The sequence below is a fragment of the Antedon bifida genome, chromosome 9 (assembly GCF_963402885.1).
Source record: "Antedon bifida chromosome 9, ecAntBifi1.1, whole genome shotgun sequence".
In the NCBI taxonomy this organism is placed as follows: domain Eukaryota; kingdom Metazoa; phylum Echinodermata; class Crinoidea; order Comatulida; family Antedonidae; genus Antedon; species Antedon bifida.
Window position 1 is genome coordinate 5539350 of NC_136234.1, and position 278446 is coordinate 5817795.

At 33.1% G+C, this 278446-nt stretch overlaps 12 protein-coding genes and 1 long non-coding RNA gene across 21 annotated transcripts; 7 read left to right on the forward strand and 6 right to left on the reverse strand.

Moving 5' to 3' along the window:
- Positions 1 to 227: 227 nt before the first annotated feature.
- On the forward strand, positions 228 to 6845 carry LOC144852065 (equilibrative nucleoside transporter 1-like). Its single transcript, XM_078709758.1, has 14 exons — positions 228 to 271; positions 1607 to 1755; positions 2169 to 2250; positions 2663 to 2796; positions 3287 to 3378; positions 3633 to 3683; positions 3973 to 4058; positions 4446 to 4494; positions 4693 to 4790; positions 5067 to 5186; positions 5538 to 5652; positions 5839 to 5924; positions 6095 to 6291; positions 6434 to 6845. Exons 2-14 carry the CDS (start codon positions 1607 to 1609, stop codon positions 6555 to 6557), a joined length of 1383 nt encoding a protein of 460 aa, XP_078565884.1. The 5' UTR covers positions 228 to 271; the 3' UTR covers positions 6558 to 6845.
- A 1233-nt stretch (positions 6846 to 8078) lies between these two features.
- LOC144851371 (equilibrative nucleoside transporter 1-like) lies at positions 8079 to 29030 on the forward strand. 3 transcript variants are annotated; one of them, XM_078708789.1, is made up of 14 exons: positions 8079 to 8207; positions 15847 to 16215; positions 21129 to 21210; positions 21457 to 21590; positions 22066 to 22157; positions 23140 to 23190; positions 23663 to 23748; positions 23875 to 23923; positions 24743 to 24840; positions 25091 to 25207; positions 25564 to 25678; positions 25818 to 25903; positions 26265 to 26461; positions 26625 to 29030. In XM_078708789.1, the coding sequence occupies exons 2-14, from the start codon at positions 15926 to 15928 to the stop codon at positions 26743 to 26745; spliced, it is 1518 nt and encodes a 505-aa protein (XP_078564915.1). In that variant the 5' UTR covers positions 8079 to 8207; positions 15847 to 15925; the 3' UTR covers positions 26746 to 29030. The 3 variants fall into 3 exon arrangements, with proteins under 3 accessions (XP_078564915.1, XP_078564916.1, XP_078564917.1); XM_078708790.1 differs by having other exon boundaries at positions 8111 to 8129; XM_078708791.1 differs by lacking the exons at positions 8079 to 8207; positions 15847 to 16215 and adding an exon at positions 17475 to 17890.
- Positions 29031 to 29236: 206 nt separating this feature from the next.
- Positions 29237 to 30487, forward strand: LOC144852640 (uncharacterized). The gene is made up of 3 exons (XR_013614315.1): positions 29237 to 29303; positions 29761 to 29915; positions 30201 to 30487. It is a non-coding gene; the product is annotated as an uncharacterized LOC144852640 (long non-coding RNA).
- Positions 30488 to 31219: 732 nt separating this feature from the next.
- LOC144852638 (uncharacterized) lies at positions 31220 to 44070 on the reverse strand. 3 transcript variants are annotated; one of them, XM_078710563.1, is made up of 18 exons: positions 43874 to 44070; positions 43524 to 43600; positions 43298 to 43408; positions 42795 to 43043; positions 42573 to 42644; positions 41803 to 42427; positions 41486 to 41529; positions 40239 to 40373; positions 39269 to 39819; positions 38992 to 39157; positions 38681 to 38815; positions 34481 to 38455; positions 34076 to 34269; positions 33791 to 33954; positions 33412 to 33615; positions 33138 to 33219; positions 32447 to 32663; positions 31220 to 31983 (listed from the first exon to the last, which is right to left on the reverse strand). In XM_078710563.1, the coding sequence occupies exons 1-18, from the start codon at positions 43986 to 43988 to the stop codon at positions 31657 to 31659; spliced, it is 7443 nt and encodes a 2480-aa protein (XP_078566689.1). In that variant the 5' UTR covers positions 43989 to 44070; the 3' UTR covers positions 31220 to 31656. The 3 variants fall into 3 exon arrangements, with proteins under 3 accessions (XP_078566689.1, XP_078566688.1, XP_078566690.1); XM_078710562.1 differs by having other exon boundaries at positions 41426 to 41529; XM_078710564.1 differs by lacking the exon at positions 40239 to 40373.
- A 242-nt stretch (positions 44071 to 44312) lies between these two features.
- Positions 44313 to 72772, forward strand: LOC144852696 (uncharacterized). 2 transcript variants are annotated; one of them, XM_078710641.1, is made up of 12 exons: positions 44759 to 45002; positions 45129 to 45230; positions 45571 to 45695; positions 45946 to 46114; positions 46241 to 46458; positions 46873 to 46994; positions 62619 to 62680; positions 66434 to 66545; positions 68512 to 68778; positions 69076 to 69165; positions 69296 to 70605; positions 71962 to 72772. In XM_078710641.1, the coding sequence occupies exons 1-12, from the start codon at positions 44793 to 44795 to the stop codon at positions 72070 to 72072; spliced, it is 2898 nt and encodes a 965-aa protein (XP_078566767.1). In that variant the 5' UTR covers positions 44759 to 44792; the 3' UTR covers positions 72073 to 72772. The 2 variants fall into 2 exon arrangements, with proteins under 2 accessions (XP_078566766.1, XP_078566767.1); XM_078710640.1 differs by lacking the exons at positions 62619 to 62680; positions 66434 to 66545; positions 68512 to 68778; ... (1 more) ...; positions 69296 to 70605; positions 71962 to 72772 and adding exons at positions 44313 to 44449; positions 47221 to 50961.
- A 113-nt stretch (positions 72773 to 72885) lies between these two features.
- Positions 72886 to 76190, reverse strand: LOC144852697 (EF-hand calcium-binding domain-containing protein 11-like). 2 transcript variants are annotated; one of them, XM_078710643.1, is made up of 6 exons: positions 76014 to 76188; positions 75434 to 75529; positions 75230 to 75263; positions 74333 to 74434; positions 73430 to 73520; positions 72886 to 73266 (listed from the first exon to the last, which is right to left on the reverse strand). In XM_078710643.1, exons 1-6 carry the CDS (start codon positions 76083 to 76085, stop codon positions 73188 to 73190), a joined length of 474 nt encoding a protein of 157 aa, XP_078566769.1. In that variant the 5' UTR covers positions 76086 to 76188; the 3' UTR covers positions 72886 to 73187. The 2 variants fall into 2 exon arrangements, with proteins under 2 accessions (XP_078566769.1, XP_078566768.1); XM_078710642.1 differs by lacking the exon at positions 72886 to 73266 and having other exon boundaries at positions 73323 to 73520; positions 76014 to 76190.
- Positions 76191 to 76261: 71 nt separating this feature from the next.
- LOC144851968 (acid phosphatase type 7-like) lies at positions 76262 to 88552 on the forward strand. 3 transcript variants are annotated; one of them, XM_078709644.1, is made up of 13 exons: positions 76262 to 76390; positions 77061 to 77255; positions 77343 to 77522; positions 77781 to 77904; positions 78011 to 78079; positions 78285 to 78399; positions 78676 to 78780; positions 78971 to 79007; positions 79158 to 79225; positions 79880 to 79951; positions 80049 to 80186; positions 87966 to 88067; positions 88169 to 88552. In XM_078709644.1, the coding sequence occupies exons 1-13, from the start codon at positions 76294 to 76296 to the stop codon at positions 88334 to 88336; spliced, it is 1470 nt and encodes a 489-aa protein (XP_078565770.1). In that variant the 5' UTR covers positions 76262 to 76293; the 3' UTR covers positions 88337 to 88552. The 3 variants fall into 3 exon arrangements, with proteins under 3 accessions (XP_078565770.1, XP_078565772.1, XP_078565771.1); XM_078709646.1 differs by lacking the exons at positions 87966 to 88067; positions 88169 to 88552 and adding an exon at positions 84181 to 84271; XM_078709645.1 differs by lacking the exons at positions 87966 to 88067; positions 88169 to 88552 and adding an exon at positions 80342 to 81099.
- On the reverse strand, positions 81040 to 85527 carry LOC144851969 (acid phosphatase type 7-like). The gene is made up of 11 exons (XM_078709647.1): positions 85381 to 85527; positions 84638 to 84835; positions 84132 to 84314; positions 83878 to 84001; positions 83310 to 83378; positions 82974 to 83196; positions 82648 to 82684; positions 82436 to 82503; positions 82208 to 82279; positions 81966 to 82103; positions 81040 to 81823 (listed from the first exon to the last, which is right to left on the reverse strand). The coding sequence occupies exons 1-11, from the start codon at positions 85493 to 85495 to the stop codon at positions 81758 to 81760; spliced, it is 1293 nt and encodes a 430-aa protein (XP_078565773.1). The 5' UTR covers positions 85496 to 85527; the 3' UTR covers positions 81040 to 81757.
- Positions 88548 to 96137, reverse strand: LOC144852363 (N-acetylated-alpha-linked acidic dipeptidase 2-like). Its single transcript, XM_078710149.1, has 17 exons — positions 95788 to 96137; positions 95372 to 95528; positions 94392 to 94520; positions 94126 to 94254; positions 93717 to 93906; positions 93539 to 93629; positions 93215 to 93304; positions 92521 to 92606; positions 92305 to 92427; positions 91848 to 91930; positions 91594 to 91725; positions 91208 to 91293; positions 91022 to 91112; positions 90429 to 90681; positions 89953 to 90031; positions 89674 to 89766; positions 88548 to 89094 (listed from the first exon to the last, which is right to left on the reverse strand). Exons 1-17 carry the CDS (start codon positions 96042 to 96044, stop codon positions 88908 to 88910), a joined length of 2256 nt encoding a protein of 751 aa, XP_078566275.1. The 5' UTR covers positions 96045 to 96137; the 3' UTR covers positions 88548 to 88907.
- A 328-nt stretch (positions 96138 to 96465) lies between these two features.
- On the reverse strand, positions 96466 to 102318 carry LOC144851521 (N-acetylated-alpha-linked acidic dipeptidase 2-like). The gene is made up of 17 exons (XM_078709030.1): positions 102031 to 102318; positions 101685 to 101841; positions 101455 to 101583; positions 100840 to 100968; positions 100453 to 100642; positions 100251 to 100341; positions 99755 to 99844; positions 99581 to 99666; positions 99268 to 99390; positions 98943 to 99025; positions 98664 to 98795; positions 98454 to 98539; positions 98172 to 98262; positions 97819 to 98071; positions 97623 to 97704; positions 96812 to 96904; positions 96466 to 96729 (listed from the first exon to the last, which is right to left on the reverse strand). The coding sequence occupies exons 1-17, from the start codon at positions 102285 to 102287 to the stop codon at positions 96534 to 96536; spliced, it is 2268 nt and encodes a 755-aa protein (XP_078565156.1). The 5' UTR covers positions 102288 to 102318; the 3' UTR covers positions 96466 to 96533.
- Positions 102319 to 104057: 1739 nt separating this feature from the next.
- LOC144851567 (putative N-acetylated-alpha-linked acidic dipeptidase) lies at positions 104058 to 117616 on the forward strand. Its single transcript, XM_078709092.1, has 17 exons — positions 104058 to 104673; positions 105569 to 105737; positions 107706 to 107837; positions 109752 to 109880; positions 110345 to 110519; positions 110638 to 110728; positions 110944 to 111033; positions 112725 to 112810; positions 112968 to 113087; positions 113640 to 113722; positions 114197 to 114325; positions 114646 to 114728; positions 114997 to 115087; positions 115239 to 115482; positions 115916 to 115994; positions 116097 to 116195; positions 116358 to 117616. The coding sequence occupies exons 1-17, from the start codon at positions 104207 to 104209 to the stop codon at positions 116560 to 116562; spliced, it is 2472 nt and encodes an 823-aa protein (XP_078565218.1). The 5' UTR covers positions 104058 to 104206; the 3' UTR covers positions 116563 to 117616.
- A 186-nt stretch (positions 117617 to 117802) lies between these two features.
- On the forward strand, positions 117803 to 130562 carry LOC144851692 (cilia- and flagella-associated protein 61-like). The gene is made up of 24 exons (XM_078709282.1): positions 117803 to 117881; positions 118252 to 118415; positions 118554 to 118704; positions 118965 to 119041; positions 119123 to 119317; positions 119600 to 119732; positions 119832 to 119973; positions 120094 to 120432; positions 120595 to 120655; positions 120763 to 120826; positions 121087 to 121256; positions 121494 to 121602; positions 121828 to 122025; positions 122123 to 122407; positions 123248 to 123376; positions 123531 to 123658; positions 123790 to 123975; positions 124284 to 124540; positions 124906 to 125247; positions 125370 to 125499; positions 126521 to 126761; positions 128825 to 128926; positions 129319 to 129513; positions 130075 to 130562. Exons 2-24 carry the CDS (start codon positions 118264 to 118266, stop codon positions 130273 to 130275), a joined length of 3987 nt encoding a protein of 1328 aa, XP_078565408.1. The 5' UTR covers positions 117803 to 117881; positions 118252 to 118263; the 3' UTR covers positions 130276 to 130562.
- A 17366-nt stretch (positions 130563 to 147928) lies between these two features.
- Positions 147929 to 276557, reverse strand: LOC144851964 (uncharacterized). The gene is made up of 15 exons (XM_078709639.1): positions 276385 to 276557; positions 266830 to 267109; positions 214478 to 214891; positions 198304 to 198551; positions 177717 to 177915; positions 162352 to 162555; positions 162156 to 162249; positions 160557 to 160754; positions 158003 to 158170; positions 157275 to 157518; positions 156397 to 156559; positions 152282 to 155858; positions 151345 to 151532; positions 149278 to 149413; positions 147929 to 148517 (listed from the first exon to the last, which is right to left on the reverse strand). Exons 2-15 carry the CDS (start codon positions 267052 to 267054, stop codon positions 148378 to 148380), a joined length of 6198 nt encoding a protein of 2065 aa, XP_078565765.1. The 5' UTR covers positions 267055 to 267109; positions 276385 to 276557; the 3' UTR covers positions 147929 to 148377.
- Positions 276558 to 278446: the final 1889 nt, after the last annotated feature.

Sequence of the window (278446 nt, forward strand, 5' to 3'; positions counted from 1 at the left end):
CGCTACCCTAAGCAGACTAGTGAACCCTACTCGTCATGTTTAAGAACGAAATAAACAAATTAAATTGCATATGATATATATTAGGGTAGGGTAAGACATTATAGTGGAACTTAAGATAACAAATAATCAGGTTTAAACCAGTTACTAGAACCAATGTAATCATTGCGCAACTCGGAACATTTATTTAAACAATGATTTAGCAGTGTTTAAACAGGAGGCACATCAACCACCAGCACACGAGGACGACGACCAGTGCGAAGTTCAAGCGAAGGTGAGTTTACTTATTAATTATAAATTCAAAATTAAGCCTTGTTCGCACTGGACTTGAAAAATAATAAACTGAACCGTCACGGTAGCTTTACCCAATGTCATCGAAAGATTAACCATCGTTCGCACTATTTTTAAGCAGTTAGTTTTACCGTAATTTTACCAAAATGTAACTGTGATTTTGAAAATAACGATTGGCTCAGTGTTAACATGAGTCCCACGTTCGAATTGGACTTTAGCTGCGTGATTGGTTTTACCGAGACCGTGGTTGGTTTTACCAAGACCATGATAAGTTTTATTGAGCAAGCAGTGGTCGGTAAAAGTAACTATTGGACTTGGTTAATTTAACCCTGTGGGAATTGTAGCCATGTTCGGATTGGACTTTTCTTGATCACTTTAGCCGGCGTCTCGGTTAATTTGACCACATTAAGTCCAGTGCGGTCGAGGCTCTAGATAAATGTTGAATGCATGGCTTGCATTTGTATCAGTCGAGGTAATTAAGACCCAGTTAAGAATTGCTTAAGTGGAAAACTGAGGCTTAGTTTACCTTATGGAATGGACTTCCTCATCTAAGAGTTGCGAAAAATACAAATATTTACTTTGGTTGTCTGAAGCAAAATCAGATTTAAGATGATTTTTTTGTTAAACATGTTTAATAATTGGACCCTTGATCGCACGAACATATCATTATCTGAATAACCACTGAATAAATAGAATGTCACCTCTAACAGTCAAACTCTGCGCTTAAGAATTTCCATATAATAGAACAATGAATTATTTCTCCATTTTAAAATCAAATGTTCTTTTATCGATGCATAATCTTAGGCCTGATGTTATTTTGTTTTATAAATGGATGATGAAATTGAGAAGCGGAAATGTTATTGGAAAAGTAGGGAGAGAACGAAATTCACTCTTCCCTGGAGGAAATAATAGAAAAGGAACAATAGGAAATTAAAAGAAACGCGAAAAACAGCACAATGATGACAGATATTACAATTAGGCATATATACTGCTAGATTATTAACTGAGGCTAGATAAAGCTTGGTTCCCACTAGGACGCAACGTAAGGACGTAGACGTAACGCAAGCGAGTTGACCAATTACAAGCGACAGTTCGTCGCGAGTAATCCATCGCTTGTGATTGGTCAAATCCCTTACGTTGCGTTACGTCGTTTTGTTGTGTCTCTAGTGGGAACCACGCATAACCATGAATCATAAAGGAGAATATTAACTATCAGTCATACACTCGATTTTATGGCTGTCAGTAGACTCTCTGTGGAAGACTGTTGCCAGTCTACCAGATACCTATCTAAATTAAGTACTTTTTCATAATATTTCAGATGTGTGCCGCATATGAAAATCCGTGGGTCAGGATGAATTCTACAGAAATTGAGACATTTTTGCCTCACAAGTCCACCGTGACGGATCACAAATCTGCCATAGAGAAAGGGTTGATATCAGAATCAACACAACCGATACCTAGAGATAGGTAAGTTGTAAAGACGGTGTGACGTCATGAATATTGATGAGAAGATGCGTACCGTATACCAAATGTTCGTTTGCATACAGTACATACGCATAGTAAAGAGAAAATGTTGTCCACGTTCTGCAATTATTATATGTAAACAAAGTGATGTCAAGTTTTTATTAACGATATTAGTACTTTGTCACGTAAACAGATTGATACCAAGTTTATCTGTTAACGTTTTTTGTTAACGAAATTGTACTTTAACATGTAAACAAATTGGAATCAAGCTTAGCTTACGAAATTTGTCTTAAAGAATCAGGGGAAAAAACAATGATAGGAAAAAGAAATACAAAGAATTTAGTTTAATTTCTCCTCAATAAATGACATTTCAAATTATACACGTACACATTTCATTATTATTTTATCATCGATAGATTTTATTTCGCAAAATGGATACTGATGCTCCACGGTGTTGGTACTCTTTTACCCTGGAACATGTTTACAACAGCTGAGGCAGTAAGTAGGCCTAGATAGATGACGTCATGATTAGTTTGAATAGAGATATCTTAGTTTTAACTTTCTTTTGGTTGAAACATGAAGAAAAATATTAACGTATTTCTCTCCATGTTCTCGTTCGTTTTCCATTATTTAATTAATAATATTAGTATTTTATTTGTACAATGACCGGACACACAGTAATTGATTTCTTACGCTACGTTTAAATTAAATGACCAGAATGGCTAATATCCGTCCGCCGTTATTTTAAACTTTTTGTATAATATTGATGAAAGCAAATCTTTGTTTATTGTTTTTGAAATTTAAAAAAATGGTTTAATTGTCCGACCACTACTTGCATTCTCTTACCATGCAATACATTAACGGGTTTGCCAATGGATATATGCCTAAATGTATTTTTTATATTTTATAGTATTTTACTGAACATAAATTTGGTGGAGTAAGCGACGAATCGACTTACAAGGAGAAGTTCTTAAGCTACCTCGGAATCGCCGCGTTCACACCTACCCTCATCTTTATGTTGATTTCACTCTTTACTCAACACAGGTACGTTTAGTTCAGACGTCGAGAATAATCAATTAATGAAATATCATCATTATTATAATTATTTAAATTAACGCAGTGATCTCATGGATGCAGTATACATGATTGTCGTTGAATGTGCGCGACTGTAACCGCCTCCAGTATCTTGTTTTTTAATTGCAAATTTTCAGTGATTTTACTGAAAAAGAAAGAAAACATCACCATCTTTAATTATCTTTAATTATAAAGGTCTAGGTAGTACTACTTAATGTATATTTGTATTACATTATTGAATAATTACTACATTATTATTTTCATTATCACTTAATCAACACAAAAAGCAATCACATTATCATGACATCATCGTCTGTATCTTCGTTGACCACACGTGACCTCTTCGTTGTCACTGAGAATTGTGAAACAGTATTAACAAATTAATAATCATATAAGTACAGGTCAGTGAAATAACTGACCTTTGTATAACCTTTCGAATATGCCTATATTTAATCGGTAGAGAATCGAGATGGAAGACACCCATGTGTATAGTTTTCATAATGATACTCTCATTAGAAACTACAATACTCGCCATCTTGGATACAAGTGCATGTGAGTGCCACTGAAAACATTGTCAGCACGCACTTTTTCAGTTTGTTTTCCTCAATTTTTTAAAAACTTCTGACCATTTGTAATTTAATTTGACATTTAGTTCCAGAATTGTCTGACAATAGCGACGGTGGTTGTTGGTAGTGGTGGTGTTGATGTTAGTTCTGGTCCATACAGAGGAGAATGATCAGAAGGAATATGTGGAAAAATTGCTGCTTCGAGCAAAACATAATTCTTTTTTTTCCTTTTAATTTTAGGGCCCACGCAATTCTTCATTGTAACTATGGTGACAATAGTTGTTATTAATGGTAAGCTTACTAAACTATAACTAAAGGCAAGTTTTTGGTACACTAAAAGTAAAAATACTCGAGATGACGGTTATGCATAATTACCAAAACGTCGAGATATTCGCAACCTTTTCCTTTTTGGAAAAACATGATGTATGGACCGCAAACCTGACTTTACTATAAAGTGTATATCTTATTAAATTCTTTAAAAAGTAGCATCTAACCTATGGCAGCAAGTTACTACTAAGAAAATCAATTTGTAGACAGAAAGATCGAGTTATAATTATGTGATTTGTTTAACTTTAAACAGGAGCATGCGCAGTGTATCAATCAAGTATGTTTGGGTTAGCAGCTAAGTACCCTCCGACTTACATGCAATTTCACGTCACTGGTCAGGTATGTAATTATTATCTTCATCTTCATCAAAGTTATCTTTTTTCAAAAGTTTTCCTTGAGCAAGAAAAAGATATTTATGTAAAATCAGGATGTCTGTTCACGATAAGGGGTAATATGAAAGAATAGGAATAATAAGAGAATAAGGGGCACTTATACGAAAGAATAGGAATAATAAGAGAATAAGGGGCACTTATATGAAAGAATAGGAATAATAAAAGAATAATCTATATCCTGGTGGAATGCCATCCTTAAATGAATAGTAGTAATTAGTCTTGTTTATTTCATTATTTCATTTAAATGTAATTTTACTTTCTATGGACCAGATATTCCGAAATAAAGATTGAGTGAATGAATGAATAATACAGGTAATTAATGTTGCTATTACAGGGAGTCGGTGGTATGCTATGTGCAATATTGAACATCTTGACTTTAGCAGGTAAATTTTGCGTATGCGTTTATTTGTTACTTCAGGGAAGAGTGACATTAATTTATATAATTACACTCTTCCCTGTTTACTCAAAACTATTTTAGTCCTAAAACTGAAGACATTAAAAAAAGGACACCGAAATCTCGATTGTTGGAATCATACAGAAAAATAAATTTCTAACGTTTAAGCTATATTCTTTGTTTTCAGTTTCAGATTCTTTGCGGAACGCTGCCATTTTGTTTTTTACTTGTTCGATGATCGTCATTTTATTGTGCTTAGTGTCGTATTTTGTACTTTTAAAACTGGTAAGATTCACAATTTTGACTCAGTTAATCCGAGACAATAACGTCAGGATACTGTATTATCGTTCAACCTTATAACGGATTCAATTCCGATGATTCCAATTGTCTGTAAAACATGCTACAAACATTATTTGAACTTTGCGTTGGTTAGTATACTTATTTGAAACATTTTCCCATTTCTGAAGTAACCAGTTCATTTGAAGATCCTTGTTTTTTTTGTTAACCATTGTTTAAAACTAATAATTAATTCCTTATTATTAATTAATATTTTGTTAACAGCCAATCTCCTTATACTACCTCAATCGATCAAATCAAACGTCGTGTTCTAAACTGATTACATCAAAAGAAGACGAAGTCTATGAAAAGAAATCGCCACCATACTTACGTATCGCAAAACAGGTTAGAACAGGCTTAATATATTAAAAGCCACTTTTCTGAAATACTTGTTTAAGCTTAGTTCACTAGGACGCTGGACGCAACGCAATGACAACGTACGCGCAGCACAATTAGTTTTGCCAATCACAAGCGATTGATTATTTGAATTGACACTTGTCATTGGTCAACTCGTTTGCGTTACGCTTTTGTGGGCGTGGGAACCAAGCTTTATGAGGCCCTAAGAAATATATTATTTTACAAACAGTTTGCTAACTACCTCATTTAGATGTTGCAATACATCCTCCAGACTGAAAACAATGACTAATAAAAAAATGTTCGTCTAGTTTTGTTCTTTCCAATATCCTTTCTTTCTAGGTCAAAGTTCAACTTTTTAATATTTGGTTAACGTTCTTTGTTACCATAAGTATGTTTCCGGCTGTGTTAGCTTTTGTTGAATCGTCTGCACCGCAGCCACACTCTCAACTACGAGGTATGTCAATGTCATAGGTCATCTTCATTTAACTCCATATAATCGCTATCATCGTCTCTGTTATTGATATTTCACTAATCTCAGATTTATGTGTGATTTAATGTCTTTTTGTTATATTTTCACCGCCCGCCTACTGTCTCTACCGTTTATAGGTAACTGAAACGATCGTTTTCCTTCATCTTTCAGTGACGTATTTTACTCCTGTCTGTTGTTTTCTGTTGTTTGCTATCGGTGACGCGTGTGGCAGTTTCTTCTCCGCTGTGACACAGAAGGTAACATTATCGGAGGAGGGCAATAACTTCGACAATAATTATCTTAAAAAATAATCAATAGGCCCCAAATGACATGTTTTATTGGGCTTATTAATGTTATTTCCTTTAAAAAATTATGAAGACATTACTTCAAAAGTTGTACAAATTAAATATTTACTTTTTCTTTTTAGCCCGGGCCGAAATATACGTGGATACTGTGTATGGCAAGACTGTTGTTTTTACCACTCGTGCTTATGTGTAATTACCGTCCCGAAACCCGAACTTTACCCGTCTTCTTTTCGAATGATATGTTCTTCATTTCATTCAATGCGTGTATAGCGTTTTCACACGGCTACCTTAAGTCTATTGTGATGATGCACGGACCAAGGTATGTAAGCCTAGTATCTCCATGACAAAATAATGGGCCGTTTGCGCCTTCAGAATTTGGCAATTTTACTCGTTACACTGCTGAAATATCAATAATGTAAACACATAAATTATATTATGATAAATTTTCTTTCTTTATACAGATGTGTAAATGATCCACAACACGCAAGTACAGCTGCGGCGATGATGGCGCTATTTATGGTGATTGGTATCTATATGGGTGTTCAAACCTCGTTGATATTCCCATGGGCTTCTACTTTAATGTGATATAACTTTACTGTAAATGTCTTTCCGGTATTCTAAGTTTTTATTTATAAAGATAATGTAAATGAACATGCAATACTGTAGTTTAATAAACAACTGTATATTAATGTTGCTATTATTAGGCAGATCTGTATTAGGGCCTATAATGTCTTTCAAAAAATCGTATTTTCATATAGCTTATACATTATATTAATGCAAAAATAGTTCAGTGCAAGAAAGTAGGTCCCAACCTCTCAATGGCGTTTTTTTTGCCAGACATTACAATGCATGTTATGAATCTCTTCAGTATTTTCGTCCGTAGCCTATTTTAAAAATATGTATACATTTTTATTTAAAATAAAGAGCATATTTATTATTAATACCTGTGTATCTCCTGTTATTCAAAGATGAGATTCTGTTATTGCATGCATAAAGCTTGGTTCCCACTAGGACGAAACGCAAGGACGTAAGCGCAACGTAGTGATTTGACCAATCACAAACGATGGATTATTCGACCTTTCGATTGTGATTGGTCAATATTCTCTTTCGTTCTAGTGGGAACCAAATTTAAGACAAAACATGAAAGAAGTCGGGTGCTATTATATGCATGGATGGGTTTTTGTGGGGTTTGGTGGGGGGGGGGGGGGAGGGGGGTTGGATATGACATTTTAATAATACAATGTGTATACCTATAATATCTCTGTGTAGTGTCGATGCGCAATTATAATACTTCATACGCCACCACCACCCGTTGGTATCATGACGTAATTACCATACCCCGACAGCAGGTTTGCGCTTAATGAGGGCGAGTTAAAAGCGGGATGTTTGACATGATCTTGACGATACTCTCTTAGATGAAATATATAACTATTCCAACTGTCATATTATAGAATATGAATCTGAACCCCACTGAGTCGAAAGCATCTTCGCGTGCTTCGATCGAAACACCCGTAGAGGTTAATTATATAATACTATCTTATTGTATAACAATTCTAATTCTATCCGCTATTTAATAATTCTCTCTGCCGGACATAAGTTCCACAATTCGCTTCATCGTTTGCACTTAGTCGAATGTTTGGTTCGTTAAAAGTACATTCACAATCATTTGTATATGTAACAGCAAATTATTCATTGGCTGATGATTCAACCAGGTCCAGGCTAAGCTCGGTCCAGGAGGAGGCTCAGCTCTCCCCGACGTTTCTCTCTACCTCTTTGTGCTAGCTGCGACCAACGAAAACCAAATCAATTTATTTTGGTGGAAGGCGGTTTAATTGTGAGGATTTGGGAGAAAGGTGATAATAAGTAATTTTGCAATGAATGAATTAAAAATACATTTAATTCATAAACGTGACAAATTAATTTGGGTTCTTGTTGGATGCCGCCAGCGCTGTGACTTTGTAATGGTGGCTGTGAAAATGAGCAGGAGAGCCATCTGAAAATGAGTCGGGTATTGCGCCCTCTCTCTTTATGAATTTAGTAAAAGATTTTCAGCGTGAAAATATCCCCCTATTCTCTAGAATGGTTGTTCCCAATTTAGTAATGGTTGTGTAATCAGCTGATAGAGAAGAAGAGAAATTTCGAAATTTATTATTAAAAGTAAGTCAGTCACTATATACAGTAGTTTATGTAAAGAGGTGGTCGTTTAAAAACCATATAACTGCGAGGTCCAATTAGGTAAGAGATACTATTTTTAATTTAGGTCTATTATTTAGGTTTCTAGTTTACACTAAATTTATAATTACAGTCAACACATTGATTAGGCCTGCCTGCAGTGCCAGGTTGGTGGTAATGTCATGTTGTGTCTCCTCTCCGGGGGATTTTAACGTCTGTCGTGACCTGGTGGTGGACGTAGGCCTGGTAGGCTAGGGCCTAGGCCTAGATGTCCGTTAAAGGGTGTGTATATTCATATTTGTGTATTATGTAATTAAAATTATACATACGTAATCATACATAATTAATGATAACTTACTAGCTAGGCCCTACCTATTTATTTTTAATACGTCCCACATGGGAGATGGCATGGTCCTACTAAATAGTAATAAGGGGCCGGCTAGGCCCTAAGCTTATTAATATTTTTATAAAGAATAATACTGTTTATTGTTGGTGTCATTTAAATATTTTACATTATTTCCCAAAACAAAAATGTATAATGTCTTTGTCCCATTGATTGACGTAGCCCTACTGACTGTTGTATAACCTTCTTACTTGCCACTGCATTAATTATACATACTCATTAGGCGAGCTTTAATACGTTCATTTAGCGGAGTAATTTTAACTACATACATGTATTGTAAGCATATTATTATTTATTGATTACTGTATCTCTGTTGCATGCATATATGCTGTACTCTGCGTTTTTCTATTTATCCTCTTTGGAGCCTAGGAAGTTAACAAAATTAGTCTGTCTAGAAAATTCTCTTTGCATTTGAATAATAAGCATTGTCTGCACTATCAAACTAGTTCGACAAAAAAAGTGTGATGTGCCCAATATGGTTGTGATATGCTTAAATATAGTAGTGATATGACAACATCATGTCCATATAATATGAGCACCACATCACATTTTTTGTCACATAAATTTTGATAGTGTAGACAGAGCTTTAGGCCTATATTAATTTATAGAGAACAGTATTATTAATAATGGTTATGATAAATTGTATACCGTATCGTGTAAAATGCTCTCCTGTTTGCCTCTCGTCGGCCGTTGTTATTGTACTTTTTATAGTTACTCGACAATCAATACAAACAAAATAATTATTGCTAAGTGGACCCTTGTATTTTTAATATAAACTACAGAGATCATTGTCCGTTAGATGACCTTTGCAAGGGGATTTACCTCAGAAGGTCATCACCACGCCAGGTTGACAGCTCTTTCATCGGGTCGCAGGAAACATGCGGCAGAACCGTGGTATATCAATAATCCACGCTCCGACGCTCAGAGTTAATCCGTGTCCTTAAATTATTATATGAATATTATTTATAGATCAAGAAGGGATTTAACAAGGAAAGTCCTCTTAAATAATAAGGCATTGAGCAGATTTCCCTGAACAGGCCATTTAAACCCCTTTTTAAAAGTCTAGATTTCGTTCCTTTAAAGATGTATTGTCTCCCAAAAACATGAAATATGAAGATTAATTAAAGCAGACTTTGAACAGGTTATTTTGTAGTTTTAATAAAGTTAATCACTTTCGTAGAAAAAAAAAGTTTTCACTTATAAAATGACAATAAAAAAATCGTTAAATTCAACCAAAAAACCCATTTTTTTGCTTTAAATTACAGTTTTTTAAATAATTTATTTCGATCCAATTCTTGGTCAAAGTAAATAACTATTATGTGACATTAAATTAGCATATTCAAGAAAAAAATGTTTAATAAGAATAATTGTTTTCAGGGGGATAATATATCTTTAAACTAAAACCGATTTATTTACAGCAGTCAAAATCATGCACGAATTACCCGAGGTTTAGTTGCCAATATTGTATCGGGAAAATCCGGTTCTTTTTCAATAACACAGTATTACGTAATCATCATGACAGGAGTGGTTTTCACATCAAGATTATATTTTGTATTTTGTCTATGCCAAAAAATGTTTAAATTAATTGAAGAACGAATTTGGGGTGTTTTTTTTTCAAATGGTATATCAACTTTTTAATTGAGAATTGTTTTTGTGTCGTTTTAAACGAATTATTACGTAATTGCGTTGAACTACAGTATTAGTGGTTTTTACATCTTTTATTCGTCTGTACAATGCGCCTACCGACCCGTTGTTAGGTCTAACCATTGTTCAGGTTATACAAAAGAACGCCTGGTATTTATTTATTAAACAAATAGACGTGTGGTACACCATTAAATAATTTACTTTTCATTAAAAAGAAATGTATTGGTTGTCTGGTACTTCTACGGTTCAAGCGCATTCGATTAGATCTCGTTTTACGGACCGGAACTACTTCGGGTTGGGTATGAATAATAAGTTATTGGAAGGTATAACTATACTAGCCATTTATCCTTGGATTTAAAGTACAGTTCAAACAATGCGTGTTTTTTTACTCGTCTGAGCATGCGTACTACCCGACAATTGTTGACTTTTTGTACTGTTGTTTTCGACTTTCTTTGTTCAATCAAGATTTAACAATACATCACGATTATTCAAAGTGTATTGTTGTTGAAATCGGCAATGTGTTTTGATTCCTGTTTTTTCTTTTAGGCCTAGTACATTCAAATAAAAAAAATATAAAAATGTGGTAGTTTCTTAACTTATTAATTGGAATTGCGGCCATAGAGATAACCAAGCAAAATAGGTGGTGGTTATCGATTTTTAAGATCAGGGTATTTTCTATTAAGCTCTGTCTACACTATCAAACTAAAAAATGACAAAAATATGTGATCTACTCAAATATGGCAGTGATGTGCCCAAATATGGTAGTGATATGACATCATCATGTCCAATATATGGGCACATCACATTTTTTTGTCGCATAAAGTTTGAGAGTATAGACAGAGCTTTATTTTATCACAGACACCTTCAAACACCATTACCCAACAGAACATTGTATTTCTTTCTTGTAAATTGTATTTCTCAACATTTTCAACATCAATAATAGGCCTTTTCTTTGAACCTATGATTTCCAAATGATTTGATTATTGTTTGTTGGTGGCGCTCTCACCAGATAATTGTTTTCTTCACACGACTTAATTTCGGAATCACGGCTCAAATTAACTCATAGTACGTTGCACTTTGCGTTCATGGAAAAAGTTCAGTTTCTCTCCTGGGTTTCATTTCTATTCTGTTTTATGAACATTTTGTTACACATCATTTCCATTCGTTTCGTGCCAATAATGTGATTTATATAAATACTTATAATACTAACAAAGAAATACCAAATCTGACCAATTGGACGTCACGTACAACTTATCGAAAATTCAAATAATAAATTATACATTTTTACTTAAATCGTTGGTAAACGGTTTTACTTATAGCAAATAAATTCAAGGTAAAATTAATAAAGCCAACGAACTGTCATTCTTTTCTCTTTTTTACAGCGATATATTAGATTTCTTTCATGAATACTAACAATGTAACATTTTTATTTAAGCCGCGGTGTCTACACTATCAAACTAGTTTGACCAAAAAAGTGTGCCCAAATATGGTAGTGATATTCCGAAATATGGTAGTGATATGCCCAAATATGGCAGTGATATGACATCATCATGTCCATATATCGGCACATCACATTTTTTGTCACATATTTGATAATGTAGACAAAGCTTTAGTTTTAAGCTTCTATGGTTCCAGCAATTTGTGGCTATTTCATAAGTCGGTTCATAGCCCCTATTCTGATTTCCCAATTTGGCATTAGGCCTATTACTAATGTTAAATGAAAAGGAGGACGAAACCTGCTTCCGTTTCCTTGCACTTTTTACAACCTCGTCCCCGGTGACCAATAAGTTATTGATCTAACCTATGAGGTTATCTACACCAATTTGTAGTAAGTATCAACTTCACGTGAATTTAACACTTGTATAATAGACCACATACTGTGAGGTGTTGCATTCAGTGCGTGGCTACATGCCGAAGCGGACAAATATTGTTTTTTATGATATGATACATCAGTTATTATGGGGGACTTCCTGGGTATACTATGTGTATTCCGTGAACTAGTCTGACCTTGCAGCATTCCTAGCTAATTCATCCCACTTTATTTCTTGTAATTTCAACAGATGTGGGCCTATAGGATATTAATAATATTACAGGAATGATGCAATAGAAATAATAATTAGTATTGGACAATTATTATGTGGCGCCGGTGGCAGCAGCGAGTGACCACAAGGCGCCGTCTAAATGCCGAATGGACTTCAGAATGAGCCACTCGATATTAAGAAGGGTAGACTCTGCATACATGTGTATGGAGAACTTCGGATGGACTTCGCAACGGGGAATATCTTCTTTAATAACATCTTTGTACTAGAGTTAAGCCCTGTTTAATTATCAAACTTTATATGACGAGAAAATGTGATGTGCCCATATATGGGCATGATGATGTCATATCACTACCATATTTGGGCATATCACTACCACATTTAGGCACAGCACACGTTTTTTGTGAAACTAGTTTGATAGTGTAGACAGAGCTTTATTGATCACTTTGGCAAATATGTACTACGTAGGCATGCTCATGTGGCTATTGACAGTATATGAGACCATGAAGCTGTGTAGCTCCATGATGTCGAGATAGTTTCACAATAATTGAATGTAAACAGTAAAAGTCAAATTCAGAGATTAGTAAATAAGGCCAGCAGAGTTATTGGTGTAGAAGTGAAACCTTTAGATGAAATGTTTAATGCATTCATACTTCAGAAATTTGACACAATTATGCAAGACCCATCACACCCATTACATTCAGACATCATTATAAGTAGATCAGGAAGGGTTAGACTGACACAGGAAAAAATATCCACAAACCGTTTCAGATTTTCACCAATGTACATAGCATGCAATTTATTTAACAAAAACCTTTCAAGATAGTCACTTGTATCATTTGTATTTATTTATATAGTTATCACATCGTATTATTTATTCTACTCAGGTACAAAACATATCTCGAAATTGTTAACAATTTTGACAATAAAGTTATCTTGTACTTGTACTTGTACAATATTGATGAATGTCAATTGGTACGTCCAATACAGATACAGAAAACGTGCGAGTCGTTGAATCAGCATGAAGCATTAAACATGATTTAATCCTTCCGAGGAGATTCGAAGAAGCATACATAGTACATTTGAAATACAATACGTCATTGCACTCTCTACACTTGCACATCGCTAAGAGATGCGAAAAACACCACACCACTACCACCACCACTTCAACTCAAATTAATTATGCATCCATTTCTACTATGTGGGGATGTTGATTTAGTCAACATTGCATGCATTGTATTCATCTATTATGTTCATTCCGCTGGGTAGTTACGATGTATATGTGTAGGCCTACTATTAATTTATATAATGAGTGTTAGGAATAGGACTAAAGTATAATTCTATTCATCCATCTATGACAATTTCCATAAACAGTGTGCGGCGGCACACAAGAAAATATTCAAATATGTTAAAATCACAAGCAAACCATTCTACATTCCGTTTCAGTGCGTATAATAAACCGTGACTTTGAATTCTAATTACGTCACAACGGCCTTCTTTCCCATCACGAATCTAGTACGGAATCACACAAATTGCTTCCCTATGAACTTAATTACAAATCACGCTGCTTGCAATTGGGTGTTCTTACCACCCTAAATGTCTCATACTATTTTAGGATTGTTTATATAAGGAACGTTAATTTGTCCGTAGACTGGATCTTTAACTTCAGTTCTATAGCATATGGAACGCTTAAAATTGAATCGTCAAAAAAGTGCGTAAACGGCGTTCCATACTAAATCTTTAGTATAAATTATAGGAACATCTTTCATCATATTCATTTCGTTTGAATTAATTTCCTGTTAATGTTAATGAAAGTTAATGAAGAAAAATTATTCGGAAGTAAATTGACTCAAGTTGTGTAAACACTATTAGAGGGAGCGCGAGAGAGAGACACACACACAACAACAAACTATTAAAAGTGTGTTTTTCTACTAATACCGGTAGTAATTTGAATACAATGACTTGTTGGATTCTACAAAAACAACTGTTTATTTAAACGCCATTGTCCTTTATTGTTAATATTGTTAGGTTGTGTTTTTTTTTCACTTTTTGTAGATTGATGCCAACTTAGTTACAGTATGCTGCAGAGTGTTTGGTTATACTATTAATTAAGTTAGTAGATATCTTAAATATTGTAATGTACACTCACTTGCACTGATGAAGAGCTAGTGTTGCCCGAAAGCTCCGCTAACTTTTCTGGCTGTTTTACTTTATCGTTTTGATTTAGCTTTTTGCTTATGTTTGTATCTCCATTGAGATCCAGCCACTGTCATTTTTTTCAGTAATTTGCCTTTGGATTTACATATTGTAATGGATATGTTGTTGCATAATATATTTTCAGTAAACATTGTGGATGAGTTAGAAAGAAGTAATTCATACCATATAATAGTGACGTCACTGATTAAGCGTATCAATTTGGACAAAGAGTACCATTGTCTACCTGAATTTTTATGTAAAAATTGAAAAAAATTGGGTTTTTTTCAAATAAAAGAGAAATCAAAGCATTTTATAGTTTTCCATAATTAATCTTACAACATATTTTATTTTGCTTTTGTGACTGCTGCAGGCTTTATGTATATAGGCCTAATGAATATTAATATGTAAATAGGGTGTGGAATTTACTGGTAGAGAAATATAACGTTAGCATAGGCTTAGAGATAGTTGTTGACCCCTCAATCCATTTGCAACAAGCTACCGCAAAAACTGGGCCTTTTTTAATTTCGAGGTTTTACGGTAGTCAACAATTTGCATTTCATTGTTAGTATTATTTATCTATTTGATTCGACTTCCTGTATTGCACCGCTGTCCAATTATGTGGGTGATGATCAAGACTAACTTTAAACTGCTAGCACTAATCGATTGCGATATCGGTTTAAGTTACGTTATCGGTAAACTTTTTAAAAACTTTTTCTACATTGATTAAAGATTGTGGTAACTTTAACAAAGTCCTACCAAGGAACACATATTTGGAATAATTTAACAGATTATATAAAACAATCCCCCACTTTAAGTTTGTTTAAACAAAGATTAAAGCAACATTATAATAGAAATGTTTAAGTTAAGTAAATCACATTATGTTATTTTGGTTTGTTCTTTTTTTTTTGTACTAATGTTTGATCTTTTTTGTTAGGGTTACATGTTTAAAGCACTTGTGCTTATTTTGTATCCCATTCCATTATCATATTATTTGTATTGTATTTGTATATGTTTTTATATTGATTATGGAATAAAAATGTCGATGATTGAAGTTCAACAGCGCCGCCTATAGACAGCAACTTTATCATAATTGATGTGTGTTCAATCGTGGCTTATTAAAATACGGTATTAAATATACTGTAGGCCTACTTAATATATTAATAATTTATTCTTCGACGAAAATGACTATTTTATAATATTATTGAATTATATTATAAAATGTGTTACTTGTTATTGTTATCTTAATTTGTAATTTCATTATGCTGTAATCTTAAGTGACGTCACAAATGCGTCTTGTCATTTTATCTGCATTATAAACTCTATTCACTGGCTCTTCATGATGTGATATGAAATCTAATGTAAACATACCTTACACTGCTTTGTCGTAGTTATTACCCAACGCATGTTTGTGTTCACACAGACTGAAACGGACGCTGTAGCTGAAAGAAGAGAGAAGTTTGTAGAAAGACCAAAAGGACTAGATTACCAAAGACGTAAGCATGGGTCCAGATGGCAGTAATCAGCATCATGGTTCAGACGGGGCAATCGGGGGCCAAGTGTCTGAACACACATATGCTGACGATCATAGAGTACACCAGAATGGGTATTCAGCCATGAACGAGTATAGCAGCAACACAGAGAAGATGAACGGATCTAGGAATGGCTACGCGGCGGTTCCTTCGACCAGTATGGAGATGGAAGTACGAGTGGAAAATGGAGAATGTTCGTCGTCAGACATGAAGAAACACAGACTGGAAAGCATTGACTTCGGAAGAACCCCGCCAGATAGGTTAGTAGTACTCAAATGTATCTTTTAAAACTATTTATAACGGTTATTTGTAAAAGATATTGGATTAATCAATGCTTAAGCTTGGTTCCCACTAGAACGTAACGCAAGGACGTAAACGCAACGCAAGCGTTTTAACCAATGACAAGCGAAGTTATAGACAGTTAGCAATCACAAGCGAATAAGCCATCGCTTGTGATTGGTCAATTCACTTGCGTTGCGTTACGTCCTTGCGTTGCGTCGCTAGTGGGAACCACGCTTTAGAGAGATGCTCTGGTGTTACGGTTTCCACTAAAGGTATGGTTTTTAATTTTATTTCTGCTAATGCCATTTTCGTCTTATTTTCGGATCTGTAACTGTGAACGCTACAATTTAAGCATGATTCAAACGTGAGTTCGAATAATCCATCGCTTCTGATTGTCAAAGCTTGGTTCCCACTAGGACGCAACGCAATGACGTAAGCGCAACGAAAATAATTTGACCAATTACGATAGATCATAAACTGTCGTTTGTTGTCTGGTCCGTTCGCCTGCGTTCCGCTTACGTCCTTGCGTTGCGGTTCTAGTGGGGAATAAGTTTTAGAATGTAGGCCTATAAAGAGCGTATAATAATGGTCGATACTGCGTGTATAAAAACAACCATTCGAGTTCCGAATCATAAAAAAAACCAAAATGATGAGTATTGCCAAATTGTTATCTGCAGACGTATTATGTGTTGTTATCAGTAATTTGATAGGGTTTACAGAATGTTGCAACAAAGTGAGTGAGTGTTTTGACGCTTTTGAACTTCAGACGTATAATTGACCCGTTGTTGTAAGTTATCAGTGTTTTCGTTCGATTTATATTTGTTCTGTCAGAAGTTTAACAAAGCAAACAGGTAAAAGACAGTTCGACAATCAGATCAACGAAATGATTATTGTAAATCAAATCAAATCGTACAATCGACAAATTGACAACTTCCAGAACAACATTTGTATGATAAGGTGCGCCCGCTTAAAAAATAGTAGACTATGTAAAGTGTACAACATTTTCTAAGAAATTTAAATACTTTTTAAAGTGTTCTTAACCACCCCTTCCCCACCATATACAGGAAAACGCCTCTCTATAGTATTAAAATGGTATGGCGAATGATTAAATAGTTGTTACATGTCATGTTCTGTACTAAGCAAAGTGAATGCGAACACCTTTATATTACTTTAAGTGCGTCAGAATTAGCTATGCTCAACGCAAACGTGTCTGTTTTACTCTGGTTGGAACCACGATGATGTCCGATACCTACGGAACCGTAGCCAGCGCCCTCATGTCTTCCGTATCCACATACCTCCCGTTAGGATGTGACTGCTAAACCTAAATTACATGATGGATGCCTAAATATCGGGTTACTTTTCTGAACTGGCGTCTCGAGGGAACCCTGTGACGATTTCAACTATGTACGTTTATTCGAATCTTTCACTTATGAGTTCACTGTACACGTTTTAGCTGGAGTAGTAACAAGCAGTTATGGATAATCCAGCATTTGTTTCGAACAATTTACAATTAGAAGATGTAACTCCTCGAAACGATACAATTATCTGTCACGACCATGAGAATGGACATGTGCTGGTGGACGTCTCGAAAACTTCAAATGGAGTCGGTAAAAGAAGAATTGTGAAAAATGCGGAAAATACGTGCTCCGACAGGTATGTTGACATGACGGTCTATACAGAGTAGAGAGTAAAATAATGTACTTATGCGGTCCTAGTAGGTTATGTAATCAGCACATTATAGTTATGCAGTCATTTTACTTACCGTTTGCCGGATAATATCCGAAAATATGTATCATTTAATTCATTTTTGGTGATGAAGAACTAGTTTTGAAATCATCATTTTACATCAAACTTCTCATGTTAGCGAAATGACTAGTTTTAGTTACATTGTAGACCGGTAATATTAGTTGTTTTTGTTTGTATATAGTTTATTATACTTCATTACAACAATAAAATCAATACAAATCAATTGGTATTATAATAGTGACGTCATCAGCGATACAAAATCACCGGGTATAGGGAATATACTAGTGGATTATTTTTCAAAAAGTACGATATAAAGAAGTGGCATACATACTGTATCTGAAGTCCGTGTCTTTGGCTCACCATTGTTCGATGTCAGGGAAGAAAGAAGGGTGTGTAAAATACATCGTTCTCCATTAGAGAGGCCTGTAGTCACAGTATAGGTACTGTTTGACCTATGACGGTCCGGTCACTCAATAAAAAGGAATATACTGTACTGTGGTATAGGTATAGTACAGACTGTAATGTTCCTTCTTCTTTCTCTAAAACGTTGACATTGACCCCCTCCCCCCGGGAATTGTCCTGGCAAATTTAACTTTTTATTTATTTCTGCACTAAAAGTAAGAAAGCATATGTTCTATTTATAAAAGTTTTAAACTTGAGAAGCACCTGTCCAATAAATCTATTGTTTTAGTAATAAAATTTCTCTGAAAAACTTGACCCGAAATGACCTCATGCTAGGCAGACGATAGGTTATTTCACCAACTTCCAGAGGCTAGTAAAAGTAGAGGTTACTTTAATTAGGAGTTGAAACTTACACGACGTAAAGTAAACGTGTTACGATCATAATTCTACTTTTAAAATAAATCGAATTAAAGGTGTGACGACCCTGGTAAAATTTAATATTGTAACGATATTGCCCAGGAGCATTCAGTAAAGTTGCTTAAAATATAGAGTGTCACTTGTGATTGGCTGTTCCATGCGCAGGGTTTATTAAGAGAGACGCAACGCAAGGAAGCAACGTAAGAATTGACCAATGATAAGCGACAGTTCGAATCATTTTATCGCTTGTGATTGGTCAAATCACTTACGTTGCGCTTACGGCCTTGTGTTGCGTCTCTGGTGGGAACCGGAGCATTAGAAGCATTTTGGTGTAGTCATCATTTTGCAAGTATGGAGCGCTACCTGTTACTTTACAAACGCATTTACCGTACGTACAATGTCGATGTTTGTGTTTATATTAGCTTCCATCAACAAAACTCCAGGACATCAATATTTATGTGAACTTTCATTTTATGTGCCTACTACTAAAAACTTCAACAATGCAATTTGCAGTACAATCTCGATACAATCACCAAGTCTTCTGAAGTCGTTCTATAATTTTATCAGCAACAAGATACGTTTTCACCTTTTCCTGACCCGTTAAGGTGGTTGTACCCATGTGGCATAAAAATGTAATACCGAATGTATTGTGTTCCTCCCCCTTTTAGAAACAGTCTGCCCGTAGGCTTAGCTTGATAACGTTTCAGTTTGCATGATTATCGTGGTTTCCAGTGATAGGTGTCGCAAGGAGTTGCATTTCGCACCCGTAGGCTAGGGTGCATGTCGAACTCGACATGACGTCGGCTAATGGCGACCTGTTGGGGGACAAACTCTGGGAATTACTAATATCACGTGTATTTAATAAAATAATAATGTAGTCGAAATTCCTTCAATTATCTCTGATATTTGGCTGATTTTCAAGTAAAAAACAGCATTATAGCAATGACTTTTTTATAAGCGTTTACTGCAAGTATTCTGATTTACTTTAAAAGATTTTACAGATGATAACTTTAGGTTGACGAAATTGTGCCTCTTGCAACTTCTTTAAATTTCTTTTAACTTCCGAGAAAGGACATTTATTATAAATGTCATCAACAAATTTGAAATTCAGTAAAATATGTGGATTTGAGGGGTGTTTCGACAGCCTCAACTTATGGGTAACAAGTTTGTTCCATTTGATGCCACGTATCGGTAAAAATAAATGTCTAGGGTCCTAACAGCCGCGGGTCACAAGGTCCAAATGATTCATTTTGACAACCATGACCTACGGAATATATTATGTCAATTATCAATTGACGAGTACAGTGTAATGTTCACGAAGATAAAGAAACAAAAGTACATAATAACAGCACATAACTGTACTTTTTGGTATGATTGAAGTAGGCATACGTTTCGTTTTTGTAAACACAAGTTCATATCTTTGTATACACGTACGTGTCCATGGATACCTCATGGTTTTTTGTTTTTGTTGACGGGTTACTTCAAATATTTTAAGACAGGAATTGTTTACGTCCATCCATACAAACTCATACTTTGGTATGTAGGTCTATCTATGGAACGCCAAAAATGTCAACTGTACACTCATTATTTCTGGACATTCCTGTTGTTGGTAGGCCTACATCTGTGTACAATCGTAGTCATTTGTGTCGAAATATTAAACTGAAGCTATGGGTACATTTTGGAATGACGTTTTATCATTTCATGTCTAGTCTAGTATTTCATTGAATGCTACAGGTTCTTGAGGTAGGTAGGGAGTCTGATTCGCGCGTGTTTTATGACGTCATTAGCTGTCTGATAAGGTATGCTCTCTGTGATTGTCGGAGTACAGGTGATCTTTATTATGACAGTTTGACAACAAACAAGTGTGCTGGATGGATTCACGGTGCTTTATGGAACTTTCTTATCAAACCTTTAAAGTTCCTATCCATCATTTTCATGTCTTTCCTGTTTTTCATCCTCTCCACACTATTCTATTATTTGTCTTTATTATTTTTCTTTTTTCTTTAAAATAAGCCAATAGTTTCAAAATAAATCCTAAAGCTCTGTCTACACTATCAATCTAGTTTGACAAAAAAAGTGTAATGTGCCCAAATATGGTAGTGATATACCCAAATATGGTAGTGATACAACGTCATCATATCCATGGGCACATCACATTTTATAATCACAAAAGGTTTGATAGTGTATACATCTTAACGACTATTGTCTTATTTTCAGTTGCCACTATGCCAAAAAAGTTGAATATATAAGTACTGTACTAAATATTGGTTTGTGGTATGTACTTTTTTTTTTCTAAATTTATTATAAATGAGTGGTTTTTTTTCAGATGGAATTTTGTGTATTGGATTATGGTGCTTCATGGGGTTGGTGTACTCCTACCTTGGAACATGTTTATAACAGCTGAAGGGGTGAGATTATTGCACTTTTTATTTTTATTACAAGTTATTACAAGGTGGTATGCAGGGAATGGTAATTTGGTAAAGTTGATTAGTTAGTTATGTTGAAAGCCAGGTTGGGTTCAAGTCGCAGGGTGATCAAATATCTTCTACCCCAATTCTCAAATCTGTGATTAATATTATAACGTTGAACTAATGTCTGTTTAAACTTCTGCATAGCCATTTTTTTTTTAATACTTTTATTTCTTTCTTTTTTAGTATTTTACTGATCATAAGTTTGGCAACCTAAGCTCCGATGTTGGATATAAAGACAAGTTTGTGAGCTACCTTGGAATTGCAGCCTTCACCCCGAATATCACGCTTATGGTTATATCTCTGTTCTTCCAACACAAGTGAGTTACAAGAGTCTCTGACTCATTTCTAATACTAATAATAGGGCTCTCATTTCTATAATAGCGTGAGAGAGCTTGGTTTTTAAAAAAAGGCTAAAAAATAGTGGCCTTGTAGAAGAATATCCTCCAGTGGAAATAAGCCCCTGGTATAGCACTCCTAAAGGGCCCTCCAACGCTGGGTAGTTGCATTGGGGCTGCTCATGCTCTGGGGCCCCTGGGTTTAGCCAGTGAGCGCTTATAGGCGTTATGCCACTGGGCCCCTAAATTCTGGGGCCCCTGGGTTTAGCCAGTGAGTGCTCATAGCTGTTATGCCACTGGGCCCCTAAATTCTGGGGCCCCTGGGTTTAGCCAGGGAGTGCTCATAGCTGTTATGCCACTGGGCTCCTCCCAGCACAATAATTGTACAAACTTATTTTTTAAACAAATGTATACAGTTACTAATGTTGTGTTCGCACTTTCTTTTCTTTTTCTTCAGAACATCACGATGGAACATTCCTTTGTCTCTTATTATGTTGTTTTTCCTTTTTATTCTGACGACCTTCCTAGCTATCATAGATACTGGCGATTGTAAGTATTATTAAAATCAAATTAAAATATTTTTAACTATGACCTTTTGCAGGGTGTTACTTAGTAATACTATCATTACTCACTTTTTAGTCATTTGATATTAATGGTAAATCAACAGCCATACTTAAACCATGGAGAAATAAAAATTCTAATATTATACCTCGATTATTTATGAACTGGCTATCTGTTATATAATATTAACTTTAAACACTCCTAAACATAAAGATTCATAAGAGAATATCCTGCAGAAAGAATACAACTGTATAAATGTTTACACAGAAAGATATTTGATTGATAATCTCAAGCATTTTATATAGGGCCTGTTTTATGGCACCATATGGTCAACTTTGGTATGATTGGGTTATTCTATTATCTATGAGGGGGTCTTATTTTCCTTATAATGTCACTGGGTTCAAACCAGATTTTCATGACAAAAAGAGTGGCTATTCTTTTAATGACGTACGATAGTCCAGTCCAATTGCACACAAGTACGGTATAACATCAAACCTAGACTTACCTTCACAGTAAACTTTTTTCGCTATAATCAAAACAATCATGAAATCCATCGCGTTGTTTGTTTCTATCTATCTCCCGTATAAAATATAAGATCCTTTTACTAAACATTTAAAGCTCTACTTCTTGAACAACCTACTTATCTCCTTGATCTTCTTCCCTCCTACACCCCTCTTGCTTGTCTTAGTTCGGCTGATCAAAACCTACTACTTGTTCCTAGAATAAACACCAAATCCTATGGACAAAGGTCTTTTATGTTCTCTGCTGCTTCTCTTTGGAATTCTCTCCCTCGACATATTACTAAATCAACATCTATTGCTATTTTTAAAAAAGAATTTAAAACGCATCTTTTTAACATCTAATACAAGCGCCTATGATTTTTACTTTGGTTTAGTTGATACTGGCGCTGTACAATTGTTGTAGATCGTTGGGTATTCTTTATGTTTGTTATGTTTATCTCTCTTTCCAGGGCCACGCGTCTTCTTCATGATCACAATGGCTAGTATTGTGGTAATCAACGGTAAGTTTTTAATTTAAAATATTAGTTATTATTATTATTATTATTGTTATTATTACTTGTATAGCACACATTTATACAACATTTAATTATAATCAGTGGCGCTTCACATCAATTAGTCTCGTAACATTGTTTAAAATATAGTGCTTTTAAATGTTTTTTAAACTGATTATTGTCGTCTAAGTGTTTAATGTGACTTGGTAATCTGTTTAATAGATTCAATTCAATTTCAATATAACATACATATAATATACAATAACGTAATGATAAAGTTGGATATAAATACAATAAAAAGTAGTTCAGTCATAAGTCAGAAAGACTGTAAGTTCGACCCACCTCAAGATATAACATTAAATACAAAAAAAGGAAAAACAAATATTTTGTTTTTGGCTATAACTTGGTCAAGGTTTTCGTATTTAATTTTTTCAGTAATTTTTGCATTGTTTTATACATTTGTTTATAATACACTTCGCAGGTTGTACTGCCATCTATCAGTCGGGTATGTTTGGTATGGCTGCTCGGTTTCCATCACGCTACATGCAAGGCTACGTCATTGGCCAGGTTAGTTCTTAAGTTTTACAAATATTAATATATAATTATGCACAGAAGAAAATATATTCAAGGACGTAGTTATCCTATAATTATTAAATCAGGAATTAAATTTATTTAAATTATATATTTCGACAGGGGCTTGGTGGAACGTTTGTTGCAATGATCAGTATTTTATCCATTGCTGGTAAGTTTTAAATGTTAACATTTCGCATTGTATAAATATTTGTTTAACTGTCTGTTTTGAATTATGTTATTCACATATCAGAAAGTACTGGTATTGGGGAGGAATAAAAATTACAAACTTAATTTTGGATTAGTCCCAAAATATAGGTTACATATGTAATTGAGTTTACAGTCTGAACATAACCCAAGATTGCCTGCTGTCTCCACTTAGTGTATTTGCTTTTGGCAGCGGTCCAATCGTTGGAATGTTCCATGTGAAGAATTTCATTCATATAATAACATGTCGTCAGCAGTTTATTCTCAGAGATAATTAGTAAAAGATAAAGTGTGCTGTGTTGAAATAGTGAGATTGTTATAACTAAAGCTCTGTCTACAATATCAAACTAGTTTGACAGAAAAAGTGTGATGTGCCCAAATATGGTAGTGATATGGTCAAATATGGTAGTGATATGACATCATCATGTCCATTGGCACATCACATTTTTGGAACATAAAGTTTGATAGTGTAGACAGAACTTAAGAAAAGTTTCTTGTTTAAAAACATGAGTCTCTATAGTAACATTCATCTTTAGCAACCGTTTAAGGTTTCATACCATTTTTAGTATAATTTAAATTTTTTTTTTTTTGGCTGAGAAAGAAAAATAAAAAAATAGATAAATATAAATAACTAGAATAATACTAATTGTAGATATATTCATTCATAATGGTGTATTTATTCAAAATCATCTTCACAGTAGAACTGAATTGCGATAGGGATAAAATTTGCAACGATGTATAAAAATACATAATTATGTAAAACATAAACATTGTTTATTTATAGCGGCTAAAAGTATACGGAATGCTGCTATTGGCTACTTTGCTACAGCATGCTTTGTCATAGCTCTTTGCTTCATTTCTTACAACCTGTTATTCAAATTAGTAAGTAGAACCTGTTATTCAAATTAGTAAGTAGAAAAATGAAACTATTAATATTGCACTACTTTTCATTGTATTTATATGCAATTTTATTTATTAGCAAACTAGTTTATTATTATGTTGTATTCTATGTATGTTATAGTGTGGAAATAAATTGAAATTGAACATTTTATTGGTATGAGAATTTGAAGAATAATTAAAATGATATTCAACATATGTTTTGTGTCTAATTATGTTATATATTGTATTTTAGCAATTTTCAAAGTACTACATAGGATATGAACCTACTACTCCAGGAAATGAAGACAATGATGAAAAGACCATAACTTCAAGCCATAAGAGACCGCCATATGGAAGAATTTTCCGAGCTGTAAGTAATTCTTATTGGTACCAACATTGTACTCGTATGATGTACCCCTGTGTAAAGTGAAGTTAATTACTTTTCACTGCAATACATTACAATAGATTCACTGCAGAAATACATTATTGGTAATAATCTTTGTTTACAAAACATTTTAAATCTTCTATCAGCCGAAGTATAGTCATGTCTCGGGACCATTCTATAGTCACTACCAGGTAGACTTTCTTCATAACTGCTTCTATGAATGGATGTTCTGTTAAATGCAGGAACACTAGTTGATCATACCTAGTACCATTTTGATTTTACAATCACATATAATTATATATCACATATTATATATTTTGATGGATTTTTACAATTTACAGGTTGCTATGCAATTGTTTAACATATGGCTTACTTTTTTCGTGACGTTGTCTGTGTTCCCACCGATGTTAGTCCAAGTTGAGCCATCTACACCCGCACCAAGATCGTCATTCTTTGGTAAGGTTTTAAGAATCATTATTTCGTTCATCTAGCTTACATCACCCCAGCACCTAGACTAAAGATAACCTTCAAATCATATTATGAATATCGTATACACTTTCTTTAAATCACAGAATTCAAATGTTTTTATTTTTAGATGTATATTTCACACCAGTAACATGTTTCTTAATGTTCAATTTCTTGGACTTCTTTGGGAGCTGTATTCCAGGATACCTGAGACCAGTAAGCATTTTCTTTGTTCCTCAAATAAAAGCTATGTCTACACTATCAAACTAGTTTGATAAAAAAGGTATGATGTGCCCAAATATGGTAATAATATGCTCAAATATGATATAACATCATCATGTCTATATATGGGCTGATCACATTTTTTTGTCACATAATGTTTGATAGTGTAGACAGAGCTTAAGACAGAATAAGGCTTCTGTTATTGTTTACGTACATTATATCAACCAATATTTGGAAAACTTTTGAGTGAGGAAAAATGTGCCTCTTAAAAAAAAACTTTTTAAAGTATGAATTTTGTGCTGTCTGTACTTTGCTCTTTACATATATTTAATTCAAGTCTGTTCTTTTTGTTTAGCCTCCAGCAAAATTACTGTGGATACCTGTTGCGATACGTCTTATATTTTTCCCGATCTTCGTCTTTTGTAACTACCGTCCAGAGACCAGAACTTTACCCGTTTTCTTTTTCAACGACTACTTGTACATGGGTTTCGTCTTCATATTCTCGCTGTCCAATGGTTACTTGAAGACAGCTGTTATGGTTGCTGGTTCCAGGTAAGGTCTTTTGTGGTGGCTGTTACTAGTATTTAAGAAAGGACAACATAATGAATATTTCAGTTCGAAGATAGAATAACAACAAAATTTAGAGATAAATAACAATTTATTATTATTAACAGATAACATATGTATTCACTTATTAGATCTGTTTTTTTTATAGCACTCTGAAAGATCCAAACCATGCAAGTGTTGCTGCCGCAATGATGGTCCTTTTCCTGGTACTTGGCATTTTCTGCGGGCTACAGTTTTCGCTCGTTTTCCCATACCTTGTTGAAATGTAACCATTTAAAAAAAACGCAGGCTGGGATTGAAAGTGACCAAACAACAAACACCTTATTGACAGTAATCAATCGAGATATCATTATTAATGTGACATCACGACTTTATATTCATGACATCATCAACTTACAGTACTGTTACATATGACGTCATTACAAGTAATGTATGACGTAAAACCACCATTACCATCGATGACATACATCATCACTAGTAATGTATGACATCATACCACCATGATACTGTTATGTATTCATCAACATTGTTACTTAAACTAATTTTAACATATTTTAAAAAGGTTTAGAAAGAACAGTACAACAGTTTCTATGCAACAATTGTAAATATTGGTTTTACTACAAATATAAATAATATATACATTTAGAAGAGACACCTTTAATTATGAGGCACTTCTTTAATTAATTGGTACAAGCAGCCTTGACATTTTTCAGGTGAAATAGTCAATATACCTCATCTGAAACCCAAAGGTTCGCTGATCAGATACCTCAAAAATTGATAATATGGCTGACATATTGCATTTTTAACTGCCTATATCCTTTTATAGGCTTTGTCTACGCTGAACATACTGTTTTCAAACGCATGAGGCTTAATTCAACAAAGTTTAATGGGTTGTCTGAAAAACTAAGATATTGAAAACTAATTATACTGAATTTACTGTATTCAACCATTTCAAAGATTTACAAAAACAGTTAGGCTGTCTAGAAAACGAATATATTGAAAACTAACTATTTTGCTAAACTTACTGTACTCAACTACAAGAGGCTCATTTCAAAGATTTACAAAAACAAACAGTTTTATAGGGTGTCTAGAAAACGAAAACCTACAATATCCGAATTTTCTTGATCTAGAGATTTGGACTTGACACCCAGTTTAATATACCACACTATTTTATTCACAAATGGTAGAAAGATAAAGTCTTTATTTAATTTATATCTCTCCTGTTTAGTATTACCATTCATGTGAGGTGCACTTTTACATAAAACAATTTTGAGTTTCAAAGAAATATAGTTTATTTAAAGACTAGGAATTACTATACAGAAACTAACATGCTTCTGTGTTATCCTTTCCATGTCCTGTTACAAATATATTGATACTTTTTATTTACCAAGTGCCTTGTTATTTTCAATAATTCCAAATTTATAATGCAATTTTTTTTTAATTAGCAAGTTACAGTAGAATCCCTATTTAGGGGACACCTTCAGTGCAGTGTGTTGATATTTGTAGGCTATTAATTGATGAGTTTTTGAACGGAAAGATCGTTGTTACCGAAATCGTATATTATTTTGTTTGGTTTGTGTACAGACGTACGTGTTGTTGTTGGGAATTATACACGATTTATTTTATAAATTCTTGGTTTTCAAAAGAAGAAAATTTCTGTTGAGGTTTGACAAATAATAAAAATTAAAAGTATGTTAATATTTAGTACAGTATAAGAATTTTAATGGATATGTATTGTATAATATATTTTTTGCGCGGTTGGGAGGTGTGGGGATGGGGAATTCGTGTCAAGCAAAATGCCAAGCCCACCACTGGATGTAACTGGAACTGGAAATGCGGAGTGATGTGTATTCATTTTGATTACAGGCTGCATTAGTATTTAAGAAAACTGTAAAATACAATATTATTGTAAATAAGTTTTAGTGTGTAGCCCTACTGTGTGTTTCTAGCTAGTTTTACGACATTTAAAAATACATACTGTAGTACAGTGGTTTGATATGTATTTATAAATGCCACAATATTTTCGAAATCAATCATTGAGATTAAAATTAAGTATTACTTTTAATTTGATTTAATTGAGCTAAAAGAATTGGCGACAAGTGTATATAAGATAAAACAGATTTTTGATTACCAGGAAATTGTTTCAACAATATTTTGGCCTACTTAATTATTTTAGATCTTTTTCAATTTTATTTACTAAACATATTTTGAAAATGATTGCTTATTCCTCGTTGATATTGGTAATTAATTGAAGTGCTCCTTAGGGGAATTGGCCCTCAAATGGGAATGGGGCCGAACAGTAATAGAGTTCCAAGTGCTGGCATTTATCGATCTTTTCGCTTGATATTTTACTTTTATTTCAACAATATTTTACGAGGGTGGAATTATTTCTCGTTCAATTTTTCATGGTTTAAAATTTGTTTCTACAGTATTAAAATCAATTTATATGTGTTTTACGTATAGGAGTAGATTAATTACCAAACTCATGACATTGATTGCATTAAAAAAACAGGAAAATAGTTTTGTTATTCTGATTTTATTCTACAAAAGGTTTGGAAAGACGGTTTATTAGAGCTATACTTGATTAAATGAATGGAAGAACAATTTACAATTCAATATTAAAGAATTGAAAAGTAAAGTTGATGAAAAATAATAAAAAGGACCGTCAAGCTGCGCTGCTAAATATGTTCAGTGTTCTGGTTCTGTCGGCGGAAAAATTAACTAGAGAGATTACTAAACTAGATTAGCGCCATCTACGATTACAATTATTCTCCATCTTGAAATCCGGTCCATCACGAAAACGCCGTTGCACAAATTTGATAAAAAGGTAAGAATGAAAGCTCGCCGCCTTCTTTACTATTAAATAGAGATATATTATATAATGATGTACCTTTTGTGCTATATAATGTGGTCAATTTAAACATAATTGTATCAATAACGGGGCTAATAAAAATGTTTAAAGGCAGGCCTAGCACTATAGCTAGGGTCTAGCCGGCTACTCTACTACCAAAACCCTCCCTCTATTTTTAAGTGCAAGCTAGGCCTAGCCTAACTAGTAGTACTGTAGTAGGCCAGGCTTAGAATAGGCATGGAGTAACTACTAGCTAGACTCTACTACACTGTAGATGATGTAGTACAGTAACTACCTATAGAATTAGGCAAATTTAAATTATATTCAATTCCCCCAACAAATCAATCAAAACTCACTTGGCTAACCTATCCTCTTCATCAATCAATGCCCTGCAAGTGCATGCAATTTAATTGATCAAAAACTTGTTTTTCAGCAAATTTATGATGTCTCGTTATGGGGAATGGAGCAGGCCTTATCCAGCAAGTATATCCAATTTTTTAAAGCCATATGTACGTCATATGGGGCCGTTTTTAGCTCCAGGAATTTGCATCATTGGCTATGTTATGATCAAATGTAGCACTATTGGAAGTAAGTCATCTACATAGTACATATTATTTTCTTTAAAAACAATTTCCCAAATAAACTTTGGTTATTTTGCTCCCAATGGCATTATTACACAAAAGCTGCTCTGTCTACATACTATCAAAAAGTGTGATGTGCCCAAATATGGTAGTGATATGTTTTACATATGGTAGTGATATGACATCATCAACATCACATTTTGTTGTCACATAGAGTTTGATAGTGTAGACAGAGCCTTATATGTGTATAAATGGAAGTGTTTTTTTGTTTATTTTGTTTGTTTTTTTTCAGTTGCTCAACGTAGGTCTGAAAAGGCATTAGCTAACGAGGGACACCATTAAATCAGAGGGATAATAAATATATAAGTGGATTGTTGTGACTACTTCAGAAAATGGAATAACCCTAAAATCTAACCAATCAGATTGTAGCCTGTTTATCAGAAAGCAGTTTAGAATGAAATGTTCAGTCACTTGCTCCAGAAATGTTTGTTGTTTACAGTTGGGTTGGAAGCAGATAGCTAATGGACTTTATACAAAGTATAATAGATGATTATTTCAAGAATTAAAATGTGTTAAGATGATTTTTGGTATTTGTTTTCTACACTATGTTGTTTGTCTAAAAATTAACCATATACTTATACCCCTTTCACGTCGGCTAACAAAAACGGTTTACACACACCGAGAAGTCAACAGTGTTTTGTTTGTTGTTAGAAAATCAATCAAATTAAGTTCAAAACACTGGGGTTGAACACATAGATGCAGTTTTTTTCTTCAAACTCCGGACATATGCTAGTGTTGTTTAGGGTCGCCTTCAGCCAAATTTATTTAAAGATGTATTGTTCCCCAAAAACATGGAAGAAAATTAACAAAATCAAACTTTGAATAGGTCATTTTGTAGTTTTAATCAAGTTAATCACTTCTGTAGAAAAAAAACCCCAAAAATTGTGTTTTCTCTTATTAAAAGACAAAATAAACGGTTAAATTCAACCAAAAACCCATTGTTTGGCAGCCAAAACTCGGGTGCTGCAAGATTGATGTGAATGGGATTTTTAGTCAATCTGCAACCAGAGACATGTATAGTTGTCTCAGCTGCAACTGGAAGACAAGCCTAGCTTTATTGTAAAGCTCTGTCTACACTATCAAACTTTATGTGACAAAAATTGTGCTCATATATGGAAATGATGATGTCATATCACTACCATATTATTTGGGCACATCACACTTTCTTTATCAAACTAGTTTGATAGTGTAGACAGCATAAGAATATTTATTTCACATAAACTTTCAACCAATAAACACAAAAACAGGATATATAATAAAAATCTGTATTTAATAATAATGAGGCATAAAATATAACATTTTCCTTTGTACACCTAATAATATAATTGAAATATATAAATGGAAGTGATTACCCCAGAATTAAATCTTGTAATTCACTATGAACCCACTGAGCCCAACAAGTACAGTACAATTAAAATGATACTATACTAGTGCATAAGAATAATCATAAAAATAATTGAATTAATTTATTTTTATATATTTACACTCACATTTTTGACATTCATTTAATGGACAAACGTGAGAATCCCCAAACAAAACACAATGCCAACCTTACACCATAAAGTGATACTATAAACACAAAATTAAATAGTAAAATCGTAATAAGTGGTGGTTTAATATGAATATTTTTTAAAGTTTAATTGCAAAATACATAAATCTTGATAAAATTTAATAATTTATCAACTATATCAATTGTTCAGTACTTCTTTTAGTATATTTCCCTTCTGTGGTGGTGTAGCGCTCCTCGTGTCTAACGGCATCTTTGGGGTTACCGGTATGGCAGAAAACATCGGTACCGGTGCGATTGTCGGTTGCAAAAATCCTGGTGGCCTGTCGCCGGATGATTTTGGTGCGGTGTTCCTGATAAAGGGTGATTCTTTAGGGATTGGGGCGGAGAATGGATTAAATGCTGGGGTGCGTGGTTCGTCTTTTATCATGTCCTCGACGGGTAGACGCAGTTTCTTCATAGGCGTTGATTCGGTTTCCAGGAATGATACAAACTGTTCCATGAAAGACTAAAATGAAAAAAATATGTGTTTAATTTTAAAGCTGTCCATATATGAACATGTCATCATATTTGGGCACATCACAGTTTTTTTTGTCGAACTAGTTTGATAGTGTAGACAGAGCTTTATACAGTAAACCATTCGTTTGTAGTTGCACTGTTTTTGCTCTATTCGTACCACATACTTTAGCTCTGTCAACACTATCAAACTTTATGTGACAGAAAAAATGTGAAGTGCCCATATATGGACATGATAATGTTCATATCACTACCATATTTAAGCATATCAAACTAGTTTGATAGTGTAGACAGAGCTTAAGTTTGGTATTGATTGATTGAATTTTATCAATTGTCAACCACTTACTAAACAAAGTTCTTCAAATCTATCTTGGTGGCATATCATATTTTATTTTTTAATTTTTACTTGATGATTGCTAAAAAGCAATTACAGTATTTTTCAAATTGTAACTAACCGTGTTTGCAGCTGTAGTACGTGGGGATGGTGGCGGTGGAGTTGCTGGTTTTGACCAAAGCCCTGACAACCAGCCTTTATGTTCATGGCCTTGCGCTCCAACTCTTTGTAGTTCGCTGTCTGAGAATTCTAGAACGCTGCCTATCAACTTCAATACTTGGGATTTCTTAGCATCAGGCGTTGTGAAATATCCAACAACTAGATTACGAATCAAAGGTCTAAAGAAAACAAACAAATATCTAGATTATATCATTTCCAGAAATAGTGGAACAAAATAACCAATAGTTTTGGGTAGAAATGTTTTTGTTATATCATGGTATTGTCTAAGTAAATGTGGGAATAATCTGCGACTTGCAGCCTAAGGGTCCCTTCGAGTAGAGTGCTGCCACCAAACGTCTGTCCACAACAACAGGGGCTGAATGGACCAGTACACCGGGGTAACACCATACTCTTCCGAAATATGTATTAGGTTCTTTAAAGTGACACATGTGTACACTAGACCTACGGTTTATAGTCCTTATCCGAGAAGACTTGTTCTTCCACCAAAACCATGGAGCGAGTGAGGCTCGAACACTTGCCAAAGTTATGGCTAGGTATTACTGTTCCACCGTCTTAACCGCTTGGCCATTCACACTCTATATATTATACCATGGTATACATTGAATTTCTATCTTCTCATCCATGCAACTTACTTGTCTACTTTGGAGCCATTCATTGTGTTGAAATCTATCAATTTCTGGTGATATTCTTCCGCTTGCTCTTCTTTCTTATACACTACAAAAAATGTAAATCATATTCAATATTATTCATGTCTCCGTCGATATTTATGTTTTCAGTTTTCTGTGACAACTGTAAATTAATTGTTAACTTTTTGCCCAATATTCACTTTGGATGAGTGTATCACTGAATGAGAATGTTCAATTGTTTTTTTCAATTTTAAAAGAAATAAGCTATATATTATTGTACCTTCTTCTTTTAATTTCTTGATTAACTCCTCTTTGTTATCAAGTTGTTCATTTAAGCGCATCGCACCGTTCAAAGCTTCTTTGGTCTCTTCAAGTTTGTTCTTAAGTTCATCATTCTGCTTAAGTAATAATTGGGCCGCTCTCTCTTTGTCTCTTGCTCTTTTTTGATGCTGCTCAATTTCTGTCTGCATCACAGCATCTTTTTCTGATAAGGAAAATAAAATAAGTCGTCATAAACTCGCATTCAAAGGTAAAAAAATAGATAGTACATTATAGTCATCAACTTTTATGATATTAGAAGGCGGGTGGAGGTGTTCTGTACACCCCTGGGAGTGTTGTGTACACCCCTGGCCCAAGTAAAAGTAAGCAGGTTTGCTTACCTTGTTGGAACTGCTCCAATACCATCTCTAGATTGGCCATCGAGTCTGCATACTGTTGTATTTGCTCATGAGCTGCTGCCAACTGGATATGAGCCTCTTCCTTCTGAGCAGTTATTGCGTGCAGTTGGTCTAGTAAGCTCTCAATCTGAGCAGTGGCTTCAAAACTAAACAAAGTGACTCTGTTAACATCTGATTTTATACTACAGTACGATTTCACAAATCAACTTTTGTTAGAACCAATATAAATATATTAGACTGTAAGCTTCTTTGATCTGGATCACTTACCTTGCTTTTTGAACATCAGTAGAGCTTGATATGGCCCTCTCCTCTGCTACTGCAATGCGATTTCTTAGCTCTTTTTCACGTTCCTCTGCCTGCAGAGCATCTCTTGTGTACGAATCTTCCATTTCAATGAGATGGTTTCGCAAGCGACTTAATTCTTTTTCTAATCGTTGATTCTTTTCACTTATTGTTTGAACCTAAAGTTTGAATTCAAAAAGAAATGGAATAATAAATGTATTCAGTATTTTAGAACAACGAACAAACACTTGGGAATTTGATGTTTCAATAAATTTGATCAAAAAACACTTTTAAAGAAAAAGAATGTACATATTTTGGATAAAATAATTAGTATTTTAGAAACTAACAAAAATATTTCATGCTTTCATGTATATAAAAGATAATGCATACTTGTTGCTGTACTGAGCCCATCTCAGCTTGTTTTGTCTGCAATGCCAACAGAACTTGATCTCTTTCTTGCTGGAATAAAGCAGCCTGCTTCTGCATTGCTTCAGTCTCCCTTAAAAGATCCTGCATTTGGCCTTGGTTATTACTATCCTCATCTACCAGCCTTCGTAGAGTTGCAGACTTCTCTTTCAAAGTTGTGATTTCAAAGTTTTTCTCTTGAATCTCAGCTGACATTCGATTGCAGACGTCTTGAATCTGGCGGCACTCTGCATCCTTGTTATGAATAGCGTGTTGAAGATTCAAGTTCTCTTTTTTATGACCTTCGACCTCTAGACGGAAACCTTCCAACTCAAATTGCAAGGTCTCTTTCTGTTTAATTAATGTTTGTAACTCGATTTCTCTGGCCTTTAAGTGGTTTCTAACTTCATGTAGTTCTTGTGATCTATTCTGTGTCGTACTATCTTTGTCCATTAAAGCCTGATTCTGAATGTCAATCTGCTCTTTCAACATTGCTATATCATCAGATTTCTTCTTAATATCATCAGTTTTTTCTTTAAATTTTACATTCAAATCTTGTAAATACACTTTTTCTTCACTCAGTTCATTTTCTAAACATTTGATAATTTCCTGCATATTTGTCGTATCTTCTAGTTTCTCTTTCAAGGTTTCCATTTCAAGTTTTAAGGATTCTATTTCCTCTTCTTTTGCTTTAAATTCAGCTGCATCAACAGAATTTGTTTCAAGAGGTAAACTTGGGGTTACATTAATCGGAGGAGAAGCACTATCTAATTGGTCAACATTTTCTACAACATTATTTCCTTGAGCTAAACTTTTATTAAGTTCATCTACTACTTTTCTGAGTTCAATAATTTCGGTTTCTTTTTCTTTAAGAGCACTTGAGATTTTACTTTGATTTTCCGATTCAACAAGAGATGCAGAAAGCTTTGATTCAAGATCTTTCTTAACATTCTCAATTTCCAAGTAACTGCCATTTAAAGTACTGAAATCGTTTTCTAATGAAGAGAATGACAATCTACGTTTTTCTAGATCATCTTGAAGTTGTATGACCAAATTGTTTTTATCTTCAAGTTCAGATTTTATTGTTGATAACTCCAATTCTTTTTGCTGAGAGTCTTTTGTTAATTCCTGTACCTGAAGTTTAGTGCTGCTGTGATTTTGGTTCTCTGTTGAAATAATACCAGCAAGTCTTTGTACTTCTTCATAATATGCAAGACTTTCTTGATGCTTCTGATGAATACTGACAACCAGCTGATCTCGTTCTTCAATGAGCACTGTATTTGACTTTTGCAAATTACTATTTTCCATCACAAGATTTGATACATCGCTGGTTTTTTCAGGATTCTGTGTTTGCAATACTTGTAAAAGAGATTCATTTTTCAATTTCAACGCTTCAATTTCTAAATCTTTGTCTTGTACCAGTCTAGATAAATTCTGTAAAGCTTCCTTTCTCATGTCATTATTTGGTCCTTTCATTTTCTCTACCATATTGTGATTGTCTTCCATAGCTTTATCTAAGGCATTTTTATCTGTGGAAACAACTCTAAGAAGTCTATGGACTTCATTCTTTAGATTACTACATTCCCTTGTCTTCTCATTTAAAACCGTCATCATCTGGTTTCGTTCTGCTTCAAATGTCTTCACTTGCATCTGTGCTTTATGAAGATCAACCAGTACACTGTTACCCATAACTGTTTTAGATTTCTCATCAAGTAGATTAGTTAGTACTGACACTTTTTCTTTTAAGCCTGAAATCTCTCTTTCTCTTTCTTTGATGATCTTTTCAAATTGTTTTTCATTGTCACTAAGTCCCGATTGGTCTTTGTTTCCATTGGATATAACTTGAAGATGGGCTGTTGTCTGTAACTCAAGGATATCTTTTTGTTTATCTTGTACCTCTCTTTTCAGAATCTCATTTTCTTCTATCAACTTCTGGATGTCATCATCCTTTTCCTTTACAAGTTTGTCCATGCGGAATTTAACTTGAGATAGGTTATCATCTTTGATTTGCAGTTCTCTCGATATGTTTTCCAGTTTTTCAGTTGAGGTTGTTAAAATTGATTCCATCGTTACAATTTGATTTTCAAATTCATCTTTAGTATTATCTAAAATTTGGTCTTTATTTGCAAGATCCCTGGCTGCTTCATCAACTTGGTTTAATAACTCATTTCTTTCTTCTTCTTTCTTTAATAATGTTTCTTTGTAAACATCAATATCTTGTGTTAGTTGTTGAAGTTTCTTCTGTAATCCATTTATTTCTGCTTCTTTTTCTAATACAACTGAGTTATTCAGGCTGCCGTCTTCTTCAAAGGAATCCAAAATTTGATTTCTTGAATTTAGTTGTTCATTCATTTCAATAATTTCTTTTTCTTTCTCTTTTAACAGTTCTTTAAGATCTTCTGCCATCTGTCTTGAGTCATTCAAACTATCCTGCTGTCCTTCAAATTGCTCTTTTGCACCCATCATTTCATTTTGAATTTTTAATAATTCGGAATTCTTAACCTTTACTTCAATTTGCAATTTTTCAACTTCAGATTCTAATTCTGTAATAATTCCCAATGTTTGATTTTCTCTAATTTCTCGTTCGGGAGTGGCTTGTAATTTTCGTTGAGCTTCAAGAAGTTCAATATTCAGCATCTTCTTTTCTTCTTCATACTTCTCTACAATCTCTTCTAACTGTTGCTTCTGTTCTTTCACACTTACGCCTTCTGTCAAATTTGTCTTCTGTTTTTCAACAGTATTTTGAAGAAATAAATTTTCTCCAGCCAAACTCTTAATGTCCTCTTCTTTTTCTTTAAGTACATCCGATAATTTTTTGTTGTTTTCAAGAGTAGATGTCAGCATATCGTTGGTTTCTTGAAGATCTTGTGACATTTCTGCTAATTGATTTTCTAACTCTTCAACCTTAGTTTCTTTCTGATACTTCGATTGATTAGGATGTTGTTTTTCAACTTCTCCAGCATCAGTTCCATCTTTACTTTCAGAAATTTCATTCATTGCAACTTCAAATTGTTTAGATTTGTTGAGTAGATCACTTTTCAGCGTTTCATTTTCAGTTTGAGTGATTTCAAGGTCCATCTCAAGATTAGAAACAACTTTTTGTAAATCATCTTTTGACATAGAAAGAGTTTGAAGTTTATCTCCACTTTCTACTAATGAGACATTTAGCCTATCTTTCTCTTGAACAATCTCTACAAGTTCAGCATCAAGTGCTTCTATCTTATCATTAAGAAATGAAATTTCTTTTTCTTTATCAGATGCCATTTCCACTCTTTCACTCAATTCTTTGTGTAGTTTAGACACTTCCTCATTTAATTTCTCAATTGGCCCCCTAGCTTCTTTTTCGTTTTTGCTCTCTTCTTCTAGTTTGAATATTTTTTCTTGAAGATTTCTAGTTGTTTCTTCCATGATTTTCTTGGAACTCTCAGCTTCAATAAACAAGACCTTTTGTTCCTGAAGCTCTTGTTGTTGTGAGGCTAATTCGCTGCTTTTATTTGCACATTCTTCCTCCAAATTTTGTTGTTTAATCCTTTCTTCGCTTAATTTGTTTGTTAAATCTTCAATTTCTTTTATTTGATTTTCATTTGTGTTTGTTCTTTGATTAGCTTCTTCCAGCTGTTTTCTTGCTGTAAACATTTCTGAAGTGAGGTTTTCGACTTGTTTTGCGAGAGCATCTCTTGCTAAAACAACTTGCGAGATTGCATCTTCATGTTGCTGGTCCAGCTCCTCAATAGCCTTTTGCCGATCAATACTTTCCTGAGTGATTTCAACTAACTGCTGTTTATCTTTTTCATTGTCTACTTTATGTTTCTCAATTTCTTTTTGCAGGCTTTCAATATTGCTTAAATACTCTTTTAGTCGAGTAGTCATTTTCCTATTTTCTTCTTCTAAATTATCAATTAATTCGGTTTGTTCGTTAAAGCTCAGAGATAGTTCCTTAGACTTTTCTTTAGAAATATTCTGCAAAAGAAAAACACAAACTTGTTTGCAATTAAAGTAAAGGTAATTTTGTCACAAACATAATTTAGCTGGTTATACAGATATGGACCAATTGATTTTATAGGTTCTACATCATGTACATGCGCATCATGCTTTAGTGATTAGTACAGACAAAAAAAAAGTACTTAACATAATTTTAGAAAGGTTAATACAACTAAATAATATTGGTTGTACAATTTTGTATACCTGAGTTTCTTGCAAACTTTCATTCTCCGATAGTAAGCTGGTATATTTATCTTCTAATGCTAAAAGTTCAGTTTTAAGTTGGCTCATTTGTTCTTGTAGTTTGTCTTGCTTTTCATGTTCAACTTGGAGAAGCCCCTGAAAAACAAAACCAGAAACCCAATTTTTATGCATGTGTAAAATATCAAAGTATCCTTACTTAAATCAGAACAAAGACCTCTGTGTAGTGGTTTAACAAGTTCATGAAGATAATGTGGAGCAGTGCCATAAAGCCAAGGTTGCAATCTTGTGAAAACTTTGTATTTACTCCTCACCTCTTGAGCAGTGATGTTCTGCTTCATCTGCATATCTTTCTCTTTCATCTGTGCTCTCATATGGACAACAACATCCTCCAGAGCTTGCTTCTCCATCGTCCAATCAGCTTGAAACATTTCAAACTGTTCAATTTGCTGTTGAATGACATGGGCAGCTTCAGGAAATCTATATTGATAGAGATTCAGAACAAAATTCAGTATTCAGTCAATTAAAAAAAGTTGATGTCTCAATTTCAAATGTACTGTAGTAAATTATATAATAATAAATCTATAATACCTTTGTTTCATAGAAGTAAACATGATGGAATCATCATACTCTCCATCAAAGCTGATGGAATCTGACCCTTCCACCAATCTACGCTCTCCATCGCTACTAGCATCCATGGTTTCGACGCCAGTCTTGGCAGACTCTCCAGTTTCTGTGCTCGAGTCGGAAGGAGATCGAGGGCGTTTATACTGTATGTGCTGCACAACATGTTCCTCAAGAGGTGGCCTAGCAACACTTTCGGTTTCACTGTCCAGTCCAGCTTGAGAATTGAACAACTCATCTCTATGAAGATTCTGTTTAAGTTGAACAATTAGATTTTCACATTCTTTCTTATCCCCAGCAAGAGACGAACATGACTGGTTAAGATCCGATACTTCGTTTTCCAGTTTTACAACCTGTTCGCGTAGCAACTGGTTCTCTACTTCCAGAGTGTCGACAAGCTCAGAAGTAAGATCCTGCATTTCGGTGTCACCAAGATCTCCTATCATTCCAGATGTTTCAGATTTCATCTGAGAACTGGCTGCATGTAGGCTGGCAACAGCACTCTTACTTTCAGATACCTTTAGAATAAAAATGACTGTATTTCAGCATTCTAAATTCTCATTTGTAATTTCATTTTATGTATTTTCCTAGGCTCTTTATGTTTGTCAATTTTTCTTGGAAGTGAATTAACCTATTAAAGCATCAACATTTTCTGTGGTCTAGTGGTTAACACTCTGGTCTTGTATGTGAGAGATCAAGAGATCATAGGTTCAAATCTCATTGGAGAACAGAGATCTTTCTATCAAATATATTATTTTTTTATCTTAATTTGTATACTGTTATTGATTATATTTATGAATATATAATTCTCGTTTAATACTATTTATATTTGAAATCTTAGAAGATTTATTTATTATGTTTTTATTGTGATGTGCTATTATTAATGAGATATATATTAATTTATCTGCGATCTGCGTTGTCAGTCACTGCTGTATACCTGCTCCCCAATGTCTATCATCTTATTAACGATGACTTGTTTTTCTCTCAGTAGTTTTGTACGCCTAATCATGGCGTTACTACTAAATTTGTTTCTAGCGTGTCTCAGCTCTTGTCTCATTGTACTTGTACTAACCTGAAAAATATCAAAACAATCAGTACATTAGAACATGGATTATAAACAGATTGAAAATAGGAAAAAGATTTAAAATACACCTACTATTTTTAAGCAGACGAAGATTGTGTTTGAGTCATTTTTTTTTTTTTTTAAATTAAACAATTTTGAAATGTTTAATATTGTTTTATTATTACAGTGGTTTTATTTTATTATGCATAGATCACATAGTTATCTGTAGATAATTAATTTCATATGTAAAATTAAGTTAATGTAGAAATGCTATGGTAGAGTTAAAAACGGTTGATGGTATATTAAGTATTAAATCATGCTAATGTTAATAATGTGCCATCATTACATGCAGGCATGTTTAACTAAAATTATAGTATGGAAGATGCGCATTCTGCAAGCTAAATATTATCACTGCAATCGGATAGAATATTAATATTATGATAAATATTTTAAATAAACTTTAATCATATTTAATTTACATAAATCAACAAGCAAAGAAAAGTTTAATAAGGTGTTTAGCACAGGCAGCATTTTCAACTGCAGATAAGAACTAGTATTTACCAATCAATGACAAGTATAGACATCACATGATATTTGATTTACCAATCAATGATCAGTAGGCATCATGTGATCCTGTCTAATAAGGTTCAGCAAGAGCACAATCAGATAAAAGAAATAATTTGCAAGGTAATTTGGTATGTTGATAAAATAACATTAATAATATTTTTTATTTTACCCAACAAAAGACATTACATGCAATTTTTATAAACAATTTTCTTCATTTAAAAAGATATAATTTCCCATTAAATAATGTAAATAACACATGCCTGGATAATTTTTTGACTTGCAATTTAAAATTATATATAATAATATAAAGATAGTATAAAAGTTAATCCATGGTATAAGGTTAGAAAAGTCAATAAAGAAAATGGTTTAAAGAGGTTAAAGGTTACTGGCAGGTCAGAGGTTACATGAATGAGGTTAAAGGTCGATGCTATTTCTACTTCTGCAGAGACCATGCTGCTTGCTTCATATAAAGCAAGCAAATAAGCAAACTGTACATGACTAGCATCCAATGCAGCCAATAATCTTTGTTTAGTAGTGTACAAGTCTTCTCGCACCTTATCATTATCTCCACGTAGCTCATCCAATTCATCTTCTTGAACTAGTAGAAAGAAGAGATACAATCAGTTTAAATATTGGTTAGAATTGTATAACACTAGTGTACTTATCCCTTTGTTTTTTTAAAAGTGTGAATATTTGTCTTTGTTAAGTTTTTTCACACTTAACTATTGTACAGTGATCACCACATGCTGTATGTTTTTCCAAAATGCAAAATTCCAATTAATAGTGCATAAAAGGTAAAGCATCTTAGAGCTAAAGTACAATACACAAAACCCTCAACAACCTCATTATAATATTTCAAACTTGTTCTGACCTTTGACCTTATCTTGAAGCGTATGAAGCTTACTGTTAACCAGCTGCATTTCTTGATCTTTACTCTCTGCAGACTGTTTTAGTTTTCTTTTATCTCCCCTTATATCTGCATTTTCCGTTTGTAAAGTGTTCAATTTCTCCCTCAAATCTTTCTTTTCTTTTCGGAACTGCTCATTATCATTAAACAAAGCATTTTTTTCTGTTTGTATTGCTTCTAATTGTCTATTAAGAACTTGCAACGTTCTTGCTTTTTCCTTTTCAACCAGTCTTGTTTGTTCAAGATCAACTTTAAGCCGTTTATTCGACTCTTCTAAATGTTGTCTATCTTTCCGTAATTTCTGCAAGGAATGTTGGGATTCTCGTAATTCACTCTGTAATCGATCGATGTCCGTTATACTTGACGGACTGGAGGGAGAGTGAATCGGTGACGAGGTATTTGAGTGTGGCGTGCTACCCCCTGATGATGATCCTTCATCTTGTAAAAGATCTAGTCTATCCTGAAGGTCTTTTAGTTCGATTTTATGTTGCCGTTTAATATTTGATTGTTTTTGTATGTGGGCATCTTGTAGAACTGACAGTTCATGTTGATGGTTGTCTACTTCTCTTTCTAATTGATTTTCAAGTTCCTGAAAAAAATATCAGAAAATTTAAATACCTAATCTGCATAGAACATTTACTTTATTACTGTATATCAAGTATTTCACTAACATTACTGTTACATACAATAAAAACTGTATTTATGGTTATATACAATGTTAGTGTAAAACTTACCTTTATTCGATCATGTAAACTAAATTCATCTATACTTGTGTTTTCATCGTCACCGCCAATTTTAAAATTAGACTGAAATGCAATCACAATCTATTGTTAATTTCACAACACACAGTACCAATAGACCAAGTACAAAGTAACAATAGACAAAGTACACAGTACTAATAGACAATGTACACAGTACCAATAGACAATGTACACATAGAAAATTTAATTACTAACCTTGTCTGAATGAGAACCATTCAGCCGTCTCATCTTGTCACATTCTGTCTGCAGTCTTGTAACCTCCTTGGACAAACGGTTGATCTCATGTTGAGAGGAGATGACATCGTCAAAGTCATGACCATCAGGAACCTTAGATCCAGATAAAGAACTTGTGGAAGTACTAGTTGTCATTGTTGGTGACATTGTCATCATTGAATGGAAATTCTCCATTTCATGTTGTCTCTGCTTTAGCTCTTTTAGTTCATCCTTTACAGAATAGAGAAAGAATATAAATAGTGCATATCAACTGATATCATGTGATATCAATGAATAAAATTGACACTATAATGATGACTACAACAATAATTACTACAATGATAAAGATTGCAACAATGGTATAAAAATGACATTGATGGAAACAATGACAGTAATACAATAGGCCTACATGCATTATTTAAATGTATTCAAATACTTGTATATTGCTTAGTTGCTTTTGACATAATATAAACATTAATACAAACTTGTTTTTCATGCAGGACATTTCTATACTGCTGAGATATTGTGTTAATCTGTAGTTCTGATGATTCTGCCTTCTCTTCGAGTTCTCTATTGATTAAATTCAGTCTTTCATTCTATAGAAAGGAAGCAATTAAAAAGAATAATAATTGTTTTACTACACACAGCTTTAATAATAGCTGATTGAAGTATTGATTATTACATAGTATTGTTATACTTATTCACACTTACTTCTTGCTTTTGAGCTATCACTAATGCATCCAATTCTCGTATTTTATCTTGAAAAACTTTCAGTTCTGCACCTTGATCTGTACAGAAAAAAAAAGATAAATCAATTTTGTAAATTTAGGCCTAATAAATAGGGCCTCTAGCTAGGCTTAGTAGTAGTATATTTATTTGTTTGTATTAGGCCGAATTTTTTAATTATAAATCATTAATAATATATTCTTATTAATAATTTATGACAGACCTAGAGCTAGGCCTAGCCAGTTATATAGGTCCGCCTACACACCCCTTATTGACTCGGTCATCGATGTACTGTACCCTCCCTAACCAACCTGTTTATTTTGATCTCAACTCACCACTGACTTCTTCAGTTCCCTCTGTCAAAACATCCCTTGTGAAGCTAGCAACACTGCTCAATTGCCCACTTACAGAACCTGTGAGATTCTTTATATTATCTCCAAACCAATCCATGTTACTAAAACGTTTATTTAAAGTAAAATATAATACAATTTCCTTTCATTATGTACAGAAAAAAATGATCACTTCGATTACATTGCCAACTGGACTATTGTACGTAGTCTCCTTGATAGAGACGGATACGTCATTTGTGGTGATGTGTATCGTAAACGTAAAACCGATTTACTTCCGAGTGGCTGCGGTTCAATTTTGAGACTAATGTAATTATTTTATGTTAAGAGGGCGGTATTGTTCAACCTTGTTTTTTTTGTGTAAAACGTCATCAAAATTGATCAACAATTTGTTACGTCACTGTTTACGCATTAAAATGATTTTTACCGACCGGCGGTAAAATTTCGAAGCTTCAAATTAAAAATATGATTTTTAAGAAACCGTTGCATGTATTTTGCAGTAAAACGGAAAGATTTTCATAGAAAATACTATATATTGAATTCAGTGAATATGATGAACATTGTGTAAGTAAAGAAAGTAATGTAACGGTCGGTAGTCCTCCTAGGCTAGGCCTACTAGGCTTGTGGATTTAAATGTTGTAAATGTAGGAGGCGCTCGTAGGACTGCCTACTAGCGAGCCTAGCTAAGGATCTCGATCGATTGTAAGTTTATAGCTAGGGCCAGCGTTAGGCTAGGCCAGCTGCAAACTAGGCCAAAGAGTTCATATGCCCCAGTAAAGTGAGGCATGGTGGTGCATGTTTTTTATAATAAAAATCTGCATTTAAAAAGTACTAAAATAAGTAAAACTTAAAATAATGATGTTCATTTTTCAGAAAATAATAATTTAATAATATTAATAATCAAACAATGGCTGGCAGGGGAGAAACTGGAAGCGTAACCAAGAAGAAAGATCCTACAAGCATGCCATCAAAGAAGAGTCTTGAACGGTTAAGGCAAGCAGGAGTACCCGACGATGGTAATTGTTTGTACTGCCACAATAACAACGATGATGAGTTGAAAGTTGGTAGGCTGTTAAAAGATCGTGCAAGCGGTATTACAATTCATCATTATTGTTTGGTAATTATTTTTAAATCATTTTATTTTTTCTCAAATTAGTGACCATGGTAAAAATAAATATTGTGAATTGCTAAAACTGTTAACATAATTACAGAATTTATTTTTTATTTTCATTTAAAATTATAGCTGTTTGCCAGTGGACTATCTCAAAGAGGTAGAGGACGGCAAGGTATCGAAGGCTTTCTACCTGACGATATCATTCAGGAATTTAGAAGAGCTAAAAGGCTTGTAAGTTATACATTATATACATCAATTACTGGTGAGAAACAATTAAATCAATGATTACTACATCAGATGGTCAATTTCCAATAGAATCAAAGCTCGAAACATGACCCAGGGAACCTTCCCCTCTCCACAAAATGAGCTGGCAGTTTTATCTCCACCATTATTGCTACTGTCCAAAAACTGGACCGTTGACCATAGAGTCGATCTCATGTTGCTGTCTTCTAGTTCACCCTCTAATTCTGTTCCCTCTTATATTTAATGGACTCTAGTATTTTCTGAGGTAGTTTCTTATTATTATAATAGTTTCTTAGATATCATCATAAATAATTGATTTGTTATTTAGGCATGTAGGTACTGTACAAATAAAGGCGCTACGATTGGTTGTGTCGTTAAACGTTGTCCAATGACATTTCACTTCCACTGTGGCCTTGCTAATGGAAGTCTATCACAGTTCTTTGGTAACTTCAAGTAAGTGTAGTAATATATCTAAAGCTCTGTCTTCACTATCAAACGTTATGTTACAAACAAATGTGATGTGCCCATATATGGACACGATGATGTCATATAACTACCATATTCGGACATATCAATACCATATTTGGTATTTCGATAGTGTAGACAGAGCTTAAAAACAGAAACATATGCTGTATTCAATATTTTGTGATTTACCAAAAGATGTTTATGTTTGAAATTATGTTTCTATTTATCTGTTAAACAGTTCATATTGTTTGGAGCATCGTCCACATCAAGAGACAGATCTGAGCTGTGGAAGTCCAAGTAAAATTGAATGCCCTATATGCTTCTCTGATGTACCATGTGAAACCAAGCTTAATGTCCTGAAGACACCTTGTTGTAATAACACCTGGTTACATAGAGAGTGCGTACAGGTTAGTAGATTCACTCGCATAATTTGGTGTTAATTCATTATTTGTCCTATATTATTACTAGTTTATAAATTGACTATAAAAATATTAAATCATAAACATTGTCAATATCAGTATTTTTCTTTTCAGCGGCAAGCTATTAGTTCGGGTTATTTTTTTCGTTGTCCGGTCTGCAACAACAAGAAAGAATTTGAAGTTGAAATGAAGATGTTTGGCATCTACATCCCTGAACAAGATGCTTCGTGGGAACGTGAAGATGGAGCATATCAGGAGCTCTTAGAACGGCATAATGAGTGTAACGCTGACAAATGTCTTTGTCCTGACGGCCGATTTTTTTGCAAGGGAAAGTAAGTTACTTGCTTAGTATTTAGTAATGGTCTGGATTTTCAGAAATGTTTCAATCTACTTATTTTTTGCTTTTACACCCTAATTGATAATTACAGTCAACTCTCCCAATACCAGACACCCTTGAGCTGGCCTAGTATGTCTGATTTTCCTGAAGTTCTGTTATACCATTAATATCATGTTTTCAGGAAGTGAAAAGAGATTCCTAGTTTGAAACAATTTTACCAAAATGCATGCAAAATCTTCTGTAACTGCTTATGGAAATAACTCAATTAGTGGACACTCAGACGTAATCTTAAATTCCAAATGTGTTTTTAATGGTGAAAAAAGAATTTGGTACCTTTTAGACCTTCAAGAAAAGTCTGGTTTTTTTAGGGATGAGAGAGTTTACTGAATAATTTGAATTTGTTTATTAGGCAATGGTCGATAGTATTATGTGATCTGTGTGGTTCGCAAGGCTGTCATGTAAAGTGTGGTGGATTGAAGAATAAATCAAAGGATTGGGCCTGTTGGATATGCCGTACGATGGTTACCTCGGGTAAATATTTTTTAATGGTTGCATTTTTTTGTTTTTTATTGTTTCAAAATATTTCTCAAAATAAGATCAAATAAAACTTTCTTTCTGCAAAACAATTATTAGTTAGTTTGTGGGTGAAAGAGGAGAAACATACCGAAATAACGTTCAATCCTAATTTGTATTATTAGGTATTGATACACTTAATTTTTTTTCTTAACATTTTGAAAATTAAACGTTTCTATAATAGAAGTGGGTTCAAAGAAGATGAAATCTACAACATTGACCAAGAAACAGTTAAATGGAAGACCATACAAGATGAAGCTACAGGGGAAACCCTTAAGAACACCATTACCTTCCAACAGCTTGGTGAAATTATTCAAGGACGATGACCAACCATTCAGTTTTTCTCTATCAGAAGGCTTGCCAGCTGCTAGGAAGGCTGCAGGAGTGCATCTGCCGGTGGTGACTATGCATCCACTAACCTGGCAAGAGATCAAAGAGCATGGATGTTCTGATCAACTTCTTTCCTTCAATCTGCTTAGGAAATCGTCTAGGTCATGTCGATTAGAAATACCTCCAATGATTTATAAAGAGCTTGATGAGATGATTAACAAGAGGAAAAGGGCTAGTGACTCGGACGAACCACCATTGATTACGAGAATGCATAAGCGACCTTGTTTAAGCCTTTCGCCAGGGACAAAGGATCAACACAAACCACAGAAAAAAATGAAATTATTTCAAAGTAAATTGTTTAATGTCACTGAGAAGAGTGAAGTATCTGATGAATTAAATATCAAAACTTGTCCGAGTACTAGTAGTTTATCGGATGTATTTAGCCAAAGTGAAATCTTCATATCAAGTGATGAAGATAACGTTGATGAAGATTTGTTGCATAAGCCGGTATTTCCAAAAGATGTAGAACTTGAACGTCAAGAAGACGAAATAAAGTCAGTTCATCATCAGAAGCTGTCGGAAACTTCTGAAGAAGACACTTCTGATAGTGTAAAAGTGTTTCTTTGTGAGAAGCATAAAAGGAAAACTGCTGATTTCATAAAGAGTTGTAAGCCAGTTATTTTAAATGATGTGCCTGTAAAACTTGAACATCACAAAGACAAATCTATTTCAGGCAGTCATCAGAAACTGTCAGAAATTTCTGATAGAGAGACTTATGTTAACATTAATCCATCTCAAAGTCTTTGTAAGAAACATAAAAGAACTGTAGATCTGGTAAGTAGCTATAACCAAACACATAACAAAACACTTCCAGTTGAAGTGGAACATCCAAAAGATGAAGGCAGTTTTGTCGGTCATCAGAAGCAGTCCAAAACGTCAGATGATGGCATTTCTTATGATGTGAATATTCCAACAAGCTTTTGTAAGAAGCGCCAACGGGATGTGGATTTTGAGCCAATTCTTTTACACAATGGGAAACTAGAAGATCAAAATGACAAAGTAATGTCTCTCTATCATGCCAAGGTCACAGAAGCTTCTATTGATGTGAACAGCATGAAAAATTCAGTTTTTTGTGAGAAGCATAAGAAGAAAACTTCGGATTTGATTAGTAGTGATGAGAAGGTAAGTCCAAAGAATATGACACTCAAGAATAGCAAAGATGACAAAAGTTGTGTCAGTTATCAGCCGTCATACGTCGAATCCGAGATTCAAACAGATGATTACAACTCGCCTGTTAGAAGAAATACGCTCAAGAGTTTTTACGCTGATGTGTCAACTGATTTTCTATCAATGTTAGAAGATGAACAATGTTCAGAATATATAATTACAAAACGTGAGAAATCCACTGATGAAGATGAAAATAAAAAGTCTGTAATCAGAAAAAGTAAAAAATCAAAACAAGTGAAAAGGGTAAAAAGTCAGTCAAATCTAGTTCAGCCAACTTTAAACAATTATTTTACTAGTTCAGAAAGTTCGTCTGCTGATGAATTGGCGCCATTTGAAATTCGGTGTTCACCTCGTTTCAAACCACCAAATAGGAGAATCACAAGAGCTTCCCAACGTAAACAAAATGATACTTTTAAGTCAACTGAATGTAAAAAGAAAAAGCAAAAGATTAGTAATGGTTTGAATAGACGACGAAGAAGGCACAATAAAAAAAAGAAGATGGAAAAAACGCCTACAATAGATTTACACCAATATCTTATAAAGTGCCTTCCGAATTCCACTTTGAAAAAACCATCTGAAAATGATTGTACACAGGTTAATTTATTGAATTCACAATTATTGTTATCATCAAGTAATAGACGTTTGAAAGAAATCAAGACATCAAGAAGCTTGAGGAAATATGAGATGGAATCATACTTGAAGAAAAAGAGAAAAGAAAACAAGAAAGAAATCACAAAAGTGAACGGAGAAAGACCAACAGAAGATGAAAAAGCACAGTATTCAAAGAAACACGAAACAAACATGGATGAATTCACAACAATTAAGAAAAAAAGACCACCGAAAGAAAGAACAGCAAAGTATTCGAAGGAAATAGAAGAAAACATGGGGAAATCAACAAAAATGAAGGAAAAAAGACCAACGGAGGATGAAACAGCAAAGTATTTGAAAGAAGAAGACATGAGAAAATCAACAAAAGTGGAAGAAGAAAGACCAACGGAAGATGAAAAAGAACAGTATTCGAAGAGAAAAGAAGAAAACAGGGAAAAATCAACAAAAATGAAGGAAAAAAGACCAATGAAAAATAAAACAGCAAAGTATTTGAAAGAAAAAGAAGAAAGCATGGGAAAATCAACAAAATTGGAAGGAGAAGGATCAAGAAAAGATGAAAGAAAGAAGCATGTTATAAACATTACAAAGTATCTCAAGTTCACACCAAACAATGACTTTAAACCAGCTTTTAATCATTCACAGCCATCCTCATCAAGAAAACATTTTTCAACATGTATGGCCTATAAAAAATGCAGTTGTGCCAATGAAGAAGGCAAAACATCACCAAGTGTTTGGTCTGGAACTAGAGATAAGCTTTTGAAAAGTGTTGAGGTCAATTCGGTTTCTATGAAAAACAAACGTACTTTGTATGAAAAGAGTCCTGAATCAACTAAAAGCAGCAATGTTATTGACTTGACGCAAAATGTCGACAATGAAATTACACAGAAAACACCAGAAAAAGAATCTAGGTCACATCTTAACAGTTGCAAATTATCATCAGTAAAAGAGAAGAAACCACCAAGCTCAAGGTCCAAACGCAACTTGAGTGTTACAAACTTTTCGTCAGGTGATCACAATTTGACACGCCTTCATTCAACACCACGTTCTACACCGGTTCAGTATTTGAGAAGAAAATTAAAGATGGAAGATCTATGTAAATAATCGTATACTAATAAAGGTCAAAATAGACGAGCGGCAATAGTAACGCGGACAATCTACGCGGTTTTCCCGCCTACCGTTACCGCTCGTCTGTGTAAATTGACCTTAACGTAAAGCATGAAGTTACGTTCGTCTCCTATAATCAGTAGACGAACTGTAACTCTGTTTTAAATCAGTAATTTCTTAGTTTTAATAAAGTGTAAATACATTTTTCTATGTAGAAATAAGCATTCTATTTTTATAATGTAAATGAATTCGGTCGAAATCGGTTCCAAACCGAATCGGCCATGAGATACACCATTCCGATGATTCCATAAAAATGATTTCAAAATTAGGAAAATGTTTGTAATATTTGTCTATAGGCCTAGTTATTAGTATATTATAGTTTGTTACAGAATAGTTAGTGTAAAATGTCGTTATATTGCAAATATTGGCCATGATTTATTACAATTTAGTAGTGCTTATTTTAGAAATTGCAATTTATTATTGTTTATACAGATTCAGCACTCGCTTTAAGGAGTTTATTAAAGAAAATCCATTAATCTTAAAAAACACAAAATCGGTGTAATTCTGATAAACATGTTTACAATGAATGTATAAATCGGGTGTATAGTTTGTATAGAATATTACTCATGTACATAAATTTAGCATTTTTATCCGATTTTCGATACTGTATCTCTAATTTGTCCAGTTCCATAGGCAACTTCTGTAATAAACTGTCACATATGTATCACATGTGACTCGGTATCAAGCCTATAAACCTAACCGTAACATAATACAGGCACCACATGTGATACATATGAGACACTGTATTACAGGAGCTGCCATGATAGAGAAAAAGTAAAAAAATCGTGTGTGTATATATAGCCTATTATTTTTGTTTAAAAGGGTTTCCTTGAACGTACTCGTGTATAAATGTTGATGAATGTTTGACGAAATGTATTAAACCGCGTTTGGTGTTTTGCTTCTATGGGAAACAAAAACGTAGTTGCTCTGAAACATTTTGCCAAAGACAGCACTGACATAGAATAGAATTTTACCCGTCTGGGCAACGTTGCTGTTTTGAGGTGGCATATACTGTATATATAGCCTAATATACACTTTTTGCACTAATTTGTATTTGTGTTATAGTCAGGTGTTTAAAAGACTGAGTGTAACTGAATTGTAAATAATAATAATGGTGAATCAACATTGTTAATATTGCTGCCTTAACCAAATGAAAATATCTCGCGGCCTTTAAAGATGTATTGTCCCCCTGAAAAACAATTTTTTGTTGAATATGCCATTTTAATGTAACAATAGTTATCCACTTTGACCAAAAATTGTTTTAAAAAAATGTATTTTAACTGAAAAAACTGTAATTTAAAGCAAAAAATGGTCAAATTGGCTGCCAGCCAATGGGTTTTTGGTTGAATTTAACCATTTATTTTGTCATTTTATAAGTGAAAACATTATTTTTTTTCTATGGAAGTGATTAACTTTATTAAAACTACAAAATAACATTCAAAGTCTGATTTAATTAATCTTCATTTTTTATGTTTTGGGGGGACAATACATCTTTAATAGTTATAAATATGACACTGCCTACTTCAGAGTATTCTCTCGTTGGGTTGTAATAATTATCAATTTGTATTTGTGTTATAGTCAGGTGTTTAAAAGACCGAGTGTAACTAAATTGTAAATATAATGGTGAATCAATATATCAATATATATGAAAATATCTCGCGGCCTTTAATAGTTATAAATATGACACTGCCTACTTCGTATACTCTCGCTGGGTTGTGATGATGTTTATAGAAATATTCTGAATGTGAACAAGTTCTAATTAAATGGTAAAACTACTTACGACATTTTGAATCTCAAGTCTGGTTTTGGAAGAGTTGACATTAGCAGTCCTTTTGTAAACATTTATTTTTGTAAAATGGGAGAAAAACTAAAGGGATACTGTATTTGAAATACTGTAGGCCTACTGGAGAAATTATTCTAAATCAAATAAAGTAATTGTTCGTTATACTTTGGTTCTAAATCAGCGTCTCCCGGACTAGATTAACGTACTTTTATTTCTTATATTGATTTTTATTGTTTGAACATTTGGATGGCGAAATACAGTACAGTATGTTGTTGCATAGTTTGCGGTACACCATGCCACGATATTTTGTTCTGAAAAAAAAATCTGTCGAGTTTCGATCAATATACTTTGATCGTCCTCTGGAGTGAAAATGCAGAAAGTTCAGGAAAAGGCATTCTCACTCCTGAGGACGATCACATTATTTTCAAAACTAAATATATTTATACCGGTACGTGGTGTAGGCCTATGTACCGCAAACTTTATATCAACATTTGGATTTGATTTTTAAATCTATTGTTTAAACCATTCAACAGACACTGAAATACTAATAATTTGTTATTTATTATTATGTAACCGTATTCGTGAGAACATGATAGATTATTTGGTTTTAAGCTGATTCAATAAAATGGGAACATCTACCACAGATGTCATTAAAATAAGCGCCAAACTGAACTCGAGCGGGTTATAATATTGTTATGAGGAGCGCCATCTCTAATTTTCTTTAATATGTTGCGTAAACGTCCAGTCCAAAAATTAGACCGTTTCTCATTGAGCAAATCACGCACGCGAAATTCGCAAAAACTGCGGATTTGCCTCCAACCGGGCATTCTCCTCTCCTTATCAAAAACCAATGATAATAATTTGTCGTTAAATTATGATTTTTGTTTTCTTCACAAGGTGTCTGGGTCACGTTTTCCCTCACCACAGTTTGTTGTTCTCGTTGACTGCACACGTCACCAATCGGGTATACCACCTCCACAATACTTAATAATTGCTTTATACGGTAATCTATCATTCTAAGCATGATCAAAATGATATTTTTACACAACGGTTTGTTAATTTTCCAATATGAAACGCAAGTTACCTCCGGGGATAACCATAACCATACTCATGGTTTGTTTAATATCAAACATGCATTGAGAGGTAATAAAAACTATGTTAAGTAGGCCGCTGTTGATCGAGTGTTCAGTTGATCGTTAGTGGCACGCGGAAAACGCGTACTAATACCGATACGCGCTCTTCAACTCTTGTGCGTTTATATGATACGTATTTCCGTTGGTCGACGTTGTAGACCGGACATTACGATTACAAAATTGACCATGAACCTGTCTCAAATAGCAAGAACAAACGCATGCGCCAACCAAACCTTATCATTCAAAGGGTCGATGTAGGCCTACTCAAATGTATGTAGGCGTGGCGTATACTAGAACCATATACTTTGGCACGCATTAGTAATGTTTGTTAGGGTGATTTAATTTTTAATTTAAGTTCTATGAAAATCATAATTAGTTAGTAAAATATTATTGCCTGTATAATGTGTTAATACTTAACAGTAAACACGTTTATTTTTTCATAACGCCGTTAATTATAATCAGTGTGATACAGAATCGAACATATCCCTCTCTTGACTATTAACAATGCAAAGATCTGATTAAAAGCTCGTTATCAGCAATTACACAAATTGAACGTTAACTGAACATGAATTTTATTATATTGGCTTTTGTACGATGGTAATGTTAAGCTCCGTCTACACTATCAAACTATGTGACAAAAACATGTGATGTGCCCATATTTGGACATGATGATGTCATATCACTACTATATTTGGGCATATCACTACCTTATTTGAGCACATCATACTTTATTTGTCAAACTAGTTTGATAGTGTAGACAGATATATATTATATTGGCGTTTGTACGATGGTAATGTTAAGCTTTGTCTACACTATCACACTTATGTGACAAAAACATGTGATGTGCCCATATTTGGACATGATGTCATATCACTACTATATTTGGGTATATCACTACCATATTTGGGCGCATCACACTTTTTGTCAAATTAGTTTGATAATGTAGACAGAGCTTTAAGATGAATTTAGTCGATCTGCTAGATTATTTGGCCTGCTGTGGAGTAAATAGACGAGGCTGCAACATACTAGACTTGTATGGTTTTTTTTATGGGGTTGCCGTCGGCGTTTCGATTTTTGTTTAAATGTTAATTGTTTATGTAACATAGCTACCTGAATCATACTTGTATCACTTTATGTTTATTTTCTACATCCACCATAGCAATAGGCCTAATAGCAATGTTCCAAGTATCTCAAAGGAATTTACCAAGCTAAATAATATTAATAGTACAGTTTAGTTTCATTGTACACATTGTTACACTAACGACAAACATCGTTAACAAAACAAAATGTTTGATTACTAATAATTTATTCCCGTTTGAAATTTGAAATTAGGCCCTATATATAGTAATTAATAATTATTATTATTGTGACGTCATTTTAATATCGAATTATATCAAATGGTTGTCATAGAAACTCATAACAGATGAGGGTCACTGTTATATTAAAATACTATACTATCCGCCGATTGGACAAGACGCATTTATGTGTGTTTCTTGAAACGATGTGTTGTCATGCGCAGAAGTATGTTTCTTGATTGGAATCAATATTATAGTCCTCATTTGAACGATTACGACTCTCTGCCATTCTGACGCGTACATTTGCGACGACGGATATTTATACCGTATAAGTCACGTATAGTACTATTAGTAGCCGATATACAGGACTTTTAATATGCATTTGCCCAGTACAACATCGGTTTTACTTTTTGTTGGCTTTCTAACTATCACGGGTAAGTTTAATATTATTCATTAACAACCGGGATGCATTGCTTGAATATTCATACGATATATAGAATACGAAAGTTAAATATTATCTGAAATAGAATACATAGGCTACTATGGAAGAAGCTTATATCGGTCTTAAATAAAATGTGCACTAAATTTTGGGGTTTTTCTTAATATTTACGCAAAAGCGATCGATGAGAACGCTCTGTGAGAATTAATTGAAGTTTGTATTGACATTCTTCCAAGTAATTAAAAGGAGAAAAGAATAGTTGGCTGGCTAGTGGTTTGTAATTACGTAACAAATTAATTACTACCTGCGAGATAATAAAATTAATGTATCGGAGGGTAATACATCATCAGGTGGTACGGGAAAATGTGTTAATCTTGATGTTAATCGGTAAGTCATAGTAATGATACGTAGGCCTATAGAATAGATTAATCATGGAGGTATTATAAAACCAACCAACCAACCAACCAAGAACACGTTAGACATACTTTTTCTGACCGGTCATTCTCTTGTACAGCTCCATCCTTATGGAATACTCTTCCACAATCAATCAAGAATGCCAATTCTATTTGACATCTTCAAACAGTTTCTGAAAACCCATCTCTTTGGCATAGCATATGAAATGACGTAATTTCCACCTTGTTTCGAGCCTTGTGGTCGTAGCGCGCGTTAGAGACAATTTATTTTGGTTAGGCGCTATACAAAAGGCAATTATTATCATTATTAATAATGATTTTTATTGCTTCAATTTCAATTTGTTATTTCAAATATCGTTTGAAATATTTGAAATCTGGTGTCTGGAGAAGAATGGTTTTCAATTAGGGGACCGATAGATAGAGGGAGTGGGGGTTGGGGTAGGATGCGTAATGAATTTAGGGTTCTGCTGGAAGCTAATAATATGAGAGGTCCGTTTTCAATAACGGCATAAAACAGAGACCAGTAATGCCTAATTTTACGAAGGGAACACAATAACAGAAAAGAAGACATTTGAAACCCTATTTTGCATTAATCAATTAATTAATTGGAAGTGTACGGTAGCTCCAGGTCTATAATGACGTCTATTGTGTAATTTAACCCATGCATGGTAAAATTATGTAATTTTATTATGTAATGCAAGTTCCACAAGAAAACGTGAGTCTTTTCGAATACACGTCATTGGGTAGAGGTGTAGGGTCTCTAACCAGAGACATTGTCCATTTTCTGAACGCTCGATTGCTGCGCGGTTATCCAAATTAAACGACCTTTAAGTACCGTATTATAAATTCGCTTAATCTATCGTATTCGTTTTCCTATCCCCAATCCTGTTCCTTACTAACATTCATATAAGATGTAGTAAATGCAAAGAACTCATTCCACATAATTTCACGTAATTAAGTAGTTTGATCACGTGCTCGTATGAGTCACGGCGCACTACAAATTTGTCATACAAAATGACGAATTATTACTAACCTTTTATCTTTAATTTGAAGAAGAGTATTATTAAGCTCTGTCTGCACTATCAAACTTTATGTGATGTGCCTATATATGGACATGATAGATGATGTCATATCACTACCATTATTTAGGCACATTACACTTTCTTTTTCAAACTAGTTTCATAGTGTAGACAGAGCTTTAGGATGATAACATAAAAAAGGAGAGAGCAATTTACTTATTATAAAGAAACTGGAACCTCGGTCATCGTAGTGGTCTTGTTCTTAGTCGCGTGTAAACGCGACTCGGTCGGTCGGTCAGTCGGTCGGTCGGTAAACACTACCTCAAATTTGCGCACGCGACTGCAGCCATGTATAGGCCTATGACCTTGTTTAATATACTTACAATGTATTTTATACATATATTGACATCTATGCTACTCTAACGCTAAAGATATTGCTAGTTTAAATATCTATATGTTGTTTTTTTAATAGTCTTGTTGACGACTTAATGTCACCGTTTTATTGCTACTAACCAACCTCGGTCTGTACGATTGTTATTCATGTGTGCCACTCATTGTACATAATCCAATACCGACGTGTTGATTGAAAATATTAATTACGCTGTCAAATTATTTTATTACCACCCGGTTCGTGCTCGAAGAATTGAACATTGAATTTGTATGTGTATATGAAGTAATATAATCCAATGACTTACCGTTGCTCCTCCGGCATTAGCAATATTTAACAACATTTTCTAATATACTTGTTCAAGTCTATCGCCTAATTTATCATCGGTCACGATCAATATTAGGTGTAATTAAAAATAAGCGTACTATAACATTATTGTGCTTTTTGAATAATAGTCTATTCTCATGATAACCTTAAATAACCTATACCGTAGCTTAAAGTTGTGTAAATGAACTTGCTACTACGTAAATATAATGTGCCACACGTAAACGTATGCTACACGTCTAGGGTCTGCTTCTCGTAGCATGTCTATGACATTATTGTGTTTTTTTAATAACAGTCTATTTTCATGATAACCTTAAATAACCTGGACTGTAGCTTAGAGTTGTGTACTACATGTAAAATTAACTTGCTATCGCGTAAATATAATGTGCCACACGTAAACGTATGCTACACGTCTAGGGTCTGCTTCTCGTAAATGTAGCATGTCTATGACATTATTGTGTTTTTTTAATAATAGTCTATTCTCATGATAACCTTAAATAACCTAAACCGTAGCTTAAAGTTGTGTAAATTAACTTGCTACCACGTAAATATAATGTGCCACACGTAAACGTATGCTACACGTCTAGGGTCTGCTTCTCGTAAATGTAGCATGTCTATTTTCATGATAACCTTAAATAACCTGGACTTTAGCTTAGAGTTGTGTACTACATGTAAAATTAACTTGCTATCGCGTAAATATAATGTGCCACATGTAAACGTACGCTACACGTCTAGGGTCTGCTTCTCGTAAATGTAGCATGTCTATGACATTATTGTGTTTTTTTAATAACAGTCTATTTTCATGATAACCTTAAATAACCTGGACTGTAGCTTAGAGTTGTGTACTACATGTAAAATTAACTTGCTATCGTGTAAATATAATGTGCCACACGTAAACGTATGCTACACGTCTAGGGTCTGCTTCTTGTAAATGTAGCATGTCTTAGTACGGTAGTGTGTATATGACCATTTGTGTATAAATCATGGTGTGCTACACGTAAGTATTAGTGAGCTACACGTAAGTACTAGTGTGCTACACGTAAGTATTAGTGTGCTACACGTTAGTATTAGAGTGCAACACGTTAGTATTAGTGTGCTACACGTAATTATTAGTGTGCTACACGTAAGTATTAGTGTGTTACACGTACTTATTAGTGTGCTACACGTAAGTATTAGTGTGCTACACGTAATTATTAGTGTGTTACATGTAAGTAATAGTGTGCTACACGTAAGTATTAGTGTGCTACACGTAATCATGTGGTACAGGTAAAATGATATTTTAATAGTAACCTGATCCTCGTACTTAGTAGACCGGGAGTGCTCATGTCCCATGACGTAAACATCGTGTGCTACTAAGTCATCAACCTGCTACACGAAAGTGTGCCGCACGTAAAGTCAGTGTGCTACAGGAAAAAGTAGTCTAGTCTTCGTAGACAGTATACAGTGGTACGTGTGTATGTGTGACCAAGGAATTTGTGTGCACCCGCAAATGGATACCCGGAACGTATAGTATGTTATCCGTAACGGTAACTCACGCCGACGTAAAAGTAATGTACTATGCGTAATAATTGTATAGACTGACGACATGGCCTTAAAGTGAACCGTCAATGCTCCCGGCAACTGTACGTATAGAGATACTGCAGCTTATTCAACCTGCTTTTGGTCTTAGTAAAACAAGATGTACTACATGTTCGGCTTTGCGATAAGTCTCTTTGACATTTCGATTCATCTTATATACAGTGCATTAAGTCAGTCAACGCCGTGCTTCCCACTATGTAATGTATACTGATAATGCTATGTTTTTCTACCTATAATATTCTTCATCATGCATTCTACGACTACATTCGACTGATGATGAATTTTAATGTATATCAAAATATGGAGAGGAAATATATACGTTGATTTGTACGTAATGCCAGGTGTACATCCATCATCTAGGCTTATAATATTAAAATACATTGCAAATAAAAAATGGTTACAATGTTCAATTTTTTAAAGCTTGCAATGAAGACGTTTATATCTAAACCTGTAAAATCATCAAAAATATTACGATTTTTTTAATGGCATGGGCACAAAATAAGGAAGGATACAATACAATACAGTAATCATAAATATGATATTATATAACATAGTCTGTGCCGAACACAGGAACGTGATTGGACGAAATGGTGACCACTGATCCGAGAGGATCAAAATTGATATATCGCGTCTGACGTCACAAGAAAAGCATTATCTTAGGATTATATTTTCCCTCGGTATATATTATTTCCCTTGATAAAAATAATATTCTCCGATCCCGGAGATGTCTAATATTATATTTTACCTATAGGCAGGTAATATCTGTATAATTGTGCATTCTAGATTGTATCTAAGCATTGTATTTCGTTGCCCCATCTAGACGATATATCCAAGAATTGTATGTTAACAATCAAAGTGTGTTTATAACCAATCGAGTATGCAACAGGCGTCCGCAAGTTGCCGCTAGCACGATCGATGTTATTTAAACACAAGCCGAATATAAGGCGTTACTTCGATGTACATGGCGAAGGTTAATTCGTTAATATACATCAGATCTGTATATACAGATATCGACCCAATCTACATCAAAAAATAGTTTACTCCAAGACATTGGCTTCTCATGGTTGTACATGGTTAAGTTATTATGCCTATTAAATGCGCTATTTCGTCATCTTCAAAGACGTCAAATTATTGGCTGAACCTCAGTTCCCTCACAGATCTTGTTTATTTATTTTTTTAAATAATTTTCTAATACAGTTTGTACATAGTTACACTATATAATACTAAAAATGTATTGATACACTTAAAGATGAATTCAATCTCAAGTCCAAATTCAAGCTCATCCCGTCACACAATTCACTGACATTAGGCCTACATAATGATTGGCAACCAAGTTGGCATTCCATCCGAATTGTCGCTTCTGATTGGTCGAATTAATTGCATAATCAAATCGAATACGGGATTCCACCTGGGGTATGCGATTAGTCATCGTTAGGTTTTTGTGTTACGCATTTACTTTTGTTATCCCTTTACCGTGTGCATGCCGAATCCTTGGCGCTGTAAGCAAACAACTATTACAGGGAGGTAGGCCTCTAATAAAACTGAATTCCGACTGAAGCGGACTTAGAAGCTAGGCAACAAAAGCATTATTGTCGTCACATTAAGGTGTGTTTTTTAAAGGAGAATACATTAAGGTGGATTCTTGTTAGGCCTAGGTAGACTTGTCCCAAGTATTTAATAAAATACTTAGTTTACGACCTCAAGTAGTATACGTATGAAACGCCATATGTGCCAAAACATCATTTTAATATTAATATTAAGTAAACACTTCGTCTAGAGCCTAGACTAAGGCCTAGCAGGGAAGTAATTTCACTCTCCCTGGGCCTCGGAGGCATCATCAGGTAGAGACATGTGATTGTTGCAATAGTATCCCCTGGGTCTTGTTAAAAGAGTCTGGATGGTTAGTTTCTAATTATTTCACGTGCTTATCCTATATGTCAGTGTATGCGATAAATAAATACATGTCCGTTCTTGGAAACAAAAGCAATTAAAAAAATTCAGACTATTATCCCTGGTGCAATATTTGCGTGGTCAATGCACCAAGTTATAAATACTTTTGTTATAGTTTTACACCTGAGACGAATAATAATTATTAATCGTGGTTTTCGACAAAATGTGTGCTACGCACAAACGCTGACGCTGTGGGTGTACAACGTTAACATAAAGATATATAGAATTGATAAAACACAGTGGAGGATTCAGGTGGCTGCGCTTAGGGCGCACGCTCTATATTGAGGTTTATTATATTAATGGTAGATTAAAACAAAGGATTAATGATAAAAATTAAGAGATTATGAGATTAACAAAGGTTGCCTGGGTTACAAAAGAAATAACACACTCCACGCATATTTACTATTAACTATTATTCAATTATGGTTTATTAATTGCAGAATAATCTTAATTGCTCCAAATTTACATTATACAGTTATATAAAAAGTATAACAACATTTTTAAATTTCCACTGACTATGGCATTTGGCAGTATTTTCCTGTGTCATTTGGCAGTATTTTCCTGCGTCATTTGGCAGTATTTTCCTGCGTCATTTGTCAGTATTTTCCTGCGTCATTTGGCAGTATTTTCCTGTGTCATTTGGCAGTATTTTCCTGTGTCATTTGGCAGTATTTTCCTGTGTCATTTGGCAGTATTTTCCTGTGTCATTTGGCAGTATTTTCCTGTGTCATTTGGCAGTATTTTCCTGTGTCATTTAAGGATACATCTGACACTGTATCATGGAATATGTCTGTGAGAAATACTTACAGTTACATGATTTGCATTTTTTCGTTTTAACAACATCTAATGTATTGATAAGTTAGGCATACCACCTTCGACGAAGGCATGATTGAGGAGGAGAACACGATTAATTATAGCTACGTTGATTACAATACTACCGTTGAATGGATTTCTAATTGTAGAAACCGTATATGTGGTAGACCTTCGAATTATATTAGTGTTTATTGAAATGCAAATATTACCGGATGTGTATTTATACATCACGTTTGTCTTATTACACGCTGAAAGCTTTACCTGAAGACTGGTATTTAAAGCATGATCATAATAGCGCACAGTTTTGACGATGTAAACTACAGCTCTGTCTACTATCAAACATTATGTGACAACAAAAATGTGATGTGCCCATATATGGACATGATGATGGCATATATCAGTTTCATATTTAAGCACATCACTACCGTATTTGGACACATCACACTTTGTTGTCACTTAAGTTTGATAGTGTAGACAGAGCTTACAACTTTGTTAAATTAAACATTGACATTTAAAAAAATCCCATATAATACCATCCATATTAGCAGATCAAAGAGGTATTGAGAATGTTTTTGTTATAACACAATGAAGAATTGAGATATAGGCCTAAAACTAATCGTTATCATTGTGGTCATCATGTATAGGGCCTACACAATGACAAATTATTATTATAATCTGACAAAAGTAAATACAGTACAAAGTATAAATATAAATTAATGTGAAAACAATTTCATCTCAACAATGTTGTCTCGGGTATTTGGTAAAATAATGAACCTATCTAATGTAGGTTCATAGATTCATAAAAAAAAGTAAGTGAACTTAGCTTTGGGTAACACCATAACAGACTGACGTTAAGTCTGTGTTATACCTACTATCAAACTAGTTTGACAAAAAAAGTGTGATTTTCCCAAATATGGTAGTGATATGCCCAAATATGGTAGTGATATGACATCATCGTGTCCATATTTGGGCACATCACATAGACAGAGCATTAGTCAGTGTATACATTACATTTTGTTTTATACTTATTGCATTTTATGATATTGCATACAATGTTATTTTAAAGTATTTTTGTGGAAAGAATGGAATTAAATGTAATACTGATTTGTTTTTGTAGGATATGGGAAACCAGTATCTGAACCGGAAGGAGTTGTGGAAGGCCCTGACACGACAGATGCGGTAAGCTATGTTTTACATTACATTTCAACGTTTATACATTACTCATAAATTGAGGATTTCTAGGGCCATTGAAGTGTGGTTCAGTTCACGTCAAACGATAAATTTACATACTAAACCTTAAAAGCATTCAACGAATTACCGTAGATAATGTATAATAACATAGAAAGTTTGATGAATTTGTGACGAATTCTTCATGTTATTAATCAATCATGCGCGACAGCCTAATGTAATTTTTAACTTAAAAGGGGAGCGGATTATGTTATAAAGGATATTATATTATATAAAAGGGTTATTATATTATATAAAAAGGTTATTAATTAAAGGAAAGCCATCTGTTTTTATTACAAATGAATGAATTGGTGACTTGATTACACATTGAACGTTGTGCAAAATATCGTGACTATTGTATCTAAACAAATTGATTGATGTATGCATTGGGCCTAATTATCCGTATGTTAGAATTAACATTTCACGAATTTAACTGCATGATTCTGAGTGTATAAGGCTTTTGTAAGCAATTCCAATGCTAAACACGAACTTATTGTTTAACGTAGAACAGTAATCTTATAAATATAAATGTATTTGAGATAAATTGAGCTCCGCCCACATGTCTTCTCTATCCTGAACTCCAGCATCTTAACTCCAACCAGAGTGTCTCGTACATTATATTATAACGTCTGATGGTTAGTATAAACTTGGGGTAGGGGTAGAAATATTGAGATTTATGAGTTTAAGAAAGGGACATTTACCCTATAAAACTGATTTTTGTTCTTTATGGTCTCGTTTCTGTGTTGCCTACATTTTAAAAGGTTCTAGTTCAAATCGTCAGCTGCGCATGGCCACGTTGTAGGCCTATATTAATACATTATACGTCTTGCCTTTATGTGACAAGTATTTATGTCAGTAGAGAAGGCTTTGCATAAAATTCCTCTTAGAGCAATTTCTCAATAGAAACGGCCCTTACATGACTAGGATCTGACATGTTACATTAATTGGAAAGGATTGATCATGGGTTTTCGCAATCTAATAAGTGCTTAAAACCCCCGATATAGAAATATTATTTCTGAAACTCAAGTCAGAATACGAAGGAGTTTTTTATACTTACATGAATCCAGTCGATTCGAGTATCATGCCTAGTGACAATAAACATTCTGCAGTATCGTGTCTCCTGACGGAAACAGGCCTATACTTTCACTATACAATTGACTACAGTGCCCCATGGGATGAAGATTGACAAGCAAGATACTGCTCTATAGTCTGGGTTCCAGACGGAGTTTTGACTTAATATTAGTAAAAATATTTTGGCGTTTCATACGTATACTACTATTTTCAGACAAAAATCGAAACGTCGACTAACATAAAAAAGACAATAAATACAGACTTGGGGCAAGTCTAGATACCGCTCGGGTAGGCCTAATGCATTTTAATTATTACAATGCCTCTCCTAACTTTTACTTGAATAATTCCTATCATAATCACCACTGATTATCTGCATTATTACTCATAACATCGTTAAAAAGTGGTTTACGATTCTAAGTAGATAGACTCCGAGCGATTTATAATATTCTAATTATTCAGGCCTTCTACCATTTAAATACATTCTGCCTACTTTTAAACCTGTTTATATGCAATTATTATGGTTAAAAAAGAAAAGAATAAACCTTATTAGACCAACAACGAAACCGTCAAGAAAAGAAGGTATTTATTTACCATCTAATCTCGTAATTCGTACCATTGATTTTTTAGAATATTTTACACAATAAACCTTATTATTTTTTAATTTTCATTGGCAGAAAACAGCAGCAAGAAATTACTCGCTGAAATATTTTCACCGCTAAAACAACAGCGGTATTATAATATTCTGTAACAATATATTAATAGAATCTTTAATTCATAAATAAATCATGGTAAATGAAAGGGTTATTGTTCTTTTTTAGCACAGAATCACTAAAACTCTGCTGATTCATATACATTTGCGGTTATTATTAAGTAACAGCGGTGTTAGAAAAGACACTCAATTACTCGAGAAAATTGTACGAATTAGCGGGAAACTGATTCTGAATAATACATATAAATTACTTGTTTTCCAAGGATGGAACGCTTAATAGGATTCCTGGTTTGATATTTTCGAAAGAAATGAAGTTTAAAGCAGAAACGGAGAAGTTTGGTGGATTAACGAGGGAAATCCCTAAAAAAAATGTTTTACTTGAAAATGCATGAGGATATCATGTTAATGAGAGATGGTGTTGCCGTAACTACCCACGCCCACCCACCCCGCCTATTCATTTTTATCCCTTGGAAACTGTTGGTCATTGCCGTTTTTCATTCAACGGTCAGTCGGTCTTTTACGTTGGATGTGATTAATATTTTTCAAATGGAAAACTAGAATAATTGAATATTATTTACTTACGGATTATTACTTAGTATGGCATAATCAATGTCTGTGCGCATTTTCTAACGTACGTGCATGTTTTGCGTGGAAAACTTAACTCGTCCCAAATGGCGAGTTAAACTCTAGTCTTAAGCTACACTATCAAACTAATTTGACCAAAAACAAAGTGTGATGTGCCCAAATATGGTAGTGGTATGCTTAAATATGGTAGTGATATGACACCATGTTGATATATGGGCACATTTTTTTTGTCACATAAAATTTGAGAGTTTAGGCAGAGCTTAACATTACATTAGGATATTCATAAAAAGAACAAGTAATGATTAATCTATGCAAAGAAATAGGTTATGTTCATAAAGATGACATCTCACATAGTGATAAAGAAAGAGATTAAGCATATCAACATATATAGTATGAAATTAATATGCGTAAGATAACGAATATTATGGGCGGCCATTAGAGTCAAAATGTGTAGCAAAAGAACGCTATTGTCGTACAATAAAAGTACAGTTCACACGCGAATACATCATAGAAAATGGACCATAAATTAGGATACCTTTTATTATACCGTATCTTATTGTGTGATTATATTCATATATAAATCAATAAACATAATATTGTGCATATTGAATGGTAAAATAGGCTATTTCTGAATAATAACAACATTTTAATGAGTGAGTGGATCATGCTTATGAAATACTGAAACAATTAATTAAATGAAGAAAAGGCAACGACTGAGTGATAGATGCGTCTAATATACAACATTGTCAACAATTATGACCAATGGCTCTTTAAGAAAACCATGATATTTTTCTAGGCCTATGTCAAAACATCAGCTAAGGTAGTGGATGACTGAATATGGCAGCAGAACCAGTCATCGCGATTAATTGATAAGCTGCCGAGACATTTGGAAAAAATATTAGAGGCCTAGAAAGCTAGAAGCTTTTATCTATAAGTAACGTGATACAAGATTTATGTCTATTATTAAAGTAGAATTTATAGTATGAAAGTAATATTACATATAAAATGAAAAACAAAATATTCTCACTCAATCAATCAATCAATAACATTTATTTCTTTTTCTCTTTCAAGGTAACAAAATAAAAATGTTAATATATATAATAAAGAGGCAAAAAACAGGAATCAATCAAATTTGAAGGTCTCACTAAGAAAAACATAATATTGATGTTTAATTTAACGTACAGAAATAAAACCGTTATTTTTGGAGTAGGATTTACTTTAGTTTAAAAGTTTAGTTTAGTTTGATATATAGACATAAATCCCTGCTAATATTTTCCAAATACAATAGGCCTAAAGAACAAAGTAAGAAACAATTGAAATATTTTATTTTCTTCCTTTAGAAATTGAACAATTGCGCTGCTGACGTCATACGATTGATAGCACAGCAGGAAAAATCACACCAAATGGACCTTTCGGGTTTGAGCGAAGAGTGTCTGGAAATGGTAAACGGAGGTAATATTTTGAAATTGATAGTAGGCCTAAATTATCGAAATACGGTACCATTATCATCATCTGCATCATTCGTGTTGTCATTACAATCCGTTTTGTGATCAATCATCGTCAGAAATTCCAAATAATATGTATTATCCGAACCATCGCTTGTAAAGCGTGGTTCCCACTAGCGACGCAACGTAAGATAAAATCCCCTATTGTGGACAAAAAGTCACCTATTTTGGACAGCCAATTATGAAAGTTACCTATTATGGACAAACAACAGCGCCCTCTAGTCCCTATTATGGACAGAAAGTCCCCTATTATGGACAGAAAAGTAACCTATTATGGACAGATTTCACCAACCCTATTGCAACGTAACGCAATCTACGCAACATAAGAAAATGCCCTTCCAATCATTGTGTTTGCCCCCGCCTGCGTGAAATCAAACCTGCGATTTTTGCAGCAATATTGCGTCGTCGGTTCCCACTTAAGCGTGGTTCCGACTGGCGACGCAACGTAACGCAATCTACGCAACGTAAGAAAATGCCCTTCCAATAATTGTGTTTGCCCTCGCCTGCGTGAAATCAAACTTGCGAGGTTTGCAGTACTGTTGCGTCGTCGGTTCTCACTTGTGATTACGCAATACAGCACTTTGCGTCGATACGTCGCTGCGTTGCGTTCTAGTGGAAACCAAGCTTTACTTGTGATTACGCAATACAGCACGTTGCGTCAATACGTCGTTGCGTTGCGTCCTAGTGGGAACCACGCTTTACCGTAAAGCGTGGTTCCCACTAGGACGCGAACCGAATTGACCAATGACAAGTAACAGTTCGGATAAAGCCTGTTTTCCTGTCGACGTTATTCGACGCTATCGTCGTTGATCTTTAACAGTTCAACAACGATCGTTTGAGAACGATCAAGCGAGTACCTTTTCCTGTAAATCGTTAACATTTCAATGTTTACGTAGAAGATCGCTGATTATTGTTAACGATAGCGTCGAATAACGTCGACAGGAAAACAGGCTTTATCCATCGCTTGTGATTGCTCAAGTTACTTACGTTGCGTTGCGTCCTAGAGTGGGAACCAAGCTTTATACGGCGTCCTTGCGTTGCGTTGTTGAAGCATGTGGCAGGGGAACTACGCTTATTCGTCACGCAGTCGTTGAAGTAAGCTTGGTTACCACGCAACGCAAGGACGTTAGAACAACGCAAGCGAGTTGACCAATGACACTAATAGCTCAAAATTATCCATCGCTTGTCATTGCTCAAATTGCTTACGTTTGCGTTACGTCCTTTAAGCGTGGTTCCCACTAGCAGTGACGTATTGACGCAAAGTGCTGTATTGCGTAATCACAAGTGGGAACCGACGACGCAATAGTGCTGCAAACATCGCAGGGTTGATTTCACGCAGTCGGGGGGAAAACACAATTATTAGAAGGGCATACGTTGCGTAGATTACGTTACGTCGCGTAGCTAGTGGGAACCAAGCTTTAATTCTACTTCCGCCGTGTTTCTCAACACTGGTGTTAAGCCTCCTACATTATCAAAACCATGCTTGCAATACATCATATTTCTGTTGCATAAGTATGTGCAAATGTGACAGTTAGCTTTAAAATCATTGCAATCGATATGCTATAAGGATTAGAGTTTCATCAAAACCAGTATCACATGTTGAATTCTAAAAGCTATTTCATTCAGGAATGTAACATAACAATGAAAATAAGATCAATATTACATAACATTTCATAACAGCTTTTATAAAAATTTTTGTTTGAGATTCAGAATATACATAATTTAGCGGCGTATACGTACATATTAATTTATAGTCTTATCAAAAATTGTGCTCATAGTCAATTTACTCCACATTTTGTAAACGTATTTTGGGTAAAGTTAGCAGAACCACAATGTCAGCAAACGGGAACACCTATAAGATATCTTCCTAGCATTTGTTTATGATGTTACAGCACCCTTTCTTTCTTTCGCAGCAATGAAATACGTAAAAGAATTAGGCGATAGTTCGCCTTCCGTCGTTCAGAGCAAACGGAATAAGGAGGAAGGTAGCGGAGAAGGTGCTCTTTCAGAAGGAGAAAGCAGTGTTAGCGGATGGCTACCAGATTCGGGCGAATGGAAGAACACTGTAGACAATGTCCTGTATCATCTATTAAAAGCTTTGGAGTTTGAACATCAGAAACTTCAGAAAACATTAGAATGGGTCGCAGAGCTTCAGAACAACCAGAATCAGTTGGCCAAAGGTGATTGGATGAAAATATAATTTGTATTTTGTATATATAGATACCTTTTTCACACGTTACCGCGAAGACATGTCATGGCATGTCATTTAAATCACACGTATGTCTTACGTAAGAATAAAATAAGGATGGTAAGATATGAATGGTAATACCGCATGACTGATGAACTATAAACTATGCAGCGAGTCATATCGGTAACAATCTTATTTAACAGTATAATTCAAAAGATTCTAGATTGAAACAACAATGATAAAAGGAAACTTATTTATTGTTTGTCTCAATGTCTCAAATTTTGTACAGGTAAAGATCTGACACCTGGTGAAATGTTAGAACAAAATGACATCAAGAAACAAAATATTGGAAAACAAGAAAAAACTCCAGCTGATCGTAGTAAGTTAACACGTCTGATCATCTTATTCCCGTTGGTTTTGGTTATCTTGCATCAGTCTTATGTATTAAATCACTTATGGAAAAATATAACTGGTCTTGTAACCTAAATGTATATTGTTATATATTTCAGTGAAGGATTTTTACAATGAGCTAAAACCGGGTGAATTTCGAGGACTGAAAAACAAACCCTCATCATTTACGTGGAATAATAAACAAGAGCTTATAAATGGGGATTCAGCAAGTGATGAGGAAAATGATGAAGAATCAGCAAGTGAGATTCCTGCAGAAGATACCGATGACACTAGCATAGAAGATTCCGCAAGTGAAACACCAGCCGAAGATACCGATGACGCTAAAATAGAAGATTCCGCATATGAAACACCAGCAGAAGATACCGATGACGCTAAAATAGAAGATTCCGCATATGAAACACCAGCAGAAGATACCGATGACGCTAAAATAGAAGATTCCGCAAGTGAAACACCAGCAGAAGAAAATAAATTACAAGGAGAGGAAACTGATGGAGAAGATTCTGCCAGTGAAACACCAGCGGAAGAAGAAGCTTCCGCCAGTGAAACGCCTGCAGAAGACACCGAAGAAGTTGACGACAGTGAGGATACAGAAGATGGAATTGATAGGGACGATTCTGCGAGTGAAATACCAGCAGAGGAAAATAGAGAAGATTCTGCCAGCGAAACACCAGCAGAGGAAAATGTAGAAGACTCTGCCAGCGAAACACCAGCAGAGAAAAATGGAGAAGACTCTGCAAGCGAAACACCAGCAGAGGAAAATGTAGAAGACTCTGCCAGCGAAACACCAGCAGAGGAAAATGGAGAAGACTCTGCCAGCGAAATACCAGCAGAGGAAAATGGAGGTGATTCTGCGAGTGAAATACCAGCAGAGGAAAATGGAGAAGACTCTGCCAGCGAAACACCAGCAGAGGAAAATGTAGAAAACTCTGCCAGCGAAACACCAGCAGAGGAAAATGGAGAAGATTCTGCGAGTGAAATACCAGCAGAGGAAAATGGAGACGATTCTGCCAGCGAAACATCAGCAGAGGAAAATGGAGAAGACTCTGCCAGCGAAACACCAGCAGAGGAAAATGGAGAAGACTCTGCCAGCGAAATACCAGCTGAGGAAAAACATATGGCAATGAATACATATAATCCTGGAGGTAAAGGAAGATCTAATAGAATCAGCAATAACCTTCAAACAAAACAAAAAATAAAAGAAAATAATAATTTTGAAAAGACTGGTGATAATTTAATACGAGAAGGTAATGAGAACAATGAATTGTACGATGATGTAAAAAGACAACCTGAAGTTGTACTTAAAGACGAGCAAGCAGAAGACAACCAAGATTCGTCATCATTTTCAGAAACATCCGACAACGAAGAAGAAAACGAACAAGATCTTTCTGGAAGTAATGAAAACATAAAGGTAAGATTAAGTAAATAATAATAATATTTATTTGGAACAACACTTTTAACAGTGGCACACATGCGTCCATACCAATTACAACATTTAATACAAAAACAATGGAAAATAAATACTGAAACTAAAACATTTTTCATATTTGAAATAACGACATAAGATTTGACTCGACGCTATTACAAAACTTATTTTTAAACTAAAACTACACTAATACAACTACTAATTTTGTATTAGTATTAAGTATTAATACAAATCGTTAGTGATTATATCAAAAGAGCTTGACGGCCAAACAATCAAAAGCTATAGGCCTAGTAACCATGGAGAGAAACCGCTCAATATGGCTGCAGCAATCGACCAGTCAGATTAGTTTGCAGTCGCGCACTTCTACGCATGCGTTAAATAGATAATCGGTAAAATCATACTTTAATGTACAATTTTTCAATTCACTGTGTGCTGGTGGTTTCAAACCGCGTTACGAAGAATTAGGCTTTGTTCGTAAGCGCAACTCAAACGAGTCAAACAATTTCAAACGACAGGTTGAATAATTGATTGCGATTGGTCAAATTGCTTACCTTGCGCATACGTCATTGCGTTGCGTCTCCCAAGTGTGAGCCAGGCTCCCAAGACATTTCCGGTATTATTATCCTTTCGTAGATGGGTACACTACCAGCTATTTTTAACAATCTTATTTTCTAATTACTATAGCTAAACTTTCGGTGACCGATAGAACTAATATACTAAAAATAAATCTTGAACTTGACGCATGAAATAGACATTTAAGACGTGTAACAATCTACACATGTTATTATACTGTAATTGAGCCGTTTTCTTGATAATAGCAACAAAAAAACTGTGAATCAACAAATTGGTTCTGTCGATTGTCGGATTGAATGTCGGGCAATGTTCTTTGCATCGAAAAATGTCTAAATGGCGACGAGAGTTGCATATAGGCCTAACAATACTTGAGATTTCAAATTAAACACACGGCTGCTCCTTTGTAATAATTAATATTACTTGTAAATAACAGTTATAAATATATTGATTGAATTTACAAAACATCAAGATATTTAACATACGGTAATATAAATTAATATGTAAATTATGCATAATTTGTTTCATTTTGTGGAAGAGTGAAATTTCATTCTTCCCTGCCTATACAATGCTTTTAAGTTGATATCTGGCGATAATGCCTATATACAGAGATTTGACTTCAAGATTGACTGGGCAAGTGATTGATTCAGTCAGCCTGATTGGTTTATTGGAAGATCGGATTGACTTTTTGAAAGATTATCTGATTTATCATAGCAAGAATTAAGCGACTGTGATTGGTTGATTGAATGTTGTTTTATTGCTATGTTGCAGGACACGGTCGTAAATGAATTGAAGGGCCTTCAGAGTGGAAATAACCAGGAATCCAAGAAGATGATAGTGGACGCACTCAAGAAGTTGTCAATGAAAAAAACACAAACTTAGGGAGGCCTACTAAAATGAGAATACATACAAGTGACGTCATCAAGTGACTTCAAATTTAAAAAAACAGACTGGCAATATCATTAAACAGATCAAAATGACGTCAGAAGAAAGCGAAATATGTGCGATTCAAAATATCAGATGAAAAAAACATAAAATCATGTGATTCATCTGTCTATATGTATGTGAAAAAACAAATCACATAAATAAGGCATAAATACCCATAAGAGTATGAAAATATACAAAAATAATATGTATTCTTATATTGTTTTAGTACCACTGCATGTACGCTAATTCATTTCCAAGAGATGTATTAGCTTTTTTTAAACTACAACTTAATTGTTTTATGTATATTTTTCTTATTTATCTGTCTCGTATTATTCCATTCCAGCACCATTATTATACTCTCTCGGAATTTAAACCACATTTAAGTTATTTAAAATTATCAATATTCCAAGTTGTTATTTGGAATTTCTTCTGTGCCTCAAAAAATTATATAAGTTATTATTATAGTATGGACGTACGTACACGCGACGCAATAATTTTGACCAATTACAAGCAACAGTTAGGATGATCAGTCGCTTGTGATTGGTGGTTGCAAAGCGGGAACCGAGTTTAAATGTAAAGTATATACAATTTATTACACACATTGCGAAAATGTAAAGTATGTTTATATTGTCAATTAAACAGAGAATAAATATAATACATGTATTCTGTTACTGTCTGTGTATTGTGGTATGAAAGTAGGAGGGGCTTAACCTATTAGGCGGGGCTTAACCTATTAGGGCGGGGCTAGAAATAAATATAACAAGCCTATTATAAATAATAATTTAATTTTATTCAATAATTGATGTCACCCGTTGTTGATTGCCATTCTAAGCAAGCTCTCCTTGTTTAAATTTATAGTTAACATACTGAAAATGACATTTATTTTTCTTTATTTAAACATTATATTATATATACAGTACACTAAAACCCATCTATAAATACAACATTTTGGTCACTAGTTTTAGAAAGAGTTTCATGTCTTTAATACTCGACATGAATCATTTTCAGTAGTATCTATCCTAGACTAATACAGTTTATTGGCAAAATTCAGTTTTACAATTTTGACCATTTCAGTCGCCAACATGAAATTGCATCATAAATTCAAAATCTTTGTAGCTGACCCTTCCATCGCCATCTCGGTCAATCTCACTAAAAAAACGAGTTGTCATTTATTAATTTTGAATAAAAGCTAAGAAATATGGCAATTTGTCAATAGCATTTTATTCAGTATTCAATGACTACTATGTTATGTTGTGAAAAGAGAAAAATATCTTTGTCGCATAAATTGAATGCAAAATACAACACAACATACCTGAAAACCGAATGTATTCGATGAGTTGGAATGTGTTGAGCCACTTCTGAAAATACTCTTTGGAGATCTATGGCATTGATAAAACCCTTACCTAATAATAAAACAATACTGTGTTGTTATAACAATGAAATTAAATAGCAAGATAATAAACATGATTAGTGTGAGAATAGCTACATAATTTAATTTTGTTTTAATTGGGCATAACAATGATGGACATGATGATGTCATATCACTACCATATTTAAAGATGTATTGTCCCTTTGACTAATTCCAAAAAAATAAAAAATAACAGATTTCGAAAAAAGGTGGGTCATTTTGAAGTTATCATAATAGTTATTAACTATCACCAAAAATTTGTCGAAAAAAAAATCATTTAACTGAAATACAGACGTTTTTTTGTTAAAAAAATAACTTTGACTTCCAGTCAAAGTTTTCGATCAAAACATATCCCATAATGAAACGCGCTTGTTTGGCTACTCTGTATGCATAATCAAAAAACTTCCTCACGATTTGTTTGAAATTATCTTCTCAACCGTGACGAGTTGTAAACAATCCTAATTAGCATCATGCATAATGCGTACTCGTGGTTTGAAATCTTTGTTTACTTTCGCTCGCGACAATTTTCCAGACGAAATGTAATCAAACTAATTTACCTGTTAATTACGTATACTTGTTGCTTTTGGCTTGAATTTTCGACTTAAAGTGAATAACTTTAATATTACTTTGATATGGCCAATTTAAATTTAGAATATTTTGACCTTCATTTTTTTGTGTTTCAAGGGACAATACATCTTTAAGCATATCACTACCATATTTTGGCACATCACACTTTTTTTTGTCAAACTAGACAGAGCTTTATACAAAGTGAGTATTTTAAAGTTTTAAGAGGTAAAGTGTACTTACACTGCATGTCAAAGGTCATAAAAATCTGGCGTATCTCATCGTCGTCATCTCTGTCTTGCAGCTTAGGTAGCATGATCTCAATAAAGCCTTGTAAAGTTATCCCTACAAGACATCAAGTAGATTAATGTACGTTTGACCAAAGCTAAAGTCATTGCACTATTAATAGTACTGTACTTATAGTTATAGCATACAGCTTAAATTTAATATAAAATACAACAAGGTATAATTAATTTATTAAATATAATTATGTAATTTATTCAGAGTTGTTTGTTCGCATAACCTGATATAGAGCTTCTGTTTAAATAGAAATTTCAAAATTTATGTTCTGTTTACGACAGCATTTACGAGACAAGATAAATGAATGAAATGTAGGCTAAAAACTTGAAAAAAAAATGTTGTTTCATTGTAGAGACAGTATGAGTTATTCATGTAAATTGATTTTTTATTTAATAATGCTGTGTGGGCGTTTCAAATTAATTGAGAGAAAGAGAATGATAGTTTCAACTGGTATAATAATAATTTTTATTATGCATTCAGAAAGATATTAATCCAAAATTATTACTATCGATTATTAATAACAAGGTATTATCAGAGAATCAGACTGTCCCCCTCAGGCAATTGAAACTAGCATATGAATATTTTCAAAGAAAGATAGGTAGATAGATAGAGATTGGATCAATGTGGGAAATAGCGAGCTTTAGAAACAGGCGGCGTGGAAGTGTGCGACGCGCAACCAAGCATGCAATTTACAGTCCACATGCATACAAGAAAAATTCTGCGAACTGTTGTTAAACGGGCAACGCAATTTGGTCGATTTAGGCATCGTGGGGCGGATGTCTCCGACTGGCGCGATGCTATTTCGAAAGCTCCCTATTATCAGTTGATCTAAATTTTTACCTTTGTTGCAGCCAAGAATTTCATCAACTTCAAACTATTAAAAAATACAAAATTAATATTAAAATATATTTAAAATATTATTGGTGTTATTTTTTTGGTATTTTCATAATCAACCAGTCTTACCCTATCAAGGACTTTCTATTTTAACTGTAAGAAAAATTTTGTAATGTCAATTTTAAGGTAGCTATGTTAGCTGCTAAATACCTTTGAGGGTTTATAACCAAGAAGTGATAAAACGGCAACTTTGACATCACTGCGATCAAGAAACCCTTTTTGGCTGTCATCAGATTCAAAGAACACCTATGTTCAATACAAAAATACATGTCAATTGGTCTTTTAATAATTATATCCATTACTTTGGTACGGCTACAAAGGTATGGTCATTTTAGAGGGCGCTAATCTAGTTTAATAAATATATCGGCGGTCGGTTGTGTCATGGATTAATTAATCCATGGTTGTGTTGAAATATAGATATTTACTATAACTTTGCTGTGTCTGTGGTGTATTATTATAAATATTTAAAATATATTTTTAGTTAATTTAAACAGCACTTCGGAAACAAACGTGGCTGGGTTATTTCCCTACCACAATGAGGTACAGTCTATTTTTATACATTTATTCCCATTAGAGTAGGCTTATTAGCTAGGCCTATGCACTACCGACCTTATAAATAATGGATGGTCCGAACTCTATAAGTATTATAATATTAGCCACTATCGGAAAGTGCAGGAGACTGGGGAGAGGGCCTAGCTTTTTTACCTTTAATTGTGAACTATTTACTGACCTGTTTCAACAAGTGGAGTTGTTCTGGATTAACACGGCTTGGAGAAATCCCTTTAATGTTGGGATAACTCATTTAAATCTTGTATTAATTTTAAATTTCACAAATTTTGGGGATGCGATGATTGTTGCCGCGATAATTGAACATTTTTAAAAACCAAAACAAACTTAATCAAGCGAGACGAGACGTGTACTTTGTTTGAGGGCGTTTGTTATAAAAACAACAACACAAGTAGTGTACAATACTTTTGAGCCTCTACATTTTGTTTGTAGTAAAAAGTAACATGTTAATAATACTGCTTGTTTTTGTAAATTCTTTTATTTTATCTGATTGCAAAGCAGATGATGTTTATCCTGAACAAATTCACCTGTCATTTACCAGTAAGTAATTTTCCACGGGAGGAAAGGCAAGGCATAATTATTATAGGCATCGTTATGTGTGATGAGCCTAGGCCTAGGTTATTTGTGACTCATTCACCCATTCCGCCTCCTATAAAATCGACCGGATGGATCAGAACAGTTTAAGGCTGCATGGATTTGTGAAGAGTACAGTAAAAAACAAGGCACTGCAATTTTCGTGTCATGTTAATTCTTTAAATGGATCAGTCTTTATCAATTTTGATTTAATAGGGGACTAATTAAAATAAATAATATAATAAATTAATTTTTTTTTTTAAATGAATGAATGAATTAATTTTTTTAGTTTTTTAAACAAGAGAGCCTCAGATAACTCTTTCAGTGGTTGTTGTAGAGGTTGTGGAGCAGTAGTGGACCCATCTAAGTTTCTCAGTACAATGTGACATTAATCACATATTTTGGGAGATCTGCTACTACACTAGTGATTAGTCAAATTATTTGCGTTCATTACTATTTTAGTAAAACCAAGACACAACCTTGTGCTGATTACTAGCTGCATTATTATAGGAGTATGTTTCCATACGTGTTTGATCCAAAAAATGACCAGGGTAATGTGCAGCGCATTGAGAACTTGCTGATATGCGCTATATAAGAATGAACTATTATTATTATTAATGAAAACCTTATTTTATAGATGAAGTTAACGAGATGATGGTGACATGGAGTAGCATGATAGATACGATAGCAGTAGTCGAGTACGGCCAAGATTTAAAGCTAAACAAAAACGCAACCGGAACGACAACAAAGTTTGTAGATGGAGGAATAATGAAAAGAGTGCAATATATACATCGGGTCAAATTGAATGCGCTTGAACCAGATAAAGCATACTGTATGTGTCAATTGTTTTCTATTTTGAAATATCTAACATAATTTCTGATTTTTGCTATACACTACAAACAAATTTATTTATTTTTAGTTTACCATTGTAGAGGACCATCAGGATGGAGTCAAATATTTTGGTTTCACAGCCAACCTAGCAAAAGTTGGAGTCCGAAATTTGCAGTTTATGGTGATTTAGGAAACGCTAATGCCCGTTCAATGATGAGGCTGCAACGTGAGACACAGAGTGGACTCTATGATGCTGTACTCCATGTCGGTAGGTAAATAATGATGTTGAAAATGATAACTATTACTCTTAAGCTCTGTCTACACAATCAAACTAGTTTGACAAAAAAAGTACAAAATATGATAGTGATATATGACATCATTTCCATATATGGGCACATCACATTTTTTTGTCAAACTAGTTTGATAGTTAGTAGACAGAGCTTTAGATTAATTTGTATATTTTAAGTTGAATATATTCTTGAAATTCAATGTGATTTTTTGTATGTATTTCTTTTCCTTAATTTAGGTGATATTGCATATGACTTAGATTCCCAGAATGGGAAGGTAGGAAATGATTTTATGCGTCAGATACAACCTATTGCCGCTTATGTACCGTACATGACATGTGTTGGAAACCATGAACAAAAGTAGTAAGTTGTCCACCTATGACATATGAATGACATATGAACTAACACCTGTATAATGAATGCTCAACCCACTTTATATATTCATTTGTATATTTTGATCTATTTGCAGTAATTTTTCTAACTACAAGAATCGTTTTACTATGCCAATGTACGAAAAAACTGAGAATTTGTGGTTTAGGTAAGTTACATCTTCAATTCAGTTTTAGAACAATTATTCCATACATTGGTTTAAATCTTGGAAAATACAATGCAAAAGAAAATAAATTTAAGTTCAGTGCTTTGTTTTACAATTGTTAGGCCTGCCAGCCCCCCACATCCCTATTTCAAAATCGTGTTGTGTTGTTGAAACATGTGGTTAATGTGCTATCAATGATTTGTTGTAGTTGGAACATAGGTCCTGCTCATATCATATCGTTCTCCACTGAGGTAATCTTCTACCAAGAATATGGCGAATTTCTCATTGATGAACAGTTTCAATGGCTTGAACAAGACCTCAAGGTGATTAGTTTATGCTCAAGAATAATGATAAATAACAGAAAATAATAAATATATACAGAAACAAAACTAAAGTTGTGTCATGAAAACAATTAAATCAGTGATTAAAAAGTACAGGATACTTAAACAATGCATAAAAAAAAAGAAAACAAAACTGAAAATTATGTACAGTATATGATAATATAGTTATTTTCAAAAAGAAAAGTAAGACCCTAGTATTTGGTAATACTATATTTATTTTTAGCTTTTCAATAGATTGTTTTTTATTCCCCCAAACAGGAAGCTAATAAGAATCGCAAGAACCAGCCATGGATCATCACAATAGGTCATAGGCCAATGTATTGTTCAGGTTATGGTCTAGATTGTCACAAAAGAGAAACCTTGGTACTCATATTTTATTATGTTTAGTATATATTTTTTTAGTATATTTGGTTATGTTTTAGGGTCAGGGTTAGGAACATTTTTTAAATGGATTATTCTCACTTCTCACCCCCTCCCCCATTTATAAAAGTAAAGTTTTATGTGAATTTCCTTCGTGCTCTGTTTCTAAAAATCTGGATTTTTTAATTTTTAGATAAGAGGAGCATTTGAAGATCTGTTTTACAAGTATGGTAAATAGACAATTTAATTTCTTAATTTAATTTTTCTAAGAAAAATATTAATTAATATTACGTTTATTGTAAGTAAAGATATGATGTAATGTTTTTACATAATGAGACACAATAATGATGCAGTTTTCAAACATTTTTTTCTTATTCTAGGAGTTGATTTTGAGATATATGGCCATGAACATGCATATGAACGAATGTATCCAGTGTACAACAATACAGTGAGTAGTGTTTTAAAGCTCTGTTAGTCTTTTCTCACCAGTCACTTTGCTACGGTATTGCTACTTTCTCAGTGATAGTAGCTAGCTTTAGACATGGAATATTCTCTTTATCTCCCATTGCCATAACTAACTTTGTTTTAAATTAAATGTCATATTAGTTTTTTCCCATTTTTGTATTTGTATAGGTGTAAAGTGGGATTATAGTGTCTTATAACAAGTTTTGCTAGTCTTCTCTTACCAGTCACTTTGCTCCGGTAGTAGCTAAGACTTGGAATATTCTCCTTCATCTCCCATGGCCATAACTAAAAGTTCTTTATTTTAAATTACATGTCATATTAATTAGTTTCCATCTTTTTATAGGTGTAAAATGGTAGTATAGTGTCTTAACAAGTTTTGCTAGTCTTCTTTTACCTGTCACTTTGCTCCGGTAGTAGCTTAAGACATGGAATATTCTTCTTCATCTTGCATGACCACACTAACTTTGTTTTAAACTACAGTCATATTAATTATTTGTTTCCATTTTTGTATTTGTATAGGTGTATAATTATGGTGTTTTAACAAGATTTGCTAGTCTTCTCTTACTAGTCACTTTGCTCCGGTAGTAGCTAAAGACATCAGACATGTTAATTTGTTTGCAACTTTCTATTTGTTTAGGTGTACAATGGAAGCTATGAAAATCCATATACTAACCCTGGCGCACCTGTTCATATAATAACCGGTTCACCTGTAAGTATCATTTTACAAAGTAAAGGAATTGTTTTGCATATTTATATTCACAATTAGCATAAGAGGTGTAACCTTTTGTGTTTTTATCATTTTGTAGGGAAACAGGGAACTAAGAACACCGCTTAAAATACGCAAGATGGACTGGGATGCCTTCCGATCAAGGGACTATGGTTACAGCAGAATGCATGTCATCAACGAAACACACCTTTACTTCGAGCAAGTATCGGATAATCAGGTAAATAAAGCAGTGGGGTGGGTGTTGAGAAAAATTGGGGAGGGGAGGGGGAAGATCGTAGTAGTACTTAGAAATAATGAGGTACTAAAAACTAGTTATAAAATGACAAATATATAAGTTAATGAATATGTTTTTCATTTTTTGTTGTATTTTAGGATGGAAAAGTTATAGATAACATGATGATTGTCAAAGACAGACATGGATTATATGAATAGTAAGGTCAAATCAGGTCATTATCAGGCTGCCAGGGTCAAATCAGGTCATTTTCTGTCTTTCAGTTCTGCAGATAAGTGGGAGTATTATTGTAGTACTTTAGTCTTCCATATTTTTGTCTTCTCTTTTCAAAACAAGCCAATGTGATTGGTCAGTCATACATATTATAAAGGAATCCACAGGCAGCTTTTTGAGGTTAGGTACTTCTACTACTAGTATTATATTTATAGGTATTTTATATGTATACATTTTAATAGGAAATGTATATAATATATATATTTTTATATACACAGAAAATATTTTAACCTTACTATATTTCAGGGAATTTAACGACTGAAATTGTCTATTTTAAGCAAGATACAATGCAATACTATTTGTTTGTTAGTTTTTATATCCTTGTTAGTTTTATATCCTGTCACCTTACTTTTTATTATAAAAGGCACTAATTGAAATAGGCCTCTTCTAATAGCAGCTGCCATGGCAATATGAAAAATAGTGCCCACTGAGCCACAGTACTTCCAAAATTTGTATAAATTGCTTTATATTAAAGTTAATTTTTTAATTTTTTGACTTTGCAATACAGTTATTGGTGTGGGCGAGTATAACTGGACAATTCTTTTTCTGAGTCAGTTCTTCTGAGTGAGTTTTCTGAAATATGAAGTGAGAACATCTGAAAGGTGTTGTCATTTATTTTAAATGTTTAGTACCAAGAAGTATTGAAATCTCTTATTATCTTGTGTAACAACACATATATATTTTTGCTGCATTAGTTAGTGTATTTACTATATAAAATAATATGTAGAAAGACAATTGTTCTCTATAATTTATTTGGCATTTATTAGTATCAGTATTGCTTTCATTTACAATATTTAATAATTTAATAACTAGTAAAACTTACAAATGATATATATATACTGTATTTCCTGCATATTATAACATTGCATTAAAAAACTTACAGTTAATTGGCAATTATTTATACATAAATCGAATCTGAATCTGAATCATATTTGATTACACTATTTACATTAAAATGTACATACAGTACTACTTACATTAATTTCCTTTATACAATGTATCATTGACATAAACCGGTAACATTGCAATTTTAAAAAGTATTTCAGTTGATTTAGATTCTTAATATTTTAAAAACATGGTTTTTTTTTTCACCCAATTCTACTATCGCTATTTCAGTATTAGTAATTATAAAACATTTATTTCATTATTTGATAAAATCGTTAATAAAATTATTAATTTTATCCACCCTTCTACTCCTCAGCTGCTGCATTAAAAAAAACAATTCTAAAAATACAATTATCAATTTTGATAATTTATTGTATAAAATTGTCATTAAAACATAATTAATCTGAGCCGTAAGGTCCATGTTTGTTCTTTATTACCCAGAAGTCATCAATCACCTTCCCGCCCTGTAATTAGCAAACAACATTCAAAGGTATAAATAATAATGCAATGCCATATATTAACATAACACCACCACCATTTTTTTTTCTAGACAAAAAAAACATTTTTTAGGTCAAAATTTTATAAATAAGTTTTATGAATTCATACCTGATCATCTGATATTTGCTGGAAGTGAGCATGTGTCTTGTTCGTCAAGGTCAATGTCAAATAGCCATAGTCTCGGGAACGAAACCCATCCCATGGAGCGGGTACTGGAGTGAATTTATCGGGCAATTCTCTACAACCCTGAAAAAATCAAATTATTTCTATTAAATAGGGCAGGGGTCAACATTTCTAAATAAATTTCTAGAGATTGTATTGTAACTTGTAAATGGAAACAATATACTTACAGCAGAACCAGCTACTACGTGCACAGGTGCGTTGGGGTTTGTATAGGGGGCGCTAGCACTACCGTTGAACACCTGTAAATATAAATATGAACTTTGTATTAGAATGTAATCTGACTTTCTCTGTTTACATGCAACAGTTGACATACAGAACAAAACAAACATACTTTACCAAAACATGAATTGTATTCGTAAGCCTAACAATATTAAGTGGGGATTCTATCGTCATACCTTTCCTTTGTATACAGGTAAAAGCCTCTCATAGGTGTGTTCATGTGCCCAGAACTCAATATCTACGCCTGAAGTAATCAAAATATAAAACTTGCAATCAATAATAATAGTAATATCATGTGAGGGGGACAGCTTTGGTGTTCAATACAGAAAGGGATCTTCACAATCTTTTATGTTTACGAGTTTAAGTTGTATAATATTGACATACATACCACTGTCATAAAACAGTTCCTCAAGCTGATCCCTTATCTGTAAAAACAATTAATATTTAAATAAATTAGCTATACTTACTTATTTCAATGCAAATTTTATGATGTTCCCATATATGGACATGATGATGTCATACCACTACCATATTTAAGCATATCACTACCATATTTAGGTACATAGACATAGCTTTTGATTTGGTTACATCATTTGGAGGCGTTTTTGTGGATAGACCAAATATTTCATGATGTCATAATAGCACCATATCGGAAAAAGAATATTTGACTTATATGCATTGCTGATTAAAGAAAATAAAGGAAACTGTACTAACGATGTTGTAACGTTTCGAACAATCATCTCCATCAGTATCGGTACAATACATCGGTCGATGAGCCATCGTGATGACCCAGGGTCGTTCAACTCGATTCTTATTGGCTGCTTCAAGGTCTTGTTTGAGCCAGTTCAATTGATGTGTGATTAAAAACAGTCCATATTGAAAGTAGTAGTAAACCTCAGTTGAGAAAACAATGATATGTGCTGGACCAATATCCCAACTAATTATAATATAAAACGCAAAGAAAAATTATTGATTGGATGAATGAAGGGAATGATTGAGAGACAATCGGATATATGGAAGTAGATAAAACAATAACTGAGCTTACAGTACCTGTACCATAGATTAGCTGTTTCTGCAAAATTTGGCATTGTGAATCGATTTTTGTAATGTGAAAAATTGCTGAAAAGAAGAAAACATTTTGTTAAAATTATATATGTGATATAATACTGTATGTACCAACTAAAATAACTAACCCATTCACAATGCAAAAAAAGCTCACATTATATCCTCCCACTTCAGGTTTAATCCCACCCCCTACTTTAAGGCATATCCCCGGGTATAGTATCAGTATTTACTTTTGGTCTGGATGTAGGCCTCTCTCTCTTTATCCTGTTCAGATGAGTTTTTACAAGAAATGCTTACCAATCATTTTTTCCCAGGGTATAGTTCCATTCCCAAAGTTGGCATAATTTTGTGTTCTAGTAGGGGTGGGATTATACCAGAGGATATATATGGTATTTCATTATTTTTAGTCGCGTGGACGCGACTCTATAGTTCACTATGTTGGTCGGTCTGTCTGTCTGTCGGTCCGGTATCACTATGCATTGTAGCACGCGACTTAATGGCTGTTTGCCTTGTTTTTTGTAATTTGGATTTCAAACTGCAAAGGGAGACTCACTAAGATGCTTCATGATTGCCTACCGCCGTCATGTACGGTACATACGCTGCTACTGATTCTATTTGACGCATAAACATGTCTCCCACTCTCCCATTATCCTCCTCCAATTCATATGCAAAGTCACCTATTCAAAAGTCATAAATAAAATCAATTTATAAACATTCCAAGCAATTACTGAACCATTCAGTTTATTATGCTTTGTTTGTTTTGTTGCTATTTTGTCATTCTTTTTTTCCATCTTTTTTATTACTTACCAATATGGAATACAGTGTCGTACATTCCTTTCTGTACTTCCTCTTGTAGTCGACTCAGTGACTGTGCGTTCTCGTTTCCCAAGTCCCCATACATAGCGAATCGAGGACTCCAGTCTGTGGTATTTGGAAAAGCTTTAAAAAAGAATAGCGGACTCCATCCTTCTTCACTTCCGCAATGATAATCTGAAATTTGTACATTTGTTTAATAATTTTTAATAATAATAATTAATATTATTTCTTGTAGGTACTGTACTATAAAATTGAAATTATAAAAACACTAATATCTATTTTTAAAATATTTTTTTATCACTAAAATCTATTATTGAAACCTTAAGCATTTGTGAGTTATTATAGAAAGTGAAAATTACATATTTATTTATGCATAATTATGTATTCATTCAATTTTATATCATGAATAATGTATTTTAAAAAAATACTGTATAAATGATTTGAATTTAATGAATGTGTGATGTTATTGTGTGTAAAAATAAAACTAAAATACTTACAATAAATTTGTGCAGGGCTCAGTCCAGTCAGCTTGACCCTGTGGATGAACTGTGACCTTTTCTCAGGTCCACCGTCGACGAATATACTACTAGTTCCCTTGGCAACTAAATTAAGTGTGATATTTTTGCCGAACCTTACCAGTGATGCCTTTGTATCGTTTACTGTGCTCCACGTAACCATCATCTCATCCGCATTTCCTGGTAACAATTTTTAAAAATTAATCAAATTAACCTTTCTGATACTGATAAACCACATTTTTCTGCAAATTCTTTTTATAGTTATTCATATTTATAGTGATAGCTATCTGGCTAGTGTTTAAATTAATTCCATATTTCAATTTGTAATTCAAAATTATTAATCTATAAATTGCACTTTGGTACATGATTAAGAGAGCTCACGCAATATTTAATTAATCTACAATAGACATAATTTATGATATATTTTTTTTTAAATAAATGTAAATCTTGAAACAATAGAGGAATTACATAACAATTGATTTGTCTTTAAAACTGTCACTAGGGTAGAAATTCCTGATTATATTTATTTATTTTTATTTTAAAATAAATTTTAAAAACAAGTAGTGTATAGATAAATAAATGAAGCTCTTGTCTACACTATCAAACTTGTGTGTGACAACAAAATGTGATGTGCCCATATATGGACATGATATTTGGACATATTCACTACAATATTTGGGAACATCACACTTTTTTTGATAGTGTAGAAAGAGCTTAAAACACACCTGTAGCAGATAAGTGTATTTGTTCAGGTTGCAACTGAATGTGACGAACATCATTACTATAACAGACGGTACAACTAAGAAGGATGGGGATAAGCAAACCGTTTAATACGTCCATTATTTTAGATCTGCAGACTGCAGCACACTAATCTAAATTATTATAAAACATGTAAATAAAATGTCATACATAACAGTATTCTAAAATATTTTTTTAAATATTTTAATTATTATTTAGTCCAGCCCGCCCAGGTTTTCACAAAAGACATTCAAAACAATTTGAATGAATGTATTGTAAGTGAACCCACTACTATAACCATGGAGTAAACCTTTACTCCATGGCTATAACAAGCCTACAGGCTACGTGTAGCTTACTGAAACTGCATGTTGACTTCCTTGTGAGTGCAGAGAAGCCCAGCCAGGCAGTAGGTAGGTCCTAGGCTAGTAGTAGGCCTAGTAGGTAGGCCTTGCTTGGCTAATAATAAGCCGATTCTTTCTATTCTAGTAGTGTAGGCCTGGGCCCTGGTCCTCCTACGTCCTAGTTAATGCATAGGCCTAACGTAACAAAGACCTTACCTATAGTATATGCCTAACTAAGTTATAGTAATAACAAAGATTTCGACCATTCAGTGAGTGGCCGTTTTTGGAAGTCCGATCGATCGCGCAAAAAAAACAACAGTGAATCTGTTTTGATCACCTGATACGTGTAGGCACGTGACTAAATAAGGGACATTCCCAAGTTGGAGGTATATGTGGATAGCCGTTTTGGAACTTTGGAAATATTCTCTTTTTATTTTTCTATGAGGCGCAGAGAACGTCTTAGGCATCAGACATTAAAACTCGTCATATTATTTTGACATTAGTAATTTCTTAGTAGATTATTATAACTAACACCTACTGAAGAAAAATGTATACAATTATCATATTTCTAATATTATATGTACACTCTTACTTGTTTACTTGCTTGTTTACTTGTTTCCCGTACACTTTCGTCTACGGGATCGAGGCGAAGCACTCAGTGCTTAAAAGCCCCTCTTAGCAATAAAATCATATTCAATATAGGGTGAAAACTTCAGCGGGTGGTTAGACCATGCGACGTTAAGTTTTGCTTTGAACGAGTTCACCGTAGCACATGAAACTACATCCGTAGGCAGAGCATTCCATAAGAGAATAACTCTCCTGGAGAAGGTGTCCCTCCTAATATTAAGACGAGAGCTTTTAAACTTGAGTTTATATGTGTGTCCACGGGTCCGAGATTCTAGATCAAATTCAAAAAATGTGTTGATCGAGATACGATCGAAACCCTTAACAATCCTAAAAACTTGGATAATATCCGCTCTCTGCCTTCGATATCTCATAGTAGGAAGACCAAGAATTCTCAAACGTTGTTCATAAGGGATATTTCGGTACCTAGGAATCAATCTTGTTGCTCTTTGCTGGACCTTCTCTATTTCATCCTGATCTCGTTTTCTAATAGGATTATAAACAGTGTTACAATATTCAAGCGTTGGCCTGACAATAGACTTATACAGCTTCAAAAATCCATCTTTATTCAAGAATTTAAAAGATCTATAAATCATTCCTAGTTTCTTATTAGCCCTTTTACAGATATCCGCTACATGCAAATTGTTTTGGGAATTTTTTTGTTTAAATACAGTATTATACAAAATTGCGAGACGTTTTCCGCGCTCCATACTTTTAGAAAAAAAAAAGAACATTGTGAAGTTCCAAAATGGCTATTCCAACACAACTTTACCGATCTACTGACAACAATCGCGTTCACGTACGTCTTACGTAACATTGATTTTAGCAGCGGCAAAAGTAAATATTTTAAGAGCATCAATATGAATTCTTCTGCTGTAAGTTAAATTGTTTTATTTTGTTTTGTAGAAAACGTTTTACAGGCCAGTTTAGCCGTCCCACGATAGGGTAGATTAGAAGAATAAGATAATAGGCCTAGCTTAGGGTAAGTATAGTGTGTGCTGTGTGGGTGTGGGGCATGCTCCCGATATATAATTAGACAGATAGATTGACACCTGGTGGTATGACTGATCGATAATGTGTGTTTGCAAGAGTTGAGTTCGTGGTGGAGTTCTAATAATATTAATATCGTTCATCTTATTCATAAGCTGTCGTGCTATGCCTTGAGACTGGTACCAGGCGAGGACCTCATAAAACGGCTCAAGTTGTTCGTAACTGAAAATGATCTGAAGGCAGCCATTATAGTTTCTTGTGTAGGAAGTACCAAATTCATAAAGCTACGCACTGCTAATTCTACAACTGTGAGTATGAAAGGGCAGTATTAATTATAAAGCTCTGTCCACACTATCAAACTTTGTGTGCCCATGGATGGACATGATGATGTCATATCACTACCACATTTTGTTTTCAAACTAGTTTGATAGTGTAGACAGAGCTTTAGACTAGCTGTTATTAGACCAATAAAAAAGTTTCATATCCTCATCCAAACAAAATAAAACACACACACATAATAATTGATTGATAATTGATTGATTGATAATTAATATCTTTTATATTAATACGTTTAATATGGTACCATGTGATTTGTTTTTTGTTGATTTTTTTTTCAGGTGAAGACCTTTACCAAACCTCATGAAATAGTGTCATTGTCAGGAACTCTTTCACAAGATGCATTCCATCTTCATGCTTCTATATCAGATGAGAATTCTATGGTATGCCTAGACTCTATTCAAATAAAACTTTCCTTGTAGTTCTAGTTGAATATTAATTGAATAAACAGGGGATCATCAACTTTTTGTTTAATTGATGATAGGTCTTTGGAGGTCACGTGATGGAGGTAATGGAGACGTATACAACTATAGAGCTCGTGGTTGGTGAACTCAAAAGCCTGAAATTTACAAGAGAATTTGACTCGAGTTCTGGATACAAGGAGCTTGTCATACGAAACAGAGAACAATCATCTACTACAACAGATACATAATGATATTGTCTGTGAGTTAACAACACTAATAATTGGTATTATAAAGCATATCTTGTATAGACACTACAGTGCGTAACAAGATATGGTATGCCCAAAGAGGTTATATAATAAATAGCGACCATTTTGTGGAGACTTCGCTCTCGTCTAGTTACCCCTGTAGTTAATTATATAACCTCTTTGTGGTATTATATGCTGTACAAACAAGACAATATACTGTACAACAAAAATCTAATTTTATTAAATTTCTACTTTCTAAATAGTATAATTGTAGAAGTGTTTAACTAACACCCGGGTTTTATTTTGAAACGACGCCTCTTCAGTTTTTGAGCAATGTCAAACATTTTCTGTGATGTCTGAGGTAGAGAAAAGGGGTAATATTGGGTAATATTTTATCTCTTAAAATAGGCCTAAACATGCACAGAGCTAGGCTCTTTCTACACTATCAAACAAAATGTGACAAAAAATGTGATGATGATGATGTCATATCACTACCACATTTAGGCATATCACCACCGTATTTGGGCACATCACACTTTATTTTGATAGTGCGACAGAGCTTTAAACGAATTTTTTAAAATTCTGTGACATCCTTGAGTGTGCTTGCTGCAGATTGGATCATGAATGCCACAGTGGCCATGTGCTCTTTGACGCCTTCCCATCTCTGTTCCTGGTTGGGGTCAAACTCAATGCGGTACATGCTGTCACGAATCCCCGGGAAAGGCGACCCACCGTGTAACGCAGGCGAGAACACGACATGTCTATAAAATAAAAAGAACAATATTATAGAAAAATAAATAGATGTAGATTTATTTAACATACGATGCTAAAAAATGACGGATATCCCACCCTGAAAAAGGTAAAATTTAGGTGGGCGTGGTCATCATGATTTGTTAAAACTTCGGCCCTCTCCAATCCTACATTAACCCTCCTGTTACTAGCAAATTTCTTTTTGTTGTTGGTTGGGTTTCGAAATAAAATAAATAAAATAAATTATGTGTTTCTGGATTTCCCACTGCCTTAGCAATTTTTCACCAAAAATGACAGTTTGTTCTGTAGCACTGTAATTACAAATATCAAACCAAAATAGTACATTAGTTTAATATATAAAAAAAATGATGTATGATTCCACCAAACTTTCCAGTTAAAATCACGATTGTGAGAATAGTTTCTCGAAACATGTTAAGACATTTTAAGGTAGTTTGCCTATTTATCATAAATATATATATTTTGACGTGGCGTAATATGATAATAATATGTATTAGTCCGTCATAAAATATGTTTCAAAGAAAAAATTCATTTTCCAAATGGCGTACACGGTCATACAATAATATTTTTACCTCATAAATTTGCGTCCGGGTAAGCCAAGTGGGTCGATAAACGACCTCTCAAACAACATAATTTGGTCATTGACTTTACGGACATCAAGTAAACTGAAAAGCATAAATATGAACATATATTAATTATTTAAAATAAACTCCGTGAATCGGTGTCATAAAACTGCCTTGACATTTACATACTTGTGAAAAATGTTTATAGGATTATGAAGCAGATTGAAGATGTATTGTTTTGTTTGTTATAAAAGAAATCTTGCGTTTTTTATATTGATACAGGAAAACTCACTCCGATGTGTCCATATTTTTTCTTCAAAAGTTTCTGCGATAACCGTCAAATTGTTTATGGCCGACATAATAGCGTCTACAACGAAAAATTAACATAATTTAAAAAAACATAATTGTATTGATTGATTTTTAGTTCATATTGTGAAATGTGCGTATGTCATATCAGGAGCTTTCGATTTACGACAGCCGTCGACCTCTATCGACCATCGACCGACAGCCGTCGACCGACCGACAGCCGTCGACCGACAGCCGTCAACCGTCGACCTACAACTGTCGACTGAGAATCGTCGACTGACCTACAGTAGAAACAAAGTTAAATTCTGTGTCAATTGACGTGTCGTCTGTCGACCGACAACCGTCGACCGACAACCGTCGACTGGCAACCGTCGGCCGACCTACAGTAGGAACAAAGTTAAATTCTAGTAGTAGTAGGTGGACGATAATCGAGAGTTCCATATACAATAGTAATTTACCGAAGGTAATTCCATTCTTGTTCATCTCAGTTTGGTAGAGCTCCTTTACTGTCTCCATGCCCCTCACTATTTTGTCTGCGTAATACACACCGTCGAATGGCACTATTGCTGAGTCTGCGAACTCCCGTCCAAGCTCCGTCCATACACGCGCCACGGCTTGATGACGCTTAAAGTCCCAGTCGAGAAACGTTTTAACGTAATAAAACGTAGAGTAGGCGGAATGATATACGGGATGTGAAGAAAGACCAAGATCCTAAAGAGAATACCGTATAGAGTAAGTAATCTTGACAAAAATAAGTTCGGCTATTCAACGGTTTCTTTTCTATTTGGCCATCAAGTTATGTGACACAAGCCAAGGAGTGGCCACTTCGAATGGGACGTTAAACAATAAGGAAATCGCTGCTACGGGACGTGTGCTAGCCACAAAAATATGAAGTTTCCAATCGCCAATCGCACATCTGGGTAGCACCAAAGATTTCAAAGCACTACCAGTACTAACGTTTGCGCGCATGTGGTAGTGATAGTCTGCTTCAAAGGTGCAAGAGGTAGCCTATAACATTAGTGCGAACTTAGGTGCGAATATGGTTACTCACAGTAGGATATCGCCAACGGACGTCTGCCGCAGGTATTCCTAAACGATATGTATACGGTTTATAATCGCTGCCAGAACCAAGGTTTCGTACACTAAGACAAACGTAAGAAAACAAACATTAAACAACCAAATCAAACGATATTGACACAAAAGCTAATGACAAAACCATAATTGGAATATTGCTTACTATGGTTCGTTGTCGTATGTGGAGCTTGCATCTTTTGCAAGCCAGTGGTCGTACGTTGTATCGTATTCTGGATCAGGAGATGGAACCTTTTTAAGAGAAATAATATCACACGAGTAAACAAGGATTATTACGGTCGTGTACTGGAGAAATGTTATTTACTCTCGTTGCCTCGTCCTTAAATGGGACGTTAAACCGTATAAATTCGTGAAAAAACTCTACTATTCGACAGAATAGGAGACCCTCGATCTGTTGCGAATGTGGTGCACGTGATTAGGATGAGCGCAACTCTACACTACAACACCGCTATCTACTTGTTGAAGGATAGGCCTACTCGTACTACCTACAATGACTATTTTAAAAAATCAATAGATTAAATGTAGGCCTACCTTCTTAGTGGCAGCAATTATTGCTTTCTTTAAAGATGGAGTTGTTTTTCCTTGAAACGTGTAGTTTCCCGTTACAGCAGAATCGACATTAAAGTACACCACCGTCCTGTCGGCTAAGATTTTCTGGAAATCCTGTAAAACAAACATATAAATATGTATGACTTTCGGTTGCTGTGTCGTGCATTGGTTCTGCAAGCGATGATCGTCCAGTCAAATGTGGCCTGGCTTTAGAAGAATAAGAGTCCAAAACTGACCTCTAGAAACTCGGTGGAACCAAGCAGACCAGGTTCTTCTGCTGCCCAACTGCAAAAGATGATTGTTCTTCGTGGTATCCAACCTGAAAAAAACAAAGTAACAGCAAATCTACATTTGTGTTGTTGAATTGCTTCTCTGTCTCGAGAATGTTGTTGTAAAAGTCCGTCAGCCTATTTTATTTCTAAAATACTGTTGTGTCTGTCGTGTCAGCGTGAGGTTGTTTAGTACATTTAGATCTCTTCACTTTACCTTATCTGCTAAAACCACCATATGTCTGTAACTAGTTAAAGCGTGGTTCCCACTAGAACGCAACGCAAAGTGGGAACCGACGACGCAATAGTGCTGCAAACATCACAGGTTTGACTTCACGCAGGCGGGGGCAAACACAATTATTAGAAGGATATATGCTTCCGTTGCGTAGATTGCGTTACGTTGCGTCGCTAGTGGGTACCTTACCATGTTTCTTATGCAAGTTTCCAAAAGATCTTGTCATTTCTAACAAAGCAGACGTTCCACTGGATGGATCAATGGCGCCAAACACCCAGGCATCACGATGGTTTCCCATAAGCACATACCTGTCTAATTAGCAAATATTAACATTAATTGTATGCATTGTCATGTGTCATGTTAGTTGCTTATTTTAATTATCATGAGTTCACAAGTAATACTCACCTGGTTCGACATTTCCTTTGATCATGCCGATGACATTGTACACGGGTCGATTCTCTTTAATTGCAATAACCTCTAATTTAATTTTCCTGCAGAGAAGATTAAACTTAATCGTATAAACTAGAACTAATTAGGAACAACATTGTTAAAACTAAAGCGTAGGCCTACATTTTATAGTAGCCTAAATACAATAGAGACCATTCTTCTCTAGGGACACCCTAAAGCTTGGTTCTCACTAGCGACGCAACGTAACGCAACCTACGCAACGTAAGCAAATGCCCTTCCAATTATTGTGTTTTCCCCCGCCTTCGTGAAATCAAACCTGCGATTTTGCAGCATTGTTGCGTCGTCGGTTCCCACTTGTGATTACTCAATACATCACTTTACCTCAATACGTCGCTGCGTTTCGTTCTAGTGGGAACCACGCTTTAGGGACATTTTTCTGTGAGACAACGCTACAACGGCATGCACATTTTCAGTGGACACCCCTATTAAGGGGGATATCCCTACCAAGGGACACTTACCTGTGAGACGAACACCAACCCCTATTCAGAGATGACAATTTTGGGTTCCAAATGTACCCCATTATATTATGTACTATTTTCCTTCTAAAGCTTTCGCTGTTGCTGACGTCACTATTTTGCAAGTCGGTAAAAAAATTAGTCATTCTTGGAACATACATTATTTCAAATCTTACCTATTTGGTTTTTTAAGAGTTGGACCAAATCGGTACGTAACGTTTAGTGCTCCCTGCCAACTGTCAGGAACTTCGTCTCCGTCCATTTCTCTATTACGACATTTTGTAACCGTCAATGTCATTTTAAATAAATAAATAAATTACATGCATGGATGTATTCAAATTTAATTTACATATGTAAATTTAACTTGGCAACTTGAAAACGGATCATCATCATACTTGTGTCTTTATAAGTTTATTTTACGCCAAACTACTTCAACAATTACAGAATTTATTATAGGCCTAACATGTTATATTTTGTTTTTAATATGTTTATGTAATTACCTCAATAACATTTCTGCGTCGTCTGCGCATATCGGATGGACGGGGATTGTGGGTAATTCTGCGTGTTCTTCCGTTTGTCGATAAGCATAATCTATTTGTAATATAACATTATGATATGGATGTTTGGAAAAACATAATAGTTTAGGCCTACAATTTATATAGTTGTACATTAGCTTACCGTTGGCGGGAAAACCAGGTGTCAATGGATCGCCCTTTGCATCGCTAACCCAAACGTTGCCTCGTTGAGCACCCGTCCGAGGTAACCACCATGAATTAGGGTAACCCCCTAATGTGTCCCCTGGTGAATAGTTGTCGGGGTCAGAAAAAAGAATGACCCCAATCGCACCGGCCTTTTCGGCATTTTTCACCTGTTATTAAGAAGAAACATTAGTAAATTTCCGAATAATGTGTACTTATAGAAATAAAAGTACAATTTGACGATTCGCCTTCAGCGCTTCCACTCCATAAAGCCGGTTTTCCACTAGGCGAATTTGTTCGCGCGAATCGAAAGCGTCAGCTTATACGCATGCGTATTCATGTTTCCATCTTCCAAATCCCTCTCTACGCAGCCGATGTGTGTACTTTACCTTTGTTCCTCGAAAACCTTTTGCGAATTTAGCGATGACGATTTTTCCTGTGATATTGATTTCTGGCTTATTATCCGCCAGATAAATGAAGTCCTCCTCACGACCAAAATTCACGTACACTAATTCTCCCTGTTAATTTAACAAGAAAACAATGTCTTGAATAATCATAATCAATAAATTGTGTTCTTTTAGTGATATTCGGAAAGAATTCTTTAATTTGAGCGAGATATATTGTCTTATTTCTCGTCAGTGACGTCATACTTTACCTCAACGGTTCCACTTGCACAATACGCATTGAAGGGTGGAAGTGCTTGAGGGTTTTCATCTTCTGGCCTTAAAACATCTTCATGGTCTCGTGTACTGAAGATCACTGTATTGTCTTCTAAGATGTGTACCTTCAAAAGAACACATTCTTATTTCAAAATTACTACAATATTGAGACACAACATGCCATTTCTGTGGTAATGATTAATGTCATCGTTAGCTAAACGCCTATGTGTCATGTGGTGTATAGAAAAAGCCACGTTGGCACGCACGCATTCATCATAAATCCGCATGCGTTCCAGGTAAACGTAGTGTCATAAAATGTCAAAAAACGCACGCATCGCAACCCCGTTTGCTCACCGATACAGTCCGCACTCGAGCAACTAAAGCTTGGCGCGATCACGCAGACGCAACGTAAGCGAGTTGACCAATGACAAGCGACGAATAATCCATTGCTTTTTATTGGTAAAATCACTTGCGTTAGGCTTACGTCCTATAGTGGAACTAAACTTTACACCCGTTTTCGTGTGTTGAGGAAATAGTGTTATGCCTACCTCTGTGTTCTTTTACGCTCGGGGACCTATTTAAATTTTGCTGATGAAATTTTACAATATAGCTAATGGTTGACATTCTGTGTATTTATACAACCATCGATAACATAAAGAGTAAATACCGTACGTATTGTATAGTTACCTACATAATCTAAAACAGAGTTCATAGGTAGCCTAATTATACTTAGCCTACAAGCCCATATAGATGAAATCAGAAATGTAAATTTACTAAAAGTTCAAAAGAGATAGTCCCATTATTACTTTCTAAATTATAGATTCTTTCTTGACCAACTTCAAGATTCTGGAAACGCTTCCAGTGCTACTGTACTTCTAGATGGATCATACGTTTTGTATTTCGTATTTTCCACGACCATTTAGTATGTTTGTCATTTATGCTGTTTGTATAAGAGATTAAATAATTGGTTGATTACCTTGTTGGGGTTACTGATATCAGGATAGGCTAGATACGGGGTGTATGAATGTATTTGAACATCGTCTAGGCCTTGCTCCAGCCATACACTCTTGATGTATTCGGCGTTTTCTTTTTCAGCCAATGTGCCACCAACATGTGGACGTTTTGAAAAATATCTAAAAACAAATTTAGCTTCTTGAGGTTGCAAAATACAATAGAACCTTCAACATTAGGAGGAGCAATATGAACAATAGAACCTCTATTAGGAGGAGCAATAGAACAAGAACCCTTTTGGGAGGACCCAAAACAATGTACCCTTAATAATGATACTATGGGTGACTATCAAGTAATAACCTTAATTACCCCTGAATGGAAGGGTTTCACTCTAATGATAGGCCTACAATCCTCAAATACAAGCTTAAATTTAGAACCTACTTCAGATTTTCTTCGATTTTGGCAGCGTCAATATTATCCATCAACGTTTTTGATACCCACTCATGATCTTTCTGGTCACCTATGTGAGGGTCTGATGTACTTCGTAGTGTTTTAGGAAACGTAAGGTACCCGATAAGAAGCCCGATACCTACACAAACCACTCCCAGGCAGACGGTAAAAAGAATGAAATGCCGCGTAATAAAGTTGTTCTTTTTGTTGCCATCAACAATGGCAACGCCGTCAAAGTCGTCTTTCATGGCGAAACTTGGTTTACGCGTAGGCCTACCTATTTCGTGTGTTAAATCAGATTATCTAATCGACAGTATTTGACCCTGTGTAGACCCAGGTCATACTCTGCCACTCTGCTATACCAATAAACAAAGAGTGCTACCCCGTCGATTAGGCGCGAAAAGATCATTACGGTTATTCTACTATCTTTTATCCAATCAGAATCAAGTGTAATGCTTTAAAGTTTTTTTTAGTATTACCATGATGGTAGGTTATATACGCTATACATAATATAAAATTGATTTAGTACGACATTAATAGGTGTAAGGTCGATGTTTAAGACCAGATATTTTGATTGAAGTTGCCGACTTTTATTTCAGTATCCATAATTATAATATACCAACATATATCTTAATTAAGAAAAAGCTGTTGCTATAAAAATGTTAGATAGTACACATTTATGTGCGCACTTATACCAGTATATTTCAATGTTGTTAATTACAACTTGGCAATCGATCCTAGTATTCAGTGACGTCTTTAAGAGTACTGGCAGCTGATTGGATCATAAAGGCTACCACTGCCATATGTTCACGTACTGCGTCCCATCTGCCATCTTGGTCTGGGTCTTCGTCGATGCGGTAAAGACCGTCAAGGAGGCCCGGGAACGCGTCGCCTGCATAGTAGTTCTTGCTACTCGGAGCAAAGACAACGTGCCTAGGAAAAAAATGAAATAAAATCAAACCATATTTTGTTTAGTACCGTAATTTGTCAGCGAAAAACGTTTGGAAAAACTTACTTTAGAAACTTTCGATCAGGTAAACCAAGTGGGTCTATGAACGCCCTCTCGAATAACATCAGTTGATCATTCACTTTTCGAACTGAAAGAATACTGTGAAAGTAAAAAGCAATTCAATTTGAAATATTCGAAAATGTAAATTGAGAAAGGGAACATATCGGTGGTACTTCTTCTCCTTGTATCATGTCTGGTTGCAGATGTTTTGATAATGATCTTTGCTCTCCGGAGTTCCCTGTTGGTTTGAATGAACTTACTTATATAATAATAATATAATATAACAATATCATATCATATCAAACATATCCACTAAAAGTGCTCAAGGCGCTAATTACAACACTGTTTATACTTCATTAATACCATATGCCTCAGCAAAAAGGTATGATTTTAATGATTTTTTAAAAGAATTAATAGTATGGCAATGCCTAATCCATTCAGGAATGTCATTCCACAGCCTTATAGTAAGGCAATCTAGCAGGATGCTGAGCTCTGGGGATAAAATGCTTTATCTGTGGCTGCGACACGATCAGCCTCTCTCAACAGACAGAATACATAATATAAATAGTAGTACAGTACTGTTGGTATTTGTCGCAGCCAGACATAAGATCAAAGGACTGTTACTAGATCAGTGTTCTGTTGTTAAATTACCTTGCTTATAGCAAGGTAATAACAACCCTGATTTATAGCACTGTAAAATGAGATACCTCCTTCCTTTCATTAAAATGACATTAAAAATGTTCCATCATATATATTTGTCTCGTCGATAATTCAACTTTTAAAACTTGAGTTTTTTATTGACAACTTAAATACTCACTCTGACAAGTCCATGTCCTTAATGTTTGCGTGAAAATCTGTGGCTACATTGGTAAGATTATCGACTGCTGAAAACATGGCATCTATAAAAAAAAGAATAGCAGAGTATATTTTTTAATTAAGATTGTATTCGAGCTTGCAGACTGTTGTCGACGTGAATTTATGAAAATATTTTAGCGTATGTTCTTTTTTCTTACCAAATGTAATTCCATGCTTATTCATGTTATCTCCGTACAAACTTTGAATAGAATTGATTGATCTACGAATCTCTTTTACATAATCCACACAGTCTATTGGCAAGATAGTGGTGTCTGCGAAATCGCGCGCAACCTCTGTCCACACACGCGCTACTGCCTGGTGACGTTTGAAGTCCCAGTCCAGGAACGATTTGACGAGATAAAACGTTTCGTAGACGGAATGATACACTGGATACGACGATAATGACAGCCTCTTTTAAATATAAAAACAACAGAATATATGACATTAAAACTGGAAAGAAAAAATGTACTATGACATTACTTGAAAATTGATTATAGATACATATACATACGCGATCAAATATCCAAAAAATGTCGGTTCCGGGAATTCCAATCCGGTACATAAAAGGAGCAAAATCGCTTCCAGATCCCAAATAACCTATACTGTGATCAAGAATAAAACAAGAAACGACATGAATTGATGACGTAATCTGGTAGATTAAAAATGTGTAACTTCATACTGTGAAACTTCTCCTTAAATGGTTTTAACACTACAGTCAAGACGTATTCTGGGGACACCCCTGCTATGCCCGAAGGTGTCCTCTTATATAGGCCTAGGGTTCGACTGTACTTACTATGGAAGCGTCGGTTCATCGTAATCTGCGTTGCGTTTTAGCCAGAGATCAAATGTTGACGAAAAACCATCGTCTGGGGATGGTACCTACGTAGATTTGGAAAAATAAATTCTTCATCATCAACATATTTTCTATTTATGTTCTTTCTTTCTTTTGCGTTTGAAGCAACGCGTTTTGTAAAAAATAAACGGATTGTAGGCTAAGTAGTACCTTCTTTGCAGCATTAAACAGTGCTTTCTTGAGTGATGGGCTTGATTTCATTTGGAGAGTGTAGTTACCAGTTACTGCTGAATCAACGTTGATATAGACCACGCCTCTTTCGGCTAACACTCGCTGAAAATCCTGAAAACAAACAACAACATTCTCAGAAAAACAATTTTGAAACAATTTTAATGGCAATGAACTACAGCGTTGTGGTTCTCATGGATTGTAATGTATGTAATACTTTTGTAAGATATACTGTATCGAATGATTCCTGTAGTATTATACCTCAACATATTCAGTTGAGCCAAGTAGGCCGTATTCTTCCGCGGCCCAACTGCAGAAAATTATAGAGCGCCTTGGTCGCCAGTCTGAAAAATAGAAAAATGAGATTGTCTCTTTAACCATTACAGCACTTCAGGTGTAAAGAAGATAAGAACGACATGTATAACTAGCACAGTGGAGGAACCTTGTCGTATCTGAGGACTGTTTCTTAGTTTTGGTAACTTTATTACATGTCTTTGGTGATCGTCTATTATCTTGCCAATCTACATCTGGAGCACCGCCACCACCATCACTAACCAACGCGCGTTATGAATCAAACTATACTAACCACCGGTTTTAAGAAGGTTTCCAAAAGCACTGGTGACCTCCATCATAGCTGCGCTGCCACTCGATGGATCGATAGCTCCATAAACCCATGCATCCCGATGGTTTCCGAGAATGACGTAACGATCTTAAAACAAGAAACAACAACTGAACATGCCATTTATTTTTTACTTATTTAATTTTAAAAGATAAATGTGTTTGAACAGCTTTAGTAGAATCGTTTCATCTTATCTTATCCTTAACTGATAACATATGTTTAATAAATTATTGACAATGTAAAATGTTAGATTAGTCATCTTAATTCCCATTACGTTTACCTGGTTCAACGCTTCCTTTGATCATGCCGACAACATTATACACCGTTCGAACTTCCTTCTTTGATAACACTTTCAATTTAATTTTTCTGTAATAGAATTTAGACAAAAACAATTTCTTTAGCATGCAAACATAACATGGTAAAATGAGTTTTTAGTGTAAATTTATGAATCTACCTATTTGGATTTTTGAAAGTTTGCCCAAACTTGTAGGTGACATTTAATTTCCCTCTCCATTCTTCGGGAACATCGTCCCCATCAAGTTCCCTGTAAAAAAAAAAGAAACTCTTAGAAGAGTGGTGTGAACAACTTATAGAAATACTTCAAAAGCCTAGTTTTACAAACTTTTCCAAAGTTTTCTGGTGTAGAGACCATATTGACAAACTCTTACAAAGCAAAAAACTTGTTCGCAAACTCGAGCAAATTCTAAGTTTGTCAAGAAAAACTTTGTGCTGGTGTTGACCAGTTGACAAACTTTGGCAAACTGAAGAAAACAAGTTTGCAGAATTCGAAACTGGCAAACATTTTTGTTCGTAAACTCGAGTACATTTTTAGTTGAGTAAACTTTGACAAAAAAAAAGAACAATAGTTTACAGAATTCTACACTGCAGCATTAATATAGCTTTCAGTAAATCCGTACGACTGCATAGTACAAAATAATAAGTGTACGTACCGTAGAAGTTTTTCAGCATCGTCATATCCTATCGGGTGTACTGGTATTTTAGTCAATGCTGTCTTCTCGTCCGATAATCGGTACGCGTAATCTAGGAATACAAATTACAAGTTGTGTTTTCTAATGTAAAGCTGACAGAATATGGTAATTACACAAACGTGTATGGTATGGTATGTGATTGTAGTAAGTTTAGTAAACATACCGTTAGCTGGAAACCCGGGAGTCAATGGGTCACCCTTTGCGTCACTAACGAACACGTTTCCACGTTGTGCACCTGAGCCTGGTAGCCACCAATCGTTAGGGTAAACGTCCTTCGCTTCCTCTGATGCGTAATCGTCTGGGTCGGAGTAGAGGATTACCCCTTTAGCTCCAGCTGCTTCAGCATGCTGGACCTGAGTCGAAGATGTGTATATAGTTGAAATATATCACCTCATTGAGAACTTATTTCTCCAGAATTGACTTTTGGTTGAATAGATTAGGTTTAGTAAATTACCAGTTTAAGTTTCCGTCGGAAATTTATACTGCAATTATAAAAACCGACTTAATGACAATGGAGTAGGTGTATTTGGTAACAAATTAATTAGTTTACCTTGCTTCCTCTGAATATCTTTCCATATCTAGCGATTACCAGTTTGCCTTTAAGGTCTATATTTGTATGATTCTTCTCCAAGTATTCAAAGTCTTCGGCTCTTGCGTAGTTTACGTAAACGAGATCACCCTGTAGCAAAATGGAATAATCCGTCAAAGGCAGACACATAAATTGTGTATATTTTATTAGAATATTGCTTTATTTTTTCAAAATGCAGGTAGAAAATATTTTTAAAATATCAATATCTATGCATTTGTGTTTAACTCTGTGTTTTCTTATGTCTACACTAGATAAACTAACTTTAGTTTGCAAACTTCAGCAAACTTGGATCGTGGAAGAAACTTTTCCAAAGTTTGCTAGTGTAATCCAGTTGACAACCTTCTGCAAACTGCAGGAAACTAGTTGACAGAAGGTAACAACAAAGCCTGTATATAGTAAATAATGTTAGATCAGACACCACAAACTTATTGAAACAGTGGCAAACACAATGTTGGTAAACTGTCCTAGTGTGGACATGAAGAAGGCTTAATTCATATTGGCAATTGTGTTTGTGTTATGGTATAGTGTTTTTGGTAATACGGGAATGAAGTAGGCCTATAACCGGTTGATACTAACCTCGACTGTACCTTGAGCAGAATAGGCGTTGAAAGGTGGTACTATGTCAGGGTTGTCATCTTCAGGCCTCAATACATCCTCATGCTCTCGCGTACGGAAAATCTCGACATCATTTTCCAGAATCGACACCTAAGATTTGAACAAATTGAACAATTACGTATTATTTCAACCATGGAGGGATCTAATTAATCGATGACTAAATATATTAAAATATTCAAATTTCAACCTACCATATTTGGATTGTCTGTATCGGGGTATGACAAGTAGACATTGTAAGGAACTAGCTTGGCGTTGTCCATTCCTTGTTCAATCCATTTATCCCGAACATATTCCGCATTCTCCTTCTCTGCTGGTGTCCCAGCAAGATGAGGTCGGGAAGAGAAATATCTATAACATCGAAAGGAAAAGAATCCATCAGTGTTTTATTTTGCTGCTCCTATCTAGGTGACTGTCAATAATCAGTTAATATATACCTAGTGACAGCTGCGGAATCGGGGTACAATTACCAGGGAGATGTGAAATATTTATTTTACATCTCCCTGCAATTATTGGCGATAAAAGAAAAACGCAACCCACTTTAGATATTCTTCGATATTTTCAGCAACTATCGAATTCATCAACTTGTCTGAGACCCAGTCAGCGTCATTCCCGCCATCGCCATACTCGATACACTCTGGGCTACGTAAAGTTTCAGGAAAAGTTAAGAACGCAAAGAGCAAACCAATCCCTAGGCCCAGAAGTCCTACACATGCAAACATAAGATAAAGATTTCGCCTGCCATAACGAGATTTTCCCGTTGAGTTGTTAGATTCTGAAGCAAAAGCTTCAGACATGTTGTGATAATGTAGCTCTACTTAAATTATATTGTTATACAGTAGCAGCAGTAGCAGGTCAATATGAATCAATGTAAATCAACCTTTGAACCAATTATAAAAACATATTTGTTGTAGATGACATGTGTTGTGTTTACTGGAGATTTTGATTGAACTGTAAATATAATTTCTAGTTATAATCAGCTAATTGCTATTGATAGCATGAAGTGCATATCGATTATCTATATATAAGTAGTTAAATGTTCTTCTTCTTGTGGTCGCCCCCGCCAGTAGTGCACTCAGCCTTAAAAAAAGCTTAAGCCTTGTCTACACTATCAAACTTTATGTGACAAAAAATGTGATATGCCCATATATGGACATGATGTACCATATTTTGATTATCACTACCATATTTAGGCACATCACACTTTTTTTTGTCAAACTACTTTGAGAGTGTAGACAGAGCTTAAGGAATACTATTAGGTCACTGTTCTATTGTCTTTGGGCTAAATTTGATTGTGTATCAAATTAAATCCGAGATTGTGAGCCTTCGATTTGCGACCATTTAATACATCGCACATTGTCTCATTGGTCGTTAATCTATTAATATAAAACGCCAAAACCTCTTATGTCGTCCCCGCATGCTCAGAATGAATTACATGACGTAACTAGTTCATATGTCCTAGGTCGTCCTAAATCAAAAGCTACCTTGTACCTAAGTACTTGGTTAAACATTCCATGATATAGTGTGTCGTGCATTTACGTTTTATTTAAGTTGTACGTATATATTAGTAATAGACGGTACGTATCGTGGATATTATAAGTGAAATACGTGTATGACGTGTGTTTGACGCAATCAAGTCGTATTTGGTCTATCGATATTTTGCGTCAGAAAGAGCAAATTACGTCAATATTTTTAAGTTTATATGCATAAGTATACGACGTCGGTCGTGCCTTACAATGAGGCTTCATGTCATCACTGAAATGTAACCGTCTCATCGCAAAAAAATGATTAAATGATCTAACGATACGTCAACTGATGTTGAGGAGATCACTCGGCCTTCAGTTGTTAATTCCAATTATATTTTAAAAGAGCATACTTAACCGTGCATTTATGTTTTATGAATTAACACATTTTGAAACGACAAGAAGTAGGTCAAGCTATACAGCATATGTACACATTTACAGACCAGCACATGTATGCCTAACATAACATACTGTTTCAAACCCAAGAATTGGTGTTTATGACTATAACATTACATGCGTTTGTATTTGCGTCGCCTTTGTCATAAACGCGTTTCCAACCGTGTGGTGCGTCAGTTCTTTCATTTTTATATATGCACTGGTTCTTACTTGTGTTGACCTTTTATGTTATGGAAATCATAGGATATATGATAGCCAAAAGGACTTTCACTTTATGTTACCACTGGGGGTCATTTTGCTGTTTAATTTTTCCTAGGCCTATTATATTAACAATATGCCATATTGCAATTTATTTTAAGTTATTAATTGAAATATGATTGAGAGGCAATTATTAATAACGCAAGCATTTGGATGACTTCACTTATATTCACCAAATACGATAAATTTACGTGTTTTAGTCTTGCTATGAAAGATAAGTTTATTTTTAACACTACATTGATACTCATAGCGCGATCGACATAGTGAATCATATCGTCTGCTAAAACGGTTGTCTGCCTGACACGTCCTCGTCCAATCAGAGCGCTCGAATACTACTCCCAAATACCCTTCATCTGGTCTCTTCTGAGTATTATTGGAGAATTAAATCATTTGAGAAGCATGTATATTGTAGCCTACTACTAGATATGATATTAGCGTAGAGTTTATTTGTGTGTTCTAATCTGAAAACTGTAATAATAAATTGTGTATGTTTTAAAATTGATACTTTGTCCTACAGTTGATTATAAAACTTGAACAAAATGACGAAGGAAGATGTGCCCGTAGCGAACGATAAAATGGACAAACCGGAGAAAACTGTGAAAGTGAAGCATCTACCTACAAAGGAGAACAAGAAAAACAAGAAAACTCAGCAAAATAAGTTGCTAAATGGATCGAATAATGTCTGCCGATTACGGCCAACTAACTTTTTGTTGGGATTGTTCATCGTTGGAGTCACTTGCATTGTTATTGGGTTTGGTTTAGGATACGTGACTGCACCCAAGCCGCTACCCCCATTGTATCTAAATGTCCCTTGTCCCACGTTAGAAATGATGCCTACACCGATACCAAAACTAGCGGAGACGGCGACTCCTACAAATACGCCTACTACTACCCCGACTCCGCCGCCGACAACCACACCGCCACCGGTAACCACAGAAGAGCCTAGGGATATAACTGGTGAATTGATCGATTTAATCAAAGCAGACAATATCAAGGATATATTTCAGTAAGTACATTATTGCAGATGATATCAATAGATACATCAACAGTCTCTATAAGTCGTAGACAGTCCGCTGGTCAGTTAATCACATTTAGTTTAAAATTACAATTTTTCAATTAATGTGTAATACCCGCTGTAAAATAACAAATGTTATCAAATACCTGTCACGAATGACGGAATTTATCATAGATCGCTCGCGTATAATATTAACATTTTAAACAAAATTATTTTAAAATAACTTAATGTATTATATATTCATTCGTTCACTTTATACACCCACTTGTTTTTCCCCCGTTCCACCTAGTTGGACAGATTACGTAATAGTATTTGAATTGTCCACATGCATTTTGCATTATGAGCGTGTCTGTAATGAGAAACATTGTGTACTTAAAGCTCTGTCTACACTATCAAACTTTATTTGACAAAAAAATTGATGTACCCAAATATGATAGAGATGTGCTTAAATACGGTAGTGATATGACATCATCGTGCTAATATGGGCACATCACATTTTTTGTCACATAAAGTTTGATAGTGTAGACAGAGCTTTAGCCATTTAGACACCAAAAGTTCCCACAAAGATCATGTTGGTTATAATGGAACTGGAAGACATGGCTGTGTGTGAACCATACTCGTTTTAAAAGATGTACTATGTTCTTTAAAGTGTACACTTTTGTGTACACTGGACATACAGTCTTATAATAGTCCCGGACCGAGAAGAAGTGTTCTACCGCCGCCAGAACCATGGAGCGAGTGAGCCTCGAACCCTTGTCGATATTATATTATTGCTAGCTATGTAAAGTCACGGTTTACACATACAAATTAGCCATTGTTTTATATATATAGATATCAACAGTACATTTTCGTCATATCTGTAAAAGTACATCTTTTCTTAATTTAGACGACTAACCAGTGGAACGAGAAATCCAGGTACTTACACAGGAAAAGAAATTGCCGAGTGGATTCGCAATAACTGGGAAAACCAAGGTTTTGATTCGTCAAAAGTTCATTCCTATGACGTCACAATATCAAAGCCAAAGGTCGGCGTCGACGATAAATCTTCTAGTCGGGTAATGTCGGGCGTGCATTGTGTAGGCCTATAATTTTAGTATATAATGTAACGATTTATATAGCGCTTATACAATCAAAAGATTATCAAAAATAATTATGTAATTTATACTATTTTTCATTAATTGCATTCCATTGCTTTGTTTCTCAAAAAGATATCATCCTTTCGGACTTAATTTTGCTCCTTTTCCGTTTTCCTTTTTTTTTTTTGCTGCATAATTGTGAATAAACGTTTACTGTGCTATATATACAGCATACCAATCACCCGAACTATGATTATTGAATTTGAAATAATGATTGTACTTTAAGTTCGTTTGGTTACAAGAGAACAACCTAGTTCTGTCTAAACTAATTGGGTTGATCCTTGCATACAACAATAATGATTATTTTGGTGACACGGATTAATAATGGCGCGGCGGTTTTACGTCACAGACCTGACGACCAAATAAAAAAAGCAACACAAATTTCTAGGCCTTGTCATCATGAACTGTTTATCAAGTACCTAGTATTTACCTCGCCACCGGCTGTCCCGTGGGCCTCGCAGGACATGATTCATTTTAGTTAGGCCTACTGAATGTGTGCACAATATTTTCTCTTCAGTAAACTCAGCTTCATTATTTCTTTGTTGTAAACTTGATTGTTTTCATTTCTCTTGAGAATTTATGAAATTGAGTTTTCTTCTTTTCACGAGTCGAAGAATTAAAGAAAATGAGTCAATTTCGTCTTTAATTAAAATTAATTAAACATGTAATTTGGCTGTAAATAGTTGTGCAAGTGCTTATACGGATAAGGCATGTAACACTATATAATTAATATTTATTATATATTGAGAGAATTAAGCTTACCGACAGGGGAAATATATATGTATTATCTATAAATTCGACAGGATAGATTCCAAATCGCCCAATTATATATACTGAAATAATGTTCGTACATACTGCTTCGAAGTTGATTTCCAACTGTATATACCTAACTGGAAATTCATAATAAGATACAAGATCAGGTATTCTCAATGTACAAATTACGTCAGAGTAGGGCAAACAATAGATCACAAAAAGGATATTATGAATAAAAAAGAATAGATTCATACATAGACCAGCAAAGTTTGTGTTGGTCACATATAGGCACAATGCTTGATTCTCACTAGGACACAACGCAACGACGTAGGCGCAACGCAGATCCACTCGCTTGCGTTGCACGCACTTGCATTCTTGCGTTGCGTCTTGTTAAGCACCCAGGCTTCTCAGTTATTACCAGAAGTAACTTTTAACTATTTAACGAATTTAAAATAAGAAATTTTAAAAAAAGCAAAAAAAAAAGCAGGTGTTTATAAAAACAAAATAAATATGTTTATAATTTAGATTATTTTAAAAGATATAATTCAGCAAAACAGAGGATTTCTAAATTTGTATATGATAATAATCAAATGGAGTTCAGGTTTAAGTGTAGTGTGCCAAAGAATATACAAACCACCCTTATTCGAATAATCTCAATCCCCAGGGATTGTGATCAGTTTATACTATAAGTATATGCTCAATATTACAAAGTCACCAAACATCCTCTCCTAATCCTTCTAATCTGCTTTCATTTTCTCTTTTATTTTCTTGCTTTCTTCCGAAGTTTAATGAGATTGGGTCAGTCAAGAATGTCACGTGTTCTTGCCGCAATGTCACATGCTCAGTGTGCCACATTATCGTTATGTTAGGCTATGTCATAATGTTTTGTTTGAATATGTCCTCACTAATTTATCAAGTCAATAGTAAATTTTATTTCTCTTATAAATTCATAACAATAGAGTACAATAATGTTATTAACCAAAGAGAGTCAAGGTCCAACAAAGGAAAGCTTTTGAGAGGCAGCCCCTAAACTGAAAAAGAAAACAGGGGAACCGGAATCGGGACAATTTACTATGTATACTTATGTTTGCCGTTTTCATAATTAATATATATATATTTTTTTATAAATTATAGGTATCCCTTTGGTATGGGAATGATGAAGTATGGAAGTCGAGCGGAGAATCAATGCCGTCCGGCCTAACAGGTCTTGCAATTAACAGCGGTACACCTCCTTTTAACGCATACTCAGTATCTGGTGTCAAACAGGTTAGATCTGGTTTACTCTGATTTACTCTGGTTTAACCTCTGTCTACACTATCAAACTTTGTGTGACAAAAAAAATGTGATGTGCCCATATATGGACATGATGAGTCATATCACTACCATATTTGAGGATATCGCTACCATATTTGGGTACATCACACTTTTCTTGTCAAACTAGCTTTAGTTTATATTCAGAGGCCCTATTTAATTCCAATGAAATACACAACAAGTAAGAATACAGAAGAAAATACAAATAATAATTATAATAATACAGGATTACTTTAAGTCCAATAGTCAAGATAAAGGAATTATATTATTTGGGTACATCACTAGTTTGAAACTTTAGATGCGATCGCATTCTGGGAACGAAATATTACCATCGTAAAATCTAAAGTTCTGTCTACACTATCAAATTAGTTTGACAAAATATGTAGGATTTTCTCAAATATGGTAGTGATATGATGTTATCGTGTCCATATAATGGGCACATCACATAAGGTTTGATAGTGTAGACAGAGCTTAAGAATACGGTATGAATACGTTTTGAAAAAATGTTTTTAGTTTGTGGAAAATTTCATTCGATTTGTTAAAGATGTATTGTCCCCCAAAATCATGAAAAATAGGCCTAAAGATTTTTAAAATCGGACTTTGAATAGGCCATTTTGCAGTTTTAATGAAGTTGTTCACTTCCATAAGAAAAAAAACGGGGGAAAAAAATTATTTCACCTATAAAAAGACAAAATAAAAACTCATTGTCTTCCAGACAATTTGACCATTTTTTGCTTTAAATTACATTTTTCTTAGGTAAATAAAAAATTTTCAGACCCAATTTTTTGTGAGAGTGAATAACTATTATGTGACATTAAAATAACATATTCAACAAAAAAATTTAAAAAAATATTTTTTTAGAGGGACAATATATCTTTAAATAAAAAATATATTTAATTTTATCGTAAATTGTTGCATTTATAATATCTCGAAATTCAAAATTCAAATCGATTCAACGAACTTTATTATCTGGATTGACTTCAAAATGTATAATTGGAGTTTTGGTATTTAGTTTTCCATTCTCATAAATGAAGACAAATCGAAAACATTAATCCACCAACAATAATTAACTTTCTCCTGGTGGTAATCTCTTTCAGATTGAGGTAGAAAGAACAATCCATAAAATAAAATCAGTCCATTATTATTCACATACATTAATATCCTACGCCATAATTTATGATGATCGTATTCAACCTCTGCCTTTTAATAAAATCAAATGGGTTTTCAAACACGAGTTTCCTAGTAATGTATTTATAATTTTCATACAATTTATATAATGTGTTTAAAATTATACAACTGTTCCGTTTGAAATGTCACCCAACCATAAATATCCGCCATTTTATTGAAGTGTAATCACATTTATGCCATATAAGGACATAATTTTTATTTGCTTAGTTTTTACTACTCTGTACATAATCCACGTAATTGTTACCTGATTTTACAGTGTTTTTACCAGGATGAACATGGGTTTTATAGATTGTATTATCAACTATTCCGATATGTATAGTCCATTATTTTGATTTAGGGTATACAAAAATGTGATACATAGAAAAACGTAATGTATAATAATATAAAAACTAAAGTACTGTAAAATATCACACGTAACGTAAACCGTACGTAACGTAAGATTTGGTTAAGATTTTATATTTCACTTTTGTTCATGTATTTAGTTTTTTTTTTACAATTATTGCAACAGACATCTGGATAATAAATTAATTAATGCAATTATTATCGGAATTTTGTAAATTTAAAATCGAAAACAGTTAGAATACATTACCGGATAGGCCTACTATTATTCACTTCACTGATTTGGACTGAACGTTTAATGTCCAACAATTACTGGTTTCGTTTTACATACTTTATTAACAGGGAAATATTATGTACGTGAATTATGCACGAGAGGAAGATTTTAATTACATCCAGAGAAAATATGGAAATCGAATAAAGGAGAACACGATGTTTATAGCAAGATTAGGCAAAATATCTATCAGAGACAAGGTTGGTAATGTTGAGGACATAGAGGAACCAAAGTGGATCACGTTTGAGTTGTTAGAGTTGATTCTTTTGTTTGTATAATACATCTATGGTTGAATTAGATATAAAGGCCAGAATGTGTGAAAAGAAAAAAATATCTATCAGAGATAAGGTTGGTAATGTTGACCGTAGAGCAACCATAGTGGATCACTTTTGAGTTGTTAGAGTTGATTCTCTAGGCGTATGATAATACCTCTATGGTTGAGTTAGATATTTTAATATCGTTTAAAAACGGTAAATGGTTTCAGTGAAGATGATACATTTATGACGACCTGACAATTTCAGGGGTCAGGTCAGAATGGTGACCACTTCAGGTTTCTTAATCATCTAGCCTTATTATACGCAACTCCTCCTTTTACATAGAGATGACATTTTAGATCAGAGATGGATGTGAACCCTTTTAGTAATAGCATTTTTTTAAAACTCAGGTGAAGAATAGTGAAATAAACCGAGGTATCGGTCTAATACTGTACCAAGATTATGCCGAACACACAGAATATACCCCAGATGCTTACTGGCCTAACCCGTCGATTATCTCGAGGGAGACGTTGCTGTCTCCCGACTACGCTGGCGACCCCTCCACACCGGGACTACCCTCAATAGGTAAAGTGAAAATGTTTGTATCTATACTTTTAAAAAACGAAATTGGTTTATATAATCGCAATTATTTTTTTTAAAAAACATAGTATAATAATTGTGACCTTATTTATATGATATCTAGCCGGAGCATATCGTATTAATGATACGGACATTGAATTACCCAGAATTCCTTCAACAATAATAAGTGCAAAAGACGCAAAATATATTTTAAGGTAATTATTCTGCAGGTATAATTATGTACATTTCTAATTTTGTTAAATTTTGATTCCCACTTTGACGTAACAACATCGCAATTGATTTAACCAATCACGACGCGACGAACCATCCAAACTGTAGCTTGTGATTGGTCAGTTGTGTTGCGACCAAATAGCAACTAAACCTTAAGTTGACATTGATCATGAAAGTTTTATTTTTATTAATTTTATAGCCAAGTAAGTGGACCAAAAGTTCCCAAGTTCTTTAAAGGAGAGATGAGCGTTAAGTACCGTATTGGTCTGGGGTTTACTGAAAGTAGTTTGTAAGTATTGAATGACGTCACAGCACGTGTTCATCTTCGTCATCATCATTTTCAAAATAATCTTTATGATTTTTCATCTTCTTTTTATCAACTTCTTTATCATCATTTTCAGTATCTTTATCAACTTCTTTATCATCATCTTCAGTATCTTTATCAACTTCTTTATCATCATCTTCAGTATCTTTATTATTCTTTATTTCATATAAAACATCAAAAACATTAAACACCACCATGCCACAAGTTACCACTAGTGGCCAAAGGCCAGATTGTGGGTAACTTTTACATGCATGTACCTAGACTAATAAAAATATACAAAATTTGAAACATACAAAATAATAAATTATACAAAAATGAGTGAAGATCAGGCGTTAAGCAGGCGGATAAAATAAGGGATTGGACTGTTACTGAAACGGGCGATTCTGGATGGTAATTGTGAAATGTTATTACTATTACGGAGCAACCTCCCATGACTTTCAAACCGTGTCACCGGTAAAAGATCAGCAGAATGAACAGTCTCAGATATTCCCTTGGCAAATTTGAGACTGTGAGCTATTCTCCTATCAGTGAGGGATGAGATGTTACAGACCTTTAGAGCTTTGTCATACGAACTAAAATCCCTTCCCAATATGGTACGGCATGTTCTGCGTTGAACAGATTCTATAGAGTTGCTAAGCGATTTGGTTAAGCCAGGGTGCCATACGACATCGGCATATTCAAGGAGGGGTCTAATGTACCCACAGTAGACAGAGCATAGTTCATCAGGGTTGAAGTCAAATTTCTTTAGACTCCTTAAAATAAAAAGCTTCCTATTAGCCTTGAGGACAATATCCCCAATATGCTTATCCCATTTTAAGTTATTTTGTAACGTGACTCCAATTATTTTTTTATCATCATCTTCAGTATCTTTATCAACTTCTTTATCATCATTTTCAGTATCTTTATCATCATTTTTCAGTATCTTGATCACCATTTTCAGTATCTTTATCAACTTCTATTATCATTTTCAGTATCTTTATCACCATCTTCTTTATAATTTATTTGTGTTACAAACAATTAGGAATTTCAAATTTTACCAATAAATTAAAAAAAATGCCTCCGTTACGATTTTATAATTTATTCATAACACGATTAATTAAAGGGTCTTAAGCTCTGTCTACACCATCAAACTTTATGTGACAAAAAATGTTATACGCCCATATATAAACATGATGATCTCATATCACTACCATATTTGGGCACATCACACTTTTTTTGTCTAGTTTGGTGGTGTAGACAGAGCTTTATAATTGTTATTTTAAAATTTTACCTCTCCACTAAATCCCTTTTTTCCCAAGAATAATGTATGCTTACATTGTTAGTGACATTCTTAATTTCAAATAAATGTTATCTAATTAAAATAATGATTTGTTATTTAAAAAATGATTGATCCTAGAAACATGACAAATGTAATCAATGGAACACTCCATTACTTTCATCCTATTTATTAATTTAAAATGTGATGTGCCCATATATGGACATGATGTCATATCACTACCATATTTTGGGCACATCACACTATTTTCCAAACTAGTTTGATAGTGTAGGCAAAGCTTTATATTGCATAACTTAATATTGAAAGTGTTTTATGCAACCTGGATTTAATATACTTTACACATTTTGACAACTCTCTTGTTACTGACATGTTTTAATAGATTTGCCAAACTTGAAGTGAGAAATAGGTTAGAAGTGGCTACAATACAAAACGTGGTTGCTACCATAAAAGGAAGTATCGAACCAGGTGAGAGTAATATATATGTTGCAATCGATTTAATCTACCTAAAACATGTTTTTATTAATTATTTATGCGGTGCGTCAGAGGCCTACTTCATCCATGGATAAGATATCAATATTTTGAGCAAAATTTTGTTCAATTCCAAATAATTGCATTTCTTCAGATCGGTTCGTTGTGATTGGAGCCAATCGGGACGCATGGTTAAACGATGCGTCGACTAGCGGAAGCCGTACAGCAACCCTCTTAACAGTCTCACAAGCATTCGCAGACTTGGTGAAAACAGGTAAAACTAAAGCCTAGACATTAAATTATTGGCGCAAAATCACAGACGACAAATCACAGACGACAAAGTAATTGTTATCAATTGTGTGGAACTTAAGTCCTGTCTCTATTCCAGACTGCTGAATGTTTGTCATGTTTTGCTCAAGCCTACGAAAAATAGAATGAAAAAATTATACAATAACTTTTTATTTTGCCTTGATTGTTACCAAGAACATGTGTTTTCTAAAATTAAGCGTTGAGTACGTAACTAAAATATGTTAAATTGGTATTCTACTAGTCATTCATAAAAAAAATACGTTGACATTTGTAAGAATTCGGTTTCTCAATAAATATTGTTGAACAAGTGTAACACATTTTACAAATTTAGGTTGGGAGCACATCGATTAAGTGTACGTACGTGCGTAGTGGTGTGTGACAGAGTACGTGCTTGTACGACTTTAGGTACGTGGTCACAGTTGACCGATTTGCGCGCCTACAGTTCAGTCACGTATCACGTGGGATTTGGACCGTTCAAAATTTAATATTGTGTCATGTGGTCTTCTATTTTGATTAGGATGGAGACCGAGGAGAACAATCGTGTTTTGTAGCTGGGATGCTGAAATATACGGACAGATTGGATCTACAGAATTCACCGAAGTATGTTTAATAATTCAGTGATCTTTACTAGCCAAGCGATATCTTATTTAAAAAGTAGCAGCGTTGGTCACGTACGTCTGTTGCTGTCCTGGGCGACAACGTGCAAGCAAGTTTGGCTTGGCTTAGCTTTCATTCATAAGTGTTAAACAATTAATTTGGTTTTACAATTTCTTCAAAACAAAACTGCCTTGAACTTTATAATAACCTACAATATATATCACCCATATATAATTACATATTCATGTAGTTAAATGTTACTATAATATTGAATTAACTCACTCCACCACTGAACAGAAGATCGACTATAAGACTATAAAAAAGTTTTATATTCACAAAGAATAATGTGATATTGGAATCGTTGATGAAATACACTAACATTTTATCTTGAAGATTATGACCCATTTGTCCTTTCGATGTTGTAATTGACAACTTTTTTTTCTCTCTTAAAACTTACATTTTTGTTTTATTTTCTAGCAATTTCGGACTGTTTTGAATGACCGAGCTGTAACGTACATTAATATCAATTCTGTAAAAGGAAATTTTACGTTAGATGTTAGAGCCTCTCCTCTACTACGTGACGTCATATTTAACACTACTGAAAAGGTAATATTTGTTCAGTTTTCCGTTTACTTTGAACGAAATATTGAATAAGGTAATATACTTTCGTCGAGAAGATATTAAAACGTAAAGGATAAACGTATTGAAAATCGTAATAGAAAAACGTGATAGAATAAACGTGATGGAACAACATGATGAAAAAAGCGTAAATTGAAATACGTAATGGAAAAACTTGATGAACGTTATGGAAAAATGTAACGGAAAATCGCAATGGAAAAACTGTAATGAAAAAACGTAATGAAATGTTAGTATTTTTAAAATATCTTGTTTCTTGCTTATACATTTCTCATTTAATATTTTTTTAGATAAAAGATCCAGACGGTCTATATGACAACATATATGAGTTGTGGAATGATAGATTTTCAGATTCTTCAACAGGACTTCCTAAGTACGTAGTTTTAGAGACTTATAACTTAAAAGTTTAACAATTTAAGAGATTAGTTTTATTCCTTTTTGGCTTAACCACGTAAAATGCTTTAATTTTTATTGCGTCTGGTGCGTTTCATACTTATATGTATTGTAAGCTAAAAAACGGATAATAATATATATCTATATGAATGATTATGCCAGAATATGTCAGAATAGTATTTAGTTTAGAACAAGCACAATAACTATTTAAAGAAATGTAAACATATAACCTATATTTTAAACTATAGAATGAAGACACTGCGCGCCGATAATGACGTCAACACATTTGTTAACCGACTTGGTATACCGTCAATGGACGTCGCTTACGCCAATGATGATGTAAGTAAATATTAACATTTTCCGTAAAAAAACGTAAAACTACGGATCATTATTCAATTCAAATTACGTTACGTTTACTTATGGTATAACGTAAAACAATGACGTTACGTTATCAACACAGCATTACAAACCTAATACATTTCTGTTATAGTTTGCAGAGGTTCCCGTTTCACGAACGTTACACGACACGTTCAGTTACGTCAGTAAGTTTATTGACCCGACGTTTTCGCTTCATAAGACGTTAGCGGAGACGTTATGTGAACTAGTACGCGTTATTGCCGACTCCAGCCTTATTCCATTTGACGTCACAACATACGCACGACAGATTGAAGAAAATCTGGCAGTTCTTAGATCTAGGTATGGAGAGGAATTCTATGCACAAGGCGTGAAGATAGGTGAGTGCTTATTTGGAAGAGGAATACCCTGTTTGTCTTTCTGAAAGACCATTGACACACGTTTGCTTTAATATTTTGAATTCAAATAGCTGCAGACAATGTACGTGACAACATTCACATCCTTGCTAATGCCTGAATTGTGACAGGACATTTCGCCGACAGGACATTTCGCCGACAGAACAATTCGTCGAAAAAAACATTTTGCCGACAGACACTCGACCGACAAGACATTTTGCCGACAGACAATTGGCCGACCTTGAATTGAAAGTTATTTCTTTAACACATTAAACAAACTTTCTGTTTTTAGTCGCGTGGACGCGACTCTATAGTTCACTATGTCGGTCGGTCGGTCGGTCTGTCGGTCTGTCTGTCGGTCCGGTATCACTATGCGTTTTAGCACGCGACTTATGGCTGTTGGCCTTGTTTTTTTCAGAATATCTTCAGGAAAGTGTCGCTAATTTCAGCAAGGCAGCATCGGAGTTTCAAGAACAAATCACAGAACTGCCATTTAAGTAAGTACGTCAGACCAACCACCAAGCTACACTATCATGGTCATCATTTACACCAATTGTTGGCCTTTTGATAATAAATGTATTTATTTTACCTTTCTACAGCATTAGTGATATTCCATTACGAATCATAAACGATCAGCTACTCGGACTTGAACGAGCTATGACGTATCCGCGTGGGTTACCAGGGAGAGAACAGATTACGTAAGTGTTTATCTGGGTACACTCATCATTTTAATTTTGACGGTCAAATTTACCCAACAAAAGTTATAAATAATTGCATGGTCCACGAAGCCAAATTAAGCGGGTATATTAACTGAACTTGACGAGCCAACTGTTGCTTACAAGTTCTTTCTTTTTTTATAGGCACCTGATTTTGGGTTACCCTGACGATGGTAAGACGTCAAACAACGGTGGATTTCCTGGATTGAAAGACGCCCTGGCGGGTATTGAGGACGCTGAAGACATCCCAGCAAGGTGGCGCACCGTTAAGCATCACATGTCCGTCATTACGCACGTCATTAATTCTGCAACTGACATAATTCGTGATGTGACGTCATTCATGTTTTGAACAGACGATTGTTTTTAGGCCTATTTTGAACATTTTTCTGATGATGTATTGAAGCGAACTTTACTGCGAGTGTTATTTTGACTGAAAAATAGTAAAGTAATATTTGTAAGCATAAAGTTTCGCCGGCTGGCCGGGAAACTTACGGCGTTTACGCGACGTCATCAATAAGCCTCCGATCAGATGACCTGACGTCATTTTGGTCCGGTAGATTGAAACTGTGTTTTAAAATAATAATAAAAAAAATCACATTTTGTACAAATGTCTTTTACGTGACTCTGTTTTAATATATCTAGACTTTATTAGCTTAGAAATTAGATTTTAACGATGTTGAATTTGAAATTTTGATCGTTAATAATATGTTTATCCGTATTGCTACTTGTAGGAATTTACATTAAAAACAATAATATTATACATTTGCATACATCTGTAGAGAACATTTTCATATTGGTTTCTGTGTTGATATATGTGTGTAAAATTATTGAATACTATGTGAAAGATGAGTACTAATTACGCCTACGCACAATGTACCCTCATGTTATATGACTTTGTTATTCTAAAATTACTCATTTTCAACAAGAGTTTGCCTATTATTAAAGTTCTGTCTACACTATCAAACAAGTGTAATGTGCCTAAATATGGTAGGGATATGACCAAATATGGTAGTGATATGATATCAGCATGTCCATATATGGGCACATCATTTTTCACATAAAGTTTGATAGTGTAGACAGAGCTTTAGCTTTAGTGATCCAATTGGCAAACATTTTATAATAATATTAATATAATTTTGAATATTTCTGGCTATAAATTAAAAGTATAGGAAGTCATGCAAAAAATAATTGGTTCACATTCAATAAAACAGATAGTCCTGCTTTGTGGAATTATTGCCTCCGTTGCTAAATGTTAAATTAAATACTTGAATTTGAACGTTATCTGCCTAGCAATAAAGTTGTAAATATATTTGAATTTGAATTTGTACTAGTAATAATAATACACTGATTTTATAAATCGTTATACATTTTTGCTTTCTGCATTTTCGCATGTAGGATGAATAAACTGTGCATAGTGAACTTAGTTTTGTTGTAACTTTTATTCTGATTATTGTAACATTTAAGTTTAAAAACTAATATTATATCATTATCATCGTTATAAATTGATATTTATTATTAAATTTCATCGGAAATGTCGTTGTAATCATTCATGCGTACGATACACATGAACTGTGACCTCTAATGTATATCGTTGCCATAGAATCAATGGCGGTTGTATTTTAAACGGCACTTTATAAATACTCTTCAAAGGACGAAAATCAACTTACGGTAAGTGTGTTTGAATGGATAAGGTTATACAACTTATACTAATCATGTATCCAGATATAATTGCATTATTTAAATTCACCTTTGTAAGCTTAACTTACCAATTTATTAACGACAAATCGACGAATGTTGTTAGGCCGATCAGCGTTCTGAAATCAGGGTTGACAAAGGTGGTTTGGTGCACTTCAACGCGCTGAGCATCTGATGGCTAGCATCGTTGCTCCCTAGTAGGCCTAGGCCACAGAACACTGTGCATAGGTACTAGGCTATCTAGGTATATGTAAGTAAGCTTAGTTATTCTAGGGCCTAGGTATGTACTTCTGACTAAATAATTAATAATGTGATGTGATTTTTGTTTTTTTTTTTCAAACAGGAAAAAGAAAACATGGCTACGTCGGCTGTTTTGAAGTCTGCCAATGGGTTAGGTGAAGTAATAAATGCTCGACGAACAGAATCACTCGATGCAGCAAACATCATTAAACTTGTTTCACCGTCTACAGAACAATTATTCGGCAGAGTTAACATTGTTCACTTAATGTAAGTCTCTAGGCCTAACCTTTTCAAAAAGTCAACAGTCAGAGGTCAAAAGAAGTTGTCCATAGTAACAATAAACTCAAACACTCAATTAAAAAAATCTATTATAAGATTGAACAATAAATTGTCTTGTTTTCACAGCGAAAAGTCTGTACTCGCTGTGACGTTGAACAACGAACGTGAAGAAGTGTTAGCCCATGCTGCATTCTTTGACTATCCTAACTTGCCTGATGTTGATCAAAGCAAATGGCAGCAATGGCTCAATGCAGAATATGATACAGAGAAAGCTACGGTAATTTACTTTTCAAAATGTTTTCAAAATATCCTATTTTAGGTGTGGTAGGCTGTTGAATATATCATAGGTTGAAACTTAATTCACCGCTGTGATGCAACTGAACGAACACAAAATGATTGGTCGGTCAAAAAAGTCATCGGCTGTAGGAATTTTTATATATTTCGTCTTTACATGGATTAAATGAATATTTCTGTATATTGGGTTCAAATCTTCTTAATTCAAGTAAATTCAATCAAATCAATCTCTTTTTTTTACAGCCTTTAAACACACTATTTATGCATTACTTTGTGTCAAAGGGTGACTTTTCTCATGGCAGTGCTAAAGAAATTATAAGGTACGAATTATTCATCACTAAGACTATTATTTATATTTTGCCTCTATGATTTATTATATATTTTGTTTAAAATGTTTGCAGGACTGTTTTCAATGCTGTTCCTGATATCCATTTCATTTTCCTGGTGGTGCCTGGAGGAGTTTACCCTGACCTGGCATTGGCTGATTTGTTTATCCCAATGGATCGCAAAGATGGCGCTAAACCGTCCGAGAAGTGTGCCGTGTTTGTTTGTCATCGACATACAATGTGTCCTGTTTTATACACGAGAAAAGCAAGGTAAAAAACAAAACTCTTTACTTTCCAAAATGCCCAGTTATCTCAATGATGCAATTGTGCTGGGTGGAGGAATGCTTTTTAAGGTAATACCCAGCTATTCTCAGCTCAACTTTAACCTATCGAACTAAATAATATCACATCTACATTAATCCACATTTTGCATCCTAGCCTCAAATTTTGTGTTCATGTTGAAATTAACAACAATTTTGTTTATTTGGCAAAAACTATAAAAAAAAACATTGAATATTCATACTGTATCACATTTAATTGTTTCTTTGTTAGAGTTGAAGATCACGATGACCTGACCCCAATCTTTAACAGACAGAGTGACATGCTGGGGACAACCTACGGCAATTACTTTCTGGCAGAGTTGATAGAGGCGCAAGATGAAAATCACCATGCCCTTATTGTAGAGGTCCTAAATATTTATTTTTTATTGCATAAAATTATTCATTTTTACTGATTTTGCATATAGAGATTTACATACATTAACATGTGGCGTTTCTGTTTAAAGATGGAAGACACAGCTGTTGGGTTTATGAGTATTGCAAATGAAGTGAACGTTGAAGTACTTAACTCTTGCTTTGAACTGGTTCCATTCCACGGTCTTCGTAAACCACACCCTGACGATGTACTACGACCACCTACCCCACCAGGTCAGTCATTTGCCTTTTTACCATTCTGGTGTAGTTTACTGCCGGTTGCATAGCTTTGTTCTGTCTACATGATGTTAGTTCTGCATTGTGAAAGTAAAAATAATCTGATCTAATTCACAGATGAACCAACTCCTGTTGTAGAGGATGAACCAGGTAGCAAGGCCAACTCAGAGAAGTCTCATTCAAGGACAAGTTCAGTGGCCTCTATCAAAAAAGGAGAAGAAACCTCCTCAGCTAGGCCTGGCAGTGGCGTAAAGACAGTATCGCAGCAAGCCAGGCCTGGCAGTGGTGCAAAGACAGGTTCTCAACAAGCCAGGCCTGGCAGTGGTACAAAGACAGGTTCTCAGCAAGCTAGACCTCTCAGTGGTACAAAAGAGGGTTCTCAGCAAACCAGGCCTGCCAGTGGTGGAAAGACAGCCTCGCAACAAGCCACTCCTCATTCAAAGTCAATTTCAAGAGGTAAGAGAAAAGAAAAACTTTAAAAGACCATTCTCCTAGATGGCCCAGAGCACACCAAGAGATGATCATGTACTCTTTTCAAATGTTTTTTTTAATCCGCATGATTCAGACGAAACATAATACTACTGTCATAGAAATGTTTGTTTATCTGTTTACTTATAGGCAGTGGTGCCACAACAAAAGCATCAGTACAACAGAAGCTCAGTGATGTTCATATGGACGGGTAGGAACTTATCATGGCATTTCATTATTCTTATATCTAAATTGAATTTTATATGAAGATATAATATTAGTAGTCGATTTTAATTTAAATGGTCTTTTTTTTTCTAGTGGTACTCCAGCACCAAGCGATGTAGATGATGCTGCATCAGTCCACTCAGAAACTTCTTCAAAGGTGAGACAGCTTACTATTTGTTTTCTATAAAAACTACTAGGACTTATATGCAAAGTTATCACTGCAGCAAGCCAAACAGACATCCATTTCTGAAGCAAGTAGTGGAGCTGTCTTGTCTTGTCTTCCAATCTCAAGATCCATGGTTCAATCCTGACCTGGTGCCAGGGTGTTTCGACTCCACTCCCTGAGCATCAAATGACAACTACTTTCTAATCAGTTGGTTAGAAACAATGACATTTTGGTTCCCTTTTTTTTAATAGAAATCCAGTAGATCTGTGACAGAGGCTGCCGATGAGCCTATGATATCAAGAGAAAGCAGCATACTGGGGGATGAGGTGCAGCCAGAGGTTGTGTTTGAACCAGTGTTTGCAGGAGAATCAAACGCATTCTGTATTCAATTGTTCTGTATAGATGAACAATATGAAATGAGGTAAGACATTTGGTTCTCATTTTCATCTACAATTCAGGATGAGGGTTAATTTCATATATTTATATAAAGCTCTGTCTACACTATCGAACTAGATTGACAAAAGAAGTACATCATCATGTCCATATATGGGAACATCACATTTTTTTGTCACAAAAATTTGATAGTGTAGACAGAGACTAACACAATATGAAAAAATAAACCGTTCTTCTTGAGGATTAAATAATGTACTTTTTTTAGGTCTCTGGATTTCCTACCACTAGCATTTTCTTTGTTTCCTGATAAAGATTTTTGTGTGATAACTGTGCCTCATTTGGTTCCTGAGTTTCCACTTCTACAGAGTTTTGTGGTAAGAATAAGTTTAATACTTTTAAATACATGTACACATACCAGATAACATAATATTAGTAGGTACATTTCAATTTGTCAATATTTGACTTTTTGTAAAACATATGACTTTTTGTAGCATATTTTTTTTTTTAAGAAGTGAAGAATTTAAAAATAGAAATTCCATGATTTTTCAACATTTCTATTGTAATTAGCAATTAAATTATGTTTTCCTTTTAATTTGAAGCGAGCTACCCCAAAATGTCCAAGCACACTGCCTCAAGAATTGTACATCTTCAACAGATCCGGTATTCTACAATCGTTCAATGTACGACCTGTGTGCGTCACTGATAGAGGTAACGTAGAAAAGCTTGTTGAAAATATCGAAAACAAAGAAGCGATTTTGGTTGATTTTGATCAGTTCAACCGTGCAAGACGGGATGATGTAAGTATTATTTTGTTAACAAAAACATTGTTTTATTGGACATTAGTAGCAATATAGTTGAGTTAAACTATTAAATATTTTGTCGTTCTTTCTTTAGGACGGAACGCCAATCCAGGCATTTGTGGGTGAGTGCGAAGGCCAAATCGTGAGCATTGCCATAACTCGCAGTGAAGAGGACATTGAATACGTCCGTTCACATTACAATATTGAAGACTTCATCTACTACAACCATCATCGTCGTGATGAACATGCTCATCTCTATCATTTTACGATGAATCCAATATTCCAGCATTACACAAAGCATATGCTGAAGGAAGTGCTCCGGCAGTCTCATCGATCGTGCCTGTATTATCCGGTTTTTCCTCCTTATTCCGTCTCAAAGGTACTGAAAATGTTGACATATTTATAGCTCTAGTATAGTTTAAAGCTCTGTCTACACTACCAAACTAGAAAAAAAAGTATGATGTGCCCAAATATGGTAGTGATATGCTTAAATATGGTAGTGATATGACATCATCCTGTCCATATATGGGCACATCACAACTTGTAGTCACATAAAGTTTGATAGTGTAGACAGAGCTTAAAGATGTATTGTCCCTTTGACTAATTCCAAAAAAATAAAAAATAACAGATTTCGAAAAAAGGTGGGTCATTTTGAAGTATCATAATAGTTATTAATTATCACCAAAAAGTTTTCGAAAAAAAAATCATTTAACTGAAATACAGACGTTTTTTTGTTTAAAAAATAACTCTGACTTCCAGTCAAAGTTTTCGATCAAAACATACCCCATAATGAAACGCGCTTGTTTGGCTACTCTGTATGCATAATCATAAAACTTCCTCACGATCTGTGTGAAAATACCTTCTCAACCGTGACGAGTTGTAAACAATCCCAATTAGCATCATGCATAATGCGTACTCGTGGTTTGAAATCTTTGTTTACTTTCGCTCGCGACGATTTTCCAGACGAAGTGTAATCAAACTAATTTACCTGTTAATTACGTAAACATGTTGCTTTTGGCTCGAATTTTCGACTTAAAGTGAATAACTTTAATATTACTTTGATATGGCCAATTTAAATTTAGAATATTTTGACCTTCATTTTTTTGTGTTTCAAGGGACAATACATCTTTAAGGCAGTACTAGGACTAGTTAACAATGTAACAATGTTATGTTTGTTTTCTTTGTTTAACAAAATTCTTTTGTTTTTCTCTTCTTACAGGGATCTGCACGGCATTCTCTTGTTACATGCTTAAATTACATGGTGCCGGTTCGATCTCGTCGTCAAATAATATACCCATTGGAAAGACTTGGTGGTAATGCACCCTCAGAACGAGTTATCAAAGAACAGGTATGCCAGCTTTTATTTCATCATCAAAATGAAATGATTCTGGAGTTTGGAAATATTTTTTTCCCGTAATATTTTATTTTTATGGATACAAAAATCATACAATGCTGTACTTATAATGTTAGCATTAACATTTTTTTTAAATAACTTTTTCTAGGAGAAGTATGCTTTGAATCACATAAACCGGAAACTGACCCTTGAACCGAAGGTGACCATTAACGCTCGTATTGTTATCGTTGGAGCGTCAGACGTCAGCATCTCATTTTTGGAGACTCTTGCTTTCTGGTATGTAATTTAAATACATGTTTTTTTTTAATTTTCCTGTAGTAGAAATATACACACCAACTATCGGTTATCAAATAAGAAAATCATTGCGCCATTTACAAATTGACTTATTTGTTGTTTTATTTTTTCAGTCCTCATTTGCGGTTCAACAACCTTGTGTTGATCTCTCCACATGGCCTACCTGGAGACAACACTCCTGATGATGTCGTGTCAGGCTTCCTCTCAACACCTCATAACTACACACAGAATGAGTTGGCACAAATCTCACTCAGAACCTGGGTGAACGTTGTCAATGCTAAGATGATTGCAATCGATAGGTATTGATTATGATTGATATTGATTGATTATTGATTAGTGATAACGATTAAAAAGAAATATGTTTTTGAAATTTTCCATGTATAAACCCAACAAGGTAAACACCAATAACATTAGATAGAATAATAATTCATAATCATATTCTTTATTGTAACTTGGTTTAACAAATTTAACATTTCGATATATAAATATAAAAGCTATCATAATAAAACGGACACACACACAATCAGTGCAAACACACAAAAATAAAAAACACAAAAATAAGAAACACAACAAAATAAATACTTTTGAAATTGTACTTTTTCTACAGAGCCAGCAAATATGTGAAAGTGATAGGAGGTGCAAAGGTCCCGTATGACCACCTTGTGATTGCGACCGGTCAGCAGTATCAAACAACCGCCCCCACAGGTGTAGACATCGCAAAACTGACAGCGAATAATGAACTGACGTGTAATCCAAACCGGCAATACATTGGCAGAGTTCCAAGAAACGTACTTCTGGTGAACGATGAACATGATGCGAGGGTGGCTATTAATTGGTTGCGAAAGAACTTCATCACAACAGAAGGTAGATGGTTTACTTTTTTGAATTAATTTAATAATTCATCAAAATAATGTGGAATAGCATAAACTTTGCTGACTTTTTACTGTATATATAGACATAAAACCTTTGTGCTCAAAAGCACTTAAGTAAGTAAGTTTTTATTCAAATGATAAGCTTATTTTTAACAAAATAGATGGAAAAATGACACTTAACGGCTAGTCCCAATCAAACATGGCAAATCTATCTAAGTTTTTATATGGCGCCCTACAAAGATCAGAGCGCCTTACAATACAAGCATTATTAATTTAATAGAAAAGTTTAAGTTGACATTTAAATAGAGGTGCCGAATTCACTCCTCCTCAAATGTAAATAATTGTTATTTTCTTAAGGTAATGCTATTGTATATGGATCCAGCCTAGACGCATACACTACAGTGCAATCATTACTAAAGTTAGGCACCCCAGGAAGCCGCATCCACTTTGTACACCCTCCGCCCAACTATGAACCCACTTGCTTCAACAACAAAACAATCGAAACAGCCGTCAGTGATGCCTTAGCTGCCAAAGGTGTCCATGTGCATTATGGGTACTATCTTGCTCAATGGAATGATGGGAAGAGTACTGAGGAAGTTTATTGCGCTTCTTTTACGTCGGACGCAAAACCATTAAAACTTGAATGTTCTGTGTTCTTCTGTTTCAATCGGAAAGCTGTTGATTTTGAAGCTTTTAAAGGTTTGTATTTTGTTTAGAAACACACAAAATTCCTGTACTGTAGATAATACTGCACTAATAAGTTTAATATAACAACGTCATTTTATATTATCTTAAAAACTTTTATTAACTTTTTTTTACAGCTATCAATGACAGTTGCCTTGTCTTTGATGGACGCCTTGTAATCGATGCCAACTTCCACACCAATGACTTGTCCATCCGAGCGGCCGGACCCATCACAAAATTCCAAAGAAAGTACCATATGGACCAATGGTAAGTTTACCATTTCACTCTTCAAAATATACTAAGCCTTTGTTATAGACAGATAGTAGATAGTGTTAGGACACTTGACTGTCATACAGAGAGACCCGGGTTCAATTCCCGACAACTCCCAGTCCAATCAGCTGTAAATGAGTACCTGGTTGAAAAATACTAGGGAGGATAAGGAAAAGAACTGGCCACCCTACCACAAAATGCCAAGGCTTAGTACAATGAGTTCCTAACAGGTCATTCCCCTATGTTCAGAATGAACACAGGACTCACCTTTAGCTTTATAGGCCTTTGATGTGAGGGGTGCCATAGAGAGCATAGGATTTAAATAAATCGGCCATTATCATCAACCATGCCATATTTTCCAAAAATCAATTCATGTCTTCGAGTATGTATTCTTCTGATTGATTATATTGATTGATATTGATTGATTGATGGATGCTGCCTCAGCATTTTCTTCAAATAATTCATAATGATAAGAGAAATGTGCTAGTATTACATGTCAATTGATTAACCTTTTGGTACCATGAGAAGCACGTACAATATTGCTTTGATATCACTCTGCCCTCTTGCAGGTTTTATGTGATAGGCAATCAGAAATTTGGTTAAAAATGTTCTTTTTATTGAACAAATTGAAATTAGCAGTTTAGCAGAAATGGCATTGAATGTGATAATTTGTGTTTTTTCAAAATATTTCATTTTTAATTAACTATCAATATTTTTATTTATTTTGGCTTTATACATTTTAATGTTATTTCTTGTAATTTGCAAGTAAATTTGCTGTTAAATTAAATTGGTTTTTTACTTTTACATCAACAAGATAGTGTTTGGCAATGAAATTAGAAATTATGTTTTTTTTCGGTGTTCTGGTTTTATGCTTACAATAGTAATATTGTATATAAACCATGGAATACATGGTAAAACATACTGTAAATACAATTTCTACAAAAAAAAATAAGGGATTATAAAAATGATAAGAAAATTCATCTGTCTTTCAGTTCTTGATTTACACTTTTTCTTTTAGGACGCAAAGTAACTTTAACTCGCGAGAAGTAGGTCAAATGCTGGCGTCCACAATGCTACGATTATTTGACCCAACCGTTGAGAATTACACAGAGCCACCAGAAGAAAGTATGAACCTGATACCAATGTACCACAGTAGTAAGGTTCAAGCCGCCATACTTCCAGGAGGTCTTAATTATCTCCACTTCACAAAACCAAACTTAAATGAACCGTTAGAAAAAATGATGACACAGCAAAACTATGTAAGTTATAAACAAATATTCTATCATTAAATATATAATGTTTTGCTTCATTTTATTATGTATTTCTCTTCCCTCAGGCTCTGTCTACACTATCAAACTTTATGTGACAAAAAAATGTCATGTGCCCAAATATGGTAGTGATATGACATCATCATGTCCATATATGGGCACATCACATTTTGTTCCCACATAAAGTTTGATACTGTAGACAGAGCTTTAGATAAATTATGAATGTAGTTCTCTGTTTGAACTTTTCTTGTTTACATACTACAGTACTTTCCTACACAATTTAAATTTTCATGCACTATTAACATCTGAATTTAACCATTAAACTAGTACCCATAGTCAATCAACCCAGACCTGGCCCTTTTATCCACCATTAAAACTCTTTCACTGCTATTCACTTTCAAATAACCCATTACTCCACTCATGAAACTCAAAAACCATATTTATTTAAAAATTCATTGATACCAATACCCTTGACAGTAGGCTATATTAACCCACCATTCCACCCATGAACAAACAGAGAGAGTCTTAAATATTATTACCCCACAGGTACTGATTTAATTTGATTTTACCCTTCCAACTGACATAGTTGATATTCAGTTAGCTTCTTAGTCTTAAGATACCTAATGCTCTGTTTACACTATTAAACTTTATGTGACCAAAACTGTGATGTGCCCATATATGGACATGATGATGTCATTTCACTACCATATTTGGGCATATCACTACCATATTTGGGCACATCACACTTTTTTTTGTCAAACTAGCTTTAGTTTATATTCAGAGGCCCTATTTAATTCCAATGAAATACACAACAAGTAAGAATACAGAAGAAAATACAAATAATAATACAGGATTACTATAAGTTCAATAGTCAAAATAAATGAATTATACATTCAGTACAAAGACTAGGAATAATATTGAGGATAATTATAACGACATGAACTCTGTCACCTTACCGTGAACATTAACGACTTTGCACATGTAAAGTTGAACGCAATTATCCACATACGATGGAATAAAGAACGGTTGGATGGTTTTTAACTGCAATGGCACCCAGTGGAAATGCAATCAAATAACTTAGAAATAGAGATCCCAACCCAGGGGAGCAAACCCAGGGGACCAAACCCAGGGGAGCAAACCCAGGGAGTTATCTGCAAAACAGGTTTACATTATTATAAACGAATAACTAATATATATTTTAAATGGAAAATAAAATTATATTTCTTAGTAATTTTATATACATATTTTTTTAACAACATGTTTGTTTGTTTGTGTTGTCTTGTTTATGCATACATTTTGAGGCATACATACTACAATTTTGTTTAAATATTTTTTATACTATGAAAATTTATTAATCTGATTTAACAAGAAATTGGGACGGTGTAAAATGTCATTCTATGTTAAATATGCTTGTAATTCAAAAAACGAAAAACGAATTCACTCATTACTTTTTTTTTATCTGCGTATAAGAACACTTGATCATGTCAAAATGCAAGCCGGACACAAATTCAATACTTTGTTTAATCAATACATATGACATCAAACATACTTGAAAAATTAATTTTGTTGCAAAGTGTGTTTGCGGATGATGTTGACATTCAGTATCGTGCTTTAATGTCCTTAGGACGTAAGATAATCATCGCAAATGTTTTATGACGGCCTTGAGCGTTTCTTATACTTGCACTTCAAGTACATATTTTGTAAGATTCTATTCTACAGCAAGTTAACAGAATCTAAATACCTTCTTTAAAGGGAAAATAAATACATTTTTTAAATACTATGAAGCTAATTTATGGAATTCAATTCATGTACAAATTAAAACTGCACCTACAAATTCTATTTACTATCTAGTTAAATACTGTATATATTTCTTAAGACCAGATAAGATCGGATAAAATTATTAAATAGAAATTGTAGCTTTGTTTTCTTTTATATTTTTTTAGTTTATGTAATTTTGTTTGTTTTTTAATTTAATATATTGGTGTGGGTCGAACTTCACCAGGTGAATCCAGTAATTGTTTGTATAATAAAAGTTTTATGTATATTTTGTATAGGGGCGTGAGTTGGTCACTGGAACCACTGATGGACCTGGATATTTCCGTGTTCATATCAACAAATACAATAGTATAGAAACAATAACATGTCTTACTAAACAGGTTAGTGGCAGTGACTCCAATAAACATTGTTGACGAACATTAAAACACATGAATCAAAAAGATGTTATTGTGTTTTAAACATCCTCTTATGTGGAACGTATAAAGCTAGCTGTCTACACTATAAAACTTTATATGACAAAAAAATGTGATGTATGGAAGATGTCATATCACTACTGTATTTGGGCATATCACACTCGTTTTGTCAAACTAATTTGGTAGTGTAGACAGAGCTTTTTTACAAGTGCAATAATACTTGATCAAAATCTGTATTTAGAGCTACATAAATATAAAAATAAATATGGAAACAAGTGGAAAGCGTAATGTCGGAGTGACGGAAAACGTTTTAAGAGAGAGAGAGAAATATGAAATAAAGTTTATATTATATTTCACAGGCAATCGATACCAGTAATTTACTCTGTTTGTACAACGTTCATGAGCGTTTGCTTAACAACATGCTGTCGCGCTTTGATGAAGGACTCATTGCTGATTTCTTCAGTTTCTTCCGTGAAACATGGAGCTTAGCTGTTTTCCACGATCGCTTCCCAGACTTCAGACAAGAGGTTAGAGAACTACTTGTACAAAAACCGGTAAGTCTTTACATTCTGTGTGGATTTATTAGTAGATTATTGCCTATTCAATCTTGATTATGATTATGATAACACTTAATTGTAAGCTCTGTCTACACTATCAAACTAGTTTGACAAAAGAAGTGTGATGTGCCCAAATATCGTAGTGATATGCCTAAATATGGTAGTGATATGACATCATCATGTCCATATATGGGCACATCACATAAAATTTGATAGTGTAGACAGAGCTTTAGGTCTCTATATTCTGCACTATTTCTTGATCACCGGTGGTAGATGTTTTTCCATTTCTTTATGATATTGTACTCAGATATTTTTCATATTTGTATGCACACAATATGGCCTGCTTAATGTCACAAGATGAGGCTATTGCAGTAATAAGCATCTTACTTCCAGGGATTACTAAAGCCTTGTGTTGTGCCCATATATGGACATGATGATGTCATATCACTACCATATTTAAACATATCACTACCATATTTAAACATATCACTACCATATTTAAACATATCACTACCATATTTGGACACATCACAGAGAGGTAGTGCTTTTTTATTTCAGGCTGAAGATGTGATAGCGTTGGAAGAGAAAGTGCGTCAGTTGATTGACCAAGATCTTGAACTGGACAAGCAAGATCGTCAGTACCTCACCAACGAGTTCGGCGACGGAGGTAGCAAACGCTCAGTTGAGACACGACTTCTCAGTTTTCTTAGCTATAACTATTACCATTTACCAGTGTATGCAAAGCCGGGAATGGTCTAATAAAATATATGTAATTTACTGGTTTCAAATGTATACATATGTAAAGTAAAAATATGTTCTATTTACTAACAGATATCTCTCTATAACGTTATGTAACAATATATTGTCTATAAAGGCAGCAAATATATACACATGTAAGTAAAAATAGGTTCTATTTACTAAAAGATATCTCTCTATAACGTTATGTAACAATACATTGTGTTAAAAGTGGCAAGCCTATAGTTATGTAATAGTTATGAGTTATAATAAACCAACACTAGTTTTATTAAAGCGCAATTTAAGTAGATTTTATTCAACACATACAATCTAAATATAACAGAGGTTGAGAATAGTTGTAAAAATAGCTGTAAATATTGTAGGCCCATAATAGTACAGGGAGTTTTTTGAAAATATCAAAATATCAGGTTTTTTAAATTCAATTATGCGATAAAATTGCTTCATATGATCATATATTGCTTTATCATCATCTTACAGTACCATAGACACCAGTTATGTCGAAAAATAAAAGGGTCGAAAATTAACCATTTTAAACAAAAGATTTTTTCGAAAAATGGCCAAAATATTTGGTTTTTTAAATTCAATTATTATGAGATAAAATTGCTCCATATGATCATATATTGCTTTATGATCATCTTATAGTACCATAGACACCAGTTATCTCGAAAAATAAAAGGGTCTAAAATTGGCTTGTACTATTGCGCTACAAATAACCCAATGTGTGCTGTAGAATTGGACAATGAATTGAACAACTGATTGACCAATCAGAGCAGCGGAAAGCTTTCCAAAAGTTGAAAAATCAGAGCACTGAAAAGTGACGTAATCAGAGCAGCAGAAAAATTGTTCCAAATGTTGTCATTTTGACCAATCAGAACACTGAAAAGTGACGTAATTTATTTATTTTTTTTTTATTTATTTATTAAGGTATAAAAACATCAAATTCCAACCAGCAGCAAGAGCTGAAAAGGTTGGATTACAATCATAAACTGAGAAATAAAATACATCAAAAAAGATCTAAACTAAACATTAAACTTAAAGGATTCGTGCTAAGTGTGGAATAGTAGACCGCCTATATCTTTCAGTGCGACATCTGCAAGAATCCAACTTTGAACTAGTATTGCTCCTTAACGATCTTGAATGCCTATCAGATTTATATGCTGGTAACATATTTCTAAATTTGGTAGATTCTAAAAGACTCTTGCCAAAATTGAGAAGAATCTGTTCTCTACGGGACTTTAAAGAAGGCAAACCTACTTGCTCTAAGGCTAATTCATAGCTAACATAATGTGGGCTCAAAATTATGCGCAATGCCCGTTTTTGAATTTTTTCTATTAAATTAGATTGCTGAACAGTTAATGATGAATGCCAAACCTGGCAGGCATATTCCAGCACAGGTCTGATATATGATGTAAATACTGTAACCAGGTCACTGACTGGTGCACTAGACCTTTTCAGGATACATAGTGAAAATAGTCTACGTGAGGCTCTTGATGTTATATCATTAACATTTGAACCCCATTTGAGGTCATTTTGGATTATTACACCAAGCAGTTTTAACTTACTAACTATTGGAAGATTAAAGTTATCAATAGTGTAAACTAAATTAAGCTGCCGTTGCTTTAAAAAGTTAAATTCAATTACTTGGCATTTAGCTGGTTTTGGTAGAACATCATTAGATGCACACCACTCACTGACACTATTAAGGACACTTTGTAAGTTAGAGGAAGCACCACATTTGGTTACTTCCCCTAGAGTCAGGTCATCCACAAATTTCCAACGCCTACAACTTTCAATGGCAGCATCATTTACTAGAACCAAAAAAAGTATAGGTCCCAGTTTGGTTCCCTGTGGTACTCCACAACAGATTGATTTGGTGGAAGAATTGTGCGTGCCAAGTTTGGTAGTATGAGTTCTTTCACACAAAAAGCTGCAGACGATGGAAACAATGGATGACCTAACTCCAAGTTTAATTAATTTATCTATAATAATTGTATGATTAACTCTATCAAATGCCTTAGTAAAATCAATTGTACAGAGTTCAACTGATTGTTTGGGCTTGTCAAGACTTTCATAAACATAATTTAACATATCCACAAGATAATGTATAGTAGATGAACCTTTTGTATTACCATACTGCTTAGTGTCTAATTTATTATCAATATCCTCAATAATCCATTTGGCAATAAATGCCTCAAAAATCTTAGCAAAGACCGGCGTCAATGATATTGGACGAAGATCATCAAAAGAGCGGATCTTGTTTTGTTTTGGAACTGGAACTATTGAAGCAGTTTTCCACTGACGTGGAAAGTGTCCCTCATTGAGACACGTATTAAATAATTTAGTTAGCGGGTTAGCAAGTTCAATAGCAAATTCCTTAATTATTTTAATTGGTAAGTCTGATGGGTGGCTTGATTTATTACAGTTCACTTTAGTCAAAGCCTTACGAACTTCCCATTCATGTATAACTGGTGGTTCACTTGCTGGGAGGAAGGCTGGTAGCTTGTTGATATTCAAAGCCGGAAGCTGATTACATACAAGTGCAAAATGGCTATTGATGCATTCAACGGTGTTTATAGGGTCAACATCAGAGCCAGGAATACGACTTGATTTCTTCCTCATATTACAGAGCTTCTGGACACTGCGGTGCCATTTTCCAGGTTGGTTCCCTTTCAAGGTAGCAATAGACTTTTCATAGAATGAAGCCTTCGCTCGTTTGACTTCCTGCTGTACCTTACAACGTAAGATTTTCCACTGGATATCCTGTCCATTTCGGTAAGCCACCTGGCGTTTCAAAATTAATTTTCTTAATTTAGTTGTAAACCAGGGCTTGTCATTCAATCTCTTGTTAGTGAAAATTTGAGGAAAATGCTCTTCAAAAGCACTGTTGAGCTCCTGATTAAAAATTAATATCTGACTTCCACAAGTTTTTCACAACACAAACAATGATGAGATTTTGTCCAGACTTACATGCGACAGCATCTTTTTACAAATCCTCTAGACTTATTATTATTATTAATTTCAAGACGAATTCTGGTAGTAGCTGTATTCAACTCGAACGTGAAAAATGGTTATTTTTCGACAAAATGGCCAAAATATCAAGTTTTTAAAATTCAATTATTATCCGTTTTTATTGCTGTATATGATCATCTTATAGTACCATAGAACCCAATTATGTCGAAAAATAAAAAGGTCGAAAATTGGCCATTTTTCGACAAAATCCCTGTACTAATCGTTGAATCCAGCGCGAATCATTGTTAGGCATGCTATAATACAAAACGTTTAAACCATATCATTACTTCGACGCCTAATGGTAGCGCGCGTCAATGTTTTTAAGCATTCAGTTCTGAATCACCTAAACCGAGAGAGAACACTACCCGTTCCCTCTTCTTGTATACGATATGTTCGTAATCTTCTAGATGATACTTCTTACTCTATTGGTATTACAATTTCTAAGCATACTTTTAGAATGTTTCTGATTGTTCTTATAATAATTATATATGGTTTCTTAAAATCTAAACACATTCTAGAATGTTCATGTAGATGTTACTGTTTATTATGTTAGGAAATGGTAATTTATGACGATGTCAAACATCTTCAATACCGAGTGGCAAAGGCGCGCATATAGGCGCGGTATAATATCTAACTTGCCGTTTAACACAATAGCATTCGTATTGATTTAGACTTGATACCAAGGTCCATACGATGGCAAACGTTGACGATGTCAAACATCTTCAATACCGATACAGTTGGCAAAGGCGCGCATATAGGCGCGGTATAATACCTAACTTGCCGTTTAAGACAATTGCATTCGTTCGATGTATGAAATGACCGTAAACTTTTTATGACAATCCTATTCTTCAAGACCCCCGCACCAAGGACAGTGCGTGTCTTATTGTAAAATCATTCAACATGGTCATCTAGCATTCGTTCGATAATTCTTTAGAAAATAAACACAAAATCTTTACTTCGACGCCTAATGACAGCGTGCGTCAATGTTTTCAGTTTACAACCAAAGAGAGAACAGCGTCGTCTTACAATCACAATGCGTGTTCAAAATACCGGGATCATACAAAATGCAAGACAGAGAAATAAAAAAAATATATGTTTAAAACTGCACATATTATTTATTTTCAAATACCATATTCATTCAATCCAAGGATATAACAGCGCGAATCATTGTTATGCTATAATACAAACGTTTAAACAATAATCATTACTTAGACGCCAAATGACAGCGTCAATGTTTTTAAGACTATATTTTTTGTGTTTCAGCCTAAGTCAGCTGTGTGACTTAGGCAATTAAGGAGAGGAGACTCATGATTTTTTAATTCTTTCTCTTTTATTGCTACATTCCTTTTCTAAAATCATCAGTGTTAATTTTAATCTGAAGAGCTAATGCTATTAAATTTTGTTACTTACGACAGCCTCATAACAAAAGTGTCTAAGACATAATTTTTTTTTTCTGCCTAACTCACTGCTTATATCAATATACTATATTGTTTGTGTTTCTCCCCAAGTCAGCTGTGTGACTTAGGCAATTAAGGAGAGCTGACTTATGATCTGCCTAACTCACTGCTTATATCATTATACTATATTTTTTGTGTTTCTGCCTAACTCACTGCTTATATCAATATACTATATTTTTTGTGTTTCTGCCTAAGTCAGCTTTGTGACTTAGGCAATTAAGGAGAGCTGACTTATGATCTGCCTAACTCACTGCTTATATCATTATACTGCCCTCTGTACATTATCTGAGTGCTTTTATATACATTTGCACATGCTCAGATCATTTTTGTGTTTCTGCCTAAGTCAGCTGTGTGACTTAGGCAATTAAGGAGAGGAGACTGATGATTTTTAAAATAAAATAAGAAATACATTTTTATAGTATATTTTTTAACCCATTGTTACAAATTCTTTCTCTTTTATTGCTACTTTCCTTTTCTAAATTCATCAATGTTAATTTTAATCTGAAGAGCTAATGCTATTAAATTTTGTTACTTAAAGGTAGCATTTTTTGTATATAGATGATATCGACAGCCTCATAACAAAAGTGTCTAAGTCATAATTTGTTTTTTGTTTTTCTGCCTAACTCACTGCTTATATCAATATACTATATTTGTTGTGTTTCTGCCCAAGTCAGCTGTGTGACTTAGGCAATTAAGGAGAGCTGACTCATGATCTGCCTAACTCACTGCTTATATCAATATACTATATTTTTTGTGCTTCTGCCTAAGTCAGCTGTGTGACTTAGGCAATTAAGGAGAGCTGACTTATGATCTGCCTAACTCACTGCTTATATCAATATACTATATTTTTTGTGCTTCTGCCTAAGTCAGCTGTGTGACTTAGGCAATTAAGGAGAGCTGACTTATGATCTGCCTAACTCACTGCTTATATCATTATACTGCCCTCTGTAAATTATCTGAGTGCTTTTATATACATTTGCACATGCTCAGATCGTTTTTTGTGTTTCTGCCTAAGTCAGCTGTGTGACTTAGGCAATTAAGGAGAGGAGACTGATGATTTTTAAAATAAAATAAGAAATACATTTTTATAGTATATTTTTTAACCCATTGTTACAAATTCTTTCGCTTTATTGCTACTTTCCTTTTCTAAAACCATCATTGTTAATTTTAATCTGAAGAGCTGATGCTATTAAATTTTGTTACTTAAAGGTAGCATTTTTTGTATATAGATGATATCGACAGCCTCATAACAAAAGTGTCTAAGTCATAATTTTTGTTTTGTTTTTCTGCCTAACTCACTGCTTATATCAATAAATTATATTTTTTGTGTTTCTGCCTAAGTCAGCTGTGTGACTTGGGCAATTAAGGAGAGCTGACTTATGATCTGCCTAACTCACTGCTTATATCATTATACTGCCCTCTGTACATTATCTGAGTGCTTTTATATACATTTGCACATGCTCAGATCATTTTTGTGTTTCTGCCTAAGTCAGCTGTGTGACTTAGGCAATTAAGGAGAGGAGACTGATGATTTTTAAAATAAAATAAGAAATACATTTTTATAGTATATTTTTTAACCCATTGTTACAAATTCTTTCTCTTTTATTGCTACTTTCCTTTTCTAAATTCATCAATGTTAATTTTAATCTGAAGAGCTAATGCTATTAAATTTTGTTACTTAAAGGTAGCATTTTTTGTATATAGATGATATCGACAGCCTCATAACAAAAGTGTCTAAGTCATAATTTGTTTTTTGTTTTTCTGCCTAACTCACTGCTTATAACAATATACTATATTTTTTGGGTTTCTGCCCAAGTCAGCTGTGTGACTTAGGCAATTAAAAAGAGATGACTTATGATCTGCCTAACTCACTGCTTATCTGAGTGCTTTTATATACATTTGCACATGCTCAGATCGTTTTTTTGTGTTTCTGCCTAAGTCAGCTGTGTGACTTAGGCAATTAAGGAGAGGAGACTGATGATTTTTAAAATAAAATAAGAAATACATTTTTATAGTATATTTTTTAACCCATTGTTACAAATTCTTTCGCTTTTATTGCTGCTTTCCTTTTCTAAAACCATCAGTGTTAATTTTAATCTGAAGAGCTAATGCTATTAAATTTTGTTACTTAAAGGTGGCATTTTTTGTATATAGATGATATCGACAGCCTCATAACAAAAGTGTCTAAGTCATAATTTGTTTTTTGCTTTTCTGCCTAACTCACTGCTTATATCAATATACTATATTTGTTGTGTTTCTGCCCAAGTCAGCTGTGTGACTTAGGCAATTAAGGAGAGCTGACTCATGATCTGCCTAACTCACTGCTTATATCAATATACTATATTTTTTGTGCTTCTGCCTAAGTCAGCTGTGTGACTTAGGCAATTAAGGAGAGCTGACTTATGATCTGCCTAACTCACTGCTTATATCATTATACTGCCCTCTGTAAATTATCTGAGTGCTTTTATATACATTTGCACATGCTCAGATCGTTTTTTGTGTTTCTGCCTAAGTCAGCTGTGTGACTTAGGCAATTAAGGAGAGGAGACTGATGATTTTTAAAATAAAATAAGAAATACATTTTTATAGTATATTTTTTAACCCATTGTTACAAATTCTTTCGCTTTATTGCTACTTTCCTTTTCTAAAACCATCATTGTTAATTTTAATCTGAAGAGCTGATGCTATTAAATTTTGTTACTTAAAGGTAGCATTTTTTGTATATACTGTAGATGATATCGACAGCCTCATAACAAAAGTGTCTAAGTCATAATTTTTGTTTTGTTTTTCTGCCTAACTCACTGCTTATATCAATAAATTATATTTTTTGTGTTTCTGCCTAAGTCAGCTGTGTGACTTGGGCAATTAAGGAGAGCTGACTTATGATCTGCCTAACTCACTGCTTATATCATTATACTGCCCTCTGTACATTATCTGAGTGCTTTTATATACATTTGCACATGCTCAGATCATTTTTGTGTTTCTGCCTAAGTCAGCTGTGTGACTTAGGCAATTAAGGAGAGGAGACTGATGATTTTTAAAATAAAATAAGAAATACATTTTTATAGTATATTTTTTAACCCATTGTTACAAATTCTTTCTCTTTTATTGCTACTTTCCTTTTCTAAATTCATCAATGTTAATTTTAATCTGAAGAGCTAATGCTATTAAATTTTGTTACTTAAAGGTAGCATTTTTTGTATATAGATGATATCGACAGCCTCATAACAAAAGTGTCTAAGTCATAATTTGTTTTTTGTTTTTCTGCCTAACTCACTGCTTATATCAATATACTATATTTGTTGTGTTTCTGCCCAAGTCAGCTGTGTGACTTAGGCAATTAAGGAGAGCTGACTCATGATCTGCCTAACTCACTGCTTATATCAATATACTATATTTTTTGTGCTTCTGCCTAAGTCAGCTGTGTGACTTAGGCAATTAAGGAGAGGAGACTGATGATTTTTAAAATAAAATAAGAAATACATTTTTATAGTATATTTTTTAACCCATTGTTACAAATTCTTTCGCTTTATTGCTACTTTCCTTTTCTAAAACCATCATTGTTAATTTTAATCTGAAGAGCTGATGCTATTAAATTTTGTTACTTAAAGGTAGCATTTTTTGTATATAGATGATATCGACAGCCTCATAACAAAAGTGTCTAAGTCATAATTTTTGTTTTGTTTTTCTGCCTAACTCACTGCTTATATCAATAAATTATATTTTTTGTGTTTCTGCCTAAGTCAGCTGTGTGACTTGGGCAATTAAGGAGAGCTGACTTATGATCTGCCTAACTCACTGCTTATATCATTATACTGCCCTCTGTACATTATCTGAGTGCTTTTATATACATTTGCACATGCTCAGATCATTTTTGTGTTTCTGCCTAAGTCAGCTGTGTGACTTAGGCAATTAAGGAGAGGAGACTGATGATTTTTAAAATAAAATAAGAAATACATTTTTATAGTATATTTTTTAACCCATTGTTACAAATTCTTTCTCTTTTATTGCTACTTTCCTTTTCTAAATTCATCAATGTTAATTTTAATCTGAAGAGCTAATGCTATTAAATTTTGTTACTTAAAGGTAGCATTTTTTGTATATAGATGATATCGACAGCCTCATAACAAAAGTGTCTAAGTCATAATTTGTTTTTTGTTTTTCTGCCTAACTCACTGCTTATATCAATATACTATATTTGTTGAGTTTCTGCCCAAGTCAGCTGTGTGACTTAGGCAATTAAGGAGAGCTGACTCATGATCTGCCTAACTCACTGCTTATATCAATATACTATATTTTTTGTGCTTCTGCCTAAGTCAGCTGTGTGACTTAGGCAATTAAGGAGAGCTGACTTATGATCTGCCTAACTCACTGCTTATATCATTATACTGCCCTCTGTAAATTATCTGAGTGCTTTTATATACATTTGCACATGCTCAGATCGTTTTTTGTGTTTCTGCCTAAGTCAGCTGTGTGACTTAGGCAATTAAGGAGAGGAGACTGATGATTTTTAAAATAAAATAAGAAATACATTTTTATAGTATATTTTTTAACCCATTGTTACAAATTCTTTCGCTTTTATTGCTGCTTTCCTTTTCTAAAACCATCAGTGTTAATTTTAATCTGAAGAGCTAATGCTATTAAATTTTGTTACTTAAAGGTAGCATTTTTTGTATATAGATGATATCGACAGCCTCATAACAAAAGTGTCTAAGTCATAATTTGTTTTTTGTTTTTCTGCCTAACTCACTGCTTATATCAATATACTATATTTGTTGTGTTTCTGCCCAAGTCAGCTGTGTGACTTAGGCAATTAAGGAGAGCTGACTCATGATCTGCCTAACTCACTGCTTATATCAATATACTATATTTTTTGTGCTTCTGCCTAAGTCAGCTGTGTGACTTAGGCAATTAAGGAGAGCTGACTTATGATCTGCCTAACTCACTGCTTATATCATTATACTGCCCTCTGTAAATTATCTGAGTGCTTTTATATACATTTGCACATGCTCAGATCGTTTTTGTGTTTCTGCCTAAGTCAGCTGTGTGACTTAGGCAATTAAGGAGAGGAGACTGATGATTTTTAAAATAAAATAAGAAATACATTTTTATAGTATATTTTTTAACCCATTGTTACAAATTCTTTCGCTTTATTGCTACTTTCCTTTTCTAAAACCATCATTGTTAATTTTAATCTGAAGAGCTGATGCTATTAAATTTTGTTACTTAAAGGTAGCATTTTTTGTATATAGATGATATCGACAGCCTCATAACAAAAGTGTCTAAGTCATAATTTTTGTTTTGTTTTTCTGCCTAACTCACTGCTTATATCAATAAATTATATTTTTTGTGTTTCTGCCTAAGTCAGCTGTGTGACTTGGGCAATTAAGGAGAGCTGACTTATGATCTGCCTAACTCACTGCTTATATCATTATACTGCCCTCTGTACATTATCTGAGTGCTTTTATATACATTTGCACATGCTCAGATCATTTTTGTGTTTCTGCCTAAGTCAGCTGTGTGACTTAGGCAATTAAGGAGAGGAGACTGATGATTTTTAAAATAAAATAAGAAATACATTTTTATAGTATATTTTTTAACCCATTGTTACAAATTCTTTCTCTTTTATTGCTACTTTCCTTTTCTAAATTCATCAATGTTAATTTTAATCTGAAGAGCTAATGCTATTAAATTTTGTTACTTAAAGGTAGCATTTTTTGTATATAGATGATATCGACAGCCTCATAACAAAAGTGTCTAAGTCATAATTTGTTTTTTGTTTTTCTGCCTAACTCACTGCTTATAACAATATACTATATTTTTTGTGTTTCTGCCCAAGTCAGCTGTGTGACTTAGGCAATTAAAAAGAGATGACTTATGATCTGCCTAACTCACTGCTTATCTGAGTGCTTTTATATACATTTGCACATGCTCAGATCGTTTTTTTGTGTTTCTGCCTAAGTCAGCTGTGTGACTTAGGCAATTAAGGAGAGGAGACTGATGATTTTTAAAATAAAATAAGAAATACATTTTTATAGTATATTTTTTAACCCATTGTTACAAATTCTTTCGCTTTTATTGCTGCTTTCCTTTTCTAAAACCATCAGTGTTAATTTTAATCTGAAGAGCTAATGCTATTAAATTTTGTTACTTAAAGGTAGCATTTTTTGTATATAGATGATATCGACAGCCTCATAACAAAAGTGTCTAAGTCATAATTTGTTTTTTGTTTTTCTGCCTAACTCATATATTATATCAATATATTATATTTTTTGTGTTTCTGCCTAAGTCAGCTGTGTGACTTAGGCAATTAAGGAGAGCTGACTTATGATCTGCCTAACTCACTGCTTATATCATTATACTGCCCTCTGTACATTATCTAAGTGCTTTTATATACATTTGCACATGCTCAGATCATTTTTGTGTTTCTGCCTAAGTCAGCTGTGTGACTTAGGCAATTAAGGAGAGGAGACTCATGATTTTTTTAATAAAATAAGAAATACATTTTTATAGTATATTTTTTAACCCATTGTTACAAATTCTTTCTCTTTTATTGCTTCTTTCCTTTTCTAAAATTCATCAATGTTAATTTTAATCTGAAGAGCTAATGCTATTAAATTTTGTTACTAAAAGTAGCATTTTTTATATATACCTGTACTATAGTACAGGGATTTTTTCAAAAAATGGCCAAAATCGGCACTTTTTAAAATACTATTATAATGCAATAATATTGCTATATACACGCATATATTGCTTTATTATCATCTTATAGACCTATAGTGACCATTTAAGTCCAAAAATAAAAAGGTCGAAATTTGGCAATTTTTCGAAAAAATCCCTGTACTATTATGTACAGGGATTTTTTCAAAAAATGGCCAAAATCGGCACTTTTTAAAATACTATTATTATGCAATAATATTGCTATATATACGCATATATTGCTTTATTATCATCTTATAGACCTATAGTGACCATTTAGGTCCAAAAATAAAAAGGTCGAAATTTGGCAATTTTTCGAAAAAATCCCTGTACTGTACTGCCCTGTCATGAAAGAACGACTCAACTGACACATTTTTCAAAAATCACTTTTTTAGCTTTTGGGGCTATTTAGGGAATAATACACCTTGTGGTATATTCAGATATTCAAAATTTTGACTAGAAATATGAAATTTAAAATTCAAAATACCACTCAATTGCAAGTGTGTGTTACTATTGTCATCAAAGACTAACTCAACTGCAAATGCCATGAAAGACTCACTCAATTGACATATTAACACCTATTATGTCATAGGAAATCCATTCAAGTGCACAACAATGGTGTTTTACTGCACAGCAAGCTGTGTACCAAATTGTTGTTGTTTTAAAAATTAAATAATTTGGTCCTGCCCTACTAATAATTGTCAATATTTATTTTATTCAATACTTACTTAAACTTGTTTAGTTATTATTAGAGTATTAATTATATTTTTCGAATATTCAGAATTAAATACCCCGGAGAGACTACTGTATGTGAACACCATTATGCTATTATTGAATATTCTCCCTCTTAAATTATTACTTAAAACTAAAAATTAAAAATACAAGAAACATGAAAAACAATATTTTAAACTTATTTTTAGATACAAATATATGTACACACTATTATATATACAGAAAAGTGGGAAATTTGATTGCTAGCAATATAACGACGGTAGTGTCCAGACAAAAATGATTTTAAAAATGAATGAATTAAATATCATGCCTTAAAAGGTGTCATTATTTTGAATAACATATATTCTTGTTCATTTTCCTCTAATGAAATAATATCACATATAAATTCATTCTTTATAAGCAAAACCCCCAATTAGTCTTAGGCTTAGCTTATAACAAGCCAAAAAACGCACAGGCAGACAATGGGCTTTGGGTGCCTTATATGACGTAGACAAAATTGGCCTAGGAACATAAATCATTCAAAAAATCACTATATAACTAAGTATTATATGAACTAAAGTCTTATTATCAAATTATTAAATAATATAAAATGTTTTTTATATATTTTTACGTTAAATTAGTACTTTCTTGAAAATACATTTTGTAGTTGAGTTGATTCTTTCATGACAAATGCAGTTGAGTCAGTCTTTCGTGATTTTCTTGTGTATGATTGACCAAGAATGTTATGAAAAAACAGTAAAACTGACATATCTAAAATTAGAGTCAGTAAATTTAATAAAACTTTCTACACAATAAAGAGTACTTATATGTACTACTAAAAGGTGTGAAAATCAAAATAATATTATCTACACATAAGAAGGGCTAAAACAATAACACGTTTTGTTGATTATCTCAAAACTTTGGTTTATGCAGTTGAGTCGTTCTTTCATGACGGGGCAGTGTAGTACAGGGATTTTTTCAAAAAATGGTCAAAATCGACACTTTTTAAAATACTATTATTATGCAATAATATTGCTATATATGAGCATATATTGCTTTATTATCATCTTATAGACCTATAGTGACCATTTAAGTCCAAAATAAAAAGGTCAAAATTTGGCAATTTTTCGAAAAAATCCCTGTACTATAGTACAGGGATTTTTCCAAAAAATGGCCAAAATCGGCACTTTTTAAAATACTGTTATTATGCAATAATATTGCTATATATACGCATATATTGCTTTATTATCATCTTATAAACCTATAGTGACCATTTAAGTCCAAAAATAAAAAGGTCGAAATTTGGCAATTTTTCGAAAAAATCCCTTTACTATTTATAGTACATGGATTTTTTCAAAAAATGGCCAAAATCGGCACTTTTTAAAATACTATTAGTATGCAATAATATTGCTATGTATGAGCATATATTGCTTTATTATCATCTTATAGACCTATAGTGACCATTTAAGTCCAAAAATAAAGAGGTCGAAATTTGGCAATTTTTCGAAAAAATCCCTGTACTATAGTACAGGGATTTTTTCAAAAAATGGCCAAAATCGGCACTTTTTAAAATACTATTATTAAGCAATAATATTGCTATATATACGCATATATTGCTTTATTATCAACTTATAGACCTATAGTGACCATTTAAGTTAAAAAATAAAAAGGTCAAATTTGGCAATTTTTCGAAAAAATACCTGTACTAGTAGGCCTACAGGGATTTTTTCTAAAAATGGCCAAAATCGGCACTTTTTAAAATACTATTATTATGCAATAATATTGCTATATATATGCATATATTGCTTTATTATCATCTTATAGACCTATAGTGACCATTTAAGTCCAAAAATAAAAAGGTCGAAATTTGGCCAATTTTCGAAAAAATCCCTTTACTATTTATAGTACAGGGATTTTTTCAAAAAATGGCCAAAATCGGCACTTTTTAAAATACTATTAGTATGCAATAATATTGCTATGTATGAGCATATATTGCTTTATTATCATCTTATAGACCTATAGTGACCATTTAAGTCCAAAAATAAAGAGGTCGAAATTTGGCAATTTTTCGAAAAAATCCCTGTACTATAGTACAGGGATTTTTTCAAAAAATGGCCAAAATCGGCACTTTTTAAAATACTATTATTAAGCAATAATATTGCTATATATACGCATATATTGCTTTATTATCAACTTATAGACCTATAGTGACCATTTAAGTCCAAAAATAAAAAGGTCGAAATTTGGCCAACTTTCGAAAAAATCCCTGTACAGGGATTTTTTCAAAAAACGGCCAAAATTGGCACTTTTTAAAATACTACTATTATGCAATAATATTGCTATATATACGCATATATTGCTTTATTATCATCTTATAGACCTATAGTGACCATTTAAGTCCAAAAATAAAAAGGTCGAAATTTGGCCAATTTTCGAAAAAAATCCCTCTACAGTACAGGGATTTTTTCAAAAAATGGCCAAAATCGACACTTTTTAAAATACTATTATTATGCAATAATATTGCTATATATGAGCATATATTGCTTTATTATCATCTTATAGACCTATAGTGACCATTTAAGTCCAAAAATAAAAAGGTCGAAATTTGGCAATTTTTGAAAAAAATCCCTGTACTAGTACAGAGATTTTTTTCAAAAAATTGCCAAAATCGGAACTTTTTAAAATACTATTATTATGCAATAATATTGCTATATATACGCATATATTGCTTTATTATCATCTTATAGACCTATAGTGACCATTTAAGTCCAAAAATAAAAAGGTCGAAATTCGGTCAATTTTCGAAAAAATACCTGTACTATAGTATAGGAATTTTTTCAAAAAATGGCCAAAATCGGCACTTTTTAAAATACTATTATAATGCAATGATATTGCTATATACACGCATATATTGCTTTATTATCTTCTTATAGACCTATATTGACCATTTAAGTCCAAAAATAAAAAGGTCGAAATTTGGCCAATTTTCGAAAAAATCCCTGTACTATAGTACAGGGATTTTTTCAAAAAATGGCCAAAATCGGCACTTTTTAAAATACTATTATTATGCAATAATATTGCTATATATACGCATATATTGCTTTATTATCATCTTATAGACCTATAGTGACCATTTAAGTCCAAAAATAAAAAGGTCGAAATTTGGCCAATTTTCGAAAAATTCCCTGTACAGGGATTTTTTCCAAAAAATGGCCAAAATCGGCACTTTTTAAAATACTATTATAATGCAATAATATTGCTATATACATGCATATATTGCTTTATTATCTTCTTATAGACCTATATTGACCATTTAAGTCCAAAAATAAAAAGGTCGAAATTTGGCCAATTTTCGAAAAATTCCCTGTACTATAGTACAGGGATTTTTTCAAAAAATGGCCAAAATCGGCACTTTTCAAAATACTATTATTATGCAATAATATTGCTATATATACGCATATATTGCTTTATTATCATCTTATAGACCTATAGTGACCATTTAAGTCCAAAATAAAAAGGTCGAAATTTTGCCATTTTTCGAAAAAAATCCCTGTACTATAGTATAGGGATTTTTTCAAAAAATGGCTAAAATCGGCACTTTTTAAAATACTATTATTTTGCGATAAAATAACTCCATATGATCATATATTGCTTTATCATCATCTTATAGTACCATAGACACCAGTAATGTCGAAAAATAAAAGGGTCGAAAATTGGCCATTTTTGAAAAAATCCCTGTACTATAGGCCTAGTATAGGGAGTTTTTTTTCGAAAAATGGCCAAAATATAGGTTTTTTAAATTCAATTATTATGCAATAAAATTGCTCCATATGATCATATATTGCTTTATGATCATCCTATAGTACCATAGACACCAGTTATGTCGAAAAATAAAAGGGTCGAAAATTGGCAATTTTTGAAAAAATTGCCTGATTATCGGGTTGCATAATAATTCATAATAATATTATTCAATATAATTGAAAAAAGCCAACAATAAAATGAATGTTTGAATGGCAAAGTGTATCAATTATTATCTGTTTATTTTATGTGTTTTAAAAAAGAAATCCCATTTTCTTTTTATGAACAAAATACAATAACTGGTATAAATAGTTTTTTAAAGATCTAAAATTATCTGTACAAATGTCTAGATTCTAAACATTTCATATTAATAAAAATAATAAAATTAATAATTACAACAATAATAGTAATAAATAATAATTTTAAACTTGAAATTATAATAATTAATTAATAGTCATAAATATTATTATTTTTGAAATAACATTGGTCAAGTCCCAGTCACCAATGTGAGCGTCTAGTTTATTTTCTTTCTAGAACACCAGTCATAGAAACAATTTACTTACAAATACCAATAAAAATAATTAAATGAAATTATATTATCTGTACAACTAAAAAAAAAAACGGGAAAATATATTGAATCTGGTAGAAACTAAAATTATGTACTTTTAAATTTGTTTGTGGAGAAAACAACGTGTCTACGCTGCGCAATGATTAACTATCTGAGTAAATAGTTACGCCGAATAAGTTAGCAATTCTCGGTGGATCAGGTTACCAAAAAAGGCATTATTAGTTGATCAATAATAATTAATGTTAATCAATACTAATCAATGTTGATCAATAATAATCAATGTTGATCAATAATAATCAAAGCTTATCAATAATAATCAATGCTAATCAATAATAATATCCAATGATAATCAATAATAATCAATGTTAATCAATAATCAATGTTGATCAATAATAATAATAATAAATGTTAATCATAATAATCAATGTTAATCAATAATATTCAATGCTGATCAATAATAATCAATGTGTATCAATAATAATCAATGTTAATCAATAATAATCAATGTTGATCAATAATAATCAATGTGTATCAATAAGTACCAATAAGAGTAATATACATCAGCTATGGTATTGCACATTTAATAATCTACAAATGTTATATGTACAAATTTGCACAAATTTGTAGTTTCAAATTATATTTTTCTTTTAAATAATGTAATAAAATTGTTTAAAAAACATGGCTGGGAGACAGTAATCGGTATTTTTAATTGATTTGGTTAACTTAATTTGTAAGATTCTTTTCCTATAGAAAATTAACTCGACAACTCATCATTACAATCCTTCTTTGTACAAGTATGGTTTTAAATATGTTGTTTTTCTACAATTAATTTCTCTATATACAAAATTTAACAAAGTTTACATAGACTACAATCCTACATATTTATTTTCGTAATGAGAAAGAATTATTACTTAAAATTATAATTAAGAAACCTTCTTCTTAAAAGCATATGGAAGAATTATTATTGGCTAAATTTGCTTTTATGGAATTCAGTATAAAAAGTGTAACAAAGATGTTTGATGGACATACAGACAAACAGACATAATTCTAATACAAGGGCTCAATGCAAAATTATCGCAAGTATGATCTTAATTAGATCTTAGAATTAAATTTATTTTATATTGGCAATATTATATGTATATTCTACCTATTTAAATTCAATAAACTACTTTAATAAATTTCATTTAAAATTTCTAGTTTTAGCAAATAAATTATTGAGATAATTACTGTTAGGAATAATATTAAACAATCATATAATCATTCGGTAAGCCTACTCTATACTGTATCTATTAGGATCTCGTTATAATATTCTCTTATTATACATAATTTAATTAGTTACACTATGAACTCTAATAACAAGGTTGTGTGAAACATCATTGTTTCCAATAAAAGGGAACGTGTATCTTTGTTTACATATTATACATTGATCATTGCCGCAAAAAATAAACAATGATGACAACATAACACACATCTTCCTGCGATGTTTTGAAATGTTGTCTAGAAATATTCTACATCTCTTTGAATTATATGAAACATCACTAGTAGAAATCCCCCTTTTTTAAAGGAATTTATCTATCTAAATTATCAAGAAAAACCAATTTTAAATATTTTCTTGTATGTAATCTGGGATCTCTTCCCATACTAACCTTCCACGGTTTCTTGAGACCCCATTTTATCATTTTATTTAAACATTGTTCATATCATACTATTTTCACTATTTTTCTGATGATGAATAAACATATACATAGCATTGAAGGAAGAATTTTGTAAACAAGTTAGTGAGCATATTCATTCTTGGACGACTTCCAAGATATTATTTCAAATATAATTGTGAGAGTGGTGTTAGTAGAAATATTGGTATCATCAGTGGAATATGTCAAAACTGGTAATAACCATCACATGGGCCTTGCATGCTTTTACTCTTTCTTCTAAGAGCTGTGTCTCTTGTTCCAGAGCATCTATGAACAATTCATCAAAAGGATCCATCTCATCTAATACATGTACTGTATTGGGATAAAAAAAAGAGGAATATTAATTATATAAGAGTACATGAAAAAAAGATATGTCTACATCAAATCAATATTTCAATTGAAAATAATATAAAAAAATGTGTATAGTATTAGTATTTATGAAATGTATATATTACAAGATTACAATATAGATTGACATCCAAAAAAAGTAAAACATTATTTCTTTAGATAAAGATTTTCAATAACATTCAGAGACATGCATACATAAATAGTAATATAAAGATAATGTTTGACCTTTTCAACAAGGAGTATATGTATGTCATTTTTACAACATTTGAAATTAATATTGTATTTGTGCCGTGTTTAGTTGTTTGTCAAGGAAATAAAGCTCTGTCTACACTATCAAATTTTATGTGACAAAACAATGTGATTTGCCTATAATATGGACATGAAGATGTCATATTACTACCATGTTTGGGCATATAACTACCATATTTGGGCACATCACACTTTTTTGGTTAAACTAGTTTGATAGTGTAGACAAAGCTTTACATTGCTCATCTTCATATACTTTTCAAATATTATTTTATCAAATATTCAGTTGTTTTTATTTTGTTTTGTTACAGAAATGTATGTTAACATTTATTACTTTACATTACAATATATGGTGTGTTTTATATGATGTTTGTTTTGTTTTGTTAAATAAAAACAAAAACAGAAAGTAATTAAAAAAGACAAAAGACAAGAAAACGATCAACTAACATTGAGAGGGAGGTTGTTGCAGACTACCTACAGTCAAATGTCCAGCAGCTTGCATCAGCATTCAGCAATGCTTTAGTGGACATCAACTGTTGTTTTAGCTGGTGTTGCTTTTCTGTTAACTGTGAGATGCGATCTTTGCCTGATTCTAAATTTATTTTCGGGGATTCCTGCAAAACAAAGATTATAATTTTACTCTAGTGTCATCAAAGTTATAATGGACAACAGTAGTACGCAGAATAAACTACATATTCTTTAAGTTCTATTAAACACCCAAAATTAACTTAAACTGTTCTTGAGATAATGAATATATACTAAATACACTATATAAACACATTAGGCATAGAACGTTAATTTTAAACCGCCCAGTGATATACTGAAATTTAATTAATTAATTTGAAACAATACGAATAGGAAATCTGTGAGAATATACTCACTATATGTATATTAATTACAACACATATCCATAAAATTAGTGAATAAAAATCAGGATAAAATGAACAAGAAATGTCATTAATATATAACATGCAAGTTGCAAAGCATACTTTCTCATTTGACATTTAAAGTGCGGATTTTTCGCATTACCCTTCACGCTAAGTGAATACATTTGAAATCACATTGATTATAAGCCTTAATGCTACGTATCTGACAGTATTCATGCATGCAATCATCACACCATCAGCAACACTCAAAGCAATTATAACAACGATGCTTAGATATCCAATTCTAATAATTGACGTTTATCACAAGTTCAGCCTAGGCTAACTGTACAATGACCTTGATTGACCCCTTAAGCGAGTGCGTCCCTCGGTAGCTTTGTTTCACCTGATTATCACTTATATTGGCTATCTAGGAAACGCCAATTAGATTAACTATATACTTTCTGAAGGAAATCTCAAATCTTTAGTTTCCTCAATCAAGAAACACTTTCTATTTGTGTTCAATCATTTGGTAATTCTCTCAGTAATAAAATTTACAATAAAAACTTAGTTTCAAAACTTGGTTTTACAGTTTTCTAGGTGGTACATTATATCTTTTCTATACCAATCAGGACATTTACATTTTGTCTATTCAAACTGAAACTGTAGATATAACCTTTCTATACCAATAGGTACATTTACATTTTGTCTATTCAAACTGAAACTGTAGATATATCTTTTCTATACCAATAGGTACATTTACCTTTTTGTCTATTCAAACTGACAGATAAACTTTTTCTGTCCATCTATACCGATAAACAAGGTGTGATTGACACAAATAAAAATAAGTATATAAATCGATAAGAAAATTATTGGATAAATGCTAAGTAGTGTTTGGTAAGCTTGTTCTTTAAGAACTAAGATACCAGATTTTATTTCCATAGCAACAGGTACGCAATCTCTTTGATTGACATCCTGTCGTTTATGAAAAAGAAAGCGTGAAACACTCTCGTTGAAAATGGTAAACGTTCACAGAGGATCAAGACTTTCCTTCCGTTAGTATCCGCATACAATATTTAAGTTTGTTCGTAAGACAACTAATTGTTAGATTTTCTCACTATTGTTTTATTGAGCAGTAAACGAGATTCTTAATCACATACAGGATATTGAGAACATCTTAATATCTATCTTTAGCGTTTTCAACATTCTATTTTTCTTTTGCTAGATGATAATCTTAGTTTTTTTAAGAGTTTTAAAATGGAAAAGCTGACGCAAGAGTTGTTTTGCTTCATACTGTAGGTGTAGTTCAATAATGGATGTTATGCCATCTATGACTTTGTATTTTTAACAGAAAAATCTCTTCATCACATGATATAAATCCAGCAACAAGGATACCTTAAATGTGATAACTAATCCATACTTTGTAAACTCATCATGTGGCTTTGCCAGTAAAACCAGTAATGTTATGTACAGTAGTAACATAAACATAGATTCATTCAAACATACACTGGATTATAACAGATTAATTTAAACAGTTGACCTTTGACAAGTTTGACCTTTGACCAAACTTCAACTTTGTTATATAAGTAAATTTAATAAGTAAATATTTTTGTTGCCTTATATTCTGTACAAGTAAAAACATCTGGCAATAATTAATACAAAAGCAGGAAATGACCTCTCACCTTAATGCCATCTGCCTTCCACGTCTTCACCTTATCAACATTATAAAGTTTCAATGCGACACCCCCTTCATCTTGGGACCTCTTCCTAGGGGGGAGATCAATCCAGCGTGAGCCTCCGTTTCCTCCCCCTCTATTAGACGTTTGCTCGGCCTGGGCCTTGGGAGACGCGCTCCTGGACCGCCTCGGACCTACAAGTAAAAACCATCACCGTAACCTAAATGTTTGGCATGCTAACAACAATCATTTACTGCAGGACATCAGGTCACTGCTACATAACACAGCAATGAATTTCTCTTGTCCAGCAGTAAAATGTTATTTTAATAATGTTAAATTAAAATGAATATTATATAGTGTAACATTAGTAAAAAAGTATACAATCAAATCATTTGTTATTATATTTTTTAGAGTAGATTAACAAGAAGAATATAATATATATTAAAATGATAAAAGTAGCATAAATAATAATATATCTAAATGAGTTTTCGTGCAATTTTGTGATTGTGCAAGCAGCAAGCTGGTACTAAGTTTGTTCTATCTACAGTGTTTGCTAGTGTATAGCTACTGCATGTTAGAATCTTTCCATCACCATGTGTTTTCAAAGCACGCCCACAACTTCTTCATCTCTAGAACAGATACACTTGGTATCTGAGTTAATATTTTTTTTTTTTGGAAGTTTTGGATCAATTTTAATATAGCTTCTTCCAATTTCCGACAGTTTTGTAATAAATAAAAATAATTCTGAATTTTGAATATAATCAACATAATTAATGAAAATAAATTGGGACTAACAATTGTAATATAAAAAATGCTATTTTCAATTAAAATATTGACTAAATAATTTTTTTATATAAATTTGATTTTGATTGATTTAACACTTAAAGTGTTTGAATTTTGTAAGAGGAAGAATGAGAGAGTTAGAAGTAAGCAGTGAGTTTACCTTGTAATTTACGTTTAAGATGTTTGAGTGCCTTCACTTTGCCAGATGACGTGTAATCGTGTTCAGATTCCCTTAGCATACTATCATAGCCACTACTAGCTTCTTCACTACCGCATGCAGTTGCCCGTTTGTTAGAAAGACAATCACTTACTGTACTGCTGTTATCGCTCCCATGCCCGCTACTCGAGCAACGATTCTTCCTCGGTTCCGTCATGGTCGAGTACGGGGACAGGAATGATGTCTTCACTTTAGCAGGGCTTTTTTCTGCGCACACAATCCCGCTGTCGTTACCGCTATCCGACGAGTCGGTTAGACGGTTTCCTACTTTGAGTTTGCCATTCGTTTGTGGAGATTTGTTCGTTGGTAGAATGTCGCTTAGTGAACTTGTTGCCGATTTGTTATTGGTAGAGTTTTTGGATAACGTCGGAGCAGATTTACTAAGGGACTTGTTTCTAACTGGTAGACATGTTCCTCGACTGGTTGCTGTTGACTTTGGGCTGGTGGATGTTGTCTTGCTTTTTGATGGGCTGGTTTTAGCTGTTGGTATTTTACTAGTGGTGGTGGGTTTTTTATTGGAAGACGGTGTAGGAGGATTTTCCTTGCATTTAGTTTGGCTTGGTGAACATTTGGCACTTTTTAGAGCGTTTCTAGCAGTTTGTCCACTTTTCGGAGATGGACTGCCAGTACGTGTTGGCAACTTACTACTACTGTTATTTGTACGTCGACTTGATAACAAACTGGTTCGACAACTTGATTCGGTATCACTGTACGATTTCCCTTGCATAGATATTGTTCTAGATTTGTCTGACTTTTTACTTTTAGATTTGTCAGACTTTGAGAAAATCTTTGGTTTTAAAAGTCCTCTTGATCTGGATTTTTCACCAGATTCAGCACTTAAGTGAGTCTTGTTTGGAGACTCTGCCACTTGCTCAGATTCTTGGGAATAACATGGATTTTCTTCAACATCAAATGTCGGAGAGGAACAAGCACCAATGGTTGGAGGTCTAACAGCCTCCATTACTTCCTTCTCTTCGACCTGTCTGAGTTGATGTCTAAAACCATTCCTACGTTCGTTCATTCTGAAACCCATTTCTGGCTCCGACTGAATGTCAGCTGCACCATCTGGTTGGCGTAGCAACCACATATCGCTACATTTTAACCGTTCTTCTTTCTCTTCTAGCAACCTTTTCTCATTTATTGACATTTCTTCTTCTACTTTAGCAATAGCATTGCATAAAACCGTTGGAAGAGGCTCAACGTCAACCTGGTTCATCTTCGTGAGATGGAGCGGACTGGCTTTTACTGAAGTAGGTTCAGACTGAGATTTGGACATCTTCTGATGAACATCGGTTGGTACAGGCTCGTTTGACAGCATCTGGCGATGTTTATGAAGAGACCCTCTTAAGCAGTTATCTTCACTGGTATAACCTCTAGGATCTACTTCTACAGATTTTAATCTTGCCAACACTGGATTGACATTAGCACATGGTAGAATAGTGTTTGTGTCCAGATGTGAAATTGTTCTTTGAGTGCTTTCAGAACTTGCTGAATTCTTGTTACTCTGATTGCTCATTCGGCGCTTCTGACTTGCTTCCCGGGTTATTGTATCCATCTTTTCCCAAACTTCGGCATTCTCCTCCGTCATCTTATCAAACAAATGCATTGCGTAAATTGGCACATAACCTGAATGTGCATAAACTTTCTCTTCTACGCTGTGAATATCCGAAGCATTAAATCCTGATGAGAGATCTTCGCTTTCTTCATCCTCCTGGCTAATAAAGCTCGAGGGACGAGAGTTTGTTGAGAACGTTGCGTCGGTTGCATCACTGATGCAGCTTAATCTTCTTAGAGGATGATCAACAGCAAGATGTTTTTCACGCATCACTACTTGGCCTTCCTCTTCTACTGTCATGTACGTGACAACTTGTGGTTCATCCATCAAAGCGGTAGGAATCTCAAAATCTGCCATTGTCGATATCGATCCTTCGTTTGGATCGTCGGTAAATATGTCGTCGACGCTCAAGTTCGAAATAACGTACATGGATTTTATCGCATCTAGGTCACGCATACGGAACTCCACAGATGACACGCTGTCGGCGTTATCCAAAGATATCTTATTATTCTCACGTTTTTTCTCACTTACTTCAGATTCATCATCTGAATATACATAATGTCCACGATTCCGTAACTCTCTGTCTATTACCTCATCGTAAGGTATTTGATTATTAGTGTTTGCACACAAACTTGCAGTATTCAGATTAGCATCGAAATTCTCTGACAGTGAATCCAACGACTGCCTATCAAGCGTTGCTAAGCAACATGCTTCTGAACCGAGTGGCATATCGTCGACTGTCAGAGCAGCTTGTTCCAGCGAGGTCAGGTCGTCTGTTTTAGTCGACACAAACGAGCCGACCTCTGAATATACCAAAGACATCTCGTCTTCTGATCTGACGAGCGATAATTCAGATACAGGCCTTTCAAGGAGTTCTGCAATAGTGTCTAATGATTCTACTGAATGTATTACTCTATCTGCATCGTACAACGCTTGGATATCATGATTTCCATTCAAATTGCCATTTACATAATCACTTATCATATCCATATTTGGTTGCAATCCATGAGCTACACATACTTGAGTAACATCTGTAAACGTTGGCATACTAACAGATTGCGGTAAAGATTCAACGTTTTTGTAATCGTTGTTGTAGTTACGTCCAGCAACACCCATTTTAGGATGATGACTGGACCTTTGCGTTGGTGAGAGATCTTCTACATTGCCAGCTAATTTTTTAATATTTTCAAAGTTTGATTCTTGCATTGACTCATCGTCCTCTACGTCGTCATCTGGCGTTTGCAAGAGATGGTCGACAACAGGAGGTACACTTTTAACATTTGGGATTCTTTCTTCAACACGAGCAACCCTCTCCTCAACCTCTGGAATTCTTTCTTCAGCACATGGCATTCGTTCCTCGATTTTAGAAGTATTAATGACAGTCCTATTATTTTGTACGTTATGAACAATTGGTTGTTTTACTTGCGATAAAATGTCTGTCTTTTTTGTGCGTTTATTACTTGAGGAAGTTCCTGATTTGGAAGGTCGCGGAATGCCAGATTTCTTGGAAGATGTTTCATGTTCTTTTTCAATCATTTTCATGTGATTTGCGTTTAAACGAGGCGTATCGCTCTCACTGCCACTGTCCTTTTTCATTTTTTTAAGTTCATCCTTTCGACTAACTTTATTATCGATCTTTGCTAATCGACTATGAAGCTCGTCGTTTGAAGCATTTCTTGATTCATTTACACGTCCAAGAGTTGGTCTGAAAATCGGTACAGATTCAGGAGGACCTTCGTTATCGGTCAAATCGCGATCGCTCAACGCACATCCATCGGGTCCAACATAGATAACAGTATCACACGACTGCTCACTACTGGAGATGTATTCAGGGTCACTTTGCCGAATTGCATTCGTAACTGTGATTCCATTGATGTTTTTCGTGTGGATCGATCTAAAGTGGGGGCGCCGTCTTCGTCCTTCTTCGCAGGAGCTTTCTCCGCCGGATGAACTTGTTCCAGAATACTGCAAAAGAAAATTTCTCAATTCAATCCACACCTCCATTGTTTTCAACTAAATCATTGAACATATTAATACTTGGTTTATATACAATTTATAAATCTCTTGGTGCGTAGTATTTATAAATCGGGAAGTCTACCCATCCGTTCGTGGACGTCCTGTCTTTTATCTTTTGCTTCGTTAAAAGCGTAATCTTTTTATAAGCATTCACTTCCTACAAAAGCATTGGTTTCTCTTTAGGTTTTGTGTTAATAATAATAGTATACATTTATTTAACACCTTTAACAAAAGGAGTATTAAGATAAGAAACACTTTTATTTTAACTCTAGAAATTTATAAACAGTTTATTATTATTTCTCTGTGAGATTTGCCAATAAGAGACCTATTACATGTCTTTAAGATGTTATTAATTTAATATCTAAATAATTTCACTTTCTTTTTTCCGATACTTTTATAAATCCATCAAGTAGAAAATTATGAAAACAAACGAGTACCATTGTTAGTTCAACATCCATTTGTGAATAATTAACCCGATTTTACTTACTTTAGCTTTCTTTTTGCCTCTCCTGTGGATTCTCGCAGCCTGTTGTATCGTGCTTAATGTTTCGTTGTAGCAGGAGATAGCGGAGGAAACATGAGCTATCATCGTAGCACGGCAGTTGATACTACCTAAAGACTCCCTCAACAATTGGGTCAATTTACTGTCCCTGCGTGATACAAAAAAACAAGAACGGTTTATCATCATTTGCTGTACTTTTTGCGATAATAGATTCACAAGTTTAAGTTAATTCTCAGAAGATTAATTACGGCTGATGAGGATGAGCAAAACATGGACGACCAGAACAATCATGAGATTGATAAATTATGTCATTGAACTTTCTTTACTCAAAACTAGTTCACTTGAAAAAAGGCTTACTCATTATAAAAGGATATGTTGGAAAAGAACATAACAGCGTTTGCCATTAGCATGGATTTTAAGTGTCATTTTTGGTAATGTTTTTTTTGGTCTTATTTTTCAACTATTCAACAGTAACGCATAGTAAGATACAAAACACAAAATCAAGATTTTTAAAGATAAAATTATAAAATAATTAAAAACATCAATATTAATAATTATTATTTGTGAATCTGTTTCCATCTATCTACAGTATATAAGAATATGTTATTCAGTTTAATTAATAAAGATAATAGAAAATATAGATTTGTTGTTTTTCTTTTAGAATCAAAAAGATCAAAGGGGGTTTATAAAAATAACATTTCCTACTTATTGATTGTGTTTCACTTTCTATATCAAAACAGAAGGATAATAATATAACTTCCTTACTCTACATCATAAAATAAACTGTACAATCATTATTTTTGACACAATCATTAAAACTTGTGTTTCAATTAATAAAAAAAAAATCATTTTTTTACACCTACCTGTGCGGAATGTGTTTATCAGAGTTGAGCAAAGCAAGAACGACATTTCCCAAAGATGAGAATGATAATGCCTGACCATTACCGGTTCGACTGCCTTTATCGCAGCTTCCTAAATCAATCAAATGAAGACGACTGCGTCCTCCCATCACGCCTCCTTTGCCGGACTTCTCAAAACGGTATTGGTAAACGTGCAGAGTGAACAGCATGTGAGAGTTACGAGATTCCTCCTCTGGCACCGGCTCATCTAAGATGAATGCAACCAATTTTTCAGTTTAATTTATATAGATAAAATATATCAATGATTAAGTCACTAAAAACCAATAAATTATATTGGTAAATACTCAACTATTTAGATCAATAATCTTATCGTGTGTAATATATAAACAATAAAAAAACAATTTTGCAAATGTTCAGTGATGAATGAAAAAGCACTTTAACATTCTTCAGCGTTTAATGTAAATTAAAATCTATCTTTCGTGTATCATTATTATGCCAGTTTTGATTAAAATATTACGACAAAATATGAAATTTAATATGATGGTGAATTGGTTAAAAGCTGCCACAAATTGATGACAGATTAAATGTGACATTTCTGAAGACTAACAAGATTTATAGAAGGATAATATTTCATTTTCAAATCGTCTTATAATATTAATATTTTTTGGAAAATTAATATTCAGTTTATTCATTCAAGTTAGTAGCTAAAAACAGATTTCCGAAGCATGTACCTGTGGGGTAGGTTTTGGATTTCCTAGCTGCAACTGCGGCATCAAGATAAAAAGCAGCTTTTTCTGCAGAGGGCGCTCTAAGTTCACTTTGATTCAGAAGCTGGACTCCGCAGATTGGATCTTCCGCCAGGTATATCCCAGGTGAGGTTCCACAACCATTATTGCTACCTGTTTATATACAAAATAAATTGTTACTATTATTAACTAAAGAGAGAAGGTTGTTGCCGATGATTATCATAAAATGCTAGACAAGTATGTTTTACTTTTTCATAATTAGTACAATATTTTAAACAGAGTTTATATTCTTTTAATATGTTGTGTTGGAAATTGTTTAAATCTAACATATATTTAAAAAATAAAATCAAACTGTAACCAGCGTTTGGTGCAAATTCCTTTAATTTCTACTATAATAAGGAGAATCTTATTTTTAAAAAAACCTCTAAGCCATGACAGATTCTCTACAAACAGTATGCCAACTTATATAATATTGATAGCTAATTCAGATCGGCCCAAGAGCTCATTCAAAAGAAGCCGAGCTCATTCTGACTGATGTGTGTGATAAATGCCAAGAACTTACCGAATATCAATTATTAGAGTTGTGTTTTAAGTGAAATGTAATATAGATTAATAGCTATATCCATCTTAGGCACTTGATCAAAGTCTAGGCCACAAATCTTTAATGCACCAAGAATTAATGGTCACACACGCTACACGCTCACATGAATCAATACCGGCTAAATAGTGTTCTGTTGAATTTCTCTTTACTATGGCATTTGATAACCGATTAATATCATCTTGTGATGTAGAATTAAGTATATATTACTGACTCTATATTGATTCAGTAATAGAAATAAAAGATAATAGTACTAATATGGAATTTTAATGATATAACATGGAGTGATAATCTAAGGTACTCCTAAGCTTTGGAGCAATTATGCTTCTTATTTACAAGTACAATGTGTAGGTTTGGATGTTAGATTTTTAAGTGTCCACACATTATAACATTATTGTAATGCTGTGTTGATAATCTTGAATTTTGTTATACTTTTACCAAGCGCCAAATTATAATTTAAGAGTTCAGCATTAAATAATGGTCATAGTTGATTGCAAACCCATTCAAGTTTATACCTATTAAGGGGATACCTTTGGGGCTCAAGTGTCCCCTTAATAGGGATGTTCCCTGAATAGGTGTTGGAAATAGTGCATGCCTCACAGTCATTTCAGACGAATGTGTCCCCTTAATAGGCGTATCCCATGAATATGGACAATCCAAAGGATGCATATGTCCTTATATGGTCGTTATATTTTCTGTATGTATTTGGTTAACTTTGAAAGCCATTTTTAAGCAGGTTGAAGAATATTATCAAAGTCAAAGAGAGTTTTGATAGATGCTCAAGCAGCACACTTATAACTCATAGAGAAGGCATTGAGAGCCATCACATCACTCAACTTCTTAATCCTTACTGTAAAGTAGGAAACAGCAAAAGTAGAATACAAATCCCCAATGAGGATTATCTACAGATTAATTCACTATTAATTTAAGCCATATTAGGTCATGTCCATATTGCTCTTTATTCATCCTAAATCTATGCTAATCCTTTCTGACCATCGCAGTAATTGTCGCGTAAAACCAAGTGTTATATTTCAAGTGTGAACGTCATTCAAAATAACTGTGTCAAATATGTGATTATGACTTAAAGAGAGAAAATTCTCAATGGGGAAAGAAAAAAACAATTACAGTGTACACAGAGAAAAAAATGTTTAGAAGAATCATAAAATAGGATTTTGATATTATTTTTTATGATTGGACGTACGTGAATGCCATGAAAGATCACACTGTGTTAATGAATACAATAATCAAGGGAAATTGATAATACGACATAAAACATTCTAATAATAGGAATCAAGAATGATAAGAATTATCAGAAAAATAAGTATAATCTCAAAAAATTAGTTACAAAACAAAAATGACAGGAGATCCCTTGTTGACTTTTAAACATGTGCACTTAACATCAGATATTCTTTCAGCAATCTATATTGTGAAATGACTTGTCTTCAAATCCGTAGAAGTATGTCTCCTACATTTGTCAACATCATAATGTTGTTCAGTTCAAGCCACTGCCCGACTTTTAAAGATCTCCTCAGGCCCCAAGCCCACGAAGAATATAATAATTGAAAAATATGTATTCCATTTTGATTTGACACATAACAAATTGATATATTTCATATCTATGCAAAGATTGACAGGAGTGACTTAATACTTAAATGATGTGCTGATTAAAAAAAAAAATTTTTAAGCGCTGTCTACACTATGAAACTATGTGATGTGCCCATATATGGACATGATGGTGTCATATCACTAATAAATTTGGCCATATCACTACCATATTTGGCCACATCACAGATTTTTGTAGTTGATAGTGTAGACAGAGCTTAAAATAGAAGATGTTACTAAATTATGTATTTACTGAGATATGTTGTGCAGTAGGATGCACACCTATGCGTACACCTTTTATCACGACCTAATAAAATTATGTTTCGTATTTATATTTACCGTTTGCTTGGTCTGACAACAAGTCTTTCAAGTTTTCTTGCTTCCCATGAACCTCTACTGCAGAAACACGTACTGAGAAACGCGTACTTGTTTTCTCCTTCTTCTCGTTGATAAGACGGAACAACCACTCAATGGCGCAGGGAATAACGCCAAGGTTTTGCACGTTATCATCTCGTCCAATCATGGTAAAGGATTTGCCTGAGGAAACAATGAAAATAAATAATAGTAAAATAGAAAGGAAGCCCATTTTGTTTTTATTTGGAATTTAGTTTCACGCGATATTAAAAATTATTAAAATTTAATATGACATTCCTATTGACATTTAAATCTGACCAACTGACCGATGATGTGCGACTATACTCAAATGATGTGTATGTCCAATAAAGAAAGATGATGATGATGATGATGATGTTTCATATTGATCCACAAAACGATTAATTAACCCATCTTTTTAATATGAAGGTGATCAAAGGCCCTGTGACGTGTTCATTGCGTTCTGTTCTCTCTAAACAATTAACAAAACTTGATGAATTATTTCTTATAGCTAAACAAAGATCAATCAATAACATAAACAAGTTTCTTGATGGTTCTCTTAATTGTTCCGTGCTTATCACGGCAATTTAGCAGAAGAGGAGAATGCAGACATAACTATTGCCGCTAACCGAAACACTTAACTAACAATCAGATGTTTGTTTATCTGACCAGCTAGCCACTTATATGTAATTACACCAATCTAACAAAGACTTGATGACCAATCACATATTTGCATTGTGATATCTAACAATTAACAGGCCAACGACATATTTGGAAAGTGATATTGAACAATTAACCGGCCAACGACATATTTGGCCTGATAAACGAAGAGTAAAATGCCACAAGCATGGCTGGTCAAGTAGTAAATCTTGTAGCTAGCGGCTGTGAATGAAAAATGACCAATAGAGATATAGCCATAGGCTATTAGACCGTTTGACCATGGCATTTAACAACACAAAAGAAAGTAGTTATGACAGAACGGACACTATTACAATTGTAATCGATACACACTCTTCATATACGGTTGTATCATATATTATCGGAGCTATTTGAAATGGGATAGATGTCATTGTATGAAATCTAATTGCAAAGAAATCGAGTTGTGTAACTATTTTGAAATGTCTCAAATTACATATTGTATTAGTAGTGAGGGGGATCGCCCAATTTAATGATCACACAAGTGTAACGTTTCACAATACACTGCAGTTAGTCTGTCACAGTGTTTTCCCAATCGATGTGTGGCATAAGTTAAATAAACTTTCGTTTTCCTAATAAGAATATAAATGTTTGTCATTATAATATCGTTATTTGTAATGAAAGGTTTTTGGCCTTTTACAACCAACCCAATCTCAATTGCATAATATTTAAAAAATACAATACAGGTACATACAATTTGAAACCAATACTACAGAATGCCATTTAAAGTACCAACTGCATAATGTAGAAAATAAATATACTAAAAGGAAGAATCACATTCAAAATGAAGAATAAGAATGATCCTGTTGGTACAATAGCAGCACAATTTCAGCATATAGCTTGTGAAAGCCATTTTGTTTGAGCACTTACCAAGCCTTGAGTGACCGTAACAGAATAAGCATCCGTCCGCACCATTCACTACTGCTTGTACTATGTCACCAATACTTGCTGCACACACCTCAGCCTAAAATTTGGAAAAAACACATTTTTATATCATAACAGAGCATAAAATACAGTACTAATATAGCAAAATTAAAAACCGCACAAAGAATTTATTGAAAACTACCTGTGAGGAATCTTGTGGGAAAACGGAATCAAACGCAAACATCTTTGGTGCGGCAACTCCTGTACGCCGACTTGACGTGCTGAGCGGGTTCGTCATGAACGACGGGTCAAATAGTGTCACTTGTTTCTTCTTCTGGTCGACGGTGACAAACGTAGCCGTGTCGTGAGGATTACTAGAGGGAACCACTCGTAGCATTACTTTTACCTGAAAATATATTTAAAAAATGTATTTAATAAATATTTTGTTTCATTTAAATATTAAATAATGTACTGCTACAGTCTCCTGTCTAGTCAATGGCATTTCTGTTAGCAGTGATAAATGATTTATGATGAAAATACCTGTGTGATTCTGACATGAAAATATCGCATTAAATCAATCACGGATCATAACATTGACAAGCAAGACTGAGATGGTCTACGATTAAAATATCAGTAACACTCGTAAATAAAATCCTTATGGTTCTCAAAATGTTCAAAGATGGGTTAGCTTAGTTTGGTCAATCAAATCACACGGTTGTTTGGTAGTATTGCGAAGTATTATATTAATAAAAGAATTCTTTTTTCTAACTTTACACAGTCCATTTTTTTACAATTTGACTACTGTACTGTAGCCTGCAAAATGATGTGAATATAAAATAAATTTGCAATTTACATTAAATCACCATGTTAATATATTTGAAAATGTTTAATTGCTAAAACCAATTGAATTTTATTTAAATTAAAAAATTGGAATTTAGTAATATGCTACTTTTTATAATCTAATCTTGAACAAAGAAACCGCAAAACCAAAATCTATTTATAGAAACATGTCTGAAGTATCGTATTAATACAGGCAACAAAGGACATTATACATTACATCAAGGATAAATGTTTTGTTTAGCAATAAAAATTATTAAAAAGATGTAGATGATGTTGGAAATGTTGATAGCATGCTTCATTGCACTTGTCAATCATAACCACATTTAAAAACTCTCATGTGAACTTTCTTGCATAAACACCGGATCAAAAAGTGTACACTATACATCCATATACTTGAATGAATTCTGAAATAATTTGTTAATAATTTCTCTTGATATCAATTTTGTAACTGGGCGATGTACAAATATCTTAAGGCAGCAGGTTTAATTAGAGCATCACGCTTTAGTGGTTGTTAAATATTGAGAATTGTTACGCACAATACAGGTTCTGAATTCGACAACATAATTAAGTTGACAGAGAACACACGCAGCGGACATGTATCCCCCGTATCACTTTCAACTACACGTTCAATGTTAATTCACACCTCATCGGTTTCTCCCAACAATCATTTTATAAACAGCTCTAAGGCATATTATAACAGATCTCTTACTCATTGGTGTGTTGGTCCTTTTATTTGTTCTGTTTTTATAAAACAGAAAGAAACTGACTAAATTACACTCAAACGTAGTATTAATAACAAGCTCTGTTGTTTTACATAGATTCGATTTGGCAAGAAACTAAAAGGTTCTGTTCATGACCAACAGGCCTTAAGAAACTGCCACTGATCTCATAAAGCGTCGTACGACAGCTATTGTTCCTCAATCGTGATTGACGCCGTCAATCCGGTGGCTAGGGGACACCAAATCTGGACCAATTTTTGTCTAAATTGTTAAAGTGTTAAAAGAAACTTTTAGTAATAATAATCATATTTAAGATGGACAGGTGTTAGCTGCTTGAAACACTTTCACTGATTCATCTCAAGCGAATAATTCGTTCACAAGATGTCATCAAATATTAAGGTAAATTGTGTCGTGAAATTTATAGTCGTTCCCTCGCTTTATCATATTTCATCAAAATATTTTGCTTGTAGTGTGATCGCATGCCCACATTCTGAACAAAATAATCTCACTAAAGTGTTTTCATTTAAAGTTTTAACGTGTAAATCATTAAAAAGAATGCATTGTGAGTAATCTATTTACAGGTAAGCAAATTCCACACCTGGATGGTTGATCATCTAATTGAAAAGATTTGGTTTTTATACTAGAACACTTAGCAGAGAAACAGATATTACTGACATATGAAAAGATATGTTTTGCTAAAATTTCTGACAAAATCATTCCTGACAGGATTGATGAATTCTGTTTAAGTGAATCACAAACTACTTCAAAATATTCTTTACTTTCAATTAAATGCTTAACTTGTGAATTACCGAGTGATGGAATGCTGAACGTGAATTAAAACGGCTGTCTTTACGAGAGCGAGATTAAACGAAATGCACATGAATTCATTTGGGAATGGTTTATTCCAATTTTTTTTTACTATTTCTTTGCAAATAATGAATGATATTACTTCCAAAATCTATATAAAGGGAGTTCAAACAACTTAAAGAAAGTTTAAAGTATCATTCAAATGAGTTTTTATCACTTGGAAAATTCCTGGAAAATCAATGAAACAACTGTATTAGTGAAAGCACAAAACATTCATTTTTTCCCAAATGCAATGCACTTTTTGCTATAACAAAATTATTTATCCCCAATTGCTCCAATCGCTCAAAAGATGACATTTTCCCAAGACATGACAGAGGAGAAACATATGTCTTAATGCTACTACCAACCCCTTTTCAGGGGAGACCCCTTTAAGGGGACACTTTGTTTGGGTCCCAAGGGTCTCAAATCTAAATAGGGGTTCCACTGTAATTGAATGGAAATAGATATTCTGTCAGTATACAATTTTACGGATATTTTTTCGCTTCATTTTGATCGAAACCGAGCATGGTGTGAGATTATTGACCACACCAGCTTAACAAGATGCCAAGGTCAAAGAAGAGGAGATACTTTACACATCGTCGTATCAAATCATCTTGATAGGATTTTACTATTGATTTAGACGATGACTAAGATATATCCTTTGTTGATTTTCATTTTATCCTCTGGGTATGGACACAGACTATCCCCCGGACTTGGATTAAGCCAGATTAATTCCCCAGAGTTGGATTAAGTCAGATTATATAACAAGACTGCCCTCTTTTTGTATTTCTAAATGCTGTAGACTGATGGTCCTAATTGGGATAATTGAAATGAATTTTTATTTTGTCAAGTGAGCATGGGTTTGCTTGAACACTGTCTTCTCATTTAAGTAAATGCTAAATCATTTAAGTACGATAATAAAATTCAATCATGGTTTATAAATATGATCATTGTATTTAGTGGTATCCTTCTGAACTTCAATACAAGATACTGTATAAAATAACTTATATAATTAATAACTTAAAGGTATCATATTAATAACTGAAGTATCTCAGCAAGTGGTATTTGAACTTCTAAATATACAAGATATTTATATATAATAAAATTATAAAAAACTACATTTATATTAAATTTCAGTATCAAACATAGCAATGGTGTTATTTGAAGAGCCTAACTTTGATTCACAAAAGCAATGTAATACCAACAATCATGCTATACTTAACACATATTGAAAATAGCGTTGTCACTAATACCCCTTTTACACTATCACGTAACAGCGGTGTAACCCCGCAGTTGTTAGTACACCGGGCCGTTAAACGCCGGTGTTGTGGTTTTTATTGACTGGTGTAAATGGGAAAATCCAACCACCCCGGTGTGCTCTCCCCGGGGTGAAACGAAGCTGAATGTTTTCCGGTGTACCTTCTCCGGTGTAGTCGAATCTACACCGGAGACACGAAGTGTAAACGGTTTTTGTGGTTCAACACCGAGCTGTTAAAGGTCATTGACGTGAAAATGTAACAGGTTGTCACAGAAATACAATATATTATGCAAACAAAATAGGTTTTTTGCTTAAAATACCTTTTTTTGCTTAAAATAATAATTGTACGATATATTGTGCTGTTCGTTATTTTCTTTTCTGCTGAAAATATTGTAATTGTTCGTGTGCTTTCTACCTTACCAGAAGGCCTAAAATAATGTAATATTGGTGTAACTCTACCCTTGCCGATTCTATGTAGGCCTAATTATTGAAAAAGGGAAAAATATATAATACTAACGTCTCAATGGATGAAAATGATATCTTTTTTAGGAACTGAAAACGTACCATACAATAATTAATTTTCCTTTATTGATACATTGTTATGCTAATAAAACAAATACATTTTTTATTTTAAATACCTACCGTACCTACCCTATTTTTACGCCAACCTAACAATATTTAAGGCCTATTTAATGTATGTACAGTCTACAAGGCGGAAATTTAAGTCATTTTAAAAAGAAAAATAATTGTTAATGTTTAAAATGATAATCTTAATAGCCACAAAGAAAATTTAACACTGGACTACATTCAAAATTAAATAAATTGTGTGTAAATTCGGATTATTATGTTTTGATATGAGATTTGTCGATATGTTCCAGTGTTTAAACGTTTAAACCATAGTCAGTTAAGTTCCACGTGTGCGCTCGCAATGGTGATTTGATTAACACCGGGGTGATCGATGTAGTGTAAATGGGCGCAACTCGAGTTCATCTCGCAGTTTTTTTGGCTAGTGTAAATGAAAATTGTCCCCGAGTTCAACTCGTGTTTCTCTCCCAGTCGATAGTGTAAAAAGGGTATAAGACATACAGTAAAGGATGGACAACTTTCTAATAGTAGTTGGTCATCGACTTTTATTAATTTCGGTTCTTTCCCTTCGATGAACAATTAACGCTAAGCGTCTTAAGTGCCAGAAGACTGTCGCAAGTGACGCTCAAATCAATATCTGGTAATTTCATTTTTGTGGTATTATCTCTTTAGTGAATCACAGACCGTCTTTAATAAAAGACTTCTGAAGCCAAGCTGAGCGTCAATTAACATGACAAATTGAATCGCTAACAGTTAGCCAGTTTCTAACAAATAAAATGGGAGATAATAGAATGATATCATTAACAGTTAGCATCGTTAAACGTAAGACAAATCTAACACAAACAATAAATAAGCATATAAATATTATCTTTGTAATGAAAGACTGTCAAGAAATGATTATTTGCTTGGTATCGAATCTCAGTTTATTTTAGTAAATAAGAAATACGCTTAACTTGAATTATACGGGAAGTACTACAAAGCTAAAACTATTTAATTATTAGATAAAATTATAACATTTTTCCGATCAAAAAGATTCACAATTACCAGCGGGGATTACGGTTCTTGCTGAATTTAGGTCAGACAATTTCTAACATTAATCTGCATCATAGTAGTGGTTAAAGTGCTAGCCTATCATATCCAGGGTCCTGATATAGAATCCCAGGGTAGTTAATAACAAGTTGTAAGCCTCACAATATGATAGAAGCTTTCAAAATGTGTTCACTGTTGTATATTAACGCACTGACATTTAACAACATACACATAAGGTCATACCATGGAGATATCAATGTTACTAACATTATGAATATATTATTATTAACAATATCATATATTTGTATATATTACATTCTGCCTTTTTTACAGTACATGCCATACCCCTCCTTCAACCCCCAACCTTTTCAACTTCTAGTCGGACAGTCACCATCATGGAGGGATAGACTACAGTAAGTTGTAACCAACAATTCCTAAATGATATTAATGACAGGGCTTCACCACCGACTTAACATTTCAAACATAGTTTAATCAACCAAAATTCGACAATCAGTTTTCATAAGACAAATGAAATATCCAATCAAAAAAATCAATATTATAATAAAATCCCAATTAACCAAACAATAAACTAGACTATTACCGGCTTTCTTATACTAATAGATTCATATCATTGAGTCTGAACATTCTGGCAATTTCGGTCCTCAATCAGAAAGTCCCGGAAGACGTTGCAATTTCTATAACTACTGTATCATATTCATGAAGTATACGAATCGAAGTAGATACAGTTACTATACACATCAGATTGTCTGTCCAGAAACCTGCCTATTCCAAGTCCTCTGGGTATTTAACGCAAACTCCCAACAGTTTGAACTAACTAGTTACAAGTAAATGGTAAACACAGCTAATAATAACTGTGAAATTCGTCAATAAGACAATATTACAGGAAATTTGGTCTACAGTGTGTTGCTATTAAAAGCTCTAATCCAACTATGCTTAACGATAACACAGAGATGTAATTTGGTGTTTTGTTAATTGCAAGTTTTCTAAATTATAAATTGGATCAGTGCGTCAAATAAAGGGTAGTAAACTTATACAACTTGAGGGTTACAGGTACGGCTAAAAAAATAATTAGGCTTCTGGGTTTATGTTTAGAGAGTAAACTCTGCTATTTTTCTGAAGAAAAAAAAATGTCCAAGTTTTAAAGATTTTACAACATTTTGCTAAACTTTTTCATATCATTCTTTGTAATCTTAATTTTATCAAACTTGTAGACATATCAAATGACATACATAATTGAATAAGCTATATCATATTAATTAAAAACTTGTCTAAAATGGACATGTATCCGTTGTAACATACGGAAAGCTCATTAGTGGTCCAAAGATGTAGGAGATCGTGCGTCCAAAAACACAACATTGAATTGTCTCATTTTCACCAGAGGCAAAATTAATCGCTCAACCATACTAACAAAAAAAAACTGAATGCAAAATGAGAAATATTAAGTAATAGATCAAGGTTATGATAGAATAAACCATGATAAAAAAAAGTACAGTACAAAATGAGTAGAAAAAAGCATGATGTACTATAAATATAATGATCAAATTACTGCGATCATATTTCTGAGAATAATAGAGTTTGATGATTATTGTACATTTCCAAAATTAAGCGAACTGTACATTACAGTACATAAAGATACGTAAGCGACTCAACGACTTCGGACGTGATGTTTTGATTTTTCCGGACATTTGACTTATTTTCCCGATTTTTGATACAAATCTAACAGGATTTTGAAAATTTAGTAGGCCTATATATTTGGGTAATGTACTACTAGTATGAAAATTCAAGATCGGTGAAGATATTCTGTTAAGATTGATGTTTTTTATCAGTCTCTGTGTCAGTAAAAGCTAGCCCGAACAGTCATTGGGATCACCTTTTGTCCAACCTGTGTGAGCCCATTGTTTGACCGGTAGCGTCCCCTTGAAATTGGCGCGTAGTGATGGCGTCATCTGAAAGGGGGCTAGCTGGAACCGAAGACATTCTACAACGAAGTCAATTACATGGCGATCATGATGATAACTCGAATGCTAATCATGGTGGTGCTGATGAAGATGATGACACCCAATTTGATCATCATGATTCCACTGGAAAAGGTCCAAATGATGTATTGATTAATGAACTTCTGTGCTTTATAGTCAATAACATGGGTAGTATGACATTTGATCGGTTACATGCTATTTGTATGGCCAATTTTCCAAATGATGACATAAAGAAGGCCAAGGAGATGTTATGCGTCTGTGTAGGTGATCCTGAAAATGCGATTCATAAACCTCGACGCAAAGCTGATGGTATACTAAATGATGTGTTGGGCTATCTCATCCAATGTGACCTGTCTAAATTGCCTATTTTTGCTGCAGCAAACCTTAATAAAATACCGGTTGTGCCTGTGGATGCTATTGATGCCCCATTGATTTTCAGAGAACTACAAAGGTTGAGGACAGAATTCCATTGTGTTAAGGCCGACATTGCCTACGCTACTAACCAGCGATGTAAACTTGCTCAACAAGTGAGGGATGTTATGGATTCCCACAAAAAGTTAGCTGATCGTGATTTGCAACCTATTACAAACACTGTAAGTAACAAACTGTTTTCTAACGTAGTAGCAACCAATACCGACCCAGTTGCTAATAGTAAGAACAGCAACTCCGCTTCGGTAACACAGTTTGTGAAATCAGCTACCGTACCAGTATTGAAGAGGGGAATTACCCGTCCAGAAGTAAACAAACATGACGTAATGACTCATGCGCGTAGGCAAGCTCCGCCTTCCAGTGATCCGGACGCTCGTGATTGGATGGATTGTGATGACGGCTTTCAGTACCCAAGACGAAAACGCAAACGGGGTAATTTCAAGCGTGGAACCGGTGTTGATATTGCTTTAAAAGGTAGGGATCCCCCACCTTACAAGATGTATGTAGGAAATCTGAGTCCTGATACTAAAGCGGAAGAAATAAAATCGTATCTAAAAAGAGTAAAGAAAATTGACGTTACTGTGGAAGTGTTGCCTAGTAAGCGTTCTGACTATACTTCGTTTATGGTTGAATGCGGTTTTGCACATAAGAACTGTATTAATGAAGCGGAGCTCTGGCCTCAATCTGCTATAATCAGACGGTATTATGAACCGATAAGGCAAACAATACATCATGATGGATAGTGAATCTAAAATTAATTGTAGTAAACTGAAATGTGTTTCTTTTAACTGTAGGTCATTTAAATCTCGCAAAAAAGAAATTTATGATCTTTGCATGAGTAATGATATTATTGCCATTCAGGAGCATTGGCTGCTTGATGACGAGTTACCTATATTAAAATCATTACATGAAGAGTTTGATTGTTTTGGGATATCGTCTGTTAAGAGTTCCGATGGCTTACTTGAAGGACGCCCCTATGGAGGCATTGCCATATTTTATAGAAAATGTTTGCACGACTACATCAAAACAGTTAATTACAACGACAATAGGATTATTGGTTTGGAACTAGGAAGTGGTAATGATATTACACTCTTTATCAATGTATATCTTCCTTATGAGTGCGATGAGCACTTCGCTGAATTTGTTGACTACCTGGGTACAATTCAATCTATAATTAGTGATTTCCATGGTGATAAAGTTATTGTATGTGGTGATTTTAATGCTGATCACAAAAAAAGATTCGGTGCTGAATTGTTAAATTTTACATCCGAGTGCGACTTAATTTTAACTGATTTAAATTTATTAGGACAGCACTCTGATAACTTTACTTATATCAGTGATGCTTTTGCTACAACGAGTTGGCTTGACCATGTCCTGTCTACCAACGGAGCTAATGCTCGGATAAAAGAGCTTTCCATACGTTATGACATGATCGGTTCGGATCATTTTCCACTTTGCTTTGTTTATGATTTTTCTTTTGAAATTGAACATGAAAAAGATAACCAAAAGAATTATACAAGCAATATAAATTGGCAGAAGGTTACTCATCAGGAAATTTACAACTATCAGGAGCGTACTGAATTGTTGCTTAATGATGTTGTTATTCCTCCTTCAGTATGTTCATGCAATGATGTGAATTGTGGTGACACTAAACATTTTGATGATATTGATACTTTGTATAATAATATAATTTCTTGTCTTAATCAAGCTGCTAATCATTCATTTGTTTCGCATGAATGTAAATCTTTTAACGTTGTTCCCGGTTGGAACGACTATGTTTCGGAAGCTCATGATATAGCTAGGGAAGCTTTCTTGTTGTGGAAATTTAATGGGAAACCTAGACATGGTCCTTTATTTGATACCATGAAAGTTGCTAGATCTCGTTTTAAACTGGCTCTTCGGAACTGCAGACAGAATGAAGAGCAACTTCGAGCTGATAAGATTGCGAACTCTTATATTAATAACGATTTTAACAGTTTTTGGAATAACGTAAAGCGTATGAACAACTCATCTTCTGGTTCATCTAACATTATTAATGATGTTAGAGGGGATAATAATATATGTAAAACATGGGCTGATCATTATGAGAAGCTTTTCAATTGTGTTAACAATGATACTCATAGAATTTATGTTGAAAGACATCTTAATGAAATTAATGTATCTGCTTTTGATGATAAAATTTGTACTGATAGTAATATATTGGATAGTATAAATAAGCTCAATAGTGGTAAATCCCCTGGGTTTGACGGGCTTAGTGCAGAGCATTTGAAGTATGCTTCAAAACATGTTATTACTTTACTTAGTTTATGTTTTAATGCTATGTGTATTCACGGCCATGTCACTGATGAAATGGTACGAGTTGTACTGGTGCCTATAATTAAGAGTAAATCTGGTGACATTACGAGTATGGATAATTATAGGCCTATAGCTCTTGCTTCTGTTGTATCTAAGATATTTGAAACATTGTTAATCAATTATTGTGGAGATACCCTTAAGTCAGGGGATCACCAGTTTGCTTTTAAAAGTCAACACTCAACAGATACTTGTATCTTTGTTTTTAAGCAGATAGTGGATTACTATAATAGGAATGGGAGCCCCGTATTTACTTGTTTTCTCGACGCGAGTAAAGCGTTCGACCGAGTCAATCACTGGTCACTGTACAGGCAATTAATTATGAGAGAAACAAACATTATTGCTATTAGACTTCTAAAATCTTGGTATGAGAATCAACGATTTTTTGTTAGATGGGGTAACTCTATGTCTTCAGGTTTTAAAGTTACCAATGGCGTTAGACAGGGTGGTGTTATGTCTCCTCTGTTATATAATGTTTACATTGACAATTTAAACAGTATGCTTAGTGATTGTAATTTTGGTTGTGAGCTCAATAATACAAAGTTCAACAACTTAAGTTATGCAGATGACATGGTGTTACTTGCGCCCTCTTTAGATGCCCTCCAAAAGATGGTTAACATATGTGAGGATTTTGCTAATGACTTTGATGTATTATATAATTCAAAAAAATCAATTTGCATGTGTTTTTGCCCTAGGAAAAGAAAACTGAATGGCAATTATGTTACTGTTCTATGTGGTAAAGAACTAAATTACGTTCAATCCACTACCTACCTTGGTTGTGTTATCAGCAATGATACTAGGGACGAACTGGATATTAAAAGGCAATATCGATCATTATGTATTAGAGGTAACTCTCTTTGTAGGAAATTTAGTAAATGCTCAACAGATGTTAAGATTACTTTGTTTAAGTCATACTGTATTAGTATGTATTGTGCGGCCTTATGGTGCGATTTTAATGTAAAAACTATAAAGTCATTACAGGTTTGTTATAATAACGCACTTAGAAAGATTTTAAGACGCTCAAGGAGCTGTAGTGCTAGTGCTATGTTTGTTGATAACCATGTTCCCTCCTTCTATGAGTACATTCGGAAATCAATTTTTTGTTTCAAAACAAAAATTGAAAAAGCTGTAATACTTTAATTACATGTGTTTTTTCTCGTATTCTAAAAGATTCAAAGTTGCATAGAAAATGGACAGAACTTTTGTATATATAATCTCATGTATACTTTTACGTGTGTTAACTAGTATCAGTATAGCCATAATAATGTGTTGTTTTGTAAACTATAGTAATCAATAATATAATAATGTCTACAGTCTACATCCAATAAACCTCAAAACATAATCCACATATTTTAAGAGGCACTATATGTCAACAAATAAGTATTAGTCCTCTCTCCATGACGGTTGTCACATAATGCTTTGTATTATTTTTTATTGTATTTATATGTTTCATATGGACAGTTTGTCTGAAATAAAGTTGAATTGAATTGAATTGAATTACTACAAAATGTTTATTCTAATAATTCAAAGACTTTTTTTTTCTTTTATAAATAATGATAAACAATAAATGAAATAGAACTTTAAAAATGATTAATGATTTTTCAATAGCAGCTTGTTCTATTGTAGGCCTACTGTAGTACCATTACAATTTATCACTTTATATACTTTAATTTAACAAAAACTGTTTGATGTGTACTAGTATTATTATTTAATAATAATGTACACTCAATTAATTAACTATAGTATTAAAATAATGAGTGTTATTGCTTTATTACAATGACATGAAGGGTTGAAGTACAAGGTCATCGATCACATTCAACATTAATATTTTTTAATTCATTAAATGAAAACACTATTATGCCTTAAGAAGTAATTAAGAAAACAACTTGGATGTCATTATCTACAAATGATAAGTTAATTTATTTTTCCTTTGTTAACAATTGTACAGATAAAAACCATGTTTTAATATTTGTCAGTTAAAGGTATGGTGCAAAAGCATCAAACAAAGCTGACAAAAAATACTCCTAAGGGTAATTGATACAAATATGTATCAATATCAGGAAGCAAATTGCATGAATTTATGACAAGCTCCACCAGTGTTCTCAAATGGGCGACCACCAAAAGTGTTTGGGGTCATCTCACTAGGGCATTGACCTTTCTATGACCTTTTAATCGCACATTAGTTGTGTACCCTGTTGAATAATGCATAGATTATACACAAGGTCTCTTTTGTCAACACTTGTTTCAATTTGGTTCAAATGAAATTTTAGAAATCATAACAGGGCCTATGGGAATTTATTAACTTCAATAATAGATATTTATTTCTATCTTTATCTGTAGGCTGGTGTTGTAAAACCTAGAAATAAAGTCAGAAAAATAAAACAATTAGAATCAGAAATATGTAATAATTAAGCACATAAGGTTCCTTGTGTTTCTACTGGTTGATTTTGGGTACAGCGTTTTCTATTTGATTATAAATTTAATTAATTATTTAAAGTCTCCATTTTAAACCTCCAGAAAACCATGAAAATATGGCTATAACCATTAAAGAACTGTCTACACTATCAAACTTTATGTGACAAAAACATGTGATGTGCCCATATATGGACATGATGATGTCATATCACTACCATATTTGGGAATATCACTACCATATATGGGCACTTCACACTTTTTTTCAAACTAGTTTAATAGTGTAGACAGAGCTTAAAGAGCAAGCGATAATAATACCTTTGTTCTCTTAATTGGAGTTAAATTATCATGATAGAGACATTGGGTTTATTAAAAAGTTTTAATATTACCTTTAAGCAGGCTCTTACATTAAAAAAAATTACATATTTTTAATCAGATCAAGTTACTGCATATCACTTTTTTAAGCTTCGCAAGGTTCAATCAAGGGACACGTTAAAAAAACAAAATGAATACTGTTGAACACAAAACACTATTAAGTATTATTTTTTAATAATTAGACTTTCTTTAAAGTTACCTAATGGACAAAAGAATTGAGAGAAATGAGAATCGTATAAGGATAGGAATATGTAATATATCTGGCGGCCATGAACTAAACAGATTTTGTGGTTCAGTATTATACTGTCATTAGTAGGAGCTGTTGAAATAGAGCGACTGAATGAAAATAACATTTTGAGGTTTTACGTATTAAGTTATGGAAGTTCATGCAGGTGATAGTATATTAACAGATTTTAATGAATACAAGATAAGTTATATACAGTGCAGGGTATGGTTAAGTTTATATCTATTTGCTATTAATAAAATATAGGCATATTTAAAAAGGTTTATTTTACAACTTTCTAAATTTAACTTTTTTCTTTATAATTTTCTTGAAACATTATTTTTATTATGATTTGATGAATAAATGTATTTGTATATTTGTGTATTAAATAAGTAATTACAAGGAGAAGGATGAAAAAAATAAATGAATTATAAAAACTCTTGCCAATTATTTGACTAATGAAAATTTAGATAATAATAAATAATTTAAATATAAAATAACTCCTAATAAGGAACTATTCTAACAATCTTGTCAATCTTTAAGAAATTTGTCAACTTTGTCATCACAGATGAAATATTAATGTAACCATAACAACGTGTAAGTGACTATTTCTTAAGAACAAATTTATCAAAAGAGGATGACTCACAAAGAAAAACAAATACCCGGGCATCGTTTAGCAAATGATTAATTTTAGTTTATATCAATAAAAAAAATTAGGAATTAAAAGCCAAATGTCACATTTATCAAATTAATGATGGACGAGCGCGTATAATGGATTGTCGGTCGTGATGAGTGAAGGAAAACTGGGTGGCGTATCGGGTCACGCAAGAAGATAAAACCAGCAAGCAAGCGTGTAGTTTAATAATAAAACAATCTGGTTTGCTACTCGACCATTGATAGCTGATAAAATATAGTATCACTACGCAAAACATACAGCGTTAATTAACGTACAGCAAAGCGTTTTTATTGATTGGAACTCCATTGCAACCAAGTAAGCCTTTGTCGGTATTATCAACTTATAGTCAATAATTGATAGTTTTTGATCCAATTGAAAAGGCGAGACCTTTTAGTAGCTGATAATCAACTCAATGTGATTCATTGAGATTGTGGAGTGTTAGTAATTAGCTCTCATATACAACAAACAAACATTAACACCTAATAATTAAACCTCTGGTGGTATGTCTATATTTCTGAATTAATACATATTTTTTACCTACTTTAGATTGAAGGAAATGTTAGGTAAAAAATAATTATTTTAAAAACATATTTTAATATGATGCTCTAGAATAGTGGTGGTGGTAGTACGATGACTAATTTTTTTTAATGATTAAATTAAATAAAAAGTGTGAAAATGCTTTTGGGTATCCTTCAGGCAATGTTCTTTCTTCTTTCCTTTTCGCTAGAAAGATGGTATTGAATTCCAAAATGATATTATCATGAAAAATATAAAAGAAGATAATTATAGAGCATTTGGTTGCTTCTTTGTTGCCCTATAGAATAAATGAGTTGTTATGTAAATTTTGACCTCTTCCCAAAAGTACAAACTTTCAACTTTGTTTAAACTATGAATTTATTTTAATAATTAAGTAGAAATGTTATTTTTAGTCTAAGTTACTAAAAAATGATATTAAAAACTGGAATGAATGGAAAACTTTGTATCTTGTTTTACAATTTTAGTATCATATTTATCTTAATATAGACAGAAATGTTATTTGTCTATGCTACCAAAGAAAGAGAATGTTTGATGTAAGTATTTCATCTCAGATTAATTAAATAAATCCTGTAAATGGTATTAAAAATTGGATGAATGGAAAAACATTGTCTCTTACTTTACAATAATTAATTTGTACTGTTACTATATTTAATTTGTTGAACTACAGTGGAATGTAAAAGGTACTTATTAGTGACAAAATCTAATATATTAAATATCTCAATTGTTTATTATATGCATTACAGTAGAATTATACATAATTAGTTAAAACCTGAGTAGGTACCGTTTTAATCATTGCTTGTGGCTATATACTTATTCATAACAGACCATAGTATTCTACAATTGGCCATATCTCAATAGAGTCTATTCAGTGGCACACATTTCTACACTACCTCATAATAGAGTTCATTTTAAAAGAACAAATGTGTTGAAAACACTTCTAACACTACAGCAGTGTTTTAAACAATACCAGGTTTTGTTTTCTACAATTTGTTGGCTTCATTGATTTAAGTTCAGAATTCTAAAAACGACCTTGCTGTAGCTTGTTAAAGACGCGAGTACGTTCTTAAGAACAAACAGCCTCTGGCCGCCACATCCTCTCTCTCTTGTAAATAACCTATAAAACGTTCCTTTATAATCAGATATTATTTACTGACGCGAGTAACAATTGAACGTTCGAATTGCAGAGTCAATGGATTAGGTATGACTTTGGTTTGAGAACAACAAAACGTTACTGTTTTCAGTTGCGAATGTAAGCCCATTATGGGATATAAGTGAAAAACTACACAAACCTTTCCAGCACCGGGTGTATCCTTGACTCGTCCAACATTCCGGAGGAGTGATGGAGGGGCAGCAGGCGGGAAAACTCGTAATATTTGGCTGAAATTTGTCGGGAATAATGGTGGGTCTGGAGGTGGAAGCTCTGGTGGTAGACATCCCTGGTGATGTCTTTTCTTTTTCTTGGAACTTAAGTTTAATTTTTGTGCCGCTCTAAAAAATATAAATAAAATATTGTCATTAAATTAAAATATCACATGGCATAGATGAGAAGAAATATATAATGGCTTACACAACAGATGGGAATTTCACTTGCACTTTGAACTAAAGTTTAATAGTTCAGTCTCCACCCAACACATTTTAAATGAAAAAGGTATAAAAGGCATGCCGTGAATAATATCTATATTAATTAATTTCTTGATAGCCACAAAGGAAAATAAAATTCCAAAAAGCACAGAATAAACCTTTTGTTATGAATTGTATGATTGTCCATATTGTGGTAATTACATTCAAAATATAAATGGCTACGAATGAATTCACAAATGACTAAACCAAAATGCTCACTGAATTTTCGTTACTTGACCCATAGTATTTGGTTACCATGGTGAATGCATGTGTGACCATTGATTGAAAAAAAAACCTTGCCCCAAGAGAGGTTAGAACGTGGGCATTCACAGTACTTGTCCAGCAATTTGGTCAAAAACTGCCTCAATACATTTTGTTGAGAAAAGTCAACACTTAAGAAATTATCAACATTGATATGAATGGCTGAGTAGGTACTTTACAGTGTGACCTATTTTTAAGGTGAAATACGGAATTTTGAATAAGCAATTGGAGCTCCTAAACCGTGGAACAATCTTCTTATGTCACTTATAATGCACCTTCTATTGATGTTTTCAAACGCCTTTTAAAAACCCATCTTTTTTGTTCTTGCAAATGCAAATTATAACACTACTGTACACACTGATGCAATGAGTCTACAGCAGAAAGTATATTTTATGTTAGAAACAAATACACTGCTTTCAAAATAAATAACAAATTTCTGGGTTAACGTAATCACACAATCGTTTTTCCTTAAGATTCTACGTAGAGATCATTAGATTGTTGCAATCAGGGAGTCACCTTGCTGTGGGATGTGTGCTAAAATATAAAAATGTCAACAAGAGTGAAGGAGCAAACCAAACAGCCAGGAGGTTCAATATGTTAAAAATATTTAGCAATCTAGGTTATGTTAATTTACTTAAAAACTTGTGCAATTAAAACTAGCTTCTTGATTGATTGAAAAATAGAAGAAGGCCAAAGACATCCTTAATGAGAAGGTTGTCTCCAAGTCAAGGAGTTGAGATGAGATTACATCTTTCAAAAAATAGATAACAAGTTAAAAACAGGAAGAAATGTACTTGGTGGATTTGAATCTAATATCAGTATCTACAGTATTATTATAAAAAGCATTGTACAGCAATGGTCCCCCAATGTCAAGTTCTCAGTAATCTGGAACTCTTTCAAAACCTTTTCTTAAGGTCCAGAAGCCTAAAAATACAATCAGAATAGAATCATTTCTGCAAAACCAGGCCAGCCTAAGGGTGTCCGGTATTGGAAGAGTTGACTGTAGGCCTACAGCATTTCTGTAAAGTTTCAATAAATCTTCACATTCAGAACCAATTAATAACCAAAGGTTGACAAGTACTGTTTATATAAGTTCACAAAAATATTATTATATAAAATAAACTTACTTCAACATTCTTTAATGATAAACTTGATAGAAAAACTTCCTCTTAATAATACACTAACTGCTTGAATGACAAATGAGGAGGAGGAAACAGCCCCTTATTAACAAGCAAACTTGAGTCAGTCAGGCAGTAAGGTTCAATGGATAGAATGACATGAGAGTGCTACTGAGCTGCTGTCCATCAGTCAACAAGTTTAAGCCCACCCAGGCACAGCCTAGCTATTGTGAAATTAGCAAACTTCCTGGCTTAGAATTGATTAGCAAACTTTTCCATTAGTGTGACGAATGGCAACTGCATTCTAGCTACCTGGGAAGAACTTTATAAAACTCCTAGATAAACCTCTTATAATTATCAATGACTTGCTTAGAGAAACTACATAGGGTAGAAGTCAATTACAAAGTTACTATTCAGTTAATAACTACCTGGACAGCCTTTTAAAATCAAACTACGAAATTAACAAAATGTTTAGCAACATCTAACGAGGTACAACTTAGTTTCTAATAGAATTAACAAATTGATCAATCTGTGTGATAAGAACACAACAGGAGATCCACCTTGGTGTTCAGTTTATTATTAATCTTAAGTGTGATCAAAACACTTTCTTTAAATTATATAAAATGATGCCTGGTGTGAAGGTGATTACTAAAGATGTCCATCATAAATGACAACATCATGTAACTGTCTCTTTGTATTATCAAATGTACTATATAAGTAAATTGTTGGTGATGATGATGATGTTGATGGTGATCATACAATATAAAAATTGTTTTCCTCCATGCAACAACTATCTCTTTGTAAATCTTTGAAATGATTGATTGTATAATTATACATATTTCTTTTAGTTAATTGGATAAAAAAAATACTTTTAAATGATCTCGATGTAGATTGGAAAGTCACATTCTTTGAATTCAAAAAGATTAAAGTATTTTATTTGATTATTATTTACCGACAAAAACATATGTAAAAGTGGATTAAAATGTGGAGGCAAATTTAGTTTCCTAAATGATAAAAGGACTATTGTCTAAATCCTAACAATTGATAATTGTTTATATCAATTCACAGAATTAGTAACACACAGTTATTGTTAGTTCTTCCTTGACAATTGCCCATTATCTCTAAACTAATTGTATTTAAAGCTTTTCACAGAAAATAGGAGATAGTTAATTGATTAGAGAAATGACAAAAATATAAAGATTCTACTGAACTGAATAAAATGTATTACTAAATGTAATAGGAAATATATTTAGTCTAGAAATATACATCCTGGGCTTTTTATTTAGTTAGATCATGGAGAAATTATAATTCTTCCATGGTTAGGAATAATTATAGTTTCCAATACAAAATGATTTGTCAAGTGGTATAAAATGGAACATTGCTATGTTGTTTATAGGGTAAAGAAACAAATACAAATGAATGATTGATTGAAAAATATGTTGCTAAATCAATAAGGAAATTCCTGTAAAAATACAATAAACATTGAAACTGGCACGAAGATGATCCATTAATGTCATTCTGTCACTCAAACAAGATCTTATTGAATAAGTAGCTTACGCCATTGTCCCCCTCTAAGATTTTGTCATTCCTCCTTGAATACTCTCCGTGAATGGTGACAAATGGGGGGATAGGATAAGTGGATATTTAGAACATGTATTCAGAGTGCAACTCCTGTTCTTATTTAGAAATAATAGAGTACTACTTATTGTAGTTTAATTGATTTCAGTTTTCAATGGCCTCTTAAGAATTGCATGCTATTCTTTGGTAAATACTTAAGAGGTTTCTCAAGACCAATCACAAACATTGTTAAAAAACTTTTATGGGCTGACTGCTATTGATAGTAGGAACCAGTAAAACGTTAGTTTTAATTGATTTTCTTGGAATAAATAGCAACCAATTAAACTTTTTAGAAAAGCAAAGTTCAGATTCTAAATGTTTTATTCAACAGATCAATTTTACCAATTAATTAAATATGAAATCCTAGAAACAACTAATTTAATAATAATAATACTATATTTCTTTGAAATAAACTACTATAATACAAGACTTCTTTTTGTTTTTGTTCCTTTACTAAAATCACTAAAGATTTAGAAAAATAGAACCTGTATAAATACTCACAATGTGAAAATAGCTTCATTCAGGAACCGTTCAATAAGGTGATCCACAGGCATTTTAAATTATCCAATATTCTTTTAAGTTCAACGTAAAAGTTTGCAATTCCAATAAATTGTGGTGGGGTATCAAGCTAAAGTCTGCACTAACAACCAATAGACACAACCATACCCGCTTTACACCACAATTAATCTGAGTGGCGTGAAAATACAAGCCAAAAATTTGTGAACGAAATTTTCAGAGACAATGAAGGAAATGAAGCATGGGAGGACATGAACGCACCCTGGCTCAGATTGCGTACCCCCTCCACAGGACCAATTCTCGGTGTTATTCTGATGAACAAATCAAGTAAACAAAGTAAACAAACTTAATGCGCTTGATCTGGAAATACTGTTAATAAGCGTTTCGTGTTCATTTAAGCAGATTGATGTTAGGAGACTGAGGTGTACTCTAGTGGAAGTAAAATGCAGTCGAGTCTTAGTGCTAAACACCTCAATGGAGCCAAGTAGAGTTGGTTGGGTTGCGTTTCCACTCTCTCTTTACTGGACATCAACAATAGATCTTATCGTTAAACTAGTTGATGATTACCCAAGCGTAGTTAAGCTTTCTTTATTCTAAGCAACTAATTCACACAAAATAACTTAAGAAATCGAAATAATGGAAGGATTTAAAACATCAAGTTGAATTTTATCGGCTCAGCGTGATGATATGCCTGTCAATCGTGGAGTAAGAATCAGCATGTCAGCCATCTTAAGCACGGGGTGTCAATATCAATGTATTTTCAATAGTAATTTAACAAGTATGTCCTACGTGAATAAAAACAGTGCAGACTGCATTCGCAGGTGACCAATCTGTTTAACAACCTTTCTGTGTGAACTTCAGATATAAACAAATGTTGGTATCATCAGAGAGATATCATAATATATCTATGGTATTAATACGTAAAAAATTGTCAAAATGCTTCAAATGGTCTGAACTGGTTAAAAATTAAAAAAAGCCAGAGATTCAGAATAAAGCAGATAATAACCGAAGATGTTGCCTATCGTGAAACAAAATATGGAATAATATCAAAGGCAATTGGCAATAGTTTCCTTATATGGTATTACATAAAACACACCCCTCCCTTCCCTCCAGCTAAATAACACACAATTGTTCGCATTATCATTAAAAAACAATCAGGCTATAGAGAATTATTTAACTCAATGCTTGCTATTAACCAATCAGGATTACTTTTCAATGCTCATTTGCATATTAGTAGTTTGTGTTCTGTGGTTCATGTTAGATAAACTGGGGCAAGTTAATTAAAGGTTAAAGATAAAATAAAATTCATGTTTTATGTTCATTAATACGGCAATAATAACGGTACGTTAATATTATGTCTGTAGATTCATCAGAATTTAAAGATGATGACGCTATTACCTCCTGGAAAATAAGTTAGTTCTGAAAATGAACTCAATTTAAAACTCATAATTACTGCCATATGGATATTTGAATGTTAAAAAAAAATATGATTTAAAATCAGAGCAAAAACTGTGTCAAATAAGTAATCCAATACATCTTTGATGGTAACTAATGGTATATTATTTTATACGAATAAATGATTAAGTTAACCTACTAAAAATATGACAACTATTATGATCCTTTATTCCACCAACGCTCAATTTTGATAAAAATCTTACAAAAATTATTTCCAAAATATATCATCAAATTAGAGAAAGGAAATTAGTGATGTAGAAATTTGTCAAAACTAATCGCATTAGTTGTAAGTTAATCTGCGTGAGTATGGTACGGTATTTGAACATTGTGGAAATATTATGTTTCTTTACACTGTATAACAAAAAATAATAACTTAAAATTTATTTATTTATATACCAAGCCATTTGACTGAGGGGGTTAAGGGATGGACTTATTGCAGAGGACCCAAAACTATGGATAGCCCCTCATCGGGACCAAATTTGCTACGAATTCCTAATAATACTCCAGTGTTAAGGTAGAGAGGAACTGAGGCGCAGGATTTGTTTATAAAAGGGTTTATCACTACATGACCTAATTTCACAAACCTTTATTTAAACAAATTATGATGAAAATAAATGGATAAAGTGTTCGGTTTCCATTGAATACCTTAAAAAAAATAGTGCATTCTTTACTGTACTACCTTGGAGATCCAACTTTTGCATAAATTTGAACACTTTTGCCATTACACTGTACCACACTGAGAACGTAGTTTAATAGTAATGGCATTCACACATCAAGATGAAGGTTCTGCTTAATCAATCTTACATAAGGAGATAATTCCGTGTTTAATATTATTTTTTTAAATTAAATTTAAGAAATATATTAGGTTATGTTTAAAAACATTTTAAAGTCTGTTATTTTCCATTGTATGTGTGTTTATTTTCATTTCTCGATCAGCAAATTTATTAAAATAAGATTTCGGTAAAGCAAACAAAAAGATCACAAACCATAAGTAATAAAACTCGCCGAGCATACACAAACGAAAACAGATTTTACTTGGAGAGTCGCCAAACAAGGTGTTAAGTGCATTAGTAAATAATATCATTTCAAAAGCTTAAAATGTTGTTTCAACATGAAAGAGTTATTTCACTAATTTGTCTTCTTATTGATAAAAACAAACTTATCACGGAACATCGGAACACTTTAAATTCTCAAAACAAAAGAAATTTGAACAAAATGTAGGGTGGAATGTCAGCACATATCATTTTATGTTTGTATTTATTTGTTTAAATCAAGAGGTACATAATAAAATACAAAGACAATAATTAAGTTATTGTATGGAAATTGTATACATGCATTTATATTAATGTATCATTATTAAACTTTACATAACAATATAGTACTGCGATATTAATGTACATAAATGTATAAACATATTTTTTATCTATTCACATATTTTTATTCCTGACCGTACATAGCCTTTCAAATAACAGTGAACAAAAACATAACTTATATGAATTTATTATGATAGTTCTTATATAAACTATTATATTATTAAAGGAAACAAAATCAATTTACTTTAGTAATTATTCCTTGTTTCACTCCATGGTTTCAATTTGTATAAGTAAACTTTAGCAACTAGGAGATGGAGAAAGGTGTTTATGTACAAATTATTATGATAGTTTTTATAAACTATTATAATATTAAAGCAAACAATTTACTTAATACTTATTCCTTGTTTCACTCCATGGTTTCAATTATTATAAGTAAACTTTAGCAACTAGGAAACGGACAAAAGTGATTATGTACAAATTAAAAAGGTTTATGTTACGACTTTCAAATAAAACCTTAATACGAAATGATACAGTACAATGACTGAATAGAATTATTGTAATATTTTAAATGAATACAATTACATCAATACATTCAATTAGATTAATGTATTGTTATCAAACATCGTCATTAACCTTCCCCATATAATTTTCTTACAAAGTACCAAACAATATCTGCCTATTGTTAGCTATCTAATCTGTAACAATACAGTCAATAAAAGTAACACCAATTATAACAGCCGCCATCCCTACGATATGAATTTCACGATAGCGAATCACGAAGTAATTGCCAAAATGAATAGAGATGAAGACGGCGACATCTGCGTTGATTAAGATCTGATAAAGTTAAAATGCTTTGTCCGATTTCAAATATTGAGATTGATAACATGTTCTTTCAATCTTTTAGAGAAGTTTTAGTGAATGGGTATTATGATGCGGGATAATTGAAAGAGGGTATTGGGTAATCTTGATCATGTGATCCATAAAACAGCTCATTAGGCAGAATGACAGGAAACTGATGGTAGAATTAACACCAAAGATTATCTATTTACTATACTTTCTTATCATACAGATATAGTGCTTTAAGATAGAGTTGTTTTTATATTTGTGTTTTGTATACTGTTTTAAATTTGTATGAGACAAGCATTAATATTTCCACTTGTATTATGGACAAATAAAGTTATCTATGTTTACAACAATATGAAGATTTGTATTAGAAAATACCCATTATTTACAGGCAAGATACATAATTAGATACATGAAGATATTATGGTACTACCTTGATCATCACGCCATTATTAGATACAGATTACGAAGTAAGCCCACTGGGTGTCATTGATACGCAGAAGGGTGGCGAATGCATTTAAAGGAGGTGCGCAATCATGTTAAACCCATTGTAAACAACTTATGATGATACTGTAGATGGTTTAAAGTTCTATTATGAGATAAACTATTTTAAACTCTTTAATATTTATCGAAGAAATGGTTTTGCCAAATTTGCTTTAATTAGTCTAAAATGATACCTGAAAACAAAATGTATAAAGAACATCCTTTTGATTTTATAAAATCTATAAATTATGAAAACATAAATTTTCATACATTAAACATCAAGAAAATTACATAAATGAATGACTATATCTCATGATATTGCCATTTCAAAAACATTATATTAAGAATATTAAATACATTACACTTTATAACATTGCAACTAACATACTGCATTCACAGATTACTACATCAAAGATTACTACAGCTCCTCATGGGACCAACAAAATGGACTGAAAACAAACGACATATTCTCATAATTCATGCGCGATAAGAGTATAAAAATAGTAGCGTAGAGATAGAGAGTATCTTGTGCAGAAAGAAATTCAACATGACTTTATCGTGAACCAACATTGATGATATAGAAAGAAGATAACGCAATGATAATGATCGATGATGATAATAATAATAATAATTGTCTTTTGTATAGTGCCTAAACCAAAATAAATTTTCTCTAAATAGCTACGACCACAAGGCTCGAAATTGGCAGAAATTACAATGATGATGATGATAATTACCAATGATGGCGAACAAATGCTTTAATCTCTGCAATAATTATAATTAATTTCAATAATTACTAATATACAGTGTGCAGGCTTAATCTTCAATTAATCCACTTCTAATTACACTAATCCTAATGATGAATAATTAATGAGGTACAGACAGCAATCATAAAATATAAACTAATTAGCTAAATCATTAATTATTATACATTACCTGATTGTTTGATAATCCATTTGTTAAGATACAACTAATAACTGAGAAGAATACGATCACTACATCCTACCCATCAGAAAAATTATTCAAAAGTATAAATTACTACTACTAGGCTTCGGTGTGTACATTAGTAGTGTAATCAAGGAATCGTTTATGGAATTCTGGTCGTGGTTGAACAGTTCGGTCCAACAGATGTCGCTGGATTGACATACTAATTGCCTCATCTTCACACTTTTCTTTCGACCTAGTGCACACTTGATGGACACGAGTCGCCATAGTGACACACCAACGGTTTCCCCCTATACATTCCTAGGTATGTATTCATCATCATTGTTCTAGCCTTGTAGTATACACTTCTCATTGTATATCATCCTATCACAGTTCTACTACTAATTTTTGTTTGTAATAATACTGATCAAGTAATATAATCTGAGTTTTACTAATAATTCAATACAATTTATCCAAATGGAAAAATTACTGCCATAATTTTGTTATTAATTTAAACACAATTATTGATTTAGTGAAATATAAAAATATGCTATGTTTATTATTATTGCAGATAATTAACTTAGGTGTTTGATGACTATTAAAGATAAGTCATTAAATAATCAAAGCCCAATCAATTGTGAATACAGGCACTTCTCCTGAATAACAGAATTTAATTACGATTTAAAATTATTCACTTTATTTTTTGATTAGAAATACATTTCTCTAATATATAAAGCTATTAAAACCAATAGATGCACTGATTATGTTTAAATAACAAAGTATACTGTAACACTGACTCCAAATAACAAGAGGCAAGCCATGATCCAAAGTTTCGATCTTTATTTGATCATCCTCAGGAATTGTAGCATTGCTGTAGTTTTTGTAGGTTTTTATTATCATTTGCTTACACCAGCCAGGGGTTTACCTAAAGAACCACAAATTAACTATCACCAATCACATTCATATCACTCTTGGTTGGTAGAGTTCACTGTACAGTAAGTATAAAAAACCACATCGTTTAAATGAAAGTGTATCACATTGCTGATATGGTTAAAGCTTTCCCACAGAATCTCGTTCAAAATATTATTAATGCACACAATTATTGCATCATATTCCAAAACATTTTCATAAGAAAACAAACTATTCATGACAATTCCTGATTGTTGAACACTAACAAAAATTAAAATGTTTTTAAAAAAAGAAGAGAGTCTCCAAAACCATAAATCTAATGTACTGACAATATTATATATTAGAAAGAAAAAAGATAGAATGATAGTACATTCAACTATACAGTACAATACCCAGGCCTTGACTTTTAAAATATAACAAAACCATCAAGAAACGTGCCCAATAAAAGTTTAGAATATAAAAACTGAACAAAATACAAGGTACAAAATTCAATAGAAAAGAAAAACGAGACCCAATTTAGTGGCATCATCATTGACAGATTAAATAATAGGCATTACAACGTAAAATATTATTACCATGAACTGAAATAGTAAAGTACAGAAATAAAAGATGAACGGAAACAAAAGATCTGTCATGATACTATCTCTTACAAACTTTGAGATGAGCAAGTATAATACCATAAAATTATATCAATTGTGTTGCTAGACAAACAGAATTCTGTACAAGTTTATAAAAAGAACAAGAATTGTAAAGATCGTTTGTAAACAATTAAGGTGGAATTGTCAATTACTGTAAAGATATCACAATGATATGTATGGTACAAATTATTCTTGAAGAACCAACAATTGCGCTGTTATAAATTATTACATATATTCTTCAAATTCAAGGATACAGTACAAAAAAAAGATAAAAGAAACAAAAACAAGGAAAAGAACCTTTCTAAATCAACCATGTCCAATGTTAAGGTACAATATTAAACAATAAAAGATTGTCAAGTCTGTGATATCGAATAAAAAGAACCTTGAAAATTTAGGAAAGTACACAACTGTTGTGGAACGTAAATGAAATAAACTGTTAACAAAAATTTATTTTGAATCTTTACAATTTGTCACATGATTACTATATTGGCTGCCAGATGGCTGCTTTAAATTATACTTTTCTACTAATGTATAAAATAATATCCACTGAAACAACATATAAGGACCTATCACTTTTACCTCAACCTTCAGTTGAGATTACATCTGTATGATCTCTGTGTATTCAGTTTAGATGCTAGTGGCTAGGTTCGAGTCCTAAATAAAAGCTTAATTTGTATTGTGACCTCGTCTATACAGCTCATCCTTCAAATGTGATATTAAGCTGTTGAACCATCATAGCTGATGTGTTTAAAGATTCAAATTTGATAATTTGCTCAAAGCAAAGTGACAATTTCTTGGCCACTACCAATAAATTAACATTTATATTGAAACGTCAACTAGTCTCCACGGCTTGCTATGATGTCATTTTAATATCAGATTCCGTTCTATAATTTTAATATTGCATAATAGTCAATTTTCTTGTTACCAAGACTCTCGGAAAAGTCATGCCATTGTATTTTGCAAACCAGACATTCCAGATAAACATATATTTTGGGCCAGTCCAAAGTGTCCGGTTTGCGCCAGCCTAAAGTCCAATGTTAGAGTCGAAATCTTACTTTACTACGTCTGTATGTAGTGTAACAGAGATCAAATTTAATATGTAAATATAGATGTTTATTGATAAACCAGAGATGTAAACAAATATTATATCAATATCATTACAAAACATCTTAATTTAATTAAATGAAACCTAACACAGCAGCTCTGAAGATTTAGCAATGATGATACAGTCTTTAGCGCAATATCACACATGTAATTTGAGAGCATTATCTCATTGTAAGTTCAATTAGCCCATTAAATTATATTTGAAATATTCCTCCCACAAATTTAAGCTGTTAAATATCTTTGATTTTGTATTATCTGTTAACTTATGAATTATTTATCTTGGTCAAACATTAGTTTTATAAAATTATCATCATTATTGTTCCATAATCTAAACTATTTTAATATTATCAAAATTAAACACATGTGTGTGTTGTGTTCATTTAGAAATTTATACGAACAAACAAAAACATAGTTCTAAACTTTCTCTAATTTTTTGTCAAAACAAAAGATAAAATATTATTATTTATTTAATAATACTATAAAGTATAGTTCAATAGTTCATTGAATATATAAATTATTAATATGCTTTCACAAAACTACAAAAGAAAAATCAAATATAGATTTCAAATTGTAAAATAATATTATGAATACAGAACTGCAAATAATAGTAATAGGCCTAATGCAATTTTCCAAAATAGATAAGGCTAATAAATTTGCTTTTGGTTTCTAGTTTCTCATAAATTCTCTATTTATATGAAATAATAAAAATATTCAGCCAAAGGCAGGACCCACAGCTCAGATGGCATCGGCCATCACTGTTTCTTTTGACATGGTTAGTTGTTCAATAAAATGAACATTAAGAATTTGTCCAGGGCTTGATTTATTTAAATAGATTATGCCATAATATCATATTAAAAATGAATGATAATGAGGAAAAAGTGCCATAATCTAGTTCGTCGATGTTCTATTATGACATTCACAAGACAAGCGACCTGCAAATATTAAGCTGCATTTTAAACTTCTGATATTGCCGACCAATGATACTTAAGGAGTTTGTTTTCTCAGACTTATAGGTACCAGAGAGGAATTATTAGTAAATTAAGGGGTTTTTATTTGTTGATGTAATTATAAGACGCTTTTGACCTTTGATGGATTTGAGGTTAAACGTATATTAATTGATCATATCCTATTGAGTGCTAGTCTTGAATTACATTATGTAATCCCAACATCTATGAATGTAGTACAGTATAGAAAGATAACAGGATTCCAACAAAATAGCAGGACTTTACCATTGACAGGCAGGAGTGTTTAACTAAAATGTCTTCTTTTCTTTGATGGACAAGGGCTAATGTTGGTTTATCCAGGTAAATTTACAGAATGCAGAAAGTAAATTGCATTTTATTGTTGAAATAATTGAATTAAATGTTATTACAGTTAAGATATTCTCATCATAGTGCTAAAACCAAACTCCACAACATTTGAACGGAAATCCCTCATCAGTGCACTACTAATTATCGATAAATATAGAAAACAAGAACGTGATCAATAGTTATATGAATCGAGTGTCGTTGTCAAACGAACACTTCATCATTGTCGGTTTAACATCTAAGGCGGTATATCCTCTCGTTTCATATCAAGAGCAAAGTCCACAATTCAATGAAAACGACGACGATCAATTTGGATGTCTTCATACTATTGATATCAATCACGCAGTGACAATAACAGTTGAAATCTTTCTGCTGAAACCCGTTCATCTTGCAATAGTTGAATTAATCGTTCACATCGCCTGTGGATATGTAGCTAAAAATTACCACCAATAATCACATCCTATTTCTCTTGTCTAGCTAAAGGCTGTTTTTAAAGAAAACAAACATATTCAATAAGTTAAACGTAATAAATAGATTTGCGCCAATTTGAACGATGTTCGCATCAATCTTCACCCTTAGGACTAAGACACCGACGATAGAAAACCGCTACTTAATTATTTCTTAAGTAATATCAATATTCGTAAACAAATCAGAGACACGCTTATAGTAATTAGAATAGCATTATTGACAGCACGACTATAATATTAATGATGTTTAAAAACCTAAATTATTTAACAGACATTTAAACTGAAGCTTATGTGTACGTCATTTAAACCATGGATACTCAATCATTTCTAGAATACTTATCGATATATGTATAAAGTAAATCATAAATATCGTTTTTTTTCATCAGTGAAGTTGATTTTTGCACACCTTTCCAACGCATGCTTAACACGCTGATGTTCTAAAGGTGATGAAGCACCTTGACATTTTCAGATTTATAGCGCACAATCTCAGGCTGAAAGAAAAATCTTTACATCCCAACATAAACCTATCATCATTTTATGGAAGCAATCGTAAATAAGGTAAAAGTAAAATATGACAAGTAACCGACTAACCCAATAATTTTACACCAAAACTATTCATACGGCAATAAAAAGTAATGCTTTGTAATTGATCTGGGAGAAATCAAATTAATTCAAATTTCAAAGTGATCTTCAAATAACTAGAATATCAGAGCACTTTACAAGAATACTGGGATAAAGCAATCTTATTCATTTTTGGGATCTAAATATTCTCTAGCAATTTTAATGCTTAATGACTTTTTGTCCTATTTGCCATTCCATAGTAAATGTTTATAGCCCTCCATAATAACAGAAAGAGAATACTAGATTTCATTACATTTTTTCCCATTCAATCTCACCTACTTGGGTTTGTTTCAAGCTATATAATTTCACTTCTCATCACAGGTTTTGAGTGTGTATAAATGTATACACATATTTACGAAAGGTACTTTAACCTAGACGACTTATATACATACTTGCGACACAATACAAATAACTTTCAAGTGACCATAGGTATATTGATATTAATAACGGCGCAGATAATCAACAACATTGGTCAACACCGTTGCTATCACAACTTGTGTCTCAATACTTTTAACAGTGTATACAATGCATGCCTAAACATTTTTGAAAAATACTCTTTTCTATGAAACATTTAATGTGTAATATTGACTTTAAACATTAATGTCATTTTTATTACAATTAATGTATTTTAAATAGTACCTTCAGTTTGAAGTCAAGTAATAATAAATCAATCAAAGTTGACGTAGTAAATGAATGTTTTTAAGGAACCATATGTACCATGCTAAGTTTTAAAATGATTAATAAATTAGACTCCAGTGGTATAATGTTTACTGTATATAAAACAGATCTATTATTTTATAGACTGTACACAACATAAAGCAACGCATAATGGTACATTAAAGCTCTAGTCTACACTATCAAACTTTATGCGACAAACAAATGTGATATGCCTATAATGCACATGGTGATGTCATATCACTACCATATTTGGGAATATCACACTTTTTGTCAAACTACTGTAGTTTGATAGTGTAGACAGAGCTTAACACAAATTTGAGGGTACTACACTAGAGTGTAAAGTATTGTGTTGTAACTGACAGTATAATACAACACAATACTTACACAAAATGTAGATTTAATATATCAGGGACATCACTTCACCTCAACTTCATTTAAATTAAATTTCCACCTTAGAACTTAAACTCAAGTAGCCTAGATCACAATAGATTAGTACAGTAACCAGAGGCAAGTGTAATAGATTTTCTTTAAGCATCTTGAGGCGACGGACGTTACAAAGTACATTAAACAATTGCCAGCAACTGACGTGTGTCGATATAAAGGAAGACAAACCCTCGAGGCTTTACTGACCATAGAACACTTGACCGTAGAACGCACTTTATTAATTCAATGGTCATTATTAAAGATACCAACCAATGATACAATGTTTTCGGTTAATTAGTTCTTGGTCAGTAATAATCAGTCTGAATTTTTATAGGCGTTTATTGATAGTGTAAATAGGTTAGTGAACTTTAGGAGGAGCAGGTTTTCTTGTAAGCAATATTACAACATTTCTAATTTCCTTTATGAATTTCATCTGCAGAAAGTTTTAACACATCAAGAATATCCAATATTACAGATACAGCATTTGTAGTTTACATCATGTATCCCTAGGCACACCACTATTTAGGGTAAATTTAGTATTACTTTAGCTTCCCCCCACCCCACATTCCCTTTTCCACTAACACTAATTGTATTGTACAGTTTGAAATTTAGGAGATGTTTTGACCAGAAGTACAAAGTATTACGATCAAATTTATATTTACTATTTTCAGTTATCAAAAGTTATTCTGTGCAAATTAAGATTTTCAGTTTTTAGTTAAGTTCTTATTTTAATAAGTTATTTAAGATTTTTCGTATTTACTTAAGTAAAAATAGCATGCAGTAGCATTTACTTGTTCTTTGTTCATCTTCGTTAAACTCTTGTTGTTAATTGTTAAATTGTTAATTTCATTTTTTGTATGATGTCTTACGGCCTTGTGGAAAAACACCATTGAGGTGAACAAGTATTACCATGATTAAATAAAGTTTTATTATTATTATTATATTCTGTGTTTGACTCCGAATATCTCAATATTCTCTTATAATCCGATTATTCTTATTCTCTGTTCATATTTCATAAGTCGATTGTAATAATCAATAACATCTTAATAATACTTGCTTTGCCTTTTCTGTTTAATCCCCCTCTGGCTACGTCTCTTTTAACAACACCAATATTTCAACCTGAATTATTAATACCCTTATAATAACTGAACCGACAGCATTTCAATAATTTTTTTTTTTTTGACTCTGATCATAAACTTTCTATTTGTTCCAGTTGAAGTACCATGCAAGGAATATTTATTAAGATATGAAATACAACTAATCCTTACGGAAAAATATCCTGAAGCTTACGACAGACAACCACAATTTATAAATCAATTTTCCACATCAAAAGTTCTGAACACCTCTAACCAAATTTCCGGTATATAATCCAAGAAACATAATGGGATCAGTATAATAATTAAAGTAAGTTTCTTTGTACACACTTCTTAAAAACTTAAAAACAACTTTTTCTTTTCAATATTTGTTTTGGAGTTTTCATTCTACACACAAATTTAATTAAACATATATTACAGACCTGAGGTACACACACCTAAAATGCATCGGCACTTTCTGCCTAAAGGAAAATATATTAATATAATCCCTGTAAATAGATGGAATAGTCCATCCACCTTACTACCAAGTGGGATCAACAAGGCACAATGGACTAGTAATCAAATGTTATTAAAATTCAGTTTAAATAAAACATAGGAATGGATAACAAAATAATTAAGTGATGCTAATAAAATTAACATAATGTTAGGATGAAAATAGAACTAAAAGGTGACCTGAATATTTTATAAAAACTTGAAACATAAGACGTGATGCCAGACACAAGACTTAGCAATCATCTACTCGCATCTGTCAGTCACTACTACAGACTTCAATAAACAGTGCCTTGGTGCAAGATGCGAGATCAGAGGATAAGTCATTTGTATAGGCCTATCATAACAACAGACGCTGAGCAGAAGTGACCACACACATCAAACGGTCAATCACGCTGTGTCCAAGATATTTTGATACTTCAGAAGCATAGATGATGATGGATACATAAAGGAAATAGCAATTTTGTTGCTTATTGATAATAGATTTGGAGAAATAAAAAGTAGACAGAACAATGAATGAATAGAGTTTCATCCATAAATCAGCTTTCGTAAATTTATTTAAATATGATTCAAACTTTAACCTATCATAGTGGATTCCACTTGAACCTTTTGGTATTTTAAAATGTTTCCAAAACTGTTTTTCCTACAGTATCTTATTCCAGTCAACATTTTTTATTGGTAATTGTTGAATTTTAATAATCTATTCATTTAATTTAAAACAATCGAATATCCTTCCATGCTGACCCTGTCAGTAAATTATAACAGGGTACAATGAATTGAAGAATACAGACAGTACAACAGCTATTAAGGGGACATCTTCGGGAGCCAACAAAGTGTCCAGAATAGAGGTTGGCTTGAATGTTAAAACACCTCATTCGTTTCACGGGAAAGTGTCCCCTTAATAGGGGTGTCCCAAAGGAGGGGGTACTACAGCAAGGTGAAAACTAACTTACAAAACAAGACAGACTGTACATCATAGAAGGAAAGAGAAGCAGAGGACGATGGAGAGACAAAATCAAACAATATTTGGGATACACCAACTGGAGAGCAGGAAATCGAAAAAAACATGTAAACCGATGAGGTGATGAAGTAAAGTTAAAAACATGGCATAATTCTCTCAACAATGAGTAAATTGGATGAGATATTACTACTATGTGTTAAAACCTATTGCATTTACCATCAATATCCCACAAGTATCCTGCCTAATTTGAAAAAGAATACTCCTGCTATAAATACGATACGTTAAGGATTATATCGCAACTCCAAGTGGTTATTCAGTAGTTGCTAGGATCATATTCAAACCCTGAAGTTACGGTTCACAAGTGATACATTGCAGCCTTGGGGGTTGACCGGCCTGTATAACCATGAAATGAACTCAGCAATGCCGTCAGTTTTAGCTTTACACCGTCTAGTCTTACATACAATAACAGTAGATCCTACGTCATTACTTGCCATCTATATTTATAACAATAATAAAATATACATGACAATATGATTTTTATTTTTTTTCTCTTTTATACATCTGTTTAAATATAGTAAAAACTCTCCTTTGGGTCAATCATATTAAGGGGACACTTTAGTAATTTGTAGTCATAATAAAGTTTTTTATCTATATTATATACAGTATGTTACTACCTCAATCCACCAACTTCCAAAATTGCCATGCAAATGTAGCCATGCTATAAGCCACCTAATCCATACTTCTTTTTAAAAAGATATCTATTTTAGATAATATACCTATTTTTTAGAAATGGGTACATGTACAGATTTTCTTTATCAACCCCATGTTCTCTTTTCCACAACCTTCTTATTATATCTACTACTTACGTAGACAATTTTATTTAAATTACAATTAATTTCAAGTGGGCTCCAGCATGATAAAATAAATGTTTATTTGAATTTGATGACTATAATTTAGAAATAGGTACTAATTTATTTTTTATTGGTGGACATATGTTGACCAGGTTAATTATATTGTAGTCTAGAGTAGGTGATTGACCGACAATGGGCGTATACTATTTTATCATTGTCTACAATAATAACAATTAATATTATGAGTCATACACTGGGGAAGTCTATTGCTTAACAAAAGATATTAAAAATAATATCCAGGGTAATAATTATTAAAAAGCAGTAAAAGAAAACAATAATTTGCTGGTGCTGGAATATATTCTTAATTTAGAAAACATTTAAACGCATTTATTAAACATCTTAACAAAATATTTAATACAAATACTACTACGGTAATAATTTCCAATATTGTTTTTATTTTAAAAGCTATTAAATATAAGAAATATAATGTTTGCCTTTTAATTTGTAATTCATTTGTTAAGACCTTTATTTATTTATGTCAATAATATTTAATAAGGGTGGTCCATCCAGCCGAAGCTGATCATAAATGGGAACAACGATCATAATTTTATATCTGTATGTGTATTATTGCTCACATAATAATCCCCAGAGGCAAACCTATTATAAATACAAAATCAACATAAAATAACTAATTTCAATGATTAATTGTAACAATATTCACAAGTTGTATAATATCGATATAACACTAGCAGTTAGCCAGCTTGACATCCATCATATTGATGGGGCCAGAAGCAATCTCATCGGTAATTGTAACAAACCTCAAGCATGGTTACAAGGGCCTAGCTGAATCAACACAAACTATCGAGCTCAAGTCCCTGGTAGCTTTTACGATCACTTTCTCCTGCAGACCTACCACAAAGTTAGGCCCACTAGCTAGGAAGTTACTCTTGCTAAATATGCAACCCCATGCCCTTCTCGCTGGGGTGCCTAGCACGCAAGCTAACCCACACGAACGAAAAACAGACACACTTTACCCAAGGCAGCTGTAGTACAATACAATCGGAAATGATTTTGATGTAGAATATTAAATTCCTAATTTTTGGGATGAAAATAGGATAAATCACAACATTTGGATGCGAATGCTACATCTGCACATTTGAATAGATGCAGATTTAATTGGTCCCCCTGGGAACTGCATTGAGTGTTCAATTCCCAAAGGTGACCAAATTACAATGTTTCTTACAAGTGCAATGCAATGCAAAATGAAATAGGCTGGAGTAGGAGAATTTGATAATGGGATGGTTAACACAATATTTCATTTATATTGAACCTAGCTAGCAGTATCAATCAAGAACCGAGTTGTAAAACTATTGGTAGCATTGTAAATTTCCAACTTTCCCTTCAAGTCACTCCTAAAGTTTGTTAAATGTGAACTAACATGGTAGTAAAACTAAATTAAGAAGAAGGATATAAGTCTAGACATATAGTAGAAAAATGGTGGCCTTTTGAAGATAAGCAGTGATAGATCATTTTTCAACTTCATGCTGCATATGGTACAACCATTAGGCTGTGTAAGATATTGCAATAAAGCATTTACAAGTAACACATGGATTTGTCATAAAGTCATGAACAGTTACAAAGTGTTCTGACAGTGATGATACATTTGGCAGTCTTGAAGAGCAAACTGAAATATTAAAGAATATGTATACCACTATTCGGTCTAAATGTCACTGAGAAATGTATGCACAGCTAAGTTTAAAGATTATAGAAAGTTTAAAGATAGAAACTTTAAATGCACACACAGAAGAAATACATGGATCATTTCTGGTGGTGACCCTTCTTAACAAGTTTTTAATTACTGTCGTGTAGTAGTGCTTTAAAGGCCAGTTCTGACCCTTAAAATGTTCAGGGTATACACCTGGTCCTTCTTTAGAGGTAAGATAAAGAACATCATGCTAATTTAGAGTACAATTTTGAACTGTTATCCAGTGGAGTTTGGTTTTTTTTTCAAAGCTGACAAGATTCAAAGATCTTCTGGTTCTCTTGTTCCAGCAGTACAGGTGCTTATAAATTTCGTAAACACAGCTTTTAACTCTTGGCTTCCCTTGGATAAACTGTATGTACACAATGGTAGGCCTACACAATCACACAAATAAATATAAACAAACATATTTAGAAATATTTTACCTTGCGAAGAATGATGCGGCAGCAGATGTACTCAAAGATGCTGCTGTCACCTGGATCTCAGCTGGTGTCATCTGTCCTCTTGGTAAAACTCCATTGCTTACTAACGGCATCAACACTTGTTGGTTGGATATACTCTGAAGCATTGCTATTCTTTCAGGTGGCGGCATGGCAGCCAAACTTTGTGGTACAGGACCTCGACCAAGGGCTATTTCTGCAGCTTTCGATCCATTTGGCATTCCAATGTTATTCTGTGGAGAAACAGAAGATAATCTTATTAAAGATTATTTATTTAAAATGTAAATCATATTTGAAAAAAACAATGTACCTCTTACTCTAAACTCTAACCCATAAAAACATTGCTATTTGCTTTTCCACATTGAGCTCATTCAGAAATTGACATCAAACCACTTCAGAAACAATTGAAACATTAATTCAAATACATTTATTTGGTATTTAAACACTGCTTGTCACAATAACAATTGTAACTTTATATTCAATATAAAACATCAAAAACATCAAATTAGTTAGTTTTGACTTGCAATAAAAACAAATAAATAATGCCATAAATATGTTGCTATGTTTACAATCTGTATTCTGATTTATATAATTCAAACACAAGCTATAACCATAAACACATAACAATTCCAAGTATTCAACTCTACTATCAACACAATACATTTGCTTTGTTCTCGTAATTGTCATAGACTATCTTCATCAAAGTAAGCCTATACAGTTGTTCACCAACATCGGCTACTGAAACATATTTTCTGAATTGGTGATAGACAAATCATTTCCTCCTAATGATTGCGGAGAAGTAGATCTTGCGTTCAGATCGTAATTCATTTGGGAATTCCAGGATAAAATGTCAGAATGCTATAGACTCGGAGATTATTACATTTGTTACATCCATCAAGATAGGAAGATTTACCGATAGGAATGGCTGCATGGTGGATTGTGATCATGTAATTTAAATAGAAAAGATTGGAAATAATGTTTAAAGATGAAACATTGCAACCAAATATGTTGCTAAAAGATGCAGTAATAAGTTGCAATTAGTATTATTTTTTTTAAAATAAAATTTAATAGGCTGAACTTTGCAAGAAAAAAGAGTTTTTAAACTAGTAATTTAAATTTTCACTTTTTTCTACTTCAATTGTTCAATAAAGAGCAGCTCCGGGTATAAAATGTAAAATTGTTTATTATAAAATGCTGATGACGAATAATAAATGGGGTTATTATCCATTTTGTTGCAAACGTTTATATTAAATAATAACAAAAACACCATATTATACCTATCCTTTGATGTAAAGCAATTGTAATCATTGTTATCCACTCAAATTAAAACTAAAGGAACACATGTTATTTGCAGCAAATGTTTACCTCAAATATTACAATTATGTTTTCTGATTCATTTAATATTTTAGAATTAGCTTAAGTTAATTCCAACACGAGAGTTGTTTGCGTTCCACATCAATTCAAGAATTCCAAGCAGAGAATGTTATTGCGGGAAAGTAAAAAGAACATATACACTTGGTTATTAGGGTAAAAAAGAGAGACGACTTTGGTAAGACAATTAATAATATTGGTTGATTACATATTTAGCTAAAAAGCGTAACATCAAAGGCTCAAACGACAAATGTCGCGCTCCAGTGATCATCAAAATGAGAGAGCAGTGTTTGATTGCAAATAACACACACTGAATTTACAGAATACGCAAATAATATACACTTTTCCTATTAAAAGATATTATATTACAAAGCAAAAACACCGCGGCGGCCTGATAAGAATAGTATAGTAATGTTGCAAAAGTACTTTTTATACTGACTTTTGTGATTTATTTGTTGGAGATTTTCAACCTTGAAAAAGTTGCATCTGTTATATGATGTAAGGTTGATTGTGATAATTAAGGGTGTTATATCGCATGCAATCAAAGCATTTATTGGTGTTTTAACTGTCATTGACGTTTTAACTGAACATTAACATGCAAGGCATGTAAACAACCTACTCAACAGTTTAGGAAGGCAATAGAAATAATTATTATAATCATGTTTTGGACAAAAGAGCAGCTTCATTTATTCATTGAGGGATGGTAAAGAAGAGGAAAAATAGGGTCGGGGGGATAAAGAAGGAGGAGGGGGAGGGGTAAAGTAAGAGGAGAGGGGAGGGGGGTAAAGGAAGAGGAGGGGGAGGGGTAAAGTAGGAGAGAGAGGGGTAAAGGAAGAGGAAGAGGAGGAGGGATAAAGGAGGAAATATAATTTATTCTATCCGTTCCTTACTATTATTATTTTTCTATCATTTCTACACAATGCATTTTAACAATAAAATGTACTAATTACATTGTTGGTTATTCAATGTATTGTTTACAATCCCTTTCAAGTATCAAATTTAACAAACTTTTTTTTTTGGAGCCGTATTATGAATACTCATGGAATAGCATCATCAACGTTAATATTGCATAATACTATTATTAAAGTGATTTATTTGCAACAGATTCGTTATTCATAATCATACCAACAACTGTGATTAAACTGAGATTACAAAAGATTTACAACTTAATGGATAAAATGAATAGAATGCTGCATCATCATTAAATGAGATATTTATACATGATAATTATTTAGGGACCATGTCAAAATTATTCTACTGTACTGCAGTTAAACTCAGTCAAACTAAAATCATGAAACCTGTTTATGTAATTAAATATTAGGAAGTTTGTTGAGGGACAATAATCATACACACACTTCATTAAAAACAAACTAAAATGTTATTGCAGTAAAAAAAATGTAGTTACTGCAGTAACTGCAGTAGAATAGTTTCTTAAGATTTAATAAGTTCCTTTAAAATAACATAAGAAACAAGATCTCATTCTCCAACCCTCACACATTTTCCCCCCACCCCCTAAAAACATTTGCTTTCCATACCTAGAGTACAGTAAACACAAATGTAGATTTTGATCGATCAAACACATAATAATGCTGTAAAAACACAATCAATAATGTATCATGACAGTAATTATATAACAGTAAATTACATTTAAAAAAAAAAATTCTATTCTTGCTAATTGGGAAAATGCTACCCCTATTACAGCTGTGTTTGTTTTTTAGTTTATCCATATTTATTGTACACATTTGGTATGCATACATAACGCATTGTTTGTTTTAGTACACAGACGGCCCAGCTTGTCTACAATAAGAAACAAAATCTCAATCTAGCACTATCAGTTGCGATAATGTAATTAAAAACATTAAACGTGGCTAAACAGTAACTGATGTGTTATCTTACTGACTATGATACTGCCAGTAAGCAAGACATTACTAAGTGTGGGATGTGTGCTCAAGTGTTGGGATATTTAATTACCGGAGGATTTTAGCACGAGTCTTTGTGAGGAATAACACAGACTTATTTAACACAAGTTTAGCAAATGATATAATTAGAGAATTTATATGAGAACCATTAGACAGAAGCAATGAATGGTTTAAATACAAACTACAGTACATTTTTTCTGTCTGGACACATTTGTTTTAAGTTCAAATTCATATCAATAAGCCTGTATGTACTGTATGTACATAAGTTCAATGAATTTAACCAATTGGATTAAAAACTTACAACACATAATTTTCCTATTTTTTCACTAATTAAAACATACACAAGTTTTGAATTATTGTTTTTTAAAGTAATTTTTAAAATTCATAACTTCTCATACCACTATTTCAAAATACTTATACATCATAAACAATAGTTCACATACAATTAAAAGTAATAAATAAAAGAGGATAATAAAATTTCACAGATGTACTTAAGTAGTCAACTAATGAGAGTGCATTGTACTGTTGACAATAAAAAAAAATCTATCCTTTAAATATCCCTACCTGCCAAATATGGAAATTTTGCATTATTATGTTCCAGTATAGTAAAACTAATCCTATAGAGTTTCTTGTATAGAACCTACCATGACAACATCTGTGCTGTATATGATTGGATCGTTGAAATACAACTACCTATACCTCTTCCTGGTATTAATCTTGCACATACGTCGATCAGCCTCAAGGCACACAGAATAATAACACAGCCAACACACTCAAGTTTTTTGAGCTGATCACCTAGCCTGAAGGGGTTGGTTCTTTTCGCCTGCTTAGGACATGTGCGTTTCATACCTTCATAGTATTCAATACATCCCCCTGGGCTACTTGTATTATATTGATACACGTAGGATCAGTACACTCACGTTGACGGTAGGTAGAGCTTGTCAACTTCAACACGATGGTTCATCTGAGAATTTCATTTTGGCTAACAATCAGAACCAAAGGTATAATAAAATTATACCATAATCTCCAAATTGGGAATTACTTTGTGTGATAATTAGTTTATAACTCAAATTTCTTGCATTTAGGAAACGAATAATAAAAGTACGAAGCCACAGCCTGCCGCAAAGAGCTAATAAAACTAATCATACTACTCTGTACATGAACCTTTAACAAAGTTACAGTACTCCTCAAAATAATTCCTCTCTTTAAAAGCTTTTTTTTTTCATGATTTAGAAGTCATATTTTAATACATTCATGTACTAAACATTAAGGGGGCTATATAATTTATAATAAATTGTAAAATAAAACCCCATAAATAGTTTATTTAATTAAAAACTTGTGGTATGCGCGATACGTAAAAAACTCATTATTCATTTCGGTTTTAAATTACTTGAACTAGAAATAGTGTCAAAATGTTTGTATTCACTCTGAAAACGGTAAATGATATTGGATCTTTTCTATTTTACCTCCTACACAGTTTAATTGTAATAAAATTGGTTAGAAAAGGCTAAGGATTGAGTAATTACAGCGAGAAAAGTCATAAAGAAAATTGCTGATACATATACGATTCATGACAGGTTCCACATCGTTGAACCAACGTAAATCAAAAGGTTCTCCAATTCGTCTGTTTTTATCGCATAGAAGTAAACTCTCAAAATAATTAATTCCTCGCTTATCGGCACCCAGTTAATGAGCGTAACGGAAATATCATCTATATAAAAAGCGTTAAAATGTAACTTTACGTTCGCAGACTGAAACATAAACCGAAAGGTGAACGACACAAGGACTGCTAGTCTAAAGAGTTTCGTATCTGTAAATACGGCAATAATAGCCAGTAAATTGACTGGGATCTTAAGTTACATCTGCTATACAATAGATTCAGTAAATACGGTTTGTAAATCAATTGAAAAATAACACCAGCAATCAATAAGTACAACTTAAGAGATACTAAGTCTCATCTATTTACGATAGTATTATATCAACAAATGACGATAGAAATAGTCTTTACAGATAATTGTCTTGAATTTTAATTCCAAACAATGTTAATTGTATTTATTTATTCTTTTCCATGAGTGTCTACTTGTATTGTATGACCTATTTTAAAACGTAAAGGTTATCGTTTCAACAGACCATTGTGACTTGAATAGGGCTCTTATATTACATTCGTCCTAAACGTAGGAATTGTCTTTTTATGGGATATCTATCCTCAAGTGGTGTATTGTAGATGCAGAAATTACGAATACCGACCCTCATATGACTTTTTAATATAAAAGAATAGTTACAACAGAATACAACTTTGCTTTTATAGGCATACCTTAACTGTAACAGTACCTGTACATTCAAACTAATACTATATTCTCCCACTGCAGCTTCCATCCTATTTTAGAATTTGTCGGTATCTTTTTTTAATCATGCATTAATATTAACCACTTTCCAATGCTAATATAAAACAACTCCATATAAAATTTAAATAATATAATAAAAAACAAAGGTATTGCCAGCACATTAACGCAATGTACTCTAGGTCATGAACTCATAATGATCCCGTGCAAAGCTGACAAGAATTATTAATAATGGTATGTACAGTATTGCGGTTTCAAATGATAGAAGTTGCTTTAAAGAGCGTCATTGAGCTCAGAATTTAACTGGTAGTATATATACGATTCTTGCTAGTTATTTTGGAAAAATCTGCTCATCATATTGTAGAATAAAGTCAAATAGTGCACCATCTTTCAGATGGAACATTTAGATGAAGGTCAACTTACTACAGTACTATCAGTAGTAACAATGGTGGAAGATTTTGGAGTCAGACAAACTGTAGTTTTTAAATTTTTTAAGTTCTAACCATGCTTTATCTTTCGCATTGTATTTTTCAAGAGGACTTTCCAAAGTGGGATCGCTTATTAATTAATAGCAGTAGGTTAGCTTCCACTGTATCAGAGAATTTGTTTACCTGGCGTAGAGTAAGACTTATCAGCTGGTAATTTTTTTTGTTTGAATAAATTCTCAAGATTTATTTGAAGAATAATACAACAGAAAAGAGAATTGTTTGCTGAAAGGTAAACTTGTGAATTGGGCTAATCATCAGTCAATACTTAACATCCAAGTAATTCAAATACAAACACTAGATAACTCAACCATTGACATCTTCACTGACCAATGACCATTGAATTGGCATTACTAGGGGTCATTGTCCACTTGTCAATCAAAGTGACTGACAGATCTTATGTCCATACATTGCTTTCAACAGATGAGGCTACTCCCAAGCAAGTTAAAATTCTAGTTCCACATAATTCTCTTAACGTAATCGTTATGGCGCTTGATGTAAACAACTTGAAGGACGTTTTGAAGCACATTTTCAGTCACATCTTTCAGTTTGCATTTCATTTTCAAATTAAGGCTATAAATAAACATCCAGCTGAATACCTATACTTGTTACCAACTATTAGGTGTCTTTATCTGAGGTTACAACCTCAAACATGATCTCCTCAACATAGCATAACTTTTACAAGATTGCCAGTGCTAAAACTTTTTTTGCAAAAAGTAAGCCTAATGTACAACCAATAGCGCTAAAATCATCGTACATAAACACATTTAGCATGCAGTAACCTACAGTATGCGGGTACCAGGATAAGAACTATATCCGTGTCCTAATTGGCAAGGCTAAAATTATAAACCTACCATCTAATATCGTCGCTGGAAATTGCATTTCACTAGTAATGCATTCACCGCATTTGGAAATTAGAGCAACGAACTTGGCAGAGATGTTTTGATTTACTCCCAGAATCGTAAAAAACATTAATTTATTCACAGATGTATGGAGAAACATCAAGGGTGAGCGGAAAAGCAGTACAATAAAGCTAGTAAGAGGCTTCTTAGGTGGCTGGGAATGTCAGCGAATGGAGGCTCCTTACAGTAGGGTGGGAAGGTTCGTCGGGGTTCTTTGGGTAGGGGGATTGGTGGCTTCTTAGGTGGCTGGGATTGTCAGCGAATGGAGGGTAGGAGGCTGCTTACAGTAGGGTGGGAGGGTTGGTCGGGATTCTTTGGGTAGAGGGATTGGTGGCTTCTTGGAGTGGAAGGGTGGGTGTAATGGTAGCTGGATTCAGTGAAATTAATTCAAAACATACTACAGATAATTTGAATGAATGACTGAATTGTCTGATGATGGAATGTTTGTCTGTTCTGCAACAATCAGTCTTTCTTTCAGGAACAGGCAGATTTTGCATTTAAATTCTTCAATCGAGTTTCTGATGAATGTTTAAATTGTAAAATTAATAAAGCTTTTTTCTAAGTATTATCACGATGAAATGAACTATTGTATACCACACACAATGATAAACATTCATTTTAGTTATTACTATAAAAAAAAAAACCACTGTAGAATCCAAATTAAAGTATAAATAGACCAATTTTTCTGTGTTACACATTTTATTAATACTAATAAATTAAATTAGTGGATTCTGGAAAAATTGTGAGCCGATTGTAGTTTACCACCTTGGTTTTTAGTGTACAGTAAACCAGAGTTTAGTCTGGTTAGTCTCCGACACACAGGCTGCTAATGAATTCAATTTGCAAACATTCGTAAAGGTATTTACGCTGATAGTTTTAACAGACAAACTAAACGAGTTGAACAGGGTTACCAGTTGAAAACTCGTGAAATTCCAACGCCACTTGGTAACAAATTATACACATAGGATGTTAAGTGTGCACTGATGAATTTCGGACCCTTTGATGTACCGTGAAGTCATTCAACAAAAATTAACAGCAATGATGCGTGATGTAATACAGTAAGTGTTAAGGGTGGGCGCATATTCAAAACACACACATTCAATAGGCTTATAAGGGGGGAAAAATCAGTCAGAATTAGCTGGAATTAATTGAAAAAAAATATGTAGGTCATATGTATATTGAATTATTGAATCCATTAACCAAAGTAAATTAATTTTGATTTAACAATGAAATAGTGATTGTTTATTAGACTATTTGGTTTTAATCTTATTTAATCCTGTTTAAGCTCCCTCTGAGCTATAGAATAAATAATTAGAAAAGTGTGCATGGTTGAATTTTATGTTAAAATAATTTAAGTACAGAATTAGTCATGATTCATCCTCCAATTAGGGACCAGTAGGGACCTAGATTTTAGTATTATTCTTAATATCATCAGGTCAAATTTGGGAAATTGGGCTAATCTGGGCTTTACCTCTATTTAGAATAAATTAATTTATTGAAATCCAATAAATTAAAATTACAGACTTATATAAATAACAATAACAATTAAAAATCAGTATAAATATTAATTATTTCTTTATGATGCAGATCATATACTATTACTAATAAAATATCAACAATTTCTAATTTAAATACATTTTTGAAGATTACAGAATAAATAATGCAGTGCAGTACTAGTAGAAAGCTTGGATATACATTGGAAGACTGTATAGACTATATTAGTTAACAATAAAAAGTAGTGGAACTGTAGCTTGGTTGTTAACATGCTTGCCTTTCAATCCTAAGGTCTGGGGTTCAATCCTGACCTAGTGCCAGGGTTGCAACTCACAACTCTTTCAACTCCACTCCCTAAGCCTCAAATGAGACTTAGTTTATAAGCACGATAAATTATTAAATAGTTATCCATCCTGTAACTGGCGAGTTACGCGCTGTTGGATGTGTACAAAATATTTAAAAAAATATCTATTTTATGCAGCATGTACAATACTGTTTCATATTAGCTTTTTGTTTTGTTTGCAGTTGATATTGAGTTATTCTTCTGGGATTTCATTAATCCTACTATAACTCGATATTAATGATGGTACATATTGAAGTACATAGATCTACATTTGCACAGTATCGTCGTATTGCACAGTAATACGGAGGTGTAAAATAATTTTTATTATATTATTTTACCTAACCCCTAAATAATCAAGCTAACGACTAAATAAACTTAATATAACCTTAAATAACTTCTTCCACTCAACAAAAATTATGGTAAGTAATTTGTTTGATACACTTGCGGTCGAACCTGTATGTAGTCTAGAACGTATCATACACCTCAAACAAACCTAATTAAAATATAGTTAGGCCTACTTTAAAATGATTATGTAATAGATAAATAAAATGCACCAACCAAGTAAACATCAGCATACAGATTTGTATAAATATCCATGATTAATTAATTACAAAAGTGTCCACGTTTACGAATGTTGATCGTCCACCTGCAGGGGCTACTTGCTGAACTAAATAACACCACAGCACTTTTTGATAGTGCCTTAGATAGGTCTTGTCCACACGCTTAGTTGCTAAACACTAAAATGGTTACTGCAAACGTTTATCCCCTCAGAACATCAACGCATCAGGCATAACACATGGTTTAGTCTGCAGTGCTAGATAGTCTGCTAATAATATTGATAGTCTGCTACTATCAGTTGTGTGTTCATTAAGAGAGCAGTACATTAACTCTGCTAGATCTCAAATAATATTGATGATGCACAGAAGAGGGCTCCCTCTAAGTGATAACATCAAGTAGATAGCTTATTGTTCATGCACTGGAATAATCGGTTTATAAAGCTAAACAAGGGCTTTGAATCAATCCATTTATTAAATGGGAGAGATTACTTTAAAAAGATAAACTAAACATTAATTAATACATCATTAAACAAGAAGTTACTTCTTTATAATGTTATATTATAAGATATTTAAAAGTTGCAAATTCTTGTTTTATTAACCTACTTATCCAGATTAATTCAATTCAACCAGAAGCATGTTCGGAAGTTTTTAATTACCCCTTTTGAAGAATAGAAAAGCCTAAAGTTTTCTCAGCTTAGTAACACCTACATATATCATATTAATGAAACACAACAAAGAGACTTATGATATTAAAAGAAAACAATAATTGAAACTAGACATGTAACTCGTCACTTTGACGAGTTTGGTTATCCGCCGCGCAAGTGGTGCAACATTAACATTAAGGGGATAGGTTGAGGACAAAAGGAAGTGTTCACGTATGACCTGAATTGAAGAATATGATATGTTATTGCTGAATTTTATTATTTAGATTCATATATAGTATACACAGTATAATCTGTATCCATATCACATACAGTGTAGAATAGGTGAAATTACGGGACCCGCTATTTATTGCAATTTTTAACATGTTGACGGTTTTAAAATGAAACGCAAAGGTAGCAATTTCGGAAGAAAATTATCTCAGCAACAACATATTAACGTGTAGAAGAAATTTGAATACGTGAAATATTGATGTGCGCTCTTTTAAATGTAATGAATTATGACGCAAAAGATGAAAATACGACCTTTTTTATTTAACTGGCCATATGATGACGTCACAACATCCGATTGGCAAAATTTTTACATGATTTCGTATCTACAATCCAATAGCTTCCAGAAAACGTTTTAATCGTGATTATCACATTTTATTCTTACGAGCTATAACAGATTAAAATTTACTGTAAAGATGAAATTAATGCCACACGTAATTTAAATTTTTAGGCATGATGACGTCATCAAAATTAAAATATTTTTAACTCATGCGAAAGATAGTTGATTGACCTAGACAATATCAAAATCGGGGTGAAAATGGAAAACGAATAAGTGGAGATGCGCTCTATTCAATGTGATGAGCTATGACGAAAGATACAAAAATCCTAAATTTTATATTCGTGTGGCCATACGATGACGTCACAATGTCCGGTTAGCCATATTAATACCTGATCCGATATCTCATCAACTTCCAGAATATGTCATCCACAAAAAGTTGACCGTGTAGTTTAGAAATTACGACTGTTTAAAAAAAGGCATATTTTTAACGGATTTTTGAACTTTTTCATCAAAAATGCGCGCAAATTGTCCAATTCGACGTGCTCGTATGACGTAACTTTAAGTCGAAATTGTTTAAAATTTGGTAAAATTACTAGAAAAGGCTGGAAAAACATAAATCACGCAAAAAAAATATGTTTTCAATGCTATGTGTGCACCGCACACGTAAAAATTTGCGCACGCGTGGGAATTTTTTACATGCTTAAAACGACATGAAACGCGTAGAAAGTTGATTAGAAAATAATTTTGCGCATTTTGAAATTTTAAATGCGCGTGCACGCGTAACTTTGTGTAAAACACGCAATTTTTTTTCAATAGAAAGTTAGCGCATGATATAAATTAAACTTTTGGAAAGTTTCAATTTGAAATGTTATTTGGTTTTCGACCTATGTTAAATACGAGGAAATCTTTAAATCACGCGTAAGTCACGTTGCGCAATTGTAAACGTCATGAAAAGCTTCGCAGCACATCTTCATGTGCATGACGATATGTTGAGAAAGTTACAAAATGTTATGTTTGCAAGTTTTAGAGAAAAGCGTTCCACAAAAATCATACAGAAAGAAAGAAGCCAAATAAAAAGATGATTTCGTACAATCACAAGAGGTTATCCTGCAACTTCGTTGCGGATAACCAAATAGAAAAAAAATGCAAAAAAAAAAAACAAAGGTTAATTTGCGACTAAAAATGATATGTAAAAGTACTTTACTGTAGAGATTATGTATTTAAATTATAATGTTATTGTGTCCATACAATCAGGATGTCCTACAGAACTAGTCTATGATTTCTAAAAGAAATACAAAATTGAAAAGTGTAAAGTCTGGGAAGGTATATCGAGCATCAGATAAGGTTGAAACTACCGGTATGTTAATTGAAAATGAGTAATACACTATGATACAAACAATAGTTTAAAGAAACAATAAGAAGACAATAAGAGATACAATGGCTTCTTTGCGCCGCATGTTCACTTTCAATTGCCTCACTTGCAAAGTTTAATCCTATTAATTGGCTTCTGCCGGTATTGTCTATGTAATGGTTCTTATAAAGTAGTTCTTCCAACAGAAGTTAATGGGTTTTGAAATGAATAGAGGCAATGTATTTAATTAAAGGTACAACAATCAATTTACTTTCCTTTAGAAATTTAAAACGTGATTAGTTTTGAAGATTTCTCAGTAAAGTTACAAGACACTTTGTTTTCTTTTTTTTCCATGACACAGAAACATGGCATGGTTCAATCTCAAGAATATGTACACATTTTAAAAGTTTTGTTTCATTTCAGACAGAAATTATACATTTAATAATTTTATCTCAAAGTTTACTTAAATTGTTTTATAAAGTTTAGTATGGTTAGGTTCTCAAACAAGTTTTCGATACACCTCTGTTTCTCTCGTTAAGCTCAACAAAATTAAAGAGCTGTTCTGATTGGCATTAAAGAGCAGCATAAGTAACCATCTTGTTTAAATTTCTAACTTAACATTAACCAATCAGATTACATAGTGTACAAGGACTCCGTGTTAATTTAAAGGTACCAAAACAGCTGGATAAAACCAACAGTCTTAATATATGATTTATAATGCTGAGTTTAACTATTTTCCTTGCTAAACTTTTAAAAACATGTTTTTGTCTTAAATAAGTTATTGACAAATAACGCATGCCTCATATTGTAAGGTGAAATAATTTATTCGAAATTATTCGTATATTTCAAAAGAAATTGAATGAAAATAAAAATTAGTTCTGTAGGTCATTTATTTGTTAAATGTTATGTTATATGCAATAATTTTTAATGTTATTAAGATGTTGTTTATGTAAAATCGTATGACATTGACCCAATTATTTCTAGACACTACCAAAAAACAACCAACTAAACATACCTTTCTAGCAGATCTATTAAAAGGTTCAAATTCATAATTTCTGATCCTCATTTTAACTGTAGAAGGACTCATAATCAGAACATCATGATGTTGATCAATCTTATCCCTTTAGTCTTATCCACAAATCTTTCAAAATACTTCCAAATGTGTGCGGTAGACTACCTTTAATTTAATTTCTTAAAACTAACTCAAATTGTTTGAATCACAGTAAACATGTGCATGCTGTAGAAACTCCAAAGACAAGTTAATTAGGTTTCTCTGTAAATCTCATGACGTGACCTAATCCTTTGACCTAATCCTGAGGATTAGGCCACTGATGCGTACAGGATGCGCCTTCCACCTTTGGAGATGAGGTATTAAGCTCATTGGTGCAAAGCTCACACCTTACTTTATTCTTGTTATAAAAACAAAGCTTCTTGGATTTTGCCATTGTTAATGTCTTAATAAATTGACTTTGTTATAAATGGATTGAATTAACTGTACACACTATGACAAAATTAGGAACATTATAAGTTACAGACAGTCTTAGTCAACAAATGTTAAATGTATTAGCAGCAACACTATTCAAAAGATAAAAGATGATGATGATGAGAATGAGAGGGTTTCAAGACCTAACATTAAGAAAATCTGAAAAAACTTGATTATCAAATTAAGTAAAATTAAACAAAAAAGAAAAGGAACTATTCAATCAGAAATTATCTTATCAAGTTCAACAAATTTTTTTTTGGACAGGAAGATTAGAAATTTCTTTCTTTTCATAATGTTTAGCCTAACAGGAAATTCGGAAAATTTATACCAATAGAGAAGGAAATAATAAATAACTTAATCCATATTTAATTGGAATTATTCTTTTTTTTTCTCAGATTAAGACGATAATTACAGGAAGATAAAAGTACAAGCTTTTCCTTTTACTAGTAGCAACTTAGCACGTACCAGTCCCCAACTTAAACAAGACCGGAAGGAGGGCACATCAATGAACTCTTCACAACCCCAAGACCTCTAGAAGACCCCCACCTTGAAATCAACAAAGTAGCACTTACCCTGCCGAAAATAAAGGATCTTTGACTGAGGATAATAAAAGATTCAACTTTAAATAATCAGTACTTCCTTAAGTTACTAATTTAACATGTTTCTGTCGTGAAAGAACAATATCTACCATGTGTTTCTAATCAATTGAGACTTTTTACTTCCAAGCTCTTAGAAAAATCTTCCTACTGACATATTTATTAAGAGATTTCTACTATTAAACTTAACCATACATAATGGGACAGAAAATAGTCCTGTTGTAATCGTAAAGTTAAGTAAAGTAGATAAAAGTAGTCGTTAAATCTTAGGTGGAATTTCAGTTTCTATCTAATCTTCATTCTTGAAACCACTAAAATAACAAGTATGCATGAATGGCTTGATGGTTGGCAATAAGTTTGAGTGATAAAAAATAAAGCTTCTCTTCGAAACTAGTAAAAAAAAAAGGCTAAGATTAAATTAAATAAATGGCATTTCTCATCTTCAACAACCTTCAACGACCTTAAATTTAGAACTCAGTAACATCATTTACTTACACAGATATCTTCAGTGATAAAATGATTTTCTAATTTGTCAAGCTTTTATGGAAATTACTGTTTATTTAGAAATACCTTTAACGTTATTACTAACAATAGACGTTCTTTAGAAATTATAATAGAATTACATTTCAAATTTGTGGAAAAATTTAAAACATCCTTTAATTTTGGTTCATGATTTAAAATTAGGCTGCCAAAACAAGCTGGTTAAAACCTCAATGTTCTTACCAGATTTCCTCCCCAAAAATAACTTTAGATCAATCAAATTGTATAAATCATGCTTTTCTTTAGTACATATTTAATACCCAATAGAGTTTTGCATCATGTTAACGGTACAAGCATTGGCTCTATTATGTCAAATTCAATAAAAAATTCGGCATTTCCTACACATAACTAACTTGAAGCGCTCAAAGGAATGGTGTCACTAGCTTAAATGAATTAGCCTTCTGCGTTACAGTTGTAAATATCACATTGTCACATGTTTTCAGTAGTTCCAGACATGTTGACATTTTGCTTTAACAAGCTTAATGTAGGACTCAAACCTGCAATACATTTTCTTGGATGCTTATATTAGAAATCAAATGGGTGCACAGGAACTAAAGGAATATCCTTTGTGTGGGGATGTTGAAATCAGTGGTGGCACCAGAGGTATGGGTTATTCCTTGTTGGGAAGTATAGGCCCTTCCCCTCCTGGAAAACCAAAGTACTTTCCGTCAGGAAGCAGGCCTATTTAGCCAACATTCTTCATTAAACTGTATATTAAATTTGTATCACTTCTTCTGCGAAGATCCTGGCATCATCATTGGTGGAAAGCTTAAGGAACCATAAATTGTATTATGATTGCTCTTAAGCATTTAAAGAAAGTATTTTTTCTTTTAAAGTTCATACAAATCAAATCTCACAAAAAGCTTCCTCCACCAAAACATGAAAAAAGTAGGCCACTTAAAAGTTGAGCTGTTAATATAATCTAAATATGTCTTCTATTATTTTATTTAATCATCTATTCAACTAGACTCTTTTAATTTTGATGAAAAAAACATCATGAAAAAAATAACAAACATGTTTATATAATTAATTAAGCGTTATAATACTAGCACAATTCACAGATCAAAATGTGATCTTTAAGAATCAATTTTGATGAGTTGTTTTCAATTAGAAATTATTACGGCCTTGAAAGCGTAATCTTGGGCGTTGAGGTTAAGCAATGTTTACTGCAATCCATAACTTTAAATGTGTAATGCTGGAACAATGGCAATAACTAGTACGGTAATCGGGAAGAAAGAGAACTATTTAGGAGACCTATATATAACGACTATTGTTGAAAAGAAGACTCTATACAATACTATGAAGTGACAGGATTACGATTATCTCAACTTATTATCAAACTGATTAAACCGGTCTGATACAAACTTTATAGTTGCAAAAGTTAAAGTAAATGTTTCGAAGATCAAAAAAGTTGTAAAGAGAAAATTGTATATCTTCTAACAACACACTGGCTATATCATTTTCATGTATGGTTACTAATTGTTAATACTTGATTATAAGTCCAAACTTAGGGGCAGGTTTATACCTTATGCATTATATTGAAGTAAGTGTAAACTTTTGGTCTTACCTGCTGTCTTTGGGCAATCAATGCAGCCAATTGTGCTTTACTATGATTTCCAGGAAAATTCTCTTCCAGGTATTTCTTTGTCTGTTCTTTAACAACCGGCGACGCTCCTTTAAGATTGGGATAGCCTCGTCCCTGTCTAACTTGTCTATGGTATTTTGAGTCCTTCTCGCCGCCTTGTTGGCTGTAAACATAACGTTGTAGAGACGCTAAATCGCGTGATCCAGTAAGCGTTGGTGGTGGTTTGCCTGGCATGGGGTCTTTTTTAACTTGCGTTGATTCGAGTGACTGGACCATGGAGACTGCTTCGTGCTTGAGTTGCGTGGCGGACGTGGTGCAAACGGTACATTGATCTTTCATCCAGTTTTGTTTTAAATGTTTTGGCACTTGTAATCTTTCACAGAAAGCTGCGGGATCCTGTAAAAATAAACAATATTACTATCAATCATCTCCTTAAAATGACCAAAACCATAACCAAAAAGCAACTTTTATTGAAATTAAAAGCTAAACATTTTTTAGTTGGCACAGCGGTTGGCATATCCAAAAAACTTAACTTTAAATGAATAGAACACTAACAATTGGCAAGAGAAATTACCGTACATTATAAGAACTATATTAATGAAAAGTTACGTTATTGTCAAAATATTTAAATTAAAATGCTATATAAAATTATCATTAAAAAAGAAAATTACATTGCAAAATCTTCTTTGTTCATTTTTATTAAATGTTACGACGTTCCAATTTTAAAATTAAATTAAAAAGCGGCACCATTGAAAAATTATCATCATCGCAAAATTAATTTCTTTGTTCAAGGTGTATTATGTTTCAAGTTTTAATAAAGATACATTTATTTTTTTAAAGTGCATATAAAATGGAATCAAATTTTAGTATCTATTATCTTGTCTGTTCTTCTTGGATGAACATTTTTTTATGATTCTTGAATTGATCTTCATATAATGTATACTTCAACAAATTCAAATGTTGCAATAAAAGTATTTTATCTTATTTCCATATTACAGTATGAATATAGCTCTCAACTTTCGCACTTTCTTTATTTTCACCAACTCTTTATTTTCGTACAACACTTTCTTTATTTTCACCAACTCTTTACTTTCGTACAACACTTTCTTTATTTTCACCTACTCTTTATTTTCGTACAACACTTTCTTTATTTTCACCAACTTTTTATTTTCGTATAACACTTTCTTTATTTTCACCAACTCTTTATTTTCGTACAACACTGTCTTTATTTTCACCAACTCTTTATTTTCGTACAACACTTTCTATATTTTCACCTACTCTTTATTTTCGTACAAACTATATTTTTGCACATTTATTTCCCGACTACACTAATTTCTTTCTTCAGGATCTAACTATCTTAATCCCAAGATTAAAAATGTCTTTTCAAAGCTGTTGATAGGTTTCAATTTTGTTAAAAAAATTTCCTTTCATACAAAATAATTTTTCCTTTGTTTTGATGGTTAATCCTTTTTGTTACACTATCAAACTTTATGTGACAAAAAAATGTGATGTGCCCATATATGGACATGATGATGTCATATCACTACCATATTTGGGAATATCACTACCATATTTGGGCATATCACATATTTTTTGTCAAATTAGTTTGATAGTGTAGACAGAGCTTAACATTCAGAATAGTAGGAATTCTATATATAAAAAGTCCTCAATCTCTAAGGAAAAAAAATCCCTTTTTTTAATGGATTGCATCTAAAGACAAAGAATTCCATAATACATTGGGTACGATGGACGCTTTATTTTTTTTTGCCCACGGCTCCTCTCAATCATATTTCTGCCTGTCCGTCAACCTTGTCCTTGGAACTACATTTGAACACTAATGTTTTACTAATGACACGTTTTTAATAATTAATTAAAACTGATATTACAGGAATTATGGATTTAGTCAAACTTGTGCTGCAAGAAGTCAGTTATTTTTTTTACAAAGCCCTAAATTAAATAAAATACAATAAAAAAATAATTGTTAAGCATATTGTGGATCAAAAAAATAATCATAATTATGCAATAAATTTATGAATATTGGTGGAATTCAGTGTACAATACGCCTCTTGTTTAAAAAAAAATTGAAATAAGTTATTCTCCATGGTACAATACAAATGTTCGATTTTTATCATTTTTTATTAAGGTCAATGGAAATAAGTTGCATATACAGTAACTGTAGTAGTATATTGCTGTTTCGATATCCAGAATGCTATTGTTGGCCACACACAAAGCTCATCTTCAAAGTAGATATCAATATTCTATATTACCCCTAAATAAGACAGACGCTTAGCCATACAGGAACAATTCACATCCAACAATAGATATTAAGTAAGGGTAGCCATGACTGTACTTTTTAACATATTAACACATGGACAATTTCTTAATTATATCAACGATTTCCTGAAGTAGTGGAGCTGCTGTAGCTTGGTGGTTAACGTACTTGCCTTCCTATTCCAAGGACCAGGGTTCAAGTCTGACCTAGTGTCAGGGACTGTTTCTACTCTAATCCCTAAGCCTCAACTGACAAGATATTGTTTCCATTTTAAGTTATTCACAGATATATTTGTACCCATCACACTCCTGAGAAGATAACAGACATTTTTACAACAACAGTACAATAACCTTTTGAACGTGTGCCAGCAGTAACATCAAAAGTCTGCAGCAATATAAAAACCTTGTGCTATAGTATAAATAAAGCACAGCAATCAAGAGAAAAGGCTAGAGTTTTAATAGGCTAATACGGTTACACTTACACGGTTTCAATACCTACCGGAAGTTTCAAAACCGCACAATTCTATTTGTAATCTTAAAATCAAAAGCACAAAAAATTTGAAACCTATTTGGATTTAATTTTAAAACCGTGAAATCGAGTGGAACAAATAAATCTCAATACAATATAAATCATTTAGATAGGAAACCATACATATCCAATGAACAATCAATATTACAAATTATTATAAGTAAATAAAGATTTTAAGGATTAAAAGATTTTGTGGATTGAGGTACCGGTCTTTGTGAAACTAGAGGAAGTCGGACCAGATGGAACGTTGCGGACAATCAAAGGAGAAATCACCAGTCATATCTTGATTATTATCTCTATCTTGCACCTGGTCTTTTCAATAATTATCATATAAAATAAATTTACTGGTAGGTTTTGACTTTTGAGGTACATTTTGAAAAAAAATAATTTTGTTAAAAATGTTTCATTCAAAGTAAAAACAAATAAAAGGCCACCAGAAAAGATGATAAAACCTTAATAAAAAAAAGTATTAACAAAATTAAACTAAAACAAGAATAAAGTATATAAACGAATATTCATACCTTATGTATTGGATCTATCTATTATATTATCACATACTAACAACGTAAAAAATATGAAAACTCTGTTATACATTCCACTCACTGGGTAGTGTGTGTCACACGGGGATTGACGATAGAGTAAGTTGGCAAAAATCAATCTGGACATTTATCTTCGTTGTTGGTCAGACTTTAAGTGACCAATCGCAATCTCGAATTACTAGTCATCTGAACAAATTAAATTAACGTCAAAAACAAAATTTATCATGACCAAGACAAACAGAAACAATCATTGGAAAGTAGTTCAAAAACACTGCGTATGTAATATTAATAGATATCATGATTAATATATCATTTCAAGTCTAATATTTAGTTATTATTTATGCTTTTATGTTAATTTGTTTGATACAAACTTTTGATTGCATTGTACTCACAAATGACTTACGTTTTCTTATAAATTATAAATAATTTATCGACAAAAGTCAAAAAGTCATTGAAAAGACATTAAGTTTAAATATAGCACAATATAATACATATTTTAATGGCATTTTTACAACATATTATTTATAGGTTGAAAGTTTAATCATCATATTTCATTTATATGGAGATCATGGGTTTACACTCATTTTCATTATATTGTGTATTTAAAATTTATTACCATGTTCAATTATTATGATCATAAGGATTAGATTGTGGATAAGATTAGGTCTATGAGGATAGGATCATAAGGATTAGATTGAGGATAAGATTAGGCCTATGAGGATCAGATCATAAGGATTAGATTGTGGATAAGATTAGGCCTATGAGGATAGGATCATAAGGATTAGATTGTGGATAAGATTAGGTCTAGGAGGATAGGATCATAAGAATTAGATTGAGGATAAGATTAGGCCTATGAGGATAGGATCATAAGGATTAGATTGTGGATAAGATTAGGCATATGAGGATCAGATCATAAGGATTAGATTGTGGATAAGATTAGGCCTATGAGGATAGGATCATAAAAATTAGATTGTGGATAAGATTGGGTCTAGGAGGATAGGATCATAAGGATTAGATTGTGGATAAGTTTTGTGACACTGTATCATAGAATTTACTGTATTATAGATACAATACCAAGAATTATCTCATTTTCTTTTCAAACCTGATTGGTGGGAGGGTTAGGATATTGATGATATGATCTAACCATTCTCTTACCTATTGTATTTTTATCCTCTTTGTTTGAACAACACATAATTTTTTTCATTATAAATTTATTAAACATTAATTACACTTTAACTAAGTGATTACAATGCACGAGTCAAGAAGAATAAAACAATAAAGCCCCCAAAAATCAATCAATAAAAATAATTATTTTGGAATAAAATATGAGTATTTGGCCTTGAATGGAACAATCTATTGTGTAACTTCTATGATAAATATAGTAAGGAATTTCATTTTTCAGGATTTTAATGTTCTTTGTCATTTTGTCCTTGGGAAACTATCTTAGCTGTCTACACTATCAAACTAGTTTGACAAAAAAAGTGTGATGTTTCCAAATATGGTAGTGATATGCCCAACTATTGTAGTGATATGACATCATCATGTCCATATATGGGCACATCACATTTTGTTGTCACATCACACAAGTTTGATAGTGTAGACAGAGCTTAAGAAAAAAAAAATATAATTATACATGGGTATCTTATGGGTACTTTACCTTTAAATCTTAAAAAAAAAAACCTGACATTGTATTATAGTTCGATTCATGGTTTCATCTTTTTTACCGTTAAAAAATTGAATAATTGACAATTTCTTTCTTATATGCCTAATTGTACTATAATATTAATATAATATATTACAATCTTATTCAATTTCAATTTAATCTATTCTGTATGCTAATTAATGTTCTGTATAAAACAAATGTTCTTGATCTGCAAAATCAACAATGTTATTTCCATAGTGGATTTGAAAGTTCAAACATCAGAGCATTAAATAATCTCACTAAATTAGAGGGCAGCAGACTTATTTTAAATTATTAAACTGTATTGAAGAATTGGTTCAAATATTATATTTATATAAATAAATGAATACACATAAACGATATTTCCCTTGTACCACCTGATTAGAATGTCTCAGAACTTGTTATCTATCTATCAGTACATAATTTAACAGATTACAGTATCTATTATCAAATTAGTATTGGAGTATTTTGAGTAAACTTTGCCTACAAAAGCAAAGTCCAAGTTGCTGACGTGCACTGAAGCTCGTTAAAATATTTACAAATTTGTTACAAAGTGATCAATTAGTGGCCCTAATAACAATGATATTAATATCTATTTTTAAAGTGTTTGTTACTAGTGTTTATTGTGTTGACAATCTGCAGATTTTGAGCACTATATAAGGAGTTAAAGATCAGTAATATCCGGACAATAAATGTTATTTTTTAAAAGAGTTAAATAAACATTTGCAGAATGGTGTGACTTATCTAAACTTTGTCTGGTGGTAGTCGATTGAGAATGTTCAGTATGGGAAACTATTAATACATTCTGCAAACATTATTACAACATTCTTGTTTAAAGAATGATTTAGGCATCCTTTCATGTGAGGTTTTTTTTTTCTATCTATAGAGCAACAATAAATATTAAATGTACCTTTTGATGGGTACAGGGTACATAGGTTATTAGTGATAAACTTTCGACTCCAGTGTTTTTGTGTTATTACTTTTGGGTAGAATTTTGTCTACATTGAATGATGACATCAAATTAATTGTACATAAGTTGATACATTAAAATACCTTAGCTCTGTCTACATTATCAAACTATTTTGACAAAAAGTGTGATGTGACCAAATATTATAGTGATATGCTTAAATATGGTAATGCTTACATCATCATGTCCACATATATGGGCACATCACATTTTTTGTCACATAAAGTTTGATAGTGTAGACAGAGCTTTAGTATCAATAAACTGCTAAGGGGACAGGCAGACACTAGCAATGGTCTCTTCATTTGTACTGTTCATTGTTTTAAAAAAAACCCTGTTTAAAAGAAGATGTTGTAACCAAGACAACGTAGTGTTTTAGTGTATGCGAGTGTGAGACTGCATTAAATAGACACTAATTGACAAAATAAGTTCAAACACAGTTGGTCTAGGTAACAAATACCTTATTGTTCAGTTTCTAAACAAATGCCTTGAAAAACAAAGAAGCAGAAAAACTGATGGTTAACCACAAAATTAAGGCTGAATTAATTATATATTAATTTGCTTTTTAACTTTGGTAAACACAACCTGACCTAAGCCTGCTACCTGACTTACAGTAAGCCCACAACTTTTCTTAAGCCCTAACCTGACTTGGTTCTGAGCCCACTTCCTAAATTTCATGTTTAAAGCCTTTTTCTTCTGTAAAGTTGAAACACATTTTGTAAAACGTTTTAATTCTAATCAAGTTAATGACGTAATAGCCATTCTATTTGACAAGTCTGTAAATTCATCTCAACACTATTATCTGCTAAATAAACATATAGCAACTGATGCTATCAGTTTGTTGTTTCTTCAATCTTTGTACCATACTTTTGATACTTTGAAATTGTTCAATAGTTCAAATATAAGTTTCGTTTACATTTGAATGAGGGATTTTTCCAAAATACTAAAAAGAGCTTCTTTGTGCAGTTTCAATTGGCCGAGATTTGACCAGAGACAGAAAGGCCTAATTTTGATGATTAGGTTATTAAGGGCATTATTAAGGCATACGATACGAAAGCATAACTCCGTAGGTCTGAACAGGCCCTTAAGTTAAGTTTCACAATTTTATTCTATTCTATTAGTATTACACTGCAAGAGCATATATACAATTGAATCTTACTAAACACCTACTGTAGTAGGTTCTTGTAATTGTACAACAAGTATTTTTCCAATACTTCATCAATAAAGGGACATTTTAAATGTCACAGATATTGTCACTATAAATGACTATGATGAGTAATAATGTACACATACTGATTATTACAAAGACTTGTTATGATGGTACAGATGATGTAATGCAACTTTTTATCATCTGTACACATCCTTTCTGTATTCCAGAATTAAATAACAACAATAAAACCACAAAAACAACAGACTCTCACCTATCATCAAACAAGGCATGCTTTATAACCCACCGAACAATGTGTCAATCCGGTGTACATGTATTTATCTAGCGCCAACCACAAATGCAAGTTTGAACTAGGTAATTTATGTGGCTTGTTTGCTAGTCATATAAATATCAATTTGTTTGAAATGGAAGTATGCCCTATATATCTTGGATAAAAATCATAGTTATAAATTTCAATATCATTCTGTGTTCAGTATATAAGATGAAATTGATTTAAATATAAATATATTCTGACCCTTGATTTGAGTTACATAATTAGTTGCTTTTTAGAATTTCTTCATTGGAGTTGAAACATTATTCTTTTTAAGCGCTATTTTCCTATTATTTAAATATATTCTGAGTGTTAAAATTCGGGCCCACTACTGTAGCTTTCGATATTTAAACAATGTTTAATGACAAATATTTATAAAATATAATAGTTAATTATATCTCAACTGTAATAGTAAATAACGATTATTTTATTTACCTGACGTTTCGCCAACTATCAGTTGGCTTTCTCAAAACTATTATATTTTATTTGTAATACCAACCGAATGAATCTTTTTAATGACAAATATTTATGTATCTTATGTATTTTTACACAAAGAAATAAGAAATCGTGTAATTATTCTGATCTGAGGGTCACAACACCTCTTAATTTATTAAACAGGTGAAGTTTGCTAAATACCCTGACATTCTGTACAATTGGGCTAATGTATTAACAGGTAATAATACTGGTAAGTGGGGTCCTTGAACAAGATAAACAAACAATTTAAATAAAAAGGTAGATAATAAAAGAATAGAATTTTAAAGACATTTACAATTGAGGCATTTATTCAAGACGTTATTGTTATCCACGGTTTTTTTTATTACTGACAATGAGATAAATGATTGTATTTTAAACCGAGGTTGAGTGTAACATATATTCTTGTATTCTACAGTTTTTATTTAGGATTAGTTAGTGAGTCATCGATCCAAGGTAGACTTTAAATACCATTAAAGTAAAGAAACAAATAGATAGATCTCTATTAACTTATGTTTGGATTTAATTCTTAATTTGTACATATACTTAGAGACTTACTTAGAAAATTCTCAGAAACAGCATTCCTTTTTTTGTTTTTATTTGATTGAAAAGAAAAGAATTTCTAAATCTGTTGAGCAATAGATAATAAATAGCAATTGTTTATAACATTTCGTCTTGGCTAATTATTATCTTAAATTGTCTCACAAAGGATTCATCAATAAAGCTCTTGCGGTGCTCGGGTTTTATAACTCTGACGAAATTCATTGTACTTAACAAAAAGGTTAAGCTCTTTAATTGAAACTTAATATAAACATAATTTAAAGATTTAATCATTTTACGATTACGAAGAAGAACTACTAATGGATTTTATATGCTTGTATTAATATTCACTTAATTGGGTACTTGGGAACTTTCTACTAAATGTCATAAAGAATTTAACTATAAATGACTAGACGAGGTAATCATTAAGTGCTTCTAGCAGTTTCTCTAACCAATTGACAAAAACAAGAAGTTTACCAAAAGCAATAATTTAACCAAAAATAAGTAGTTTACAGAAAACAATGAACAAAACTTAAAAGGAGATCAAGTGGTTTAATGGTTGATTAATATAAATCCTAGGGTGCTGAGTTCAGATCATAGCCTTATTACCACAGTACCTAAGCTAAACTAATCTCAATTTCAAAAGGTGTAACTCTACCGAAGGTGTAACTCTACCGAAGGTGTAACTCTACCGAAGGTGCACTCTACCGAAGGTGCACTCTACCGAAGGGATTAGTCACAGAAGATGTAGACTGCAAAACCAAGAAGCAATGTTCTTGAAAGTGTAGATTCATATTATATTGCGCTTTGTACAATAACCATCTCAACAAAACGTAAATGTACAACTTTAGCGTTAAATGAACTCATCCTATTTTCATTGCTTTTTTATCAGCTTTTCTGGCCATATGGTGAGAAAATATTAAACAGTGTAGTTTTCAAAATATCATGTAAAGGTTAAAGTTGACATTTAAACAGTTGTATATCGACTGCTGACCTAGTTTGATTCAGGCTTCTTTACAAAATAATAATAAATATAACAAAATAAAAACGAAAAAGAAGTCTATAGATTTCTACCGTATATAATCCCATGCGCTCGCATGAAGGAAAACTTCAGACAAAACTTTGGTAAATCCATTGTTATTACTACAATCGTATTAGTATAATTGCTCAGTCTAAATTTTGCTCAATTTTGTACCTATATGCTCATGGGACTATACTCGGTCAGATACAATATATAAAAATATATGAGATGACTGATGTTTCATTTATCTGTTGATTACTAAAACTTCCCACAAATTACTTTAAACTTTGATATGTATAAGAAATATATGTAGATAAATATATAATGTAGATATTAAGATTAAAGTAATTATTGTAAAATTTTATTTACTCGAGTGGAACGAAGCTTTAGGAATTGTGCCAACAACCTTTACATGAACTACAGAAAGTTCACAACAAAAAACTAGTAAGATTTACAGTAAAAAATGGTATTATTATTACAATTAAGATCAAATTTAGATAACTAATAGAATGTCCCCATTATACAGATTAACTGCAAGATTAATACTACAATTTAACTTCAAGAGAGAATAGTTTTTACATACTTGTAATAACAACCAAATGATTTTTTAAGTACTGTAATGGCACAGTCCTTATGTTTAACATTGTCAGTGGCAGATCCAGGATTTTTAAATAGAGGGGAAAAAAAGGAGGGTCGGGGGAAGACACTAAAATTGTGAAATGAAGTGCTGAATTTAATCTGATGTCCTTTTGACTAATTTTAGGTGGATCTGCCTATGAGGATTGCCTTCAAATTCAAGAGATCTAGTTCAATATTATTCTTTCTTTTTTTTACTAAGAATCTTATGACCAGAATAGTGCACAACCTTACCATAAAATAGATAATGAATGATGAGTTTACTATTATAATGTATTGATAGTGTAATCACAATACAGTAGTTAATATAAAAACAAGTACAGTATAGTACTTTAAAGAGCACCAGACCAATAAAAAGAGTGGTATTTTAGGATATCCTGTTATTGTCACTTTGTAAATACTATAACCATTAAACTTAAAAAAAGTATTTAAACAAGAATAGGTGTTAATGAATATGTCAGTTGTATATAGGCAATAAAATCTACAACTTCCTATGAACTTTGCCTCTAGGGTTAGCAAATCAAAGTGCCTATACTTCCTTTGCCTGTAGGGCTAACAATCCTCTTGAGGATAGCTTTATTTCTCCATGGGCTGACTGAGAGCAAATCATCCTTAAAATTCATTACAATTCACTGAACTCCGACAAATCAAGGCCTAGGCCTACATACGGTATTATATTATTATTTTCTATATATATATTCTATGTTGTAGAAGGTACTTGACTTGATTGGAGAATAACCAATAATTAATGTTATGTAATCAATGTAAATGTTTACTTTGGTAGTGAATAATTTGTATGTTAAAATATGTGTAAGGTTAATCAAAGCAAATATCTGTACATTATAGTAATCTTGTAATGAAGTCAGCCCTTTCTGTAGATATACTATTATTATATTAATGCAATCTTTATATAACCAGGATTAATATGGTAGCTATGCACATAGATCAGTATCTAATATAACCTTTTTGAAATACTAGGCTGTTATTATGAAAATTATTATGAAAATTATGATCCCACAAATATTTAGATAGCCATAAGGTTGCCACCTATTAAATAAATCATTATGAAATATGGATTTTAGTACAAAAGTTTTTATACTACTGCATGTCTATTTATCTATTGTATTAAACTTTTATAGTGTAAATTGTATTTCAACATGAAACAAAACATATTGTCAATAAGTATATTATGTTATAAACATTTACATTTATTTAGAGGTGGAGTTAAAGTCTGTGAATCTTTTTTTTTTCTTTTTTTAGTGTAAAGAAAGATGCAGTATATAGTAACAACAAACTTAGTATCATCTATGATATTGGATTGAGATTTTTATTAAGAAGGAAGGGTGATTGCTTAACTTAACTCTACCTATAATCAAAAGAAAACATCTCCACATAGGAAATCTAGGCAGCTGTTCTACACCAAAGTTTGGACTGATGTGATGACAACTTTGATGTTACTAAAGCAGTTTTGAAAAGTGCCCTAATGACTTCTTAGGCATGGTATGGTATATAGGTTCAACGTATCTAATGATCGATCGTGTCATGATTGTTCACAAATTGCTTGTGGTGGGTTTACCCCTTACATTGCGTTCATGTGGAAAACCAAGCACTAAAGAAAGGGGGGCTTTGAAATAAAACAGAAGTATTAATATCATACCTTTAAGCTCTGTCTACACTTTGTGTGACAAAAAAATGTGATGTCCCCATATATGGACAAGAAGACATCATTTCACTACCATAATTGGGCATATCACTATCATATTTGGGCACATCACACATTTTTTGTCAAACTAGTTTGATAGTGTAGACAGAGCTTTAAATATGTACAGCAATTATTTATGGATCAATTTTCCCCTACATTTAGAGCACTATATCAGGATCTGTATTTAATCTTCAACAATCTCACTTTATGGTGTGTGTTCATTGGGTTGGGTTGTAACAAAATGGACCTCAAGTTTTTAATTCAAGGAACATTTAGTAGAGGAACTATTACGCCTAATCTAGTGTACACTCAAGTTGGGTAAATATAAGACGGTTTTTGACAAACATTTTAAACAATTTCCTGGAGTATGTATACTGCTCATTCTTGCACCATTATTTACCAACCAAACAGTGATACATCAAACTAGTCTAGACAACAAACAGTCCAACAGCAGCACATTAGAGTGTCAGGAATACAAAAGTTCAAAGAGTATTTTAAGACAAAATAACTAACTCCAATTTGTAATAATTTATTTGACAGGCATTTTGTGGGTTTTGTGAAGTGATGAGAGAGAAAATACTCAAATGTTTTATAATAACACTACTGTGTAGTGATGGACAGAGAGTGTGCACCAAAAACTGGTCGCAAGTTATCTCTGAAGTCTTCTCTTAAGGTAAACATCTTAAACATCTGAAACACATTTCTTACTTTAAGACAATTAATAAACATTTCAAAGTTACTTTACTTAATCCAAAGCTACTTAAATATATCACATATATTATAATTCAGTATTTTTAACAACATTTTATTTATAAATACAGTATAACTATGTTCTACAATATTATTCTTTAAAAGGTACTTACCATGTTTGTTTATTTCAACAAAATAAATCCTAAATTTTATCCAAGAATTATGCGTTTGAAAAAAGATAAGGCACCTATATCTGGTTGTAACAATGTTAAAAGGCCAGGAAGACCATTGCTACTGAAGCAGTAAGTATGTTTTCATACCAATTGTGAGTGTAGCCTCAACAAATAGACTAGTCCATTACAATCATAGGGATGTTTTATTGTACATGTTTGCAAAAGAAGTTAACGGTATCTATGGCATAAACAAACAACAATATAACTATGTAGTCCACTTCCCACTGTTTAAATAAAGAATTGATATAGAATAAACATCGATAGGTGAAAGAAGTTAAATCCTATTTCCACAAATTGTTTATTTTATCCTGTTTTGATATCCCATATTAAAGGGAAATGTTACACTCAACGGATTTACTCCATGGAAATACTAACCTATTTAAATTAACTCCATTTCAACCATCAGTAGGTTTTAATTTAGTTCACTGACTTTTGACCTGCATTTTAAATATCTTTACTCAAGTAAAAAAATCTAATACAAAACTTATTTCAGAAAAAAATCTTTTTTTATTAAGCAAATTTAAATGACGAAAATACTTGTTTATCTAGTGGACTAATTTCTTCCAGTATTTTTAGTTTTCATAAGATTATTTCTAACATTTCCCTTTAGTCCTCATTGATTAATTCTAGTATATTCATTCAGTCCTCATGGATTAAATCCAATATCATCATTCAATCCTCATAGATACAGATGCAGGCTTATTCACATTAATTCCAATATATTCATTCAGTTTTCATAGATTAAGATGTTTATTCAGATTAATTCTAATACATTCATTCAGTATTCATTGATTAATTCCAATATTTTCAGTCAGTCCTCATGGATAATTCCAGTATGTTCATTCAGTCCGCATAGATTAAGATGTTTATTCAGATTAATTCAATACATTCATTCAGTCTTCATAGATTAATTCCAGTATGTTCAGTCAGTCCTCAAGGATTAAGATGTTTATTCAGATTCCAATATTTTCAGTCAGTCCTCATGGATTAATTCCATTATGTTCATTCAGTCTTCATAGATTAAGATGTTTATTCATATTTATTCCAATACATTCATTCAGTCCTCAAGGATTTGAGTCCAATACATTCATTCAGTCCTCATGGATTTGAGTCCAATACATTCATTCAGTCCTCATGGATTAATTCCAGTATGTTCAGTCAGTCCTCATGGATAATTCCAGTATCATCATTCAGTCCTCATAGATTAAGATGTATATTCAGATTAATTCCAATGTTCAATCAGTCTTCATGGATTTAACTCTGTATCTTCATGTATAGCAGATATTTGAAAGTCACTTAATTAGTAGCCATTTAATTAGAAATATTGATTTTTCGTAATCGTTCCAGATGATTTATTGTTGTACGTAATCAGCTTGCGCACTTTAAACTAAATGGCACATTAATATGTATTATAGTACAAGACACGAGAATGTAGGCCATGAAATTTAATTACAGAGAATGGAGACGGAATAACAAGATCTCAAAGCATACTGTATTCAACCAGTCTGTGGCCAATAGATAATAGTAGAAGTTAAAACCATTGAACATTGAATCCGATCGCATTTGGGCAATAGGGTTATGCCCAACAACTGTTGTGGGTCAGTCAATAAAAAAAGAGACTCAATTTGCATAATGAATTACAATACTAGAGATTTAAGCATGATTATCGGATATCGTATCACCATTCTTCATCTTCAATCGTCGCCCAATTCTCATCATATTTCAACACCTAATTTAACTCCCAATTCTTAAGTGATTCCAACCCCTTACTTCATTGTAATCAATCAAACAATTTCACATCCAAAAAATTGCATTCATGTTAAAATGGAATTCCATCCAGTGGCATAACGGTATGAGCACTCACTAGCTAAACCGACGAGTCCCATAGCCTAAGGAGCCCTAAAGAGCTTAAGGAGGCCAAGAGCATTAGCAGCCCAGCGTTGGAGGGTTCTTTAGGAGTGCTAAACCAGGGGCCTGCAGCTCCAATGCAACTACCCAGCATTGGAAGGCCCTTTAGGAGTACCAAACCTTATTCCCTTACTATGCGTTATGCCACTGATATCACTTTAACAAGCTTTTGCTTTCTTTTAAAGTGGTACGGTCTCTGTTCAGGGTCACATCCAATGTTGGTACTGTGTGTTATACTAATCCTACCACTATACAAGGAAATAATGTCATTTAACTATAAATACATCTAAATTACAATCTCAATGCCATGACCAGAAATCATCACAAAGATACAATGCATCTACAGAGAATCAAACAAGGTGTGCTTTTAAAGGTTCATTTTGTAGGATTTGCAGATTTCAATGTACATAATGGAACGAATTGTTGGACAAGTTTTTTTTAAATTAGTGTATTATAAATACCAATGCCATGTAAACAATGTGTATTTATCTTTAGAAATAAACTGGAAACTACGGATAAATTGCTTTAAAACTTATTTTGTTGCAACGATTCATTGTATAAGTGCAGTAACAAATTTGGAATAATTTTCAATGACCTACCAGCATGTGGGTACCGATTGACACACTACACTTTGGTTCTTGGTATGCCCACAATCCAAATATTTTTAAAAGGTTACAATTTACCTGTATTATACTGGTTATAATGCACAACTCCAAAAATGTTACAAAGGTTATAAATAACTGTATGATACATGCCTGCGCAAAAAATAAAACATAAAATCTAGTTAGTAGACTCTAGGTACTGTAAAATAAATGGTTTACCACTACATTAAATAAACTCAAGGGATATACGTACTGTATAAGTTACTTAAAACAGACATCATCAAATAAACCACAAGTTCCTGGCCAGACTTTGAAGTGCAGTATTTGGCCCTATATGATATAACACTGCTAAAGCTCTGTCTACACTATCAAACTTTATGTTACAAAAAATTGTGGTGTGCCCATATATGGACATGATGATGTCATATCAGTACCATATTTGGTCCTATCACTATCATATTTAGGAACATATCACACTTGTTTGTCAAACTAAGAATAGGGAAAATCAACATCATTTACCAGCACATACAGTATTGAAATTTATTTTTTAATAAATTGCCGTAACACTTAAACCATTTTAATACTAATTGCCTGCACTCAGATCATTACAAACCATTAATTAAATACCGCTTTATCGTAAATGGTGACTATATCATTTTGCGTCTTAAATGTTAAAAGCTTTGTCCAATTTAATTGCCATGAAATGCACAAAAACAAATACTGCCCCCTATAAAATTGAGCAGCCGACTCATCCAGGTAATACATCGTCAAGGCAACTAAAAGGGTATACTTACATCGCGTAATAAGAAAAGCACTGTGTTTTACATTCATAATCAAACACAGTTAATGTCTTAGCAGATTTACAATTAATTACCATAAAAAAAGTTTAAAATTACAAAAAAAAAACTATTTATGTTGTTGAGAATTATTTATTAAATTAATTGAACATTATTATTGATTCTAATTCCATTGGATCATGTGATTTTCAGAGACTAGAATTAAAATACTGAGTAATTAATTATCAGCTTATTTTAAACCATTCACACCCAGATCGAAAATGACTCTTTTAAAAATGTTTGCATATACACTTCATAAGCAGATCCAGTAAGGGCGCAGCCGTTCCAGACCTTCTAAATTTTGAATTTTATGTAAAAGATGTTTCAATTAAGCACTTCATTCTACCATTTTTAGGCCTTGGGACCCCCAATCTGATTCTTTTCATAGCAATATCGTAATATCTCCTGTTCTATACTTAAATTGATGGGGCATTTAAGTCATATAAGTTTTCAATCTTATTATTTCTCAGGCTGACCTCAACTGACCCTTTGCGGGATATTTAATTAAGACATAAAAATTAGCATTCTTCATAAATCTAGTCATTTTACACTAACCAACATTAATACTTCCTCTCGAAACAAAGCTTACTAAAAAAGTCAAAACCCTTTAAAATACCACCTAAACCTATAATGTCAACAATATACAAATCCCTGTTAAAACCTCTCTTTTGTTTTTCTCGTCTTTTACGAGACAGGCCATTGGATCAACTCATCAATTGCGAGGTTTGTTGCTCAGACTATGTGGTCATTTGTAAAAAGTGACACGTTTATCTGGCAGGCTGGAATGCTGCTAACAAATCACGACACATGCAGTAATGTTAATGTCACTCGACGAAATTTACTTGCCGTCTTTTAAAAGAAAGCAGTAAAGGTCTATTTTTGTATCTTTACCTTTTATGAATTATTACAAAACTATGCAACATCATAAATACACATTTTTTTGTCATAAATATTCTTTAATAAGCTCTGTCTACACTATAAAACTATTTTTTAAGCGGGATGTGCCCATATATGGTAGTGATATGCCCAAATATGGTACTGATATGACATCATCACATTTTTTTTGTCACATAAAGTTTGATAATGTAGACAGAGCTTTGTCTCCATTTTTTCTACGTTGCAATTGGACACTTTTTTTTCTCCAAGATATGTATGTATTGTATTTATTTTTCAGACTAATAATTATTTTAAGTATTATTCATATAAAATTGAACGAAATTTTATATTACTTTTCACACATATTAGATTCAATTTTGAAATTTCAATTTCTGATTATCTACAAGCTTTTATAAAAATATATTTAATGGATTTTCCCTTTAATTTATCTTATTAGATTATTTTTACATTATGATAGTGATATTAATATATACTCATAATGAAAAACAAATTTTGACCTCAATTAGGATTATAATGATCAAAAATATTAGTTTAATTTAATAAAATAATTACATAAAATAATCATGCCTGACTTAGAATGTCAATCTACATAAAATTAGCATAATTAAGTTTGTTGATGTTTGCAAGAAAGTAAGATAATTAATACCTGTAACCTGAAGGTCGAATGCAAATACTTGTGAACTGAATTTGAACTTTGAATAATTTCTTTAAATTTGTATAATACAAATAAGAAGTTATTAACAATATAATAAAGTATTGAATTACTTTAATTACCATATATTTACATTTACAGTATGGTGTATGGTTTGAATTTTAGGTACAATGTTATCTTATTACTGTATATGATAAGAGTATAGTCTCATGGGCCTGGGTTTGAAATTTGGTACCAATTATTAGGGGGTGGGATTATAGTACAGTACTCTGATTATATGGGATTATACTTGATCATATAGGCCTATGGTAATATACAAAAATTCCTATCATTCCTATACATTACAATTTAAAAAAAATTAAATCTCAAATAGAGCTTTGATTTTGTTTTTTTATTTTTGTAATAAATTAAACCAATTTTTTTTCCCAATCATATTCCCTTCATTTTAAAATATTGTGCATAAGAAAACTAGACCAAAATAAAATAGCTCTAGTTTTAACATGAACACCCTCAAAATCCTTTCACACCGCCATACCCTCCCCGTCTCTGAAGCGTTAAGTTCGACACACACTCGGAAACCATTTTCCACCGATATGCACATTGTGCGTTAAGGAATTGGCAGATTTTTACGAATGACAGAAGGTTGTAGACGCTAGGGCGTCTTTAGCGACGTATAGACGACTTTTCAATCAACTCGGCATAATTTTAACACCACATCTGGACAAAACACTATAATCGTTGGTTCGTGATTGTTTTCGTTACGCATCTTACAACAATGGTTTAACCTCCTAGTACTCAATCAATCAAAAACACATGATTAATTGACAATTAAGAAACAGGGATATCAATATATAAGAACAACAAGTGATATAATGACATGCTTTTGTTTACGAAATGCTTGATATTGTTAAAATTAGTGTTTAAACTTGTGGGGGTAATCGGCTGTTAAATATGGCACCGTTTAACGGAAATAATACAACTTAAAATTCTGTTTAACGACTGTCATTAACAACCGGTCAATACACCTGTGAACTTTAACCATACTTATAAAATTAAATATTAAAGGAAATTAAGAAATAATAAGGCAAAACCATGAGTATTATACTGATATTATATATTAAATTATCATATTAAAAAAAACATCAAATATGGTGGGTGGGTGACTCATGTTTCATTCATTGCATATTGGTTATTAACTTTTATTTTTTCGAAAAAAAAATCTTTAGTATCTTTAAGTAATAACTCAAGGTCTAAAGCATCTTAATAAAACCTTCGTTCTCATTCCATGAAAATAAATATAATACCCATATAATCATAAAGTTAAATACCAATTATTATTCTATATAAATATCTATTCTCAAGAGTCCTTTAACCGGATATTAAAATCCAAGGAAACTCCAAAGGGAATGGTAGAAAATAAAGGAGAAATAACATACAAGCTTTAATAAACTTTATGACCTTTCTAAACAATACCCTGGAAAGTCTTTAAAACGGTATTTCACTTTAAACACCAAGATTAGGTAATGTTATACGCCACTGAACTGCTCTTAAAAACAGATACATCTAATTTGTATGCGATTGAATATGACGTTGGTGATTTTAAAATATGAATGGATGACAATGATGTTGATAAGGATAATAGTGATATTGATATGATGGTGTCTGTATACAATTCTTTACATTAAACCATAAAAACATATGTATGTATGCAACGTTTTATAAAAAACCAGATGAAAACATTTTTCAAAAAGATATGATGGTGATGAATACATTGATGATATTGATAATAATTATGATAATGAGGATGATTATGCTGTTGATTTTGATAAGGAGAATGATAATGATAATATTTAGGATTGTAATTGTTTATATAACTACTATGGCGTAACTTTGCGTCAAGGTGTTGAGTAATTGGTCAGATGTTTTGCCCTACTCTGACATAATTTGTACTTTATACTAAGTACATTGAGAATACTTACAAAAAAATATGCAAGTAATTCTTGGGTGGGACTCGAACCCACAACCTCCAGATCACTAGCCTGGCGTTCATACCTCTAGACCTGAACGCAAAATTATGTACACAAACAAATAATAATAATCATTTCACATTTAAAATTTCAATGTTCATTTTCCAATTGTTCTGTGATTAGATTTTTCTTTTTCTTTCACCAAAAGGTCATAAATAATAAAAACAATCAAAAGTAAGTTTCTATGAATTATTTTTCATTTTTGAGAATTATAAACGTCGCGTTATACAAATATTTAGTCTCCAATTATTTTTTTTTATGTATATTGGAAACATTTTTTATTCAACTTAGATTAGAAGGATTTTAATAAAAAAAAAGTGCCTCAAGTGAGGTTTTAACTTATCTATCTTGGTTGGTTATTCAAATATTTAACATTAACAATTGCTTAAATATGGGCAATTTATTAGTTAAAAAATTTGGTGTTTTTTCTTTTTCAAATAAATATAGATTTTAAAATGTATAGTATAGTTTATATTATGAAAGCAACTTTAAAATGTATTATATTTAATTAAACACTTGAAATTTGTAACCTACAAAAATAATTAGACTTTAAAAAATGCAAGTGCAACTTGAGATCATGCAAATTAGAACGCAATTATATCAATTTAGATCATGCGTGGGAGAAAGAACAAGAGAGGTAATTGATTCCAAGAAAAACAAATGCAACAAATTTGGTTTGATATACGAAAGAAAGCTGTAACAATTCGTAATACATGAAAAATTACATTAAAAATGAGAAAACTTGCAAGAGTGAATAATCGAAACTCATAATTGGGGGATTTAAAAAAAAAGTACATAAAAAATGTATGTGATACATCCATAAAGCTCAGCTGTCTACACTATCAAACTAGTTTGACAAAAAAAAAGTGTGATGTGCCCAAATATGGTAGGCCTAATGATATGCCCAAATATGGTAGTGATATGACATCACCAAGTCCATATATGGGCACATCACATTTTTTGGTCACATAAAGTTTGATAGTGTAGACATAGCTTAAAGTTTGATAGTGTGGACAAAGCTTTAGATGGATTGTACATCACCATTTTTATTAGGATTCCAATGACCACAGAATTATTTCAAAAATGAAATGCTATTTTGGAAAGTCATATAAATGTAAAAGATATGCCATCTTATTTAAGCATAATTCTCTCTTTTTTTACACAAGAGGCAGTGAAGATGTAGTACGACCTATTAAACTGCGACCTAGTCTTTCATACCATCAGATAAATTGCAGAAATCAATAAACAGATTGCCACTTAGATCAACGGCAATCTGCAACAAGGATACTGTAAGTAAAGCTGCTCAGCTGTGTTGTCTACGAAGCCTACAACGATATCTCGAGGCAAATTGACATAAGACTTAATGAACAAGAAGACGGCCTAAACGCATGCATGACAACCTTTGATGGATGGCCGATAACAAAGACTGATTAATGTTAAACAAATGCCCATTTCCTTCCCCCTTCAAAATTGGTGTTATGACGTTTGCGTCGGAGCATACATTGCTCGACTGGTCAATATCACTCATCAATCATAATTTATCTGACAGATATAGATGGCAGCTTATCTGGCAGCTAAGTAAAAACTGAACATTATTAAGAGATGTAGAAAACCGCACGCTTTAATGTACAAACAAGATATAGCCGATAAAAATAATGGCTGAAGAAAATGTCCTTACATCAGTAATGAGTAGTATATACTTTTTACTAAATAACACTCTGGGAAAATTTGTGCAAAGGAATATAATTCTGAAATATAGTAGTACTTAGTTGTAGAAAAGGCTTTTAAAATAATAACATCATTTACATCAATTTAAATATAATATGATACAATATCTGCAGATACACAATTTCTTTTCAAAGTGGTGATTTCATTCGATATTTATCCTTTATGTAAGAAATATTAGAAACAATTTAATAACATGTTTTGAAAGCTTTACAAAAAGGCTTATTCGGATAAAATTTGATTAAATATAATACCTATGTACATTAACTACAGTACATTGAAACGTTGAGTATTACAGTACAATGTAGTCAATTTCCTTCTATTACAGTTGTAGCAAATAATGTAAAATATTTTGTGTCTATTGTTTTATAACTAGAATAACTGTTGTAGCTTACTCTCTCAGGAATAAGCCCACACTGTGACTATAGCATCATCACCAACATTTTATTTCTTGCATCATGGTATACTTAATACTTTGGGACCCAGTGTCTATACTTACTAAGGATGTCTCCAGAAGTATTAAAACATTTATTTCCCCTTGTTCATGTCCCTTGAATAGGGGTGACCCAAAGTAGGAGAGGGGGGGGGGGGTGTGTTCAACTGTATTTAAATTCTTGTATTACTATTATTATTATTATTATTATTATCACATTGATGGCATCGCTACATTGAAGGTCACACTTAATCATTATGATCGACAAGAAGGGTGTGAACACTGTCTATCAACCCACAAACTTAAGTGCGGCGGCGCAAAGGTCACCTAACCTAAACCCTCAACCCATGTATGTTTCACCCTCAGCTTCAATGAATTTCTTCAAATTCAAAATGTACACATAACATTAAATCATCCAACACAGCATTTCCTACTTTAATATGATTTAAATTTAATGATTAATACATCAGTTGATGTTACTGGATGGCAGGATGGCCAATGTTGCACACAGCTGTTGTCTGTCTACCGGCTGCGTATTCAATTGACCCAATTGGTGTGACACTGAGCCTTCCCCCTTCTACGTGAAGTACTACTAATAAATCATAATTAACTTATATGAAGGGGCAACATGCATGGGGAAATACATTGCAGTTAATAAATTATAGAAATTCTTTTGATGATTTTTTTTCCTGTGCAATGCAATTTTTTTAAAGACAAGCTCTGTCTACACTATCAAAGTTTATGTGACAAAAAATATGATGTTCCTATATATGGACATGATGATGTCATATCACTACCATATTCAGGCATATCACTACCATAGTTGGACACATCACACTTTTTTTGTCAAACTAGTTTAGACAGAGCTTTAGAGAAGTGTCTTTCTTAGCATAAAAGTTGTAACTCATAATATTTATTAGAAGAATCTTTTTTGACATGATGGTGGAGGTATTCTATTCAACTTTAACAAGACATAAGACTGACCACTACAAAGTATGGTATTCACATACAGTACTGAAATAACTAACCTAACCAAAACTCTGAAAAAACACAATCCAAACTAAAACCATCGCATAACTATATATTAAATAAAATACTTTTTTTTATTGCTTAAATCGTTGACAATCAGAAGTAGTAATGGATTGTACACAATTTTACATCATCAGCAAAGATAAATCTAAGACAGATAATATGTACTCATGAATCCTACACAATGAGTGGGTAATAATGTACAATGCCTAGGGGTTTCATTTTGCAATTTTCTCAAATATTACCGACAAATTAGCTACTTTTATTATGACTTTCTTGTTTCAAGATCGTGAGTTCAGTGACATAGATTAATGGGACTAGCTCAAGGACAATCATATATATCAAATAATCATACATTTATTAGAAATAAGCATTCAAATATATTCAATTGAATCCAGAAGTTGTTGAGTAGTTGGATAGGTAAAAACGACCGCAACTTTTGAATTGTATCATCCCAACATGGGGATCCAGCTCCTTATACAAGACGTAACTTATTCAAACCTGTAACCTTTTCAAAACTGGAGATCACAGCAGAAAAAGTATAAATATTCTTAACTAGCTATAGATTATAAGGATTTTTGTGGGAAAAAATTGTATTTTATGGAAAACAGAACCATCTGTAAAAATCCTAGGCATTTAGGTTTTCTAAAAACTATATAAGTATTATAACAGAATACAACTGATATAGGTAATTTACAATACAAATATAGGATGAGTGACCTCTAGATTTAAGTGCTTTTAATTAGGAAGGTCTAATGAAAGGTACACATTTGGCTCATTATTATGCAATAACTCAGTACTGTGCTGTTTTGCAGTAGAGGGTTGGGTTCATGAGTTAATTATTGCTGAGAAACAGAAGCTCTGTCTACACTATCAAACTAGTGTGATGTTCCCAAATATGGTAGTGACGTGACATCATCATGTCCATATATGGGCACATCACATTTTTAAATAATAAATTTTGTGATAGTGTAGACAGAGCTTTAGTAGTAATGTCAAAATTCTTGGTTCAAATCAGATATAATCAGTAATTATACTGCAGTTACTGCAGTAAATCTGCTAAACTCAATACAGTAAAACATATATATATTTTATTATACCTACATAAACAAATTATGTAAACTTTTTTCATGGTTTAGCTTCGTTGCTCACTGAAGACAAGCCGCTTGCCGAACATAATGACGTGATCTAGAAGGGCCATGGGCACGATTATACTTACTGGAGCGTGAAGCCCAAAGGACAGATTTTAAATGTTTTACATTTTTCTGCAGGCTGTATGTAAGTAGTGTACAGTAAAAAGTGTGATTAAATATTAAAAACAACAAAATAGGAATTTAGCGAAGATTTGGACAGCACAAAAATAATGACTGCCCAGGCCAACTGCCTCAATTTAACTAATTGTCTCATTCGAACCATATTTTTCATATTTTGACTTATGCAACATTCAATATACAAAATTAAGTATGACCGACCATGCCTCCTTTAATACAGTAGGTTGGAATCTTAGTGTAGGCTTACTAGAGCAGAAGAAAATGTTTAATGTAAAACTATAAAGATTGAAAAGACCCTTTTTACAATTTTCTTTTGGATAGTCTCGGATGATATTTGAGGTGACGAGTATGTTACTAGTAAACATAATGTTTAGTCCTGGTTTTGGTCAAAGTTCACAGCATGTTCTATCACGTTCGAGTTCAGAAAAATATTGAACAGAGTCAGAGCCTACCTTAATTATTGGTTCGAGTTCTTTAAATTTAATATCCATTACTCCTATATATCTTCAACAACAAACAATATTAAAATCCACAGATCTTAGGCTATTCCAGTCCAGTTACATTCGCATGTGATGATGAGTTAGGCAGCGTTGTAACTTTGCAAACAGCAACACCAACTAAAGCATGCAGAGTAAAGTAGTTAGTGATTAGCACTAGCACCTGGGCCCTGAAATTGGCCCTAGAGAAAACCGAGTTCACGAGTGGAAGGTCAGACCGGCCAAGGGTAGATTTTACGAGACAGACAAGTAAATAAATCAAAGAATTTATTATAGTGAATAGGGCAGATTATGCTAATCAATTGCTGTATGACAGAAAAACAATAGGGAATGAAGATCGCTATCGGAGTTGTGTTATCTGTATGGATACCTAAGGATGACAACATTTGTTGATTTAGTACAAGTAAACAAGTTTTATCTTTCAACGCATCAAACTGAGCCACTTTCCAGTCATATTTATCTGCAGTCACATCTTAAACAAATTATAGCAGTCAAGAAGTCTATTTTTAGTGGTTTTGTATCAAAACAAAAGTGCACTGGTTTTATGAATCTTAAATTGTAATTATCAAACGTAATTCCTCAAAGGAGTTTTTCAATTATTATTTAGTAAATTTTGGATGTGAAAGCACTTAACAGTTAGGACCTACTGTTAAAATGTTTATTAGGACAGGTTTATGATCTCATTATAATATTGACAGGTTGTGTAAGGGGCTTTAAATTAGCAAGTTCTGGTTCTGGTCAGTGCATTTTATGGCATGCATGGCCTAATATGTACCCACAGTGGTCTCCCCAAAAAAAGGCCACCAAAGCTGGGTCAAATACACCATAAAAAGACATCACTAGGACAATACAAATAGTAATAAATTGGATATGTATTGTTTTGTGTAAAAATAACTCAATCGAAAAGATTGCTATCATTATTTAACAAAAGATAGAAATGAAATTAACCGAATGTCTGCATTTTCAAGATTGCTTGTTGAGATAAAATTATCATTTACACTTAATAATCACGGTTGGTAGGTTTTAAAAGGAAATGACTTGATTTGTATTATTATTAATCTAAATGGATCAAATGCAATAGATGAATGAATCAACAGGATTCAGACAAAAATAAGGTTAAGCATAGTAAATGATACACCAGTCGATTTGTTGGTTTTCAGTAAATAATCTATATAAACTATAACAGGGTGAACAAAATGTAATTGGGTTGAAGGACTGGGGCGCCTGTATTAAAGTAAGGTACACCATTGTAATTGGAACTCTATTATTAAATTAATTACAGAATACCGTGTAAGACAACCTTCCTCCGACAATAAGGCTTTACGCATGCACGGCAAAGAACACCGAAGCAATCAAGCGTAAAAAACATATCAGCGATGTGATACTGACTTTGCAAAATTCTCAGATTGGGGTTGATACAAAAGCTATCACAGCACAGATTATAAAATATGAAGAATAGTGGAATACTAGTTTAAAAATAGCTTTCAAGAAATTAAACAGCTTTATAATATCCAATAATAATATCTTTATAATATAATAAAGGATGCAATAAAAAGATAGACTTTTTAAGGTTTTGTAAATTCAGTAGTGAATCCATATAATGTGTTTATATTTAAGTACAGTACAAGTACTAGTCCCCATTGGTTGCTGGGTAATATTCCCCTTTAGACATTTATTAATGCATCACAGATTATCTAGATCCAAGAACCAGGTCGTTTTCACACTTAATTTAATTTTCTTGGTTCATGAACAAGACAAAACCAGGTGAGAAAAAATGCAAAATAAAAGTGAAAAAGTGGTTTGTAAACAATATGTCTCATTTAAAAATTTTTATTAATAAAATAATCATAATAATAGTTTCTGTAGGCCCTGTATTATATATTTTTTCATATAAACACAGTTGGCCTGGTTTACAGTCGACTCTGTTAATTCAGATTAGGAGATCTATTAGCCTAACCGATCGCAGTCTGCAGACGCAGACCATTTCTTTAGGCTTTTCTATAAAGATATAATAATTGGAAAGATAAGATTCAATAAACACATTCATGTAGATATTTACTATTATGGTAGTACAGATTCTGTATATTCTTTGTCTGGGATATAGCAGATTAGGTTTAGATCAGTTGAGATTAGGGGATTAGTGAAGCATTCTACCAAGAAAAATATACCCTTTGGCTTGAGTAGGTAAAGTTGATTATGGGATTAAGGAAGTGATATATCAATAGTAATAAGGATTAACTCATTGGTTCAGAAGAGGGATTAAACACATGATTTATCCATATCCTCCATGATTTATCAAAGGTGTTTTTGATAATCAACCTAAAGGTGTTTTTGATAAGGTGAAAATAAATATAGCAAATTACATCCTCTGGTTTAAATAATCCCTATTATCGTTCAAATCATCTTAAATTATTATTTTTGTTCACAATATTTGAAAAGCAAAAACATTAAAGAAACAAACTACTTTTACACATTCTAGAAATTTACCCAGACTTTCAGCTTTAAATATATTTCAATAACATTATTGACACACTAACTGTAGAAAAACTACATCAACTGCGGCAACAAACAGCTGTTTGCTTTAAAAAACAATATTTAATGGTAATGACAGTAAGTAAAGCTAGAAATTAAGTAAAATGGGACAGTGTCAGTTGAGACTTTTATTATAATATCCGCAGTTAGACAAGTTAGAGCCGAGTATGAAACATATGTTGGCAATGATGTGCAACACTTAAAATGTGAAAATGACCAGCGGCGATCAAATGTTTTGACTGTATGAGTAAGGGTAATAGGTGAACAAAACGATTATAAAGATATCTAGGCCGGGTATATAATTATGAATGTTTGGGATGCAAAGTGCAAGTGGTTTGGTGGGATTACATTGTGGAGTGGTGGGTTCGAATCATAAACTGAATATGGGCAAAATAAATACATAGTTAGATGTTGCATTATAAAATATAATATAATATAATAATAATAATAATAACATATAAAATTAATTTTCTTTCATTCAGGCTACTTTGGAGGTACTGTGTAACGAATAAATATAATCTTTAGTTATAGATTTAAACATAGTTATATAAATGGCAATAATGGAATAAGAATAGGCAATAATAGAAAGAATTTTATTAATACATTTCTAAAGTACTATTTAATTGTTAAATACGTTGCTGTTATTATACAGTATGGTACCTGTAGACTAAGAAACCAATACATTCTATTATTGAGCAGCACAAACAGTGTACTATGAAAAGTTCAAAAACAATAGAGGGCACTATTCAAAAAAACTTTATTCTTACAAAATACCAAAATGAAAATAACCTAACATGACCATATTAGGTAAATGAACCTAGTATACTCACAATATGTGTAGTTATAATTAATATTAATTATTTATATATCATTAGAATGGAGCAAACCAATCATCTAAGATTTGTTTTTTTAATTATTAAATAAAGATAGTGAAAGTATTCTTGGACACCCACATAATCTGAAAGTGTTTCGAAGCATTTATGCTCTGGAGCTCTAGATACTAGGCAACAAAAAGCATCCCAAGCGGTATTCTAGCTATGGAAACATCTCTAGGCAATCTAGGCTGTCAAAAGCCGCCTCACATACATGCTCTGGGGTCTTCAAACTGTCCAATTACCTTCAAAATATAAATTGTGTTTACATATAGCATAACTGAGTTGACTAAAGATATGGCCAGTCACACTACCCAGTTTATTGCTTTTACTATGAACTTACATAAACATTGCTGGCAGATATCCATTAGAAAGCGATAAATGGTCAAGAGGCACGTGTCAAGAAAAACTAAAAGCTGCATTCAAATTGTTTTCTTTTAGCAAGGGGAGGTGAAGTAGGGGGTAAAAAGGGGAGAGGATTGGGTAGGGAAAAACAAGGTTCAATTTAAACACACCACTTTGTATACTAATAAAACACAACTACAATTTTTTAGGTAAAAGGAAAAAGTTTATTATTATTATGTCTGTTAAAATGGTCATGTTATTCTGCTTTCAAATAATTGTGGTAACATTTGTAAACCATTTTCTGAACAAGTTCCTGTTTTTTTTTACAAACTTCTTTCAACGACCAATAGTGTGAATTCAACAAAAGAATGACAAGTATTCTAAGGTTAATTGTTTTCTTTAGCTGGTTGGAGGTACTTTGAACACACAGCTGAAACAATATATTAATGGTGTCATTTCTAAGCATGTTAAGAACATACAAATGTACTTTCACAGTATGAAGCTTATTATGACCACGGGCATATTGGGTTAAGTGTAGTATGAATAGAATATTTCTGATAATAGTTGGTTATATGTGAAGGGCTATAAAATTCATGTTTATTCATTCACTCAATCTTTTATTTCAGAATTTCTGGTCCATAGAAAGTAAAAATTACATATAGCCCTAAAAGAAATAAAATAAACAAGACTAATTACTACTACTCATCTCAGGATTGCATTCCACCTGGAGAGCATCTTCGACTTAACTAAGACGTTGCTTATAATCGTTGAGACTAAAACATTTTTGTTTGCATTTAGTCTACCCATCAGGCCATATATTGATTTTCTTAATAATTCATAAAAAGAAGGAATTCTACATTCCGTAAACATAAGGCTGGCACTGGCATATAGTGGTGGTCTTAAGAAGCCATAGTGGTGGTCTAAAGAAGCCATAGTGGCGGACCTAGGATTTTGAAATAGGGATGTGAGTAGAGGCGGCAGTGCGAAAATGTTTTTTGAATGCTTTGTTTATGCCTGGCTTATCTCTATCAATTTGATATGGAGGTCGTGGGTTCGTGTCCCACCCAAGATTTTTTTTTTGGAAATGTTCTCAATGTACTTAGTATCGAAAGTACAAATTACGTTAGAGTAGGGCAAATGTGATATTATACATCAATACGTATCATTAAAGTTTTAATCCTACTATAATAACATCATTCTTAAAAATAAAACTATACACTGCACTGTAAGTTGATTAAACCCTGTACATGAACTCATATCCATCATAATTCTCTGTGAATTCTTGTCTTTAATTGTAAAACCATGTCCTTTTCAACTCACTGAAATGAAGTCTGACTAATCTTGATAGTAAATATGAATTAATAGAAGAAGAACATGAGTACCTTTTAGTCCATTAGCAGCAGAGATATTAAATGTATCCGCTTCAAGGCTCTGAGCATCATACTTAGTTTAACTTATACCTATTTAAAAACTTGTTTTGAAAGAACTTTCATTTGTCTTATTACATGGAATTATCCTACTTTTTGGAATAAGTGGAATATGACAAAGGCATAAAATGTAATTGTAAGCAGTCTTGATTGTTATTAGCTACCATACCACGTTGACAATGGTATAAAAGCAATCACCATACCACTTTATTAATATTACTAAAAAATAAAATGAGGATACTGATATTCTTACACAAAGGAGTTAGGCCTATATAATAATTTTTTTTTACTATTTTTATTTAAAAAAATTAATAATACCTAATTCATAACCTGCTATGGAATTTGTAAAATGGTTTATATTGCCTTTTTATACTATTGTTTCTGTAAATGTTTTAACTTTGTATTGTGTTTTGCATGTAAGATGAGCCTCATAAATTGCTAATAAAGCTTTGTCTACACTATCAAACTTTATGTGACAAAAAATGTTATGTGCCCATATATAAACATGATAATGTCATATCACCATATTTTTTGTCAAACTAGATTGATAGTGTAGACAGAGCTTTATAATTGTATCTTATTTAATTACTTCTTTTTAAAACCTTACCTTTCCACTAAAATCCCTTTTTTCCAAGAATAATTAATGCTTACATTGTTAGTGACATTCTTAATTTCAAACAAATTTTGTCTAATTAAAATAATGATTTGTTATTTAAAAAATGATTGCTCCTAGAAACATGACAAATGTAATCAATGGAACACTCCATTACTTTCATCCTATTTATAGAGAAATTAATCAAGTGCAATTGTACAATTTGTTAAAAAAACAATTTCTGCATAAAAAAAAAGTACATTCTCAGAAGATTTTGCTAGCAATTGTAAAGAAAAAAAACTGTTTTAATTTGCAAAAGATTCTCTTATTTTGTCTGCTTGGTTTTGAAGTCAATAAACATGTTACTTAATCTCACTAAATTGGGATATGGTCTCTTTAAAAGTGCAGAGCTGAATGGTGAACTGAATTATGAGGTAACACTTGGTTCCCACTAGGACACATTGCAAGTCATTTTAGCATGTCCAAAACGACAGTTTAGATGGATCAATACACCGGGATAATCCTCTACTATTTTGAAAATTGAGTTCAAGTGCACATGAGTCAAATGTGTACATTGGACCTCCAGTTAAAGAATCTATACTACCAGAACCAGTGGACACGGAATCCTCTGTAGTACATGTGCCAATTTTATGGCCATGGTTTGCGGCACCACTTTTTAACTGTACCCCTTTCTTAACCGCTCATCTACTTTACTCGACTGTAAATCAGATGGAGAACTATTATGAAAAATCATATTTCTTATTGAAAAATGATATTTATGTTACTGTACATACTTTTTTTTTTAATAACTATTAATAATGTACATTTGATGAATACATCAAATTTGATGAGTTCATTCAGATATAGCCAGAAGCAACCAAGTTCAAATGTCTATGTAGGTCACCAACATAGTTCACATCATAAATTCACCAATGACAAGCCCTCAATATTCATTGATCGCATGTCTTTATTTCTGATTTATTAGATAGAAAGCTATCATCACTCACATGCTCCCCATAACCCCACCCACAACCCATTTCCTCCCTTAACTAATGGCAGCTACAGGAGCCCCCTCTAAAATTAATTTCAGAACTTTATTTCAATTTTCAATTTAATTTTATTTAACATACACGATAATAAATACAAGTAATCATGTGGGGGAGGGTCATATACGTCAGAAAGACTTTCACTACTTTTAGGCCCTATTTACAAAATCTGCCACTGAGCTATTATCAAAAGATCACTTAAAAAATTATCTTCTTGGATACTTCAATCATTGACATCTCAATGCTTTGACCAGTTCTGATTTGTTTCAGTTTTCAGTACTACAGTAGTACTACAGTATGGTTAGTAAACTGATTGGCAAGACAATTTATGTAACAAATAAAAACGTTAATCTATCATTCATTTAACCATCCCTTGCTTCGAGGGAAACAAGAACGGCTGCATCAATCAATTTATGATCTTCAAGTGTAGACACCTCACAATCGGCGGCGTCCAATCTTATAAACACCGGACTTCTGAACGAGCTATAAAGTTGAAATATGCCTCTACTGATCTTCATAAGATTCTTGTGCATGTTGTAATAACAACATTCCAAAGTACAAGAAAGCCTTCATCAATACTGATCATTCCTGCGAGTTTGATTGATTCGGCAAAAGAGCAATGTGATACTGCGATCATCGTGTAAAGTACATGATCACGCATTTTCAATGTAATTCATTATGCATGGCAACCGTCTGGTTGGTCAGTGAACATAATGCACTATCATGTGTACTCTAGCCAATCAAGGCATGACTTTTTATTTTTTGGTTCCAATAATGCATAAATAGGCTACTACATTATATCACATAGGGATTGCATTAGAGCCTTGTTCATAAATGTGTTTATGGGCAAAGACATGCTAACTATGATTGACTGGCATCCCATTCAGGGTCTCATATGCATTCAGTGGCGAAAGAAGGAAAACGTACAATATGGATATGTGTCTGAAGAAACTAAAAGCTTTGTTTATGGCTAAGACGATGATATAATAATAATAAGGGAGTAATTGCAATTGAGAAAAATATCCCATTAATATTTTGAGAATGTTAATACTTAGGGACAGTAGGTGCTCGCATTGTGACATTCCATGCTTAAGTGTATGCTAATTAATTAACAAGATAAGATAGGGATAATCAATATATAATATGTCAATCAACAATGTAACCCTGATTATATAGTTAGCAATGTAGGTCATGCTGCGTTTGATTGACAGCTGCCAATAACATTGTGACTGTCGTACTGCCCACCGGTAATCATAACAGAATATAGATACGCAACTAGCGGTGGAACAGTTGAGTAAGTACCAATCTAAACATGTAACCACTTGGCACGGCAGTCGTTAAGTACGCATCAAAGACATGCTTATCTTGTGAAATGCTCCTCGGCTGGGTAACTTTAATTGTCATACGATCTACAAATTATCTTAGCATTTGCCATGAAGGCTGATTATTTATTTGTGCTGTCTAATATCGCACAAGATGATGGGGTATCCTGCGGTTCAGGAAGAGTAGTTATAGGAAGAGGAGAATCAAAAACAGTATCACACATTTTAGTATCTCAGAATTGAACTGCCGTGTCATTTAAGTGGTAATTGAGGCTCCGATAGGTATTACACATAAGAGGAAAGGTTTTCATGGTTCTTCCCTAAGGGTCGCATCATGTCAGAGATGACAATTCAGGTGGTCTCTCATCTGTTGATGACAGTGACTGTGTGTGAGCTATAGTAGTATACCAGGTTGACCCGCCATACTCAGCTGTATGTGTATAAGTGCACACACACAAGTATTGGACCTATGGCTTACAGTCCCGAGAAGACTTGTTCTACCACCAAACAAAATGAGCCTCGAACTCTTGCTTTTAAGGCTATGGTTTCTGGTTCCACTGTCTTAACCAGTCAGCCACTGACAACACAGCAATAATATATAAACTGAAAAAAAAATTACCATTATACCAGGTTGACCCACCATACTTGTTTTAAAATGTGTATAAGTGCACGAACACAAGTATTTTATAAAAACATACCATAATATTCATCTTATATTGTAACTTTGTAGTAGCACAAGAAAATAGTAAAGATTTTGATTGTATTTATGAATGCACAGAGTGACTAAGGCAGTAATAAAGTGTTCAAATTAAGATAATGTAAACACCCATTCAGATTTGATACCAATTGCTATTATTAACAGAATCGTTTTAATTTCCTGCCATTAAAGTCTGCATGTTAACGTCAGATGAAAACATAATTTTCAATAAAGCGTCGACCGATTAATTGCAATACAGTAGTTAACCAGTGATTAATTCTTCACGTTTTTAAATGCTTTTAAACGAGGTCTCATTGATTGATCAAGCATCCTTTCATATTATGTACTGTAGTTTATCAATAGGAATTGTGTAGAATCTTAAGCTCTGTCTACACTATCAAACTATTTTGACCACAAAAAGTGTCTGTCACATAAAGTTTGCTAGATGTAGAAAGAGCTTAAGAAGCAATAAAAGACTAAATGAATGTTGTATGTGGTGGCTTCTACACATACCCCTATTTTGAGTTCAAACATTAATCTTGTTGACTTATTATAAATTCATCTTTAATTAAATGGATAACATTGGGAAAGGGGAAGGAGGGTATTTTGGGAGGAGTTTTTAAAAAATTTATTTGATAGAATCACAATCATTTTTAAGTAACTCGCCAATTATCGGATGGATAGACTATAATAATTTATTGAGGTGTGAAGTTGAAAGAGTCGTGAAATACAACCCTGGCACTAGGTCAGGATTGAACCCTTGACCTTGGGATTGAAAGGCAAACATGTTAACCACCAAGCTACAGCTCCACTTAATGACGATATTGAAAAGTAAAGAAAGGAATTAACTAAAACATCAGCAAATAAAGAAACTTGAAATAAAATTCTTTTTGATTATTGTCAATGCTGATTTATATTCTATCAGTCTTTACTATGATGTTGCAAATAATTGAAACCTTCCCAACATGGTATAAATTATGTTTGGATCAGAAGTTATCATGTTCTGTGTGACCACAAACTATTGGATTGGGACCAGTGTAACAGCCTTCCGACACAAAGGGCTTAAATTAGCGGTTGCAACTAAAGATCGAAAGTTCATAATTCCTGAATGAAACGGTTCACCAGGGAAAATTTGTAATAAGAATAAAATAAAGATTTAATTTGACCAACTTGTACTTTCATTTGAAGAGTACGAACGATGTCATCAGTTCAAGGGTATTAGACTGAAATTATATTCAAGTTTTAATCTTTGAACACGTTATTTTGGTTTTCAATGTTTTCACGTTTGTGGAGGAACAAATTTAAGATTCGTACAATACTTAGCACAAGGTCAACTTCTAAAAATAATTTGGTTTTCAAGAAATCATAATTATAATAACAATAAATCACATAGATTTAATTAATCATCACCATGACTTACTTTTCCATGCTAAGCACATGCTTATTTCTTTGTAGGTAGCTTTAAGAAAGAACCATATATCACATTCACAACAAATCATTTTATTCAATAGTAATAATAGAAATACTTGAATAATAAATGCTATAAAACAATGGGATACATTTGAGATTTGAACCTAAACCATCAAATAAGCTATGCGCATGCGCACTATGCACTGTATTATTTTTACCATGAATGCCAATCACACAGTAGGAAGTTGGTATCAAGTAATTAAATTACTGTCATACACCACTTCAACATTCCTCAAACATAATTTTAATCTAAAGATGAAGGTAATCATACCTATGTACTTAAGGTCAGCACATGTACTTAGTGTAGATACTATGTTCGGTACATAGTTTACTGAAGTACCATGATTGGGCCAGAACAACCAACATTGACCACTCAGTATTGAAATGTATGAGAGACCAAATTGAGAACATACTATACATTAAAGACTGTTGCATTCCAGGGGCGGATTGAAGGGAAGCCAAGCCGATCCGGGCACCACCCCACCCCCTCACAAATTGTAATGCAAAAGATAGCACATCAAATTAAGTTCAGCACTTCATTTCACTACTTTTAGGCCCTGGTCCCCACATATTTTCAAAATCCTGGATCCCCTACTGCATTCCAAAGTGATGTGGACGGTGGTCGAAAAAAAGGGAACAGGGGCCACAGGGTTGTCAATCCAAGATTCAAAACTTCTATCTCTAATAATGTTGTTACAGTTAATACGATCTAGGTGCAATAGTGCAGTTAATGCATTATGCTATTGTGAAGTGAAGAGATATTTACAACTTGCAGAAAAAGAACTTCAAAAGTATGTGCACTTCTTGAGAAATAAAATGTCCCAAACAAGCTGATCAATTTTTCATCAGTGATAAAGATCACATACCATATTTGGACGTGACAGAATATCTTCCAGTACATGAGTGATAGATGTTATTGGTATTTAATAAATCAATCATAGAGATTAGGTACCTGGGTACAAACTGACAACTGTCCACATACCCACTGTTGTCTATTACCATAGCAACAGCTGTAGGCAACACACAATAAATATTGTTGACAATATTTCACATTCCTATCACAGTGCTACTCAACATTCAATGTTTCTGTTCTGAAGTGGTCAACATGGTTACGTTTGAAATTGAAGATAATGACAACGTTTATAAATGACAATGATATTATTAATTAAAGTATGAATAATTATCCTAAAAATAACATACAAAAAATAATAAATTAATAATAAAAATGAAAAAAAAAAATATTAATGTTGACATAGTAGGAGCAGTGGTTAACAGCAGACAAAAGTTTTAGCTCTTACCATGGAGTACCACCATGCTCTTGCATAACAAAAATCATATTTAGAATGCCTTTTGTTGCACAAAAAACACAAACTATTAATATCATTAAGGCACTAACATATCGAACGCTGGTAATAACTTATGGCTTTACTGAAACTTATATTACTGTACTTCTTCTGATTATTTTATTGACTCACTTTCTAGATATTATCCAATAATGCAATAGTTGAATATCTTTTACAATAATATGCATATAAATGATAACAAAGTAGACGCACAAAAAACAAGGCCAGGGGCAGCAGCCACTTAACAAAATGCATTTCACGATCATTATCTTTCACAATTGTCTTTGATCAAATATATTCAACATGTTTTTAGATTTAAATAAAAGGCACATTTTCGGTGTTCTGTTACCTAGAACATGATGTAGATAATTGTTGCGTGATATCAAATGAACACAAATCCCTTTCAGGTACATGACTTGTTCCCTAATTTAGTATTAGTCACTAAAAACAAGAATATTACTTCTTAAATTGAAGAAAACTTTAAGCGTTTCTCTTCCACGTTTGATTGTCATGGTTAAAAAATATGTTATAATAATTTTTAAATTATGGATAAATTTGTTAGCCTGTGGCAGTTTAATATTTCTGTCGCCTCCAGGGAAAAGTATTCTACTGAATGGATGACTCAAAAATTAGAACGATTTGCGAAGTATAATCACGGTATAAAATAGTGTTCTACAGTAAAGATGTGTTGTTTTTAACACTTTACTTACCATAATAAGCACCAGTTCTAAATCAACGTCGAGTATTAAAATCCAAAGTAATTTTAAATGAAGTTTGTCGCTGAATCGTAGACAACCCAACTACATCTGAACCTGTTTGTCTTGCGTTGAGCATCGCTGTTAGACTAACAAGAACGTAACATGAGTGTTGCATCGTTTATTTGTATCGAAAACAGTCAATTTGAATTTGATAGAACAGGAACATCGATACCGGTGTTCCAGAAGGTCTTTCTCCGCTTGAGGTCTACTTGTAATTTTCTACCAATTCTAGGCAGGTGTGATATTAATCTTTTAAAATGTAGCCCATACCAGGTAACCAGTGAGTCAGACCAAATGACACAAAACAAGTTTATGTGAAAGTCCTATTATAACATACATTGAGTTCACAACTTATACAAACATTTTGAAGCAAAACTTCTTTTAATTTTATTATTTCACTCAAACTACTATGGTTAATATTTATTTATCTATATACTTTTTTTCTGTTGTGGTGAAATTAAATTTTGAATTGAATTGAAAAACTTCTTTTGATTTTATTATCAAGTTTTCAAAGAAATTATTCCCATTCAAATTTCCATTTTCTTGCTTGTTTTTGTGTACATTTTAGAATGTATTTATGTTTATAAAGATACTGTACATAAAAACTAATACATTGTAATAAATTATAACAAATTCTAAAAAAAGCAATATATTATATTTCTTATAAAAACATATGTAAACCTTACTTTAAATAATCAACAGTAAATAATACCTATAGGTGTCATTAAAATATTCTTTAATTACATTTTAATCAGAAAATTTCACGAGAATATTAATCCGGGTTGTTTTGCCGTGGAAACCTCAAACCTATATAATTTACTATAATTATACATAGGAATTACAGTAACCATGGGGATTTGACCCCTAGATACACATTTGGATTTACCTGTTTCTAGTGTATTTATAATTAAGAAGGTTGATTTGAGAAAATCAGCCAGCGAGACAAATAATATTATAGAAAAAAAAATGCAAGCTCTCCCAAGAGGTATGGTATGTTCAAACCTCATGATGAATGTGGAGTAAATCTTTGCTTTAATGAAATTCAACAGTTTGAACTAGTTTTAATTTCTTTTTTATGATTCATTTTAATGTAAGGTTGGTTTGTTCAAGCTCATGAAGACTTATTTCTTTTTAACTTGACTTATATTTTCATTATCTTGTATGTATAATGTATGTTGTTAATTTTAATTCATTCAATGATGATGTCAATGGTGACAATGATGGTATCAATGGTGACAATGATGATGTCAATGATGAAAATGATGATGCCAATGGTGAAAATGATATCAATGGTGACAATGATGATGCCAATGGTGTCAATGATGATGACAATGATAATATCAATGGTAATAATGATGATGTCAATGGTGACAATGATGTCATGGTGACAATGATGATGACAATGATGATGTCAATGGTGAAAATGATGATGTCAATGGTGACAATGATGTCAATGGTGACAATGATGTCAACGATGATGACAATGATAATATCAATGGTAATAATGATGATGTCAATGGTGACAATGATGATGTCAATGGTGAAAATGATGATGTCAATGGTGAAATTGATGATATCAATGGTGACAATGATGATATCAATGGTGACAATGATAATGTCAATGGTGACAATGATAATATCAATGGTGACAATGATGATGTCAATGATGATATCAATGGTGACAATGATGATATCAATGGTGACAATGATGATGCCAATGGTGACAATGATGATGCCAATGGTGACAATGATGATGTCAATGGTGAAAATGATGTCGTCAATGGTGAAAATGATGATATCAATGGTGCCAATGATGATGTCAATGGTGACAATGATGATGTCAATGGTGACATTGATGATATCATTGGTGACAATGATGTCAATGGTGACAATGATACTGTTAGTAATCAACAACATAGTTTTGAATATCAAACAAACTTACAATAGTTAATAACTGATAGAAATTAATAATTTATGTACGATTTCTTAGTCACAATTGCGAGAATAATGCAGGATCATCGCAATATCATCTGGGATTACTAAACAATCAAGGCGACAAATTCAAGTAAGATAAATATTGACATATTGCAGCAAACCCTCTCAAAAGATGAACAAGCTTCTATCGGATTATTGTTTCTACTAAACCAATGGATTAGCAGTTATCTAGATGACCAATGCATAGGTCAATGCATTTAAATGAGCAATATTATAATATAAGAAACGTAAATATAGAATGAGACAATTAACAAATTTACACAGTGCATTTATAGACAGTTTACTACATAAAGATACCATAGTTCATGGTGAGACTGACTAACTAGTAAATGGATAAGAAAGCTCCTTCAGTGGTAATAAACCATCATAACTAATAGGCCTATGTAGTTAGTGTGTAATATAGTAAGAATATAAGTGTTAGGTGATTAAACAATTTATTGTGGATAATTTTCTAATGAAGAGAACACATGATGAATCTTTATTACTAAAAATAATTAGTAGTCCTGTTAAATGACCATTGTATTGGTCAATTCAGTGGCGGATCTAGGGGGTGAATAGGCTGAATTCTCAAAAAAAAAAGAAAAAAAGATGCAACCTACCCGCGATTGACCGTCGCTAGATGTGGATTATTCTTTTAATTAAGAAGAGTAGGCCTAGCTAGGCCCTACTAGAGCTGCTAGGGTTAGCATTAATAGTTGTGTATTTGGCGTTTTTTGATTTGTGTTATAGACACGGCGATTACTGCAATCATTGTATACCAAATTACATTGAGTTATTCACCCGGCTGTAGGGTATATATCTTTGAGGTTAACAGACCACCAAAACATGGTACACAACATGCACTATCGAGGCATTTTCGGAGTACCGCATTACCAAATGTTCATTTTGTTTGAAGGTTTTTCGATCAAAGTTTCATTGAAAAAGATCCGTACAGTATTTAGGAAGGATTTATTTAAATTTACATTATGTAATATTTGTTATTAAGTGTGATGGAAACAGTTTCTCTAGCCTATTAAACAGTGTGTAAGCATCTATTTTTTCAAAAATTTTCGGAGCCTCGAGAGGGGGACACCCCCTCCCAAACCCTCCTCGTTTGCCACTTTCGTAGCCACCCCATCTCGTCAGATCCTAGATCCGCCACTGCAATTGTTACACAGATGTCTACACATGGATTGAGCACTGACGAACTAATGGAAGTCTGGAGAGGGAAGAAGTAGGAGGAGGAGGAGGATGAATTCCTGGCTTGATCTCACTGTAGTACTCACTACTAATACTACAGTAATAGTAGGTCTATCCTACTAGTAATCTTTCTACTGGACTGGGTTTCAATGTTCAGATTTACATTTGAAGAATCATAATTTTTCTTGACGTCCCTCATTTCTGTAAAAACTACTCACCGAAATTCAGTACAGTCCAGGTCATTCACCCTTCAGCATTCAATGAATTTCAATTTTCAATTCAAGTCTCCCAGGGCAGTGAATTATTATTCATCAACCTGTTACTTATCTCATGCCTACACAATCAATGAATACGTAATGTTAGCTAATTTTTGCTTCAGTAATTACCATAAACGATCAGTGCATATTTGGCCGTCTTCCATTGATAGCAAATGTCAAACATGAGAATCAGGGTTGTAAAATTATCTGCTAGATGAATATCTGGTTTTGAACTAACGGAAGATACAAGAAACTTGTTTTCTTTCCCTGCAGCAGGTTTATGACATAGCAACTCTAGTTAGAAGAAAAACAGGAGTAGGAGGAGAGGAGTGAGGGATGTGCTAAGCGCCAACCATATACCTGTTTATTTCACTAAATGGTATTTCACACTTGTTGCATGGTTCTGGTCTGTGAAGCAAGATTATGACATGGCAGCTCTAGTCAGAAGAAAAAAAATTAAATTAAACAATGTTTCGTTTTCACACAGCTACGCGCATATTGAGTGTTGTGAAAAAGAAAGATTGACGTTCGATTTAATTAGCTGGTGCCGAACCCGTGCCAGAACAAGTGTGATGAACCATTAAAACAGGTCTGTTGACCTGGAAGATCTGGCCAGCGAGAAACAGGACTAGGAGAGGAGAGATGGCCATGTAAATTGTGTACCTCTTCAGAAAGTAGTGAAGTTTCCACAAAACATATTAACCAACAATCTAGTACAATAGAAGTACACTCTTTAATTTGATACACAGTTGGCACGAATTGTGTTGGTTTGTCAAATATCAATGTATAGGAAAAATGCTGTAATCAAATTAGTTAGTTTGATTTAATACCTAAAGCCAGATTTGGCTAGACATAGAACAATCAAATATTTTATAGCTTTTTATTATAAATCTATTAACAGAATAATTTAAACCAATGTCACTCAGAAGGTTGTGATTTGGGAATTCCAAAACTACCAGGTCTTGCCTAATTTAAGAATCCTGGTACCAGAAAATGATGACTTTTGATACAGAAACAAATAAATAATTTTATAAAGAAACAGTGACATACAATTTATTGAAGGCGCTGCTTGACGTTAATTTATTATTTTAGTTTTTTTATGTTTAGATATTAATATCATAATTCAATTCAATTCAATTCAATTTAAAAGACATTTATTTTCGTCCAAAAAACAAAAAGTATAAAAAAAACCAGTAACGACAGATTGAGATTATTGAAAAAAAATGGACGAAGGCAGGATCTCAAAAAGATGACAAAATCCATAGCAAAAATGAATACAAATAACCTTTTCTGTACCTCAATAACAAAATAAAATCTATGAAATTAAAATTGATGTGTTAAAATTATTATGTCCTAGAATATAAAATAGATTAAAGGTGTAAAAATGTACAAAATTGAATCAATAAAGATTAGAATTTTCCAGGGTACCATTTGAATAATTTAGTAAAAACTAAAAATGGAAATGATTAAACATTGTTTGAAATCAGCAGCTCAACTGTGGGTGAACAACCTGTAGCGAATTAGTATCGCTTTGCAACATGGCCTTCAAACAACCCAACAAGTAAAACTGAAAATGTCTTCAAATACCGAAACAAAAACAAATGCAAAACAACCTTCAGTATAAATTTTCAAAGTGGCACATCAAATTATGTTTCAGATGTAAAATAGTACAAATAGACTTATTGTTGATTTTTCAAACATAAAACATTTTCAAAACAGGTATAACTTACCGATAGTTTGAAACTGTTACAAGTTTTCAAGACACATGCACAGCTGGGCAAGTGTTCTATTTAATTAGACCAAATCTACACTCCACTGGGCGTCTATTCTATACCGTGTCTCTCACTCTACTTTTGACCGCAGCGGTCAACCCCAGAGGGTATTCAGGTTAAAAATTATAAGCGACAATAAAGAACCCTTGCTGCTAGGGGTCAACATGTTGCCTTTGGGGGTAAAAATACTGCTGCTAGGGGTCAATATAATGCCTATAGGGGTCAACCTCTCACCTAACTAAGGTTTAGAGGAGAATATTTTACTTATTTCAACCACAGCACATGTGGAATTGTATTTATGCTATTTTTATATGATTAAATAATCTGTAATGTGGGTTAAATAGCAATTAGCCTACAAAAATTCTGGCAATGGGTTGAATGACATAGAAAATGCACGAAACAGACATCAAGAACGTTTTAGTAATCAAAATCAAAACGGCTTCCTACTGACTCTGGGGTACCAGCCCCTTGATTCCGATTGAAGTTATTCTCAGGGACAAAAAAATTAAGTGCATAAAAATACTCCGCCCATTAATCTAAAAAAATGTTTTGGTCATCAAAAATTATTAAATTAATCGCTTTGTGTTTCCAATTATAATAGTTGTGTATCTAAACATCGGCACTACCAAAATATTCTGAACCATTGCAATTAAAAATGACAACAGAATACGCTCCCATTAAATCTATTAGTATTCGTACTTGTTAATTCCAGGAATATATCTGCAAATACAATCTACATGATTGATAGGGCACCTTGATATGCGTGGTCATGCATGGTCGACACGGAATGATATTCTGTACATTGTTGTCGCAATCTAAAAACAAAGATTTAATTTGTATTCGTGTTCTGGTGTCCAAGTGGAATACCAGGAGAATGTTAAATTGGAAAAGTTCAATAACACAAAAAGAAAACCACATAGTATATTTATTACCCAGAATTTATAAGAAAATTGGTAATGTTGTAGACATTTTTAGAATTATACATATTTTGGTCATGGGAACTTGGATTTAAAACCAAAACACCAAAGGAGATCAATTGTTTGTACACTATTTTTACATGAAATATAACGAATGTTTCCTCTTAAGAATTTATTGCTGCCATAATCTATTCAAAATCATTTGAGAATATTCAAAAAGCAAAAATATCAATTTTCTATATAAATGCAATGCATGAAATTAATAGCAACTTAAGATATGCAAAAATTGTCAAAAATATCATAGCTGGAAGGAAGGAGAACTTGTGTCTGAATTTTAAAATTTGAAATCGTTTCCTATGCAAAATTCAAATATAGTATTTCAAATTTATGAAAGCTCTGTCTACACTATATATGTGATGTGCCCATTTAGGGACATGATGATGTCATATCAGTATCATATATGGGCATATCACTACCATATTTGGGCCATGACTATGTGCCTCTAAAATTGTAGCCACAACCTGATCAAGTAGTATCAAGGTTTAGCTCTGTCTACACTATCAAACTAGTTTAACAAAAAGGTTAATGTTTGGGTATGGGCAGAGGTATATGCCTATTGCCATGGTTTCACTAAAACTGCTGCACAGTTTCAAACTTATGACCAATCACCTATGTCATACTCCCTAGCCACATAAGTCCTATGGATCATTCCAATATTGACAGTCATCTATATCTATCCACGGCCACATGTGGTTTAATGGATTGTTCCAATCACTGGGCTGAAAGCGATCAATCTAAGGGTCAAACATTCCTACAGAAAACATTTCTTTGATACCTATAGGCCATAATATGATCATGCATACATTCGCCTTCAGCTTTTTCTACTCCAAATAGAAAGCAACTGTTAACTTTGTTTTCCTATACCTCTCATTAGATCAAACAGCTGTTACTCTTCTTATAACATCATTTTCACCACCAACCATACTCTATAATGGAGTATTAATACATACAACAAGAATGATGCACTATTAAGCTAATTTATGCAGACGAGCGGTAAAAAAAAAAAAACGGGTAGCTTGTCCCACGTAGAATCTGTATCTATCACGAGTGGAAACCGATCGTACGCTCCGTGTTGTGTGTAAACGGTCATAAAGAATAGCATAGATTCTATATTTTTATTACCGTTTATTTATTGCTCGGCTGTGTAAATCAACCTTTAGATGATTGGTAAGCAACACCAGTGACAAACATAATTTCTTTCATCAACAAGCATGGTATATTACCCCATACTCCAGGATGTCTCGTATGGAGAGAACTATGCCTAACCTACAAATACAATGGTATGCATCTGTTTCAAGAACATAAGATTGGCGGATAAAGAGAGATTTAAAAGATACCTGGAACATCACAATAAATATAGGAGCACAACTAAGTTACAAACTGTCAAACTTTAATATTTCTTGATTCCTTGTAAAGATGGAGGTGGGAAAAGTGTTCCACATACAACTAATCAAAGTAACTACCAAAAATGACCATTTTGTCAGTAATAATATCATTAATCATTCAAAGTCTTTCACATGCCATGCTTTTAGCATGGTCAAGTTGATCAATGGCCAAATACTGGTCCATCTGTAACAAATAAACATTCATTACACTCAATTGCCTATTAAGATCAAAGTTGTTTTTCTGGGATTGACATTCATGGGAGATTAAACCTGAAATAAAGTTTAACTTTCCATTGTCATTAAGTCTTGTTTCAATTAATTATGAATAAACATTAAATTTAACAACATGTTCTGGATAGTGAAGACCATGAAAAAGCTTTATCTGCTGCTGTATGTTCTCTAGTTGCTTCAGTAATAAATCCCAAAATCAATGATTGTTTATATTAAGCTCTATCTACACTATCAAACTAGTTTGACAAAAAAGTGTGATGTGCCCAAATATGGTAGTATTACTGTAGTAATATGACATCATCACATTGTCACATAAAGTTTGATAGTGTGGACAGAGCTTTAGAATTCATAAATTTCAAACTTTGATAATGCAGCTTTGGTAAATCTTCACTTTGTTTATTAGTACTGTATTACATATAATTTCTTACTAGTACAGTATATTGTAATTACAAATATGATGAAACAACTACAGTATGTACCAGAGTTACATATTGTTATTGAAAGAAACAGAACAACCTTCGTGAAATGCTTAACCTAGTCCATCATCTTCTTTTAATAAAATTAAATTATAAACTATATAGGTTTCTCTATTCTATACAACTATATTATGACTTCAATCAATCATATATTAAAAGAAATGATTAACCAGCAAATCAACATACTTATCATAGGAACTTGAAACACTGTTACAGTCGCCAGACATATTGAGATGGTGTTTTAATTATTGGAATTAAACAGATTTGACAAAGTATTACTTGGTTTAACAAACATACTGTAGGCCTACAAATTGTAAAAAAAAAAACCCTTTTGAGAAATTAAACAGTCCGCAACAAAGTAGAAGCAATGCCATATATATCCATTTTTTTTTTTTTTTTATTTATTTTTTTTTTTAATTTTTTTTTTTTAAATTTATTTTATTTACTCATTTTATTCTCAAAAGTCAAATACCTTAATACATATTGTTCATCTAGTTCTTTTATCTAAACAAACTCTCAGACAAGAGTTCGCTTGAGTTCATTATCATATCTGACAATTTAATAGTATATTCAGAATATAAATTAAGAGTGTGGAACTGCACATAAGCTTCTTCCTATAAAATAATAAAAACCTAATATGTATTTCATGTCTCAGGCGGTTTAGGTTGATGGATAGGCTTAATTACACAGAGGGCAGGTGATACCTATCATCATCATCACATTAACATAAATAGATGGTCACCTGTGGTCATTAAGAAATTACCTGCTGACCAGAGGGGTGGATTTTTTAAATGGATAAAATTCTATTTATCGAGAACATTTTTCATGTTAAAACATTTTGGCTTAAATCACTCTTTTCTAAATGTTCAGAAAATCTGAATTTGTAAGAAAAAATATCAAAACAAATGAAAAGAGATCCATTCATAATACTTTTTTAGCAATAAAACAAATAAACAACATTAAAATCTCTGTGGGATAGACAAAATGACAAATTAGAATTTTCAAAAAGTTCTGATAGTCCTATTAGCAATTATGAATTCCATGCTAGACAGGTGGGAAGGCAACTCCATTCCCATGTGATTATTCCATTTCCCATTCATGATTTTAACTGTCACAAATGTCAAATTATAAACCCCATTGGACATGGCCCGTAGGCCTAAATGCCACAATATCATTATCATTGGTGTCATTTCCTATTTTTCAATAAATTTATAAATTCTGATAGAATGTTTGTCCCACTGTGCAAATAGTGTAGGCCAACTTGAGACTTAATTTATAATTGTTTGTCAAATTTAAACAAGATAAACTTGGACATTGAATACTGTAAAGCTCTGTCTATACTATCAAACTTCACAGGATAAAAAATGTGATGTGCCCATATATGGACACGATGATGTCATATCACTACCATATTTGAGCACATCACACTTTTTTGTCAAACTAGTTTGATAGTGTAGACAGAGCTTTACTCTCAAATTAGTTCAAGATGTACACATCATTCCTCATTCCTAACAACCTCCTCCCGTATTCCCAGAAATTTCTCTACCTACTGTACTTTAACACATCTCCCCAATAAAGTAAAGAATTTTAAAGGTCTAGATAAACTTAAAGATATAAAGTATACAAAAATGGTTGGTTTAAAAATAGCTATATCAGGTGTGAAGAATAAACCCTAGTTCAAGACACTGTGTTTTCATCTTAGTTGCTGACAAAACAAAATTAGACTCAATTAAGTGTGGTAGTGAGCAGGATCTGGTGATAACGACTTATCACATTATGGTATTTCAGATTGGCGCTTGGGGCGATCGGTATAAAAATACCACATATTGTATCTATATGACTGACATTTGGCTTCTCCGCGCTGCAGGAGTTTCCAAAAGATCTAACAAATTTAAGGAAGAGGAATACTAGAAATAGTTGAAACACTTGTGAGGTGAAGGGGAAGGAGTGGAGGTGTTGGTGGGGATTAAAATGTATTATGAAAGGCAATTGATCAACACTTTACTATTTCTCTATTGGTGCCATTACAGTTACATAGTAGGGATAATCTGTGTTATACTAGTGACATCTCATTCAATAAGAATTCACATTGCTTGTGTATGCGAGAGAAGAATAGAAAGTTGAAATATTTGTGAGGTATGAATTAAAATCTAACTCTGAAAAGCTTGTGTCCTTTGGACTCTCCACCTCTTGTTTGGATGCGACATCTTGTAGTAAGAATTTACATGCTCAATCTGCATTCATCTGCTTTCACTGTGTGAACGGAGTTGGGTTAAGCTACAACTCCAACTACCAAGACTTGGTAGACTTGTGTTAAGCTATAAAAATCCTTATTTCTACTACAGTACTTGCAGATAATTCTATTCATAATATAATATTTAGCACTGCAAATCTCTGGACCTTAGAATACAAGTCTGCATTAACTGTGAAATTAAAGGATGACTCGATTATCTCTCTTAAGCCTCGTAATATGCATTTACAATGTGTACATTTACATACGTTCTCAAGCTGTAATTACAACAACCCTGATCGACATTACTTGAAAATTAAATATCTGCAAGTTAATGTCATGTTTGCTTTACGTAAATTACTCATCATTCCTGATGATGGTGAAACCCTAATTTCAGTTTTCTTCTTCAAAAGTCATTAAGCATCAACATGTACTTTCATCAGAAAATGTAAATGAATGAGCTTCGTGAATAAATAGAACTCATTATGGGTGTTTGTTATCTGCATGCTAGGCCGGAGGGACCTTCCCACATCCCGGTAGCCACATTATAAGAAACTCAATGAGAGGCAGCATTTCCTTTATCATCACTGAATTAATTTTATATTCGTCTGTAAATCTAGGCTAGACATTCTGAAATTGGGAATGTATAATTACATCTGCATGGTCATTGACTTTGGAAATTATTTGCATAAAAAATTGGGATTCAATTTAGTCATGTGACACGACGAAAAACTTCTGCATTAGCGAAACATTTTAAGGGCAGTCGCAGTCATAGTTGAAGGCTTAGGTGACTAACCTAAAAAAAATATGTCTAAATCACCGATAATAAACTTAACCAATACCGCATACCTCGTAATAAAGCTAACCAAAAGCGCCCTCATCTTACCTCTTATCGAATCGACTTGCCAGATAACTTTCAGTAGAGCACCTGAAATTATTTACCAGGTATTTGCCGTTAATTAGGCAATCTCTTGTACCCTTGAACCTAGCTTACCTCTACCCCTACAGATGGTAGCATCAAGCCATAGTTAATTCTACATGTTAAAACATAATACATTTAAGCACTAAACCATGTCTATGGCAAATAATCAGAGATTTTGTGTTCAACTAGAACAGTATGTTTCACTGGAATATCCTGTCACGATTTCGGTAATGTGATTCACGCTTGGAAAGTCAATCTTACTGTATAAAATCAGTGGAAGTATTCACCCTAGTAGTATTTTCCCAAATATGGTAGTGATGTCCAAATATGATAGTGATGTGTCCAAATATGGTAGTGATGTGCCAAAATATGGTAGTGATGTGCCCAAATATGGTACCGATATGACATCTTCATGTCCACATGGGCACATCACATAAAGTTTGATAGTGTAGACAGAGCTCTATACAGTACTAACTATAGATAGAGTTTGTACTGTTGTCTGCTATATGTTATTGCACACACATCCAATGGGATATCAAAATGACCAGAATTACTGGGAGGGTTTTAAACCATAGTATCTGCCCTAGTAATATATTTAATAATATATAGGTAATCTTTATATCTGTCTAAAATTTGCATTTTCTTAATTAATTAAAAAACTAACTTGTAGGCTTTAACAAAATCAAACTTTAGCTTGTTATTTTAATTGTTTGATCTAAATGGATCTCGATCTTAAATCTAGTCGGTCCAAAGGCAAATGTCATGGGTATACTGTATTATATATTTTGTCCAACAATCTCAACTACCCTGGAAAGTCAAAGGTCATAATTATAACTAAACTGAAGGAATTTTCTTACAATGGAATCAATTAAAGGTAGGTATTAATAAAATTGGAGACAATTATTTCATGTAATCTCCCGTAAATCATTCTCTTTGCAAACTCCTATCATGATAATAAAAGCAATGTAAAAATAAATATGCGACAACTATGCAGTGTATGCTCTGTAAATAAAATTAAGCTACATTTCCTTTGAAGTGTCACCGATGTAAGAACTAAACATCGTCTTGCAAATTGAATTGAAGCGATAAGAAAGCCTACATTGCAGCTGAGTAAACATACATGCTCACAGTATCCTTACAAGGTATCAAACATTTGACATACTTAGTGGTATCTATAAAAAGGAAACACACCTTCCATTCAAGTGTAAAAAAAATTTAAAATGTTCTATTACTTTTTCGTTATTATTATTTTTATTACAAATAAGATGCTACTGTATATGCTCAACACACCGTACTGTATGCATAAAAATTGCAGTAGCCTTCAACAATGAAGTTTGCTCCTAAAGAAAAAGAAGGTACAGTATGTTACTTATGTTTGCCTCTCCACCCAGGTGTACAAATGGGTACCTGGTTTAAGAAGGTCAAGACACAAATTTGCGCTGATTACTAGCAACATTATGGGAGTATATTTCCATGAATGTTTGATCCAAAAATGACCGGGTTAATATTATGTACAGTTCTTAGAGGTTTCACAACACTTACTGTATTAGGCACTTTATAAATCTAGGATATTATTATTATTGTATTATTTACCAATACCATGCTTAGTATTACAGGTTTTTAAAACTATTTTAAATGCAGCAGATAGTGGAATTTAAAGGAAGTTGCTTTAACTGCAGCCTCTAAAAGTCTCATTAATATGATGCAAACTAAAAAGTCAAAATATTGACAACAAATGTGCAAAAGGAACAAAAAATGTGGCACATTTTCCTTTCAAGACTTTTCCAAGATGTAATTCAAAATAGCATGCAGACATATAAATCAAAGTTGAGAAGGATAATAGGTAATAAATATTGAATTTGGTCACGGAATATCATAAACCCATACAGTTATCATGCTACTGTAAAATGATACAGATGCATGGTTTGAGATCATATGATGATTTCCAATACAATAAGTAAGAACATTTAACTTTTATTAACCTTCACTTATAACGTATCTAAAACAAATTAACAAAAATAAAATGTTATTGTACAAGAAAATCATATCTATAAATCACGCTAAAATATCATAGAAAGTTTATTGAATGGTTTTCTAGGTTTATTGTATAAAATATAGTATTAAAGTAACTCTAGTAAGAATCAATATAATATAATTGGAACATAAAACCACCTTCAATGGTAGTAGAAATGTCACTATAACTTATAATAACTTCTTTAGTACTGCGCAAACAAAAGGCCATAAAATGTCTTATTATATATTAATAGTTATAGGCCTACTGTACTTCTAGGTATAGCTGTGATCTGAAAGCGTGGATCCAACTTGGACGCACCGCAACGACGTAGGCACAATCCCAGTGAGTTGACCAATCACAAGCAACAGTTTGGGTGCGACAGTTTGGGTGATCCATCGCGTCATGATTGGTCAAAATACGACATTGCCTTGAGCCCAAGTGGGAACTAAATTTAAGACTATGTTCGGTAGCTAAATTAGCACAACTACACCATTTGTGGAAAAGGGTGTTCAATGAAAATTTCTACCTTTCGAGTTATATCTCACTCTTCGAGGAGAAAGGGCTATTGTTGGTTTATCCAGGTATAGTAAGCTAGGCAAGAAATAGACTTTCATCACCCTACAGTCTACATACTACTATGTACAGTAGATCATAGCATTGTGTATACAGTACAGCTACTAGTGAAAGGTTCTACCATTCCGATATTACAACAAATTAATTCTTGGAAGACTGTATTTAATCTGTTTGCAGCATTTTATGGGACAGCTTTCTAATTAAAAGGCAACCACAATACTTCTCTTGCACACGACAGTTGATGATAAATTCAAAAAGAAAATAATTAAACTATACTGTGATAAATTTAACTCGCTGCAACCAAGGCATTTATAGAGTAGTGATGATATAACATAAAAGGAGGTCAAAATAATTTTAAGGGGGTGATTTATTAAGAAGATTGTTTTTTAGGTGTAACCTAACTCAAACTGTTACTTTGTTAGCTGGTTGATATTAACAATCATTTATTTACATCATACGATCTCTTCTTCCTTTATGTCATACAAGGTCACAGTTGTACTGTTGTGTGTTAGTGGTGGGGGTCCATTTTATTTTTTATTTAAATCATACCATCTTCCCTTCCTTACTTCATACATATCCACAAGGGGTCGCACCTGCTCAGTGAGGTTCAACATTTTTTTTATGATTTAAATCGTACCATCACCCCTTCCTTTATTTTATAAAAGCAATAAACATTCCAGAAATCATAATAAAATGATAAATTGATAGGTCTCACCTCAGAATACCAACTAATCTTCCTTTAGGTGTACTAAATGTCATATGGAATATATACTTATTTCTTACAGTTCAAACATCAGGAATTGGATAATGCTTCAAATGGTTCCGATAAAGTGTAACTATTGGGGAGACATTTATTGGATTTGCAGACATTACATTAAGTGGATAAACAGAAACTATATAAATTGAAAATTGATTCTGATTCTCCATTTCATGATACATTACTCTCAACAATTCCAAATAAGTTGAGGAAGAAAGATCGCCTCTAATTAGACAAAAGACGACTGGATGGAAATCCGATAAAAAAAAGTGGAGCTAAAAAACGATGAATGTTCCATCTCATCTCAGTCCCTAACCCCGTACAAAAACAAACTATTTGTTTTAAATATTTATCATGTTTAATCTGGGTCGGTGCGGCCACATGCCAGTTGCCACATACGTTGCGAAGAGAATTATTAATTCCAATGTGCTACTGTATATTGAATGTGGTTATTTTTCCCTAATCCACGAAAATTAAACGTTCTTGAAAATAAAAAGTAGTGCAAAAATATATTTAACAGAATTTCTAACCTTTATGGCGACCTTTGTAAAAGTTGGTTGCGTAATCATCAGTCGCAAAGCCTGTTTCTTCAGATCAACGAGTCGATTGTTACAACGTTCGCAACAAATCCCAAGATCGTAAGGTTGTCCAGTCGAATCGTTAGTAATATCACAAGAAGGATTTGATGGTTGTACTGGACTAGCACCATCCATGCTTGACTGGGTATCGGGGTCTGGGGTTTTTTGGCTTTCCATTTTGATTTTGTTTACCAAATCATCTCTTGAATGTCACAGCGGTTTCTCTAGAAAGCTGAAACAAAAAAATTTAAATTTAAATATCTATAATTGTATATTGAATAGTACTTGCCTAAAATTAAATTACAAAAAGAAAAGCTGATACCAATACCTGTACAATTAAGTTAAACAACCTACGACGAGTGAAACCAAAGATTAAATTAAATTCAAAAGCATTCATCTACAGTACTACTGAATATAACTGTGAGAGCTGAAATGTTCACACCCTATCCAATCTGCATTTTCAATGAAAATGTACAATTGCAGTAAATTGTACAATTTAAAATATTTTAATTGAAATATTTTACATTTAAAGTGAGTCTGTGGTGTTGAAACTCTAACACCATGTGTTAGCCCACATCAAACATTAAGCTCTATTTTAAGGTTTAAGAAGCAACTGTTACTTACTGAAAACATATGGAGAAATAGTTATTTTATTTTAGACTATCATCAGTAATTACTACTACTGATGACTCAATGTGAACTTAAAATTACTTTGGCCTACTTAAGCAGTAGACCAAAACAAGAGGGGCTGTAGTGGTGATAGATGAAATTGGTCGCGGTTGAATTTGGTCCTGTATTTTGTATGGATCATGTTTAAATTGGTGGATTTTGCCGATGTGGTAATCAACTCAAAATATTCTATACAATATACACCTATCCTCTACCTCTAGCCTAGCCTAGGTCTAGGCACTAGGCTAGGCATACACAATACAAGTTTAGGCTAGGCCTAGGCCTAATTTATTTATTTTAATTTATTGCAATCAAAATAATACAATATTTGTAATATTGAAAAAAAACAGAGGATGAACGACTTTTTGCAAGAACCTAAGTAAAACTAGTTATCTCTAGGCAAACTAGCCCCGGTAGGACTACCTCCTCTGGTGTATCAAAAGCAGCAAGCGGTACCCTCCCAGCCAGGTGCAGTATTGTCAGACTAGGCTAGGCCTAGGCTTTAGGCCCCTCCTACCTACGCCTAAGCTAACTTGATGGATCATGATGAGCCTAGGGTCGATTATTAACATTCAAACACATTATGAGAAAACTAACAGTCCTTTAAACTAACCTAGATCGAAATCATTTTCTATACTGGTCAAAATCAGAGAGAGAAAGCAGCAAAACAATCCGAAAACAAAAGACGGAATGATTTTTCCTCTCTCGCGCACACTTCTCCTCCACAAGAAAATTACTGTGATAAAAAAACAGTAAGAAGAAATTTGATTGGTGGAAAGAAGTAAAATAAGATGCCGTTCCTGATAGTTAACAGAACCCCTCTTCCGGAGACATCATCGAAATTGTAACAATTACAAACAAACTATTGGTTATTTCGTGGTAAACTTTCGTTTAATACTGAATTGCTTTATTAATGTATGTTTATTTATTTGGTTTATCGAAATATTTATTTATTCATGACTTCTGACTAAAATAAGGAGGAGGCTTTGAAAATTACTACTAGGCCTACTTACGCAACTTTACATATTGTACACTTAAAATAATAGGAGTACGCAAATAAATAATTACCTTATAGTATTGGCTCTTTTTTCAATTACATGTAAATGTATTGTAATCGATTATTTATTTAATAAAGTAATGCGCTTTCTTTCGTAAAATCAGATCATCTGTTCTTATAAATTAAGTCTGTCTCGGATTCATAGATGTAGAAAAGCAAGAGGCCTTTAGTCGTATCTCCTCCGCTGTACCTCTTTTCTATTAATGAAACGAAACAGAGCATTGTAATACAAACTTTAATATTATTGTTTTCATGAATAATCTAGTCGCAAGGGAGCCTTTGCAATATAACTCTGTCTTAGATAGATAATGTTTACGTTTCGTATGTATTATTATTATGTCGTATATTTTTTTATTCACTCAGCAGCAGTGTTTCGATAAATGTCATTCCTTGCAAAGGTTACCCTTGATAGACTATGCAATTATCTTTCATTAGTTCGTTCGTTTGCAATCAAGGTGGATTATATCCATTGATATCGTTAACTACATGTTCGCGACGATGTTTGCTCGGCCTTGCCTCAATAAACCCAAAATTAGTCTACAGCGTTTGTGAGTAGGATAATTATTTATTTTCTGACACTAATTTTGGAAACATTTAAGAATTAAGTATACTTAAGTCATATACTGGGCTTTGTATGCTATATATAGCAACTGGGCTCAGAAGGAAAGCAGATGAGTATTAGGGAGGAGGGAAACTATATATAACGGCACGCTCATTATGGAACGCTGAATTCTATATATCTAACTATGGAGGAACCCCCTCCCTATTATCTAACCTATAGTTAACAGTACAATAATATATAAAACAAGCAAATTAGATTAAAACTGCATAGTGATAATATCCGAGAGATGATGAAATATTATTAATAGCTTTAGCGTTGTTTCCTAAACTAGCTATCTTTTGTAAAATTGCAAAGAAATAAGGTCTTATATTCATCGTAATCAAAACACGTCTTGAAGATAAAATAGTTTGACTGCTCGCAATTAGTTACAATTTGATTTCCATGCCGGGAACAACTTTAGACCACCAAACAATATTGTTAACGACATTCCTAATTTGCGACAATTGTCATATCATCTATAGCAATAATAATATGTATTGACAATAATTTAACTTTCAGGTTTCGTAACCCTTTTTTGACAGGTGCCTCTCCGGGGAGTATGGCTGTTGCAGCGCGGTATAGTCGTGGGTCTGGGGTGGCAGGCATAAAATAGTTAAAGCGATTCCTTGGAGCCTAGATGATGTATGATACTCTTTGACAGCTGACTGTTTAGGTAGTCAATACCATACACGATGTATTAATGCGAATTATTGTGTATAAATTCTTTAACACAACATTATCAATTGAATTATCCGTACACGTGCTGAGAATAAGAAATTTCGTCGAGGGGGAAAACGCAATTTGACGCGTTCGACGCACCATACAGACGTCTTCTACTGTGAAATTAAATTGGTAATTGTTACTACTTACAAAATAACTTGTAATACTTGAAGCAGGCAGTTAATACGGATGGTAAGAGTTTCAGTATCGTCTTTTTTACCAGTGTTATATATCAAATATACTATGTATACATTAGAGTAGACAAGAAACCCGGCACTTGTATTGATCCGCACTGGTGTTACTTTCGTTACATACAATTCTAATTGAACATATCTTATTTAAGTAATTAATTTAGCTACGATGGTAATTTAATCAGCGATTTGGTTCATTTAGTCTCGGACCAATCATCATGGTGTAATCAAAACATATTTGCAAAACGCTAATAAGCAGTTAAGAATACAATTGAGATATTGTTTGTTTGACAATGATAATTACTTAATTTAAAAATGGATGATGGACGAACACGAATAAGTAAATAGACAGTAAAGTAATGCACGCGTCATGAACTAATATTAATAATACATGAAAGAGATGAGAAACCAAACAAATATATTGTAATATACAAGCAATATATATGAGATCCAAATTGGCAATTGCCGCAAAATCCTCACTGAGTTTGACGTTGAAATTCACTCTAGAATTAAGCTGTTTTTTAGTTCCATTCCAAAATTGTTTATATCTCTACCAAGCTACCTTCTTTGTTTTCTACTCTTATTCAGTCTCCACCCACCATTCACCACCCTGTCTCCTTTGTTGTATTTCTTTTATTCCTGTCCACCCAGGCAGCACTTGCCAGTTCTTATGCTATGACTTTATCCAAATTCCTTCACTTGCACTGATGAAGGTTAGTGTTGCCCGAAAGCTCTGCTAACTTTTCTGGCTGTTTTTCTTTATCGTTTTGATTTAGCTTTTTGCTTCTTTTTTTTTGTATCTCCATTGAGATCCAGCCACTGATACCCACAGCATTGTCATTTTTTTCAGTAATTTGCCTTTGGATTTATATGTATATATAAATAAAATAAATTAAAATGTGAATACAAAAATAAATGAACGAACGTAAAAATAAATGACCTCCGTAAATATCCTACCTCTATACATGCAATCCAGCTTGCGCCCCGAGCAGAATGGCTATACGATTAGATACATGGACACCTGTATGCTAAATACTCGACTTGTGATTGGCCTGTTCACCGAGCCTTATTGTACACGACGATTTGATGATGTACACCTAACTATGACGTCATCAAATATGTTTCTTATAGAGAGTTGCGCAGCCCTTGTAAACTCTCATTCACACTAATCATGCTACTTACGTATTATACAAAGAATAAGCGATACTTCCTCACACACCGTCAATCCGGCAATATTTCATTAGGGCTAAGATCGATACGATGCTATTTGCTTAACTGTTCTCTTAAGCCATGGACATTGCAATGCAAATCTTTAATTATTGCATGATATTAGTTCCGGAGAAGTGTACAACAAATTTCAATTAGACTGAGACAAACAGAGTACAATATAATTCATTGATCAAATGCTGGAACTAAGTGCAATGTACAGATTAACCGCCGAGGGCAGCATTTATGTTAGGTAATTTATGGCAATTAACATTTTTTTTTATCAAAAGACGACCACGTAATATTAAAGATATATTGTCCCTCTAAACATTTTTTGTTGAATATGCCATTTTAATGTCATGTAATAGTTATTCACTTTGACCAAAAACTAGATCGAAAAAAAATGATTTACCTGAAAAAAACTGTAATTTAAAGCAAAAAATAGTCAAATTGGCTGCCAGCCAATGAATTTTGGTTAACATTAACTGTTTCGTTTGTCTTTTTAAGTGAAATAAATATTTTTTTTTATATAGAAGTGAATAACTTTATTAAAACTGCAAAATGGCCTATTTAAAGTCTGATTTTATTAATCTTCATTTTTCATGTTTTGGGGGACAATATCTTTAACATGAAATAAATATCAAAACAAGAGAAATGAATAAAAATACAGTTTGAAGTCGACAGACAGTATTTACCGTCTGATAAAAAATGATTGCATGTATTTTATTCGATTTGAGCGAGTTAAGCCGATGTTATCCTGCACTCAATACGCCTATATAATATTCAATAGACGTAAAATGATATGATTTATCATATATCAACGATATTTATGACATTTAAAGTAGGGAGGACGTTCAATTGAAGTAATTACCGTTGTACGCGTTCGATCAATGTCGCAGCTTAAGTTTTACCTCAAGTAGAAAATACAATCCATTGAAGTAGAACACAAGTACAAAACCATATAGCAAATCATTTTGACATTGTCCTTTATCACTATTGAAAACATTTCAATGAGATTTAATGTAAGATTAAATATTGTAGAAAACAATGTTCCCGCCCAGATGATTTAACTTCAGCAGAAAAAAAACGAAGAAGCTACATAAAATATCATTGAATTTTGCTTGTTTCATTATGTTAGCAAAGTGAACTCTGTACACTTTTTTACAGTTTCTAATTTAAACAGTGCACTATTTTATAAATTCCTATAAATTCGATGCACCGTTTTATCGTTACCGATCAACGCATTCACTGCTATTCTACCGTTACTTCCACATTAGTGTTCAGTATCATGCACATTCTGTAATACAGTTTCACATGTTATCACATGTGGCGCCTGCAGTATTATGTTAAGGTTAAGTTATTTGTTCATCTATGCATGTGTGTATCATTATGTCATTATGTTTAAATCAGCATCGTAATTATTTAAATATTGAACGTCATAAAAGTATTCCTCATTGCTGACGGCAGTTCGTCTATTGCGCACGGCCGCCGTCTCTTTATCAATGTACTTTGTAGGTCGTGTATTCGTCGCCTTTTTAAATTATTTATCGATTCAAAATTATGTCCTACTAAACATTGCTTGTGGGAGTTGAGAAAAACGCGAAATTTGCTTTCAAATAAACATTATATGAAGCTAGTGGCGGAGATGTAAGCTCGGTCAATACAGGACATGTTCGATTATATCCGTCCTACATTTATTTTTGAATGTAGAACAACCATACGAGTGATCAGATGATCATTTGAGAGTTAGGCCTAATCACCTCACTTATCCTTCAAAGGCCTGAAGGAGTTGGGATCACGACTAAATACAACGAGAGAAACGCAGGCCTACATTGCTGCCGACTAGCCTACACTTTGTCGCGACATAGCATAGCCTCAGATGCTAACACACGAACAAATGGGATTCTTTTGTAAAATCACTTTTGCGTCTTTTTCGACCCTTTTTAAAAACATTAATGATGACTGACCATATCATTTTCATAAGGTTTCAGAAAGCAGAAAGAACTGTCACTGCTATAAATATACTGTAATGTATGTTGTTCGATTATATAACAATTACGACATCTTGCCCAGAGATGACGACCCCATGACACCAACAGAGAGCATGTGGTGTATCAGACACTATCAACATTACAACCAGATGGTGGTGTCAATCATGACACCAAATATTAATTCATCAACACTAAAAATAATAAAAATTAAAAAATAACATTACAATTGACACCTAGTGGGAGCAAACACGTGACAAACATTGGGAAACAATAGGTGTTCATCAACGTCGCGTGCCCCAGCGCGTGCCGTTCTGGTATATTTAATTAAGAGGGGTAAACTTGATAAGGGATGTGTGTTGACTTTGTATTCACACAGCAGTCTATGTGAATTACTATTTCCTTATTATTGTTGTCTGGAATTGACAGTTGTTGCTTCGTTGTCCAGTAGATGAACTCAATAAATGTTTGACATAACAATACATGGCATATCTGCCGAAGCATACATAGGTCTGTGAAAGATGTCATGTGACGTGTTAAATTAGTATACAAAGTTTCTTATACACAATTATTATGGCAGCACAGTGTCTCCGTACACACTAATGATATCAAAAGTGTGTCGAAGAAACGATGTCTACTTTTCGTAAAATCTGTATTAAAGCAACAATACAGCAAAATACATCGGCACATTAAACGGTCACTGAAATTCAAGGCAAGTTTAGGCCTCCGTAGTTATGGTTTGAGTATTTAACTACATAAAAGCTCTGTCTACACTATGAAACTAGTTTGACAAAAAAGGTGTGATGTGCCCAAATATGGTAGTGATATGCCCAAATATGGTAGTGATATGACATCATCATGTCCATATATGGGCACATCACATTTTTTTGTCACATAAAGTTTGATAGTTTTAGACAGAGCGTTAAATAACAGTAAGATAACAGAAGAAAAAAAACCAAACATATACATTTGTCCTACAAAATCAGTGGCCGGGATTTTAATACAGAGCGAGAATAAACACGAAATGATTTGAATGGATATTGACAGCATACAAGTGACAGAATTAAAGTCTGTAAATAATACCAAAATGATTCATAGATGAAAAATACTATATGAATATTGTAAATAAAATGGCGACGTAATGAAACGACAGTGAAAGAAGAGCAAAAAGAATACATTGTTGAAATTGTGAATAATTATGAAGAGAATAGGTTGCAAGCCAGTAGAAATCATAAGTGCCCGTTTCAAAGGAGACAACCATGAGGCAGAAGTGATGACAAATTATAATTCGCCTATATGACGATGTTTGGCCCTTTTGTAGAAAAAGTGCCATTCTGTGGAAAAAGAGCCATTTTGTGGAAAAAGTGCAATTTTTTGAAAAAATAGCCATTTTGTGGAAAAGTGCCATTTTTTTTTAAAAAACCCAATTTTTTGAAAAAAGTGCCGTTTTCTGTTTGGAAAAAGTGGCATTTTTGTGGAAAAAGTGCCATTTTGTGTAATGATTTTGCAAAGGTATTTCAAATCGATGAAGTAGCCGAATAGAAGATGACGAGCAGGGATGAAAATCAGAAGAATAAGGAAAATGAGAAGATAAGATTATGATAATGAACATGATTGTATCTATTGTAATTTAAATCCTTTAACTCTAAAATAAATTTGAACGAAACGTTGATTACAAGGAGGTAAATTAAAAACATAATCAGCTATTTAATTCTGACATTTACTAGGAATCGATTCCGTTACTTAATATTGTTCTTAATTAGAGCAGAAATTCTGACCATCAGGGAATTGGACGCAGGTTTACGACTGGCTCATCGCGGTGGTCATTAACAGCAGATAAACGAAACAATTACAGGATAAACTTGAATTAAAACGAATTAGCATTACATCTGAAGAAATTCAAACTGTCAAGAACCGATATGGTGATATTTACACGCAGGTTCAGAAATGAAGAGGCGAATGAACGAGTGACGAAAAGGGTAATAATATTCACGGGGAATAAATATCGCTGAAATGCATTTGAACCTACCGAATGGACTGGATTTAATGACGTTTATATTGGGCCACTTTCGTCTAAAACTATTTGTAGTCATGGTAATGATAAAAACGAGGCCCTAAACATTATAACTGGGTTTTTAAAGCTGTTAGTTCTCCGACGAAATGCTTCTTTTGCTTATTCTGAAGGTAATTCCGACGTGTTTGCAGCGCGCGACGTTATTGTATAACGAGACGCGGGTGCGTCATTTCGTTACATTTAATTTTGAATTGCTTTTGAATCTGCTACACGCAGATTACAGCCTTCTTCGTAAGACAGCAGCCAAATCCGAATCCACTTCATTGATTATATGTTACAAATATCATAAACTTTCCTAAATATCGGTATTAATATTCATAAATGTAAATGATAATACAGAATATGACCCTTTGTCCTTTGAGTATTGACACCGAGTACGAACGTGGAATCATTATTCATGTTTTTATATTATATCAAATTGCTATCATAGTTTACGATAAAGAAAAATCGACAATATTCCTGTCATTCGAATCTAAGATATTTTGCATTTCTTTATAAACCGATATTCAAACTGTATCGCTATATAATTATTACAGAGGACACATTTTGTCTTAGCTTGTATAGATAAATCGAATGTACGTAACAAAAGTTAAGTTTCCAAACACAAAACCCTGTGCAACCGTACCCCTGTCTACAACTTTTACCCATTCTCTTAAGCTCTGTCTACACCATCAAACTAGTTTGAAAAAAGGGTGTTATGTGCCCAAATATGGCAGTGATATGCTTAAATATGGTAGTGATATGACATCACCATATATATGGGTACATCACATAAAGTTTGATAGTGTAGACAGAGCTTTACTCATTTTCGACTATGTCACTATCTTTTATTAGATCTACCTTTTTAATCTCAGATCTTTCTGAGCCTCAAACCATTCCAAGTAGAATAATAACAGCCTTCCGTTGAGTTTTGCATTTTGACCGACTAATTAATTCAGTCGAAGGCAATCAGTCTATCGCTAGTTTAACAATATAAAAATAAATAGACATTATTTACTTACTTCTCCTGGGTGTATTTACAATCGCCTTTATGAGCCGGCGTAAATCCTCAATGAACGTCTCTCGTCGCTATAATGGTACACCCATAAGCATCATTTGTCGTCAATTTATTTCATAACATATCCGAAATAAATGAAACAATCGCCTCAAAGGTTTCCGATTGAAACTGTCTTGCTTGAACTATATCCTCCGTTAATAGATTCTAATAATATAGGAAAATTCTTAGATGTTGATGAAGACTGTTTGATTGGAGTGTCGTAGTGCGAAACGAACTTTTTTCAGATGTACGCGTGGTTGTGCGAATTACTCATGCGAAACGAAACGTATTATATCCTCCAATCAGATGCTTCGTTATATAAACGCCAAGGTCAGAGTCCTGGCGAGAAGATGACGGGATGTTCTCAATAAAAATCGCGAGATGAAGAGGATGAAGAGAAGGATAATGCATTCTAACAGAACAGAGATAAGATTATGGTCTCAACGGGAGCTAGGCTGATTCATACCGCGTTCGCTACGACGTCAACACTAATACAATATTTCATGCTATGATTTTATGATATACGAAAAACAAATCGTAGCGAAAGCAATTTAAAGAATTTAAACGTTGAAAATTCACATCAATATTCCCATCACATTGACGTTGATTAGCATAATTATTATTTTAAGTCAGAGAAATTGATGATCGTGACAACGTCATTCTAATATTATTATTACAAGAAATAGATTTTTTTGGGATGGACATTAATAAAGGCAATGACAGATGACTTGGCTATAATTATAGCTTCAAATTGTAAAAAATTAAACGGCATTTACGAGGTACTAATCGCTACAACAAAATATGACTATATATTTGCATACAGTGTTTAATTTTAACAATATGCTCGTAAAATGGTAATAATTTGTGACGTGCTTAAGCGGTCGCGCGTAGACATACTGTAGTGCGCATGTAAGTAGAGCGTATGAAATGACCTTTACGTTTAGAATTGTATAAGTAGCAATTAAAAACATATATAATGTTTAACTTTGAATAAATATATATGTGTGAATTGTATTTAGGGTCATGTGGAAATAGTGACCAGTCAAATTTTGAGACTTGAGTCGAGAATTAGCAACAGTTGCAAAGAAAGACTATATGTAATGATAAGCTCTGCCATATGCTATTTTTTGCCCGCGTGTATATAGACAAGCAGACTATACTTATACGAATAAAGCTATGGGGCAACAACAGTATATATTTAGAAGACATAGGCCTACTTTGAAGACTTGAACAGAGTGTATGCGGAGGTAGACTTAGACGTATTACACGGAATTCCGGTATACGGTAACGGCAGTGTATATGCGGAGGTAGACTCAGACGTATTACACGGAATTCCGGTATACGATACTAACGGCAGAGTGTATGCGGAGGTAGACTCAGAGGTATTACACGGAATTCCGGTATACGGTACTAACGGGTCCCATCAGGTAACGTTAAAATTCGGCAAGTTTTTTCGGAGTTTCTAAATCAGTCCGCATCCATCCGGAATAATATTGGAATTTGCTGAACACGGTGTAAAATTTCGGCGTTCCATACTAGCAACAGTCAACTACGTTTTAATTTCAGAAGATCAATAGAGTATACATAGCCGAATGAAATGCGTTTACCGAGCTAGTGAAAGCTATATCCCTTGGCGACGATTAGTGCGTCGAACATAAAACGATCTGATATCGTGTATTTTATCGGAATCTCTGATGTACTGCTTGTAATTGGTAGTATTTCGTTTGCCAATGACAAGTAACGCTAACTAGAGTCGTACCAGATGAATGAAAATAATTTGTTCTATTTCAGAATTTGAAAGAAGTCACGGAATTTGCGAATGAATCAACAAAATTTAATTATTTTCATCTCCTGCAGTCGACAAATGACGAATTCGTTTCAAAATAGGAAATAATTTCTTTAGATTCAACTACGCAACAGTTGTTACAACATAGTATTGTTACAGCTAAAACAATATTGAAAAAAAACCCAATAATTTGATGTTTTTCTTTAGTATACAACACATTAGATAAGTATTTTGAGAGTTC

Coding starts and splice junctions, on each gene's coding strand:
- LOC144852363 (XM_078710149.1), bottom strand. CDS start 96,044: ATGAAAGACGACTTTGACGGCGTTGCCATTGTTGATGGCAACAAAAAG. Junction 94,521..95,371: donor ATATCAGTAACCCCAACAAG/GTAATCAACCAA, acceptor GTTCTTTTGAAG/GTACACATCTTAGAAGACAA. Junction 89,767..89,952: donor ATATGGACACATCGGAGTGA/GTTTTCCTGTAT, acceptor TATGCTTTTCAG/TTTACTTGATGTCCGTAAAG.
- LOC144851964 (XM_078709639.1), bottom strand. CDS start 267,054: ATGGAAAGCCAAAAAACCCCAGACCCCGATACCCAGTCAAGCATGGAT. Junction 162,250..162,351: donor TCCCACAAGATTCCTCACAG/GTAGTTTTCAAT, acceptor TCCAAATTTTAG/GCTGAGGTGTGTGCAGCAAG. Junction 148,518..149,277: donor AAGCTGCTGGACATTTGACT/GTAGGTAGTCTG, acceptor ATCCCAATACAG/TACATGTATTAGATGAGATG.
- LOC144851567 (XM_078709092.1), top strand. CDS start 104,207: ATGACGAAGGAAGATGTGCCCGTAGCGAACGATAAAATGGACAAACCG. Junction 109,881..110,344: donor AAATATCTATCAGAGACAAG/GTTGGTAATGTT, acceptor TTTAAAACTCAG/GTGAAGAATAGTGAAATAAA. Junction 110,520..110,637: donor ACCGGGACTACCCTCAATAG/GTAAAGTGAAAA, acceptor TATGATATCTAG/CCGGAGCATATCGTATTAAT.
- LOC144851968 (XM_078709644.1), top strand. CDS start 76,294: ATGTTAATAATACTGCTTGTTTTTGTAAATTCTTTTATTTTATCTGAT. Junction 77,905..78,010: donor GGAAACCATGAACAAAAGTA/GTAAGTTGTCCA, acceptor ATCTATTTGCAG/TAATTTTTCTAACTACAAGA. Junction 88,068..88,168: donor TATCAGATGAGAATTCTATG/GTATGCCTAGAC, acceptor AATTGATGATAG/GTCTTTGGAGGTCACGTGAT.
- LOC144852697 (XM_078710642.1), bottom strand. CDS start 76,085: ATGAGTTATCCCAACATTAAAGGGATTTCTCCAAGCCGTGTTAATCCA. Junction 75,264..75,433: donor TTGGTTATAAACCCTCAAAG/GTATTTAGCAGC, acceptor ATTTTTTAATAG/TTTGAAGTTGATGAAATTCT. Junction 73,521..74,332: donor TATGACCTTTGACATGCAGT/GTAAGTACACTT, acceptor TTTTATTATTAG/GTAAGGGTTTTATCAATGCC.
- LOC144851371 (XM_078708789.1), top strand. CDS start 15,926: ATGGGTCCAGATGGCAGTAATCAGCATCATGGTTCAGACGGGGCAATC. Junction 25,679..25,817: donor ACCAAGATCGTCATTCTTTG/GTAAGGTTTTAA, acceptor TTTTATTTTTAG/ATGTATATTTCACACCAGTA. Junction 26,462..26,624: donor GTTATGGTTGCTGGTTCCAG/GTAAGGTCTTTT, acceptor TTTTTTTTATAG/CACTCTGAAAGATCCAAACC.
- LOC144852065 (XM_078709758.1), top strand. CDS start 1,607: ATGTGTGCCGCATATGAAAATCCGTGGGTCAGGATGAATTCTACAGAA. Junction 3,379..3,632: donor CATCTTGGATACAAGTGCAT/GTGAGTGCCACT, acceptor TTTTAATTTTAG/GGCCCACGCAATTCTTCATT. Junction 5,925..6,094: donor TCTCCGCTGTGACACAGAAG/GTAACATTATCG, acceptor TTTTCTTTTTAG/CCCGGGCCGAAATATACGTG.
- LOC144851521 (XM_078709030.1), bottom strand. CDS start 102,287: ATGTCTGAAGCTTTTGCTTCAGAATCTAACAACTCAACGGGAAAATCT. Junction 100,342..100,452: donor TCCCGGGTTTCCAGCTAACG/GTATGTTTACTA, acceptor TTGTATTCCTAG/ATTACGCGTACCGATTATCG. Junction 99,667..99,754: donor ACTTTCAAAAATCCAAATAG/GTAGATTCATAA, acceptor ATTCTATTACAG/AAAAATTAAATTGAAAGTGT.
- LOC144852696 (XM_078710640.1), top strand. CDS start 44,793: ATGGCTGGCAGGGGAGAAACTGGAAGCGTAACCAAGAAGAAAGATCCT. Junction 45,003..45,128: donor CAATTCATCATTATTGTTTG/GTAATTATTTTT, acceptor TTAAAATTATAG/CTGTTTGCCAGTGGACTATC. Junction 45,231..45,570: donor TTAGAAGAGCTAAAAGGCTT/GTAAGTTATACA, acceptor TTTGTTATTTAG/GCATGTAGGTACTGTACAAA.
- LOC144851692 (XM_078709282.1), top strand. CDS start 118,264: ATGGCTACGTCGGCTGTTTTGAAGTCTGCCAATGGGTTAGGTGAAGTA. Junction 120,656..120,762: donor AGTGATGTTCATATGGACGG/GTAGGAACTTAT, acceptor TTTTTTTTCTAG/TGGTACTCCAGCACCAAGCG. Junction 124,541..124,905: donor GAACTTCATCACAACAGAAG/GTAGATGGTTTA, acceptor TATTTTCTTAAG/GTAATGCTATTGTATATGGA.
- LOC144852638 (XM_078710562.1), bottom strand. CDS start 43,988: ATGGATTGGTTTGGAGATAATATAAAGAATCTCACAGGTTCTGTAAGT. Junction 34,270..34,480: donor TGGGCTCAGTACAGCAACAA/GTATGCATTATC, acceptor TTCAAACTTTAG/GTTCAAACAATAAGTGAAAA. Junction 33,616..33,790: donor ATTGGAGCAGTTCCAACAAG/GTAAGCAAACCT, acceptor TTTCCTTATCAG/AAAAAGATGCTGTGATGCAG.
- LOC144851969 (XM_078709647.1), bottom strand. CDS start 85,495: ATGGACGTATTAAACGGTTTGCTTATCCCCATCCTTCTTAGTTGTACC. Junction 82,685..82,973: donor GTTCGAAACGTTACAACATC/GTTAGTACAGTT, acceptor TTGTTTTTACAG/ATAAGGGATCAGCTTGAGGA. Junction 82,104..82,207: donor ACGTAGTAGCTGGTTCTGCT/GTAAGTATATTG, acceptor TGATTTTTTCAG/GGTTGTAGAGAATTGCCCGA.